This window comes from Acanthochromis polyacanthus, chromosome 22, assembly GCF_021347895.1.
Source record: "Acanthochromis polyacanthus isolate Apoly-LR-REF ecotype Palm Island chromosome 22, KAUST_Apoly_ChrSc, whole genome shotgun sequence".
Classification (NCBI taxonomy): domain Eukaryota; kingdom Metazoa; phylum Chordata; class Actinopteri; family Pomacentridae; genus Acanthochromis; species Acanthochromis polyacanthus.
In genome coordinates, this window is record NC_067134.1 from 17,504,220 (window position 1) to 17,792,577 (window position 288,358).

The following is a 288,358-nucleotide window of genomic DNA, read 5'->3' on the forward strand; positions in this document are numbered from 1 at the left end:
ATACACATGAACACACACACACACATTAATACACATGAACACACACTGGTAACACATTAATAAATTGATACACACAGTAATAAACACTAACACACACACACAAATATGCTTATTAATACACAGTAACACACACTAACAAAAAGGCTGTCACACACACATTAATACAACACACATCAACACCTAGACTTCTGTCTCTCTCTCTCTCTCACACACACATACAAATCAATACACATTAACACACATTAAAACGTTAATACACACATAAACACTACCACACGCACAAATACACTTATTAATACACAGACGCACACACTAACACATGGCAGGGCTCTGCCACACACACACAATGACACACAAACTAGTCCACACACTAACACATACACACATTAACAAACACATTAAAACACAGACCAATTAATAACACACACACTATGTGTTCCTGTTTGTCCACCAGTTGCATGAATAAAACCTGAGACTACTTTATATTTGGGTTTTCAGACTTCTGGGGTCACTTTGCACCAAACGCTGATCAGCTAATGATGTGCTGCTCAAAGTTTCCTGCTCTGCTTCTGTACCTGTCTGGTTGCCGTGACGCCCAGGGCCTGTCACTCACATTCACACTCTCACACACACACACACACACACACACACGGCGCTCGGTGGGTGGCGGTGTAGCACGGCGGCGGGTGACCACATCAGAATGCAGGTTGGAGGTTTGACATTCCTGGAGGCTGTGTCCGTCTAGCCGGTTAGCGGAGGACAGCCAATAACAGCAGACTATCTGATGAGGCTGATTCAGTCAATAGGAGCAGAGGAAGCAGGTCTGATGTTGCTGCTCTCACCTGTGTGTGTTCAAATGGACGATTGTCTGTAGCAGTAATGAAGGCAGGCAGAGATTATCACAGCTGGCCGCCTGCAGACCTCAAGGTTAAAGCAGCACAAAGGCACCAACACTGCACGGTGACTGTGTGCACACCTCCTGAACGTGCACATGTGGATGGATGTATGTGTGTGTTTAAGATGTGAGAGCGACAAAGCAGTTGATGATTGATTGGTTTGATGCTGAGAGAGAGGAAGGGTGACGACGGCAGGTTATCAGCCGGAGAAAATGTAAAAAAAAAATCCATTTAAGGATCAGCAATTACTCACATACAGTGCTTAACAAATTTACTAGAACACCTGTCATGAAAACAAGAAAACAAATATTTAAGAGATCTGTTGAAAACTTGTTTCAAACTAAAAAATAACAAACTAGAACAACTAAATACTCCTTATTCACATCGATCAACCCAAAATCTTAATGTTCTTGCATTCTTGCTGCCATTGTTTTTATGTCGTCTTCGACAGTCTCTCTTGTTATTGAGTTCCACATAGTTTCTAGCTGTTCACAGAGAATTGCTTTGGAGGAAACTATTGTGCTATCTATTTTTGAATTCAATAAATCCCAGATGTGTTCAATAGGATTCAAGCCTGGACTTTGACTTGGCCAGTACATCAGTTCCAGGACTCCAGATTCCTTTATCTTGGTCCAGTTGTCTCTGCGCAGCTTTGAAGTAAGCTTGGAGTCATTGTCTTCTTGGTGTATGAACCCACGACCAGTCAGGTTCAATCCAGAAGGGATTCCATGATGCACCAAGATGTTGTGGTACACCCTGTTGTTCATGATACCATCCATTTCAACTAATTGCAACATAAATACCAGGAGAGCTGGACAAACTCTTTTTGTAAAGTTTGAAAATGCAGTGAGTCTGATCTCTTCTGATGGACCAGATAGTTATTATCCTGGTAAATGCTCTTTTGGGGAAAAGTCTGAACATTTTTAGAGCATAAGAGGATGTTCTACTTGAGCCATACTTTCTGAAATCTGACTGAGCATACTGCAACATAAGATGATTTAGCAGCTTGTTTTTTAACGTGATCCGTTAAAGCTGAGATAACACGATGAAGGTTTAGATCTGTTTCTTCCTCTTCCCAAAGATGGAAACTAAACCCACTCACTTTGCATCATGTCTTCCCTGGAGCTAAGAGGAAGAGGACACTTTTAATGGTTTTTCAGAGCCTACCCTCTGCTTCAAGTGGTTTCCTTTGCCTGTTTACGACTGTTTAGTCAACCTTGCAAAATGGCCTCTGAAGTTTTAATGTCGCTCATATCAATTAAAGTTGGAGGGAGATGTGAACCTGGGGGGGCAATAAGTCACATATTGGTATTATCCTGCCCTGCTAATTACTGAAGCAATGAACTTTAATTAATATCTCAGCTCCGTGTGTGTGTTTAAGCATGCAAATGTGCATGTGTGAGGGTGAGCGTGCACGCCGGTGTGTGTCTTTACGCGCTTGTGACCGACTCTGCTTTATCTCTGCAAACACGCCAGCGCCCACACGTGTACACACACATGTACACGGCGGAGGCTGACATTTCACAGCGGTCTCGGTTCACGTGAGGAACGCTGACACGGTGAACCCAGGAAGGCTAGCAGTGCTGTTAGCATTAGCATAATTATCTCCCCCCGATCAGCACCGTTGAAGACCAACAACACAAATGACAACGCTGACAGAATACACAACTCAATGTATTTCTGCTTCCTGAAAGCACCGGCTAGTTCACGATGATTCTCTGATGCACAAAGATGATGTGGATTGTCAGTGTTTGGTCAAAAAGGTACAATTTAAATTCAAATCAATATCTATCCAACTACAACCACTGCAGTTACATGAAGAGAACTCTTGGTAAGGCAGGGAAATTTATTTGTATAGCACGATTCATACACAAAGCAATTCAAGGTGCTTTACAATGGCAAAGAAATGCTTTCAGAAAATAAATTGTAAAGATGATTTAAAAGTAGACATTAAAGTCACACTTCGAAATCATAGAATAAAAGATAGAACTGCATTAAAAGTTCAAGAAAATACATTGATCATCTAAGAGAAAGCTACAGTAAACAGTATGGTTTTGAGGCCTGATTTAAAAGAGCCGACAGTTTCAGCAGACGTCGGGTGTTCAGGAAGTTTGTTCCACAGGTGAGGAGCATAGTAGCTGAATGCTGCTTCACTGGTCTTGGTTCTGGGAACACACAGTAAACCTGTCCTTGATGACCTGAGGGCTCTGGATGCTTCATATGGAGCTAATAAGTCCAGGATACATTTTGGTCCAAGACATTCAGTGCTTGGAGACCAAGAGTCGTATGTTGAATTCTGACTAACAGGAAGCCAGTGTAGTGATATGAGGACCAGTGTAATATGGTCCAGTGTTAGTTAGGACTCTGGCAGCTGTGTTCTGGATCAACTGCAGCTGCTGGATTGATTCTTGTTCAGACCTGTAAAGACACCTTACAGTAAAAAATAAGTGCATGAACAAGTTTCTCTGTATTCTTCTCTACACAGGAAACCCTTGATTCTACAATGTTCTTCAGGTGGTAAAAGACCAATTTAGTAACAGCTTCAAGTGGTTGTTAAACTTTGGTCTGAGTCAACAATGGCATCGAAGTTTCTGACTTGATTTGTAACGTTTTAGTGACATGGAGTCAAGATGAGCACTGATCCTAGACCTTTCATTTTTGGGGCCAAATACAACCACCTTATGAGATTTATCATAACGTTTCTGCTCATGAATCCCATCACAGATAAGATAGATGAAACAGCCCCAACAATTCTGTTCTTTTTCCAATTTCTGCCTGCCTTTTGCTAACCTGTGCATCTCAGGACATCTGTTTTGAGAGCTTGGACATACAATAATACATTTCCAATGCCAGCGAATCACCGAAGCATCAAGTAGATTTACTTCAAAGCCCATACGGGCTGCTTTTAATAACCGACAGATTCTCTGCTGAATATACGGTTTGACCTCTCTGAGCGACACCCACCTCTGGTGTGTTTTTGTGTCCAGACAAATGAGTATTCGCCGATGCTAAAATACCAATTAAAGTGCTCTATAAAACACGTTACAATTAAATTTAAAAGAACAACAAAGGCGGTGTTTGTGTAGAAGTTGATGCTGGTGTGTGTTGGGGTGTGTTGCTGAGTGAGTTGTACCTACTGGGCTTTGCTTGAGCGACAGCGCCCTCACTTCCCTTTGCCCAGAGCTTTGCTACGCCACGGGACTGCTGTGAGGCAGAAACAGGAACTCTGAAACACCGCAGCATCTTGGACGCATAAAATAAAACAGTGTCCTTACTGGAAACTATTTTTGGTAGTTTTTAAATGAGGATTGTGTATCAGATGTTCGAGCATCCAGAAAGAACTAGACTACATATGGGACCGTTAGGGTTTTACTTACTGACTGGCAAGACCAGCATCACAAAACGGCAGCATATGCAGACTCACTATGGGATTAAGCTCTATACTTTTATATATTTATTTCTTTATTTGACAGGGACAGTGCATATTGACAAACGACTGCAATAGGACGTAAATATGCCAGATTATTAAATTCACATCCGTAGTCCCTAGGCAGGTAAAAAAAAAGCATAACGCTGACACAAAGGACAATGGGTCGCAATAAAAGCACATTACAAAAAGTACACAAAGGAGTTAATGGTCAATGGTCACAAGACTGGTTCACTTTCAGCCACTGTTTAACCTTTTGATGACATGAGTCGAGAGATACCCCTTTTCCACTGAATATGGGTCACTTTTGACCAATGTTGTGCATTTAAAGGGTTAGGGTGAGTTTTGAAGGTTGGTAAGGTGGGACACTCCCTTATAGAGAGCAGAAGACAATTCCAGATCTTACTGGACTTCAGAGAATCAGCATTTTATCCGAAGGTTGTTTTTCTGTGTGAGACCTCCCAGTAACGTGTAAAGGAAGCCCTGATCCTTAGACTGCTGTACAGCCTTCCTTTAAGAAGTCAATGAGGAAAATTGGTCAAGATGGCGTCTACATGTGACAACTTCTAGGCCTGATTTCATAAAACACTTGCATTGTTTAAAAGTACATTTTCCGATCCGATCAAGAATTGGTGTGTAAGAGCAATGATGCCATTCGCCCGTTTTTTAAAAGCATTTAAATTTGTATTAATATTCATTTTTGTTATTATTTTATATCTATACAAGTGGACTTATACATATGTGTATAGCTTTGTCATGAGATGGATCCTGCCTTTGCCAGGTGTTATTGTTGTTGTCCTAACATGATTCTGTTAAAAAGTAAATTAAAAATAAAAAGAAAGTCGGACATTGTGGGTGGGGGTGAGTCCATGTAACACCTTGTAGATCAAACAAGCAAATTTATCAGCTCAATAAATTGTGCTTCTCCAAGATATTACAAACATAATTTGACATTGGTTTTCTATCAGACTTATAACAAATTTTTTATAGTGATTCAATGATTTTGATGCTTTTACACCTGTCAGCGACCAACATGTTTCGCAATATTCAATGTGTGATAATATCATGGAATGTAGAAATATTCTAGCAGCACCAAGTCTTATGGTGCATCTTCACCACGTCCAGTTTTTTATCAGTCTCCATTCTATAGAAACTCTTCTTCTCGCTGGAGTACGTCCCAGTATAAACCCCTCCTAGATAATGAGCCACTACGTGTACAAACTGGATGAACCAGAACATGAACATGTAGTATTCCAATCAGCGATGAGAGATGAAAACCAAACAGAGTCTGATCTTTACTGCAGCAGATCAGATTTTCGCTAATTTCTGAACTCTCTCCCAACTTCAGAGCTCCACAAACGTATTTAACATTCCCCCTGTCATTTCTTTCCGCCCTTCCTTCATCCCACTCTCCGCTTTCATCCCGTCCTGCTGCCGGACTCCCCGTCAGGTTTCTCCTCCTCCCTCCATCTTTTCGTCCCGTCCTGTGATCCTTTCAAGTGTGCTGATCTCACCTTGTGTGTTTGAAGCCCAAAGAGCAGGCGGCGGGCGATTCTGGATCACACTACTAAAGACCCGACACATCTGAGAGAGAGAGAGAGGGGACGGATCAATAGATGGATAGATAAATCAGGGTTAGATAGATGAATGGATGGATCAATAAATAGATAGATGCATGTACATAATAAATATCGATAGCTGTAGGAAGACAAAGGAGAGGGAGACAGGTATTTAGACGGGCTTTCATGTCTGTCTTTAATGCCACTCATCTGCAGATGTCACCAGTTGTTCTTGCCAGCTAAACACACACGCACACGAACACACACACTCTGCTCTCTCCATCACCTTGCCACAGGCTCTGTCCTCCTGCTTCAAGCCGCCACTGTCTGCTGTGACTGTATTGAGTCGCTTCAATCAATGGCAAACTGTGTGTGTGTGTGTGTGCGCGTTTGTGTGTGTTCCTTATGTCCCCCCAGTGAGTTATGACAATATGAACACATTAAAGTGGAATGAACTCAATCAGGGACACAGACTAAAAAGTCGCGTCCGAAGCTCTAATTCCACTAAAAGAAGCCTCTGTGTCCGACATTTAAGTGATTTTGTGTATCTGTGTGTGTGTGTTGTGTGGATTTCAGCGCTCCCACCATAACGTTCTGCCGTATCCTTGCGGATGCAGCTGCAGGCCGATCCCACACCTGCCCCGACCTCTGACCTCTGAACCAGGAAGTAGAAGTTCCTCCTCCTCTTGTCTGACCCTGATTGGGAGTGATGTAGGTGAGCAGTTCTGATCTCCTGCTGTGTTTTATGCAGGTCGTTGAAACAAATCGTGTTCGTTTTTGCTGGTGAACTAATTTATTTGTCATCTTGTTTCTTTAAAACCTGCACGAGTTCTACCCTGAACTTTACGTGAACCGTCATAGAGCAGAACAATACATTCTGAATCTCCACCCTGAGGTACCCAGAGAGTTACCAACCTTTCTGCAGGTTTAAGACAAGCCTTGTGTTTCCTGTGCTGAAAGCGCCAGGCCTGACTTACAGCCTCTAAGTGTACTTGTAGAGCTGTAGGTGTGGCGCGCATCCTTTTACTTCATGAAATGTCAGGAAGAGTAAATGTGTCAACACCTATTATACACATGTGGTTTGAGGAAACCGGCAGAGCAGCGTGTCCAGAAGCTGCTTCATCATCAGTGTCAAAGTGGAAACTGTCGTTAATGAAGAACACGCTACAGTTCTTTCAGAATTTAAGACTAGGATTTTTGGCTTATAGGCCAAATGGCAAGACAGGAAGTGTGTTTTTTTACTGCTTAGAGAGGTTATTCCTGACAATGGCCAAAGGATAACGAGAGTTCAGCCCTTCTGAACCGACCCACCGGCAGCTCAATAGCAACTTCCTGTGTCATCAGGCGCTGACGCACAGGATCCTCAAATTAAAATGGAAAAACCTCGTTAACAAAACCGGCAGCGGCACTGTCAAATGTTTTCCATAACTGAGTGGAAATCAGACGTGAACTAAAGGAAAGCAGATGTCATTTTCTTTTAAAGCTGTGCGGACATGAAACCTGTAATTGTTGGTGTTTGTTTTTCCAAAATGAAAAGATTCCGACACAGAACTTGGTGTTGCGTACGTAGTTTTAGTCCGTGGTTGGGTGCAGCATGCAGATGGTATTTAGCCAGCTGTGGGCCAAACATTTGAGCTGTTGACAAGCTGAATCTAGTGAATCCACAATATAATAGCGTTACTTTTAAACTGACAAGTCAATAAGGAAAGCATGGTAAAACCATAAGGAAGGAGAAGGAGGAATAAAGGGACGAGTCGAATATTGATAACGTGACATCATCATCATCAGCTCCATTTGAATTTTAGTGGAAAGTCAGAGGACACACATATTCAAATACAGTCATAGCAGCAGAGACAACTAGTTCAGTCCATAGCCAGGAACTTTACCATCCACAACTCCATCATTTGTCGGGTTGAAAATCATTTCAGAGAGCTCCGGATTGAAAATATGACCGTTCCCCAAAAATGTCTGTCAACTTCACCCAGTCTTTCAGTACAGTCTGTTGTAAAGAAGCTATGCATTGAAAAATACCTGATCTATGTTTAAAATAAAAGGTAGAATTTAGTAAAATGTCACATGCTGCCTTCATATTTATGCACTTTAATGGTCTTAACTTCCCTGCGCTGATTGAACCCACCCAGTATTCTGGCTTTATTAAGTATAAATTTAAATTTATTACAGCTGAAGGTCTCGCTGAGACGAAGCAGCCGAGCGATGTTTTCCCTGAACCAGCATTCAGATGGATGTCATTATCATCTGCATCTGGCCCCAGGTGTTTAGGCACAAGAAGACAGATAGATTTTATATAAATAAAAAAGAAAGTAATGACTGATTCAAAGAATACTTGATTAATTTTGAAGTGGCTGTGGCTGCTGAAAAGATGTAATTCTTTTGATTGTTCTGCCCTTTGTCTGTCATAGTTGTTGTTCAATGCCGAGGAGGCTGAGTCATGAAGTTCACCTTGCGACGGCTTCATAATGTGAAGTGTTTCTCAGGATTTAGAGTCGAATGGTTGCCGCTAAAACACAGCAGATCTGTTGGGATGACTCCTAAACTGTTCAGATCTTTCGCTCAGTGGAGGTAGTACAGAGCAGAAAGACAAACATGCAGCTTCTTTAGTGTTATCAACATACTGCTTCTCAGCTGTTCTCTCTCTTCAGTCCACTTCCTGAGGAAACTCCTCTTTAAACTGCGGCTCTAAAAGGTCAAACTCGGGTCAATTTACATGATTTCTGGCGGAGGTTTCCCGCTGTGCTGTCTGGAGACGCCCAGCAGAACAGTTTAGATGTGGACCAGATAAGTTAGACTGATGTTTCGCTGCATCTTTCTGTCACACTGGACAGAACTTCTTCTACTCCAGTAAATGTTAAAATCCAGATCGTGTTTGTGTTTTGCTTGGACTTGAGCAGCCGCTGTGTGTGTGTTTGAGGCGTTTACAGGATAAAATTCACACACTGAGCTGTGTTTGATGTCCAATTGATCTGAGAAGCCTGATGACCTCCTGCATCTTAGAGATGAGCAGCTGGAAGTGTGTTTGTTTCTGGCTGCTGCAGATCGCATGTTGTTGTCCATTAAAGCTCTCTGAAGGACATTTCCTGTACAGGAAGGTGAAAACAGTCAAAGTGGTTGTAGATTCTCAAGTTGGTCTGAAAAGATTATCAGAGTACATGGACGTTGTTTTACTATCAGGCCTCAAGTTCTCTTCACATCTATTTTTTCTCTCATCTTGTGATTCTCTTGGTGAAAACACTCTCCACTCCTTATTCTTTAGCTGACTGCCTTTCAGCCACTTCATTCTTTGTTTCTTGCCTTCCTCCCATCCCCTCCCCTCTCCTCGCTGTTCTCCATCTCCTTTTATTTGCTGTTGAAAATTAGAAAGCTAGCAGCTGGTCCTTTCTCCTTCTTTAACCTCTGCCACCCCTTCGCAGGCACATGTGTGAGTCTATCTGCCCAAGGCACTGAGGTCCCAGCAGCTCAGGCTTCATGCCAACTAGCATGATAAGATGGACACACAGAATTCACTCTTTTGTGTTTCAGGCAGCCAGATTTCTATCGGAATATCTTTACTTTTGTGTCCTAACCAAGACTCTTCGGGCCCGTCTTACACAGCACTCCTTGACACTTCTTAAATATTATCAGCCGTCATGAAAAGCTGACTAAAGCTGTGATGAGCTGAGTCCGAGGAGAGTAAAAGCAGACACTATCAGTCGCTTTATCAGAGGTCTTTGGCACCTGCTAACAGAGCGAAGCAGCAGCAACTGCAGCCGATGGAGCAGAAAAACACGGAGTGTTTCTTCTGCTTGTCTGATCAGCAGGCGGCACTGAGACACCTGGAAGGACTCCAAAGGAAACGCACACAAACCCACTGTGTCCACTAGCACGAGTGGCTAATGTGTAATGAAGGAGAAAAGACACATCTGCACACAGCTGCTGTGTTCTTGTTAGAGGCGGCGACACAAAGAGGGAGATGGAGATGTTCAGCATGAACCTGCTGCTGGATCAGACACCAGCATGAGGAACGGGAAGGATTTTAAAGTTTGCATTCGATAATAAGAGATATATGATAAACATTTACGAAAGGGAAAGCTTAGTTTTGCATAAATAATAGTGGTGGGATGTGATTTAAAAAAAAATCTAATTAATTCCTTTTTAATAGCAATATTTGACACAGTAAGCAAAGTTTTTCAGTTCAAATGAATTTTGGTTGACGATTTAGCGATTATATTCAACATTTTAAGACTTTCTGTAACCTCAAACCTTTTCAATGCCTTGAAAAGTGGTCTATTATGGGATGGCTACACCATTTGCCGGCACCAGAACTGTCGTAGCTAACCAGGACCGTTTGCCGGTACCAGGAAAGTCGGGTACTCCTGCGTCTCCATGGCAACGAGGCAAATCAAGCAAGTTTAGCTAACAAAATGTTTTTAAAAAGTGAAAAATATCGAAGAACTTGCACTCCTTAGTCAAAGAAAACTAGTTCATGGTGTGTTGACAGCTCCTCGCTTGTTTGTTTAAATTTTTTTGCCATTTTTGCCCAGTCTGTTCCTTCTTGTCGAGTCATGAACAATGACCTTAACTGAGGCAAGGGAGGCCTGCAGTTCTTTAGATGTTGTCCTGGGTTCGTTTGTGACCTCCTGGATGAGTCGTCCACTGTTCCATGTTTTCTCCATTTGTGGATAATGGCTCTCACTGTGGTTCTCTGGAGTCCTAAAGCTTTAGAAATGGCTTTGCAACCCTCTCCAGACTGGTAGATGTCAATGACTTTATTTCTCATCTGTTCTTGAATTTCTTTTGTTGCTTCTTTTGAGATCTTTTGGTCGGCTTCATTTGGTCGGACAGGTTCTATTTAAGTGATTTCTTGATTGAATAGGTCTGGAGGTAATCAGGCTTGGGTGTGGTCAGTGAAATTGAACTCACTTTCTGAAAAATGTGATTAGCCGCAGTTCATTCATGATTTAACAAGAGGGGCAATTACTTTTCTACGTAGGGATAGGTAGGTTTGGATAGCTTGTTTCCCTTCAAGCATTAAATCATCATTTAAAAGCTGCATTTTGTGTTTACTTTGGTTATCTTTGTCTAATATTTAAATGTATTTGATGGCGTTAACCATTTAAGTGGGGAAAATATTCAAAAAAATAAGTATTCACGAAGAGGGCAAAGACTTTTTCACGGCACAGTGTCTATTAGAAGAGCATAAAGATGTCTTTAATTCCTGGAAAGCAGACTGTCTGCTCTTTTGGTTGTGAAGACTTTAGTCACTAACAACAAGGAAACAGACAATGCAAACGTCAAAACATGATGTGAGATTATACATGGACCATTTTGAGAGCTCAGGAACAAAAACAAAGTCGGAAGATTATGAAGAGCAGATTTAGAAGATTTAAGATGTGAAGAGAGAGAGTGATAGAGAAAGAGGGGATAATAAAGAAAGACATCTGTAGCGGTTGTAAGGACGTGGATTTGCTGTCTTAATACAGTTACATCTCTCCCAAGGGGAACGAAGGATTAGATATGGTCATTTCATCAGACGGGGGAGGATTAAGAAGACTGGAAGGGCAGAGGAAAAAATAGACGATAAGAAAGTGAGATGGACGGAGGGGGATTGAAGGACTGACTGGAGGAGGAGTTTGGTTTTATTCAAATGAATTTTCACAATCCGGCTCCGTTTTTGGCATCAATTTGTTGCATTTATCAACAAAAAGTGAATTTGCAGTTTGGTTATGTGAAGCATTGGAGGGGAATCATGGAAAAGGGCGACATGAAGAAGTCTGAGCGAGACTCACTGATGGACCAGCTGTCTCCACACAGGAGACCAGCACAAACAAACAGCCTCTAAATACAACACATTCACTTATATGGGTCGATCCAGAATTGGAGGACATTAGATGGAGGACATCAAATTTCAAATAATCCATGTGCAAAATACTAAAACATACAGTAGTTGTGTAAATTTACTTTTCCTAAGACCAAATCTAGAAAAACTAGGAGGAAATAATGTTTGAAAATATTTTTACAATACCAAAAAAGTCTGGAGTTCACCCTAAAATGCCATTTTTCTTTGTCCTACCCTGCTGAAAACAGTCAAAATGAAATCTAAATCTCCTTTTTTGTGTTTTTTGATTGATGTCTCTTGTAATGGTGGGAACATTTTTTTAATCAATAGAATATTTTAAATAATTATGCTTGGAACATATGTCCCACAACAACCCTGTTAGCATAGCCGTTTTAGCTGGAAGAAGAAGAAAAAAACAGTGAATGACATGAAACACTGAAAATAACAGTTTTCCAAAAGAATGGGTAGAGCAAAGCTATGTCCTCTCTTCTATTTTTCATATTTCCATAACATTGTCAGCAGTAACGGCTAGCTTAAAATCTAGCTGCTGCTCCTGAGAAAACGCTAGCATTAGCATGGATTAGCAACCCTGTAACTGTGATTAGAGTAGGGTTAGCAAACAGCAAATAAAACATTGAATAAAAATGGTGCCACTGATGTGTAAGCCAGTCAAGCCTTTGATGGTTTATCTATTATTGATGAATATGTAGCAGAAAATTGTAAAAGAGAAGGTTAAAAATTTTCCAGAGATTTTATACTCAGATGTCCTCCAATTCTGGAATGACTGTTTAATCTGACAAATGTTGGTAAAAGCAATACAAGACAAAAGGCAGCAAAAGAGAGGGAATTCAGAGCAAGATCTTTTATTCAGCTGCAACACAAAGCAGCTGCTCTTTGGTATTTTTTCAGTCTTAAAGTAATTCGAGGTGACTAACCCTCCAATTGTTTGATTCACTTTAGACAGAAAATGGAACAAAATAACGGAGAGAGAGAGAGAGAGGAAAAAGGAGATCAAGGTAAAGGAAACAGATTAAAAGTCAAACAGAGGAAGAGCGTGAAGAGTGAGCGGTGAGGCCAAGGCTCAGCAGCCTCAGACATATGGCCGTCTCCTTCTTGATTACACTTGAGCTGGCTGGAAGATTACCAGCTCAGTGTGTGTGTGTCCTTCTGCATATGTTCCAGAGTGTGTGAGTCCAGGACCTCACAGTGAAACTGTAGATTACTGGACACCGCTGAACTTCTGTCTGCGGGCGAATCTAAGATTACCGGCGAGAGTGTGCGGCAGATTATTAGACGGCGATGCGTCTCTTTTTTAAGATTAAGGCTCGATGTGTTCGCTCCTTCAGCTGCTGGATTACCGAGTGCAGAGAGTGTTTGTGTCTTAACACCAAGATTACACCAAGTGGAGTAGATTGAGCCGCAGGGTCACAGAGAAGCGAGATCAGATAGCTTCTTTAATCCCCGCCAGTGTGTTTGAATGGTGTGTTTTCTGCGTGTTCTGTTTCATTTTCGTGTGTGTGTTCGCATGTGTGTGTGGTCTCATCTGGCCGGGCTCTTCTTGGAAGGAAACGCGTCCATATGCTAGAAGAAGGCTGCCCGTGACCTCACACCAGGACGCTGCTGTAGTCTGCCGCTATCCGCGAGGAGGATGGAGATGGAAATAAAAAGGGGTGGTGGGCAGAAAGATGGAGGGGCAGGGAGGGGGGCGAGTGGAGATGCCAAGACAGAGGGAGAGAAAACAGTGGAGTAAAAGTCGGTGCGGCACTTGTCAACTGTCTCAGCATGTTCATGTTTACCAGACTGGGAAACCAAAGGAGGGAAGATCCAAATCAGTCGCTGAGATCACAGAACTGTGTGCCAGAGTGACTGAAGGCGGATATAAAACTGTTCCATAGAGTGAATATGATAACTGCCCAGTTCAGCTTTGACCTGTTTTGTTCACTTTTAATTTTACACCCACATAACGCAGCTAAACTGCCCTTTAACTGCCCGTCTGGTCATCAGCTGTTTATTTTCTGCAGCAGTGTTCCTCAGGAGTTAGTGTCGATTAGTGGTGATCGAGATAGACTATCAATATTTAGAGTCGATAAACATTAAATATAATGTTTTAACAGCCAGTGACAGCCAGCAGAGAACCTGTCATCCATAACTAGATTTCTTCATGAAAAAGGGTGACTCTAACTGAATATTTTAAATAAAAATGAGGATGAAATTATGCTTTTCTTGCTTTCATAAATGTTTGTTTTCACTGTGTTGTTGCGATTTAAATTATCACCTGCGTTCTGAAATGCGGTTACACTCTTTATCAGCCGTTTTTCTCCTGGCTTTTATTTAAACTACGTCATTTAAATCAATCAATAATTACATTTCTATCCCCCAACTCTCAATCCAAGTCTTGGCCGAGTAGCAGACAAATTCAAAGCTTAACCATTGAGGAGACATGTTCTGCTGTGGAGGTAACTTGCTTCCATGATTCAGGTCTGATAATCCTCTTATAGCGGAGGTCCACTGCAGATCAATACAGAGCAGTTCTTAGCAATCACCTCTGCTCCATGATGGATTCCACAGAGCACCGATGGTCTCTGGATGCTTTGATGATGTGGAATATATGCTGATTCTACTCCAGTCACCAGATATTAACCAACTAAACTCCACCTAAGAGGATGTGTTGATGAAGAACGGAGCTCCATCAGTCTAGCAGAGACAAAGAATTACTGCTGAGGCTCTACTATGACACTTTGAGTACGTTTTTCCTTGAATTTGTCATCGTCAGTTGATGTCCATGGTGCTGAGCTCCCCAGAAAAAGAGTCTACATTGACAGGTTTCTATCCATTAATGGATCCAGAGTGGAGCTCTGGTCACAGCTGTAATTCTGCCAGCACACATCTGTCCACAATCAGCGTGAAGCCTTGAGACAAACAGAATCCTTGATGTGTTTAATGGAGATGGACACTAATGGGTCAAGGTTTGTTTTTTTGCGTTTCCAGCATCATTCAAAGCCATTACAGTTGACATCTAAGAAACGAAGACACCGATAGCCCGAGGGCCAGGAAACAAGAATAATAAGAGTCTCCTGATGCCTGATCATTCCTTCATTATCCTCAGATTTATAAATACTCTTCATGTCTACGTATAAGTGTGTACGATTACCGCGTGTTGCCATGGGCAGTGTTGTGGCTGAGGAGAGCTGCTGTCTGTTGTTCTTTATTCACTCTGCTGACAGATTGCTTCTCTATAAATACTGCATGGATCAGTATTATTACGAGCTGAGCTGAGCTTCATAAATGTCACTAATGTGTCCTTTTGCATGTTTATCTGTCTGAAAACCATAGCAGCAGTGCAGTTAGAGGTCCTGATCCCAAAGTAAAACTACAATAAAATCAAAACTGAAAATATTCTGGCAGCTGGGGCATCAAAGTTACTGTAAAATAATTAGAACTTAATAATTCCATAAAATTATAGTAATTTATGGAATTATGGGATTACTGTTTTAGTCTAATATTAAATGAGTTTGTGTGTTTTTTGGCTTTTTAAAGAATACTGATAGAAATTCACATTTATGACAACATTTAATTACGTTGATTCATGTATAAACTGTACAAATGTTGCTGCTGCATAAGTGTTTGATTATATACTTGTTTTTTTTCAAATTGCCAAAATACTAAAAAAACAAAACAAAAAAAAAAACAAGTAAATTGGTTTCAAGTTACACAAATCTACTGTTTCAGATCACAACAAATGCTTACATGCATCTTGCTTTCAAAATAAAACGTGCATGTGATCTGCAAGCATCACTGCTTTTTTGGCACATTTCTGGTAATCAACAAGTAAATCTATATAAAATTACATGATAGTACTTGTTCCCCTTTTAATTATAATTAAGTGTATCTAGCAGACATATAGAAATATATTTACAGCATTAACCTTTAACAGTGTCTACGAAATGAAATATGCATTTAAAAACGTCCTGAAACAGATGACTCTGCAGATTTCAGTCACAAATCAAACAGGAGTAAACAGAATGATTGTTGAGTAACATCTTTCGTTTTCTGACGATTAGAGCCATCAGTATTTTGGCTAATAATCTGCAGTTTGTGTGTTCATTTATAATGTGTCCTTCAGTGCAACACTGTGGTTCACTGATTTAAATGTTTTTAGCAGTTTTTGGACTAAAAGCAAAACTACCGGACACATGAAGCTCCAGTCCCTGAACAGAGTGAAACTCCCACATGTAGCTCAACCATTTAGTCTTTACCAACCATTTACCCTCCACCAGAGTTATTACTAACCCCTAACACTAACCATTTACTTCTTACCTCCATCAGGGTTAGTACTAACCCTTAACATGTATCATTTACCAACCATTTACCCTCCAACAGTGTTAGTACTAACCCCTAAACCTAAACCCAACCCACCAGTGTGTTGAAGGACAGTTTCTCCACCCTCGTGAGATGAGCCGGGTTCAGATCCAGACATGAATATCCTGTGGAGGCTTTTAAAGGACTTTGGCCTGAGTGTGTGTGTGTGTGTTGTTGGTCGATAGTCGGGGACACGGAGAGAAAATAAAAAACTCAAGCCTGAGTGGCCTCTGTGTGTTGCCATGAAATCTTTCGTTAAATATTTGCTCAGCGGCCGCTGTGGATGAGCGAGATAACCTCAGAGCCTCAACTGGATCCTCCTGCCCTGAAAACATGGCTCCTACCTCCTCCTCTCCAATATATTCATTCTATCAACCCTGACTGGGAGCTTTTCTCAGCGCACATCATCTATTATTAGCTGCATTGATCCCTGACTGATGGAAAAGTCTTGCTGTCTTGTTCGACTTGCAGAGCAGCGGGTCGTCCAGAGTCGATGGAACCGAGGGAGGAAACAGAACAGAAATGATGTGAAGAAGGTGAAAGCAGGAAACGGAATAAAGACACCGAGAACAGGCATGATATGAGGAAGATGAGTGGAGTGAAGGTGAAGAGCAGAGGATGGAGGGATTCGGGTGGAGGGACGACTGTTGGCAGAGCACAGTGATAATCCGTTGCCTGTGTGAATGATTAGCATATATGCTAAACACTTCAATTCTATCAGCTAACACTGAGAGGCTGAGATAACTAACAGGACCAGCTCCTTGTTGTTTTATTTCATTTCTCCCCCTTCAGCTTTAATTTCTCCTGATTGTGAGAATTTTTTCTCCTTTATTCTTACAGTCTCGGTTAAAGACGTTTTCTCTTAGTTTTCTTCACTTCCAACTTGAAGAATCAAGACCATCACATTCTAAAAACATCTCAAGAAGGACGTTGACTTGTTGAAAATTCGATCAAGTTAGCACAAAGCCTGTTTAGATACTTTTTTACCTGCACATTGAATCTGCCATCATCTGTTCAATTTTCATACCTGAGACCAGAAATGAAAGGAAGCAAGGCTGGTAATGTCCCACATTTCTTTGTTTTATTGGGAAACTACAGAAGTCCTCGATTAACTGAGCCTCGAAAATGTGGTTTCTGTTTATTTGAAGCTTGATATAGTTTAATACTTGCAGCTGATAGCTTCTTCAGCTGGTGTGCAGTTTAAACCACATCTAGTAGCAACAATCTTATGTTATTGATTAGTTTTTAGAGTCCTGTGGAAGAAAAATCAGGCAAACATTTACACACAAACTAGAAAATTCACATTTTACTTCTTTTTTTTTGACTGTTGATATGTCTGAGCAGTTTCCCCTCAGGGATCCATAAAATCTGTCTGATTGTGAAGAAGAAAAGTTAAGATTAGAGAAAAGTCTGAAAGAGTTGTGAAAAAAAACCCCACATCGAGCTGCACAGGGGGATGTTTTGTTCTTTACCATGCAGGTTTATTTGGGGTCAGTCGCTGCTCAACATTCTGCAGCTCTACAACAAAACAAATGGATCCCGTTTGAGTTGCATTTGCTAAAAATCTGGATGCATATTTAATGATGAGCGTTATCGGTTGGCTTCGGGCTGAAGGCTGCAGGGTGGAGACGTCAGGACGTATTAGGAGGAAGGACAACGCCTTGTTGACATTGTGTTTAATTTATTTTTCTTGAATCTCGGTTATCAGTCGATATAAAATATGGATAGCATTTAATAAAACAGTCTCCGGTACAAGTGAAGTCTGTTTAATATTCAGCCTAAAGGAAGATTTCCTGAACTAACAAACCCTGCAAGGCTGCAGGTAACACAACTGAAGACGATTTGTGTTCGTGAAGCATGAAAACAACCTACATTATGATATATCCTAATAATGTGTTTGCACACACACATATATACACACACACACTTGAGGAGGTGTGAAAGGTGTCTATGAAACACTAGCCGTGTTTGTGCAGAGTGGCGCTGAAACACATTGGAGCTCTTCAGGTTCCATTCAAATGCAAAACAACAGTACACACACACACACACACACACACACACACACACACACACAGACAGCACTCATCCTGCCCACACACTCAACTCATTAACACACACTTACTGCTGTTTTACAGGACAGACGGTGAACACTGGACAGAATTAGAGCTTTACTGTGGACTCTTCTGGCTTTATTGTGCACTTTATAGCAAATAATAGCGAAACAGAAAGAATGACGTCGATACATTAACGCAATAATCACATGAATACTATAAAAAAAAAAGTCTCATGTTTGTAGTACTAGTTGCAGTGTGGTTTTGTATTTCTTTGAATTCATGTTTCTGTGCTCTTAGTTTGTCTCAGCTGTTGGTTAACAGCTGTTGGTCAGTTAGTTTGTCTGTCTGTCTGTCTGTTAGCAACATTACTCAAAATCGGACCAACAGATTAAGATGAAATTTTCAGGGAAGGTCAGAAATGACAAAAGGACCAAGTGATTAAATTTTGGCAGTGATGCGGCTTATAGTCTGGATCCACGGATTCGTTAGAGTTCTGTATCGTTGCGTCACTTTGTTTGTGGGTGCATCTATATCAAATGGCCACATTCTATGTTGCCATGATTTGTGATCATCGATAATTAATAAACAAATGCTGCATTTCTACAAAACAAAAAGCTACGTTTCTGACAATGCCACACAGGGGAATGGACAGCCTTGACGGAGTCCTGTGCTTTCTGATTGCTTTTCTTGTTCGGGAATGTATTTATAAAGTCACAGTTGCAGCACACTGGTCAGGTATAGAATTTTTGTAATGCACATATTTGTTTATAATACAGCGTGATTAGTGATTTTATTGGTTATGTTTAGGCAAAGAATGTGGTTTAGTAAATTCTAAGTTGAAGCAAAACAATGTTTATGTCAATTTCTTTTAGCTTTTTCTTGTTCAAATGAAACCAAACACTTAGAATGATGTTAGTTCACAAAATATGTCATCTTAGGACATTTCGTCACAATATTATATTACTAAGAGACTGCCAGAAATTTCAATAATTCTCCTAGAGCTATTGCTTTGGTGACAGTGTGAAGAAAGAAGTTGTTTAACAGGAAGCAACCTTCAGCAGAACCAAGCTCAGGGAGAGTGGTCGTCTGCTCCGACCAGTCGGGGTGAGGCGAAACTTGCTTACTTCTGAATGTCTGCTGCAGAAACGTTTCATAACAAGCTCCTCCTATTCACGGAAAACACAAGCTTGCATTGGAAACATTTGAGTTTTGTTAAGTTTTGACACAAAATGAGCAGCTGTTTGTATTCAGTGAACGCAACAAAAGCAGATTTGTTCCTTCTGTCATCCTCCGTTCCCTCCTTCCTTTCTTCTCGGCCTCACCTAGCATCTGTTTGTGTGCTATCGGCTCGGTGTGGGGCCTCCCAGAGCTCCTGGCCTTCCAGACTGACACTTCCCTCCCATCTTTTATTCAGCTGCTGCCCAGCCGAGGGCTCCTCCAGACGGGCTGTGCCTTCAGGCGAGCCCCAGGCTTCGACGCCCAACAAGGCCTCTCGAGTGGAGTCGCGCGCTCCACCCCTGCCCCCAAACACGCACACGCATCCACACATTTGGACACGCTTCCACACCGACCTGCCTGAAAGCCAGCATCCGGAGGGCCATTCACACCGGTCGTGCCATCTTTTGCTTTTATTCATACGACTAGTTATTCATTTATTGTTGCTCTTTTATTCATTTCCGTGCAGCAGAGCACGTGAACCGACAGCAGCAAATGTCGTTTTCTGGATTCTGTCTTGTAGACGTGGAAGGTGGTGACTGAGGAGGGTTAAAGCAGGGTCGTGTCGGTCATGTACTGTGCCGATAATAACGGCTAGAAAAGTGTGAGCATCTGATACGGTTCGACATGTTTTCCTGTCCCTCTGAGGATCTGCGAGACACGACGATAGATAGTAGCTCCAAACAGGAAGTGGTGTTGAGAAATACTTCCAGGTTAGCAGGAGGTCAGCGGAGGGACCAGAGGAAGTGCAGCTGCCCCCATCCATCCTGCCGACACACATGTAGAAACATTTAAAACGCTGCTGGCATCGAGGGACGGCGAGGAGCCTCCTGGTCCAGCTCGTGTATCCTGTTTTCACTGCATGGCACAGAAACAGAGACAAAAGAAAAAGTAAGAAAAATGAGATTCAAACTGAAGAGATGGAGAGGAATTTCTACTTGGGGAAGATAATGGCTCAGTTGTTTATATGATGGGAGTTGATTGTGTTCACCTGAGCGTGTGTTTGTGTGTGTGTGTGTGTGTGTGTGTGTGTGTCCGCCGGCGTCGTCTTGAGGATAGATGTGATTACGTGGCGGCCATTGTGTTGAAGCGAGCATATGGTTTGTGACACGTCTCTTTCTAGTGCCATACCGTCTGTCTATACGGCATAATGGCAGCCAAGACAGCAGTCCTTTTTACTGAAGGCCCGTTTGAAGGAAAACATGGAAGAGCATTAGTGGAAGTTTATTCCCCGGCTCATCGTTTTGGACTCCACGGACGAAGACGGTTTTAAAAAGTGGATTCGCTTTAAAGGGAAAAAAAAAGTTTGTGTCTCCAACTTACTTTTTCTTGATTTCTATTTATACTTGCTGGAACAATGTGATTCTCGGTGGGAATCCTGAGATCAGGGGAATAATACCTTCCAAGTGACTTGGAAAGTCAGCTAGAGAAAGGAGGAGAGTTTCCTTTCTTATTGTTTTGTGGGGGATTGGATGGAAAATCCTGGAAATGGTATTGTTTTAAAGGATCTCAGCAGCGATCCGAAGGGGATTCAGATCCTGTTCATTTGGTCTGTCACTCACAAGCTGCCTTCTTGCATATTTTGTAGTCTAAAACAGGCCAAGTGTCCTCAAAAAACAAAAAAAAAAGCAAAAGCTCTTTCAGAAAAGTAAAGCGTTTTTTCCCCACATGAATCAGTTTGACATCATTTATTTTTCAAATCACACACAAATTCTACACAGCATACAGTATATTGTTCGCTGCAGCTCTATAGCGAAGATTTTCTCTGCTTTATTTTCGCATCACTGCTCCAGCATTGTTGTTCATGTCAGCATTTCGCGTTACATTTACAAGCCCTCCACAGTAAACACTGTCAACGAGCTGATAACTGCGAATAAAGCACACAACAGCTGCTAAGACGGGAGAAAGGAAGGACATGAAAGAGGCGAGAACAAGCACAAGTCCCAGAGGACGGAAGAACAAATAAATGGGTTAATCCTCTGGAAAGAGGGAGCAGAGAGAGGGATGAAGACGACAGAAACACTGTTTGATTGCTGTTCTTCTTAAAAGGTGACACTCAGACAGCAAACACCGGCTGAATTTAAACACTCCTGACGATGACCGACAGAAAGCGGAGAGTTGCTGAAGAGGAGGTGGATATAGTGGAAGGAGGATGTAGAGTGAGTCTTGGAGATGCTCAGGATGGAGGATTGTTTGGAGACGGTCACCTGGGAGCTGAGCAGAGGAGCAGTGGAAGACGTGAAGAGGGGATGAGGAGGTTCGGATCAAGAAGGTGGAGGCACTGAAGCGGTTCAGGTTCATTAATCATCAGCAAGAAAGATGTATTCTAACGACCCATTATCTGTGTTTATCAGATGTCAGATTTGTGTCTGTCAGACATGAGTAATTGCATTCCGGTGCGTCACCCCAAAGCTCATTTGAACAAAGTAGTTTAATTTATGCAAATGCAGCGCGGGGAGTAAAGGTCCGGCGCATCGCACAACTTTCGTCAAACGTCTAAACTAGCCGTCGTTACACTAAAATGAGGACAGATTCAGAAGCTTATTCCTCGCCTCAAGTGCTTTCAGTAACAAAAGAGGAAATTGCCAACCGAGCCGCCATGTTGGTCTGATGTTTCTACCGGTCTGAAGGTTGGTCATATGACCACCTAGTGGCCGACTAGTGACCCGCCCACCAAGCAGCAACATGTTTAGCATTGAGGCGATACCGTCGCTTTGAAGTGCTGCGGTAATAACAAAACTCTTTGTTGCACAATTTGCACACAACCATGCTTTGATCCAAGCTGATATCGGGAATTTTTTTAAAAGAAAACTTTCTGCCCAACAAGCCCAATGTGGTCTCGTATTCCAAACTTCTTGTGCACTGACATCAATCAGCGTGTCCTGTGCATCTTCACACCTGAGAAACAGACTTTAGGGTCATTACAAAATCTGGACCTTAGTGGACAATAAAAGTGATAAAACAGAGAAAGATTAAGAAAACAGAAGAACAACAGATGGAGAAACAGAGGAGGCCATTTAATTCTCATGTTTCTATTTAAATATTTAGTTATAATCACAGTTTGTTATAATAATGAAGTCTAGTTAAAGATTACAGGCTCTCTGCTGTCACAGGCTGGCATATTACAGTCAGTGTTTATCGGTTCCCAATATCGGTTATCATTCTTTCTTGATTACCAGTAATGGGCATCAGTATCGGCCCAAACGTCAGTTGATCCCTTGTGGGAAAACACAAAATCAGCAAATTCTGAGCCTCATTTTTCAGATAGGCATTGAAAAAAATCCCACACACAGTATTCTATGATGCTTCACTTTATTTCTGACTCTTTTATAGCAGTGAATTACATGAGAGAAGAAGAAGAAAAAAAATAGGAAACTCATTCCACCCTCTCGACAAGCTGCCCTCCCCTGCCATCCTGCAAGATGCTCCTCCAGTTGGAGGCTGTGCCACCTCTTGACTTCATTTTTTAGGCCTTTGTCAAAGAACAGGATCCTGCAGAGTAAAGGAGAAAGAGACGGATGAGATGAGTTTTTGTTGCTCCTGTTGTGAATCAGAGAGCGATTTATCATCGGAAAATCAAAAGACGAGCCGAGTTCAACATCTTGTCGACCCTTAAACAGCCCTTTTTCTCTCGCACACATCTTGAAACATGAATGTGTTCCTGCAGCAGCCACACAGAGTCCCTTGGCTTTGTCTTGTCACCTGCTGTTTCCTTCTGATGCGATCCATCACTCCGCCTCCATCCATCACTCTTTCTCTCCTTCCTTTTGTCTCCATCCTCCTGTCCATCCATCAGCTGCTCCAGTGCTAGTGTTTTGACAAGGGCATGGTCATAGGTTAGTCGATGCATCATTACTGTCGACTGCAGCCTTCAATGACTTCATGATCACTTTTTGGTAATGAGCTAGTTAGATTTTAGACAGAAAAAGTTTAGCGCTGATACTCTGTTTGTCTGTTTCGGATAAATTCATGAGCTAAACCTGCAAAATTCTGAAAAGTAGGGGGGGGGAAGCCAAGATTCCAATGTTTGGTTCTGAGTCAAAACATATTACATATACACTGCTGTTCAAAAGTTTGGGGTCAATTGGAAATATCCTTAATTTTTGGGGAAAAAAAAAGGTCCCCCCCCCCCCAATGAAGATAAGATTAATTGAATCAAAAATTTGTAGTCCGCAGCGGTCCATTTGTAGTCGAATTGCAATCATGTGATCGTCAGCAGGCAGCTGGTCCTTGTGTCATTTCTGACCTTTCCTAAAAATTTCGTCAACATCGGTTTGTCCGTTTTAGAGTAATGTTGCTAACAGACAGGCAGACAAACCAACGCCAATCGTCACATAATTCCGCCATGTTCCTTGGTGGAGTAATGATGGAAATCAGAGAACAGAAAACCCAAAAGTTGAATTTCTTTATTTAGCCAGAAATAATAAAAAAAAAATCAGCATGTCGTGCATTTTTCCTGGAGCTCACAGGTGTTGTTAATACTGGAGAAAATATATTGTAGGTATTTTCCTATTTACATTTTTTATTTGCTTTCATGCTTTTGTGTCAACACTGCCTGCAGTTTACCACGGTTCAACAGAACTGAATTTGTAGCTTTTCACTTTTCTTTCAGCTTTATTTTTGCCACTTTCCTAAAATAAGTGCGCAGAATAAAGGGATGTGAATGAAATGTCATGATTTTAAGCTCAAATCTGAGTTTTTCTGACCCAGCAGCACATCACAGACAAATAGTTCAAGGACTGTCAGATGACTCAAAAGCCATCAATTGAAGCTGTTTTTACAACTTGTGGCTCTGATAAATGGTTTCTAATTGAGATGATCAGCAACAAATACTCCATTTCTCTTTCGGCAATTTTTACACATCCATGCTTTCTGACTCGCACAGATTACTGAGATTATTCAACGCTACAACAGCTTCCTCTCACTGTATGTGTTGAAACTGATGGCGTGGAGCGACCACAGATGACTTTAGTGCAGTTTTCAGGAGCTGTTAACACTGGGGCCAAATGCTGCAAGTCTTTCTACCGACCGTGTTGGTGGGAATTGGGAGGAGGAAGCTCCATATGCGCATCTTGTGGAGAAGCTTTGGCTACATCTACCTGAGATGTATGAGGAGTAGATTCACTCTCTGCCGCCCTCGCCAACTAGTTCCCACGTGAAATTTGTCTTAATGTCACAAATGCTGTGTGTTGGAATAATGGAAAATGACTAAGACATGAATTTATGGGAGATGGTGATGCAACCACGAAACGCCGTAAGTCGAGGACGTCGTAAACTGAGGACCTGGTGTAGTCAGCTCAGTGAGTATCCACAACTATGTCATTTAGCGGAAATGGTCTGCAGTTACAGCAAATAGAAGGATTGATTGTTCTGATGATTAGCTATCGATTCGACTGATTGTTTTTCTTCTTGACTCGTGCATTTTATGTTTTCCATCGACTCCAAACTCACCAAACTCATTGAAACTACAAAGAGACAGCCAGAGAAGGAGTTTAAGTAATTACCAGCCTCTTCCTCTCGAGAGCCCTCTCCTCCTCTTCATCCCTCCTTCACAGCCTTCCTCACCCCAGCTCTCTTCCTCCTTCCCCCCCAATCAACCACCTCACCCGTCACCTCCTTCATCGCTCCTCTCTCTTCCCTCATTTCCTCCGTCACCCCGGTGGCCTCAGCAGTTTCCTGAGGATGCTCTTCTAAAACACACCTGCAGCATTCACAGGCGAACGCGCATTATTCACAAGGACGCGTACGTGGAGGCGAAGAGCACGTATGTGAAGATGGAGCATGCAAGAAAACATACAAACAACACACGTGTGGGCTTCTATGTACACACACATACAGACACACACACACGTAAATCAGGTAATGGAGGATGATTAGGGCCAAGAGGGGGGCGGCACCTAAGACATGACCTCCTGACTCCAGTAAGCTCTCAGAGAGGATGCTCCTGTGAACTCCTCCAACCTCCACAAGAGCTTGATTGCCTCCTGGAGGAGTGCTGAGCCGACGTGTGCGCTCGCCTGTCTGTGTGCGCGAGTTCCATGTCAAAGGTGAGGAAGAAAGACGGACGAGAACAGAGCAGAGAAGAAGCAATCTTCCTCCTCCTCTCTGCAGAGTGCAGCACAATCCAGCCTTTTCGCTGAAGAGAGCACTTGAAGAACAAGGCAGAAGCTGATAGAAACTGAATTCACCACGTGACCGTGTTCGTGTGGCTGGTTGCCGCCGCTGAGGGACGAGCGAGTGTGCGAGTTTGTGTTTCGGGACCATAGTTCAAACGCAGAAAATCAAATCCAGTTCTGTTGTTGCAGTTCTACTCATAACAAAGTTATAGAAAATCCCCAGTTTTGCTTGAATCACAGCCACAGAATGACAGTATAGACTCCAACAAAGCTCTGTTCCTCCTTTCACTGGCAGAGTTATCATTAAACAACAGGAATTAAGAATTGAAGGAGAACCAATTCAGCTGTGGATCAAGGTTTGCTGACACGCTCCCATGAAGTGATGTGAAGGGAGGAGAATAGGAAAATACTGGGACCTTCAAGGCAACCATTTGCTCCCATTCATATGGGCTCACTATGAAAGTCGTTTTGCTTGAGGTGACTAATTCATCGCACTGAATGTTTCTTCAGCTTTATTATTTTGTCAAAGTTGTGAGACCAATTTTGAATTTCTTCTTAGTTGTTCTTCTTGTAGTTTCTAAGCCAGTAGAGTTTGTCAAGCAGCTGTAGAGGATAAAAAGGGGTTTCTCTTTTGTCACTGTGTCATGGGAATTACTCTGCAATGGTGTTATGTGAGAGATCGGCATACGTTTGTCCATCTGTTTGTCTGTTCACAACGTTATTCAAAAACGGACTAACGAATTTGGATGACATTTTCAGGAAAGATCAAAAGTGTCACAAGAAACAAGTGATTACATTTTAGCAGTGATGTGACTTATAGTCTGGATCCACGGATTTGTTCAGGATTTCTATATCATTGCGAGATAGCGGTAGCCTAGCCGAGCTAGACAACCCACGGCAACGAATTTAATTCTCTGCCAGGGTGGGTCTAGTTACCCTCCATAAGGCTCGAGGCTGGTTTCTCCTAAAACTGGCCGGACCAATCACCATGAAGTGTAGAGTCAGAAGGCGGGCGTAACGAAGTGACGACAGAGGCGTGACGATTCTGACAGAAACAACCGGTGCACAATAAACAGTTATCTTTCGACTCGGCTTTGGCCACAGCCCTTAAAGATTTGAAGCTAAAATTCAACTTGAAAGATAAACAAAGGACGGCACTGAAGTGTTTCATTGAGAAGAAAGACGTATTTGGACTTATGCCGACGGGATATGGCAAATCCTTAATACACCAGTTGGCTCCGCAGCTCCGCTGGTTGGGAAGCTAATGGGACTTAGCCACAATCCGCCGGTGCTCTCGGAACTACGTCAGCCTATTCGTTGCGCTGATTGGTTGTATACCTACCCAATTGCTGCAGAGGGATTTGATAGACAACCTTTTAGCCCGCCTCCCTCCTTGTCGAGCTTCCCTAGACCCTTGTGCCGTCAGAAACATGGGTCTAGCATGGCTAGGCTAAGATAGCGGCACAGCAGGTGAAAACTACGTCAGCTGCCTGCTGACAATAATGATTGTGATTCTACTGCAAATCGACCGTTATCAGGACTTATCCATCAAAAAGGATACAAAGAACACACAATTGAATTGTGTGGGTGTTTGAGTCCCATCAACTCCCACTGCCTGCTAAATATTTAGGTCATGTGATTCGGTATCTATACATACCTTGCACATGCAGAACACATGCCTGTGCTCACACAAGGTCATTTTGCTTGTGGGTACATCTATATTAAATGGGCACATTTTATGTTGCCATGATTTCTGCCATGATTATTTTCAAGATTTCAGCCGTTGGAAGTGATACAACAACTAAGCAGCCTTGGCGGAGTACTGAGCTCGCTGAGTGCCATCTTGCATCTTCGCTTGTCTAAAGTAATATTCAGTAATGGGCCAATCAGGAGGTAAAACTTGGATAACCATAATAAACAAGAAAAACACGTGCCGTGAAAAAGTATTTTTCAAATTCTTTTTAGGGTTTCGGTTTAGGGGGCAATTGCTTTTTCACATCGGGTCAGGTTGGTTTGGATCACTTTTCATCATTTGAAAGCTGCATTTTGTGTTTACTTTGCTTATTTTTGTCTAATATTTAAACTTATTTGATGGTGTTAAACATTTAAGTTGGGGAAATATTTTTTAAAAAATGAGAATTCGAGAAGGGGCAAATGCTTTTTCACAGCACTGTATATATATATATATATATATATATATATATATATATGTATGTATATATTGAAAAGTGTCTGAGGAGCATTTCGTGTGTAGATGTTCTTTTCATTAAAATACAAAATCAGTGGTCCTATATCAACAAAGTGACAGTTAAAGGGTTACAATCCTGAGAAATGACTGAATATTTGGTTGTTATGATCAGAACAGTCGTTCAAACCCAAATGTGGAAAATTGATGTGCCAGTTTATGTCCTCCCTGTCTTATTCCATATCTACTTCAAAGCTGACTGTAAAGACTGTTACATTAGGCCTTATAATGCGCTCAACAAGTGTGAAATAATTCCTTGTGTCGTTACGACACTCATTCATGTACTTTAATAAAGAGAATGACTTCCCTTGAAGTGCGCTCAGCATCGTTTCCAGCATCAGGGACGCCGACTTCAAGAAGCTCCTCACAGCAGCGTTTTTGCACTGAAGTGCTGCTCTGGGAAACATGTAAATCTGAGAGTGTTTGTAGAAAACACTCACTGGCCCTCGCTGTGTGAAGTGGCTCAATGTTGGATTGATGTTCCAGAAAGTTACCAAAATGGTTGTACTTAGAATAAAACTCTGTTCCGTGTCTGAATCATGGACAACATTTTGTTGGAAGCGTGTCAGAAAGCCCTCAAGGATCAACCTGCTGAGGTTTTTGGCTGCTTTAAGTCTCTGATTTCTCTATGATGAGACTGTTTTAATGCTGTTGATCTTCTATTTCTGATGATGAGATCGCTAACTCCTACATCAGCTTGGAGCCACTTAAATGTAATTACATGTCTTTTTCTGCCCCTTTTCTGACAACTTTGAGAAGCTCACATTTGTGTAACAGATTAATAACATCCCAAGGAAACACCATAAACTTCCAACATCACATTTAACATCACACAGAGGTAGTTTCAGAATCGAGGATTTCATGTTTTCAGGTGCAAGCACATTAGCTTCAGTCGGATAATAGATAGCTTAGAGTGTTCAGCTAACGTAAAAGCAACATGCCACCTTACTTAACAAAAATCTTTGCATTTTCTTGTTAGTTCTGACCATTTGACAAATGATGTCTCTTACACTTCAGGAAATTAAACACCATTTAGCAAAAGTGGTTAAAAACATTGAGTTGCTATTTTTCTTCTCAATTCCTCAGTTTGGTTGAAACCTCAAAAAGTCCTGTATGCAGAAGAAACACGGCCGTATTGATGCACTCAAACAGAATTGGGACCTCAAATTCTATATTTATTTAATTCTATAATTTGTCTTCAGGTATTTAGGGACTTTTGTGCCCACGTTTTAATAATATTCAGAGGACGCTGTTATTCATGACTGTAATTTGGCTCTGCAAGGCCTCAAGGTTACAAGAGGTTTTGTGGAAAGTTATCTCTGGTTGCTTCAAAGGAAGCAGCTTCTTGCAAAAATCAGTTGTTTCCCTACAGAGTATGGTGTTTATTACGGTTTCTTCAGAAATACTATTCCAAATAATACTTATATTAACACAAACAGGTAGGACTTTATTGACTATTTCGGAAGTGCAAAGATCTTCTAAGTAGTAATAATAAATAATAATACGAACTCGAAAAGCACCCAGAGAGCGCAGTACTCCGCCAAGGCTGTTCATTCCCCCATATGGAATTTAGAAATGCAGTGTTTAAAAAAAAAATGCAGCATTTGTTTATTAGTTATTGATGATCAGAAATCAGGGTAACAGAGAATGTGGTCATTTAACCCTTTGCGCTTCAGTGCGTCGTAGGTGTCCCGCCGGCGGTACACTTACTAATTTGCATAGGAATTTCAAGAATGTCCGACGGCTGCAAACGCAATTATACAAACACTATACGCCGATGGAAAGCTTAGATTCTCATGAATCCGCCGGTATAAACCGCTTTCAGATGCGATTACCACAGCGGGTGAGAAAAACACATTTGTCCGACAAAAACGAATATTCATCCATCCGTTCTCTGTACACGGCTTCAACGCACACAGCACGACTCACATTTCCGGGTTCATTATTACACACAGAAAAAAGATTCCACAAAAAACGGCCATAATCCAAACTTTTACATCCAGACAACACAAGCCAGTAAACTATTTTGTCCAAAACATGTCCTGAAGTCGGTATAAAATCCACGAATCGGTCGTTTTCAAGGAAATGCACCTCACGATGCCCGTCCAATATTCCCCGTATTTTTCGTAATTTTTTTATTTAAAAATAGAATATTAGCGATTTTTTTTGTACTGAAAACGGCTGGAATTGACTGCAGCTTAAAGGGTTAATACAGATAGCAAACAAAATGACCTTGCGTTGATCACAACCCCCCCGTTGGATGGTACGGACCGAACCGAATATTCGGATATTCGTCATTAATCGAGGCCGAATGTCCGGAGACCAGAAATTGCTATTGGGGCCAACCCTACTAAACACAGATTCCCTCTTGGTCAAGATGTTTGCATCTTGCTGCCAATCTTTCCTCTACCCTCTAGTGCCCCTAAAACCATTTCTATTAGGAGTTTTATTTACCCTTGGAATAATGGTTCAATAATCATATAATGCAAACTTCTGCGTTATTTTCACGAAACTCATGCTTTCCAAGCTGTAACCAACATTTATAACTGAACACTAGCTCCTGGTTGTATATTCAGGTATTATATGAGTCGACCCTGATGTCCTGCTGGCCTGATCACTATCAGCTAAGTGCTGCAGAAAAGCTAGAAATGCAATAAAGGCACGGTGGTCACCAACAATAAGGGAGAAGAAACAAACAGATGACGAGGAAGAAGTTCGAATAGAGGAGGGGAGGAGAGGGGAAGGATGGCCGAGATAGAGGAGAGATGAGAGGAGCGATACCACGATGGACGCCTGAAGGACGCTTGTACTTCGATAAAAGATACGATCGGAGAAGATGCTATCGGTCCGCTATCGCTCAGCAGCACACTGTTAATGGACGGCAAATAGAGCGGCAGTGTGTGTGTACAGCACATGCACGTGTGTTTTCTATATGCTCGCAGAGAAATGCCCCCTTTCACGATGAAGCCTGACTCCTGAGCCTCTTCTGCTTCGCCATTTCACTTTTTATTCACCCTACATCTGTCTTTCTCCTGCTGAACCCGCTTTCAAGCCATTATGTGACTATTATACCACAAATGAGTCATTCCAGAGAACAAGAGAGCGCGCAGAGCGGAGAGGGGCAGAATTATCTAATTGAATGAAATCATTTCTCCAAGTTGGCAAACTGGTTCAAGTGCTATTAAGTTGTTGACGGGCTGCATTAGCTCCGTGTCTCTCGCTGAACATGTTGATGGTTGCGGGTAACAAAAGAAAATTGTCACTGGCTTGATGTGTTGGGGGGGCTCGTCGCACACTGACACACACCAACACACACACATCCATCAGCCAATCATGTGGACAGATGGGTCATCAGCTCTCTAATTGTGTGATTGGCTGAAATCAGCAGCAGAGGAAGAGCGCGAGGTGGTTGGATGACACACTGGGTTTCCTTCCATGTAAACTGGGAATGTGTGTGTACAAGTGTGCATTTCTTTATGTATAGACATAGATGTTGTGAAACTTGAGCATGTGTGATCATCATCTGAGTGGCAGGTGGACTGTGTTTGCTGCAGTGTAACATAAAGATAGCAGACATGTTGGCTGACTGACTTGTGTGTGTGTGTGTTTGTGGACTTATGTTTCTGTCCATGTAGAAAACAGGCCAAAACCCATTAGAGCACATCTGTCCACTCCATCCCCTCGTTCCCATTATGAAGAGCTCTGTTTGTCCGTCCGTCTTCAATGAAATATGTTCAAAGTGTCTTCGTGTTTAAAATCCGGTTCTTGATCATAAACCCCCGAGAACTCAAATATTGAGCAGTTTATTTTCCACAAAAATCATCTGTTGCTTCCTTTAAAAGGCTTCGATGTACTCTATACCTACTGTTTCCTGCTCGAGCACACCAGCTCACCTGCAACGCAAACACTGGAAACGAACACTGATTTGAAGTTGTAATGTTGGATGAAGTTCAAACTGATAACCATAGGGCTGAGCAATGTAGCTGAGAAATCTATCAGGATAAAATCTTAAAATTCAGTCAGTGAAAGTCAGAATAAATGACCCATCGCGATCCTGCTCCAAATCGACCGCTGCGGACTTATCGGGACTTATGTCGGAAATGATAGATGGAACAGTTGATTAAATTGTGGGGGTGTTTCCGAGTCGCATCAGTTCCCGCCACCCGCTACATATTTCGGTCATGCGATTCGGTGTCCGTACATAACGTACACATGCATGACACACACCTGTGCTTTAAATGTCCACATTTATGGTGCCGTGATTTCTGGCACAAATTTTTTTCAAGATTTCATCCGTCGGAAATGATAAGACGACTGAGGAGCCTTGACGGAGTACTGCGTTCCAGGAGTTCTTTTCTTGTTTAAAATGTGTTTTCAGCTAAGTGGAGCTCACTGGAATCATTTTACTCCAGGTTAGCTGTGTTATTAAAAGCTAAAGTCTCAGTAAATGAAGGACTGGTGGCAGAAACCCTGAACTCTGCTCTGACAAACAAAGAGGAAGTCCTGATCTGAAGGCATTTATCAGATTACTGCAGTTTCCAGTTAGAGCTACTGGCTAAGTTTGTTAAAAACTCATCAGCAGAGACTTGACATAAATGACCTCAAACAGTTGAGTTCCCTCCAGTTTTGCAATACTGGTTGTTAATCTAACTCCGGTTATGTTGATCATGGTTAGCTGCTGTAGAGACTCCCATTGCCCAGCTTCATGCTACCATTTTGTCGCACACAAAGGGCTCTTGGTTGAATTTATTGATTTGTCTTGTACTTGAGATTCTCTGATATCCAGTTTATGGCTGTAAAGACAAACACATGCAACAGAGTGTGTGTTTGCAAATAATGTGTGTCCCCACATCTAATCATTTTAGTATTTCCGTCTAATTCCTCTCCCTCATTGTGTCTTTATTTCAAATGTTTAATTTAGACGCTGTTACGTCTGACTCAGTGTGTTTCTGTCCATCTTTCTTTCTTTCCCCGTTTCTCGCTCCAGCGTCGCCTCATAATTAAAGTGCACTGATATATAATTACTGTGCATATTTACCTCAAGTCCCATCTCGGTGAATGGGAAGCCTCTCCCCCTCTTTTGTGGCTCTGCATTATCAAATGTTATTATTTGCATCCTGTTCAGCTTCTCAGCCATCCACTCATTAAGTCCACGGCTTTGAGAAAATTAATGACCCCATATGCAAATTGAAAAAGGAAAAAAACGGAAGACGAAAAAAGGAATACGCTTGCTGCTAAAGCATGGGCAGCGTGTCAGAAGGTGGGATGCAGATAATCACAACTGTGTGATGACATCTTCGTTTTCCATCCTGCTGCCCACAAACGCTCTCATTTCACTTTGCGCTTCTTCCCAAACGACAACATTCAAGGAAACTTCAAGTTCCCTTTAGACAAGAGGAAGCATGAATATCCCTTCAGAATAAATGGAGAGGTGCTGACCTTGGTTTGGCCCTAAACACTCATAGCTGGGCCTTCATGCCAATTGGTGCAGTCTGGTAAAAGGTCACCAATAACAGAATAAAAAAAACTAATTAACTTTTTTTAATCCTCAAAGCTGATTCAATTAAAGGAAGATGTCCGACTTTGAATAGCGCTTTCCAGATTTTTTGTAATGCCGTTTCTTTACAAATTCCTTAATTGCTCTTCGGTCACGGAGGTCGTCTTTTATTATACTCTCCTCTGATTCGACAAGAGGCAGAAAAATGATGTTCCTCATGAGCAAACCCCGAGTTAAAGACAACAAAACAGTTTAATAAGTCGTAATTACTCTGCCAAGGAACGCGGCGGAGTGATGTGATTGTTGTTGGTTTGTCTGTCTGTCTGTCTGTTAGCAGCATTACTCAAAAATGGTTTAACGAATTTTGATGAAATTTTCAGAGATCTGAAATGACACAAGAACCAAGTGATTAGATTTTGTCCGTGATGTGCCTTATAGTCTGAATCCACGTAACTTAGGGAATTTTATTGACTAACAAGATCAGGTCCCTTTATCGACCCATAACTGGATCCCCTCATTGTGCTGCCGTCTGGTAAACCTGTCACGACAGAAACTTCCAAAATGCTACTTTCTCCAAAGAACAACGCCTCCTGAGAGCCAGGATACTTGAATGGAGAGTGGCGAGGATGAGGGAGGAAAAAACCAAACTATTGCAACAACACATCATCAGTAGGGTAAAACTAACCTGTCTCACGGCGGTCTAATCCCAGCTAACGTTCCCTATTAGTGGGTGAACAATCCAACGCTTGGTAAATTCTGCTTCACAATGACAGGAAGAGCCGACATCGAAGGATCAAAAAGCGACGTCGCTATGAACGCTTGGTCGCCACAAGCCAGTTATCCCTGTGGTAACTTTTCTGACACCTCCTGCTTAAAACCCAAAAAGTCAGAAGGACTTGTATAAAATATGTTTGTTTGGGGGAAACCGAAAAAAAAAGAATCCGCACCAGAGTTGAGGGAGTTTAGGGGATGTATGCAATCTCCTCTTTCGCCAGCCTCTTAACGATGCCGGTTTTTATCTTCACTTGCCGTATTCTTGGATCTGCCATGGCTGTGGAGAATGCGTAGCACCAGGACATAAAAAAGCGCAGATTTAAGAATCTGATCTCCTTTAAAATTTGGTTTAACTACACATGTTCATGTCGCCTCACTAAGCGATCGGCATCGAGTTCTCTCTGGGACTCGTTAAATCGCAAGTCTCTGTCTTCTTTTACTCTGTACTGCCATTCATATCACTGTGACTAAACAAATATAATAATAAAGAGTAATGTAGCACCTTTTAAAACACAAAGAGTTTCACAGGATCAAAAGTTAAAGAAAATTCATTGAGGAGCAACAGCATGACATGAGTGCAGAGAAAAATAAAATGAAGGAAAACTGACAATGCATTAAACAAAGCCTACTGAAAAGTCACTTTAAATATGCATGTTTTCAGGTTAAAGGTCTTGTTTTCCTCCTTTTACCATCCTTCAGGAAATCCATTCAGAGAATCCATAATGAGAGCATGTTCCAGTGCTAACTGCTGCGTTCTGCACTCATTTGAAAATGAATATGTTTCCTCATTGCTCTGCAGTTTGTACCTGATGATCTGACTCCCAGCCTTGAGTTTTACCTCCCAGAGATCACAGTGTGTTGATGCCCCGTCCTTGTTCACTTCATTTGGTCTGTTTTCCTCTAATTGCAGGGAAGTTTGGCTTTTGCTCAGCAGCATATTGGAAGGTAATTTTTATGACAGTTCTCAGCATTGAAGTACTTTCCTGGATGGCTGAATAAGTTTGGTCCAAATATGTGTCCTGGTGCTGTGAAAGAGAGAAAAGCTCTTTGTGTTCAAACTCGTCCTGCTCGTATTTTTGAGCATTTTCAATGTAGGCCACCGTGTCACTTCCAACTTATATCGTAAATCCTTGATTCTTTGTACAGAACTTGACATTATCTCAGTCTGGAAGTCAGTTACATATGAATGTTGAAAGCACAACAGACGAAACAGTTGCACTGCGATACTTGTCTCTGTATTGTGCTTTTCAAAATCAAGTGGAACTCAAGTTTAAGCAGTTCAGTTGTGATGCGCGAACTGGTGGCATTTCTTACGGTTATTGAAATCGCACAAAAACACAGTTGAATCGGTTAAGAATTGCTGCAATTATAGAGAAATGTATCATTTCCCAATAAAAAGATAAGATCATTTATTACTCCCCACACCAGAGGAAATTTTCATTGTTGCAGCAGCAATGTATGTACAATAAAAATCATCCGTACAGGATGAAAAATTAAAATGAATAAACACCGTTTTAATACACTGCAGACAACAGCAATATAAAGTGGCTTGTAGAACAAATGTAAAAGTGCAGGATGCAGCAGTGCACAAATAGCTGTGCAAAGTTTGTTCCATTTGAGATGATGATATGAGATAGTCCGGTTTATGTTAACATCAGTCAGTGTTGCTGATGTTGTGCAGTCTCATAGCAGATGATATGAATGACCTGCGATCATGCTCCTTCTTGCAGGGTGGATGTCTTAAGGCTGGGTTATGCTTTCCCGCGTGAAAATGACACGCTTGGAAATCCGCTCTAGAGACCATGTGTGACTTTATACTCCATGCGGCGTCTGCTCCCAAACTGCAGGGGGCAGTGTATTGCAAACACGCATCATGGACGTTTGCCATTGTTTACACCACTTACATCATGGCATTTTACCGAATAGTTGCATTTCAGCAGTTAGTTTTGATTTCACACCATGAATTGTTCGTAACGCGGTTATCACGATGATCTGTGTGTGATGGATCGCGTAAATGCCTGTATTTCTGAACTTCTGTTGCGAGGAGCTCCTGTTCTTTCACCAGCTTTCCGCGTGTCTCTGTCCGCGTAGTTAAGAAAAATCTGAAGGTGCGTGACTCGATTAGCTCCACATGTCGACTCGCGTGTCCCTCGTTTCTGGAGTCCTTCCAAATCAGACCTTTCTGTCTAATGAACCTGCACATGTTTACGCCAGCATGCTCACAATAGTGGTCCGAAGCCAAAAGCAACATCAGCTGTACTAAAACATGTGTGACAGGAGCATGAAAATGAAAACATCAATGAGAATTGGAAATACAACTAACTGCCAGAGAAAAGAAAGGGACACAATGTTTCGTTCTTTTAAATATGCATTCGACCTAGCATGATGAACCTTAGGCGACTTAAGCCACTGAAGGCCAAGCTGAAGGAAAGCTTTGGGGCCGTGATTCAATAAAAAGTGTGTAATAATAAAAGTAAAACTCAGTGAGCATTAATCATTATGCATATGAAGGAGGCACGACTCTCTGAATAATTCACCAAATGTCAGTCTGATCTATATTTTCAGTTCAGCATTGGAACAAGCAGATGCAGAATATGCATGAGAACGAGCTTTGAAGGGGAACTATAAGGGAACCATTGAGGCTGAAGAGCTTTGAGTGTGTAGGTGCTGCTGTCTCGGGGCCAACAGGTGCCGACTTTCTGCTCTTGACCCTGCACCACATCAGAGTCACAAATTCACCTGCAAAAAAAAATCTCTTGACCCTGCAGATATACATATTCCATTACACAGCCACACCGGGACAAACGCCTCCTCGTTGGCTGAGAACTGAAGTAAGCCGAGGTTTTGTCGGTTTTGCTAAATCACCTCAGGAAAGTGGAGAAAAAAAGAGGAGTTTTCTTTGGTTGAAGACATTAGAGGAAGGTTTTAGCGGTGACACAGAAAAAGAAAGTAAAGGGACAAAAGAAAGAGGAGCGAAAAAGAGAAACAGGGTTGAGTAGCGAGCGACAAAAACTGCCGTATAACACAAGACAGAAAGAGAATAAAAAGCTTCACAAATGAATACATACTCCAAGGAAACAGAAATCCGGTGAGTGTTTAGTTTTGTTCGGGAAAAGCACAGACAGACAGGCGGACGGCATACATCTCCATACTGATTATGCAGCGTCTATTGTCCAGTGGTTTGCTAATTATTGCAATGCACAGTGCTCTGCTTTTTAGAAGCCATTATGAAGCTGGGATAAGAAGTCTGACCTCTTTCTGTCTGACAGACTTGTTGGTTCTTACAATGAGAGGGGCAGAGAGGGGAGACAAACAGAGAGAGAGTGGCTTCGAAGAAATCGAGGAAAGAAGGTCAGAGCATAAAGAACAGCAACGGAGAGAGGTTGAATAGTTTAGCAAAATAGAGTTTTGATTAAAAACAGTGACGAGACAAAAGGGCAGGGGAACCTTGAAGATGGATAATGTTGTTAGTAGAAAAGAAAAAGGTAAGAAACAGCCGACTGCCTTCTGTTGAGGAGTCACAAAGTCTGCCGATTTCAAAGCAGCGAAACAAAAGAAAACCGAGCAAACCGAAGCCAACAAAAGGCTCAGTGATGTTCACAATGGAGCTCTGAGGTCAAAATACTAGCGAGCTTAGCACAAAGCTAACATCCTGATATTTAACAGATCGGTTGCCACTGCAGTCATGTTGGACCTCTGAGTTAGCATGGCATCATCTGGCAACTAGCACTTTAATACGAACTAGAACATTTCTGCACTTTACGACTCTTACGAGATTCTTGTGAAGGTAAGAGACGTCCTGTTGTTGAGTGGTCAGTTTATAAGAAACATCCGATGTGCAGATGTGAGTTTAGGTCAGCCGTCTCCTGAAATGGTTTCTAACCAAATTTACAGCTCTGAGAAAGGGTCTCTGCCACTGTATGTGTGTCAGACATGTTACTAAATGCCATAAATTTTCATTATTAGAGCACTACCATGAATGTGAGTGTTGGAGATGTGCTTTCTGCATTATGCAACTTTTTTATCATGAATTGTTTCAGAAATCTTCCTGGTTGTTGCGCTTGCGTTTGTGTAAAATCACTGGATTTGTACTTGCAGTCCATTTAGCTCACTTCAGCTGCTTGATGTGGCACATTCAAGACTGCAATTAGGTATATTCAGCATCAAGCAAGAAATATTTGCAATGCATGAATGAATCCGTTAAGTTGTGTCGTGGAATGCATGAGTGTTAATCTGGAGTGTGATTCAAACAATGGCTGCGCTGCTGATTCCTTTCACACATCCAAATATTTGTTCATCAGAGCACCACTCAGGAGCATCTACCTCTGAAAACCAAATGGCTTCATAATGCCATTAATTAGATTATTCCACTAATGCATCCATTTGATGTATCAGTTGTACTCCCCTTCGTATAATAAAACGTTTTTCAAGAGGACAGGGAGAGGCGGTGTGTATTTGCAGTTCTTTTATGGTGATTAGCTTTGTTTCTCCTGTGGTACCACCTTAATTAGGACTTTGCTAAATGAAAAGGGTGTTGGTATTGAAGGTATTTCACCCTCCGTCGGTGTTGAACTTCCAAATGACTGACACAACACCGTACGTTTTTCATAGGATTGTGTCTATGCATTTATACTGTTTTCAACCACATTGCAGTGCTAAAGTTAGCTTAAAAAGTTGTCGTTTTGGTGGGAAAAACATGTGTCTAACATTTTATTTTGAGGAGGAAAATGGTTTTGGTATTTAAAGTATTTCACCTTCTACAGGTGTTGAACTTCCTTACGTCTTTCATAGGACTGTGTCTATGCATTTATGCTGTTTTCAACCACATTGCAAGGCTAAAGTTAGCTTAAAAATTTGTTTCAGGGGAAAAGCATGTATCTAAAATTTTAGTTTGAGGAGAAAAAAGGTTTTGATGTTGAAAGTATTTCACTCTCCGTCAGTGTTGAACTTCTACATCACTGCCACAAAACTGTATGTCTTTCATAGGATTGTGTCTATGCATTTATACTGTTTTCAACCACTTTGTATGGCTAAAGTTAGCTTAAATAGTTGCCGTTTTGGTGGAAAAGCATGTGTGTAACATTTTATTTTGAAGATGAATGTAAAAAACGCCAAGGAGAAAACGCACCCAAGTTTTCTTTCACTCATTGATAAACCACTAAACTCATTTAAAGACTTTCCTACCCTTTAAAGAAAACACTTGAGTGCATGTGCAGAGGAGAGAGTTCAAACAGTTCAAGTTCAAAAGTGAACACTTGACTCTTCAGTGCTTCTTGGGCAGCTTTGTGTGACCTCAGTCTTGGTTCAGTTTTACATTTGACATTGTCGATTGAGGTGAAGTCGTCTGTTAATACGAGGAACACAGAGGTGACCAGGTAGCTGAAGAAGACATTAACCTTCTGAACTCCAAGCAGCAGTTTCTGGGCGTTTCTTTCTTCACTGTGGTTCATTTTTTCACTGCAGTATAAAGTCCTGCAGCTCTATGGAAACAAGGCAACCATGACGAGAAGAAGAGAGAACTCAGAAAAGTTATTATGCCATAAATCATAAAAAGACACAAAAAAGTTACATTTCTTTGAATATTTATTTTCCAAAGAAATACAGAAACTTGGAATCAGTGTGTACAACATTATATATCGTGCCCACCGGTATTAATTCTAACCCAAGGAGAAATGGTGGCTCTCCATACAGTCGAGGTCAAAAGTTTACATACACTCGTAAAGAACATAATGTCATGGTTCTCTTGAGTTTCCAGTTTTTTCTACAACTCTGATTTTTCTCTGATAGAGTGATTGGAACGGATACTTCTTGGTCACAAAAAAACATTCATGAAGTTTGGTTCTTTTATGACTTTATTGTGGTTTAACAGAAAAAGTGACCAAATCTGCCAGGTGAAAAATATGCATACAAAAATCAGAATTGTAGAAATAACTGGCAACTCAAGAGAGCCATGACATTATGTTCTTTACAAGTGTATGTAAACTTTTGACCTCGACTGTACAATAGATATTATATATCTGACATTTTCAAGGTTTTTCCAAACTTGTGTCCTCGTTCAACTAAAACTCACCAATGGCTTGTCAATTGTGCTGAAGAAGGCATAATTTATCATCTTACACAATCTACACTACCATTCAAAAGTTTGAGATCACTGAGAAATGTCTTTGTTTTTGAAAGAAAAGCATTGAATCAAATGCACTCTCAACATTGTTAATGTGATCAATGACCATTCTAGCTGATTTTTTCATGAAATATCTTCATCAGGGTACAGAGGAAAATTTCCGACAACCATCACTCCTGTGTTCTAATGCTAAATTCTGTTAGCTGTTCATGTTGAAGAGCTAATTGATGATTAGAAAACCCTTGTGCAAGCACTGGGTTCTTGTTGGACCGGTCAGAGTGGAACCTACAGCATTGCATATCTATTGTTTTTATTCTATATCTATCATATTTGCTACAGACAACTCAAAAATCTTCACTTAATTTATCATCAGCTTGAAAGCAAAAACACAAATAATGCTTTTTTTCGATATATAATTGTAAATAAATTCAGGCATCAAGTGGTTAAGCTTAGGTTTGATAACTTTTCCTGACAGAGGGTCTTATCACAGATGAGTAGTTCAAAGATTGTCAGAATGTTGAAAATTTGATGGTTCTTTCTGTTTTTACATCTTTTGGCCCTGTCATCTTCAAGATATCTCAGGGTTCAGAAGGTTAATGAGCCTCAAAAAAGTTTTTCGAAAGACATTAAAGGGAGTCGGTTTACCAAAATCAGCAACGACTTAATGAAAGAGGTGATGTACACTCTATTGGCAAATAACTGCAGAGACAAAGGAGCTAAAATCTTGAAGATGAGCACAAAAAAACAGTGCAAGACTGCCACCGACTCCAAACAACAAATTATGATAAAAGATGATTTCATTAGTGTCCGTCCAGTTACTTTTAAACCCTCAACTTTGAGTTAAAACTGAGATTTGGCACTTTAATGTAGTCATATTTTAAACTGAACATATTGAAGTACTTCCTAATAACCCCAAGTGCGTTGTAACAAGTGATAGTCAGTCTGATCAGATCAGTGCTAAAATCTGTGTTGGATGTTGGATTTTATCGTCTTTTTCAAACTGAACTAAATGGGCACATAGACACCCAATACAAACACACGGACTCACCATGAAACCCTCCATTTAGACCAGTGTCACCACCACGTATTGTTCTCTCCAAGGCTAATGCAGTGTGTGCATGAGCAGACAGAGCAGGGAGGGGGATAATAGTATTGTTGGTAATGGATGTGAAGGGCTTAAAATTGGATGTTATTAGGACTACAAGGCTTTACTACATACTTTACATGGACACAATGGAGTGGAGGGGCGGGGCAGCAGGAGGCTGGGGGGTGAAAGTCTCCGAGACTGTAACATCAGGGCTTTTTTTTCCCTGTTTCAGGCGTCCACATGAAGAATTCTCAATATTTCAGTCACAAAACACTGCAGTGGTCATTGTCAGAGCCTTTCCTGGAAAAAAGAAAAGGTGTCAAAATAACTCTAAATAAGTCATGTTATTGGCTGTATGCATTAGTTTTTGTCAGTGGTGGGATGGAACTAAAAACATAAACCTAATTAATTAGAGACTTTGTGCTCATTTAATCACATCTTGGTCAAATAGCAATGTTTGACACAATCACCAAAGTTTTTCAGTTCAAATAAATTTTTCGTTGACGACTGAATTGATGGACATATGTGAACTTAAACAACAAAAATGTTTTTCATTTATATTTATCTGTGCAATTTTCATCGGTCTGCTACATTCACAGATTACTGCAAACTCAAAGTGCAATTACAGCAGTTACATTCAACATTTTGAATGACACTTTAATGCGTTAATTTTGATTAATTACAGAAAAAAAATAACTTGTTAAGAAAAGTAACGCATTTAATCGTACCTTTCTCAGTTCCTTCACTTCTGGCAAACCGGTGACACTGACTCACACTCCAGCCCAGTAGGTGGTTAAAATTTAGCTTTTTGTGTCAAATATTGCTATTTGACAAAATGCGATTAATTGCGATTAATTAATCCGATGCGTTTTTTTTTTAATTTGCACCACTCCCAAAGGCATAATTTATAATGGAGAAGGAGACACTTTTAAACATGAAAAGTGCCGTTCACATCCATTAGCTTTAGATTCCCACAGTGTCGAGCATATGAGCAATATTATATTCTTGTATGGAAAAAATATCTACAGCAACGTCTGTGTGCTCTGAAAACTATTTTTTACAAAGAAAAAGTCGGTCTGAGTGGCCAAGCAGAGGAAATGGAGCTTTTTATACACTAAATGTATGGTGAAACCAACGCTTTGAAAAGAAGCTGGTGCACTTTGAAGTTGAGAATGCAGATAAAATTGATGTTAATGAATTATTTTAGCAATGAACCTGGAGGAATTTGTGATGTTTAAAAAGAGCTGGACTGAGTTAATAGATTTCTGATCTGTGAAATATACATGTAAAGAAAGAAAAGGAGTTGTCAGCAAGGAGAAACCTCACTGATGAGACGGGAAGGCAGGGTGATGAGATGGGAGGATTAGGAAAAGGAAGCAATCAAAAAGCAGGACAGAAACTCGAAGATACTAACAAAAGCGAGGGAAGGGAAGAGGAGGAGGAGAAATAAGTGAACACACAGCCGAAAAGGTGACAGAGGTAGGGGGAGAATAAAACGGAGACAAAGTTTTGTTAAAAAGATCTGAATAAACTGCAAGGCACACACAGTAGTGATAATACCTCTTCAGATCAGGGCACGGTCACTCCTTTGGAATAAATGAATAGTAATTGATTGGAGCAAGAACAGTACATAATGCCCAGTGTGGCTCCTTCTCCACCCACCAATCTGCTGAGGAGGGCTGCAGCGCTTCGTACGTAGGTGTGTTTTTTGTGTCTTAAGTATCAGTCTCAGGCTGTTAGCGCGGTGAATAGACGTTGTTTGACAGGCAGATATTAGGCCGTCATGGCCACCGTGAATAAAAGAGACTCGAAAAGCAAAAAACATAAAACAGTCATTAATGTACGCACCCGCTTTCCTGTGCCGGAGACAAAGACGTGCACAAGTTCGCACGCGCACGCTCGTAGCCGACAGACACGGCGAGGCCACAGGTGAACGGAGCGTCTCTTCCAAATGCAAGAGGATAATGGCAAGGACTGAAAAGATAAGGAAAATTATAGGACTTAGCGCTGACATTAATCTATAAGACACACACATGATCAGTTCACAGCCACACCTTTAGTCTCTCATTTGAATGTCCACAGTGAAAGAAAAACTGATGAAAGCAGAGCCGAGAATGGACACGTTCACCCACATGCAGGGAATGTGTTGGGAAGTCAGCAGATAGCACCCTATAACAGGCTAAGTGTACACAGATTGAGTGTAAAAAAAATCTGGAATATTTTCATAGACTTCTAAAACCTGCAATAACAGAATTTTGAGACGCAACTTCGGCATAATAGCATCTTATAAAGTTAATATAAAGTCCACTGCGCATCTTATCAGCTTTGCTCGTGGTCTCTAAATACTCCCCCAGCTAGTTAGTGTTTCTGTCTGCTGAAGAAAGCTGTGAGACCGAACCGAAAGAGTGAAGTTCTGTTCGTTGGTGGTCATTTTCTGTGGACTCTTTACTACAACTGTATTTAGTGCCGCCACAGAACACTTCTCACAGCAGCCGTCAGAAGTCGATCAGAAACAACCTGCAGCTCTTCTATTCTTCACAGTATAATGCAAACAGAACATGCGTTTGATTTTAAATTGGGCTTCTCCTGGAAGCAGCGGAGCATCACTGTTGTTACACTTTAATATGACTTGAGGCGGCCACCTGCCTCTGCACACTGACGGCAGCCGTCTGCTGAATGATGCATGATGGGAACAGTGACCAGTTTAGTTTCTGTTCCTCGGCGGGATTCAAGGTTGTGAGAGATGCTAAATAATTCCTCATGTAAGGACCGTATGTGTGAATAATAAGTGTTGTTCTTATTCTTCGTCATATTTTCTCTTCATCTGATGTCTATTGTGTGTGTTTGAGCATCAGGTAGTAGACGGTTCATAGGACGTCAAATTCTGACATTTTTTTCTTGAACATTATCAGACGTCCAGATGTTTTTCTTGTTTAAAAGATCAGAGGCAACTGAAGTCTCAAAATTTTTCCTTTAAGAGGCTGAAGTTTGTGTCCTGTGTTGAGTTCAGACTTGTTTTCACTCACTGTTTGGTTGAGTTTCTGCGACAAAACTTGGTTAAAGTCCCTCAAAGCTCATTTCTGTTTGTCAGCATTATATACACTAGTCAAAAGTTTGGACACACCTTCTCATTTAATGGTTGTTCTATCTTTCTGGCCTTCTTAATGGGGTTGGAACCATCAGTTGTGTTGTGCAGAAGGTTGGTACATAGTTGACAACCCTGTTTGATAGCTGTTAGAATCCATATTATGGCAAGAACCAGTGAGCTAAGTAAAGAGAAACAACAGTCTGGAAAATTGCAACAACTGTGAATGTATTCCCAAGTGCAGTCGCAAAAACCATCACGTACTACGACGAAACTGGCTCCGGGGCCGCCCCAGGAAAGGAAGACCAAGAGTCAGCTCTGCTGCTGAGGATTAGTTTATCCGAGTCACCAGCCTCAGAAATGGCAAGTTAACAGCACCTCAGACCAGAGCCCAGATAAATGCCACACAGAGTTCTTGTAGCAGACACATCTCTACATCAACTGTTCAGAGGAGACTGAACCAATCAGGCCTTTATGGTCAAATAGCTGCTAAGAAACCGCTACTAAAGAAAAGCGTCAAGCAGAAGAGATTTGTTTGGGCCAAGAAACACAAGGAATGGACATTAGACCAGTGGAAATCTGTGCTTTGGTCTGAGGAGTCCAAATTTGAGATCTTTGGTTCCACACGCTGTGTCTTTGTGCGACACAGAAAAGGTGAACTGATGGTTTCTACATGCATGGTTCCCACCGTGAAGCATGGAGGAGGAGGTGTGATTGTGTGGTGATGCTTTGCTAGTGACACACTGAAGCCACACTGAGCCAGCATGGCTATCACAGCATCCTGCAGCGACATGCCATCCTATCTGGTTTGCGTTTAGTTGGACCATCATTTATTTTTTAACGTGACAGTGATCCTAAACTTGCTGTATAAGGGCTATTTGACCAAGGAGGAGAGTGATGGAGTGCTGCGTCAGATAACCTGGCCTCCACAGTCACATGACCTGTACCCAATCCAGATGGTTTGGGATGAGATGGACTGCAAAGGAGCCAACAAGTGCTCAGCATCTCTGGGAACTCCTTCAAGGTTGTGGAAGCTGACTACCTCATGAAGCTCATGGAGAGAATGCCAAGAGTATGAAAAGCAGTAATCGAAGCAAGGAGTGACTGTTTTGAGGAATCTAAAATATGAAACATGTTTTGACTTAATTCACACTTTTTGTTTACTACATTATACCATAAGTGTTTGTTTGACTTCACTGAGAATCTACAATGTAAATAGTCATGAAAATAAAGAAAAAACATCAACTAAGATGGTGTGTCAAAACCTTTGACTGGTAGTGTATATGTTTTGTCTATCCCAGTCATAAAGGCACTGCAACCATCCAAAGACTTGAAAAACTGAAGATCCAAGCGGTTTCTTAAGAGTTCATAGAAGAAAGATGAATTTCTGGAAAAATTATTGAAACCTCATCTGACTGTCAGCGACTGTTCATCCCTAAAAGCAGGCTGACATTTACTCAGAGCGACGTTTTCAAAATGTGCTTCCTTGAGAATTGAAACTAATAAACTAGCTCTTGTGGGCTGTGGTTGTTAATTTGTGCATATCAAACCTGTTTTTTGGCCGTTAATCTGTCCTGCGGTGAGCCGACTTTGCAGGTGCTTGGAAATAGTTTGGCAGCACATAAACATGCAGCACATCATCCAACTGAGGCTCAATGTAAAATGTATTTCCCTGAAACAAAAGCGGAGGCTGTTAAACAGACGGCTGAATGTGGCAGGAAGCCTTTCATTTCATCTGCACATCAGAACTGAAACTCTACAGATTTGTGGTCGGCATTAATGCAGACCTTATGGGAGTCGGTCCACTTACAGATGCTCACTGTCAATGAATGATGCACAAACTGTTTATCTATTGTATCGTGCAGCTTCTTTATTAGAGAGACAAAAGAAGGTTTTAGTTGTGAATCTGCAGATGAAACATAATTAAAGTGATGTTTATAGCTATTTTGTGGAACAATGTAATACCCAGTCAGTAAGATGCTTTATTTCTGTAGAATCTGACTGAGACGAGAGGCTCATAATTACTGAAATGTAACAAAAAATCATAGAGCGCAGCTCCTTTTTTAATTAGTCTTAGGGTCTGAGCACCAATGGTGCCTGAAACGCAACAGGAAGTCGGCCATTTTGAATTATGTGTCATATTTTGGGCCAATTTTTGCACATTTTCAAAAGTTATAAACTCAACCAGGGTAACCCTGACAGATCTGAAATTTGGCCAGGATATACACCAGTGATGGGTGATCAAATGATATCAAAATGCTCTGGAAAAGTCAGAGGGCATGGAAATGGTGGTTGGTGGAATTTCGACAATTCGCCATGCCACAGGAAATGCTGTGTAACTTGAATGTATAGGGGGGTCCTCGACTTACACCGGAATTGTGTTCCTACGCTGTGACATAACTCAATTTTCGGCATGAGTCGGAACTCGCATACTGTGACATGTGGCATACAACCAGTGAATGCAAGTAAAGCCACGCAACAATGATTTCATCTGCTGCACTAGCCAACTAGTTCCCGTTCAAAATTTGTTGTTACGTCGCAAGTGCTGTACGTCAGAATGAAAAAAAATTTTTTTAAAGAAATTTATGGGAGATGGCATTGTAACCATGAAACGCCGAAGTTCAAGGACTTCCTAAAATAACAACCCCCTGTAACGTGCCTCAAACTTTACATGTGTCGTCACAGTCCGACCCTGATAATATCCATATGCGGATATGCATTTACAGTGACAGCGCCACCTGATGGGCAACTTGATGGATCACCATCAACAATGCCATAGGCCGAAATGCACTCTGTCACATCACTACCTAGCGGAGATGGTTGGGTTTGTTTTTGCAGCCGAGTTCATCATCTTTGTTTCGCAAGTTTTAGATAGGAACGTAACACAAGGCAGACAGATTTTTACATCCATTAGTTGTTATTAATTTAAAGCTGGAGCTACACAAATCATCTCATTTGAAACTGATTCCACAAATGTGTTAGAAGATAGTTGCTCAGTGTCACATCCAGCAGTTGGAGAGCAACACTCTCATTTAAGTTCATCATGGTGACCTTTTCTCTATTCTCTGTCATTTGTAGACTTTTATTATCCGCAAACATTCAAAGATCGGTGGTTATGTCAGAAATCATTGATAATTCTGCGTTGAAAACTGATTGATCAACTAAACTCTTGGATGTATAAAGGAGTGAATGGGTGATACCAGAAGAGAAACTGGGGTTCCAACCTGTAAACCAAATGTTTGACCACCAATTTTTACTCATAAACCTCCACATTAGGCCTTTTAGAGAGCTGCCCTCCAAAACACACTCACTGTATATCTGTCCATCGCCGAATAAGGGCCTATCTGGAGTGGACTGCAGGGTACTTAAGGCTATCTGCAGCTAATTCAAGATATGTGAAATTGAAGGGAGATATGACATGAGTGGGGAGAGAAGAGAACAACGGGAGGAGAGGGAGAGAAGGGAAACGGAAGGAGAGAGAAAAGAGGTGGAAACAGAGAGAGAGAGAGACATCTTGGAAAGGCTTTCAGATAAATGTGGAAATGATAAATAGAAGCACACAAGGACAGAGAATGTATACGGAGTGGGCAGAGGTGTGTGTGTTTCAGGTGGTTATGCACGCTCTGTGTGTGTGTGGGTGTGTGTGTGTGAGTGACTTTGAGGTGCAGTCCTTGGCACACAGATGCCCCTCCATTATCTGCCTGTCTTCGTCCGCTCAACCTACTCCGCCTCGGGCAACTCTCTACTTTAAAGAGCTGTCCAACGGATACACAACCACACAGAACACACACATGCAGCAACACACACACACACACACACACGCGCGTACAGACTCTTCCTCGCTCCACGTTCCAGTGGGGCAGAGTGGTTTGGCATAGAAGTGTTTGGCTAACAGCTTGCAAGAGTAAGGTGACATTTCTCTGTGCGCGCAGCACTGTATGTGTGTGTGTGTGTGTTTTGTGTGAATAAAACCAGCAGGTGTATCTCTGGAAGTTTTCATGCTTGAGCTTGTGCGAGTGTTTCAGTGTCCAAGTTTGTAGGTTTATGTTTGACTGGGTTGGAGGTTCAGTCCAGTGTGTGTTATTGTGAGTTTCAGTTCAGTTTGTGTGTTTATGTGAAGTTGAGTCAAGTGTGTGTTATAGTGAAATTTGATTCAGTTTGTGTGTTATTGTGAGGTTGGTTTCAGTGCGTGTTATTTTCCTCGTATGTATCATTTTGAAATTGGGAGCAGTTTGTGTGTTATTGTGCGGTTCAGTCCAGTGTGTGTTCTTGTAAGATCCAGTCCAGTGTGTGTTATTGTGAGGCTGGATCCAGTGTCTGTTATAGTGCAGTTTGATTCAGTTTGTGTGTTATTGTGAGGCTCAGTCCAGTGTGTGTTTTATCCAGTGTGTTATTAATTATCAACAATCTGATTGTTCTGTTTTACGGAAAAAGAAAACCCTTCATTGCACTGAACATTTTAGGTCATCTCTTCCTGAAAAGCATGTTAGTTTTCCTTTATCATGTTATGCCTTTACAAAGGTTATGAAGTTTAAAGGTTTAAAGCTTTGGTCCAAACTGCAGATCTCAGGATGACAAAATCGGTCTAATGAATGAACTGTGTGTGTGTGTCTTTGTGTTCCTATCGACCAATCAACAGTGCACCTTGAAGACACAGCAGATAAGGGAGGAGATAGTCTCACCTTGAGACACACACTGTGTCTAAAACACACACATATACGCACGTGCACACACACAGCTCCTCTTTGACCTGAGACTTTGACAAGCTTTTCTTTCCTCTAATAACTGCGTGTGACTAAAAGGCTGCTACAAACGGCTGGTGTGGTGAATAGATTAATTAGAAAACACAAAGAGAATTCAGCCTCTGGCTCCTCTCCACTTCCTGATCATTGATGAAGAAAGAGTTGTGATTTGCGGACTGTGGAAACCAGTGGAAATCAAAAGCACTTCACTGCACCGCATGACAAATACAACTGCTGTTGACAAAGCAAGTTAAAGAATCACTCGTTTAAAAGTGTCCGGGACAACAGGACGTCTGACTGTTCGACATCAAGGACCTGAACTAAAACATGATAATAATAAATATGGAGAGACAGACTGACTGGGAATGAAAAGGTTTTAATTAAATAAAGAAAAGGAAGTCTTCCTTTGTTGGCTGAAAAAGTTTTACCAGAACACAGAGAAGCAATGAGCAGCGAACAATTCATTTTATTGACACACTCAGATCGTTAATACAGGGCCGACCTTTTTTTCTCATTATTAGACTCTACATTCCACACAAATTCTTTCTCCAAAAAGACATTCCGTCAAATATGTTCTCTGCAGATGCATTCTCCAAAAATATGTTCCTTCAAATAAGTTCTCTACAAATGCATTCTTCAAAAATACGTTCCTCCAAACAGATTTTCCACAAATGCATTAGCCACAAATACGTTCCTTTAGATATGTTCTCCACAAATAAGTTCCCACAAATACGTTCTTACAAATACTTTCTCCACAACTACATTCTCGAGAAATACGTTCCAACAAATACATTCTCCACAAATACGTTCTCCCAGTGCTGCTAGAACCGATAGAACAAACCTCATTGAGCTGCATTTACCTGATTATTTGTTTCTATTCGATATAATAATTACCTGCCTGCGCTGTAGCTGTGTGTGTGTGTGAGTGTGTGTGTGCAGTGATTATGCGAGCTATTAGCCGCTAAGTGGCTAGTGTCTGGCAGCGTTCCCAGTCGGTTCCCTCTGGAGGAACCAGCTCGTCTTAAGACGGAGTGAAGGAGCACCGTTCTGTCAATGTTTGGTTTCCGCTCGCTGAGTGTGTCTCAGAATGTGTGTGTGTGTCGTGCCGTAAAGATTTAATAAGGAGAGGCGTCAGTTTTTCTTTAGAAAGTCGTGTTTTATTGACATTGTAATCAGCGCTGTTTCGCTTTTCAAGGATATCAGCTGACAGCTTGTTTTCATTTTATTCTCTGACTCCCAGCAAATTGTTAGAATGTGCAGATTATGTTTGTAGTTGCAATAATGCTTTATTTGTCACAATGAGTAAATTATGATATATTAAACACACACACACACACATATATGTATCATTATCTATACCTGTGCTACGCTAATGCTACATATAGTATTAAACACTATCTTGATTGATGTCTAATAAGCAGCTTTTCTCAGGTAATGAGGTTGTGTGTTTCTATTAGTGGATGTGTTTCTGTGCAGCTTCTTTCAACCAGACCTCCTCTCTTACACACACACACACACACACATACGTGCACTAACCACACATGCACACACATCCACATCTACAGTAAAGGAGGGGAGAGGAGTGACCTTGGTCCAGCCTGGGGGGCTTCAGCAGATGGAGAGAGGGGCAGAGGGCTCTGGCACGATACTCTACCACACACACACACACACACACACACACACACACACACACACACTCAGGCGGCGGGGTGACATTGTGTTCGTCTCGGCCTTTCGTTCCGACACAATAGCTCTATTTATGAAGGAAATCCAGACAGGACATCTCGATCTGGGAATGTCACTGGTATTGATATCAGTGATCTTTATTTTCTGACTAATGTCTCCCAAAGCATCAGCGCTGCAGAAGTTTAGCCGTCTGCCAGCGCACACCGACACGCTGCTCATCTTCTGAACGCTAACATGTGCTCGCGTCCCAAAGTCTGTTGCTGTTTTCTTGTTTATTTCCTTTAACAGATGTACATCAGAGAGAAAATAAAATGTGCCGTTTGAAATCGTTCCGGTGACAGAAGAATTCATAAAAGGCCATTTGGTCTCACTAATTTGCAATATTTATGTGGGACAATTTCTTGGGAGGCGAGCGAAGGGGGGAATGCGCGGCTGCATATGTCCTTCCAGATTGGGCCGTCGCATTAAAAACAGCAGCTAACGAGACGCGGAGGAAGGAGGGGAGGAGCGAGAGGGAGGATGGGGGAGGAGGAACATTTGTGAGGCTACGACTCTTTGGAAGGGAAGAGCTGCCGGCCCACCTGTCTGCAAGGCTGCCAGCTGCACCACAAACACACAATGTGCATATGGTCGCTGATGCACAAACACACTCCCCGGAAGACGATTTACTGAGAGCAACAAAGGCTTTCATTGATCATATTCTGGAACTTTATGCGCTTTGCAGTATATTGAAGTAGATTATTGGATTTGGCCACTTTAGCTGGAATGAGTTTGACTTTGGGTATGAGATTTTTGTGGGAAATGAGGGTTATGAGCTGCATAAAAGTGCATTTTTATGCAAAGTTGTGAGATTTTCACCCTTTATGACATGGTTTGGACGTCTTAAGGAAGTCCAGGATGGGAGAAGTCATGATGTATGCAAAGATTTAGGTTGTCCAGCACATTTGACCACTTTTTAATACATTTTCAGCTGCTTTGGTTGTGATATGAGGTGTTTTGAAGGCGTACTTTCCCCTCTTGTATTCTCTTTTTACTTACTAATATGCCTTTCTGTACACTAATGTTCAGAAACTCAGGTAATTTAATATTTTCCATGGTGCTAACATAATTGCACAAGGATTTTCTGATCATAAATTAGCCTTTCAACACCATTAGCTAACACAATGTAGCATTAGAACACAGGAGTGATGATTGCTGGAAATGTTCCTATGTACCCTTATGGAGATATTCTATTACAAATTTCCTGCTAGAATAGTCATTTACCACGTTAACAATGACTAGACTGCATTTCTGATTGATGTAATGTCATCTTCATTGGAAAAAAGTGCTTTTCTGTCAAAAATAATGACATTTGTCAGTGACCCTAAACTTTTGAACTATAGTGTATGTGTATCTGCTTTCCTTAACTTTGTGTAGCCTTTTCAGTTGTGTACATCTTTACATGGACCAAAGCTTTATCTAATGAAAGGCAATGAAAATGGAGGTTGTACATATGACAAGAATAAATTACTTAGTAGTGGAGTCTGCAATTCTGATAAAATGTTATTCAGCAGTTAACATCTTTAAATGGTTGATACATGTCAGCTTTTCCTTCTGTTTTGCTTCTACTACTTCTTTCCCCCTCTGTCTTGTACACTGTGCTTTAAAAAAAAGCATATTCCAGAGAAGTTGTTTCCATGAAAATATATAAGGATGTTTCTCGATTCGATTCGAGTTCCATTTTGATACAATTTTTAGTCTTGTAAACGTCCAGAAGGGATAGTAAATTTTACTTGGGTAAGCAGAGAGCATTGTTTGTGTTTAGCTAGTAAAGGGGCACCATGACAAAGACTTGTGTGCTGCTTAATGACATCCGGCTACTGTACATTTGCCAAATTTTACTGCGAACTCAAACAGCGCTCTGAGGAGCCTGTTCACGTCATGTACTGTATGACCATACATGTATGGTGATGTGCTTCCACTGAGCTGAAAAGTCCAAAGAGATGAAGGCTTTGAGAAACATAAGGTGAAAGAGGAACAGAAGTGGAAGTGTTACAAGAACAAATCTGATCTTTTATAGACCAAGATGGATGGTGACTGATGTATACAGGTTTTAAAACCATGGACTAATAAGCGTTGTTTCTTTGTGCTGTAGCTGGAGGATTACAGTATTTGTAAAGTTAGAACATTTTGTTTGAATGCATTTGTTCTGTCCTATATATTCTGATCTGCTGCCATTGTGGATACAGCACCTCACTGGTGACATTAATTTGTTTAATTGTGTTGGATCTAGACTGTTAAATGTGGAACTCCCTTGTGAATGTACACTGTTGTTCAAAAGTTTGGGGTCACTTAGAAATGACCTCATTTTTGAAAGAAAATACTTTTTTTTTTTCAATGAAAACACCATTAAATTAATCAGAACTCCAGTCTAGACATTGTTTATGTGGAAAATGACGATTCTAGCTGGTAACAGCTGATTTTTAATGGAATATCTCCATAGGGGTACAAAGGAACATTTCCAGCAACCATCACTCCTGTACTCTAGTCTCAGCTAGTGGTGTTGAAAGGCTAATTGATGATTATAAAACCCTTGTGCAGTTATGTTAGCACATGAATAAAAGTGCTAGTTTTCATGGAAAACATGAAATTGCCTGGGTGACTCTAAACTTCATTTGAATGGTAGCGTATGTACATATTCAGCTGTCTGCCATCCTTGACCATTTCTATGTCTTTCAGTGGCTTTCTGTTGTTCTCAATGCTGCCTCCGATGTGAGACCTTGCGATGCAACGCACATGCATCCACCTCCGTTATCCGACCAAGAAGCTCTTGTGTTTGTCATGTTAAAGCCTCTAATTGCAGTCGATGGCTTTAAAGTGAGCGCACGAGACATGTATGAAGACTGCAAGAGAGCAGCGGGATGGATGTAAATATGGAGCATTAGGGAAGCGTTTATCTGGTTAGAAATAGAGGAAAAACACAAAGGAAGGCCTGAATATGTACAGACATGCAATTAGCACACAACAAACACACCGAGGAACAGTGAGAGCCGGCGAGGTTCAGTTGGCTGCCAGTGGATCTGTGCAGAGATGTCTTCCAGATGAATAGGTGGTAATGAGCGTGTAGTGGAACTGATTCTCTCCCATCATCATCCCCCACTTTCCTCCTCACCCGACTCTCCCTCCTTTTCTCAGGGCTCAGGTGTGCAACACATGGCATCGCTGCCTCTGTTCCTCCCTTGTTTTCTCACTAACTTCTCTCCGAAGGCTCTTTTTCCCCCCTCGCTCTGCCCTCCTGTTTTCTTGCTTCTACGCTCGGACTCTTTAAAAGGCTTTTAGTACATCACCATGTAGATAAAGTCGGACAGTCGCGCCCGCATCCCGTGAAGACCCCGCGCTCGGCCACGCGGCGAGCTCGTGGTCTCACACAAACCAAATTCTGTCTTTTCGGCTTTATTCAAACAGCCCTTTCATCCCATTCACGCAGGACCCCAGAAATAATGAAGAGACGTAAATAAGGACAACTTCAACAAAGACGGCGGCTAAAGGAGCAGTCGGGCTCTGATGGAGAGAATTGGTCAGTGGGCTGGGATGCATAAAAGAAGGCTGCTGATTGCGTGACGTATTCTGAAGAGGATGAAAAGAAAAAAAAGAGGCTAAATTGTCGGGAAAAAAAGTCGAACAGTTTGTGACTTTTTTTTTTTTATTGTAGCCTTTCAATTTGTGGCCACGTTTTCAAAATTTCACAACAGTAGTTCTTTATTTAGAGCCACATGCTCGCTCACACACACACACACACACACACACACACACACACACACACACACACACACACACACACCGTGGTCCGGGGCAGGTCCTCGGGGACGGAGGCACTTGAAGGAGTGACTGCCTAATGAGGGAGAAAATCTGTTTTACTGTGGGACAGGAGGCTCTGGAGCAATCAACACAGACTGTATTTACATTACACATGCACTAATTAAAGATGTAATTGACATCAACAAGGAAATCTCCGCGCGACCCATTTAATCATCGCACATTTGTTTCGACTCCGCCTCGTCGGATCCGCCGGGTTAGCGAAACTTTAGCATCAGAAGACGTGGAAATGTTTGGATATTTCTGCCCCTGTTACATGACGTCTCCTTGTCGAGCATTTATGCTCGTAGTTCCATTTAAATTCCAGGGTTTTGCATAATGGCATTTAAATGCACATGCTCCTGCATCCATGCGGATAAACTGAACCGAGATCAGAGCAGGATGTTCTATAATATGAGGAGACTGCGGCAAATACTGTATTAAATGAAAGTAGATCCACACACACAGTCACAATTCATCTGATTTGTCAGGTGAATGAACACAACTGGCTCATAGTGAAGTTCTGCAGCTACATTTAATGACTTATTACATAAAAGTTCGCATAAAGCAGCGACAGTAAATAAGCTTTGATAGCAGCAGAGCTCTTTTCTTTATATTATAATTTCTACATTCACAGCGCGACAATTAGCACACACACACACTCACAGGTGTAGTTATCCGGGGGATTATGAGCGAGTGTGTTCTCCGATAAAGAATCTGTGTTTGGGTTTGGGATCTGTGTCGGATTCGGTGTGTGATCAGGGAAAAAGTGAAGCTGTGGAGGTTAACGCAGAAACAGGAAAAAAAACAGACCTTTATAATTCAATTCAAAATGTTACTGATGAAATTAAAAAAAATCCAATCTGGTTTTTTAGTTGCCCGAAACACCCTCCTTTAAAGGAAAAAAAAGAAGAGTGGGATGGAGGTTAGAAAACAGTGTGATTTGTTAATCGCAGGATGGAGGATGGAGTGTGTGTGGGCTGATAAAGGAGGGGTGTGTTTGGGTTTGGGATCAGAGTGGAGGCCGATGTGTGAACAGCACTCTATAAAACACACAGATTATCAGGTCAACACACACACACACACACACTTACTGAACTGAACAAAAGACGAGCCGCTGAACTCACACAGGAAAAGATGCCATCGGATCAGCGCTCTGAGGCGGCACAAACACAGCCGAGTCCAGGAGAGAGGAGAGTTTACTCGCTGAGGGGAAAGCTGCTTCGAAAAGCAGCCGTTCAGCTCGTCGGATCGCCTGAACGCAGCATCTGTCTGACACAGTGTACAAATCAGTAAGTGAATAAGTGATTTTAGAGGACCACAAAAAAATATTCTGCTGCTACGTAGAGACGAAGGAGTGCGGGAGAGACTGAGCGTGGCACCACCTACTGGCCAAATGCAGCAACTGCAACAATTCAACAGGAGGGAAAAGAGGGAAAAAACACCATCTGGGACACAGTGATTCAGAGAAGTAGTGGCGTAAAAGGCAGCATGACTAAATATGTGCAGCCAGAGCATCTCAAAAAGTCATGTAGGAGCAGATGACTGCGCCCTGGACACATTATTAAATAAAGTGCTGATCGATAATAGATTTCTCTGCTAATCATGAAATGGGTTCACATTTTTCCTCAGTTCTAACCATCATAAGACATTTTTATTAACTAAAGGTTGGCATTTAAATGAAAATCAGTGTGGAATAGTGAAGCTTTTCGCACTGTAAAAGTCTCTTCTGCTCCAGTATCCATATCCATATTTACTGTATTTGCATTTGCTTTGACTTTTAGCTTCACACTTTGTTGTTTTTTTTTAACCCTTTGTGCAAATTCTTACATTTTTGCATACCGTCGTGCAATTTTTTGGCGTATTTTTATTTGCTTTGCATCAACATCGCCCTTTTGTCCCAAGTTTTAATAGTATTAAGTCTTAACTACTGCAGTAAATTGCTTAAAAATGTAATAAATATGTTTCAAAAAACAGAAATAGCAAAAAGTTTCACAATATCCCGTGGTCTGTCTGCAAAGGAACCCATCACTGCAGCCAAAAAGCGCTCCGAGACATGCTGAATGTGTGAAATGTTAGTGTAACTCCCCAGAATGTATATGCAAAAAGAATGATCCATCTATCTTATCTGATTTAAAATCTACTGCCAATCAAAAATTAATATGCAATCATAGCGCTGGGCTCTATATGGTTAATCATACCTTTATTTTAGTCTCCAACATATGAATTAGCATCAGAGGCCTCATTGCAGCAGCAGTGGAGATCTTTATGGCTTCAATGGTTTAAAAAACAAAACAACTCTATCTGAATGTAAATCTGCAGCGATATGATGTCCAGTCTGTTGTCAGCAGCAGGTTTGTGGCATCGAGAGGGAAAACGTGAAAGACACAAACTCACTGCTGGTTGTAAATTTACAGAATAAACTAATTCCAGTTTGTGATGGAGACAGATGGATGTCATGCTGGCACGGAATCAGAGAGAACATCAACAAAGAGACCTGAACACACACACACTCACACACAGTTGCCCAGTGAGCTTTTTGAGCAGATCTTAGGTGCTGGTGCAGCTACCTGAGGCCTTTTCTTCGTCCCGTGATTCCTCCGAGGTTGAAACCCTTTCTCAGAAGCAGCCGTGCACGTTTCTAATTTCACCGTGTGTATTTGTGTGTGCACTTTCAAAATCGCCCAACAATCCAAACAGATTTTCCCGTTGCCTCTTTTCAGCCTCGACGGAGGACAGAAGCAACAGCTGCAATTAGCCCTTTGTGGCTAAAACCAGTCTGATTAGACGTCTCGTTAGGCATCGTTAAGGCTTTTACTAACGGGGCGCATAGATAATGAGGCTGGCCAGCGAACAGCCAAGATACTAATCATAGGATAAAACGCCTACGCATTTAATTGGAGCACCGAAGAGGAGAAGGGAAACACTTTACAGAGTGGCAGGATGGAGTGTGACACACGGTCTGAGTGGAAAGTTTAACTCGTCTCGACTTGATCGCACCGATCATACCATGACTTGTGAGCAAGAGGATTCGATTTTAGTGAAGCTTCAACATTAGTTAAAGACTTCTCTATCGCTGGCAAAGATTTGGTTTGCTTGAACTCAGTTGGACTAGAGATGTGTGTGAATTGAGATTTTAAAAGTAAGTTTTTACTAATATTGATTGACAGCGGAATAGATATATACGTGAACTTAGACAACAAAAATGTTTGTTTCATTTACATTTAAATGCTTTTTTTATCAGTCTACTACATTCACAGATTACTGCAAACTCAAAGTGCAATTATAGTGATTATATTCATCATTTTAAGACTTTGAAAACTGAAGTACTTTCATTGTCTGCAAAAGTGGTCTATTATGGGATGGCTACACTTTTTTGCTGGTACAGGACAAGCAAAACTGTTGACACTAACGTTAAAATACGTGTCCACAAGATCTGTCAATTTCTCGTATCCCATGCGTTGTCACCACGTTGCATGCTGGTTGAGCTGTGGTGCGTCAGCTCATTTGCATAAAGTAGACTTGATTTCTAATTGATGCAAATTTGGTGGGGCAAACGGATGTCCAACGCATCGTGAAACTTTTGTTAAACATCTAAACTAGCCGTTGCTGAACGAAAACAAAGACAGATTCAACAGCTTATTTCACGCCTTAAATGCTTTCAGAAAAACTTTTTGCTGAGCTGTTTTCTTAATAACACAGAAAGTTCGCGACCAAGCCGCCATGTTGGTCCAGCGTTTTTAATGGACTGAAGGTCTAGAGGGCTGTCATGTGACCACCTAATCCAAAAGTTAGCTTAACTTAGCTAACACAGAAGGGCAGGGCGATAGCTAAAGGTACTTTCACATTGGCTTTTCTCCAAATTAGTTTGTCTTTGGGATATTTTTACTCTCGATTGCAGGAAAGACTTTCATCTGTCACGAGTTTTAAAAGAAAACTTTTCCACCCAACAAGCTCAGTGTTCCTTCACTGTTCACCAAACTTTCTTGTGCACCGTCCTCTGGATTTTCTTCACGGCTTGCAGACAGACTTTAGGTTCAATACTGCCACCTACTGGGCTGGAGTGTGCATCAGTGTTACTGGTGTGGCAGAAATTAGAGAACTGAGAAAGGTGCAATTCAATGAGCTGTTTTTTTAATGCATCATTACCTCCGCCAGGAGGTTATGTAATCACCGGAGTCTGTCTGTCTGTCTGTCTGTCTGTCTGTCTGTCTGTCTGTCAACAGCATAACTCAAAAAGTCATGGACGGATTTTCACCAAATTTTACAGGATGTCCGGAAGAGTAAGAATCGATTAGATTTTGGAGGTGATCCGAATCACCGTCTGGATCCAGGAATTTTTTGAAAGTTGAAGGACAATTGAGAGATGGCCGCTAGGCCATCTCTCAATTGGACAGATCACCTCCAAAATCACCTCCAAAATCTAATCGATTCTTACTCTTGCTCTTCCGGACATCCTGTAAAAATTTGGTGAAAATCCGTCCATGACTTTTTGAGTTATGCTGTTAACAGACGCACGCACACACACACACACACACACACACACACACACACACACACACACACACACACACACACACACACACACACACACACACGTTTGTACTTCTATCTTAGTGAGGACATCCATAGGCGTAATGCATTTCCTAGAGCCTTACCCTAACCTTAACCATCACAACTGATTGCCTAACCCTAATCCTTACCCTAACCCTAACCAAACCTCAATTCATACCTGTTCTCTAAAAACAAGTCTTCACCCTCAAACATGGCTGTTTCAAAGTGAGGACCGGCCAAAATGTCCTCACTTTGTAAAAATGTCCTCACTTTGATAGTTAAATGCAGAAAATGGTTCTCACCATGTAGCAAGTACAAGAACACACACACACACACACACACACACACACACACACACACACACACACACACACACACACACACACACACACACACACACACACACACACACACACACACACAGACGGACAGACAGACAAACGGCATGGCGGAGGTATGCGCTCTCCGCGTGCTTTTCTAGTTTGTTCTGTAATCAATTTATCAAAATTAACCTGTTAAAGTCCCAGCATAAATATATTAATAGGTCTTGCATATCTCTGAGAACGGTCTGACTGCATCTCATTAACAAAAGCTCTGGTTTGTTTGTATTTCTTTAAGCCAATCACAATCATAGCCATGGATGCGGTGATGGTGCCCCTGCAGTATAGTGATAGCAATCCATTTTCATCATGTCAGGAAATTTAAAATGATAACAAAGGTGGAAAGTCGCCTGAAATGTGTGACAGAAACAACTGATATGGTCTTCTGAGGGAAAATATTATTAGCTTGTTGTATATTTTCAATGGTAAGACTACTGTTGTTAGCACACTCTGGGATATTTACAGGTATTTTAAAGGCTCCTGAGTAAACAGTATGCAGTCAATTGTTTCTTTCTTTCTTTTCTGTCTCTCTCAGTCGTGTCCCTTCTGATAAATTAATCACTTTTTTCTTAAAATCAGTAACCCGGCAGTAAAATAGTTGTTTTCCATCACTGTAATGCCCAGTTAACCCAGAGGTCGCGGTGGTGCTGATGGGGGTCGACTCTCTTCCACACCGGGCTGCTCTGGGAATGTCGTCTAGTTAATCAGTAAATCTGAAATTACCCAGAGCTCACCGACCAAACAACTAGTCTGAGCGCACATTAGCGAAGGGTTGGAGGGAATCAGCACTTCAGCAGCATATGGACTAATGCAAATGGACTTAATAGTTGCAGTGAGGATTAATTGGACACATGCTCTCACCTCTGTCACCTCACCTTGTGTTATTATTACAAGGCCAACACACGCCGGAGCGCCACACAATCACATCCGTGTTCCCTCGAACCGAAGCATTAGCATATTTTTCCGATTAAAAACAATGTGAACTTGTAAGCGCAGAACAGACATATGCAAATGACTGCAGCAATTTACCAAAACAAAGCTGGCACCGCCGTCACGTGAGGCAAGAGGTGACACGGCTAACGGACACGCTAGCCAAAGGTGTCACTGTGTGTGGGTGTGTGTGTGTGAATGTGAACTCAGTGGGTTTGGACTGAAGGTGATCAAATAAGTTGTACAATAAATGTGCATTTATATGTCGATACTGTATGTTAGCATAGTTTGTGTGTGAAGTGTTTGTTGCATAATTTCTGTTTTCCGTATTCGAAGAAAGTTACAGCAACATTCTTTTGAAATTGGAATCATTTCAGTTCCATTTTATGTTGTTAACGTGTTCCTCAGTGAATGAGTGAGTCACCCACAGAACTAGAAATATAGAAAGAGAGAAAGATGTAGAAAAATAATCCAATATATGCAGACTGAAAGCGAGAGAGACTACAGTTGACTTGGCAAGGAAGGTGAGAGCAGTGCGAAAGGCTAAACATGAAAAAGTGCGAGCTAGAAGGTCAGCCAGCAGCTCAAATGGAAGACATTTAGAGCTCCAACAAGACCGTATGTACGCACACACAGCAGCGAACATGTAAATACATCTGAGCCAAAGACTTTGCTGGAATGATTGCACGGGCAAACACATCTGGTGCACTTTGAGATGGAGTTCTGGCTCGACGCGGCGCCGTAATGACGGTGTGTTTGTGTGCTGTGGGGGGTTCACGTGTCCATCCAAATGCCACTGCAGAGCTTCACAGGGTCACTCACAGGAGAACGACCTCATGATGAAACGGAGCTTTTCATCTGAATTTAAACGACCCAGTTTAAAAAGCAGTACAGAAATATGCTTTTCACGATGTGCAGGAGAAAGAGAAAGGGCTTTGACACACAGGTATATATCACTGATGATTTAATATTTGTTTATTTATATTATTTATTTTCTATTTTGGTTGTAGATATGTACATAAATAATAAGAAAAGCACTCGGAAAGAGCAGTACTCCTCCAAGGCTGTCCATTCCCCGTATGGCATTATCAGAAATGCAGCATTTTTTTCTCTTTTTAGCTTATTATTTTTTGCTTTGTTTGTTTTGTTGTGTTTTATTTTGTTTTGTTGTTGTTTTGAATATTTTGACTTGCTTTTGTGGCTTTTTTTTTCTCGCGTGTCCAAAATAAAAGCTTTCATTCATTTATTCTTTCTTTCAAAAAGCAACATTTGCAGTATAATTTCACTTTGTAATAATTGCTTTACTGACATATGCAGCAAAATGAGCATTAATTTGTTTGTTTTCTTATATTTTCTGCATTCTTAAACTTTAACAAGCATGCACTAATTGTCCAATTCAGCAGAATCTGTGTAGTTTTTTTTTTTATTTTATTTTTTGAACACAACAGGACAAAAATCCGCAGAATATGTGGTTTCATTGAAGATTATTTCATTATGAGCAAACTAAAAACAATCTCATCAATCTAAATAGTCAATTTCATCAAGCATGTTGCACCTTGTATGTAGATATCGAATGTTTTCAGTGAAAAGTCTGGCCAGATAATAAGATTACTAACCAAAGCGGTATTTACAGCGGCAGTAAATGTGCAGCTGTTTGTGGCAGTAAAGGACGGCGACGTGCAACAAAAGGTAGCACAGTGCAAAAGTAATTTTAAAAAGTCATAAAGCGCTGTCAGAATAACTGCCAGAATCGTCACTTTGCTCTAAAGTGCTGCCTGTGTGTGATGGCCTTAACATCTGAAAACGCTAATGACATGCAGAAAGAAGCTGGAGTGGCCACTAAAAACTGTCCAGTTGTCATGGCGACAGAGGCTCTCCAACAGCAGCGCACCGAAGGGAAGGTCACCGTAAACAGCGGAGTCAAACCGGCAGAACAACCACAAACTCTCCGACGCTTTCCCTCTCGGCTGCCACACCAAACGGCTCGCCAACACAAATCAGACTCGGCTCCAGCGTCCTCCTGCAACTCCCACCTGCAGGTTTCCTGCTGTTGGTGTGTTTGTGCTTTGCAAAGTTTGTAATCTGAACTCTTTATGCTCTCGTTCAGTCTGTACTTTATTATTGTGTCCACTAGTTTACTATAACTGTATTAAAAGGAGCTCAAGTTATTCGCTGCTATTATGAGTAGGGATAGACTGATTACCAGCCTGGCTGATTATCGTGGCTGATGTTTGACATTTTTCCGATTATCTGTGTTTTTATTGGTCGATTATTACCTTTGCCAAGGAACGTGTGAAGATCGGCGTTGGTTCGTCTGGTTGTCTGTGCGCAACATTACTCAAAAACAGACAAACGGATTTGGATGAAATTTTCAGAGATCAGAAATGACACAAGAACCAAGAGATTAGATTTTGTCAGTGATGCGGCTTATAGTCTGGATCCATGGATTTGAAAGATTTAAGTTTAGAGATTAATCTATCATTGCGAGATAGAACAAGTGAATGCTGAAAACCCGTATCGATTGTCTCCTAATTAGAGACTAAACATTTAGTAACTGGAAATCAAAGTCTTATTAGAACTTATTAGAATCGTTCAGTCTGGACAGCAAACATTTGTAGCAGGGGGGGGTCAATATATAATTGGGGGACTTTTTTTATCATAGTTGACATCTTTGCTGTTTTCAGGCCTAAAATCAACATGGCCGCCTACGTATAACCAAACACCACATGGCATTTTTAGAGAAAGATTCTTCTAAATTATTATATATACAACTGAGTAAAATTGAAAATTACTTATCAAGATATTGTCGCAAACCTGTTGACGTGTGATAAATCCACACTAGACTCACACACTTCTTTAAATTAGATAAATAGGAAAGTCTTGGAGTCTTTCCAGTCTTTTCTTCAGGAGGAAATGACATCATGTGGAGCAGGTCATGTGATCTGGAATTAACACACTTCATTAAAATTTGAAATATCACCAAAAAAGAAATATGTCATGATTATCTCAACTTAATAAAAAGAACACAATCAAAACAATTTTTGAATAAGCTCATTTTATTATTGTTTAGCTAATTAGAAGGTGGTTGTTATTCAATTCGGACAATTATTTAGTCGACATTTTAGTGATATCCAGTCATTTTTTATTGATAAGTGATCGTTTCCATATTAAATATTTATGGAACAGTAAAGACATGATCATAATGAACCTAAAAAACATTAGTTAGACTTCAAAACTCCCTCAATTCTGCATTGACCCAGAATGTTTTTGTGAAGCTTGGAGATCGGGACGTCCCATAATTTTGGTCACATGATAGAAACTAACCTGTCAGTGTCACGTGAGCAGCTCGATCCACCAATGAAAGCTTGAAAACACAAATTAAGAGCTTTATTTTCTGTTTCCAAAGTCAAAAATGAATGTGTTCCCTATGAAAACAAGTGAACAATTTTCCTGAAATCTAAAAGAAATACGGCTTACTTCCTGTCAGAAGCTATTATGCGTCTTAAGGTATGACCAGGTTGTAATGTGGGGTTTGGGTGTTCAGCCTGGATGCTACAGGCTGCTGGTGTGACTGCTGGCCTGCAGCCATGCACTGCTGCTGCTGCTGCCGCGCTTCTTAAAGTGCAGTCATTAGCAGCCACTTGTGTAGGTGTTCTTGCAAGAAATCTTGTCAGGCAGATACCTGCTGTCTAATTAGCCAGGCGTCACACACACCCGCTCAAGGGGAAGAAACCGCATTCAGTGGATGTGCAGTGTAGTGAGTCGGTCCACGCTCGGTGTGAGTGTGTGTGCTAATAATGACCTGAGGCTCAACCTGCTGTTGAGAACAGTAACTTGTGACTCAATGCCTTTGTTCACCCTGTAACATCTGGCTCTGACCGAAGGCTGCGGCTGCATGTGCGTGTGTTTGAAAGGCATTCAAGCCCAATGCTCAAAGAGAGTGTGTGTGTGTGTGGGTACTGAGGCGAGCACAGCAAGGACTAAGGCGCGAGGAGTTGATCATCGTCGTGGAAACCTCTGAGGGAAAAAGGCCTGGAAGCCCCTTCTGTCAGCTGGGCTCTGCAGCGCTTCCCCTCGACTGCCTTCTCACACACACTCGCACACACACACACACTCACACACGGTCCCTCCGGAGCAGCAGATTAAGGTCTGAGTGAGTGTGTGCAGAACAATACCCCAGTGTGTGTTTGTGGAGCCGTGGCTAATTGTGTTCATTTGCTGCTCAAGTTGAGACAGCGAGGACACTGGAGGGGTGTGTGTGTGTGGGTGGGTGTGTGTGTGTGTGTGTGTGTGTGTGAGGGTGTAATAAGGACAGATGAGCCGACGATGTGTGTGTTGTGTTCGAGGGCAGGGGGCTGCAGTGAGGCCATGCAGGTAATCGTCATTCTGATGCGGAAGTGTTCATTTGGAGGTGAGTGTGTGCTGATATGTGTGAGGTGAGCTGAGTATTTAAGAGAGCGCTGTTTTCCCTTCATGCATCTGCCCGGCCCCGCACACATTACACACTAAGATGCACTCGCTCAGGTCCTGAGAAGCACACACACACACACAGACACTTTTGCAAACACATGCTCTCTGGCGTTTCGCATGAATTCACAGCTCAGAAACATGAAACCCTGTTTGCCTTCATCTCGGAGCGGCGCACACCGATGCAGCAGGAAGCTCCTCTGAGCTCAAACTCACCGAGACGCTTTTCTGGGTGGAAGTGGATGTACTCAACAGAAGCTTTGAGTTTAACTATCCGAGAGGCTTTTCTCGAACTTTTCTTTCCCTCTCATCCATTGTGCTCATAGAGAGTAATCATGCAATCCTTAGAACTCCTCCTCTTGTGTCATAAATTTATAGTAATTTATCCTTGAATATGATTGAATGTGGATTCCTCCTTTATTAGTGCTGCTGGGTCAATATATAATTGAAGGACTTTTGAAGTCCATGGGATATATCTTGAGTGCATTTTTACAAAAGTAAAAAAAACAAATGTTTTTTTAATGTTTATTGTGTTCATGTTTTTACAAATTCCATAATTATTTACTCTGGAAACGAGCACTTATTAATAAAGAATGGCTGGATGTCACTAAAATGTCAACTAAACAACCATCTACATTGAATAACAATCACTTTCTAATGAGCCAAACAATAATAAAATGAGCTTATTCAAAGATTGTCTTGATTATGTTCTTTGTATTAAGTTAATATAGTCATGAAAGATATTTCTTTTTGGCAAATATATCCAATTTTATAAGGAAAATAACAAATTGTATCTGTGTCAGAGAAATCACTTTCAACTAAATTACCCATTGCAAAAAGACCTCTACAGGAAGTGTGTTAATTCCAGATCACATGACCTGCTCCACATGATGTCATTTCCTCCTGAAGAAAAGACTAGAAGACTCCAAGGCTTTCTGAGTTATTTAATATAAAGTAGTCAACAGGTTTTCTACAGTATCTTTATAAATAACTTTCAATTTACTCAATTGTATACATAATATTTAGAAGAATCTAAATAAAGAAGAATTTCTACTGATGATTAGAAAACATTTGTGCAGTTAAGCTAGCACATGAATGAAAGTGTGAGTTGTCACGGAAAACACAAAATCATATATTTCCACAGATCCTGACTGCTGCTCACCAACTTTTCAGAACTTCTCAAAGTAATCAGTGAGTATCTTTAAAATCGTAGTTTGGTTTGAGCTCATGAAGTACATTTTACTTTCCTTGGTTTGAGTGAAACGTGGTTCCTTCTGGTCTAAATTTTCCTCTCTGATTTGATGCATTGACCAAAAAAACCACACAATTGTTTTAGCTTTTCCATGAGGGAATGCAGCACGGCTGTTTGTCTTTAAAAACAGAACAATGGAGGGCGATTGTTGGTCCAGTAGTCCCAGTGAGACAAAATATGAAACAGAGGCAGATCAATGGCAAATAATGTCATCTTAGAAGGTCATACCTGGACCTTTTGGCTTTGTCGATACAAGCACACACGCCGTAATTACACCAACATGGGAAAACGCACACCTGACATCTTGATAACATTTCTCATGATAAAATCACACAAACACACACGAGCTGCAATAATAAACTTTGCCTCCCTCACATGTGAGCTCTGCAGGCTACTGAGCGCTGTTCAACCTCCCTGCCTGGACTCGCTGTGGTTTCCCCGACGCTAAGTGTCCCTCTCTCCTCCCTGCCCGGGGCGAGCCAAGGAGGAAATAAACAACTAAAGAGACGAACAGCGAGCGCCACTTAGAGCCACTTAAAGCCAAGGCTCCTTCCCACAGCGAAGCACTTCCCCAGCCGCCACGGTGGGAGGCTGGAGGGAAGTTTCACATCAAGAGATTCCGTCTCTTCAGCTCCGTTCTGACCACACACTCACCTGATGAGTCACCTGTGGAGAGACGATCTGAATACAGACTCTCTGATGAACCAAGACACTCAGACGTCCCACTGTGGACAGATGGCACCAACCACGAGCCAAACGTTCAGCTCTGCAGTCAGAAATACCGCGTGTAAATCTGCACTATTGAGTCGAACAGTCGTATTTGTCGTTGAGCTGGAAGAAGTTTCCAGTTTGAGATTTCGTTTTATCTCAGCAGGGAGCACGCAACACTGGTTAATGTCGATGCAGAAAACTAGTTGAGTTTTGTGTTGATTCACTACGAAAACACCGACACTGTCTTTGTTTGTGAAATCTGAGCAGTTTCAGCTCAAAATCAAAAGATTTCTGCATTCAAATGGTGTTAAAATGTGCTTCACTTCACACCCGGCGTGTTAAAGTGCACTTTTTTTGGATGAATTTAACAAAAAAGATTGTTAGATTAAAAGCACTGCCTTCTATAAATAGTTTTTGGGCTCTTTGCATCCTAACTGGCTCATACAAAGGATAATTTCTCTGCATCTCTTTGTCTTTCTCATTCCTGTTCCACCGTCTTCCTCCTCTTTCATGTTTTCATCTTTCCTCTCTGCACTCAGCCTTGTTTTCGGCCTCCCTGCTCCTTCTCTCTTTGTCCCCCTGACTGTGAACCCAAAGGTCACTTCTCCCCTGAGAGCCTGTTTACCTGAACGCTCCCCTCTTTTTGACATTCACCTACTTGGAGATAGGAGGGAAGAACAAATCTCGCTATTCTTGGCTTGGAGGTCAGTTGCTCTACAAAACCATTACATGTGCGCAGAAAAATAAAATGCCAGTTTGTTGCCAAAAGCTTTTATCAGCGCCATGCGTGTTTTAAAATCCTTTTCTTCGTCTTCTTTTCTTCTTCGAGGCATTTTCACCAACGTTTAACCTTTTTTACAAGCAGAAATCCATCAAGTTTCAGATTTAGATCAAAGTAAAGATAATTTTCTCCAATCACACAAAAAGATCTGAACCCCTTTAAAATATCGTCCTTCATTCAAATCAAGCTGATTGATGCTCCGTTTGCAGACATTTTACACCCAATGCGTTTAGCTCAATGGAAGCTCTTCGCTCTGTTCGCTTCCAAAAGGGCTTCTGAGTTTTCAGAGAAATGCTGAAAAACAAGTGGCCACTTTAACGGTTGAGCCTTGGATGAGAACATACAGGCATGTATACATGTGCACAGTATGAACTTAGATAGTTTTATAGCTGTTTTTGACTACACAGATTGTGTAAATGCACCGATGAAGTTCTGAAACATGGATTTATCTTGAAATAACTGCTGAAAGGATCACATCCAGTGTCGTCTGTAGCCCTGCAGTGTGTGTGATGTGAGTGTGCACGCCTTCACTGTGTTGTTGTTGAGTGTGGTGACCCAGACCCCCACAGGGCGTCCCACCCCTCCAGGCTTTCTGCTCCCAGGGTGAGGGCAGCAGTCTGAGGTCAAAGACACAAATCTACCCCCCTGCTCCACGGAGGCCTGCCCAGGCCCTCTGGTATCCATTACCAGGAGGCATTAACACGTGAAGGGACACACATACTGATACATAAAACCAGAATAATTAGACAATATATTGTACAATTACACAGAAAAGCACTCATAGAGTGCAGTACTCCTCCATAGCTGTCCGTTCCCTCCGCTGGCATTGTCAGAAATGCAGCGTTTGTTTATTAGTTATTGACGATCGGGAATCATGGCAGCATAGAACGTGACCATCTAATATAGATGAACCCACAAACGAAATGACTTTGTGTTACGCCCCTGAAAAAGGGGAGAAATATTCACAGCAGTGATTCAGTGTGAAGTTTTCTCAACATACATTTTTCTGTAATGAGGAAAACTCCGCAATTCCACAGGAAAGTGGGAAGAGACAAAAGCAATCGATCCCAGACTAACCGATTGAGGTGCAGATCTTAGGATCATGGCATAACTTAAACATTAAAGCACACAATGTGGATTCAACAATACTCTTAAAACATATTTATTCTTTTTAATTGTTTACCAATTTTCACTCTTAACACACTTTTTGAAGCCAAAGTCTGAAACTTTTAATCCCATCTGCTTTTAACCCTAATGTCATGAATTATGTATTTACCATATTTCAGTTTTTAGCAGATCACAACAGTATTTCCATTTAATCTGCAATGTACTCAGTGTTCTGAAAAACATAACTCTTCATTACAGATTTTCCGAATACATATTCCAGCCTGTCACACTTGCACTGAGCACAGACATGTGTTATGCATGTATACGTTATGTATGGGTACCGAATCGCGTGAATTAATGGACTCGGAAACACTCCCACAATTTACAGTTAATCAATTGTTTCTTGTATGATTTCCCACAGAAATGTCCTAAGAAGTCCACAGTGGTCGATTTGTAGTGGGATCGCAATCACGTGATTGTCAGCATGCAACAGACGTCATCTTCACTTGTTGTCATAGTTACAGTGATGCTGTCCCGCTATCTCGCAATGATACAGAAATATTTAACAAATCCGTGGATCTAGACTATAAGTAGCATCACTGCCAAAATCTAATCAATTGATCTTTGTGTCATTTCTGATCTTCCCTGAAAATTTCATCCAAATCCATTAGTCCATTCTTGAGTAATGTTGCTAACAGACAGACAGACAACGGTGATTGTCACATTACTCCACTGTGTTTCTTGGTGGAGTAATAAATTAGACCCTCCAGAAAAATGCGGGCAAAAATCCTTGATTATGTGAATAAATATGCAGGGTTTTTATGCCATTTTATGCGGGGAAATTGCAGAAATTTGCAAAGTATGCGAATAGTTGTGAAATATGCAAAAAGATGCGAAATATGTAAGAACTGGGGGAAAAAAAGGTTTTTCTTCTCCTACATCCTGTTACTAGGCTACCACTGAATGAAAAAGAGCAATATAAAGATAAACAGACATACTACATGCAAGACACATCACAGCAAGTGCTGCCAATGTTTCATTTATTATCAGCTTAAGCATGACTTAAACATTCCTCAATCACAAATTTCTCAGAAATAAAACATTCTTTCTGCTTAGTTATACTTTGAGGTAGAGCAAACTACCTGCTCCAGTGTCACGGAGAAGTTGTTACCGACCCGTTTCTGTCGGCCGCCGAACCGTGGTTGGGCAGCCTCGGGTAGTGCTAGCCCGCCTAGCTTAGCACGGCTCGTTGGTGGTAACAGCTAATATATAGTCCAACAAAACTTTGCAGTTGGGAAGAACAGGGCACTTTATTTAACAGCAGCGACTGTCCACACTTACTGCTTGAAGCATACATCGACTTCTCATACTTCTTTTCAATAACTTCTGTCTCATCATGTGTGCTCGACATATCTCCGTCTCTGCTAGTGACACACACCCGCCGCGGGCCCCATGACGTACTCTTTACTCGCACACATACACACGCTCTCACACACACGCCCACCTCTACGTGCCTAGGTTAAAGGAGCAGGTTTGGCCTGCAACAAAGTCCTGCAACACGGTTGATTTTCTTTGGATTTTCTTCCAGAACGATGTTGCACGGAGTGCAAAAAAGTTTCCCCCCACTTTCGTGCAGTAAATCTGGGTACTGTTTTGCCCGGTCTCTGGCTGAAATATTCGTAGGTAAATGTGATCTCTGAGCATTCACCATTCTTGTTTTTCGTCTCTGAGCACCGCGCGCCGCATCAGCTCGTGCTTCTAGTGTGTGTGTGAATGCGTGAACTGATGACGTCAGGCTGGGCGTCACATCAAAACTCACTCACAACTCCATTTGTATTGGTTATAGTTTTCTCATTTTATGTGGAAATTGTGAAATCAAGCGGAACCCGCATATTTTTTTTTTCATGGAAATGTGAGATTCTTGGGAGAATTATGCGCTGTTTTGTGGGGATTATGCGGCCTTTTGGGAAATAATTGATCCCCGCATAATCAGCGGCATTTTGGTGATTAATGCGGGAATTCATAATCCCGCATAATCGCGTTTTTCTGGAGGGGCTAATAAATGAACACATGTATGTAAAAATGTAAACACACCTGACAGTGAATCAGCCTCCAGTAACTACAACACTCGTCCTTCAAACTCCCAGAGGAGATGACCTCTGGGTTTTTGTGTGTGTGTGTCTGTGTGTGTGTGTGTACTTCAGTGTGATCAGGGTTCAGAGCAGGACAAAAAGTCTCTACACGTGGACACCCAGCAGACAGATGTGAGCTAAGCGCTTGTGAACCTGCTGCTGGACCACGTTTTTACGGTTTGTAATGCGTTTTTAATAGAAACATCAGCAGCGGTAGGACGACCATCTGTCTGAGAGGCAGAAATGAACGCGAAATGTGCAGGAGAATGTTAAGACGGAGGGATCAGATGCCAGAATCCCATAAAGAGCCAGAGGAGAGAGATGGAGTCATCGCTGCTACATGCAGCTAGCGAGTCTAACAAGCTTCACCCTCGGCAGCCTATTATCTGGAGCGTGGCGACTGGCCCATACCTGGGAGCTGTGTGTGATTCAGAGCGTGGCAGCTGTCGTACCTGCAGCATCTTCAGGACTCGTCTGTAATGGAGCAGAGTGTGTGTGTGGTGGTGGGGGGGAGGGGGGGGGGGTGAAGGACGGGAGTGACATCTTAACGAAGGACAGTCGGGATGTTTCCGTCGCCTCCTTAGAGGTTAAAGAGGAGTATCGGAGCCAGAGGCCACATGTAGAGTCTGCATGAATGAATCCACGTTCAACAGATGCACCACATGTCAAGGACGACTGTCAGCCAGGAGAAGAAATGAAACAGTGATCAGCTGTTGGTTGTTTAGGAAGATGTAGGTAACATTTAATGACAGATTGCTCATTTTTGTCCAATATGTGGGTGAAATCCTGACAATCTTCAACTGTTTGTGACATTTATATTTAAATGATCTTTCTTTCTAGTAGTTTGATTTGCACATGTAGACAACTCAACATGCACGTGTTAAAAGCATGGCTGGGACTTTAGAATGTGTTAATTTTACTTAATTAATTGCAGAAAATATAGCACTTTTAGTGTAGGGCAGGACCCGAATATCCAAATAGTCAGTCTTGATGGTGGTTTCTAAACATTTATTTTGAGATCCAAATATTCGGATCGTGTGTGTGATGATATTCAGATCGGAGTGAAGACAGGTAGAGCTGCTCCTCTCTTCTTCTTTTTTTTCCCCCCTTCTCGTCGCTCACCGTGACCAGAAGAAGTTCTTCTGCACTGCTGCGCCTCCATCCATCCTTCCAAGCAGAAAACCTGCAAACGCACACAGACGGACAAACACTCCTCCAAACCCTCCACCACACACACTCACCAGCGGAGGCCTCAGGGCTCAGCCATCTGCTGCCCACCCAGCCTCCTCCCACCTTCCCAACATATGCAGCCCTGCCCTGGGTGAGGTGGCAGGGCACTGGCCCCGGCCCCGGCCAAGAGATCGGACCGAAGGAGCACATATGTAGCCCAGACGGGGAGAGAGGAGACACATCAAGGATTAGATGGCTCTCTCCTTGAATCTCTCCATCCATTTCTCGCTCTGCCTCACCCATATGGCCTGTTTCTTCATGTTCACACCAGCTCGGTGGCCACCAAGGTCGCAGCCTGCGAAAGGGCTGCCGAGGCCTGCAGCCGAACGAGGCGGTGGGGAGACGTGGAGGTGATGTGGGGGTTGGCATTGTCACTGAGACACCTCCTTTTTTTTTTTTTTCATCCTCCGTTTCCTCTGTCGATCTCTTCCTCTGTTAAATCCTGCCTCGGGGCATCCACGCCACAAAAGGCAGCAAAAAAAACGAGCGTTTCACTTTCATCCTGCCGTCATCCTTCCATCCGTCCACCGACCCGCTGCCTTCTGTGCGGTGTGTGTGAGTGTGTGTGTGCGCCGAGCAGGTGATGTGACAGTTTTGTTTTAATGCTAACATTAATTACATTGACTATTCCAAAGTCGTCCATATTTCATGAGTGTTCCTTTGCATGCTCCACTCTGCTATTCTCTTTAGTCGTCAGCCTCTTTACACGTTCCAGGAAACCCGGTGCTCATGTCAGTACCAGGTTGGGTTAGAAATGCAGCTGGGAATAGTTCCAACGTTACCTTGGAAAGTTGACAAAAATGCAGTTGTGCTAGCAGTCGTAGTTAGTGGCAGTTTCTGCATTTGTCCAACTAAGTTTGAGTTTAGTTTGTGAGCGAACAAATGAAACTGCAGAGCTGATGCTAAAACAGATACGTTTGCTATGAAATGTGTTGGACACATGGACGCATGTCGGTTTGTGGACAACAGAAGCTAAAGCTGAATCTGAAGCTCACTGCCGGCTGCAGGCAACAACAGTTTCCTCATTAAAGCTTTTCCAAAAAACTGATTGGACAAAGACAAATTCCAAATGTTCCGACAATTTATACAATCACCATAAGTCACAAAAAATAACAACCAACAAAAGCTGCTCAGGGCTTTATTCCAACCTTCAGACACGGTTTATTAACTCACAATTTCCACCTGTATTTAAGCATAATGATAATAATAGGAACACAAGCTGTACACATGAATGCTAAAACCGAAAAAGATAGAAATGCTAGAAAAATCCGAATAAATAAATTGTGAAATTTGCTCTCGAGAGAATTCCAAGATGGATTTTGTGCAGTAAAATTTCATAAATTAAAAAGTAGAATTTCTTTATTAATTTAACCAAACAAATGAGGAAAAATTGGAATCAACACAAACAGCATTTTCACAGAGGCATTAGAAGTACTGGAAAATGATGTTGATTCTACAAACTATGGATGTTTTGCTGTTTATATTTTTAATTTAAGAGCTAATACTAGTCCTGCTTTCTGCTGTGTGAACACTGCCTGCAGTTCAGCCGAGAACTGCCTGAATTCTTGTCAGGATGACAGTTTCTTTGCAACCAAATCCCCAATGTCACAGTTTATTTTTGGCAATTTTTAAAATGAGAAACATGGAGTAAAGCGATTGTGATATCCTGATGTATGGACGTACATTAGTTGAAAGACTGTAAGAAAATTCTTAATGTTTTTGCAGATTCTTATTAGTCCACCAAGAAATGATTGGCGTTGGTTTGTCTGTTAGTCTACTGGTTTAAAGTTGTGTAACTTGCACTGCTTCAGCCTTTCAGTCTGTTCATCAGGCTGAGTTAAAGTAGAAAAAGTGCTCAGTCGTGTTGAATATTGATGCGTGCGCCGACGCCAAAGGACACCTTGTTGGTATCCGTCAGCCGCCAGCAGCTTTGAAAAGCAGCAGTATTTGGGAATGAGAGCCGGCTGGCCTTCCCATCAAAACACTGGATTAAATCTTCTCTGGCAGGAAAAAGATTTGTGTTCATCGTTTTGTTTATCCAAGTTGCCGTCTGTCATCGACTTGAGCTGATCTGTTTGTTGCAGTTTCCTGTCTTCCTGCCTCGTCACGTCTCATATGTGTGACCGAACACACTAAAGATCAGAACAGAAACTGTGATAGAATCAGTGAGGAGGTGTCATCCTCCAGGGCAGGAGTGTCAAAGTCATGCTAGTTCAGGGTTCGCATTCAGCCCAATTTGATTTAAAATGGGTTGGACCAGTAAAATCGGAGCATAATAACCTACAAGTAACAACAGCTCTAAATTTTACTTTGCTTTCGTGCAAAAAAGCTCACATTTAAGGAATTATCTTTTGACAAAATGTTATGAACAACCTGAAATTTCTTAAGAAAAATAAATTCAATTTCAGCATTGCGTCTCAATTTCTCATTTACACATTACAACTTACAGATCAGAGTGTCTACAAAGGCACAAAACATATAGTCATCTGGAACTGAACAATGTATTTTAGTTTGTGATCAAAACGACAAAAATCAGACAAAAATAGACTAAATACAACCAAAAACCAGACATATTATAAAAAAAGAGACAAAATTATTTTGAAAATTAGGCAAACGACACAAAACAAAAAAAGACAAAAAAGTTACACAAAAAATGTACAAATGACAAAAATGAGGCGAAAGTGAGAAACAAAAGGACAAAAACAATGTAGAAAACAACAAATAAAGCAAAACACAGTGACAAAAACTGAGATGAAAAACACAAGCGAGACAAAAAGGAGACACAAACGACAAAAAATCAGATAGATACAAGGCAAAATATTACAAAAATGGACACAAAATGACACAAATGAAACACAAAATGACAAAAGCGAGAAACAATATGACAAGAAAATGTGACAAACGACACAAAACAAAACCAAAAAGATTTAAAAAAATTGACAAAAAGTTACAAAGTGCCAAAAATTTGAACAAACAACAAAAACGAGACAAAAATTTACACAAGTGAGACAAAAGCAAGAAACGGCAAAACGATACACAAAACAACAAATAAAGCAAAACACAAAATGACAAAAATAAGACAAAAATGCAAGCGAGACGAAAAGGAAACACAAAACGACAAAAACGTTAGACAAATAGCAAAAAAAAAGACCAAAACAAGACAAAATATTACAAAAATGTAAAGCAAAATAACAAGAGCAATGAGCAAGATAGTATTTTACTTTATGATCAAAACAACTTGTCAAGATCTTGGAATTATTTTAAATTTAAAGTTTTTCAAATTGACAATTTGCAGTTAATGCAGTTAATTTTTACACTTTATAAAGTCATCCTGCGGGCCGAATTGGAACCTCTGACGGACCAGTTTTGGCCAGTGGGCCACATGTTTGATACCCCTGCTCCAGGTACTATGAATGTCTGGGTGAGAGATCCTTTTGGACTAAACTGTAGACCGAGTGGCTTTCTCAGACTATAAGTACATTCATGTTAGATGTGTTGTTTCAAAGTTAAAGCCTTTTGTTGGGTGATTTTTCCATCATTGTCTTGCAGATAAAATCTGTTTCGTACGAGAAGCTGCTAAAAGATTAAATGACTCGTCTTTTTCCACCTGCTGCTTTATTTTCTGACAGATTAAACTGTAAAAAAAAGGAGGTAATTGTGTGTGTGTGTGTGTGTGTGATGGATCAGTGATTAAATAAATCATGGTAACCTTTGCGCTAACCTTTCCCCCTCCCCAGCCCCCGCCTGACCTTACAAGACCCACCAACATTAAAGACTCGTCTTTTCTCCTTCATCTCTTCCTGCTGGAGCTCCCTCCTGCCTTTTCTTCTTCTCTTCAACACAACCCTGTCTTTCTCCTTCATTTTAATGTGCTCTTTGTTTGTCTCTTCAGCGTTAAGTCGCGCCGATGTCACCTTCCTTTGCAAACATTAGAGCCACTGTGAATACATTAAAGCCGAGCAGGCAGTCACTTCTTGTTGTCATTGTTCAAAAATTCCTTAATAACCTTTAAGCGTCTTGTAATTGTAGCGGTCTGACAGGAAATTAGATTACTGCAGGACCTCTTGACTCACAGGTGTTTTTGGAGAGAGGGTGTTGTTCCTATTGGCTGTTCTACAAATGCAGATGCACATCCCTTCAGATGAAAAAGCTGCTATTTTACTATAAAAATAAACCAAAGTCTCACAATAAATGCAATAAAACTCACATCTGTAGCAGTAAAACATAGAGCTAGCTACTATATTTTGATCTGGTTATTATCTCCTTCACGGGTAAAGCTGTTAACTTGGTCGTCTTGTCATATTTAGATGTGTTGCAGTGGTTTCTGAGGTTGCAAACTGGCCATGAATGGATGTTTTGATTGTTGCTATTAGTTTCCGCGAACTCAAAGGCTCACAGCTGGAGTTCTGACTAACTTCGTCTCGTGTCTTTGTACATGTTTACCGTCAGACAGTGGATTGAATGGAATTGTTTGTGCTATTGATATTGACTATTTCTGACTTCAATTTCTCACCATGTCCTGTTCGACATGTTGCCTTTTGTGTCACCATTTTTACTCCGCCAAGAAACGTGGCGGAGTTTGGTGATGATCGGCATTGGTTTGTCTGTCTGTCTGTTAGCAACATTACTCTAAAACGGACTAACGGATTTTGATGAAATTTTCGGAGAAGGTCAGAAATGACACAAAGACTAAGATATTAGATTGCGGCAGTGATGCAGTTTATAATGTGGATCCACAGATTTGTTAAAGAATTCTGTATCATTGTGAGATAGCAGCACGGCATTACTGTAACTATGACAACAAGTTAACACTACGTCTGCTGCCTGCTGACAATCACGATTGTGATCCTACAACAAATCGACCGCTGTGGACTTATCTGTAGGAAATGATACAGATAAGTGATTAAATTGTGGGGGTGTTACCGAGTCCCATCAATTCCCACCGCCCACTACGTATTTCGGACACGTGATTCGATATCCATACAAAACGTACACATGCGTAACACACACCTGTGTTCACCTCAAGGTAATTTTTTTATTTAAAACTTCATCCGTCAGAAGTGATACGACTGAGCAGCTTTGGTGGCGTACTGCGCTCTTTGAGTGCTTTTCTACTTCTTTGGTACGTAGACCAATCCACACTGTTAATCCTACTGTGTTTAAATCACTCAGTGGTGTGGAACCCAGCTGGGTTTTCTCATCCATGTTTAGTTAAATGTTGAGTTTTGCAGTTTATTTTGGAGAACAACACTGACAGTGTCATGTTAAGTTGCTTTTTCTGACTCATTTCTAAGACCAGAAACCTTCTTGTTGCGTTTTCTTGTCTCAGGAAAGACTTGAGTGTTAAATTTAAGACAAACTTTTTCAATCCCGATGGAAAATTTTGAATGTAACCATCTTTTACAAAGTTAGATTGACAAAAACTAATATAACAAATGCATGTGATATATGTTTTATAGTGGCCAGTATCTTTTTGTTTTTCTTTCTGATCACGGCCTTGTAGTTTCATTCCTCCATTTCTGTTCTCATCACTGGTAATTTAGTTTCATTTTCTCACTCACTAATCTATTTATGTTCCGTCATTTTACCTCTGAACCCCCAGGAATGAATAAAAGGTTCCACTGTTGCCTTCTTTTAGCATTAATGTCTGTGTGTGGGTGTGATCTTTAAGATCTGCAGGTTCAAACGACGACTCCCACCACGCCTTGCCACTGAACTCACCGAGAGGTCGCTGAGACACCACAATGTGCACAAATGTGTTAGTGTGTGTGTGAGCTGCCTCCCTGATCTCCTGCTCTAATACCCTGAGGACCTTTGGTTCCTTAACTATAGGAGGTCCTAAGCAACCGCAACCAACCCACACACACACACAAACACACACACACACACACACACACACACACACACACACACACACACACACACACTTCTTCAGAGGATATCAAAGATTAGACATCAATCATTCTCACCTCTTGAAGTCTTGAAGAACGATCACCTCATATGAAAGGTCAGCACTCGCCTGGAAAGCTACGACAGAATCAATATGCAATGATAAAGGTGATGATGAGGACGGTGAAGATTATGATGGTAAACATACACAGGAAGAACAGAATGGAACCAATGATTTTCTATCATCTTGACAAGCTTGTTTAAATTCCAGTACAAACTTTTTTAGTAAACCGTTATCGAGTGAAAATGATCTCTGGTGGCGACTCCACCAAGGACTCCACAAGGACCAAGTGATTAGATTTTGGCAGTGATGCAGCTTATAATTTTGATCCACTTGTTCAAGATTTCTGTATCATCACAAGATAGCGACACGCTGTCACTGTAACTATGACAACAAGTGAACACTACGTTAGCTGCCTGCTGATAGTCACATGATTGCGATCCTACTACAAATCCACCACTGCGGACCATGAATTTTTTGAAGATTTAGGGGCTGTTTACACGAGGACCATCCTAACAGAAAACGCAAAATTGGCGTCCTGTCATTTCATGTTTAGACGAGCGGTTTTGAAGGAAATCTGCGTATATACGGTGACTCTATAGTGTGTGGAATTCGATTGGATATGCATGCCAGGCAACTGGGTGGCGCTGTGATAAAACTCCGCCATGTCTACGCGCATGCGTACTATCTCCCTTTTCGGTAAATGTTCATGAATGGAATCTGTGCAGATTCTGTATGTTTGTTGGTACGACTCCTGTAGTGTACATAGAGCTGCCAGAGTTGCTTGAAGGTATGAAGGATGGAAATAATCACACATCTTTGTTTACGTCCTTGCACTGGCCGGCAAACCAAAGCACCGGCGCACGTATGTGACGTAATCGCGTACGCGACGGGTCAGATCTCGGCAAAATTTTGCGTTTTGCTGTTTAGACGGAAACGTAACGGCAGAGCATTTTCTGCTTTTCCACTCTGGAGGCCGGTTTCAAATTTTTGCATTTTCAAGCCCCCAAAACGCCGTCCTTGTATAAACGATAGGGCGTTTTGTTGAAATATTTTGACGTTTTTACCTGCAAGCGTCCTCGTGTAAACGGCCCCTTAGCCCTTCGAAAGCCATACGACTGAGCAGCCTTGGCAGAGTACTGTGCTCTTTAAGTGCTTTTCTTGTTTATTTATACACAATCTAAGCTATGTATTTACAGCATATATGATCAAAGTGCTTAACTGTTGTAGAGATCCAAATGTTCTAAGATCTATTACTGATGAGTGCCACTTTTTGTTCCCAGACCAACTGAGTCATGATCTGAATGAATAGTGAGTTTTCTGTGAGTTACCAGGGAGACATATTCCCATCTTTCATGCAACGGTGATCACATTTTTAAATATTTCTTTTTATCATTATTACAGGCTATGTCACTATGGCTGATTGTTTTATGTTGTTATCCCAGTCTTACAGTTTTTTTTCTTTCTCACTGTCCTCCTCATGTCATTTTCTGCTGCGGGGGTAAAAAACTAAACCCATCACATGCCCAGCACCAAATGGCAGACACACCAGGTTAGCAGCTACATGGTGAACATATTGGAGCATTTAGCAGCTCAAAGAGCCAGATATTTCCCATTGGAGTGTGTGGAACCAGAAAACAGAGCTAATAGAAGGCTGTGTTTGGGCGTCGATTCATCAGGTGGACAGATATGCTGCTGAATGAAAGCTGATGTTGGTGTCGGCTGGAGATGGAAGCAGACAACTGTGATTTTGTGATTGTATTCACTATTTTAACTCATGTCATTATTAGTCCACCAAGAAAGAAATGCAGCGGAATTATGTGATGATCGGCGTTGGTTTGTCTGTCTGTCTGTTAGCAACATTACTCAAAAACAGACAAACGTATTTGGATGAAATTTTCAGGGAAGGTAAGAAATGGACCAAGGACCAAGTGATTAGATTTTGGCAGTGATTTGGCTTATAGTGTGGATTCACAGACTTGTTAAAGATTTCTGTATCATTGCGAGAAAGCAGCACGGCGTCACTGTATCTGTGCAATGACACGTAGCAGTTCCAGTACATAACTCCAGTTCTGAGCAAAACAATGAGAAGACAGAAAAATGGCACTTGTCTTATCTAAATTTAACCAATCAGAGTGATTTTCTTTGAGTTGAACCAATAAGCAAGGCTCTCCTGGGGTTGGGAGAAGAGGTTCTACATGGTCGGTTCTTGTAGTTGGAACAAGCACAAAGTTTCAAGCCTTCAGGTTCCTTTGGTGGAAAACGTCCTAACATTGTGATTTAATATCAACAGACTGAAATAATCAGTCCCTTGAGGTTTAATTAACTGGTAGAGAGACAACTAATCCACTCATTCTGCTGCCTCACCTGAATCTGACGTAGATATCATCACTAAAAAGCTTTTGCCTCATGTTGGGATTGATTTTTGTCTCGGTTTCTTTCTCGAAATTTGCCAATCAGTCGTCAAGTTATGCCCACTGGGAAGAAACATAGGTGTCCAGTGTTGTATTAGCCAGCTGAGGTGATGTCAGTAGTAGGTGAAATAAAGCAGAAAGTGGAGAATCTGCATGTGTTTTGTTCATGAAGTGGTATTTGTTGGATCCTCTCACCATGCTGTGATTGTTCATTGGACTTTAATCATTTAGCTACAACAATACAAGATTTTTACCGTCACATTTCGTTGTTTTAGCAAAGGTTTTGCTAACTATTTTGATGGAAAGGAAACAAGTAACTTAGCATAAATTTGTCCAACAACTCTTACATTCCACCGCATATCTACACTAAGATGCTTTAAGGCTCTGACATGTCACCACGGAAACTTTTTACAACTTTAGCTACAGATGCAAGAATAATGGAGCGTTTCTCTGGCGCTGGTTTGAACTTCAGTGCAGTTTCTGTTGTGCTGAACTTTGCTTGGCCCAGAGTGCTGAGTAACTGATTGAGATAGGAACAGGGAGCTTATCTCTGAATGCTTGGTGTTTGGATACGTATGATGTCAGACCAGTTCTCATAATGCTTTCTAGGCTGCGTGCACAGATAAGCTCTGGGATCTGGAGAAGGTAGACACATATGCAGGTAGCAAACAAGACACAATTGAAATTGGAGCGGGAGAAAGGGGCCAGTTTGTGTTTGTTTGTTCAAGTGTGTGTTTGTGATGTTGCCGTGCGCCGAGCCTACTTTAGCTCACGGTAACTCCCTGAGCAGTGACCGGAGCAGCAAGCTCCCGTCCAAGCACTTGGAAACTGGAACGAGGCGAGGAGGAAGAGAGGATGGATGGGAAAGAAAGAGAGTGATGCGATGGGGGAGAAAAAGGATGGAGCGTAAAGAAAGAGAGGACAGGAGAGAAGAGACAGTCAGTCAGACAGACAGACAGACAGACAGAGCAGCACATGGAACGGCACAAAACGGAAAGAACTGACGAACGAATGGAACCAAACGAAAGGAGGAGAAGTGTTGGATTGGGGGATGAGAGGAAGGCGAGGCCACCTCTTCTTCTCCCTCTCCTCTCCTCGTCCCTTCGCTTTCCCCCCCGTGAGAATGTGTGTGTGTGTTTTCTTCCTCGTCAGATCTGTTGTGCTTTTATTCGCACACAAAGACGGGACGTAGACGTACCTGGCACAGGTGGACGTGAAGGAGCTGGCAGGTGTGCGTGAGGAAGAGGCAGATAAAGAGACACCGGCTCACCTGCCTGGCAGACGAAGGCCTGACAGTCTGAGATGTCCCACTTAACACCGACTCACACTCTTAACCCACTCGGCTCTGACACTGATCTTCTTTCTCGCTCCGTCAGCCTGCCGCTCACTCTCCCATACATCTGCTGGACGTCTCGGTGAGGATGTGTCCTGCTTTAGGGTTTAGTCGGAAGAAATGTTGCAGTTTAAAGACCAAACTTCGTATCCGCATGCCTCTTGCGCAAAGGTGGATCATTACAGGTGTGCTTTAAAGTGGACTTTTGCCAGCTTTTTGCCTGCTACCAGATGGGCTCTTGTGACATTTTGCAGCCATTTGTAGTCAGAATTTCCAACACTCATTACGTTTGGTTTTGAGTCTTGACGATCTAGCACTGACAAGTGCAATACTGTCCGTCTTATAACTAGAACTTATATCTATTTGTATCTTATTTTATCTCCTGCTGAAATGGCTTCTACAGAATTTAATGCACAGATTCATTCCTCTTTCCAGATGACTTTTTCTTCTCTTTGGTTTATGATCAGCTACTCATCCTTATGTAGACATATTGATAATTGGCAATTCGAAACCCAGTCATCAACATGGTGACCTCACAGACCTGCTAGTGCATCTTTGAGCACCACAACTTCAATTCCATTCAGCTTAATTACTCCGCCAAGGAACGCGGTACAGTTTGGTGATGATCGGCGTTGGTTTGTCTGTCTGTTGGCAACATTACTGAAAAACGGACGAACAGATCTGGATGAAATTTTCAGGGAACATCAGAAATGACACAAGGACCAAGTGATTAGATTTTGGCAGTGATGCAGCTTATAATTTTGATCCATGGACTTGTTAAAGATATCTGTATCATTGCGAGATAGTGACACGACGTCACTGTAACTACGACTAGTGAACACGACATCAGCTGCCTGTTGATGATCACGTGATTGCAATCCTGCTACAAATCGACTGCTGTGGATGATGAACTTTTGAAAGATTTGATCTGTCAGAGTACTGCGCTTTGTGAGTGCTTTTCTTGTTGTAATTGGCTTGAGGAGAAATCTTTGGTATCTCAGACCAGATTTATCTACATGAGTGAAATGCGCTTGATAATGAGCGCTTGTATCTGTCTAGTCGTTGTCATGTTTCCGTAAGAGTTAATTTGCAAAAAAGGGGAAAAAATATGAGAAAAGGCATAAACAAATGATTGCAGCATTAGATTAATAGTATTTTTTTTCTTTTTTAATAAGAACTAAGTAAAACGGCCCCACAGTTAATGATTGACTGGGTGAGATTTTATTGTAACACAGCTCATGTGCAGATAATTTATTTTCCTTTTTTTTTTTTTTTTTTGTTAAGCAGTAGTTTAGCATTAAAAAAAAAAAAAAAGCAGAAAAGTCAAATTGCTGCCCAACAGCTGCAGCAGAATGAGTTTTGACGCCGGAGTGAAAATGTGTCCATGCTAAAGAAATTGGAGGGTCTGCAATGCGACACAAACAAACAATAAACAAGGAAGCAAACAAACTGACGCACACCCAGATACACACACACACACACACACACACGGCAATCGGCTACGCTGCAATTAGCTTGTTTTAAAGGAAACAAATAACAGTAATTTCAACAGAACAGCATCCATAACAATTCACCCCTGGAGGGGATCAGCAATTTGAACACACACACAAACTGGATGCATTCACACACACATGGTTGAGTCTGTGCATGCAGTCATATTCAAGTTAAACAGACACACACATGATGAACATGCATGCTCGCACACACACGCACACACCTCCATTAAGTGTACTTGAGAGCTGCAGAGAGGGTCAGCTCAGTGTCTGAGTTATTACGCTACTTTGTTCTGCCTCAGTGGGAAGCTGCACTCGCACACACACACACACGCACAGAATTATTATCAACCATCAACACTCAAGGTGCAAATATAAAAGGGTGGGTTTGATAATGGATTGAAAGAGATGAATAAAAGAATGGATAAAAAAGATGGATGCATAAATAGAGAGGGAGTCTGGTCGCTGTTTCTTTGCTCGTGTCCAGAAGTTTGCAGCTGGCTGGCAAAGCCGGACTCCCTCCATCTCCCCACCTCTCCATCCATCCATCCATCCCCTCTGTCTGGGTGCACAACAATGGTGTGAAACATCTGCGGCTACCAGGTAATTACTGCTGAGCCAAAACAGTGGGCAGCGCTGCGCCGCCGAGCTACGACACCCCGCAATTAGCCCTGCATCTCCATCTCCCCTCGCTCTGCCGCTCCCTGATGACCAGCGTATTATCTATGTGAAGAGACAGAGTGGAGAGGGAAAATAGACAGATGAGTGGCGGGAGAGGAGGACGGCCACAACACCAAACTGTCCGTCTGAACGAGTCGCGCTTTATCTCGTTCGGGCCTTCTTTGGATAGTTTCTGGCAGTAATTTACACAAATGTATGTTTATTTGGCTGCTCCTCAACCTGTACTTCACCTCCATGGGTGTGTATGAACACCTGACAGTCCTCTCGTGCGCGCCGTGGAGGTTTTAGGATTGTGGCAGCAGGATAAGCCAAAGCACCTGAACGCTCATTTAAGAGAGTGTCATGTACACAAAAAAAATAACTGTTTATTTGAATAAATATTGAAATTTGCCACTAAAAAGTGCAAGGTTCTTCAGTTTTCACCCAGTTTAGAAGAAGAGGTGGCAACACTGACTGATCAGTGGAGAGAAACTCTACTGAAACTCCAGGTTTTGGGCAGAACTAATATACACTTCCAGTCAAAAGTTTGGACACAGCTTCTCATTTAGTGGTTTTCCTTTATTTTCATGACTATTTACATTGTAGATTCTCCCTGTAGGCATCAAAACTATGAATGAATGAACACTTATGGAATTAGGTAGGAAGCAGAAAAGTGTGAAATAAGTCAAAGCATGTTTTATATTTTAGATTCTTCAAAATAGCCACCCTTTGCTTTGGTTCCTGCTTTGCGCACTCTTGGCATTCCCTGGATGAGCTTCATGAGGTAGTCACCTGAAATGCCACCAGGAAAGCACTCCCACGGCATCACACCTCCTCCTCCATGCTTCAAACTTTTGACAGGTAGTGTATGTAAACGTAAGTAAAAAGTTGTGTAAATCCATGTTTATATACAGCTTTAGCTGCATGACATCAGAAAATTGCTAAACCTAAAATTAATAAAGATGTACAGCATGGATAGAGCTGAGGTGGGGCATGGTTTGTCCTCTGATGGTATAATCTGTTATTTAAGGGACCCACGCCCTTAATTATGCAGAACCATAATACAATTTAAACAAGTGAATTTTATAAAAATCTATCCTCTGTGTTGTTACCACAAGCAGAGAAACAAGCTCTAGATGTCATTAATAGATTCTACATCAGGTTGAAAACGTGTTTATTTCTGCTGTGAAGTTGAACATTATAACATGGAGGTTTATGGAAGTTGACCCGCTTGTGTAGCCTCTAGTGGCCACTGGAGGAACTGCAGTTTCCGGTTCTTCACTTTTCAGCCCTCGATGTTGAATCAAGTCAGATGAAAGATGTGGTGAGCAGGCAGTGAGCTTCTACACCTCTGTAAAAGTCAACTTCCAGCAGCTTGATACTGCATTAGCTGTAGTAACTTCACACCCTCGACTCTGCTAATGCAAGACAGTTGCATTGTGAGGTATTTAGGTGGCTGCTTTTGACAACTAATAAAAATTTATGGAATGATAAATATCTCCAACTCTGCTGTATCAACTTTACTTACCTTTTTGTAACTTTCAGTAATGCGAATGCCAGTTTCATAGGAGTGCAATGCTAAGTGATGGAATCCTCTTTAAAGGAAACAGTTAAGTTTCACTGACAGATGATCTGTGTCACAACAACCATCTCAGATGACTTTTATTTATTTAGTCTGCACTTTTGTCTTAGTTCAGAGTCACAAACATCTCTGGTATTTGTCCTTTCAGAGTCTGTCACACTGCTCATGACTAATGACCTGTCCAATGTGGGCCATACTTGTACACGATGGGAAGCTCAGAACTTATGGGTTTACTCGAAGGTGCAAACAGAAATCTTGTGGATTATTACTTCATGGAAACAAATACTTAAATAGTATTTCATCAGGTTTTGAAAATGTCTTTAATCTCACATTTGGCCTTGGGCAGAAGCTGATGAAGCTAAAACTCCCTATTTAATGAACGTATGAATGTAGACATAATGAGATAGTAAATGTGTTTGAGAGACATTTTGAACTGGCCTCATTCTGTTATATAACTAAATAATCACATTTTAACATGGGGGGGGGAGTGGAAAAAATAAACAGATTATCCTGAATTTCATCTTTATACTAAAATATTTAGTCTCCATTAAAATTATAATTTGTGATTTTGGGATCAACAAAAACAGACCTATTCCATTAGTTAGACCAAGCATCAACTTCCAGGGCTTTAAAAAAAAAATCAGGAAGTGCAGTTCCTCAAATGGCCACTTGAGGCTCCTTAAGGTAATCAGTCCCCATTGAGCTCTATGTTAAAATGTTCAACTTCACACCAGAAATAAATATGTTTGCAACCTGGTACAAATACAGTTTTAGGCTCGATTGTTAAGTTCCCTGTTTGTGGTAGCTGAACATGGAGGTGAATTTTTCAATAACTTCCCTGTTTGATTGCGTCAAGGCTTATATTTATGCCTAATTAAGGGCGTGGTCACTCTCAGTGACGGATCTTACGACCGTTCCAGTCCATTCCAGTGTGTCATCTGAATTTATTTTTGTTTAACTCCCATGTAGAATATCACCGCCACTATAAAAAGTCTCGCAAGGAAAACAGAGAATGAAGACAGGTGGCCATTTTGAAACTCAGCGGTTTAGCAATTCAAATTGAATTCCCAGTTTCCGTCGCGTTTTCCAAAGCTTTCCGTGGGGGCAGCTTCCCTCGCCTTCTCACATTTACCATCCACTGTGTCTTCATTACTTGTGTTTGATTGGTAGGTGCACATACACATTTACATGTGTCATTGTGTGCCTGTGCTAGTGCGACTGTTTGCTTATGCATGTGCACCCTGAGAGCGTATGTGTGTTTCTGACTGCGGGTGCATTTTATGATGTGTACTTTTTTCTTTTCCTGGTCCAGGAGTCCCCGTCAGGACCCCTAGGCTTCCCTGTGCCCGCCTGCCAAAAACGTCTGCATCTCCTGGACCCCCTCGAGGCAGAGGACAGCCAAATGTCACTTGGAGCCTCTACAGAGTGGTGAGGAGGACGGGGAGAGGCCAGTGGGAGAGAGGGGAGGAGATGGAGGGGGGGGAGACTGAGTGAGAAAGTTAAAGAGGAGATACGAGGAGATGCCAAGTGACCAAAGAGTTGAGATGAAAACTGGATGGAAGGAGCGAGAAACTGAATAGCTTTACATAATAATCAAATGCAACCATATTACAAACTGGGTGACTCAATGATTACTTGGCAATGCCTAATATGTCTTCTAATCAGTGCTCAACTTTTGGCCCGAGTGTGCGGCATGTTTAACAAAGCTAGAACAACTATAACAGCAGACAACAGGCCTCTATGTACAGATATAGTGGTGTAACGGCGTCCTTACAGGGATAAAGCGACTCCCGCTGAGTGTGTTGTTATCTGAGCTCCTCTGTTCTGTGATTTGGCAGCCGGTCTGGTTGCATGTCAGCGAATGCGAGTCACTTCCTTTAAAACTGGCCATTTGCACATTTAGAAACACACCACAAATTACTTCCCATAATGCACTCTTCAACCAGAGCCCAAAACAGGCAAAAATATTAAAAAGAGGGTTTTTTTTTTTAATCCCCTGTTACTGGTTCATTTTAGCTCAGCATGACAGTCCTGCTGCTGTTTTAATGCTGTTTCAACACCTCCTCCTATTCCACTCGTGGCTTTTCTGCTCCGATCTATAGGAAGTGACGCTCTCTTTCCAAGACTTTCCGGTCGTTTGGTCTAATATGAATAATTTTAATTACTCAAACAAAAAGCATGACCACAAATTATGCTCCTTTTGGTGCATATTTGTCCTCTATCTTCTAGTTTTCATAAGTTCCTGGACTGACTTCTCACCTCCTTGATAGCAGTGGTGGTTTTTGCTTTTTTAAATTAACCATTGGATGTAACTGCTATGAAAGCACTTTTGCCGCTGTCCTTAACAAAACAATGACATCCGCAGTCACATGTGATGGCTGGCTTTCAAACGAGAAATTACTAAGATGTAACTTTATCCTTTTTATTCATTTCTTCAACCCTTAGATACATTAGTTAGACCCTCCAGAAAAACGCGGGCAAAAATCCTTGATTCTGCGAATAAATATGCGGGGTTTTTATGCCATTTTATGCGGGGAAATTGCGGAAAGTTGCAAAGTATGCGAATAGTTGTGAAATATGCAAAAAGATGCGAAATATGTAAGAATTGGGGGGAAAAAAAGGTGATTCTTCTCCTACATCCTGTTACTAGGCTACCACTGAATGAAACTTTGTTTGCCTCGCAACTGTCTTGGAAGCTGCATCCATTACCGTAAGTTGTTTGAGTCCTTTTTGTTCAGCAAGTCTTTTGCTGTGCTTTGTCGTGGAGAAGTGTTGCAACACTGTTGATTTTCTTCGGTGCTCCAGAACGATGTTGCACGGGGTGCAAATAAGTTTCCCCCCCACTTTCGTGCAGTAAATCTGGGTACTGTTTTGCCCGGTCTCTGGCTGAAATGTTTGTAGGTAAATGTGATCATTGAACATTCGCCATTCTTGTTTTTCGTCTCTGAGCACCGCGCTCCGCATCAGCTCGTGCTTCTAGTGTGTGAGTGAATGCGCGAACTGATGACGTCAGGCCGGGCGTCACATTAAAACTCACTCACAACTCCATTTATATTGGTTATAGTTTTCTCATTTTATGCGGAAATTGTGAAATCAAGTGGGACCCGCATATTTCTTTTTTTTCGTGGAAATGTGAGATTCTTGCGGGAATTATGCGCCGTTTTGCGGGGATTATGCGGCCTTTTGGGAAATAATTGACCCCCGCATAATCAGCGGCATTTTGGTGATTAATGCGGGAATTCATGCGATCGCATAATCGCGTTTTTCCAGAGGGTCTAGTTAGTGGGTCAAAAATGACCCAATGAGGCTGTTTTCTTGCAATATCTTTGTCATGAAAAGTTTGTATCATTTTATATTCCAGCTATTGCTCAAAAAACATGTTTTTGACATCATTCCATTTAAATTATTAAGTTACCTTTTACATCAAAAACTGGTCCCCAAGTGGGTCCAGTCTGGCCCGTGGGACAATTTTATAAAGTGTAAAAATCACAGAAAAGACATTAATTGCAAACTGTAAATTTGTAAAACTATAAATTTTAAATAATTCCAAGACCTTGACAAGTTGTTTTGATCATAAAGTGAAATACTAGATTGCTCATTGTTCTTTTGTGTCTTGTTTTTGTAATATTTTGTCTTGCTTGTGCTCTTTTTTGTCATTTTTCTAATGTTTTTGTCATTTTGTGTTTTGCTTTATTTGTCGTTTTGTGTATCGTTGAGTTGTTTTCTTTCACGCTTTTGCCGTTTTTTGTCTCGTTTAATTTTTTTTGTTGCTTTGTAACTTTCTTGTCTAACTTTTGTCTCTTTTTGGTTTCGTTTTGTGTCATGGTCTCATTTTTTGTCGCTTTCTTTCTCGCTTTTCTCATTTTTTGTCTCATTTTTGTCATTTCTTGATTTTTTTTTGTCACTTTGTTTTGTTTTGTTTCGTGCCATTTTTCTATTTTTAAAATCCTTTTGTCTCATTTTTATAATGCTTTGTCTTGTTTTTGTTGTGTTTTGTCATTTTGATCATCAACTATGATACTACATTGTTCAATTCCAGATGACTAAATGTTTTGTGCCTTTGGAGACACTCTGTCATCTGTAACATGTGCAGATGATAAACTGAGGCGTAATATTGTTTAAGCTGAATTTATTTTTCTGAAGAAACTTTTAAGTTGTTTACAGCATTTTGCACAAAGATAATTCCTTAAATGTGAACTTTTTTTGCACTAAAACAACGGAAAAACTAGGAGTTATTTTTTATGCTAAGATTTTACCGATCAAATTGGACTGAATGTGTCCCCTGAACTAGAATGAGTTTGACACCCCTGATCTGGTTCGGAGCTTCCTTACAGATGCCTCTCAGAGAATGAGCATTTAACACGTGCGACTAAAAGTGATGTCCAGATTAGCAGCTCCTCTAAAAGTATAAACTACAGTCCGTCATGTTAAATCTCGCGCTGTGTTTGAATCCAGATGCAGGAACATGTTGCGTATTACCTCCAAGACTTTTCGCTGATCTTTTCCTCTCTTGTTGTGATTTGTTTGGCGTGTCAGTAATTAAATGTTAAATGTAGTGTCGCATTACTTCCAGCGATGTTAAATCCCCACAACTTTCAATAACATCTCTCTGGAAAGCAGTCAGGCGTACCAAACTAAAATACCCCTTTCATGTTATTACAAAGGTGAAATCTGTTATTTTTGTGTTGTGTTTTTTGCAAATATATCTGTGCCAGCCCACCACTAAGTGCAGTGTTTATGAATGTGTCTCTTGTTTAATGTCCTTGTGTGGATGACAAATGAAAGACGAGGAGAAGACACTCGACTGAGACAGATATAAATCTGGTCATTTTTTTAACAGAAAACACTCGCTTCAAGTGTGTGCGTATATGAGCTCCGTGAAGGAATACAGTCGGACTAAATGTGTCTTATTCTGGCCACAGCTGCTGAGATGAAAACACACACACGCTCGTAACCTTCTGCTTAACCCTAATTCCCAACAGAGCCGCGCACACACTCATCGTCTTCTTTACAAGCCCCCCCCCCCCCGCGTGTCCTTTCACGCTGGTGGATGTACAGTATCGAACAGGGATGTACGGAATGAAAGGAGCGAATGGAACGTCCTTCGGGCTTTTATCCTCGATCCGTACAAGATGAACATTCCTGCAACTGATTATAGGTCAAGTCCTGAGAGTTAAAACTATGTGAAATGATAGATTATATCCTCCAGACAAAAAACACAGAAATCCAGTGAGCGCATTTTGTGTCATTTGCTGCTTTTCGTTCCAGATTGCAGCATCTTCAGTCAGTGTCAGCCACATTAGACGGGCTGCTAACTTAGAATTAGGAGTGAGGACGAGGCGTGTAATTAAACAAGTTGTCATTCACGTACAGTCGGACGCATAATTCAGGCGGCCGTGCACACGAGGAAGAGAGAACGGAGCGGCCCTGTAACTAGCAGCTAGCTCTCCAAACAGGAGCGACACTGCAATTACTGCCGAGAGATAGGTGTGTGTTTGTGTGTGCCGCCGCCAAGTTAATGGCTGTATGGATGCTAAATGTTTTCATCTGTAGCATTTTATGCCGGTTCACCTCACGCGGCCACTGTCACAAGCTCCGAGCGACAGCAGAGAAAAGCAGGAGGAGGAGGGGAAGGATGGAGCAGATGGGGAGAGAGAAGGATCTCTTCAACATTTTCCGGATTGTTTTTTTTTTTTTGATAGTTTTGATTGCTCTTTGGTCAGAACAATTGAAAATGTAATGCGCTGCTGATGTTTCTACACCTGGTGTTTAGAGTAATAGTGTGCAGCGAGAAGGACAAAGAGAAAACTGGACTGACAGGAGGAAATTTAGGCTGTCAGAACGCAAGTTAAGCCTCCTGCAGGTCAAACTTAACCCGATTTAAAGTTAGAAAATGTGGGGGAAGATATATATTTTCACAGTGAAACTTCGGATGTCCACATTTTTGGGAACTCTGTCAGCATTTTTTGGTGGGGGAAAAAAAGAAATGTTCATAATGTTTCTTCAGAACATTCACAAAAATCTTTTTTTCTTGAATGTTCTTCAAGAAAATATTAGAAATTTTACTAATATATATGTAATCACTTTAGATATTTTTTTAGGATTTTTTTTGGAAGATTTTTACTCCTTTTTAAACCTATTTGCAACAATTTTCTTGCCAAATTTGGAGGATTTTTAAAATACATCTTTTAAGGGAACTTTCTAAACAGTTACTGGAATTTTCTTCTTGAAGGTTTTGCAAATTTTCAGAAATTTGGGGGATTTTTTTTGCTGAATTTTTGGATTTTTTTTCAGACAAGGAAACAATATTTTTTTGGTGCCCGTAAAGGAGGAAAACAGGAGGGTTAAGAAGGCAGAATTAATTGGCAAATGAACAATAACATGAGAAAGCAACTGTTCAAATCGAGTTAAATCCAAACTGGTCACATTAACGTTCTCCATCTCACCAACTGCTATTAATAATATCAGAAAATCCTATTTAAAATAACCAAAACTGTGAGAAGTTTAAGTTCCTATTTTCTTGTGTTTAGTGGGACATTTTGTGCCGAATGTGGCAAATGTTTTCCAATTGACATCCACTCACTTCTCATGTTTCAAGTCTCATTCATGAAAAACATTCTCACTGTCTCTGAATGTTTTTCAGCTCATTTCTGTGCTTTTATTGCAGTAAAATAAAAATAAAAAATCAAGAAAACTGAAGGTTTTGCTGCTAAAATGAGATTTTTCTGACATTTTCTCACTGAACTGAAGGTTTAAATCCGCCTCAAATCTGCGCACACAGAAAACATGACGTTTTCATATGTTACAAACATAACATGAGAATTCTGCTGCGTCTGAAATGTGGACGATTTTTTATGACTATTTTTGGACCTGACGACTCCACCAGCATGTGACCTCAGAAACATGACTCTAAATCATATATAATAATCTCAGTCGAGTGTTTTAAAGATCCTCATGAAGCAACTCTTTTCTCTTGACCCCTTAACAGAAAGTCAGGGTTTCTGGCTGCAAACTGAAATGAATTTTCTGCGACACATTTAGCTGATGTTTTATTTTATTATTATTTATTTCTCCATAGTGGCTGATAAAGGTCAACCTGTAAAAGCCAATGTGGGCCAGCAGAGCTCCCGCAACCACAGGAATTCTTTCCTTTGATGACAGTAATAGTGAATAAAATCAGGTATTTGTGAAGCTATTCAGGAGTGAGAGTGGAAAGGAAGAAGATCCCGAAACACGCCGGCACGAATCCTCTTTGAGCGCAAAGTAGTAGTTCTGAATGCCGTTGTGGAATTCAGTTAACCAGCATTTTGAATATAGTTTGTATTTATGAAAACATGCGCAGGAAAGTGGCTCTTTTTATTCTGTTTATCAGCCATCAATAGTTAATTAATGGGAAAAGCAGGGATCACCGTTAGACGTTCACTTACCTCCTCCTTGTGGAGACTCGCCGCCACTGCATCCCAAAAACATCCAGTGTGGGAGATTTTAAACTGAAATGTTGCTTTCCAAAGATTTCTACAACAAATGTGGACATTCACAGACAGTTATAAGCTTAAGGACTTAAACCAGGACTTCAGCACATCACTGTCTGCCAATGAGGCACTAAAACCACATTAAGGAACAAAGGTTGATGGTGGTTATTATTGAGGGGAAAAAGATAAAGTAGAAACATTTTTTTCCTCTGAACTTTATTTACTCTGCACAACTTTTCAAACGGACATCTGAAAACAGGTTAGTTGATCACAGAGCAACTAAGAACGTGACTGGTGGAAATACATACAAAACAAAGATGGAAAATATAAAATAAATAACTTGGAATGATGAGAATGATTGTAAAAAAACAACAACAATAAAGCACAAATGAAAATGCAAAAATACATGCTTTAATGTAGTGAATAATATATATAAATAAAAAAAATAATTCTTAATATTATGTTCCAAAAATTACACATCATTCTATTAAATCTTGTATTTTTTTTATTTTATTTATTATGATTAGTATTAATAATCATTATTATTGCTAATAATAACATGAAGTATAATATGTGTAATTATAGAATAAATATAATGATCATTATTATAATTGCATTTTAAAAAGATAAAAGTTGGCGATAAAATTAAACTGTTTTTCTCTTTTAATTGTATTTAATATTTTTATTATTGTTCTTGCCCCATCATTGACGCTTGAACAATAGTGTAGTGTTTAGCGACATTCATACCAATATATATTGTAAATGAGCCATTTAAATAATAATGTATGACTACAGAGATTATAGAAGTAAAAAAGAAGTAATTTATTTTGTGTATGTATTTGTTATTAACCTTCTTGGACAGATGGATGAGACTGGAGTGGAATCCGGCCCAATTCTGTTTCAGAAACCTCACGGTGATGACGTCACAGCTCCTGAATCCGTCATGGCGCCTCCTATTGGACAGTTTTACATCTTTACCTGTGGGTTTTCCCTCTTGCTTCAGAGGGCAGAAAGACTGTATTTAATCAGTGGACGCCACTCATTTTAATGCATCACACATGTTTTAACTGTTTTCTTTGCTGAAGTAGGGGTTTATTATCACTATTGTTGCTGCTAAAGATACTGCATAGGTGTAAAGATGATTTTTTAGCAAGAGATAGTACTTGTATATCCTAAGAACGTACCAAAAATGAGCATAACTGACAACAATAATTAGAATAAAACAAAGCGAGTTCAACATGTCGGGAGGAGTTTTGCTGCTTTTATGTCCTTTTCTTCTGCACTTTGTGTTCACTGCAGTTGCCGTTAAATAAATGTGATGTTGTCGTCTGCGGCACTGCCTCAGTCCAAAGCTCCGCTCACTGTTTGCTCTCTAATATTCACATCTTGATAAAACTCTCCTCATAGCTGCTGTTATGCTGACATCTGCTGGACAAACGGAAGAACTACACTATAGAAAGAGAAGCAGTTGGCTTCTGAAACTGGATTTTAAATCTGCTGCCTTCACTACGAAGACGTGTTTGTTACAGGATTTTTGGTTTTACTGTTCTCGCTGTAAATTCTGCACTTGTATGTGCTTTTCTTTGACATGAGGTTATTTTATCAAACTTCCTGCATATTCACACCATCAGGTTGAAGTGATTCTTTCCATAGCTCAGTGGGAAAGATGAAGCTGAACAGTTGTGGAGGGATTCACCATGAAGCCAGCATGAGAAGGGAGAGAAAAAGATCCACGGGCATCAGGAGTGATCACTGTGATCCTCCTCATTTTCTCTCAAAGCATTGAGTTATAGCAGCCGACAGGAGGCACGGTCACATTTAGAAAACGTCATGTGTTCAAACTTTGTGAAATGAAGTGATTTGATAAAACACAAAGTTTTAGAGGTATTTGTAGTACTCCTTTATATACAGTCTATGGTCCATACGCGTTTCTTGGAAGCGTCCTCTTCATTGCTCAACACATGCTGAGAAGACTCAACACATCTTGTAGCGTCACTACGAAGCAGGGTCAGGCCTGGTTAGTACGTGGATGGGAGACCTCCTGGGAATACAAAGTGCTGTAAGTTTTTTACTTCTCCTCACAACCTCAGCAGGACTCTGCTGCTCATTCACTGGACACTGCTGTCAACTGAAACCTCTCTGGGTTTTTAAAGACATCAAGTGAACTGATTCTGCCTCCATGTCTGCAGCAGTAAAGAGCCGCTGTTACACAACAAGGTATTGGTTGTAGCTTCACCTTGAGCCCAACATGAAAACTTTGGAGACACAGAAACACGTCAGAGACAATAAATCACATCATGGACAACACAGTCACACAGACAGGCTCTTGAAAAGGACGTGTTCATTCAATTTAAGTGTTTATTTCAGGCTGAAGAAGCTCCACAAAGTCAAAGAAAAAACAGCATGTCTTGTCACAACATCTATAAAATTGTGGTTTGTTCGTGAGGTTGTCGCTTACGGCCATACCAGCCTGAATACGCCCGATCTCGTCTGATCTCGGAAGCTAAGCAGGGTCGGGCCTGGTTAGTACTTGGATGGGAGACCGCCTGGGAATACCAGGTGCTGTAAGCTTTTTACTTCTCCTCACAACCTCAACAGGACTCTGCTGCTCATTCACTGGACACAGCTTCTGCTGTCTTTTTGTAGTGATGACTGATTGAGGCTTTGCTGAAGCTTACACACTTTGTTCAAAACATGCTTCATTACTGGAGGCTTCAATGACACACAGAGCTCCAGTAGGACATCTAGTGGTCAATAAAATCAAGTGCAGTCCAGACAAAAATACAGATTATTTGATGGATTTTGGTAGTACGTCTTGGGGTTCATTGGTAAAGAGGGTGTGCTTATGGAACTGGTCATCAGTTTTTATTAAGAAACAGTTTAGCCACAGTTTTTGGACGTGAGCAGTTTGTTCTTTTACAGACTATTTCCCCAGCCTCGGAAAAAAACCCGTTCACACGGCACAGATGAGGCTGGGGTACACAGGAAATGTTTGGCTACATTACACAGGTTTGGGTAAACAGTGTTGTGGGTGGTCCAGTATGTCAGCGGCTCTGCACTTGTTTCCAGAGGACATCAGCCAGGTACCGGTTCACTTCCACAGTTGCATTTGTAGTTTGTCAGAGTCTGTTTGCATCTTGATCCAAAAGTCATTCCTTATTCATAATAGAAGAAAAAATAAATACATGTGGAGGCTGCTGCTGGATCCACAAGTGTAGCAAACTACTAGTCAACTGTTAGATAGATAGATAGACAGACAGACTGCCTGGCCAAAAGAAAGTCCCCACCTGGATTTAATGCAGCAAATAGGTAAGAGCCTTCCATTGGATAATTACTGCAGTGATGAATGTGTTTCAGCTGCAACAACTTCTTTAATCCTAGCTGATGCAGTGAGGAGCTTCTCAGTTCTTAAACAACCGTGCCGGATGCGTGCAGAAACATGCTGCAGATGTTTTATCGCTCGGTGGTCTCCAGCGTCCGCTTCCACGCTGCAGTTTGCAGGCTGAAGGCAGCCGACACTAACAGACTTAACAGTCTCATCAGGAGAGCTGGCTCTATCCTGGGGGTTGAGCTGGAGTCTGTGGTGGAGACGTCAGATGCTGAGGAAGCTGCTCAGCATCACGGACAACACCTCTCACCCCCTGCATGCCACGCTGACGTCCTGTCAGAGCTCCTTCAGTCACACACTGAGACCACTGAGACGCACCACAGAACCACACAGGAGGTCTTTCCTACCTGTGGAAATCAGACTGTACGCTTCCTCCCTCTTCTGCAGGAGGGATACATGATCAACGGACTTATTTCCATGTGCAGCATCATCACACTTTTCCTTGATCGTCTCACGATCTGTATTACCATTGTTCAATATTTCCAAAGCCTACATCTGTTTACTTTTGTATTCAATTCACTTCCTGTTTATCCGTTTCTTGTTCTTGCTACAGTTTACATTTAGGAAGTTTGTTATTTTATTTTCTATTTTATTTTTTAGACACTATTCCTTGGCATCCGCTAAGACACTTCACACAAACACTGAGACACTTTGCATTTTGTACTTTGTATTCTTGTTTTTATTTCTGTTTTACTACTGACCTCTGTGTAATTGTGTATATTTCACTAACCTTTATTGATTATATTGTACTGGAGCAAAAAATCTCCTGCAGGATGAATAAAGTTTATCTTATCAATCATGCAGCTCCATCGTAGCTTCACCGTGACACGCAGGTGTGGAGGATGGACCACAAAGACTGGACACCAGATTCAGCCGTTACGGTTTGATCCGATAGTCCAGAGCTTAAACAAGCTGACTTTTACTCAAAAGATCTCTGGATCTAATCCAAGCAAACTTTGCCGTTTATGAATACTTCTCCATTTCAAGTCAAGCAACAATGTATAAATAAAACAAACACAAGATTCAGACCGTCAGACTCTCCAAGGCAACGATACGTTGAGGTGCTCAACCAGTCGAGTTGGTGATTTAGTGGAGATGCTACAACTCCTTCATTTTGAAGGTTGCTGGTTCAAGTCCAATCTTCGGAAACATTTTGAAGTTTGTCCTCTACAATCTTCCTGGTACCACTATAGGAAGAAACTAGAGCAGGAACAAGTACAAGATGTTGTGGGGTAGAGGAAAGTCTTATGGTTCCTTGTGCGGGAGGTTGACTGTTCAAATCCAGCTTCTGTACTTTGTCCTCATGAAAACCTCTTTGTACCATCACAAGAAGAAACTCAAGCATGAACTTTGCAAGAAAGATGGTGCAGAGATATGTACTGTGCCTCTTGCAAAGGAAGTTCTTCCTTTAAATCCAGCTGAAAGTCCTTTTGGTTTATTGAGAACCTCTTGGTACCATCATTAAAACAAACTCAGAGACCTTGTACGGATCATGGTGCAGAGATAGGATTTGAGCCTCTTTTGTTGGCGGTTTATGGTGAAAAAACCCATGAGGCCCTCTCATTGGGACTTGTCCTCACCGATACTAATTGGCACCATCATTTAAGCATCGTTAGTGATGCAGCTTGTGGGAAAGTTGGTGCGGAGGTAAGTATTGTGCCTCTCATGTTGAAAGTATGTGGTTCAAATCCCCCCAAGGACACTGACTTGTACTTTGTCTGCACAAATATTAATTTGTTCCACTATTTAAGCAAAGTTAGAGCCGATTTTTGTGGGAAAGATGGTGCACAGATAAGCTTTGTGTCTCTCATGTTGAAGGTTTGTGGTTGAAATCTCCCTTCAGACCTTTTGTCTATCCTTTGCCCGCTCCGCTCTTTACTGGTACCATCATTTAAGCATAGTTACGGCTTTAGCATCTGGGATGGTTAGTGCACAGGTAAATTTTATGCCTCTCATGTCAAAGGTTTATGATTCAAATCCCTCTCAGGACCTTTTTTTATTTGTCCATTGTCCTCTTTAATACTTCTTTGTACCATCATTTAAGAAAACTAAGAGCTACACTTTCTAAGACAGATGGTGCAGAGATAAGTTCTGTGCTTCTTGTTCAGGAGGCTTATGGTTTAAATCCAGCATGAAGACTCTTTTAGTTCTTTGGCTTCTTGAGAACCTCTTGGTACCTAGCCTAGCCGCGCTAGACCCAGGTCTGAAGACGCAAGGGTCTCGGAACTGTCGACAGGGAGGGAGGCGGGCTAAAAGGTTGTCTTTCAAATCACTCTGCAGCAATTGGGTAGGTATACAACCAATCAGCGCAACGAACAGGCTGACGTAGTTCCAAGAGCGCCGGAAATCAGAGGATGCGGGAGTTCGTTGAAGCCTTATTTATACAGTCAATGGGTGAAGCTCAAGTATATTACAGACATGTTAACAGAAAGATTATTCAGAGTCGGTGCTAATGGAGCTCAACGACTGTTGTCGTTTTTGTTGTCGACCCTGGCAGACAATTAAATTCGTTGCCGTGGGTTGTCTCGTGCGGCTAGGCTACTTGGTACCATCATTACAACAAAAATTGAAAAGCTGGCCCTCGTAAGAGAGGTGGTGCATAGGTGAGTTATATGCCTCTAATGTTGAAGGTCCATGGTTCAAGTCCCCCTCCAGATTATTTATTTGTACTTTGACCTCTTTAATACTACTTTGTACCATCATTTGAGAAAACTCAGAGCTACACCTGGTAAGAAGTATGGTGCAGTGGTAAGTTCTGTGCTTCTGTACCAGAAGGTTCTTGGTTCAAATCCAGCTTGAGGCTTTTTCTGTCTTTTGGCTGACTGAGAACCTCTTGGTACCATCATTAACACAAACTCTACCAGACATCTTGTGTGAAAGGTAGCGTAGATATAAGTTCTGTGGCTGTCATATGGAAGATCCATGGTTCAAGTCCTGATTGAGAACCTTTTTGGACATATTCAGTACTAGGCTTTATGTGATAAAATGAAACTAAAGCTGTAAGTCAGTACCGAAGACAATAGCCAAGAGGTACGGCAGTGGACTCAGATGCGGAGCGTCGCCGGTTCAAATCCAAGGACTGAACACAAATGAGGAGTAACACAAATGGGAGAAACAACAACTGGAACAAAAGTCTAGGAAACAAGGAGTAACACAAATGGGTATATGACAACTGGAACCAAGGAGTAACACAAATGGAATTAAAGTCTGGAAATGCAATTAGGTGACAGAGAAAATGAGGGTGAGACAGACCTGAAGGAAGATGGGACGGGAAGGGGGAGAAGATGGGAGGGAAGAATCGACGGTGTAGGTTTTATTTTTTTGCATTTTTTTCCCCTATTTTTGGCCAAAAATTAAGAAAAAGTTTCACCAGGGTAGGGTATCGAACCCTGCTCTCCAGGACCACAACCACTGCCACTACCTCTGGACTGCAGGCACTTCATGCTTACATATAGGGTTTTCTTCTATTCCACAAGGAGATCACCTGAACACGAAGAAAAAAAAAAACAATCTCCAAAAGATTTAAAACTCATAAACACAAGCTAATCTGTCTATGAGTTTTAAAGAACATGCTAAAAAAACACAATTCAAAAAGTCACACTCTTCTCCTGATCACTCATTTTGACATTTTAGCACAATTTCAAAGCCACACAAGTCACCTTCTTCATGTCACAAATGGTTGAGAACAGCAAACAATCAATTTTAAAAACCTCGCTGCAATTCGTCCCCATTCAAAATCCCCAACAGATGTTCACATTTTCAACATTTTTGAAAATTTTTTGGTGGAAAAAAATAATTAAAAATGTTTCTTTAAGAACGTTCAAGTGAATTTCGCTGGATTTTGGTTGATTTTTCTCTAAACGTTCTAAAAGAAAATATCAGAAGTTCTACTGATGTACATGTAATCATTTTAAATATTTTTAGAATTTTTTTGGAAGACTTTTACTAATTTTTTGAAAATATTTACAAGAATTTTCTTGCCAAATTTGGGGGGATTTTTTTGAAATAAAACTTTTAAAGAGAAATGAAGAGGGTTAATACGTCTCAAATTCGGAGGCTACATGAAAGCGAAAATCTATTTTTGAGTGAAAAACTTTTTTAGCATATCTAGCTTATTTTAAGACACCTGAGCTTAACAATGCTGGTAAAATGTAGCTGAAAATAAGTTTGCCCAACTAATTTTGAGATCTGAAGATTGTAAATATATATCATTTCACAAAATCTGACCAAGCCATTTTTCACTTGTTGTATTGGCAGATTTTTTCATTTATTTCAACTTAAAAGTTCCTTGAAATAAGGTTTTTTGTTTCCTGTTTTGAGAGGAGCATTTTTTCCAGCGCAGACATGCCACAAAACTAAAGTCATTTCAAATGGAAACTTTCTGGCTTTAAGAAACACTCAAAGAAAGAAAAAAGAAAGAAAAAAATTGTGGTAATCAAGAACAATTGCTTTATCAGATCAAGCAGAGGGGAAAATGATGGAATCACTCAGTTCTGAGGAACAAATGATGGAATCACCCTGTAAATGTCCATTTCCAAAACTAACACCTGCATCTGATTAAATGTGCTCATTAGTCTGCGGTCCAAAAGGAGCGCTCACACCTCGGAGAGCTGCTGCACCAAGCGGATCGACATGAATCACGGCTCCAACACCAGAGATGTCTGTTGAAACAAAGGAAAGGATCGTCAAATTTCTTCAAGAAGGTAAATCATCACGGAATGTTGCAAAAGATGCTGCTTGTTGTCATCTGTGTCTAAAATCTGGACCATGGGAAGGTTGTAAAAGGCAAGCATACTGGCAGACCCAGGAAGACGTCAAAGCGTCAAGACAGAAAACCTAAAGCAACGTGTCTTGAAAACAGAAAATGCAGCAAAACAAATGAGGAACCAATGGGGGAAACTGGAGTCATTGTCTGTGACCGAACTGTAAGAAAGCGCCTAAAAGAAAAGGGATTTGCATACGGAAAAGCAAAACGAAAGCCATCGTTAACACCTAAGCAAAACAAAACAAGGTTACAACGGGCTGAGGAAAAGCAACGGTGGACTGTGGACGACTGGATGGAAGTCCTATTCGGTGATGAATCGCGAATGTGCATCGGACAAGGTGACGATGCTGGAACTTTTGTTTGGTGTCGTTGCAATGAGATTCATGAAGACGACTGCCTGAAGAAAACATGCAGATTCCCACAGTCATTGATGATGTGGGGCTGCATGTCAGGCAAAGGCATGGGGGAGATGGCTGTCATGTCTTCAATAAATGCACAAGTTTACGTTAACATTTTGGACACTTTCCTTATTCCATTGATTGAAAGGATGTTTGGGGACGATGACGACATTTTTCAAGACGATGATGCATCTTAGAGCCACAGAGCAAAAACTGTGAAAACTGTCCTTGAAGAAAGACACATGAGGTCAATGTCGTGGCCTGCAGATAGTCCGGATCTCAATCCAACTGAAAATCTGTGGTGGAAACTGAAGGAAATGGTCCATGACAAGACTCCAACCTGCAAAGCTGATCTGGCAACAGCAACCAGAGAAAGTTGGAACCACATTGATGAAGAGTTCTGAAGAGTCACTTGTTAAGTCCTCAGAGACCGCAAGCTGTTTGAAAAGCCAGAAGTGGTGCAACAAAGTGCTGGTGGTATCTTGGAGTGTTTTTCTTTTTGTTTCTTTGTTTATTTTTCATGATTCCATATTTTTTTCCTCTGCTTGATCTAAAAAAAGCAGTTGTTATTGACTACCACAATTTTTTTGTCTTGATTACTTTTAGTGTTTCTTAAAGCCAGAATGTTTCCATTTTAAATGACTCTAGTTTTGTGGCATGTCTGTGATGTGCTTTTTTTTTCTCCAAAATGAAAAAAGTGAATGAACGTCCTCCAGGACCGGTGATTCCATCACCTTTGCCCAGGGCTGTACAAGTCTTTATCTGTTGGAAAAGTCCTGTCTGCTAAAACATCTTTGAGAACAGAACTCCTTTCCAACACATTTGCTGCTTCGTCTAAGTGTCTACCATATGTAAAACAGCTCTGAGGGTTTCATCCTGAGCTCCACTCAGAGATTTCACTGTGCAGCAGCTCAGCAGTTTGTTGAAGAAAAGCATTTAGGTTCAATCTTTCAAGCCCAAAAAACCACCAGCTGTTGCCTTTAGAAAAAAAGACACCGTTTACCAGTGTCACAAACTGTAAAAACAGAAGGAACCGTTGGATTTTTCAACCTTCTGATGGGACTTGGACTAGTCATCTGTTATGTTCAGTTCCATCAGGAGAATCACCCAAATCTAAGCTGAACATCGTGATATTTCATGGAAATCTATTTATTCTGCATTTTAAAAAGAGTCAACAAAAATGAACCAGATTGAATCAAATAGTTTTAATCTGGTTTTCTCATTCTAATCATTTTGTGATTGTTCCATTTCATTTTGTGAAGAACTTTGTCACTTCATTAAAAGGATGGACTACAGAAGAACCCAGCAGAGTTTAGCTCCAAACAAATGACCTCCAGTCCTAGTTGAAGACATAAAGTGGGATCTGGAGGGAAGCTGTCGGTGTGAACGTGTCGGCTCTCTGGTTAACTCGCCTGCTTGCGTCTCCATCCTGACGCTGCTCTGCTGGACCGGAGCTCCTGGACCGGCCGGGTGGACCTTCCTTCACACGTCTTCCCAGTGGGAGTGATTCTGAGTCGGCCTCTGAGGATTCTGAGGAGAAGCTGCAGGGCCACATGAGACACTGTGAGGAGACAAAGCAGAAATGATTCACACACCAGACATGAAGAAAAGAAAACATCAGAGAGCGTAAAATACAGTAATGAGTCCTAAACATCACTGGTGATGAAGCTGGAGGCAGAAAAACTCAAACAAAAACCGCCTCAACAACCGTTTTCCTCCAGAATGTGGAAGAGACTTTATTTCTGGAGAATCTCGTCCAAAGTTGGATTTATTGAAATGTGTTTTAATTTTCAACACGTAAAAGAAGAGGAAGATCTGAGTTTTTGGAGCTGCAAGCAAACTCATCTCATTCTTCTACCTCCTTTGTATCACCATAGAATCTGAACACAGAAACTCATCCAGACACTAAAGCCCCAAGACTGGCAATAAGTCTATTAATCAGTTCAAATAACAATTCTACATTTGTTCTTTACTCGCTCCCAAAACCGTTCCAGCAGCTGAAGGAATGAAACCGAAAGCGACTGACAACCATCACAATGAGACTTAACGTGAGATTCGTCACATAATTACTGGTTTTGTGAGCAGCATGAAAGAACGGCATCTGATGAATGATGATATTTAAAGTGACTTTTCAATCTAAAATAAGGAAACCTACATCTACACAGCTGATAGACGAAGGGACATTAAGGAGCAGATCAGCCACACTTTCACACAGTCTGCATGTGGAGTTCCACACCACATGACAGTCAGCTTGCTTATGACTTTCAATCATAGTTTTATGTCTTACAGCCAGAAGAACACAGCTGAGAACATGTCCTTTAAACACAACATCCAGCTGGAATCAGAATCTGAGCTACATGTGAGCTGATAATTTGGTAGGAATATTGTTCATCCTGTTAACATTCACACAGTCTGCACTTTCGGCAGCTTTCCCTCCTTCAGCTGCTGCAGCTGCGTCACTGTCAGTCTGTGTCAGGACTTTATCATCTTTCTGCTTCTCTAATGTCATCGTTTGCTCTTCATTTGTAAAACGGGACACTTTGGCTCCGGTACTGTCACGGTCCTGATGATACTGGGACTAAATATGTGCTCTGCATGGATCATCTGCTTTTAAAATGACGCAGCAGCAAACATCACAACAAAGAGCCACTCAGAGAGAATCTTCAACTCATTCACTTTAAAACCAGCAGCAGCTTCTGCTGAAGCCTCAAATTACAACTTGGAGCTTTGAAAGTCTGGAATCATGATTTGATGTCAACTCCAACTCTGGATCTTTTCTCTCCTCTCTTTGTAATCCATCAGGTCTCTACCTCACTATGCTCTGCGCTGTCAGATGACAAATGTTGGGAATTTGCTCAAAATTAATCAAAGTGAATTGATTGAGCTCACCTGGATTCAGTGTCCTGCATCCTGGATCTGGAGCCACTGTACAGCCACAACAGAAACAACAACAAACCAGCGTCAGCTGCAGCTGATCCACCTTCACTTTCTCACCAACAGCCTCAATCCACAGCAGGAGGCGCCACCTGGTGGTCGGAGGAGGAACCAACAAACAGAAAACTCCTGCAGACGTGGAGGCAGAAACAGTAAAATCCAGAGAAGTTTTAGTTTCCAGCTGTGTCCAGTGAATGAGCAGCAGCTTATTTGTTGGCTTCTTAGCTGCAAACACAAAAATACATTTAGAATATCAAATAGTCTCACTTCACATTGGTTAACTAACTATATTAGGGCAAATATAATTCATTTACATTTCTACAATCCCATAACATTCTTGTTTTTCTTTTTAAACAATTATTCCATGAATTATGTCACGTTTTTATGCAAAAGAATCCTGTATTGTATTTTTAGGTCAATGTTTAGAATTTAAACTCAGCATATGAGAAATATTAATGGATAACTTTTACAGATTTAGACTTTTTTGGTTTTATCACCTCTCTACCAGACCTGTTTCGGACAACATCTGGTGTTTGTTGTGCTTTTGACTCAAACAGTCTCTGTAGGAGTGTTCTTTTCATTCATTTGTGGCTCATTCTGAATCTCTGGTGTGGGTATAGGTACGAGATGACTGCGGTTCCTTCTGATCGTCCCCTGTGGTCCACTAACGACAGCGCACTGTGGAGTTTGTTGGACAGATTTCACTGTGTCCTGTGCTTTTCATCTGTAATCCAAGCTGAGTGTCCAGGTAACAGTTTGTCCAAATCTCTCGTTCTGTGTCTTTTGTTGAAACATTCTGTTTGTCTCATCCTTCTCTCTTTCTCCACGTGACGCCTTTGCTGCAGATACAGGCTGGCTGTAAGGCCTCTAGCATAGACAAGGTGGTACGGAGTCTGCGTCCCATGAGAAGCTGTGCCGGGCTGTAGCCATTTGCCAGCGCTGTGGTTCTGTCAGTCAGTAGTGCTCTGCATGGATCACTGGCTGTCTTGAGGAGGTTTTTGACTGTTTGTATGGCTCTCTACCTGTGACTTGTGAGTACCAGGGACTACTGGTACATGCTCCAAACAGTATTCATTTGCAAAGTATTTCATTTCCTGACATACAAACTGTGGGCCATTGTCTGTGATCAGTGTCTCTGGTATTCTATGACGTGCAAATATTGACTGTAAATGCACAATGACATTGGCAGAGATAGTTGGGCTGAGCTGAGCAATCTCTATATTCCTAGAGAAGTCTACTAGTAACAGATTTTTTTTTATCTTCCAGGGTGAACAAATCAGTTCCAGGGGCAGCTGGTCAATAGAGGGTGCTCGGGGGCCGCCCCCTCTGTCTCACATCATGTCGAGTCACAGTCCTTCCTTTAATAAAACGTTTTTAAAATAACATTTACATGTATGTCATATGTTTTTTAACAAGCAAACTGGATAATACAGCCTGTAGATAGTTACTAAAATGTATAATTTGTAATAAAAAGTCACATTAGAAATGTCATGTCCGGCCGGGGCGCACTGATCTTTCCCCATTGACTCTCGTTATAACTTTGACATGCGCAGTTCGTACAGGATGACCGCGCCCTGCTGAGCGATCAGAGGGAGACAGCCTGTCTCCCTCTGATCGCTTTACACACCACCGGCCATGGGGTGGCAGCAGAGAGCACAGATGAGGAGGTGCTGGCTTTAATCTCTAAAATGTGAGGATTTACTTTTTTGTCATTTATTAATGTGAATAGAAATATTAGTTGACACAAGTGGCACTTTAGATTGAAAGCCTGTTGATTTTCATATGTTCTGAAGTCTGAGGAACTCCTGTTTTTCTTTATTTTCATTGTAAATATTAAATGTTAGTTGACAGAAGCACTTTGGGCTCAAAGCCTAAGATAAGACAGGTTTTATTTGTCACATGCACAGTTATACATAGTATAATGCCTAATGGTTTCAGTATTTTTTTTTCAGGCAAAGTGACAAATTTTTATTGCTTTGATCTTAAATATGCAGATTTGCTGTTTTCTCATTGTCGTGTCAGGTTGTTAATGTAAAAGTTAGCTCACAGAAGCACTGTCTGCTTTAAACCTTTTAGTTAGGTTTTTTTTAACAAAATGTCCAATGTTTGTTGGTTTCACAGGTATGGATTTGTTTTTGTTTATTTGAGTATGTAAATATAAATATGTTGTTGACAGAAGAAGCACTTGGCACTCTGAAGCTGGAAAAATGAATGGTTTCTTTTTTTTACTTTTGAAGTAAAAAATAGATGCATATTTATACATTCTTAATTTTTTTAATTATAGAAAAGGAGATTTTAAGGGTTTGTGTGTACCAATTACACCTTATCTGGAGCAAATCAGATCAAACACGGGAGATAAATTCAAATTCACCAGCTGGTAACATTTACGTGCATTTAATTGTCTATTTGACTCAGCAGTAGTGCTTAGGTGTACCCTCCTAGTGGTGCATAGTAATAGCACATCAAATGGCTGTGAACTTAATTTACATCAATTCTTGTATTCCGGCGTTGCCGACTCGGCTATTTGGTTTGGTAAATTAAGTGCGCCCCGCCCAAGAGAAAAAAATCACCAGCCGCCACTGATCAGTTCCCAACTTCTGCCATGACGTTTCAGCTCCATCTGTGAACATGAGAGGCTCTCTCACATTGACCGAACTAATTTTGCCTCCACATCTGCAGGAGTTTTCTGTTTGTTGGTTCCTCCTCCGACCACCAGGTGGCGCCTCCTGCTGTGGATTGAGGCTGTTGGTGAGAAAGTGGAGGTGGATCAGCTGCAGCTGACGCTGGTTTGTTGTTGTTTCTGTTGTGGCTGTACAGTGGCTCCAGATCCAGGATGCAGGACACTGAATCCAGGTGAGCTCAATCAATTCACTTTGATTAATTCTGAGCAAATTCCCAACATTTGTCATCTGACAGCGCAGAGCATAGTGAGGTAGAGACCTGAAGAATTACAAAGAGAGGAGAGAAAAGATCCAGAGTTGGAGTTGACATCAAATAATGATTCCAGACTTTCAAAGCTTCAAGTTGTAATTTGAGGCTTCAGCAGAAGCTGCTGCTGGTTTTAAAGTGAATGAGTTGAAGATTCTCTCTGAGTGGCTCTTTGTTGTGATGTTTGCTGCTGCGTCATTTTAAAAGCAGATGATCCATGCAGAGCACATATTTAGTCCCAGTATCATCAGGACCGTTACAGTACCGGAGCCAAAGTGTCCCGTTTTACAAATGAAGAGCAAACGATGACATTAGAGAAGCAGAAAGATGATAAAGTCCTGACACAGACTGACAGTGACGCAGCTGCAGCAGCTGAAGGAGGAAAAGCTGCAGAAAGTGCAGACTGTGTGAATGTTAACAGGATGAACAATATTCCTACCAAATTATCAGCTCACAAGTAGCTCAGATTCTGATTCCAGCTGGATGTTGTGTTTAAAGGACATGTTCTCAGCTGTGTTCTTCTGGCTGCAAGACATAAAACTATGATTGAAAACCATAAGTAAGCTGACTGTCATGTGGTGTGGAACTCCACATGCAGACTGTGTGAAAGTGTGGCTGATCTGCTCCTTAATGTCCCTTCGTGTATCAGCTGTGTAGATGTAGATTTCCTTATTTTAGATTGAAAAGTCACTTTAAATATCATTCATCAGATGCCGTTCTTTTGTGCTGCTCACAAAACCAGTAATTATGTGACGAATCTCACGTTAAGTCTCATTGTGATGGTTGTCAGACGCTTTCGGTTTCATTCCTTCAGCTGCTGGAACGGTTTTGGGAGCGAGTAAAGAACAAATGTAGAATTGTTATTTGAACTGATTAATAGACTTATTGCCAGTCTTGGGGCTTTAGTGTCTGGATGAGTTTCTGTGTTCAGATTCTATGGTGATACAAAGGAGGTAGAAGAATGAGATGAGTTTGCTTGCAGCTCCAAAAACTCAGATCTTCCTCTTCTTTTACGTGTTGAAAATTAAAACACATTTCAATAAATCCAACTTTGGACGAGATTCTCCAGAAATAAAGTCTCTTCCACATTCTGGAGCAAAAAGGTTGTTGAAGCAGTTTTTCTTTCAGTTTTTCTGCCTCCAGCTTCATCACCAGTGATGTTTAGGACTCATTGTATTTTACACTCTCTGATGTTTTCTTTTCTTCATGTCTGGTGTGTGAATCATTTCTGCTTTGTCTCCTCACAGTGTCTCATGTGGCCCTGTAGCTTCTCCTCAGAATCCTCAGAGGCCGACTCAGAATCACTCCCACTGGGAAGGCGTGTGAAGGAAGGTCCACCCGGCCGGTCCAGGAGCTCCGGTCCAGCAGAGCAGCGTCAGGATGGAGACGCAAGCAGGCGAGTTAACCAGAGAGCCGACACGTTCACACCGACAGCTTCCCTCCAGATCCCACTTTATGTCTTCAACTAGGACTGGAGGTCATTTGTTTGGAGCTATCTGGTTCATTTTTGTTGACTCTTTTTAAAATGCAGAATAAATAGATTTCCATGAAATATCACGATGTTCAGCTTAGATTTGGGTGATTCTCCTGATGGAACTGAACATCACAGATGACTAGTCCAAGTCCCATCAGAAGGTTGAAAAATCCAACGGTTCCTTCTGTTTTTACAGTTTGTGACACTGGTAAACGGTGTCTTTTTTTTCTAAAGACAACAGCTGGTGGTTTTTTGGGCTTGAAAGATTGAACCTAAATGCTTTGGTAGTCAATAACAACTGCTTTTTTTAGATCAAGCAGAGGAAAAAAATATGGAATCATGAAAAACAAACAAGCAAACAAAAAGAAAAACACTCCAAGACAATACCCGGGACTTTGTTGCACCACTTCTGGCTTTCCTAACAGCTTGCGGTCTCTGAGGACTTAACGAGTGACTCTTCAGAACTCTTCATCAATGTGGCTCCAACTTTCTCTGGTTGCTGTTGCCAGATCAGCTTTGCAGGTTGGAGCCTTGTCATGGACCATTTCCTTCAGTTTCCACCACAGATTTTCAGTTGGATTGAGATCCGGACTATCTGCAGGCCACAACATTGACCTCATGTGTCTTTCTTCAAGGACAGTTTTCACAGTTTTTGCTCTGTGGCTCTCAGATGCGTCATCGTCTTGACAAATGTCTTCATCGTCCCCAAACATCCTTTCAATCCATGGAATAAGGAAAGTGTCCAAAATGTCAACGTAAACTTGTGCATTTATTGAAGACGTGATGACAGCCATCCCCCCAGTGCCTTTGCCTGACATGCAGCCCCACATCATCAATGACTGTGGGAATCTGCATGTTTTCTTCAGGCAGTCGTCTTCATGAATCTCATTGGAACAACACCAAACAAAAGTTCCAGCATCGTCACTTTGCCCAATGCACATTCGCGATTCATCACCGAACAGGACTTCCATCCAGTCGTCCACAGTCCACTGCTGCTTTTCCTCAGCCCGTTGACTCCAGTTTCCACCCACTGGTTCCTCATTTGTTTTGCTGCATTTTCTGTTTTCAAGACACGTTGCTTTAGGTTTTCTGTCTTGACGCTTTGACGTCTCCCTGGGTCTACTCGTATGCTTGCCTTTTACAACCTTCCCATGGTCCAGATTTTAGACACAGATGACAACAAGCAGCATCTTTTGCAACATTCCGTGATGATTTACCTTCTTGAAGAAATTTGACGATCCTTTCCTTTGTTTCAACGGACATCTCTGGTGTTGGAGCCGTGATTCATGTCGATCCGCTTGGTGCAGCAGCTCTCCGAGGTGTGAGCGCTCCTTTTCGACCGCAGACTAATGAGCACATTTAATCAGACGCAGGTGTTAGTTTTGGAAATGGAAATTTACAGGGTGATTCCATCATTTGTTTCTCAGAACTGAGTGATTCCATCATTTTCCCCTCTGCTTGATCTGATAAAGCAATTGTTCTTGATTACCACAATGTTTTACTTTCTTTTTACTTTATTTGAGTGTTTCTTAAAGCCAGAAAGTTTCCATTTGAAATGATGTTTTGTGGCATGTCTGCGCTGGAAAAAATGCTCCTCTCAAAACAGGAAACAAAAACCTTATTTCAAGGAACTTTTAAGTTGAAATTTTTGAAAAAAATCTGCCAATACAAGTGAAAAATGGCTTGGTCAGATTTTGTGAAATGATATATATTTACAATCTTCAGATCTCAAAATTAGTTGGGCGAACTTATTTTCAGCTACATTTTACCAGCATTGTTAAGCGTAGGTGTCTTAAAATAAGCTGGATATGCTAAAAAAAAATCAGTTTTTCACTCAAAAATAGATTTTCGCTTCCATGTAACCTCCTAATTTTAGATGTATTAACCCTCTTCATTTATCCTTAAAAGTTTTATTTCAAAAAAATCCCCCCAAATTTGGCAAGAAAATTCTTGTAAATATTTTCAAAAAATTAGTAAAAGTCTTCCAAAAAAATCCTAAAAATATCTAAAATGATTACATGTACATCAGTAGAACTTCTGATATTTTCTTTTAGAACATTCACAGAAAAATCAACCAAAGTCCAGCAAAATTCACTTGATTTTGGTTGATTTTTATGTGAGCGTTCTTCAAGAAACATTTTGAATTATTTTTTTCCACCAAAAAATGTTCAAAAATTAACCAAAATGTTGAAAATGTGAACATCTGTTGGGGATTTTGAATGGGGACGAATTTCAGTGAGATTTTTAAAATTGTTTGCTGTTCTCTCCCATTTGTGACATGAAGAAGGTGACTTGTGTGGCTTTGAAATTGTGCTAAAATGTCAAAATGAGTGATCAGGAGAAGAGTGTGACTTTTTGACATTGTGTTTTTAGCATGTTCTTTGAAAGTCATAGACGGATTAGCTTGTGTCTATGAGTTTTAAATCTTTTGGAGATTGTTTTTTTTTTTTCCTTTTCGTGTTCAGGTGATCTCCTTGTGGAATAGAAGAAAACCCTGTATTTAAGCATGAAGTGCCTGCAGTCCAGAGGTAGTGTCAGTGGTTGGAGACCTGGAGAGCAGGGTTTGATACCCTACCCTGGTGAAGCTTTTTCTTAAATTTGGGCCAAAAATCACCAAAAATAGGGGAAAAATGCAAAAAAAAAAAAAAAATCACCTGCGTTTCTTTTCCCCTTCCCATCTTCTCCCCCTTCCCTTCCCTTCCTTTCCCCACTTTCTCTGTCACCGACTTTTGTTTCCAGTTGTCGTTCACCCATTTGTGATACTCCTTGGTTCTCAGACTTCAGTTCCATTTACTGTATATCCATTTGTGTTACTCCTTGTTTCCCAGGCTTTGGTTCCAGTTGTTGTTTCTCCCATTTGTGTTACTCCTTGGATTTGAACCGACGACGCTCCACATCAGAGTCCACTACCGTACCGCTTGGCTATTGTGGTCCATACTGGCTTACAGCTTTAGTTTCATTTTATCACGTAAAGCATGGTACTGAATACGTCCAAAAAGGTTCTCAGTCAGGATTTGAACCGTGGATCTTCCGTATTTCAGGCACAGAACTTGCGTCTGCACTATCTTTCACGCAAGGTTTCTGATATAGATTGTGTTAATGATGGTACCAAGAGGTTCTCAGTCAGCCAAAAGACAGAAAAAGCCTTGAGCTGGTTTTGAACCAAGAACCTTGTGTTCCAAATGCACAGAACTTACCACTGCACCATCCTTCTTGTCAGGTGTAGCTCTTAGTTTTCTGAAATGATGGTATGAATATTTAAGAGGTCAAAGTACAAAAAAAAGGTCTGGAGGGGGATTTAAACCATGGACCTTCAACATCAGAGACACATAACTTACTTCTGCACCACCTCTCTTACAAAAGCCAGATTTCGCTTTTTGTTGTAATGATGGTACCGAGAGGTTCTCAAGAAGCCAAAGAACGAAAAGAGTCTTCATGCTGGATTTAAACCATAAGCCTCCTGAACAAGAAGCACAGAACTTATCTCTGCATCATCTGTCTTACAAAGTGTAGCTCTTAGTTTTCTTAAATGATCGTACAAAGAAGTATGAAAGAGGACAATGGACAAATAAAAAACAGTTTTTGAGGGGGATTTGAATCATAAACCTTAGACATGAGAGGAATAAAATATACCTCTGCACCAACCATCCCACATGCTGAAGCCGTAACTATGCTTAAATGATGGTACCAGTAAAGAGTGGAGTGGAGTGGGCAAAGGATAGACCAAAGGTCTGAAGGGAGATTTCAACCACAAACCTTCAACATGAGAGACACAAAGCTTATCTGTGCACCATCTTTCCCACAAAAATTGGCTCTAACTTTGCTTAAATAATGGTACCATTTAATATTTGCGAGGACAAAGTCCAAATATTTATTTATTTATTTCATAGGGATAGTACATATTAATGAACACAAGTGCAAATATGCCAGATTATAGCCAAAGGCTATAATGCCTGTGGGGGATTTGAACCATAAACCATCAACACAAAAGACACCGAGCTTACCTCTGCACCATGTGTCACATAAGTTGACAGCTTGAGTTTGTCGTAATGACGATACCAAGAGGTTCTTGATGAGCCAAAGGACAAAAAGTGCCTTCTGCTGGATTTGAACCAATTACCTCCTGGGCCGGAGGTACATCACTTATCACCACACTGTCTTTCTCACGTGGGGTAGATCTTAGTTTTCTAAAGAAATATTGAGGAGGTCAAGCTAGCGAATGAAGGTCCAAAAAAGGATTTGAACCATGGCGCTTCAACATAAGAGGCACGAAACTTACTTGTACACCATCTTTCCCACAAGGTGCAATTTTAACTATGCTTAAGTGATGGTACCAGTTAATATTGGAGCGGACAATCAAAAGGTATGGAGGGGAATTTGAACCACAAACCTTCAACATGAGAGACACAGAACTTATCTTCTTACAAGTTGTAGTTCTTAGTTTTCTTAAATGATGGTCCAAAGAAGTATTGATGAGGTCAAACTGGCAAGTGTCCTGAGCTGGATTCGAACCAAGGACCACCCATGCAAGAGACACAGAATGCACCTCTGCACCACCTTTCTCACAGAGTTCAAGCTTGAGTTTCTTCTTGTGATGGTACTCAGTGTTTTCATGAGGCCAAAGTGAAAAAGCTGAACTTGAACAATGAACCTCCTCCACAAGGAAGCATCAGACTTTGCTCTACCCCACCATGTCTTACAGCTGTTTTTGCTCTAGTTTCTTCCTATCATGGTACCAAGAAGATTCTTGAGGATAAACTGCAAAATGTTTCCCAAGATTGGATTTGAACCACCAACCTTCAAAATGAAGATGTAACATTTCCACCAAATCACCAACTGAACTGGTTGAGCAACTCAACATGTCTTTGTCTTGGAGAGTCTTGATTGTCTGAATATTGTGTATTTTTGTTATTTGTTGCTTGACTTGTCATGGAGAAGCACTCACAAAGTTAAACAGAACTTTTCAAGTGTGTCGGGAAAGTTCGTTGACTTTTTGTTTGTTTGTTTGTTTGTATTTGCTGACAGAAAAAAATGTTTGGTTGGATTAGATCCAGAGATCTTCTGATCAAAAGTGAGCTCCTTTAACCTCCAAGGTGTCAGGTCATACCATAACAGCTCAGAATCAGATCTGACAGCCGGAGGTGTTTAGAAGTTCTAGGTTCTGGTAAGAAGTCGGACTCAAACCAGTGACTCAAGCACTCGAACCAGGATTTAAAGGCGAGAAATGAAGCTGTAAAGCCACCAAGAAGCGTTTGATCTGGATGTTTCCTTTTGTGTGGTTTTCACTTTTCATTTTGCTTGCTCGTGTTCCAGAGATACAAATGATCTTAAGATTGAAGCCCACAGTTCCATTCCCTAAACAATCCGTCATCACTCTGAACTACTGGGCCACACATTGAAAACTCTTCTTGGACGTCTTTCTCTCTTTATTTTCAGTGTTAGACTTCAAAAGTCTTTCATAAGATTCAGACCTGTGACTGCTAAATGTTCACCCATGATCATCTGCATTTCTTCAAGCCTTTAATTTTTTTGTCTGCATTTTCAGGACCAAACTTCTAGGACCCGTGTTTTCATTTCACCTACCGAATTTGAGTAATCAAAGAACATCATTTCTGGCCAAGATAGACAACAGTCACAGTCTGCCTCTGCCTCGTAAGGCGTTTTTTTTGGCCAAAATTCATGATGTTTTTTTTTTCCCAAAGAGAACATTACCATAGTGTTTTTCACAGCCTAATTTACATTATTTCATCATATGGCATGTTTTTACATGTCAAAAAATCTCATTTTTGTTTGACATAGTATAGTCGTCTTCTTTTCCCTTCAGGGGTCGCCACTGCGAATCAATTGCCTCCATCTAACCCTGTCTTTTGCATCCTTTTCTCTCACACCAACTACCTTCATGTCCTCTTTAACCACATCCATAAACCTGTGAGGAGACAAAGCAGAAATGATTCACACACCACACATGAAGAAAAGAAAACATCAGCGTGTAAAATACAATAATGAGTCCTAAACATCACTGGTGATGAAGCTGGAGGCAGAAAAACTGAAAGAAAAACTGCAAAGTGACCAATGAGCAGGAGAGCTTTTGTCAGTATTGCGCCTAGATACATCCTGTTCAGCAAATTACAATATTTTTGGAGTTATAGATGCCACAAAATTATCTGCAAATGGAATTATATGAGAGACATCTGGACTTTAGCCCTCTCCAACATAGGTTGGTCAAGATGCCCCCCTTCCTTAATGAGATACAAAAGTCCACTTTAAAAGACCACATCTGAAAGCACCACTTTGAGTCCTCCTTTACCAGCAGAACAATCCTTGACCATAGGGTTCTCCTATCTGAGAACCATCCATCGATCCGAGGCTCCACTCTGTCCACCGCTGTTCTGACCCACATCAACAAAGACCGACCGGACCATCCACCGAGTCATCATCATCATCACAGCACGCAAGTACCTTTCAGTCACTGGAACTTGGTGCCACTTTCCCAAACGATCTTTTCAAAGATAAAATTCAAAGGCTAACAAATTAGCCTCCTACCAAATTTAAAACCAGCTGCAGCTTCTGCTGAAGCCTCAGATTACAACTTGAAGCTTTGAAAGTCTCATTATTTGATGTCAACTCCAACATGAAGTAGTGCAGAGACAAGACAGAATAAACCTACTTTAGTTTGTATTTGCTTCAACAAACCACCAGAAATATCTCAGCTGTTGTGTCTGTCACTATTGTCACATTTGATGTTTTCAAACTATCTGTCAGTTCGTTCATTCACTGATTCACTGGAGCTCATTGGGAGCCCAAAGACAACGCTGGACTGTTGTCTTTTCTCTCCTCTCTTTGTAATTTATCAGGTCATTTTCTCTGAATTAATCAAAGTGAATTGACTGAGCTCACCTGGATTCAGTGTCCTGCATCCTGGATCTGGAGCCACTGTACAGCCACAATAGAAACAACAACAAACAAGCATCAGCTGCAGCTGATCCACCTCAACTATCTCACAAACAGCCTCAATCCAAAGCAGGAGGCGCCACCTGGTGGTCGGAGGTGGAACCAAGAAACAGAAAAGTCCTGACCAATGACGTACATATATAGCTATATATGTACGTCATTGGTCCTGACCGTTAAAAACCAGGAAACCAAAAATGCTAATGTAGTCGGACTTAATATGCTGCCACAGGTTAAACTTGCAGAACTCTGCCCAATTTAACCAAAAGCTGCTGCACTCTCATAACGACTCTACGCGAAGGGGGTGGGGCACTTTATTTCAAATTGCGATATATCTTACCCGAAATTAAGAATTCCTGGGCTGCTCCGAAAATCGAAAAATATTATATTGTTGTTATTTTGGTAATTAAAATGACACATGGTGTTTTAGTTGATAGTTTAACTTCAACCTGTAGCGGGTTCGAATCCGGCCCAGTCCAATCTGGTGCGTCCCACCAAAACAGGAAGTTTCAGAGTTAGTCACTGCGAGCTAGCCAACCTGCAAGGTACACACGGACACTGCTATGATGCCACAAATGTGCTAGTATTGTGGAAAATCTGCCACTGTTGCGGGTCGCCCAGGACTTGCTGTGGCGTGGCTGTGAGTAAACATGTTTATCGACGTATGTTTGTGGTTTATGACTTAAGTGTGTTACAAGTTTCGTGGTTTGCCGACTAGCTAGCTGTGAGCTAACGTTAGCCTAGTTTCCATCAGGTTCTGAGGTTAGCCCCAGTGCTAACCGCTGATCCTACACGTCCTCATTTGTCTGAGCCAGCTGGTTAGACAGCACCGTAACATGAAGTTATGGAGGAGCGGAAGCTAAAGAGAAAGAGCACCAGGAGTACGTCCACCAACCCGGCGGCTCCGACCAGTGGCTCTGGCCGGAAAAACAGCGCTTCGTCCGGGGGACGGCACGTCGGCTACAGCCATACCACAGGGACGCACTCCAGCCAGAAGAGCAAGAGGAGGTAGGAACTGTGTAGCCATGGGTGTATTACTCATGATAGTCTCCTAACATGTTTATATTCTTACTGGAAATACATAAATCCAGGTGTGATTGTGACGAAGTATTGTCACTGATGCCTGACTTTCTGTTTCCAGGGGAGCCAGAGATAAACCCAGATATCAGCAGGGTTTACGGGGTAAAGCTAATCAGAATCAGGGACAGGCAGCACCCATCATCCAGCACTCCTTTCTGACTGATGTCTCAGACGTACAGGAGATGGAGAACGGTCTGCTCAGTCTGCTCAACGACTTCCACTCAGGGAAACTACAGGCTTTTGGTAATTTACTGATAGAAGAGCATTTCACCTTTCCATTTCACTGTCTGTCTGATCGCTGTGACGTGTAACATGTCAGAGCATCACCACTGTGACGGTCACACCTCCGACTGACTGTGCTGTTGTTGTCTCAGGTAATGAATGCTCTATCGGACAGATGGAGCATGTGAGGGAGATGCAGGAGAAGCTGGCTCGTCTGCACTTCGACCTGTGTGGGGAGGTGGATGAAATGCCCGAGGAGCAGAGGAAGGTGGCGCGTGACACCAACATGGACAAGCTACTATTTAATGTGAGACTCCATAATTCGTGCAATCCTCAGTCTTTATCCTGACTGTATATTTGCTAATGTGTAGTAGCGGTATTTTAGGACAGCCACATGTTATGGCTTCTGGTTTCTAATCGGGCAGTAGTACGTTTTTGCTGAATAACCCACCAGATGTTCATGTGGATGAGCTGCTGCTGAATTGTTTCTGGTACAGTAAGTGCTCTGTATGATCCCGGATAAAGCTTTTCATTCATGTGATGTAACTACTCCGTATCCCAGAGAGGATTTAGCTGCTTATCCGCCTGCAAGTGCTAAACTCTTCCAGAGTTCATTCAGCTTATTACGTGTTGAACAGGATAAAGTCTATTACGTCCTTTGCGATGATCGACGCGCTCTGTTGGCACGTTTAATAAGATCAAAAACTTTCTTTCTCTCCACAGCTTGAGGAGCTGAGTTCTTCCATGTATCCTTTGATATTTAACATCCATCCCTCTCCTGTTGTTGTATTTCTCCCTAAATGCGTTTTAAAGTGAGCTTCTGTCATTAATCAGCTGCTTTTTAAAACCTCAGATTTTTGCTTTTTCTTTCTTAACCCTGTTTCTCCAGTCAGAAGCTGAATCTCGCCGACACTCAAGAGATCCCGAAGACTGCCAGCATGTGATTCTCCTCCTCTCGACGCCACCTGATCCAGCAGTTATTGTTATTTCTGCCACCTGCAGGGCCAGTAGTGGATGGGTTGGAGTGTAACCCAGCTTGCAGACACTATTTCTTTGAATTTTTATGACAGACGTGGCACCAGAGCTGTTCATCTGCGGTCCTTGTCCCTGCAGGTGGATTGATGTACTGTTCGGTGGCCTACAGGGATGCACACCGACAGCATCAGTTCTGTAAAGTGGTTCTTTGAGAGGACCGATCTCATCGGATGCAAGGTGCAATAGTGAACTTACCTTTGATTGTCAGAGTTACTGGTGTCAGAAAAGTCGGTGAGACTTCAAGCGAACAGTATTGTGTATTTTACAGTTTGACTTTGATGCATCCCTGTCATGACTGTTCTAAATCAGGCACTAATTCTCAGTCTAGATTGACAGTACATTGCTAACCAAAGTAATTGTGATCGCCCAAAAGTGAAATTACTGCACACCTACTGTTGACTTGTGTCTAACATTACAAACTAAAGATGTGGACCTCTAGTGTTCCAAACATCCATTTAGAATGTATTTATAGTAGTTTCTCAACATATAGCTTTAAATACAAGTGTATATCTTACCTGTGAGATGCTAAAAATACACACACACACTATATAAATATATATATGTACATACACTACTGTTGAAAAGTTTGGGGTCACTCAGACAATTTCATGTTTTCCATGAAAACTCCCACTTTTATTCATGTGTTAGCATAATTGTACAAGGTTTTGCTAATCATCAGTTAGCCTTTCAACACCGTTAGCTAACATAATGTAGCATTAGGACACAGGAGTGATGTTTGCAGGAAATGTTCCTGTAGATATTCCATTCAAAATTTCCAGCTAGAATAGTCATGTAGCACATTAGCAATGTCTACACTATATTTCTGATTCATTTAAAGGTATCTTTACTGAAAACAAAAAGCTTTTCCTTCAAAAAATAAGGACTTTTCTGAGTGACTCCAAATGTTTAAATGGTAGTATGTGTGTGTGTATATGTATATCCCCCCTGATTAAAAACCTTTGAATCAGTCAAACTATGACAAGTAAATGCACAGTAACGTAGTCGAGTGGTTTTGCGTTGATTTCTCGCTGCACGTTCGCAGCCTGACAGCACCTCCAGCACATTGTTCAGTGTTGAATATATTTGCACATATCCATGCAACATGAGAGCCCATTGCACAAGATCACTGGTGTGTTGCTTTGACGCTGGGAAAGACTTTACAATCCAAATGTCGACCTCACAACCATGCCTTAATTTTTTTTAATTTAATCATTTTTGCCTTATTGGTTCTAAACCTTCTGGTGATTTCCATAGCTTGTGACGGTTTTAGGTTGTGGCGTTTTAAGAGAATCGTTTGATGCTGCTTTGATTGTAAATCCTGTTTTATTTCGCCACTGCCGACTTTAAGTAGTGTTCTTGTGGGATGTGGGGTGTTTCACTGTTAACTTTGATTTTAACTGAATAAATGTGTTTCTCTGAATTTCTTTGACACCGTTTTTAAACCGTTGAAAATGGCAAAGGGCTGAGAGGAGACGAAAACAGTCGAGTAAAAGAAGAAATTTGATAGCTCTGACCCTAAGTATTTATCTCAGATCAAAGAAGTTGTCACAGCATTAATTTTAATTTTAACTTTTGATAGTATCTGTTCTGGCCAGCTGTATTTAGTTTGACCCTGCTTGTTAGTTGTTAACCTACGGCAGGCTGTGTGAAGGAATGTCCTCCTCTTTGTTGCTGCGTCTCCAAGGTGACAGTCTGCAGGTCAGTGGAGCAGCTCAGTCTGACTGGAGCTTCTTTCATTTCAACGCAACTTTTGAGGCCTTTTCCCGGACATATTTCTGCCCTGTGAGTATGAACCGGAACCAGCACTCGGTCCCACACTCGGTGAAGTGCTGGCAGCTGAACGGAACCGACTATAAACCGCAGCAGGTCCAAAAGCTGCGAAGCGAGACCCGCTTCAGCAGCTGGACTCCACTGAACCACCAGCAGAGCAACATACAGGTCAGAGACACTTATTTGCAGATTAATATTAATTATTTTGTTATTATTTTAAGCAGCCATGTCAGAGAATTCTTTCCAGATAAACACAGTTAGGAAGTTTTGTTCAAATAGACACAGGAAGACCGGAATTAATGCATCACATAAGTAATTAATATATGTAGACAGAGCACACAGTGGTGCTGCTTAAGCTTTGACCGTATGAGCTCTAAAGTGTTACGCTACTCAGTATACTTAGGCAGAAGAAATACCAGAATGATAAGCTGAATTAATTGGCTAATTAACCAGATTTGGAACAGCTGGTGAGGCTGCATGTTTGCAGTTTTGCTCAGAGCTGGATTCAGTCCACAGACACAAGAGAGTTGCATGTTACTTCGGGGAACGTGATCAAAAATGTGGCAGTAATGGTGTCAGAAAAATACTTTTAAAATGGTGGAATACTTTAAAAGTTTAAATAATGGTATATTCCAGCTGATTTAAATACAGTAAGCAGAGTGTTTTTATGAGCAAACACACAAAAGAAAGAATTCATTTACAGTTAACGTGTAAATTAGTACGATGGTCCACTGATTTTACGAGATATTTTCTGTAATTTAAGAAAACTGAAAATCTGTAAAATATCAGTTTAAAAAATATGATTTTAAAATCTGTAATTTGCCTCCTTTTTTCCACTTTAAAATAATTGCAAATATCTGTAAAATATTTGGGTTTTTGTTGATTTAATACAGTAAAATGATGTTATTTTACTGCCAAATGTTTTAAAAGAGCACAGTATCACTGCTAAAAATACAGATTTTTAATGGGAACATTATTTACAGTTGTGTTCTGTATTATTCATGTTCATGATCATATTATTGTTTACAGTTTACATGCAAATTAATATTATTTTCCAGTGATTTTTACTAGTTATCTCTAATGTAGGAACACCAGGGAAATCTATAAAACAACAGTTATTATTGTGAAATTATTTACTCATTTTTAGTCCTTCATATGCGTGTTTTTTTTAAACTTCAAATAAACACAAATATCTGTAAAATATTTCAATTTTTTTTTTTACTGACTTCATTTAAATACAATTAAAAGCATTATTCTACAATCAAACATTGTCAAAGAGCAAAATAACCTCTTGGTAAAAGTGTTAAATATAGTGCTGAATTTCGATGTGGACATCATTTCCAGTTTTATTCTGTATTTATTTATTTTAAATTTTTTTACAGTAAACGTGAATAATAATTGTTTATGTGATTGTGCTAGTTTTTTTAAAAAAACTGGTGAAATTTGTAAAATAACAAATTGTTCCATAAATTGCATTAGAAAACTGTAAATATAATAAACTTAAAAAGGTACACATTTTACAGTGTATCTGCAACACGCATCACAGTAACGCAAAGCATGATTTCAGTTGATTTGCATATTCTGTATCTGCAGAAAGGATCAGTTTCCAAGTCTAGTTTGTGTTGTCTTCTCCTCCTAGCTGGATCTGGAGCTTGAATGCATGAATTAGATCCATTTTCTGATATATTCCCGCTGGAGCCTTTTGATGTTTTCTCTAAGTTTAACTGAATAGAGGTGACATGGTTGCCCAGTTGTGAGTACTTCCAGCAGCTTTAAAACCCAGTGATCATAAGACTAACTGTGTGCAGTTTATTTACTGTCCAGTTGTTTGAGGAGCGTCTGAACCTGGTTCTGCGCTGGTTTGACCTGTGGACGGACCGGCAGAGGAAGCTCCTGCTATGCTCTCTGCTCTCACGATGCTCCACGTCGCAGCTCAAGTAAGGATGGTTCTGCTTTGTCTTTCTACGGCCGCATGCTCCAAACTGAAAAGCTGTGCCGCTGTGAGCAGGTTCTGTCGGGATCAGCTGATGGAGGCGGTTCCGGTGACCCAGCTGGACTTCACATCGGTGCTGCCTCGGTTCCTGTCCCTCTATGTGATGTCCTTCCTGTCCCCTCTGGACCTCTGCAGCGCCGCCCAGGTCAGCTGGCACTGGAGGGTTCTGGCTGAGCAGGTGAGGGTTTCACCTCTGGTCACTGTTTGGGTTTTAGTAAAGAGAATAAAACCCTCCTGGTCTCGTTGCTCCCTGCAGGACTGTCTGTGGGCGGGTCGGTGCATCAGAAGAGGCTGGTTCCTTCCTTACACTCCTGCAGATAAAGAGTTCGGAGCCTGGAAGAACCACTACGTCTTCTGCGTGTCCACACTGGACCGGCTCAGTCCACGGCGGGCAGCAGAGATGTATGGAACCCTGAACCAGCAGAACCTGGGGAGGGAGGAGGAGGAAGAGAGGAGGAAGGAGAGGAGGATCAGGGAGATGATCAGGGAGAAGCTTCAGGAGGAGAAGAGTGAGTGGAAAGACACATTTCCAACTTCATCTATCTCATTAAAGACTTTTAGCGAGTGGTGCCGATATTTTTGATATCTGCAGGAGTTTCTCTGAGAACCAGGAGAGTCTGGGGCAGCTCCACTAGGCCAGAAGCATCCAGAGGTGGAGGTTCCCTGTCAGGGAGGTCCAGCTCTGGTGTGACATCCATGGATCTTGGATCTTCCACCCTCAGTCTGGACAGGAGGCGACTCACGGCTGAAGGTCAGAGTCTGGGGAGATTTCAGGCCTCCACTCTGAGCAGGTGATGGTCCTCACTTAGCAGAATTTAAATAAACTAGCTGTGTACCAAGTAGCTGGAATGAACACCTGATTTAGAACATTAGAAAACACCTCTGTGATGTACACTACTGTTCACAAGTTTGAGGTCACTTAGAAAAAATTTATTTTAAAACTTTCACATATATCCTATATTTGTTACATGTCCAGAAAATGTTTCAAGTCTTGTTTTATTTTGACAATTACAGCTTACAGCTCATGGAAATCAGAATCTAATATCTCATCACATCCTCTAACGTGCACTATTTATACTTTGTGAATAGTCATTTTCTTGAAAATGTTGAAATTTTGAATATTCTAATAATTCGCGAAAGCAGATTTCTGATTTTCACACGCCATAAACTGTCATCATCAAAACGAAAATGAAATGATACAGAACATGCTGTGTGAAAGTTTGCTTTTTTGCAATACAAAATTAACTTTTTCACAGTATTCTGTTTATTTGAATTGCACACTTCCTACATGTCGTCTTTACATTTCTTTCCAGTAAAACTAAATTGACTCAAGGTTCACACTCTTGGGTGGCAAATCTTTTTTGCAAGACAACAATGGAGCATGTTTCCTAAAATGTTGAGCATTTCTTAGACATGTAATATACAGTCGAGCTTTTTCTTTGATGCTGCTTCCATTTCCTTCCAGTGACAATCTGAGCAGACCCTCCACCTCCAGACCTGCTCTGAATCCACCTCATGCTCCCCTCTTACTGCTCATCTCCAGCAGAACTCCCGCCTATGAGGTAAAAGAAAAATTAAGAGTGTGAACAGAAATGCTCAGTGGGAAGATGAAGCAGTGATATGTCTTTATTTGTAGCTGCTGCTGAGCGGTGTGACGTCCGGAGTGATGGTGGTTCTGTACGACCACAGAGGGACTCTACCGGCTCTGCTGGCCCAGGTGGAGAGAGCCGTTTGTGGGCGGCCGGCTCAGAGGCTCGGCCTGCTGGCACCAGGAGGAACAGAGGAAATTAATCTGCTTCATGGTGAGAATTAATTTTCCTGCGGATGTTCATATGGACAGAGTTACTGCCAATTGAATGGAGCAACCAGCACGGGATCGTCAGCTCAGTTCACTTTTATTTGGACTCACCACAGTCTTGTCGTTTAGCATAACTTTATCCAAAGGTTTCTGATTTGACAACACAACTTTGTGGCATATCGATTCTTTTCCTTCAAGTTTGTCAACTAATGACGAGTAAAAGGTCTGTAAAGACAACCCAAAACTTTTACTTTTGCTTCCATATTTTAACCCTCTGAACCCCAAAACCCTAGCCTAGCCCTGCTAGACCCATGTTCTGAAGGCACAAGGGTCTAGGCACACTCGACAGGGAGGGAGGCGGGCTAAAAGGTTGTCTATCAAATCACTCTTCAGCAATTGGGTAGGTATACAACCAATCAGCGCAACGAATAGGCTCCTAGAGCGCCAGAAATCAGAGGATGCGGTAGTTCGGTGAGCCTTATTTATACAGTCAATGGGTGAAGCTCAAGTATATTACAGACATGTTAACAGAAAGATTATTCAGAGTCAATGCTAATGGAGCTCAACGACTGTTGTCGTTTTTGTTGTCGACCCTGGCAGAGAATTAAATTTGTTGCCGAGGGTTGTCTAGCGCGGCTAGGCTAGTTGTTTCCGGTTGTTTCTGTCAGAATCGTTGCGCCTCTGTCGTCACTGAGTTACGCCCGCCTTCTGACTCTACACTTCATGGTGATTGGTCTGGCCAGTTTTAGGAGCATCCAACCTAGACCCACCCTGGCAGAGAATTAAATTCGTTGCCGTGGGTTGTCTAGCGCGGCTAGGCTACCAAAACCCACCAGTTGCACTGAAACACATGTTAAAAAAAATCTCTTTACCAGGTCCTGAAAACATAAAAACGGAAAGAATAGCTGAATATTCAACCCTCCAACAGTCTTTGAAGTAAATATCTGTTTTGAATATTTATCAAATATCCAAGCTTGCGATGTTTCATCAAAAATCCCGCTAATGTACGTGTTTAATTTAAATAGCCATAAAAATGTCCTGTTTGCTCTAATCAGATTACATAAAAACTATAAAAAAGATTCTTGCCGTAATTGAGAAGCTACTAGTAATTGATTTTAATAGATTTTTAGGCAGAACTGCAGACTGTGTTGACACTAATGAAAAATGTAAATCGTAAAATATCTACATAAAGTAGAGCCTCTGTTGTTCCCCAGTTGAAGAATGTTGAATGTGTTTTTCGATTATTTAAAGATAAATAATGGGCTTTTTTTCTTTCTTTTTTTAAGATTTATGTCATTATAACTGTCAGACATTTGCCAATTTTCTGTTTTCCCTCCAGACTGCAGCCTGTCAGAGAGGACCCTGCTGAACCCTGATCAGAGAGAATTCTGGGAGAAGCTGTGTGGCTGGGTGGCGCCGACTAGCGAAGGAGGGGGAATGGATATCTTCTGTCCTCTGGCTGCATCTGGTACCATCATGATAAGACACTTCTCTCAATATGTCTCCTCAGTTCCACTGGCTTACCACCTGTTGGTGTCTTGTAGCATCAGGAGGGACTCTGATCCAACGTCTGTCCGCTCTGACCGGTCTGGAGGTTCGAGCTCCGATGGGTCTGGCCACCGGCAGCTTCCAGAACAGTGAGTAACAGGGCGATAGACCTTCATTTAACTCCAACAGAGGAACTGAATCCTAAAGCTTAGGAAAGTATTCTGACTGTTTCCTGTTCATGTGGAGCATTGGTTTGGTTTTACTCTGAACAGTTGCTGTCTTTTTTTATGATACAGAATTTTTTAACAAATCCATGGATCTAAACTATTCGCCACGTCACTGCCAAAATCTAATCACTTGGTCCCTGTGTCATTTCTGACCTTCCGTGAAAGTTTCATCCAAATCCGTCCGCTACAAGAGCAAAGCTGGTGTTTACTGACGATTTCCCTTCTCCAGTCCTCAGCGAGTGGTCGGTCAGCGTTGCTTCCGGACTGTCCGACCAGCAGCCAGCAGCTCCAGCGCTGCAGTATGTGAACGACGGTGTTCTGCAGTTGTGGTGTCAACAGGCTCAGTGGATGGAGGAGGTTCTGATGGAGCTGAGGGGCTTCATGGGGCCACAGATCCAGCAGATCAGCCTCCAGACCACGGGCCGAGCTCTGGGTGGGTGTAAAGACATGGAACCAACAGCTGGTTTAAACATGTGCGTCCTGTAGGCTCTCTGAAGAGCGTGTTTGTTCTTTTAAAGGTTATTTTCTGTGGGACAAAGTGTGCCTGGACAAGCTTTGTGTGTTCAAAGATCTGAGTGATGCTCTGACTGAAGGACTCACTGCTCTGACCAGACAGAAAGAGGTACAGTCAAGGAGTATTTATGACGTACAAAAAGCAAGACAACTCAGTGATCCTCTAGAATTTTTTTGCTCTTCCTCCTTCAGACCAGACCGCTGGAGTTTCTGGTAAACTTCCTGACTAGATGGAGTAAAGAGGAGGAACAGCAGAGTAATGGAGAGGACGAGTGGAGAAGCAAAGGAGGCCATTCGTCTTCAGGATCACAAAAGTCACCTGAAGTAGTTCAGGTTCGTGGGGAAAATCATGTTTTATCAAGTGAATGTGGTGTTTTTATCTGTGTATAAGCAGCTAATGGCATCACTGAGCTTTTCTGTCATAAAACTGCAATAACTAACTGCAACAAAACTGTTTTCCTTCCTTCTGTCTGTAGACGCCATTTGATTGGAGAGGGTCAGTTGCCAGAGAGCTGCACCACAGCGAGTGTCTTTATCTGAGCAGGTTGAGGGCTGTGATGAAGGTAAACTCTCTGTTTCTCTCTCTTTCTCAGAGTCCAGGAAACAGCTACCTGCAATTATAAAACTGGATTGGTTGATAAATGTCCTTCTGTGCTGCAGGTCTACCAGGAACCTCTGACTGCAGCTCTGAACTCCAACAGAGCAATCCTCAGCTACACAGACATCCAGATCATCCTCAGCCCTGTTGGACTCATTTTAGAGCTCCACCGGTACAAACACATACTGATAAACCTCTACAGCGTTGCCTGGCTGTTGCTCAGTGTGTGTTTGTCTGTGTGTTCCAGGGTGTTTGAGGCAGATTTACAGGTCAGACTGCAGCAGTGGGGACCAGAGCAGTGTATTGGAGATGTGTTTGTAAAGTTCTGCTCCAAACTCCGAGTCTACAGCAACTATCTCAACAACTACACAACAGCACTGTGCACTATTGATAAGGTACAGTCGGATGATACGCTTGTTACTGTTCTGTCCTCTCTGTGAGTCAGATGACATCCAACTTTTCTTGTGTTCAGTGATGAAGCTATTTAATTCGTGAAACTGCAAAAAACACTTAAACAGAAGAAGTTACAACTACACAAGCTAGCAGTTAGCTAAATTCTAGGGTTGAATTTGTTCTCAACAAAAGCTCAGCAACTAGATTTGGCTTGTTGTTACTAAAAAAAATGCCATACCAGTGCAATACTTAGATATGTTCCAAAGAACAAAGTAGAAGGAGAAGCAGCTGCACATTTTCAGGAACTGATCTGATGTGCTTTACATAGAACAGCCAGCAGGGGGAGCTGCAGGACAGGAAACCGCTGCACAGCAGGACAGAACAGGTAGACCAGGTTCAATGAGTTTCGTGCAACTCTCTGAGGAGGCAGCTGCTTTTATGTCCTGGTTGGTAGCATGTTTGTGCTTTTATCAGCTCTACTCATTCTAATCGAGCTGTTTGTGTGCATCAGTGCAGAGAGAACAAACCTTCATTTCGAGCTTTCCTGAAGAGAACAGACAGAACTCTTGCCACACACATGTTAAGGTAACAGAGCACGCATGCACTGAGCACAAGTTCCTGTAAACACCTGCACGCGATAACGCTGGACGATCCAATCAGCCTGCAGGAGCTGCTGCTGTGTCCAGTGTGGAGGATTCAGGAATATGTGACTCTGCTTCAAGCTCTGGGCGTCCACACAAAGCCCGATCATTCAGACCAGCCACACCTCTGCTCTGCCCTCAGCACTCTGCTACAATTCAAGGAGTTCACACAAAAGGTGCAAACAGAATCTGGAGCCATGCAGCTTCCTGTGGCTTTACCAGGAAGATACTGTAAGTTGGGTTACAAGTACAAAACCTCCACTTTTGCTTCTTTCAGTTGAAGCGTAACTCGGAGGCAGATCGACTTATAGAAGAGACGCAGCAGCTCATCCAAGGATGTCCGGTGAAAACACTAACACAGTTGTGCCTCTTTCTTAACGTTTTATTATTTCTCATCCAAACGTCATGTGGAAGGCTCACAATGTGTATCTGTGCAGAACCTCAAGGAAGGAAACAGGCAGCTGATAATAAGTCAGGATGCTGCTTTGCTCCGGAGTGCAGATGAACAGATTCCAGATTCTCTCAGGTAACAAGACAAATCATGTACATACACTCACTGGCCACTTTATTAGGTACACCTTGCTAGTAAAAGGTTGGACCCCCTTTTGCCTTCAGAACTGCCTGAATTCAAGGGATGGACTTGGTCAGCAACAATACTCAGGTAGGCTGTGGTGTTTAAACGATGCTCAGGTGGTGCTAAGCGGCCCAAAGTTTGTCAAGAAAGCATCCCCCACAGTATTCCACCACCACAACCAGCCTGAACCATTGATATAATGCTGGATGGATCCGTGCTTTCATGTTTAAATTCTGACCATCTGAATGTCGCAGCTGAAATTGGCCAGGCAACATTTCCCGAATCTTCTATTGTGCAATTTTGGTGAGCCTGTGTGAATTGTAGCCTCAGTGTCCTGTTATTAGCTGACAGGAGAGACACCCGATGTGGTCTTCTGCTGCTGTAGATCATCTTCTTCGAGGTTGGACGTGTTGTACGTTCAGAGATGGTATTCTGCATTCCTTGCTTGTAACCAGTTATTTGAGAGACTGTTGGCTGTTATCATCTCCAACCCGTCGCCCATTCTCCTCTGACCTCTCGCATCAAAGCATTTTTGCCCAAAAAACTGCTGCTCTCTGGATATTTTCTCTTTTTTTTTTTGGATCATTCTGTGTAAACTCCAGAGATGGTGGAGAGTGCAAATCCCAGTAAGTCAGCAGTTTCTGAAAAATTCAGACCAACAACCATGCAACATTCAAAGTCACTTAAATCCCCTTTCGTCCCCATTCTGATGCTCGGTTTCAACTTCAGCAAGTTGTCTTGACCACGTCTGCATGCCTAAATCCATCACGCTGTGGCCATGTGATTGGTGTTCACAAGCAATTGAACAGGTGTGCCTAATTAAGTGGCCAGTGAGTGTATTTATACTGTATTAACGTGTTCTGTAATTAGAACCGTATTCTAAAATGAATGAACAAGCTTTTCTTTTGTTTCCTGGATCGTGTCACTCTCTGTGTCTGACCAGGACCTACGAGCAGGTGTGTGACGTCAGCCTCTTCCTCTTTAACGACGCTTTGGTGCTAACGAGGAGAAGCCTGCATCACACACCTTTCAGACCGGCTCACCGCTGCACACACACGTTCCTGGCTTCGGTTGATGTCGGCAGCCTGGACGTCCGAGAGATCGCACACAATCGCTGTGAGTCTGTACGCATCTAAACACTTCCCGCGCTGACCTCTGGCCGTTTAACTGCTCAGCTGCATCCAGGAACTCGTACGGATCTTCATGCTCCTCTGCAGATGTGAGCAACGCCTTCGTCCTGCAGGGTCCTCGTCGTTCGTGGGTTTGCGCCACAGGAAGCGGTGGAGAGAAGCAACACTTCCTGTCTGTGCTGCGATCGGCCGTGAAGTCTGCTCTGAGAGGACGTCAGTGAAGCTCTGGGACAACCAGGTGAGGTTTGGACACGACTGTCAATCTGTTTTCTTTAAATATGTAAAAAGTAACTTCAAAATGTAAATGGGTTGATATCGAAAACGTGTGTTTTGAGGAATAGCTGAAATATGACATGATATTGCAAAGATATTGCAAGAAAACCAACTCATTGGGTCATTTTTGACCCACTTATGCATCTAAGGGTTAATAGAAATTGCAGTAAAAAGACAAAAATGTCGGTGTTATTTGGTGTCTGCACCAGTTCTCTTGTAGAACTTTGAACGGTTATTCTTTGGAGCCAGTCTGTCAACACTTGTGGTTCAGACTGTCTGCTGCTGCACTCACTGATAGATCTCAACACTGGCATGTTGCAGTATTAATTTAACTCCTACAGACGCCTTCTTGTGTGATGAATTAGAATCTTGATATCTGAGGTGTGTGAAGCTTTTGCCCAGAACTGCATAGCAGAATCTTATCTCTGCGGTGTTTGCAGTTTGTCACTGTATCTTTGACAGTTTGTAGTGTCGGAAAGAAAACATTTCTCCAGTTCAAGGTATAAAAAGTCTTTATTGATAACCAAAAATAACACAAATGTCACATTTTAGAGTTTCTCACTATGAATAAGCTGCATTACAACACTTATGTACATTATTGCCACTTTTTAAAAAGTATCCATGTGTTCCATCCCTAGAAATGGATAAATGATTGATTTATCTGTATCTCCCAACAGATAGTCATTAAAGATCAATACAAATACTCACAATACAAATAAACATGAATTTTGACCGTAAAGCACACTTATTGTTCTAACATTACACTTCTGCTGCGTTTATTTCGGTCACAGTGACATCCTCACACACACCTGTGACGGTCAATCATTCGCTATCATTACTTCATGAATCATTAAGTGAATCTACACTTTAAGTACTTTCTAAAAATGCCGTTTTAGTCCAGTGCTTCGACACTGAACAGACACAATGGACACTTGCAGTCTTCTGAGCACCACAGATGAAGATTTGGTAAAAGTGGAACGAGTTGTTTCTAAAAAGATGAAGAGAGAATCTTAGATATTTATGTCCATGTGTGAAGTATCTGTCAGTGTGTCTGTTTCCTGTAAGATGACATTCTGACAGAGAAGAACAACCAGTGAAATCACAGTCTGCGGTTGGCTAGGTTTGGGTTGTTGTTGTTGTTTTGTGCTGGCGGCTCTTTGCCGGCGGCTACATTTGGCGGCTGACTCTTGCTCTGCAGGTTGGCTGCTGTGCTGTTCGCTCCTTTCTGGGAGCTGTAGCCTTTCGGTTTGGGGATTCTGGTGGGTCCTGGACGTCGGAATGCTTCGAGAGGTACCTGTCGAGAAACACGGACAAAAGATATGAAGTCAAGTCTGAGTTTAGAGACTTTAATGTGACTGAAAGGAGAGGAAATAAACCAGAAGTAGGGATGAACAGGATGCAGGGTTACATGCTAAAGTGGTGGGTTTGATCAGACGATGATCTGGAGCTTGGCTTGTTTGCAGCTGAACTGTCTGCTGGAGCTCAGATGCAATACTGACGGTGACCACTAGATGACGCCATATTTTAATAAAACTGCTGCATTTTGAGCCAAAAGTTTCAAAAATGTGACTACCTGTGAGACAGTAGTGTCATTCTAATATTCAGTGTGGTTTCCAGTGACAGGAGGCTGTTGTTATGGCAATCATTATATAAAATATCAAGTGATATGACATTCATTGTCTTTCTTTTCATCTTTCTGGAGAAAAATCCAACTAAGATGCTACCTGTTAGGTTTAAACCCTGAGTTGAAGTAACTAAGAGAATAATTGAGTGAGTCTTTTTAGACATTATTCACAATTTTTCTGTCTGTCGGATAAAAAAAAAGTTTATTTACTGTTTGTCCCAGTTCATCCTTACATGAACAGTATGTTGCTTAGTAACCAGTTTGACTGTTTTTTGCAGCCCGATTTGTCTTTTTTTTTTTTTTTTTTTAACAAACAAAAAAAGTGCAGTCACTTTTCAATCAGTGTGTTTACGAGCGCAGCCTGGATTCTGAGGAGCATCACTTCTTGTACAGTAGAAACCATGTCCTGTTTACAGCCAGATTTTTCCACACTTAGCCTGCTGACTCCTCATTCATTCATAGAAGTTATTTGGTTAGAGGTTACTTTATTTATACCCGTAGGTGGATGTGTTTTGCAGAAGAAATGATTGCATTTGCATTCCATTACAAAACACACATTGGACCTGACAGGCTGATAGTGACGAGACAAGAAAGTGTTCAGCCATTCAACAATACAGCAGCATGAATAAAATAAATAAGATCAATAGAAGAACAATGAAACACAATTAAAAAAAAAAAACCTTAAGGAATCTCTGGGATTAAAAAAAAAAAAACAGGATAAGAACAAACAACTTAAAAGTCGCAATAATAAATAAGATATATAAGTAAAATTAAATTAAAATAAAGTACAATGTGGCTACTTCTTTTTGAGCTCAGTGACGATGCTGTTTTTATCACGCTTTGATCTGCACCTTGGGACTATAAACCTCTGTCCAGAAGGAACAAGCTGAAATTTAGAGGATGGGAGTCATTATTAAGAATTGCTACAACCGTCCATTGTATTACATTCATGAAAAGGAGACACTGATTTATATAAACAGCTCATTAAACTGATGATAGCAATTTTCCAAAGTACTTTATCCAGAAAAGCTCTCCTGCAGATCTGCTCAAATTACTATATGAAAAATACCCAGCAGCCAATTAGTTTTATGCGGAGTTATCAAGGAATGTAATTAGAAGATAATTTCATTTTAATCCCATTGTCACAGCTTCAGTCCTCGTTGCAAATGAAGCCTGCTTATGAGATGACTTTTGCAGCTCTAAAAACCCATTTAAATTGATATTAGTGCAGCATTTTAGATTTCTAATATCATTTTGCAATCGAGGTTTCTTTTAAACTTTGAGGTCTGGAATTAACTAGAGTCAGAAATGAAACCTGAACGTATCCATTTGACAGAATGTGTCGTCAATCTGCTCCACATTTCTACAACCGAAACTTTTCACTGTTTCCACGAGTTTCATCACCACCACTGAATTCCCAAAACCTCTCGCTGTGGCTGAAAATCCAATCCCGTTCATACGGCCGCGTGCGCCTTTAGATTCAGAGAATTAACAGAAATGTGCAGTGAACTGTGCCTTACATATTCATGGAGGTGTAGATTTCCGAATAAGAGGCTTGAGCGGCGCTAATGGGCCTGAACATGTGAACACACTGAGCGCTGTTGACTTTACGTGGAAAGAAAACTCTCGTATATCAGCGGTGCAGCAGGAGTTCAGCTAAGTACTTCCTCTGCCCCGCTTGGCAACACCGCCGCTGCTGTTTCCGTGGCAACTAAACACGAGGTTTGTTGTGGTGCTCGTGTTGCGGCGGGAGGGAGGCAGCTTTCACAACGACTTCCACTGAAACAGGGAAAAGCCTTTTGTTTGGAACACAGTTTGTTGTTCTTCCTGGCTTTTATTGAGCCTGAAGGTCAAGGTGAGCCGTTATTAGCATCAGGGGCTACAAAGAGGGGGATCTCTAAGTAAGATAAACAACTTGTGGCATGCAGTGAGGCAGCTGCACCTTCCCGATGCCGTCGATTCACTTCAGATTGCGTAAAATCATCATGCAGTTTGCGTCTTTTTCATCGGCAGCATGACTGTCGCTTCACTCCTAGCCAGCACACATCTCTGTGGGCTTTTAATGAAATAACCTTTGGCTTCCAGCGTGTCACACAATAGTCATTTTATCAGTCTGGCAGGGCTGCAGGCTGAATCAGTTTATGAATCAAATGAGTCTTAAGTGAGTCAGAGGGTAATTGAGGTCGCAGACAGCGATCCCAGCTGCTGGAAGCTCCCTCAGCTAGCGCTCTAATGAATAGCATCTTGTTTAGCCCTGCATCAGACAGCATCGGATCTGGTTTCCACAGCTGCACTCCTCCTCACTCATTCCATTTAATGCTTGATTTAATCATCTCCTCATTGTCACACCGTGTGTGTGTGTGTGTGTGTATGCCACTTTTCTGCACCAGTTGTCTTGCTCCATCTCGGCCACTCTGGGGATTCGGCGCAGCTTTGCACCTCCGTCTACACAATGCTTGGCTTATTTGTTGTAACTTTTCTTACTTAGACTTTTTGGAAAGTGTGTGTGAGTTCAGGAAATGAGGAGGGAAGGTCTGGTAAGAAGAGCAGTAAAGCATCTCAAATCTGTCTTCTGCCCTGGAGGACTAAGAGACTTTTTTGCCCACATGGTTTGTGGGCTGTTGTCCTCCAGTGTGGCTGCTGATTCTTCACTCTGCTGTAAAGGTATAAACGCATAATCTGCAGATCTATGGAGAATGTCTGCTCTGCTTTTTACCCAGCCTTTAATACACAGAGTCCAGTGGATACGATTGTTTGTGGATCTGGTCTCATAAACAGTCGTGCAAAGGAAGTAAACTACAGAACGTACACTACCGTTCAAAAGTTTGGGGTCACTTAGAAATGTCCTTATTTTTGAAAGAAAAGCTTTTTTTTCAGTGAAGATACCATTAAATGAATCAGACATTCAGTCCAGACATTGTTAATGTGATAAATGACTATTTTAGCTGGAAACTGCTGATTTTTAATGGAATATGTACATAGAGGTATAGAGGAACATCTCTAGCAACCATCACTCCTGTGTTCTAATGCTACATTGTGTTAGCTAATGGTGATGAAAGGCTAACTGATGATTAGAAAACCCTTGTGTAATTATGTTAGCACGTGAATAAAAGTGAGTTCTGATGGAAAACATGAAATTGTCTGGGTGACCTCAAACTTTTCAACGGTAGTGTATATGATTTAAATGAGAAAGTTCCTGACTTTACTCTTATTTTGACTCAGATTCTTAATTTTATAGCTCCCAGAAAATCCCATTATAACTAGTACTTCATCTGCGCTTTGAGATCTTCTTCTACATAATCTTTGTATTGATGCTCTCCTCCTTCTCTAGTGGCTCCCGCATCCTTTCACCTCCATCTCCTCAACATCATGTACTGACCTTTGCTGCAGTTTTGATTTAAAGAAATATGACCCCATTTACAAAAATGCACATACATGGAAGAGCACTTATCTGTTGTGTAGATGACTCATTTCAAAGGACACGATTCATAGGAGGAAGCGAAATGCAAACAGTGAGTTCAGTGAGTCTTTGCTGAAAGACATGTTTACTGTCAGTTCTATGTACAGCTTTCAGTTGCTGCACTCATAACATTGGCACTTAAAGATTTGATCGTTATGTTGGTACCATAATTGAGGAAAATTGTGGATTTCAGTCCAGTAGTGGAGGTATGATGGTCGTAACTACTAAATTAGTTCATCATAGAGGAGCAAAACAACATGCTTTTGTCTGAATCACAAGATTTCTCTCAATGGAATCTTATTTTCTAATCTATTTGATACCCTTAACAAGCAGGAAGACAGCTGAACATTTCCCCCCCATCCACTGAACTGGAACAGTGTTTCAGTAATATATGAAAAGAACAGCTATATTTCCACAAAAACTTTCATTTTTAGCTCCAGATTCATCTCCAGCAGCAGCGTTCTGGAGTCCCAGTCTAAGGTTTGAGCAGAGTTTCCATTGTGTCATTTAAGAAAACTCCCGAGTTCACATCACACTGGTTTTCATTGTCGGTCACTGGGTTTCTGTGCTCTGGATGTAAGAAGAAACTATGACCTCAGCTTATGATTTTAACTCAAGCAAGCAAACACATGTGAGAATCCCAGAGAGCTTTTTTCTCGCTCTGTTTTTGTGTAATCTGGTCAGAGGTTTACTTCCATTTTGGGTATAATTTAAGGAAGTATCAACAGTCTTGATGTTCAAATCTGATAGTAAACTGTAGTCTGTATCACGTGAACACGCTGGATTGAAATCTGAAGTGTTAAAAAGTTACTGTGCATGCAGCCAGAAATCAAATCAAACCACTGATTTCAATCTCGTGGTGAATAAATATTCATGTTACACATTCCAAACATGCTGGATTTAGTGAATAAATGAAATTGGCAAGCAGGGATGACAAACTAAAACGTACCACTTTGTTTTGCACACTTTAATTTTCAGGAAATCAAACAACTTAATCATAATGCAGTATGTGGGATATGAAGTATAAAAACTGGTATGATACATCAGTGTGAATAGTCTGACTACATGGCGAATGAGCCACTGAGTACAATACAGTAAGTGCACATAACTTAAAACCTGGTGTTATGTCAGATTAAATCAAGATTTCTAGTGCTTTCTCTTTTTTCATGCAGGCAAACAGTTTTCGAACTTTAATCACACAGAACCAAGCAAACCAACCAAAAGAAGTAAAACATTCAACTTTTCAGGCACATAAATGAATAAAACAGACATGTATTAGGGTATAGTTTGGGTATGAGGACTAAGGGATTGGATCTCATGGGCATGACTTGAAGGATGGGATGGAGGGTTTGGGGATATCAGATCAGTCAAAGGCATTACTTACTGTAATTTGTGATGGCCTTTGGATTGGGGTGGAGGTGGGCTTAATCATGATGCTACTTGTGATTTTGCTGTTGCCTTTAGCAGTGGGAGGGCTGCAGTTCGCCAGCACCTGAGTCCTTTGCTCCTGCAGTCCAGGTGTGTGGCAGGAAGTCAGAGTTTGTGTCGGAGTGCTGATGCTCTGGATGAACGGACTCCCTAAGTGAATGTGGATTTTGTTGTCCTCTGTGGTGATGACATTCGGCCCAGAGCTGTTGGACCTCTGGACCTGCCAGCTGCTCTGCCTCTCAGGGGTCACTCTGAAGACGGCGTGGCCTCCGACCACCTCCACCGGCTCCGTGGAGACAGAGCGGTCAGGTGTACCTGTGGTCACCGATACTATCTGTATGGGTGACATTGCCCTGTCTGGTGTTACCGAGCCACAAGAGTCTGGGGTCATGGCTCTGGAGTATGTAGCCACGGTGAACGGCGACAGGGCTCTATCTGGGGAACACGGCTCATCGGACATGGAGGAACACTTAGATTTGGTTGTTGGGGAAATGGACTTTGCAGTCGGGGATATGGATGCATTCTGGATGATGGTGATTCTCTGTTTCGGTGGACCTCCACTGGTGGGTATGACGGCAGTGCTGGTAAAAGACGGGGTGTTTTCTGTGGTCGGACTGGTGATCTCCAGTGTCGCTGTGTTGTGTCCGTGGTCAGGAGTCACTTTAATGTGCAGCGGCTGACCAGGACTGTGGGTCAACACAACATCTCCGGGCTGGACGTGGTTGCCATTCTGCCGTGGCTGCATCTTGCCGTTCACCTGGTGGGGGGTGTCTTTGTTTTTGAGGAAGGGGCCTCGAGCTCTTCTCAGGTTGTTGTTCAGATTGTTAACGTTATTGATGAGTGAGGGGCTGCATTTGGTGAGCTGCAGCTCATTGCTGTAGTTTGCGTTCTCTTCGGGCTCGCTCTCGTCGTACAGCTTCCCGTTGACCACGGCTCTCTCCAGCGGCGCCATCGTCTTACAGTTTGGAGTCATGAGGTCAAGAGGATCTGTCTGAACCTCCTTGGTGGAAACATGCAGGTCTGAGAAGCGTCGTCCGTTCATGCCTGGACGCAGACTTTTACTGAACCGTCGGTATCTTTCTAACTCTCGAGTGAGCGTCTCCATTTCTCTGGCCAGTTCTTTGTTCCGGACCTCCTGCTGGGTCAGCTTCCTCTGCAGAGTAGAGTGGTCAGTTTTCATGCGGCAGATTGACTCTTCGGTGCCCATGTATTCATGAATCTTCTCTTTCAGTGCTGCTACCTCTCGGGTCAGATGACTAGACTTTGCCTCTTCGTCCTTCAGGCGTTTATAAAGAACATGCTCCTGGTTGCACTCCTTCTTTTCAGCCAGTTGGTACTTTGAAAGCTCTTTTCTGGATATGTCCAGCTCCTCCATCAAGGCTTTAGCTTTCTCTTGTTCATTAGTGAACCTTTTCTCCAGTGACTCGAACTCCTCTGTTTTTAATGAATCACCTTCCACCACTTTCATGTCCTTTAATTTGCGTCGGAGGCGTTCGACTTCCTGCGTCAGATCCTTGACTTTGTTGTCTTCCTGTTGGAAGCGGTTAGCAATAGGTGCTTTAATGTGCTCCTCTTTGGCTTTGTTTCTCAGGTGTTCTCTCTCAATTGTCTCCAGTGATTGCAGCCTTTTCTTCATCATATTGATCTTTGACTCCAAATCATTACTCTTCTCCTCCTCGGCTCTCAGCATGGCCTTCAAGTCGTCCCTTTCCTTTGTCGCGCTGCACATTTTCTCCTCCAGCTCAGCCTTTGACCTCAGAGCTTTCTTGCTTTCTTCAATCAGCTTCTCTGTGACTGACGTAACTTTGTCCTGCTCGGCCTGAAGTTTTCCTGTGCTGTTCTGGACCTTGTTCTCCATTTGCTTCAGCTTCTCCGCCATTGCCTTCCTTTCGTCCACCAACATGACAGTCAGAGTCTTTAACTTGGTCAGATCTTCCTTCAGCATCAGCTCCGTCTTTCCCAGCTGGCTTTCAGCAGCCTCCAGTTCCTTCACTCTGACTTTCAAGACTTCCAACTCACTTGTCAGAACCTTTGACACCGTCCTCTCCTTTTCCAGGTTAGTTTTGAGTGAGCCACACTCCTGCTTGCTCTTGCTGAACGCATCCTCCAGCTTTTCTAAGTCTATAATTCTGTGATTCAGTTTGTCAACTTCAGCTTTCAGACAGCGGCTCTGGTTGGCCTCCTTCTCGAGTTTCTTGTTGAGGTCCCTGCACTGGTCCTCCATTCTGATCAACTCTTCGTCTTTTCCCTCCATTTCAAGCACTCGTTTTCGTAACTCTTCCAGCTCCGACATGAGGCTGGAGTTTCCACACTCTCCGCGGCTGATTTTGTCTCTCAGCTCCTGCAGCTCCTCCTCAGCCCGACGTAGAGTTTTGTTGGTTTCCTCCAGCTCATCAAGCTGCCTGCTGAGAGCCGAAAGCTTCTGCCTGAGCTGCCGGTTTTGGGCATCCTCGCTGGTCAGTTTGGCTGTCATGGTGTCTTGTTCCTGATGGTATCGACCGGTTTGATCACGCAGCTCAGCCTCCAATCGAAAGACCTTTCGCTCCTCTTCCTGCAGACGAGCATTAGCTGAGCTCAGCTCCTCCTTGGCTTGTGAAGAACTGGCGCTCAGTTCTTGGACCTTCGCTGTTTGTTGGTTCAGCTGCTCGGTGAGACGCTGCTGTTCATCCACAACCATCAACGCAAATGACTTTAGTTTTGTCAGCTCCTCCTTCAGAATTTCCACCTTTTTGTTGTTCTCTTCGTCCTTCCGTTCTTGGTAGGCCTTTTCCTGATCAATCAACAGCTTCAACCTGCAAAAACATAAAAACAGGCATATGTTAGGGTCATTCAACTCACTGTTAGCTGTTTGTATGTGGAGCAGTGAAAAAGCATTTTCTCTTGGATACACCATATTTATGCCTCTTTACTTCGAGCTATGCATTGGTAAACCTTCAATGCCACTCTTCTTTCTTGGCTTATAATATATACGAAAGGTGCAAAAGACCCCCCCCCCCCCCCCAAACTGTCATTACCCACAGGGCCCACTTCTCCCAGCACTGACACATCATAAACACTGTTATTTTCCCTGCATTTCTAATGAGGACTAAAGTTTTTATGTCATGGAAAATTTAACACATCATAAAAAGCATTACTTTAGGTTTGTAGTCTGAAATACCTGTGGTTAATGTTTTTTCATTCCCTTGTTGCCAGCTAATTCTCATATGGTTTGGAAACCCGACTTAGTGCTGTAAATATACTGGCCCTTGAGTTTAACAGTCGGTGGATTTCAGAAAGTTTCCATCGTGGTTGAGGATGTAGAGTAAGACCTGCGGGAAATTAGGTGAAAAGAACTCTAATAATGGCCGCTGCAATAATATCATCTAACCAGACAATGTGTCTACTATCAGCCTAGTATGAGGATGTTTGTGACCTGGACGTAATGAGTCCAAGTGGTTACTGTGCAGCAGAGGAAATGCAACATTGCACAAGAGTAAGTTTCCGTGTAAATAAAGGGTGAGTTCTTGAGAATGAATGACAAGGACACACACAGAGCTGAGAATCAAGCCAAGAAAAAAAAGATAAGTGTGTTCCTTTCAGGCAGCATCTAAGCAACATGAACTGCTTTCGAAAAAACAAGAAATGTAATATTTGTATTTCCCAGAGTACCCAGATGATGTGAAGCTATACTGTATCTGGCATCTGACATTTACTGCAGTACATGAAGCAGTACAGTGTGTGTCCCTGAACGCACCACCAGAGGATGTTATGGCTGCCGTGAGTGCAGCTGCCAGGCATTTCCACCCAGATGGCCCACTGGCATGAACAATCCCTTAATTAAGGGGTTCCTCGACTACCAGCCCTCCTCCCCTCACCAAAACCGCCACCTCCTCGGTTTTTCTTTTTCTTATACATTTAGAGGAATTCCCCCTGCTTCCAGAGGCAATTACAGCCCCGCAGAGTTTATCCAGAAATCCCCCCACATACTCTCAGGGATCACTAATTCCACACTGTTGGGTTGTGAGCTATGATGTAAGTGTGCTACAGCGGGGTTTGTTCTTTCATCAGTAGCTGCTGAAGGAGGACACAGTAACTGGATGCATGTAATTACTCCGCTCAGTTAAATATTATGAGGACACGCATAAAAAGAAGAACACGCAATGAATGTGGTTTGAGCGGATCTGGAGATGTTGGCTTTTCTGTGGCCAACAAACAAATGAACAAATAAAACAAACAGAATTCAGATGAGTTGTCTGTGCGGATAGTTTAACTTTTAATGAAAAATCAAATACATTTACTCTAGTATTAGTATAATCTTGAGGTACTTTGAGTGCCTTTTTATTTTTTGTAATTAAACTCAACTACTGGTACATTTTGGAGACAAACTTACACCACCGTTCAAAAGTTTGGGGCCATGTTTTCCATTAAAACTCACTTTTGTTCATGTGCTAACATAATTGCACAAGGGTTTCTAATCATCAATTAGCCTTTAGCTAACACAATGTAGCATTAGAACACAGGAGTGATGGTTGCTGGAAATGTTCCTCTGTACCCCTATGGAGATATTCCATTAAAAATTTCCAGCTACAGTAGTCATTTAACATTAACAATGTCTAGAATATATTTCTGATTCATTTAATGTTATCATCATTGGAAAAAATAGCTTTTCTTACAAAAATAAGGGCATTTCTAAGTGGCCCCAGACTTTGAAATGCTAGTGTACATCTTTCTCCTAAACTGAGGTACATTTTCGTAGACGAATATTACATTTTTCAGTCTACAACACTAATGCCACAGCTTAATTATTCCTACTAGTTATATTTCAGATTCAGTCTATCAATACAACTTACAAATAAATGATGATGTTTTATTAAAATAAACGGCTGCCCAGCAATAAATCAAGAAGTTAAAGATAGCGCCACAATTACTTGCTACATCTGACTCATTAATGTCTTAATAATTATAAGCAAGTAACATAAACACTACACAAAAGTTTGCAGTCACTTAGAAATGTCCTTATATTGTCAAAATACAGTTTTTAAAGAATTATTTGTCATTATATATAGACATTATTATTATTATTATGAAGGATAATTACTTTGTTTTCATGTCATCTAATGTAAATGAAAGATTAGAAAGTTGAAAAAAATGAGGGGAAAATTAGTTTTAATTATGGAAAATTACTGCATTTTGTGATTTTTTTTAATTGTTATTTTTCTTTGTGCACCAACTGCTGTAATATTATAGGGTTATTTTTCAGTTTTTCTTGATTTATCTTCATCTTTATCTTTCTTTTTTGCTGTTTTGTAGTCCAAAAAAGAAAAGCTTCATACGAATTTCCTCAGTTTCCTGGAGAAAACGATACTTTTGGACGTTTCGAATGATGTATTCTGCTGGTCTAAAGGCAAATATGCTAGTTGTAGTTTTGTTACCCAGTAGTGTATACATAATACTTTTAGTTCTGGTGTATTTCTATACTTAAGTGCTTTTGCATCATATTTTCAATGACTAATTTTTACTTTTTATTTTTCTCTGTCTAGTTTATTTCCATACTTTTGGCTGTAAACCCTCTTAAACCTACAGCTCCAGGTGCTCGGACTTTTTTTCTTTGTTGGTTTCATTTGTCCTTGTCACATCCTGGCTGCTCGAAATGTTGATTTTAAAAAAAAACAAAAAAACATCAGAGGCTCTGCAGTTTCTGTCATGAAAAGAAGTCTTATCTCGCCTGTGGTGAAAAATGATGTTTTCTTTGAGTGGACTGTGTATGAAGCAACACCTAGTTGCTAAGCAGAAAGAAAACAGGCAAACATCTATCTGGCAAATTAGCCTGTTGTCTGTAATCACTATTTACTCAAAGCCTTATCTCAGTTCCCGCTGTTTTTCTAATGATGTCATCAGCCGAAATAGAAGGAGAAATGTACTTCATTCCACTGCAGGGGCTGGAAACTTTTCACTTCTAAGTCCTGAGCTGGATATTAATCCTGCGTACTGCGTGCAGGCCACTTTGCATTTATAAAGGCAAATCCTTCGAGAGGAAACTGCTAAACTCACACCAGTGAAGTCACTTCTAGCCTTTAGTGGGACTCCGATGTACTTTGTGGCACAGAAGCACATTTTAGTCCAGATAATTTGTTCCTGGACTTGTACATAAAAGAGTGTCTTCACCAGCCGAGTGTTTTTGACTTTTTAGTGAAGAAATATTATCCTGCAACTGACCCCTCAACCTGGAGACCAGGCACACTTGAATTCGAAGCCGACCAGCTTTCACCGTCTAACAGAAGTCTGAAGAAGTTTGGGGAAACATAAATAACACAGCTGATCTCTACAGCATCTGTCCCATCAGCTTTTATTTCACCATGCGAGGAAACGGCTCTTAAATGCAGAGATCATGCGTCTTGAAAGAGCATTACGTTGCAGAAATAGATTGTAAAGTGTTGCACTTTACAGTTTGATGGCTGTCAGTATGAAAGCACCTTACCACCCAGTCTGCAGCCTGATCGACCTCCATAGCAACCCACTGCTTCTCCCCACCGGATCCTGACCCACCACCGTGGCTCATTAATGTGTCATGGGAAAAAAAACGGCTGTGATTTGGTGGCTCAGCGTGCTGAAGTGGATATCTTAACTTTACGAGATCGTTTCTGGCTTTGTCGCAAATGTGTTTTTTTGCCTTTCCCTCTTTAAGCTAACATAAACGCCTTTAAAAAAAAAAAAGCGAAGGAAACATCCCGCTGAGCCTCTGAGGGAATCACGGCAGCAGCATTACAGCCTCACTGAGGGCTTCCCTCGCTTTCAACTGGAAACTGTGGCTCAGCCGCTGCTTGAAGCCGTGTTACACGTTCCATATGTGGCTTCCTCACCGGCGATTAGGTCATGTATGTCCGGAGCCATATATCTACATCTCTGTTAACGGTAGACCCCGACGCTCTCATGTGTGAGCAGAGTTTGAAAGGATGAAGCTGACTGATGCAGAGCTCGGACTGTATTTAAAGTCGAAGTGATCCGTCCCCAGAGTGCCATCAGAACGTGTGAAATATGTAGCTCTGATATTTATTAACTTCCTGTGGTAATGTGGGGAAAAGAGTGGTGTGTTACAGAAAGTCCTTTCCAGTTAGGATATAAATTAAGCTACACTCCAGAAATGCTGAACGCACATTTTAGAAACTTCAAACTCAACAAGTGGTTTCTTCTTTAAACATAGCTGCTGTTTTATGCAGTGAAAGACCTCATTTCAATGAAAATTAATCCAATATACTGATTGGAACAAGCACAATCTCAAAGAAAATACAGAAGTAGTTTTCTTTTTTAACTATTGTCATGTTCATACACATAATAAAAAGCATTTTTGCCTCGCTTTACACTTGAATAATCAATTATGATTGAATAATGACTTAAACTTCACATGTTGTGTGGTGGCAGACACCTAACAACTCTACTTTTTTTTTGGATTTTTGCTATTCTGAGTCCAACTCCGCTCCATTAGACTGTCTCCCACCTTATTTCAGATTATTTTTGTGTCAAATTTAGCTGAATTCTGTTTAAAAATGTACACATACACAGCTATAACACACTAGAAATTTAAATCTGACATTAAAAAAATGTTCTCCACAGTTGAATTCATGTCCTCTGCATTTGTTTGCTTAAACATTTCACTTAGAGTAACTACACAAAGTTAAAAAGAAGAAACTCCATAAAACAAGAAAGTTAGTGTGACTCAAGAATACGAGCATGGACTGATGCTGCCCTGAACATCTGCATGTCTCACAGCTCTGCTAAAAGTTTCTCTCCCTGAGTATGAAGCTGCTTTTCCTACCTGAGCCACAGTCTTTTCTTGCTTTCATGATGTGTCGGCGCACAGCGGCTCTCCGTCTCTGTTAGCGGCAGTAATGCTCATTCCTGCTCTCAGACCAAACAATAAGGGATGTGCTCGCTGCCTATGGACCATTACATCATCAACATGCCCTTATATGGAGCTTTGCATTGCAGGAGGGGGTGTGTCCGCCTCTATGCGCTCATGTCTGCCGAAGTTGAGGCCGAGAGGAGCGTTTTTCTGACGTGTGAAATATCAGAGCCGTGGAGGCACGAGGTGAAGACAGACGGCGAGTTCAAGTTTCATTATTTCCTCCTGGCTCTCGTCAACTTGACATTTACTCAGCCAAAAAAAAAGGAGGAAAAGAGAATCAGCTTGTGGAGTTAATAAGAGATTGCTGGATGAGTGTTAAAGAACAAGACAAGACGTGTATTAACCCTAGCTCTAAGACATTTAGACTCTTTGTTGCAGATGAAAATCATTTCTGTAGCTTCTTCTCAGGGAGGAATGCTAACACAGATAACACGCTGTTTATTGAAACTCAAGGTAAAAAAATCGAAAGTTATGGCTTCTCTCTGAGCTGTGCTAACAGGAAGAGACTTGTTCTTTCAGCAAATTATGTCCATTAGATAATTAAGTGCAAAAGTATTATTTGCAAATGCACTCATGGATTCAGCTAGATTACTATTGCACAGGCTGATATCATTATTTATTGTTTTTAGCCAGAAACTACATAAAAACTGATGCTGCTCTCAGATCTGTTCATTGATATGAAGCTGAAACAGGAGACTGCTCAGCTGGAAGGCTGGAAACCGAGGGAAACTGTCAAAGACATTTGCCTACCAGCACCCGGGCCTGTCAGCATTATCTGAGCTTAATATTAGCTTTAATGCTTAGAATCTTTTCCATTCACCTGTACGAAAACAGCTGGATGAAGCGAGTCCAAAAATGTCTCGGTGGCATTTCAAGCAGCCGTTCAATGGGCATCTTTTGACACGAAAGTAACTGATTCAATTGGAAACGAATTTTTGTAAAATTACAGAGCCCATACTATATATCAATGTCAGTAATGAACCTAAATTTAACATTTTTTTCCGTTAAATAGCAAGGAAATATTTGTGAAATTGAGATGAATGCATTTTTTTTTAACAGTCTTTTAATGTAAAAAGAAAAAAATCTTATAAATATTCAATAGTTATTCAGTTGAAGGGTTTTAATGATATACATTAGGTATGTAAATTCACAGGCCATTCTTGCAGTTGTATTTTTCATAAATTCCAAAAATGCATCGAAGTCTGTGAAATAAAAGCTGTAAATTGCACGTCTTACCACTCCTCCCAGTCTTACCTTTGGTGTAAAAGAGGCTTTACGTTCAAGGTTCTACAAACGGAGCAGTGGAAGGATTTTCATGCTGCAATCTAATCGCAGCTAAAGCCACGACACATTTCTCTTTATCAGTGGCACATTGTTCATATCACAATGCTGCAGTCTTTACCTTCCTTATCAGATCGTTCTCACCAACTAGCACGCTAAATCCATATCGATGAAGCTTCTGCGTCAGGTCGTTTCGTAGCTGTCAGGGCTTTCATTGTGCTGAGGAAAATGTGTTTGTTCACACAACGGCACTGGAACATATGCGCAGGTGACATAAGTGTTTCCAGACAACAACAGCAGGGCGACAACACACGACACGCAATAAGAACACAAATTAGGAGCATGTACGTCGCAGTTTGTAAAACGCGAGGTATTTTCTGAGTCCACGCTTCAGGCTGAAGGTCTAAGTGATTCCAGCAGTGAAAGTCTTCCTGTCTCCTGCTCTCTAAACACAACATGTCATGGCTTCACAATGGCTGAGGTCACTGCTGCTGGATGTTACGAGCTCTGCCAACCAGGCGAAGGGAAGCAGACGGCAACGCAGGCGGGACTAGCACGTAAAAATCTGTCCGTAAAATGCAACCATGTCGGATGAATCCACCTGAGCGTTGGGTCAGCACGTCATCCCTTCCTGAACACTACTAATCTTCATTAAGTTCTGCCTTTTAAAGCACGGAATTACACATCAAGTTCGCTGCAATGACGGGAAACGTGTTCCAGCAGTCCACAAGCTACTGTCTTCACCAACTTCTGGACAACTTTAAATCCAGAAATCCGCCATCTTGGGCCAGAGAGTGTCCTCCAGTGAAGACTTCGTTCCAGTTTGTGTGCACTAATACAACAAATGAGCAACGTTCGTAAGTCAGGCAACACTCGAAAATTCCTTTAAAGAAGTAAACTGGAAACATATGGCCCAATGACATATGAAAAACTAAAAAAAAATCTGTAATTAATCATAATGTTTTCAGCTAATTGGAGGAGGCTGTTGTTGGTGGAGAATGAATGAAGCCGGTCTGGTGGCGGCCAAAAACAGCATTTCTGTTGCATGAGAGTGAGCTAAATTAGATTTTGTTTGCAGTCTTAAACATATTTAATCCAAAGGACAGAGTGTTGGGTACATTGGAAAAAGTGCCCCTCTCAAAACAAGGAAAAAAAAAAAAAAACTTATTTCAAGGAACTTTTACCTTGAAATAAGTGGAAAAAATCTGCCAATAGAACAAGTGAAAAGCGGCTTGGTGAGATTTCTTGAAATAAGATATATTTAAAATGTTGAAATCTCAAAATTAGCTGGAGAAACTTATTTTAAGCTTTATTTTACCAGGATTGTCAAGCTTAAGTGTCCTAAAATAAGCCAGATATGCTTAAAAAATAGTAGTTTTTCACTCAAAAATAGATTTTTGCTTTCATGTAACCTCCTAATTTGAGATGTATTAACCCTTCTGTTGTCTTCATTTACGGGCACCCAGAAATATTTTCCTTGTCTGAAAAAATTCAAAAAATCAGCAAACAATTTCCCCAAATTTCTGAAAATTTGCAAAACCTTCAAGAAGAAAAGTCCAATAATTCCTTAAAAGTTTCCCTTCAAAGTTTTATTTAAAAAATGCAAATTTGACAAGAAAATTCTTGTAAATATTTTGTAAAAAATGAGTAAAAATCTTCCAAAAAATGAGTAAAAATATATAAAGTGATCTAATATTTAAGAACATTCACATAAAAATCAACCAAAATCCAGCGAATTTCGCTGGAAACATTTTCAACATTTTTTTTTCCACCAAAAAATGTTCAAAGATTTCCCGAAAATGTGGACATCAGAAGTTTGACTGTGAAAAGATATTTTGTCCACATTTTCAAACTTTAAAACCGGCCAATTTGTCCTGCAGGATGACACGAGTGTTAAGTTTATTTTGAGTTTTCTTTTAAAATTCAACTCAAAACATGATAATTTCAAGATTTTTTGACTTTGCACGATATTTAAGATGCATTGTCTTTAAACAAGTCCCTTCATCTTGCTGAAATGTCACTTGTTAAGTTAATTTATCTTAAATCAAGTGGGATGAGACATTTTGACTGAAAATAAGACAAATAGACTTTAAGATTTTGAGTTTTTGCAGTGTAGAGTTTCCTTTCAGCTCCGTGTGGTGATCGTCCGACTAAAGACCAGAGGATGGAGGAACCAAAAGAGCCTTTTTCCTGAACCACTTCAAAATCTTTAAAGCCCCATTTTACTATCTTGCCTCGAAGCCATGGGAACTGGTGCTGCAGCAGGATTGATTTCAATACAAACTCCAATATTTCACAATCTGCAGCCTCAGTGTCACCGAGTCCAACAACTGTCCACACGGCTCCAAACTATGATGCATTCCACTTTGGTGTTCTTTCCCATTTCACTGCAACAAACAGTTTGTTCTGGGAACAAACAATTCGGTCATCCAAAATTCGATTCTATTTCTGGTTCTGGTCGTATTGGGAGCCCGGAGTACTGTACACTTGAAACAGATGTGGAGGATCAAACACACAGACATGTTAGCTGTGACAAAGCGTGGCGATGAAGATGTGTTATGCAACGTCTTTGGAATGACTCTGGCGCTGATGTTACGCAGAAGAATGTCGAGGTTTGGGATTTGGTTTGGATGAGCAACGTGAGCTGGTCGGTATTCCGGCGTTTCAACATGTTCTGTTGAAATTCCAAGTGCGTACAAACGACAAGCACGAGTCGTTGGAAGCAGTTTGTGATTGAAGAGATTCATTAACTGCTGTTGAAATTGTGACCTCCACATGGTTCGGATGAACTGGTGATTCTGTCCCTCAACACGAAACATCATAACAGTGGTGTAGTTTTACTGTTTATCTAACAAATGTCGAGCAGGAGATGAAAAATAAGACCCTATTTTTGGAGTTTGGAGAGAAAATCATGCATCTGGTCGCAGTGGCGGAATGTAACTCGGTACATTTACTCAAATAGTACACCTAGAGCACTTTGACTTCTACTTTACTGCATCTGACAGAGAAATACTGTATTTAGATCCTCCAGAAAACGCGATGATGCGATCGCATGAATTCCCGCATTAATCACCAAAATTCCGCTGATTAAGCGGGGGTCAATTATTTCCCAAAAGGCCGCATAATCCCCGCAAAACAGCGCATAATTCCTGCAAGAATCTCACATTTCCACGAAAAATAAGAGAAATATGCGGGTCCTGCTTGATTTCACAATTTCCGCATAAAATGAGAAAACTATAACCAATATAAATGGAGTTTTGATGTGACACCCGGCCTGACGTCATCAGTTCGCGCATTCACTCACACACTAGAAACACGCGCTGATGCAGAGCGCGGCGCTCAGACGAAAAACAAGAATGGCGAATGCTCAAAGATCACATTTACCTACGAATATTTCAGCCAGAGACCGGGCAACACAGTACCCAGATTTACTGCACGAAAGTGGGGGGGGGAAACTTTTTTGCACCCCGTGCAACATCGTTCTGGAGCACGGAAGAAAATCAACCGTGTTGCGGCACTTCAGAAGCGAGGAAAAACGGAAGGGAAAAGGGTAGCCTAGTAACAGGATGTAGGAGAAGAATCACCTTTTCTTCCCAGTTCTTACATATTTCGCATCTTTTTGCATATTTCACAACTATCCGCATACTTTACAACTTTCCGCAATTTCCCCACATAAAATGGCATAAAAACCTCGCATATTTATTCGCATAATCAAGGATTTTAGCCCGCATTTTTCTGGAGGGTCTAAATATTGTACTTTTGACTTTACCTGACGGTTCCAGTTACTAACCAAATTCACAAGGAACATAAAATATGTTTTAATAGTAAGTTTATTTAAATACGGCTGAAACAACAGTCATTAAATGAGTAAGTTGACTGGCAGAACGATTTTGTTAATCATTTATCAGTTCCAGCTTCATAGGTGTGAAGTTTTGCTCCTTCTGTGTTACAGTATTTTCGTACTTTTCATGTATTTTGTAGAGCTTGATTGATATATTGGTTAGTCGATATTGCCTGCCACTATTAAGCTTTAAAGGACATTTCTGTTGTCTGATATACCAACATGAGTTGTTGTTTTGGGTATTTGTGATGGAATTCCACACTATTTTCAGAATTTTCATTGATTAATTAATTAATGGAGGGAATATTTAGAAGACTGGCCAATAATAAAAATAAGCATGAATTGCAGTTTTATACAAAAATGTTCCAAATGATCTCTTCATCAACCAACTACAACAATAAAATCCTTCTTCTCCCTAAAATCATTTCAATTAATGTAATGATAGAGAAGGTAGATTGTGTAATAGAACACACTCAAAGTACATTTTTGCCAATACTGATGTACTTGGGGTGTATTTTCAATGTTGAACTTCAGAATTATTTTTCAGTGTGGTGTTAGTATATGTGCTGAAGTCAAGGATCTACATCCCTCCTTTACGCCTTTTATTGGTGCATTTCTAGTCACCAGTTTTACTCACATTTTCTCAAAAAATTCAACAATATCTGAATGTAAACGGCAGAAATTGGTGGAAAAGTCAGTCCGATAATCCATCAGCAGTCATGTTTTCTTGTTCCAGAGCTGCAGGAGTGAATGAATGTCTGCCTGACACGTATTTACAGGTGTTTTATTTTTGCCCTGTAGCAATAAGTGTGAGTTGAGGATCTGAGCAACCGTCTGCCTCCAACAGACACTCAGTCACCTTCTCCTCTTCTTTAATCTGTGATCTCTGTCCTGGTCCGGACTCGTCTGACACACGTTTGTAGAGTCCACAGCCCGATCACCTGACATCCACACATGACATCATGGCTTTAATCAGATCCATGTGTCTGGAATCTGTTTTCATCCATCCAGACTTCGCTCCCTGTTCCTCTTTAGATTCGTTCATCTTTCTCTCATCTACTTACCTGTTTTTGTCCATCATCTCTGTTTTTTCTGTTTATCTTCTGTTTCTGATTTCAATCTGGGCCTCAGTGTGAGCTCCGCTGTTAAACTGTTGACTGCCAGGCGAAAATATCTCATGTGGACATTTGCTGGCCTTTTATGGCTAAACTGGGGTTTTACAGCCGTTCTCTGGTTCGTTGTTGTGATCACATAATGTGAAGTCCAAATAATTGGAATTGCATATTAGAGGTCGTGTTCTGCCTCTTTAACCTGCGCTCTCTCGCTTCTTGATGACTTCATTGCTTTTCATGCAGGCTGTACACTTTATTTCACTGCAGTATCTTCACTTATTTCAGCCTGTGCACTGGTTCACACACATTAAAGACTTAGTGGCACCTCGTCTATGTGAAATTGATCTGGGGTCTGTTTCTTTAGTGAAAAGTGACGGCAGTGAATAACTTTGACCTTCCACTTTTATTTGAACTCCGAGGTTTGTACCACCAAAATATGTCTTCTGCATTTTGAAAAACAAAATAAACTTGGATTTTATTGCCTTATTTTGCGTCATCAAGCACTTCTCACTCAGAAACCTTCTCCATTGGCTTCCACTAAAGTTAGATCTAATCTCTAACATTGAACTTTTTTTTTTTTTAAAGCTACCGTCGCAATTAAACACACATTTTACAGCAACACACTCACTCTAAGCCATCAAATGCACACGCTTGGTCACATCCAATTCAAGTCAATTTTAGACGCAGTGGGTTCCACTTGACCATCATTTTTTAGTATTGGCAAATCGTGTTATATAAAACTAACAAACTCCTCACTGGGAGGCTGGACAAGTTTTGGATATTTGAGTCAAAGAGGAGACTTCCACCCAGACGAGGGTTCATGAACCAATTTCTTCACACTGGACGCTTATTGTTGCTCTTTGGTTTACTTTAATCCCTGGAACTACTTTTTTAGGTTCAGGAGGAAGGTCATAGAGTGGTTAAAATGCTGCCTTTTGTTAACCACAGTTAGAAGGAAAACTTCTCCTTCATGTTCATCCACAGTGACACCAGCCGCCACATCTAATAAGTGATTCACAGCCTTCAAACCCTGACGACACCAGCAGAGAACAGACACTGAGGGGTTCTGTATGTGAAGAGTTGGGATGTTTCAACTCCAGCCGTTAAGTAAAAAATATCTAACTAAAGGAAAATCCAAACATATGTGTTCTCCTCTGTTGGGTCGGCGTCTCTGTGCCTGTCTCCATAACTCTTGTTTACTGTTACATAACCGGGAATTCACCTTCTCATGCAACCTCATAAACCCAGAGACTACACTTATTCAGTTTTTTGTGTCGTCAGAACAACTTTGAACAACTTCAAGTACAACCTCATTCTTTAACCATTTAAGTCTCCATTGGTTGAATATCCGAGGCAAACTGTGTGAGGTTGGTAAAAATACAACACTGCAAATTTTTCTTAGTTCCTGACAGAGTAATCTGTTCTTTTTCTTTCCCAGCTCCAGTGACGGCAACAAATATTTCCCTTATACCCCAGTGCATAACGAAGGAAATGCGTCATCTGCCACACGGTGATACAAGATTATGGGCAGGAATCAATCATGCAGCTTCAGATTGAAGGGCTGAGAGGCTGTAATTTACAGACTAACAGCAGTTCTCGCCCAACAAAGGATTGCGCTCGTAGTGAGAAATTAAGAACGGTGTGTTTTAGGGAGTGTGCTGGCAGGCGTGTGTCTGCTGCCCTCAGTTGGTGCAGCTGACAATCATTAGCCCTGCAGCACTCTGGACTTTGATGTAAATCATAAACACTGAGGGAGGATGTTGTGATCGTTGTTTGCTCAGACAAGGCGGATTTCAAAGCCATTACATGTACAGAAAGCTAGAACCTAGTCCCAGCTGGCTTTACATGTGGATCCTAGACTGCAGATGTGGTTGCAGAGGGTCTGTTTTTGGTGGAGGATCACTAGTTGTAGGAAATATTCCACAGGTGATCCTCTGTTTGTATTCAATGTGTGTTTAATTTGTTGCCAAATTAGCTGAGAATTTCTACTCTTGCAGAAAAGTCATTTGACCTTTAGAGCAAGATTCCTGCTATTAACAGAGTACGGAAAGGCTTCACACCCAACTCTATCAATGCCAACAGCTACACAATAGAACACGGATCTTGTAAACTTGGCAGCAGTTTCACAGAAAGAAATGGAAGTGATACACGCATGCAGTCGCTAATCTGTCCAGCTGTCAGGTGAGACCGGTGGAGCTGCCTCCAGACACTCTTTGATGGTTTCCTGATGGATTAACACTGATCTCAAATAGTCCGCGGAGGCCTACAAGAGCTGCTCTCCAGTCATAAAGCCTGAAATGTTCCCTGTCATCTTTCCCCGCCTATGTGCTTCCACATCCACCTGTTAATGTCTTCATTCCAGCCATAAAAAACTGGATTTGCATGTCGGCCTCGCAAGTTTTCTATCCCACCCAGATGGGTAATTAATGACGAGGGGGAAGCTGCCACTTCACTAACACACTACTAGAGTAATCTCCTAATGTTTGCCTTCCCAGAGGCAACATCTACACCCAGCCTTGTGTCTATGCTAATCCCCCCAAAACAAAGGTTGTGTTTAAGCAGTTAAAGATAACTGCACTTCATGGCTGAGGCTATATTTAAGAGGGAGCTCACAGGTTTAAATGCTGCTTCAACCTGCAGAAATTACAGTGTGACCAGCAGCCAATGGAGCAGGGCTTCATGGAAATCCACTGCAGTAAACTACGGCTCTTTTCTCTGAGCTAATAGAAGCAGAGTTTTCAGTTTTGGTCACACACCGGACAAACAAACTTGTGTTGACCAGGAGGCCTACAGCAGAGGAAAAGAAGAAATTTGCCAGTCTGCCATCAACGCTGTGCAGCCAACTGCTCCTTCGATCCTCATTTACTCATTCTCTCACTGACAAACACTGTCCAGCATCTTTAAACACAGGAAATGGATTTCCTAATCTGGTCATCCTTTCACAACTCCATCAGTCGGAAAAAATACCCCAGTCCTCTGTGAAATACTGATGCAGTGTCATCACTTTGCTGTTTCAACACTGGTCAGAGTAAAGGGACTTGTCCAAACGCCGCCACACTCCAGGATCAGTTTGAGTCAGAGAGTGTAGATGAGCTGCAAAGCAACAAGTTGGATGGGAAACGTTTTTACGTAACAGACATGAGAACACACTGTTGGCATCAATAGCAGGACTTCAAGCACTTGAACTGCTGAATAAACTGGTGTCTGTGTCGACATTTTAGTGGCTTATTTGTCTTCTGACATTAGCTGTGATTCCATGTTGTTGAGTGAATTTGAAGGAAACTTTTGAAATGTCACAACAACAACAAAAAAAGATTAAATAGGCTTGTGTTTTTTAGCTGCTTCGGGGCAAATAAAGGAGGCTGCGTAGTGTCACGGAAGTGGTGATATTACAAACACAAAGCTGCAATAAATAAAGCACAAGTATCTGGTATCGGCCATCTTTCATGCCGTCTGGAGACAAAAGACGATAACGAGGGCGCAACAGGTCATCAGTCAAGCGAGTTAAGCGTTTGCTATGTCAGATCCTAGTCACAGGAGTTCCATTTCCCAGTTTTTCATTCCCAGGCCAGATAAGATATGTGATTCCTCCATTTAGTTCTGCGTGTACCCCTTAGTCTCTTCCCTGCTGGATGACAAAACCTCCAATGGAATTGCCCATCTGGCTTTCTGGCTTTCCTACCTTGAACCATATTCAGTGTGAAGAGGCAACGACTCTAATCTGACTTCCCTTCACCTTGTCTAAGGCTGAGACCAGCAACCCTACAGAGGAAACCTATTTCGACCACTTGAACCATGTAGACCATACAATGCTGATGCTGCGCCGACCTGTCTGTACATCTCATTCTTTTGGGGCTACACCTCATCCTGCGCAATGCACCAGTTTACCCCAGCCACTTTGCGCTCAGTTGCAAACTGCCCCAGAACACGGTGGTTCGATGATGCCAACAGAACCACATCATCTGCTGAAAGTGAAGAGTCTGAGCTTCCGAAACCCTCTTCAACCCAGTCCAACAATCACTGGAAGCACGTTTAACCTTGTACAAACGACGTGAACATAGTTGTGTATTGACCCAACAGCATGTATTAATGCCCTGAGTAGCCTGTACTCCTGCAGGAATTTCCACCTCGAGCAAAGAAAGAGTTGTGCCAACTGCAGATCCTCACATAGTCAAGCATTGTAACCGAGTCTGTTTATATAATCAGAAAGGAATGCAGTCTGTCAAAGGTGATGTGCTTGCACTGCACAGAATGACTGTTACATCTCCATTAGAGCTAGACAGATCTCTACATTGTAGCTACAATCGCCAGGAATGTTGTTGTCAAGTTAAGAAGTCGCTTTCTGTCATCATTTTTCTTCCTTCCTCCCGTTAGTTCTGTCTTCCTTTCACCATCTCTGTCTGTCCATCTGTCCTCCTTTCTGTCTGCAGTCGACACACCCTGACGGACTGAATCCTCCAGATGTCCTCATCCGTCATGTATCTGAACCTCTCATAAGGCTTTGGCTCGCTTCGCTTCCAGAGTAGAGCAAGACCTCAGATGACACACTTCATTTTTCAGGAATAATGGCTCACATGTGAGGGGATTAGAGAGATTAGAATTAAATGGCAGGTCATCTGTTACATTTCCTGGGGAAATGTTATCAGATTACAGCAAATAAAGACGTAGGTCATCCGTGATATATTATAATGTATGTGTGATGAAAATGTAACAACTTGTCGAGCCAAAACAAAGAAAAAAACTCGTGGAAACTTCTTCAGGAACCTAAAAGAGAAATCCAGCTGCTCTTATACTGAAACTCTTTTTGTTTGTTTTTTAACAGTGCCTTCAAAACACCTCTTATGACTTATCTGCCATCTTTGTTTCTATCTCAGAATCTGTGGATTGCAGGTCTCCATGCATCAACTTTGTTCCAGGGATGCTTGATTGGGTTAAGATTGGGGAGTTTAGAGGTCAAGTCAACATCTTGGGCTGTTGGTCATGTTCCTCGAGTCATTCCTAAGTATTTTGTGGTCATACAGGCTGTTCCCATGGGGCTGTGCTTGGTCTGCACAATGTTCACGTCTCAAGAAAATCCACACAGATGCCAGGATGTAAGGTTTCCCAAGAGCTGGTCAGTGTTATTCACATCACCTGTTGGTCGTTTAACATTGTGGTCGGACGGTATATTATTCCTTTTCTAAAGTTGCTGGTTGACGTCCGTCTTCCTATCTTACTAGCTACACACTGGAGTTAAATTTGAGTCAATCCCACATGTAGTGCTGCAACCTTCATTACTGAACAGCATTACTGTGTTAAGCAAAGTCTGCATCCGTCTTTCTTTTGTATTAGATGTGTCTCTTTAATAAAAGAGCTTTGTGCTGAGTCCTAAGAGGCCGGTCAGGTGGGTGTTCAGACAAAAAATAACATTTAAAACTGCAAGAGCCATGTTTGTGAGGGAGTTAATTGAGGTATCAGTGAGTCTAGTTTTACTTAAAGATCTGAGTTTGTAGGTTTATCAGGCACCAAAATTCTGCACTCTGGACTTTTGTTGAGTAAAATATAGCAATATTCAACTTCAAGATCACACAAAGCTGAACTGGACTTCGATCCATAAAACTTGTTGCACTTGTGGCGACCTGATGGTCAGCTGGTTCAAGCTGGTACCAACCATGTGGGATAAAAGGCCATTAACAGCTGAGGCACTTCAACTCTCCCTTCCTGCCATTTCCTGTCTGTCTTTTTGAATTAAGGCAACATGCCAAAAGAAAAATGAAAACTTGCACATGCTTTCAGACATAGTGTACTGAAGGGAAGCTAGATTTGATGGACTTGCAGTGAGACAACAGTGGTGTTTAATGTGACTCTTCCTGTATTGTGGCGCTTCAGAAACCACTAGCTCTTCCTGTACATGGTTTAATGGAGGTATTCTTCTTTCCTTTCCTCTCCCTCTTCTCAGCATTTTCATCTGAACCATCCGGCTCTGGATCCTCCCACTCGGTGCTCACCTCTGTGTTCAACAGGAATGGAAATGATAGTCACTGGAGATGAGGGGTGTGACACTGGAATTTACTTCAGCGACTCTCTGCGGTGACGGACTCTGAGCTTGAATTTGTGTGACTGTGTGCGGAGCTGATGTCACGCCGGTGGTTTGGGATTCTCTCTATTGTCTGCTCACTTCCTGACCCAGCTTTCATTATCCCAATGACTTGGCAACTCGCCTCCAATTGTCTCCGAATTAAAGTGAGAAGAAGCAGACTGGAGCTGCCACGTCATGGCTTCAGCTTTTTGTGGTTTCTCCACTGGTTTTACTTGGCCGTGCATCTTCTTTTGTCTCCTGTGTGTCATCTAGAAACTGCACAAATGATTGTCAGTGGGGGAATACGTCTGATGTAATTAAGGTGGTGACTGCTGCATGCAGCTTGTAGAATTACTGTCAACTTGAGCTTACACAGTGATTACAATCTTGCACTCCTTATCACAGTGCAACAAAAACACTACTATCTGCCATGTTTCTTGATCTTTTGTGTTTTAACGAGTCAAAATGGAATTAGTCTCCACGCCGTTTCACTCCTGGACAATGGTGTAAACCTTCTAAACAACAAGCAGTTTTTGTATTTGCTCCTGTCATATTTTTCTTCAGGCTTTGTGATTAGCACCTTCATTTTGCGGCTAGAAGATCCTCGCCTTCCCGGGATCTTTCTGCATGGAGTTTGCATGTTCTCCCCGTGCATGTGTAGGTTTTTCTGAGTACTCCGGCTTCCTCCCACAGTCCAAAGACATGCTGAGGTTAACTGGTAACTCTACATTGTCTTCAAACTTCAGAATAATAAAGCTGAACTTCATTTTGGGGAAGAAATTTCTAGGCAGACAGGAGACAAATTAGAGTAAAAGTCTGAACCCTTGACCACAAAACTAAGGGGATCCAGGGGCTCTGTAAGGGCATTTGAACACCTCTGGGAAATTTTAGATTGACATGTTGGGATCATCAACATCGTCAAATGAAGAAAAATCTTTGAGGTTGAGGTGCAGAGATTTGAAGACTTGACGCTGAGGTGTACTGAAGCTCACACAGAGGCTGAACAACTTACTGAGACACTTTGTGGTGTTTTTTCCTTTAATCTGTCACCCGTGGGTTTGTTCTTGGTGTTTGTTTTTGCACTGAACATCACTAAAAACTGTCTGTAGGTCTTGAGTGAAGCTAGTTTATAGAGCCGTGACGTACACCTGTCTGTAGATGTCAACTCCTAACTGTGCCATATTGCATACGTTGTTTAGAGAAGCGCATCCAAAAACTGTTTTATCCTCCTTTGAATAATAAAAACATGCACAAGAGTCCGCTGCATCATAAAACACTGTCGGATAACTGTAGTCGACAGAGCTGTTCCACATGTGATTATTTGGTAATTAACAAAGTTTACCGCTAGAGATCTGTAAATAAATCCATCTAAGCATGCTCTTTGGTTCATCTGTTATTGTCCAACCTGGTTTAAACAGGTCAGAGTTTCAATGCTAACTTTGTCCCACAATGTGAAACCTCTTGGAGAAAAAAAAGGGCATGTAAGGGAAGTGTGATACAGAACAGCTTTGGTGTGTTCAGGTCTCTTGGCTGCATTAGGAAACACTCATAGCAGCGATGAAGTGCACCGCTGGGATACCTGAGTGATGTCGAAGAGCTTTCTGAGAGGCTCGGATCAGCAGTGGTATTAATGAACAACCCGAACGCTGGATTTTCACCGTCTCCAGTCGGGGTGACGTCAGCGTCTGCAGAGACACGACAGTCTCACCTCAGTGACTGAGCACAACAGATGGCTCACATCTGGAGGGATTCCAGGAGGCATTTTAGCACCGAGGGTTATGAGCTTTAGCTTTGTCCACGGGCTCGCAGCGATGAGGATTGATGGCGATTTTTCTTTTCTTTTAGTGCAATTAGCTCTGGCAGGGCGCCTGATCTTGAGAGGTTTTACAAGATATTTTAAAAATGTGAGGACATCTGTTGGCGTAGCTACATGATCTTTACATACACTTCAGTCCTTGTTTTGTCTTTTAACATTTTTCTAACATCATTGCTAACTTTTATGAATGCGTATCTCTTTCCTCATAATGGCTTTTAGTTTAATAAAGCAAACCCAAACAGCTGCGATCACCCTCTGGACCCCAAGCAGTTTGTGCTCTTTGTGCTCATTTTCTAGCCGAGCCGCACTAGACCCATGTTCTGAAGGCACAGGGGTCTAGGGCCGCTCGACAGGGAGGGAGACGGGCTAAAAGGTTGTCTTTCAAATCACTCTGCAGCAATTGGGTAGGTATACAACCAATCAGCGCAACGAATAGGCTGACCGAGTTCCTAGAGCGCCGGCGGATTGTGGCTAAGTCCCATTAGCTTCCCAACCAGCGGAGCCAACTGGTATATTAAGGATTTGCCATATCCCGTCGGCATAAGTCCAAATACGTCTTTCTTCTCAATGAAACACTTCAGTGCCGTCCTTTGTTTATCTTTCAATTTGAATTTTAGCTTCAAATCTTTAAGGGCTGTGGCCAAAACCGAGTCAAAAGATAACTGTTTATTGTGCGCCGGTTGTTTCTGTCAGAATCGTCGCGCCTCTGTCGTCACTTAGTTACGCCCGCCTTCTGACTCTACACTTCATGGTGATTGGTCCGGCCAGTTTTAGGAGCATCCAACCTCGAGCCTTATGGAGGGTAACTAGACCCACCCTGGCAGAGAATTAAATTTGTTGCCGTGGGTTGTCTAGCGCTGCTAGGCTACTCATTTTCCTCACTGTGGTTCATTTTTCACTGCGATATAAAGTCCTGCAGCTCCATGGAAGCAACAACCATGAAGAAGGAGAGAGAACTCAGATATGCCTTCTGTCATTATAGCAAAGTAATAATACAGTAAATCATCAAAAAAGTGGGATTTGAAGAAGATGGTTTTAACAATGCTGGAAACAATAGTGAATATACATACATAAATTTATCCAATCACATATTTAGCTTAGCTAATTAGCTGTTCAATGAGTATGTAAGAAGCTGGAAAATCTTCTTGCGAGCTGATTTTATTCATGTCTTTTTAGTGGAGGATTGTTAAGGGGTTTCGAATGGCACTTATCTTCTGCAGAGCTTTACTTTTCTGCATAACACAAATAACTACAAGCACACCTGGGAAATTGTTAATGCCGCTTCAGTCGAATAGCTGAGGTTTAAACTCCCAAAAGATGCAGAAAGGAACCTTATCAGCACTTTGTGAAGCCTCTCATAACATGCCTCCTTTGAAATCTTCCGTCTCCACAACTGAAAACGCAGAGCTAACCCGTTTTTAGAATCCATTCGTTTGTGCGCGAAACAAATGAGCTTTTAATTTGATCCTAAAAACGCATTTAATTTGACCCTTTCTGCCCAGAGAACGGCTTCCACTCTGAATGTAATATTAAAGTTTGGATGCAGCGAAAGTTCCCTGTGAAGCTCGGCCAAGGTGGAACAGCGCAGAAGGACTCGCCGCTCAATCGGATTTTTGTTATTTTGGGTCGAGCATAAAACTGACTGTAATATACGGCTTCTCGAAATGTGAGCTCATAATTTTCTTTGTTTGAAACAGGGGAAAAAAAAGAAGAGTGTGCCTTTGGAATGAGCTCATGCTATACTTACATTAAATTAGAGAGATCCAGGCATAGCATTTATTCCAAACCACAGATACCGTTCCTCCTCCTCGGCATGTTTAAACCCTGCAAGAACCCTTCTGAAATTGCTAGATGTTCTAAAACAGATTATAGGTGATCTAGAGAGACAGCGTACCGATGCTCAGAGTGATGGCAAAACTATGTATGGACTGAGAGAAGAAGTTGTGCGTTTCTGCAGAACAAATAGAGCATCAAACATTTTCAGGATCCAGCCTCACTTGTCTCCCTGCTGATGTGGGTACTTCCTCTTTCTGCCACTTCACTGAACCCCCGAGAGGCTCCTGAAACCAGATCAGCTCCTTTAAACCATTTTTCCAACCCGCCCACTCTTCCCCACCTCCACCCTGCCAGCAGGATTTTCTCTGTTTCAAGCCCAAAAAACGTTTGTCCTGAGATATCACTCTGACAAAAACGTCTGATTTCATCTCTCAAATCTTTAAAGGCAAAGAGCACAAGCAGTCTTCAAAGTATTATCCTGCGGACATCTTTATCCTCCAGTCTTTATCCTCCAGACAGAGTGCCAGCCGGTTCTGGGTTCCTCACGGGGTCAACTCAACATCAGGACAGGAGAGTTTTGAGTAAAACTAAATTGACTGCATAATTTAATCTTGGAGAAACACGGTGTAATTGAGGTTTTGGGCTCGCTTCAGAAAGAAAGGTTTCGCTGTGGAAATGACTGGGAGGAAGAGTGCGGTTCAGAGTTTAAGGTGGATGTTTGTGTTGCTGTTGTGACGCTGCCACTGCTGTCCAGGAGGTTTACGCTGGTCTGTGGTTCCTGAATACGAGCGATACACTGGAAAAAATGCCCCTCTCAAAACAAGAAAAAAAACCTTATTTCAAGGAACTTTTACCTTTGGTGAGATTTCTTGAAATAAGATATGATATTTAGAATATTGAGCTGGGGAAGCTTATTTGAAGCTGTATTTTACCAGGATTGTCAAGCTTAGGTGTCTTAAAATAAGCTGGATAGGCTAAAAAAAAAGAAGAAGAAGAAGAAGAAGAAGCAGTTTCACACTCAAAAATAGATTTTTGCTTTCATGTAACCTCCGAATTTGAGATGTTTTAACCCTCCTGATGGTTTCATTTATGGGCACCAAAAAATATTTTCTTTGTCTGAAAAAATTCAAAAAATCAACAAGAAATTCCCACAATTTCTGAAAATTTGCAAAACCTTCAGGAAGAAAATTCCAATAATTCCTTAAAAGTTTCCATTAAAAGTTTTACGTTTAAAAAAAAAATCCCCCAAATTTGGCAAGAAAATTCTTGTAAATATTTTCAAAAAAGTAAAAATCTTCCAAAAAATGCTAAAAATATCTAAAGTGATTCCATATATATATATATATATATATATATCAGTAAAACTTCTAATATATTTTTTTAAGAAAATTCACCAAAAAATCAACTAAAATCCAGCGAATTTCACTGGATTTTGGTAGATTTTTTTTCTTAAACATTAACATTTCTTTCTTTCCACCAGAAAATTTTCAAAAATTTCCCAAAATCTTTTAAAATCTGTTACATCAGAACTTTCACTGTGGGAAAAAATTTTTTTTTTTGCACATTTTCAAACTTTAAAACGGGTCAATTTGACCCACAGGACGACACGAGGGTTAAACTTATTTTGAGTTTTCTTGTAAACTTCAACTCAAAACATGATAATTTCAAGATTGTTTGACTTCACAAGATATTTAAGATGTTATCTTAAAACAAGTCCCTCCATCTGTTAAAATGTCACTTAAGTTAATTTATCTTAAATCAAGTGACTAAAAATAAGACAAATAGACTTGGTAAGATTTTGAGGTTTTGCAGTGTAGGAGCCTCTGCTGTATTAGTTAGCTTGGCACTGATCTCCTCTCATGCTGTAAAAACTGCCAAATTAGGTTTTCTGTTCGGTTGTGCATCTTATTGAGAGTTAAATTACATTTTTGCAGAGTTTGTGCAGAGTCCTGGTGGGATTGTAAAAGAGGAAACTGCTGAACGTTCTCTCTCAGCACATTACTCACAGATACACGTGAAGTTTTATTAATTTCCTTGAAATACGTACGAAAACAATCATTTCTATTGAGGGAAAAAGGCGTGTCCGCAAAGACAATGTTTATACTTGTGTTCCAGCCCTGCAGCGGAGCCGTGCCAGCTCCTCTGCAGCCTCATGAGCTTACAGGAAAACGCTCTCATCAATCATCCGCAGCACCTTGCATCAGAATCGAAAACCCAGCCGTGGCTCTTATTTCCTGGTTTCTGGGGTTTCTTGTCAGAGCCCAGGATGCACTGGGATAGGGTGGTCCGTCTGACAGCTCGCCATTGTTCCCCGCCAAGCAGTCCATCCCCAAAGCTCTAAATGTTGGTTTCCATATCACAGCCCGACACCCGACTACCTCGGTCTCGACAGGTCCGTCTTGAACTCAACACGCAGCCTTGAGATTTCTCTTTACGCCCACAGTAACCACAAACACACGTCTTACTTTCTGCCTCTTCATGCTACATGGGGATTTACAACCTGAAACCTGACATCTTCAAATTCCTTCGGGATGATAAATGTTAAAGGTTGTACGATTGCAGGAAAATCCAGCTGCTGCATTCACTGGCAACAGTAGATTTGTTTTTCCAGCATCTATCCGACCAACTTTGTCCAGGAAATGTAAATTGAAGTCTGCGAGCTGTAAACATCCTTGATGAACAGTTAGAACCTTTGAATCAGATGCCTCCTAACACCCTGAGCTATTTTCAATTTTTACACAAATCCCATAAAATCCCAGCAGCGGTTGCACACCGACTCATTCAAGAAAGCAGATAGTTTCATGGATGCCCAGCTGTCTTAAACCAGTTTCTCATGAAGATGCTGCGACATAAATACAGCCGGCCATTAATGGGAATGATCAGGCTGTGGCTTTGTGTTGTAGATCGTGTGTTGCGGCTGCGTTTCGAGCAACAACAGCGGCGTAAATCGGTGGCAGGATGCTGCTAGACGCTGCTGTGTACGCAGCAAAGTGGCGAGGAACACGGAGATGTGGCCAAAGTTTCCATGTTGTAATGAAGTGAGAGAGAGGGATCACCAAACACAGTCCCATAGGTGGGGTTGAGCTAAACTGAAGCTTCCTCCCACCGGCTGAAACAGGATATGAGGTCATGAGATGTGCTGAGATGAGTTTCCTGGATGGGCTCATCTGCCAGCATCACAGTCATTTTGAATCAAGTTTTCACTTTAGTCAGACTCTGTATCTAAAGCTGGATTTGACTTAGAATTCCAAATTGTTTTCTTGAGCTTTTTTCCAACTTGTATCCAGTTTTGTTGAGCTATCAATCAGTTCCATTAGTCGGGACAGTATTATAGTCACAGGAGTGGAGCTTAAGATCACAGTTTTGTGATTATTATTTTTTTATTTTTTGCTTCCGTCTCATTTTTCTTGACTTTAGTTCATTTTTCATCGCATACTAAAGTCCTGCACCTCCATAAAAACAGAAGAACATGAAGAGTTGAATTTCTTTGATTATTTAATTCAATTTTTCAATTCAGCTTTATTCCAGACACTTGGTCCAAATACACACACCGTAAAAACAAGGACACAACAAGACACAAAAAACAGATGCTACTAATGATGGGGAAAAAAAATGGTGATTCTACATTCTCCAGATGTTTTAATGCTTACATTTTAATGGAAGTTCCTGAATTTTTGTCTTGTAACCAACTGTTGGTTGCAGGTGACTCTAAAATAGCTTCATGGTTACAGCAACCAGCACGGAATTTGTTAGTGCAAATAGTGTATTTTTGGCGAATTTGTAAATAATGAATGGCGAGTTTGATCAAATATCGTGATTTTAAGCTCGGTATTGGTTCACTTTCCCAACAGAAAAGCTCATAATACATTTTAAGGACCACTGGTGAGGTGAAGACCCAACAGTTCTTTTGTTTTTTTTGGCTTTGGTTAATGGTGTGATTTTAGTGATTTATTGAAATATAAGACGTCTTTTAAACTTGACGGCAGGTTTTGGAGTTGGGAGTTGAGCATATATGATAAACATTGTGTTATATTGTGTAAAAAAATGAACTTTTTTGACTGCTAACTTCCAACATGGTTGTTTAAGAATTGAGAAGCTCCTCACTGCACTGTTTTAGCTGAAACATATTCATCACTGCAGTAATTCTCCAATGGAAGGATCTTGCCTATTTGTTCGGTTACATCCAGGTGGCGACTTTTTTTTTTTTTTTTTTTGGACAGACGGTGTATGTTGTGTAAGGATTTCTGTCTATCGGTCGTCCATTAACCATTTATAGAAGGACTGAGGTGTTGTAACAGTTGACAGATTCATTAATAAAGACTTCATTAAGCGTTTACAGCTGAGTTTAATGGAGCGCAGCAGTGCCCCGCCTTCATTAGGCAGAAAAGGTGAAAAATGTCTGTTTGTACAGTCCATCGTGGCCACGTCCAACAAGCTCATTTACCACACCGAGACGTTTGACTTGGCACATCCGGCCAGCCTCTTTCTTCCATATTTCAATCACTATCTGGATGCTGACTTGGCCGCCGGCTCAGGCTCATTGTTCAGCTACCAGGACGTAAAGTCCAGGTTTGCTGCTGTCGCTTCCTTTCAGCCCGGCAGGACAGGAGGGGAGAAACGGCTTCCTCTTGCCGTGCTTTGCCGAGCTATAACTCAAGAAGGTGTCTGCTAGAACAAATGAGAGGGGAAAGTAAATCGGAGAGCTCAGCCCTAACAGCAACCGTGTCGGGTTTGCTTAGCGTTCTTCAGACTTTCTCTTGTTGCACTTCGAGTCCGGCCATCATTGGCCGTTTCCGGCGCCGCAGAGGCCGAGCACGGTTCACAGCAAGTGTAGAAATGTCATGCTAAGTCTACATTAGCTGCATTTTTTTCCTCCTTGACCCTCGTCCCTCCACCCTCGGTGCTATTTCCTTTCGCAAATAGAAGATTAGCTCATACATCACTCCTGCAGATTCCCAGTTGCCGTAATCATTCGTCAAGCTCCGTTCTGTCGACTACTCAGTTGTTTCTGCTCTTTCTTTTTCTTTCTCTTTTTTTTTTTGCCCTGACGAATGAGCTGTGGAAGTTCTCTAATAGCATTCAGGCTCAGTTAATGTTACTGAAAAACTCTAATTCAGTTAGTAAAGCTCATAGGTCATCACAGAGCACCATGTCGCCCTCTGCTCGCTGAGTTAATTTATTGAAATATGACCTTTAAGTATTGATTCTGTTAACCCGATTCAGCCTCATATGTGGACCTGAGTTATTTAGCATCAGGTTTTACCCTTTAAAACAGGGGTGTGGGTCAAAACCAGCCCTCCAGAGGGTCCAATCCAAAAAATGATTTTGTAAAGTGTAAAAATGACAAAGAAGACATTAACTGTAAATTTGTAAAACTATACAATTAAAATAATTTCTAGACATTCCTTGACAAGTTGTTTTGATCATGAAGTAAAATACTAGCTTGTTCATTGCTCTTCTGTTTATTTTCTCGTTTTTTTTGTAATATTTTGTCTTTTTGTTGTTTTTGTGTGACATTTGATGTTTTTGTCGTTTTTTTTCTCATTTTTGTCATTTGGTGTTTCACTTTATTTGTCGTTTTGTGCATCATTTTTATCGTTTTGTGGATTTTTTTGTCTCACTTATGGTGTTTGTCTGTTTTTGGTCGTTTTGTTTCTCGCTTTTGTCATTTTTGTGTCATTTGTGCAATTTTTGGTCTCATTTTACTTCTTTGCTTGATTTTTTTTTGTCTCTTTTTTTGTTTTGTTTCATGCCTTTTGTCTCATTTTTGTCATTTTGCGTCTCATTTTTGTAATATTTTGTCTTGTTTTTGTTGTTTTTTTGTCCTTTTTTTTCCTCTGACTTGTTTCAATCATAAAGTAAACTTCTGTTTTGGAAAAAGTTTATTTCAATGTGGCAGAAATACTGGCTCCAAAAGCACTTTTCCACAGTGTTAATGCAGAAAAGTCCTCTGAGTTTCTGCAAGAAGCTGATTTTAAAGCTCCACCTTGCTCATTTTGCAAAACAAAATGGTAACACAGATTGAGAAAATGTGGCTGCTTTTTTGTCATCTGTTGAGCAGCTCTCAAACACACTGGGATCTGTCACCTATGCTGCTGCAGAAAAAGAGCTTAGGACATGTAGATGCTATTTTAGGCTCCATGCTTCTTTTAAAACAAGACTAAAAAAGGTTGGAAAAGTACAAGCAGCAGGCTGGAGTCCTTGTGGTCGGTGAGGTCTAATCGCTGCATTCTGTCAGGGAGATGTAATCCCATTACGCCATGCAGTGACGAATCACTGGGCCTAATTACACCCAGTTTACAGATGCAGTAATATTCTATCAGCCTCGCACTCTTTAAGGTCTGAAACTCCATTTTCATACGATCTATTCTGAGGTCGCTGGATTCTGGCTTCTTTTGATGCAGCGGTTCCTGCACATCTGCAGTGCAGAGACTGAAGCATGTGGACCAAACTGAGCATTTTATTTTCTGAAAACTCCCTGCTACAAGAACAACAATTACACGTGTTAATCAGAAACTGTCAGCAGCTGATTTGTTCACAGCCAAACCAAACCCAAGCCTTCACAGCTGCTTCAGTCTGTTATGTTGTTTATATAGAAGAAAATAGGCTGAAATGCTCACTGATCTACAAGCTCAGGTTGTTTCTACTCAGTTTCATTCTTTACTCTTCATTTTAAACTGAGGAAAACATGATCATCCAGATAAATCCTCCTTAGACTGTGTCAGTGTGCTGCAGTTTGTAGATGAAGTTGCTTCTTTGGGTTTAGGCCAAAGAACAGGAGTGTTTAAGGTTTGTCTTAACACCGTCAGCCGTGCTATGGCCCGTTCAGACGGATGATTCTGAGGTCGAGGACGCAGTGGTGCAATCAGGACGTTATCTGGCCAAAGCAGAAAGGGAGGGTTGGCTGAGCAGCTCACTTAGGTCAGTAGACGCTCAGTTTTTCCTCCGATGTGGGAACGATGCAGTGACCAGCATCTAGATCATTTTAGTTTAGCCCAATTTGACCTCAAGTGGATCAGTAAAATCAGAGCCTAATAACCGATAAATAACAACAACTCCAAAATTTCCACTTTGTTTTAGTGCAAAAATGTACATTCTGAAAATTTTTACATTTTGGGAATTATCTTTTTTACAAAACATTATAAACAACCTGAAATTTCTTCAGAAAAATAAGTGAAATTTCGACAGTATTACACCTCAGTTTATCATTTACACATTACAACTTACAGATCGCAGAGTGTCTACGAAGGCACAAAACATTTAGTCATCTGGAGCTGAATGATGCAGTATTTTACTTCATGGTCGAAATGACAAAAGAAACAACAAAAGCAAGAAAAAATATGACAAAAATGAACACAAAATGACAAAAACGAGATGCAAAATGACGAAAAAATTAAAAAGCGACAAAAGAATGGACAAATGACAAAAAAGAGGGAAAAAAATTACACAATCGACACAAAAAATAATAATACTGTTGTATTAGGGTATATAAGTAGCTTGGAAAATCCAAACTGAATCTCCGCGTAATCTCCTATCTCCATGTTAGGAGATACAGGAGAGTCAGTTTGGCATTGGGCGAATTGAATCGCGTTTCCCTCCCGGGACAGTTTGGTACGACCAATCATAGCACGGGAGGCGGGAGTTAATGCTGCGTCATCTTCAGCGCCTCGAAGATGATGCCAGAGGAGGGGGGGGCAAGGCAAATCTTTTTGTGGTCTCTTGGCGTTTTGGATGGCGTTAGTCGTTGCCTCTTTTCACTTGACTTTTCCGACGATGAGGAGGCAGTGGATGGCTCGTTACTTTCGGCTTCTTGCCATTGTTTGTACAGAGGAAAATCCCGTTCCAAACGTGTGAGTAAATTTAACCAACTTTTACACATACGCACCGACTTGGTTTGGCTCCGATTTAAAGTTATTCCTAACACCGCTAATCGTTCGCAAGGAGTCTTTTGTTGCGTAGCCTTTTCAAAAATAAGTGTTGTACTTGAGAGTACCCCATGTTTTCGCAGATTTTTGTGACAAAAACGGCAGTAATCATTCACCGCGACGCTTTCTCTGCTGCATGCCATTGTTGTTTGGACTACATGGACTTCAAGGTCGATTTGTTTGTGCGTCACATCCGTGTTACGCTGATTCGTTCTTTCTCATTCAGGCTGTATTCGTTAGCCCCTCCTTTTTGAAATCGTCTCCTATCATCACAATGCCAGACTGCCTTTATTTGCATTTATATTAATACATAAATAAAGTCAGTCTGGATTTTCCAGGCAAGTATATAAGAAGAATTTTAGTGTTGCAGCTGGCCAAAAAAATAAAGTTCAAATATATTTTCTTGTGTTTTTTTCCCGGCTTTTTATTGTTTAATGTACAATATGTATGTGTGTAAAATCAATGAAAGTAACTTAAATTCAATATTTTTGTCATAAAACAATCACTGTCATCTATTGTATTACATTTTTCGAAATATATAGACAGTATGGATAAAAATGACCCAACATTCCTGTATGGACGCCTAAACTGTTGAGTCCAGATTTTTTTCTTTCACATTTTGGCTGCTCTTGTTGTTTTCCTGCCTGGGTTTAGTTCCGATGTATTCAGTATTTCGTCGACTAAACCTGAAGACATTCCATGAAGGTTTTGCTGCTGAAGTGCTCTGCTTCTTCCTGACGTATTTGGAGACGAGGCCAAGTGTGTTTCTGAAACCTTTTACTGTACCTGGCTGCAGGTCCGGTGTGTGTTTCGAGGGTGTTTCTGAATGTATCCCCCCGATTCTGACCTCGACATGTGCGGGTTTGCTTCAAAGCGCCGATCCGAAGTGGGCTTGAGAGAATCGCTTTCCTTCCCTTAAAAGGACGTGTTTGACACAGAGCTTCAAAAACTGCTTCACAGAGATGTTTACTCTCCTGTGGCAGCATTTAATTTCATAAGGTGGAATGTTTCATAGTTCATTTCTAAACATCTCCAGCCCCATATCTCAGATTCCCATCCGTCAGAGCAGGAGCTGGAGTCTGGCCGGGAACGGGAATGTATATAAAACATGGTGAGCTGAAGTATTTTGGGAGGGTTACAGGTGTGCAGAGGCTTCGCTCAGCGCTGCAGCTGATGAATGAGGACTGATAAAATCTTAACGATGCAGAGGTGAGGACAGATCCTGCTCATGCGTGTACAGGAAGACGTGTGCGTACAACTTCCTAAAACATGCTCTCATTTGTACAGAACGCTGTTATAGCCTCGATTCTCTTCTTTCTTTCTTTTTCCTCCAAAAAGTTCACAACCTGCCTCTGAGGTGAACTCACAGAGGCAGGAACAGAGCTCATTATTTAACCTGAAAAGATCCCCGATCATAAAAACAATCCAAAACACTGTGTTCCCTTTGAAGGAGCAGGGCAGGTCTGGATAATAAGCATCTCAGCGATGATGAGGGCATCGCTCAAGAATGTTCTCAATCTGATCCACATGAGTGATGTCACCAGCTAAGTCAGCCAGATGCTTGAACGTATATCGTCGGAGGTCATGTGGTGTCGTGTTCGCTGCTACCGGCCTCCTATCTGCTCCGGAGAAGCGGCCGATCATCTGCTTTAGTGCCGGTAAATTACGTCATCGCGTTTCAGCTTTACATCTTGTGCAAGCTGCTTCCTGTCACACAGCTTTGTTTATTCCCAATAAACCATGTGAGAACAGTGACTAATAAAATACAGCGCGGAGGTTTTTATGGGAAAGTACACACATTTTATTTGTGTTAGTCATGATCTGATTTTCAGTTTCAGATCAGTTATTATCACAGCAGGAGGGCACACAGTTTTTAAATAACCACTCTTATGGCCAATTCGGTCTCTACAAAAATTACATTCAACTAAACTGCAAGAAGTGTAGTTTTATTTTGAAAGAAATATTTTTATTTGAAATGTTTCTCAACTACAATGTTGTTGGAAAGACTTCCAGTCTGTGTGAGGAAGTGTGAAGATGCAGACTGAAGTCAACACAGGACTTTTCCAGATAGCGTTTTTTAGTTCGAAAAACGTTCTGAGAAAGTTCTGGTGATGTTTTCAGCGAAAACTTTTCTTTTAATTCCCAGACAGTTTTTCTTAAAGGCAGGATAAAATTCTCTAAAGACGCTCTAAAACAGTTTATGGATGTTATATTGAGGACGTCCTTCCTTTATTATTACTTCAACAAGGAACGCGGCGGTGTTATGGGACGATCGCCATTGGTTTGTCTGTCAGTCTGTCTGTCAGCAACATTACTCTAAAACAGACTAACAGATTTGTATGAAATTTTCAGGGAAGGTCAGAAATCACCCAATGACCAAGTGGTTGGATTTTGGCAGTGATGCAGCTTATAGTCTAGATCCATGGATTTGTTAAAGTTTTTGTATCATTGCGAGATAGTGGAACAGCGTCACTGTAACTAGAACACTACGTCAGCAGCCTGCTAACGATCACTTGATTGCGATCCCACTACAAATCGACCGCTGTGGACTTATCGGGACTTATGTCAGTTTGAGAATGTTCTTTTATTGTCTGACAGCATCCTCCATCTGAATGTCTCAAGTAAGTGTTAAACTCATAGGAACATGATTTGAAGCGATAAAGATCCTTAAAATGATCCTTGAACATTAGATTGAAACATCAGTTTGCCAGGCTCAGTATAGTTCGGCTACGGTTTTGTTTTCAGTCACTCTTTGGTGAGATTTAGACGATGATCACACCTTAGTGGATATTTTCACAACGATCATTACATATTAGAGGTTTAGTTAGGTTTAGGCACCAGCATCACCTGGTTGGGTTCAAGTAAAACCTTTTGGCAACATGAATTTCAAGTATAATGCTGTGTGGTTTAGTTGTACTGAAACATAATTTTGTAAAGGATTGCTTTAGTGGAACGCGTCCTTTCTCTTTTAATGGTGAATCCAAAGGCCTTTATGTTTCTAAAGAGCTTCAGATAACCCATTGAACATATCGGTCACCATATGAATGTGGCTGATTGTCAGCTGTATTTAGTCTCTTTTAAAGAATCCCTTTAATCTTACTTCTACCTGACATCCATCTGTCTCCCATCAATGATGTGCCTCTACAACTCGACTGCATTCTTATTTACATTTGAAAGAGATGTATTTATAAAGGGGAAGACTGCGACATTTTCAGAAAAAAATTCCATGTTCCCCTTTTTTTTTCCCTCCACTCGCTGTTCGGTAAGCTTTTGACAAAAAGAAATGTATCTTTTCACAACATTTCTGGGTTACCATGGTAACAAGACGTAGCCCATCTCATATGTGGTTGACTGAGAAAGCAGTAAAATAATATATGTCACAATATAATAATATAATCTTGCAGAAAAATGTTTCCCTTAAAACGTAACTGAGAATTCTGTCGTGTTTTTTAGTTATATAAATTTGGCCAGAAACCAGACAGGATTTAAAAGCATAAAGGGATCAAAATATCAGCGTTTGACAAGAATAAAAGTCAAAAACTTTAGCATTATTTGGCATACGATGCAGTTTGTCTGCTGTGTATGTGCCCCTGTATGTGAACCTTTGTAACAGAGTAAGTTTTAACTGATTTTGTAGTGAAGAAAGTGGAAAACCTGAAGAGAATGCACCAGAATTTGATGCATTTTGGTTTTTATTTCCTGTTACTTTAGTCACATGATCCCACTTTATTTCTTTGAGGTGCATCAATTCGACTAACTGGTGGCTGGAAGCTGTCAAGTGAAATCAGTATTAAAATGTTCTCTTTGTGTTGCTGTTAACGCTGTCCAGGCAAAACTGTGGAAATTTTCAAATTCAAGAATGACCCTAATCACTTCCCTGAAGCCTGAGTGTGTAGTTAGACTTAAATTATACTTGAATAAAAGGGAAGTGTAAGAAAACCTGTCACTCTTATTAGTGCAGCTGCCAAATTAAACTGAGCTGATCAGCCTCAACAAGAAGCTGAATATTATGAATACAGTGAATAACCTGTCCAAACAGCAGCAGAAAAAGCTGGACTCAGTAGAGTAGAGTGAACACCAGGCTCACCACATGACAGCGTTAAGTGAAACCCCCTTGTACGGCATCGGTCAGTGTTTTTCTGGGTCACGTGGTGATAAACTGGACTTCAGCTGTGAGCAGCAAAACAACAGGCCTGTGGAGGCGAAACTGCCAGCAGCCGGCGTATATCTGAGCTGAAGTCATGTTAAAGTAACATCTGTGGGTGGTTATGATGCCGCTCTGCTCTCACACCCCTGCTGCTGTGCCGCCATGAGCTCATCACTCGGACCACCACTGCATCAGCGAACCGGAGGAACCATTCAGCCCCTTGTTTTAGGGTAAGGACTGGTCTAACCCAGGGGTGTCAAACATGCGGCCCGCTGGCCAAAACCGGCCCGCCAGTGTGTAAAAATTAGAGAGAAGACATTAACTGCAGGTTGTAAATTTATAAAACTATAAATTTAAAATGATTTCTAGACCGTGACAAGTTGTTTTGATCATAAAGTAAAATACTATACTCCTCATTGTTCTTTTCTCATTTTGTGTCACATTTTTTATAATTTTTTGTTGTTTTTTGTCTTACTTTTGTCGTTTGTCTCATGTTTTTGTCGTTTGGTGTTTCCTTTTTGCCTCACTTGTTTTTTGTCTTATTTTTGTCATTTTGTGTTTTCTTTAATCATTGCTTTGTGTATCATTTCTATCGTTTTGTGGGTTTTTTGTTTCGCTTGTGTTGCTAGTCTATTTTTTGTCATTTTGTTTCTCGCTTTTACCATTTTTTTTTGTCTCATTTCTCCAGTTTTTTTGTCGCTTTGTAACTTTTTTTGTCTAATTTTGTGGCTCTTTTTTGTTTTGTTTCGTGTAGTTTGTTGCAGTTTTGTCATCTTGTGTCTCGTTTTTGTCATCTTTTCTCATTTTTATAATTATTTTGTCTTGTTTTTGTTGTTTTTTGTCTTTTTGTCTGACTTTTGTTGTTTGATCATAATGTAAATATAGTTAAAACAAAAACTATGTAGATACCTGTGCATCTTGGAAAATTTGGAGTTGTCTAAATTTATAGGTTACCATTCAGCCCCCTGTTTTAGGATAAGGGTTAGCCTAACCCTAACACTTTTAAGAGGTCAGTCTCAGGCTTAGTGCTGAGAAAAAGGTCAAACTCAAACCAGCAGCAGCGACATGAGGGCTTCGTCTCCACATTAGTCCAGGACGTAATCACAATGTGCTGTTTTCCAAAGTAAAGGAAATGATTACATGCAGCTACAATGCATCACCCGGCAGCAGATTAGCCAGAGTGAAACTAAAGCCTGCTGGTGTCTCTGTCCTGTATAACACAGAGTTGCTTCAGCTCCCCTCAAACAAGTTATAAGTCGCTTTTGGGGTGTTTTTTCAGTTTTTCAAGCTTTCAGTAAAAGCCAGCAGTGCAGACTTAAACAGAAGCTGCTAAACAAACCTCTGAGTTTTGTGCCCGGCTGAAGGACTAAATGCTGTTTGTTCAAGCTCCACAGGGATTCGGTCTTTCTTCCTGCTGCTCCTGCTGATGTTTCTGCCTCGACGTATTTAGAGTGTCGGATGACAGAAATATACCTTCTCTAGTTTGTGTTGAAAGTACAGCATAGAGTGATGGATAATCCAGATTTATTTCAACCAGCCATCAGGCGTACCAGTTATGAAACTACTGTAGTCACAGAAGTGGAGGTTGACATCACTTAAACGTGAACCCTCTGTCATTTCTGGACTTGCTTTTTGCTCCTACTCATCTTTCTTCACCGTGGTTCCTTTTTCTCTACAATCTTACATCCTGCAGCTCTATGGAAACAGAAAAACCATGAAGGAGGAGAGAGAAATCAGAAATGTTTTCTGTCTGTATTACACTGGTACAATGCCTTTAATTCTGAAAAAGATCAAATGAAATTCCCGCCACCGAACACAGTGGAGTTATGTGATGATGACGACAAACAGATTTGGATGAAATTTTCAGGGAAGGTCAGAAATGACACAAGGACCAAGTGATTAGATTTTGGCAGTGATGTGGCTTACAGTCTGGATCCACCGATTTGTTAAAGATTTCTGTATCATTGCGAGACAGTGGCATGGTGTCACTGTAACTACTTTTAAAAGTGAACACTACACCAGCTGCCTGATGATGATCACATGATTGCAATCCTACTCCAAATCGACCGCTGCAGACCACAAATTTTTTTAAAGATTTTCATCTGTTGGAAATCATACACCAACTGAGCAGCTTTGTGGAGGACTTTCTTGCTATAACTGCATCAGTGAGGCTAAAGGCTGACTGAACACCAAACCTGCATATACAACCAGATTTAGCTGCTGCACGTTGCTTTATTTATGATCCAAAAAACCAAGCCCCACACTCCCTCCTGAGCATACATTTACTGCATCACCTTATAGTATAACTCATAATTGTCCCAGCAGTGAAAACCATAATTTCACTTGTGTGGATCGTCTGTACAAACAGGGAGGGATGAGGTAAGAGAACACCTTCAAGCACACACATTTACATAATAACTCGACACATCACACACACACACTCGGATGACAGCGTCACATGTTGAACACACACTTCTGCTCACTCCCATCCACGGAGGCTGAGGCTTACAAAAACACCCCTCATCAACCGTTTCCATCCTGTTCAACATGCCGTTTGATTGATGCTTCTCAGAGCCATTAGTTGAGTTTTTCTTTTTTTTTTGGCTCTGCTCTCCTATAAATCTCTCGCCTTTTCTCACGAGGTAATTAGCCAGGCCCTGGACGGGGGAGTATTTTTCATGGCAGCTCGGTGACAAAGCGCAGACCGTCGTCACGCCGCCCTGCGTCCAACGCAAACACTCGCTGCAGCGTAAGTGCAGCGATGTGATCGTCCCAAACAGGTCACGGGCCGCCGTCCAGCTGCGTTTCCTCTGCAAGACTAATTGCTGAGAGTGCATGTGTGTGTTTCTTTCTGTCTGCGTGTGTTGTCACCGAGTGTGTGTGCGAAATGTGATATTGCTGAGGAAGCAGTAAACAGAGAAGTGTTGGGTAACTGTGACATTTACTGAAGGAATCAGTCAGACATGTTTCCACCTCCAGCCGCCTCTGTCCTGGCTGGCTTCAGAATGGTTCATCCCAGCTTCATTTCACATTACGACATATTTATGGTCATAGTTTCACCACTGAAGGGTTTTAAAGCTCTGCAACAAGCCAATACTATAATCCAAAATAATCCAACACAGTTCTAAGGTGCGCCAACGCATATTAACTGTTTGATCATATATTCGAGTTTAGTGTATTAGCACAGAAATATTTGTTAATTTGTGCTTAAGTACAGATAAACCTGGTTGGAATGGTTTTAGTTCTGCACTTATTTTGTTATAAACCAACGCAGCTGACGTGTTCATGGTGCCAAAAAAAAAAAGTCAGTGAACTACCCAAGTGATGCCAATTCATTTCAACTGGAACATGATTTATGCACCAAATTTTCTGGCAATCTGCTCAATACACTGAAAAAAAAACCCAAAATATACTGTATGTTGACCAAAATTGACCTTCTCCAAAGAATAAAATAGTTTTCCATAATTGGTATACATTTTGTAGCCTAAATGTTACATTGGATCAAGGTTATTAATTTTTTTCCTTTTAATGGTCCATGAAGGATTCTACTCGTGTAAAAACAGAGACATGAGCGATAATGTAATGCAATGTTTTAGAACTGTTGGCGATATTTTTGTGTATTTGAAAAATATGGAAAAAGAAATAAATTAAAATGAATTGTAGCAAATAATGATCCAGATTTTTGTATATTGTGGCGATTATGAATTTGACTGTCAAGCTCAAACATGAACCTCGTGTTGACAGACAAAAAGTTCAAGTATGTCCTCCGAAGTCATCAGGATTCAGTGCCATTTCTGAAATGCAGAGGGTCCTCAATTTACATCGAAGTTCTGTTCCTACAGCCCGACGTAAGCCAATTTTCGCCGTAAGTCGGAACTCCATCCGAAGAGTCTGACTTACACTTGGGAGCTATAATGAAGGGCAAAAAGTTAGCACAGTCCAAAGTGGTGTACAACCGGCAAATGTAAACAAAGCTGTCTTATAGCGCTGCCTGAGGGCGTGCTCACCCGCTCCACATGTAACCATTTTCAACAAAACGCATTATGCCGTAAACCGAGGACCCACCCGGAACAAGTTCTGACGAAATGCTGTAGGTCGAGGACGTCATAAACCAAGAACCTTCTGTATTGCTTTCAATATCGAACTAGCATCAACGAGGAATAATCTGTTGTCGGTCTGTTGGGAGTGTTAGAATCTACAGTTTAGAGAATTACATTGCAAACCTGTAGCATCAACATCTGAACTTTAAGCTTCAGAGCTTCTCTGGCTCTGAATGCGGATTAAACTGTGTGACAGTTTTCCAGGAATATGGTTTTTCACTCTGCTTCGCAAATATCCACAGAGCTGCTGTAAATGTAAAGCTCATTTGTGTATTTAAGCTCAAACTTAAATTATCTGAGGAGAAAGTCTCTCCTTCGCTGCCGGTGGTTGGATCATCTCCAGAAACAACTCCTGGTTTGCTCCAGGTTTGCATTCAATAAAAAGTGATAATAAAAGTGGAGCACCGACTCCAGGTCATGGGAACAACAATAATGGAAATCTTTGAGGTGGATTTTCCCTGTAATCCTGGAGAACACCCTGATTTAATACGAACATTAAAAGAGATTATTAAGACAACTCTACTTTGGCAGTCCAAAGTGGTTGGAGTTCTTTTTTTTTTAAAAATGCTCTTGAGCAAGGCACTGGTTAGCTTCTCCTCCAACACAAGGCCATGGGAACAGAGTAAAATCTGATCTGCTGAAGTGATTAAAGAGGGCCTCTAACTCTGGAGAACATGCTGACATGGACTCGTAAAGAATCCTGACAGACATTACTTAAACAAGAAATATGCATCAGCTGTAATTTTGGCTTCGGCTTGATGCTGCACTTAGAGGCTGAGTTCATGCTGGGAGTTCATGAAGATCAGGTTTTTTTTCCTGCCTGTTGGAGCTCAAAGAAACATTCAGCTCGGGACAGCAGGGACGGTTTAGGCACCTTTTATTCGTTGCAGCTTTACACATCAGCATTTATCTACAGTCTTTGAGAATATGTGAGTGAAGCTGGGGAAGCCTTTTGTTGCTTCTAAAATCTGATAACCTGAAAAGATGAGTTCAATGACTTTGTTTTGAAAACGAGAGGACATTAGCTTATCCGAGCTGCTTTAAAGTGCCCATGTGACGCTTATTTACAATTTCATCATTTTCTTCTTTATATGTCTATTTCCCTGTTTTAGTTCCTGTTCTGATTGGTCGGCTGGCCTGACATGATCAAGGTATTGTTGGTTTTGTGCTGAAACCACCGATCTAAGAGGCAGAGCTACAGCAGATGTGGACTTTACAGAGGAAATAATCTGATCGTGCTCTGGATGAATTGGTGTCAAAGTAGAAGCGGAAGTAGTCCCTTTGTTGTGGACTTTGTAACTTTGCAAACATTTAAAAAGCACAAACAAAGCTAAAATGACACAGTAAAGTAATGGGAACACCCACAAGCAAAATTTGGGCTCTTTTTACCCTTTGATGCACAACATAGGTCAAAAGTGACCCAAATCCAATGGAAAATAGGTATCTCCTGACTCACACTGCGTATGAAAGGGTTACAACTGCGACATGAAAGCTGTCTGTTCTCTGATGATACATCTCCATTGGAGCCAGCATGAATACATCCCACCCACCTTTCTCTCTCCTGCTCCAGCAGGTTGGTGAACTCGTCGCTCTTCTTCATGAACTCTCCGTGGTTCCTCTTCTCGTCCTCCAGCTTGTATAAAGCCTGTTTGTGCGACTGCTCCACCATCAGCAGCTGCTCCAGCATCCGCCGGTGCGTCTCCCTCTGCTTCTCCACCAGCTTATCCAGCTGCGGCGGAGGAGAAAACATCTGTCTGAGTGTGCTGTTACTGAGGCACTCATTGATCAGCTGATTGAGATCTGCTGTTACCTCGACCATGGGCTTCTCATAGATGTCTTCCTGGAAGACGTCGGCCTTGCCCTGGATGGCGTCTCTCTGCAGAGCCTGCAGGACTTTCTGTGGGGTAACGAAACCATATTTGGCCTCCAGCAGGGCCAAGTCGATTTTCTCTGCTTTCAGCACTGTGATCACCTCGTCTCTGGCCTGCAGAGAAGAAAGTGAAAGTGCTGAGGTTCAGCCTTGTAATGCAGCATGAAAGACACCAAGCCTAACAAAACCATTTTCACGATTACATGTGTACATTTATGGGCTTTTTCTGCAGTGAAACAGTTTGACGCTATCCAATCTATGGAACGCTGGGGGGGAGTCACCAATAAAAAAGACTGGGAACTGCTGTAACTTCTGAAAACCAAACCTGCCGGCATGTTTGAAAGATGTCATTTCTTTCAAAAATGCCAAAATTACGCTATCAGAGCCAGAAACAGTGACAATTGTCAGATTTTTCTGACAGTCCTTTAACTAATTATGGCTCATTTTAGGTCACTTTGGCAAATGTAGCTGTTGTCATTTGTCCTTTCATTTCAAAATGTACCAAAAATAAGGCATTTGCATTATTCATTTTTAAAAAAAAATTAAAAAATCTTCCCTCCTTGTTCTTTCCTTGCAACCAACAAGATAAGACTAAGAAAGCTGCAACCAGCAAAAATTATGCAAATTTTTAGACTGAACTAGGATGAAATGCACACAGAGCAGACAGGAAACAAATACAGAAACACAATTTTCTTTTTCTGAAAATTTTTAAAATCCAGTTCTAGTAACAGTTTTTGCGCTTTGACAGGAACAAATAAAAAAAAGTAAGAAGAAAAAACTGAGCTCATTCGAGGTTACCCCGTTTGAGTTTATAGCTTTTGAAAATGTCCAAAAGATTTGTCCAAAGTCGTCCAAAACATGACTCATAATTAAAAATGGCGGACTTCCTGTTGTGTGTTGGGCATAGTTGCCAGAGGCTTTTTTGTGCGTCTTGATGTGTTCCACATGTGTACCCAATTTCCCAGCTGTAGCTGACACTTAGTGGTCGTAGTAAATGTTCGGAATTTTCCAGGTGGTGCTATAGAGCTATTTAGGCACACACCTATGCAATTCCTCTAAAATATCAAATTTTTTGCCTGTCCTGATGTGTAGGCCTTCAAAAGTCAAATTCAAAAGATGGATGAAGAATGAAAAATGATAAAAACCCATGGGTTTAAACAGGATCTTCACACCATTTGGTGCTTGCACCCTGAAAATAAAAGACTGCTGCCCAGAGTTCAGAGAGTTAAAATATTCAGATTCATTTTTGTTCTATGTTGGCGAAAGGAAAAAAAAATAGCATGGAATGGATTGTTCTGTCTGAGCTCTGTTTGCTGCTTTGTTTCCTTGCATCTGGCTCATTTCAGCTCATTAACAGGGCAGACTCCGCCAGGAGATTCCTGGATCAGTGCTGGAAGGACAGGAAGTGGCCTCAGCTGTCAGCTGTCCATTAAGTCAGGCTTTTAGTCCATCATGTGCCCACTGAGCCGGCATGTCTGACTATATGTCCAACTGGGATCAGCGCCCACATCTTAACGGTTGAAGTTCCAGGCCTGAATCCAAGTTTGCAGTTTGAGTTACCTGTAACTCTCCTTCCAGCAGGCTCAGTAGAAAGACCAGGTCGTCTCTGGAGAGGTCCCTGCCCTTTTCCCTCCGGCCGGCTTTCGCAGCTCCACCTCCACTCCCAGCGGTGCTGTTCTTGGTGGTGTTGTGGTTCCGCTGAACGGTTCCGGTGTCGTCTGGAGGCTCCCGGTGTCGACTCCGACGCTCTGCCCGACCCGAGGGCTCCTCTCGCTCTGCAGATCGCTTGCGAGCGTCTGCAGGCCGCTTGACCTTAGCGACATCCTCCAGACTGTTGCTGCGGGATCGCATGTTTCCAACCTGTTGAGTACATGGAAAATTCAAGGATAAGGGTATTTATTATGCGTGCAGATATACACACCATCTTGCACCATGTGCTGCGTTTCTCAATGTTTTCCATTATTACTCTGCCAAGGAACAGTGGAGTTTTGTGACGATCTGCCTGTGTTTGTCCGTCTGTTGTCTCTCTGTCTGAAAGCAACATTACTCAAAAACAGACAAATGGATTTGGATCAAATTTTCAGGGAAGGTCAGAAATGACTCGAGGACCAACTGATTAGATTTTGGCAGTGATGGGGCTTATAGTCTGGATCCATGGATTTTTTTTTTTTTTAAAGATTTCAGCTATCAGAAATGATACAATGACGGAACAGCCCTGGTGAAGTACTGTGCTCTTTGAGTGCTGTTCTTGTTTATTTTTGCATTGAGCCAAGACAGGCTCAAAGAAAGAATAGGTTTGAATTCATGACCTTTACTTATAAGAGCAAACATTTAAAGCTGCTCTTCCACTGTGATACCTGCAGATCTGTTGCAGGAGTCACTTTGTGGCTAATGTAAAGTTTTCATCTAAAGTTTTGGCCAATGCATTTATGTCTTCATAGGCATGGATGCTACTACCTGCAAGCGCTAGCTATCAGGAAGTACTCGTCCAGTGGCAGTCTTTACTGTCTACGTCACACACAGGTCTAACAATAGTTTTGGTTATTCCTTGTTAGAAACAGATGTAACCTGTTCTGTCATCTTCCTGTAAATTGGCCGTAAACTAACCCTGCATCCAGATCAGTTAAATGTCATCATTGGCTGCCATCTTAATATTTGCCTCTCAGCGGAATAGAGTCCTCAACATGTTACACCATCGGCCACAAAGCACAATTATACTACTGATTATCAGACAGAGCCAGAACTTTTTGGATGCAGGGCCTTCTGTGCTGTCGCAACGAATTACCCCGAGCTGCCAGCCATCATTCACAGCTGCTGACTTTTCCCACAAAGTGAAATATTTGTCAAGAAAAGGGCGACCAAAATCAGCCTGCCAGAGGACTTCAGACACTGGAGGGCTGTCGTCCTAATGTTTAACTACTTTGTTGTACAGATGGGGATAGGTTGTCTCATGTGTTTGGAACCAGAAAAAGGGTTAACATGATTCTGTGACTGTCGTGGCTCCCTACCAAGCTCTACTTGCAGTGTACAGTGTGTCATGCGGTTTATGAATGGGCCTTTCAGGGCCTCTCTGACTTTGACAAATCGAACTATGATAAATACACGAACGCTGTAAGTTACAAGCTCCCAGGCAAAGGAACTGTAAGCTTCTTGGCCAAGTCATTTATGACTTTTTCATCATTCTACTCAGCTTAAGTAAACACATCCAAAAGACAAACCTGAAACGAAACATGCTGAGACTCATTTCTGAGTGTTTGATGTGAGAGGGAATAATCTGCCCAAATATATGACATCATCATCATCTATCCGGCTCAACTCGTATCAAAATGTTTCCAGCGAACTGAGCCTGAAACTCACTTTTCCGGCTTAAAACAGTATTTCACAACAGTCTACTTGATGACGTCAGTTTTGTCATTGTAGCTGAGCAACATAACATAAGGTTTATTTTAGCTAAGCATGTGCCTATGTGCACACTGTTTGAACTTTTTCTGTTTATTGTCTGTCTATTAAAAGGAAGAACAAACTTAAAGTCATAAAATATCTTTTTTTTTTTTTGCCACAGAGACGAAAATCTCAGCAGTCCAAGTGAATTTGCCTGAGACGTCCTAATTGGAACATGAAACGGTGTGTTGGAGCCTCCTGCAGTGTGTGTCCAGCCTCTGTGTGAGGCCCTCTGACAGTTTATGAGTAAGAAAGATGGCTGGCTGATTGCGTTGTGCACGCTCTAGGCAAGGCGCCACATGATTCAGAGCTGAGGTAATTCCCTGCAGTCTAAGACAGACTCCACATCGGCTTACTCAGAGATCAGGGCTGCAGGCGATAGACAGAACTCCTCAAAAGGTGTGTGCATTTGTACCGTTTTAGGTCATGTACATGGATTTTCTGTGCATTATGTAAAGGATACTCCATAGTGTGTGCATTTGTAGCTTCATCCTGAGCATCTTTAAAACCGAAACTTTTCCACTGAAGAAAATACACAATCAGCTCTGAAGAAACACAGTTATTATTAGTCATGACAGCACTGTTGAAATGTACAAACTGATGATGCAACCAGCACACAGGTGTTCACTGCGACACACACACAACACACATACACAACAGGGTGTAGGATGCAGATCTGAGCTGAGATTGTGAAACAGATCTGAGGGTCACAGACATGTATTGCAGCCCGTCTGGGATTCCGACATGTGCAAGTATCACGTATCTGCAAAATCTCCAAGATGGATCACAAATACATCACATAGTTCATAAAAAGGTTCACAGAGAGGACGGGAAAATGGCTCAGTATTGGCTCGGGCGTATCTCTAGATCAGTCCCTTACTATCGTGGTGGGAGTTGAATAAATGACTTTTGAGATCAGCCTTGTATCTCCGGTGAGCGATGGCCCTGATTTTTGTGATCTGTGTTATTGGTTTTAGGAAACTTGGACGAAAGCGGACAGAATTGGAAACACTGGGATGGTGAGTGAAAGTCCAGAAACGCCTGCCAGCTGTGCTGATGTGTGTTTTTGGACAGATGTGGAACTAATTTGTTGAACTGTACTCACACTGCTCAAAACACCTTTATCTCATTATCCAAATACTATAATTCTGTTCAAGGCTACCCTTTGAAGACTCTGTTGATCTCAACCCACAGTCTAAATTACGCTTAACAACGCACTAAAATGATTAGATTAGGATAGCATTTTAATATCACAGACATATTGTCAAAATAAACTTTAAAATCTCCGAACAAACTGCTGAACTTGAGCTGATTGACAGCAGATATTATAAAACCAGAGTTGATCATCTTCAACTGTCAAGCTGCAGAATCCCGTCAGCTGTTATCAATTTTACAGCAACACAGTCCAAATCTAAACGAGCACAAGGTGCAAATAGACCTTGGAAGACGTCGGTGCCAAATGAAATCACAGCTTACAAATGTTTCAGGCCTTTCCTTCATCTGTGAAGGCGAGAAACAGTGGCTCTTTAAATGCTTGAGTTCTCGCATGTTTTCTCCATGACCGTGTTGTCAGCTCAAAGAAGGTGCCAAGACAAAACTGCCCAAACACAGTTAATTAGCTGCCATCTGCAGCAGGAGACCTCAGATAACCCTGTTGGTGGAAACACACTGCCAGTCCAAAAAAAAAAAAAAAAAAAAAAAGTCGCCACCTGGATTTTACTAAGCGAATAGGTAAGAGCCTTTCATTGGATAATGACTGCAGTGATGAATATATTTCAGCTGGCAACAACTTTAACCCTAGCTGATGCAGTGAGGATCTTCTCATTCCTTAAACAACCATGTCAGAAGACATATCCTGTGGTCATCGAAAGGATGTTAATCTGTCTCTGAAGGGTCAAATTATTGGCCTGCATCAAGCAAAGAAAAGAATGAAGGAGATTGTTGAAACTACTAATATCAGGTTAAGAATCGTCCAACGCATTATTAAAACCTTAAGGATAGTGGTGAACCATCATCTTCGAGGAAGAAATGTGCTCAGAACAAATTCTTAGATGTTTGTAGGAAATCAACAGTAGAACTCAGGGCTATGTTTAATAGTGAAAGTAAGAGCATTTCCATGCGCACAATACAAATGGAACTCAAGGGATTGAGACTAAACAGCTGTGTAGGTCTAAGAAAAGCACTGATCAGTGAGGCTGAATGGGGGAACAAAAGGCTTTACTACGGAGCATAATGATCGAACTCTGGAGCACTAAAAGAAGGTCATGTGGTCTGATGAGTCCACATTTACCCTATTCTAAAGTGATGGGTGAATCAGAGTAAGGGTCATGCCTAGTGCCTACAAACCTGTGGGGGTTAGAGTTATGATCTGGGATTAGTGAGGTTCACTAACGTTATGTTTCCAAAGAATGAGGTCAGCTGAAAGACCTGAATGACCAGGTCTTTCCATCATTGGAGTTTTTCTTCCCTGATGGCATGGGCATGTTCCAAGATGACGATGCCAGGATTCATGGGGTTCACATTGTGAATGAGTGGTTCAGGGAGCATGAGACATCATTTTCACACATGGATTGGCCTTGGCAGAGTCCAGACCTCAACCCCACTGAGAATCTTTGGGATGTTCTGGAGAAGACTTTGCACAGCGGTCCAACTCTCCCATCATCAATAGAAGAACTTGGTAGAAAATTTATGCAACTCGGGACAGAAATAAGTGTTGTGACATTGCAGAAGCTTAGTGAGTGAATCTGTGCCGAACTCAAAGCTAAAGGCAGTCCAACAAAACATGAGAGTGTATCTCTCTGCTGATGAACAATCTCTGTAAGCAGCAACATTTTAGGAAAACTTCTCTGGAAACCATTTGAATCCCGATCAGAACACGTCAGTATTTGAGGTGAAGTCACGGTGTTTAGCAGCTGTCAACCTGCACTTATCATGTTTGTACCTGTGATTCATAGCACCACATCACGCTTTCCATCTGCTCAGTGCTTATTGTCAGTGACGGCATGAATGAACGTGTGTGTGACTTGTGTAAAACTGCCCAGCGATGACTTAACCGAGCTTTGTCCTATTAATCCCATCCAGAGAGCGTCGGCCGTTTTTTTTTTTTGTCAGAGCAGCTTGAATAAACTCCAATCGTTTGTCATTGTGTGAGCAGGATCAGAGCCAGAAGGTGATGTTATGATTAACAGGTGCTCAGATCTTATGCAACACACTTGGCTGCTTAGTTTGGCAATAAAGACAACACAGTGAAAAGAATCAGTCAAGCACACCCACGATATTACACTCAGGGAGAATTAATGAATGTTGGGGTTTTTCTCTTTGACTATTCATTTCAGGTCTGCAAACATTTACACCAATCAGCTACGTTAAAACCACTGTCAGGTGGAGTGAATGACATCTATTATGTCATTACAATGGCTCCTGTCAAGAGGTGGGATTAATTAGGCAGTAAGACAACAGTCAGTTCTTGGAGTTGATGTGTTGGAAGGAAGAAAAATGTCTTGAAAAACGATCTGAGTGTCTGCGAAGGACTAAACTGTGTTCCCATTATGCAGTAGTTAAGTAAGAAAGGAAAACTAGAACAGAGTGACGGTTGGTGTGAACCCACATAACCCAGAGCTACTGTTGGAGGGAATGCTGAAAACCTTCACATTGGCTCTGATAGAAAGGTGAACCAATGTGAATAAGGTACATGAGCATTAGAACTGAGCCAAGAAGCGATGGAAGAAGGTAGCCTGGTCTGATGATCTGTGCTCGTTTACCTGGAGCAGCAGGATGCATTATGGGAAGAAGACAAGCTAGCGTGATACTCTGGGCAACAGTCTGCTGGGAAATATTGGTTTCTACCATTTTGTAGATGTAAATTTGACACATAGCACCTTCCTGAACATTTTTGGAGACCATGTGGACCCTTTCAGTGAGGAGTTGTTCCCTGATGGTCTTTTTCAGGAGGATAATTACTCTGACAAGGAATAGGCGGAGTTATGTGACAATCTGCGTTGGTTTGTCTGTCCGTCTGTTAGCAGCATTACTCAAAAACAGACTAACAGATTTAGATGAAATTTTCAGGGAAGGTCAGAAATGACACAAGGACCAAGTGATTAGATTTTGGCAGTGATGCGACTTATAGTCTGGATCCACGGATTTGTTAAAGATTTCTGTATCATGGCGAAATAGCGGCATAGCGTCACTGTAACTCTGACTACAAGTGAACACTACATCAGCTGCCTGCTGATGATGACATGATTGCGATCCCACTACAAATCCACTGCTGCTGATACAAAGAACAATTCATTAATTTGTGGGGGTGTTTCTGAGTTCCATCAATTCCCACCGCCTGCTGCACAAATGCTGCATTTCTATAAAAAAAAGCTACACTTCTGGCAATGCTATATGAGGGAATGAACAGTCTTGGAGGAGTACAGCGCTCTGAGTGTTTTTCTCTCTGTCACACTTCAAACAGGAATGGTTTGAGGAACATGACAAAGAGCTGAAGTTGTGACTGCTCCTGCCAACTCTGGATGCCTTCAGAGTTCTGTGCTTTAGTGGTTTGTTGGGGATCCTACTCAGTATTGGACTATATTGTGTTTTAATGTTGTTGTAGGTGGATCAATAATACTGATGGACACAGCAGCACAGATTTGAGCGAGAGAACAACACAGAACTGACGCTTGATTTTTTTTTTTTTTTATCAAGACTGCAGCCATTCTTGTGGCTGATCTGCATCACAGCAATGTAAACATACTCACAATGAGTAACACACTGGCTATGGATGCCACAACATGTGGTTGTTCTTATTGTCTTGCTTTCTAGTCCAGTCCAGATATGTGCAGGACATCAGCATCTATGTATTCTAGCAAAGAGCATAAGAAGACGTCCCTACTGATCTTCACATTCACTCGCTTATGATGAAATTTACACCTCTTTGACCCTTATGTTCTTGTGGGTTTAGAAAGTGTAACGCTAGGCTTAGCTTGCCATTTTATAACATGCTAACAATTGATATGTCTGTGTGGCTTCCGTAGAAGGTAACTGGACTCTTCTTTATGGTTCATGAAACCAAGAAATTCAAGAACAAAAAAGAGAAGTCCAGTTACCTTCTACTGAGGCTCTTGGGACCAACATTTGAAACCATGTCAGTGGAATGTTTTGCAGGAATCTGGTCCTATATAAAGGTTCTGGGTATGTCAAAACTAAGAACTGATTATGGTGTCCCATAATCTCATGAATGCCTCTTTATCCAGTGAATAAGTAGTGAATCACAGTTGTCATCCATTGAGTTGCCCCCAAGCATGACTCCAAGCTGCTAATATTAATAAAAAATATCTTGCTTATTTATTCATAAGTTCTGCCCCCTTTTTCCTTCCTCGAGGCCCTTCCATTACCTTGTGCTCTCATTAAGCATTGAGGACAGCATCCGAAGCCAAAAGTGAGGCTGTTACTGGAAACAGTTGGCAGTTTGGGCTCGTCTAGCTCGGACCACCAAGGTTTCTCCAACTAGCTACCAGGTCAAAAGGCTCTTTCATTCAAAGAGTTTTTACGCAATGAACTCGCCAAGCCAGCCAGCCAGCCGGTTACTAACCCAGAAAGCCTCATAAAGTCTGTCTATTATGGCCATCAAGTCATTTTATCACACATCTGAACCCTTCAGAAACCGATTAAGCTCATTATTTGGAAGCTTTATAATCCTGGATCGTTTCTACGACTGCTGGGACTCGCCGCGCCCTGCCACACAGACAAGCCTTTCCCAATCTTATCACAACTTTATACCTTTGAGCAAACCAAACGCCAGGACGTCTTTTACGGTTCTGTCCCCGAAAGCTCCGAGCGAAAGGCCTCTGAAGTGATGACTTCACTTTTCATGTGAGCGGGAAGCAAAGCGGAGGGAGGCCTGTTAAAGTCGGGAGGGTGAAAGGTGAGGAAGCAGGTGTGCTGCAAAAAGTACACCTCTCCGCACACGCATCCAAATGCAAACAGCAGCCTGTGTTGGCATGCGAGCAGAACACACAGACACGCAAGAGAACATATGCATGCATGAACACACCCACCGCTGCTGCGCACAAATTACAGAGTGGATTCCTGCAGCCTGACTTCATGCTGCTGTCAGAGTGATTGAGGGGAAGAAACACGCAGATAAAAGAGCAGAGAAAGATGGAGGAGTTTATCCTCTGGAGGATCTTCTGGTAGTCTGCAGCTTACTGTACACAAACTAAATCACCTCTTAGAACAATTTCAGGAGTTGATGTTTGAATCCACATCAAAGTATTAATCAGGTGGCTTCACTCAGTTCTGCAGCATTTTTTTTTCAGCTTATCCAAATCCCACTGGATGAACTCAGTGTTTCCAAAAGCAGCAGTTTTTTTTTTTTTGTGGTTTCTGAAAAGTTTTGACACTTTTTTTTACATCGACAGAAACGTGTAAGAGCGAAAGAAACCACAATAGTTTTACATCTTTTATTGAAGTAAAAGTACCAATAACACAATGTAAATGCAATCTGATCTACAGCTGCTGTCCTGTTTTATTTATGCTCCTCTTCTTTATGCTGCATTCGTTACTATGAGATCAATTCTTCATCCTTTACTCTCTACACATTCCCAGTAAATAATGTCATGTGATGTTGATTTTACATCCATGCGCATCATTATTCACTGTCATAATAATGTTTGCATCTGTGTGAGACTGAGCACTAAAAAAGTTGAGAGTTGAGAGAAAACATCTTGAAATAAACTTGACTAGAATGCAAAGGAGAGTTAGAAGAGAAAACTTTTCATTTTTATGGAGTGCCCTGTTAGCATTTAGCTCCCTGCTGTCGCCAATGTAGCTTCAGAACAGATATATCAGGAAGTTAATGTAGAACTCCAGAGATGTAGACTTGTTAATCATTTACAGACGGACTGTGTGTTAATGTTTCACTTTTGCACATTAAGTGGTGATTAAAAAAAAAAGTCTGAGGACTGTTCTTGACCTACTTTGCAGAAAGGTGTGGGGCCTGTAAAATATAAATATAGTTCCAGTGTTTCTCCTGGTTTCGCTCCACTGAACGTGTTACTGAACAGTGTTAAATGCAGCTCGCCGGCTGCAGAGGTTTCCGTCATCACGCCAAGTGTTTACTAACAGAGCTGAGGTTGCCGCGGCAACAGGTAGCGATCATCTTTCAGGCCTGGAGGTTGGAGGAGATGTTTCCTGAGAGCATCAGCCCTGCTGGACTGTGCAGCAGCCAGAAAAAGGAGGCGGAGCTCGGCTCTAGGCTTCGACTGTGGACAAACTAACAGAGATGTTTCAGCTCCACGCTTGTCAAAGCCTCAGGTCAGCTGACGTTGACTCGCTGCTGCAGAGCATACAGCCGCTAAAATGTCTGTCTGCTGAAAACCAACACTGCTGCACATTCTTTACATCAAGGCCTCGTTCTCAGCAAGATGATGCAATCCCAGGAAATGTTTGGAGCAGCCAGAGTCTGCTATAGCAAAGGTGTCAAACTCATTCTAGTTCAGGGCCCACATTCAGCCCAATTTGATATCAAGCAAGCCAGACGGCTAAAATCACAGCATAGCAACATATAAACAATGAAAACTCCAAATATTTCCCTGTTTTACGCTGTAAAAAAATGTTAACTCTAAAACTGTTTAAATAACACTGAATCACCCTAAATAAGTTAATCAGGAAAGCAAATATTCTTGAAAAAATACATTTCCCTACTCTCACAGTTATTTAATGGAAAAAAGGTGTAATATGTATAACATCAATACTGTAATTTTTGCAGTTATTTCTCAACATATTTTCACAGTTAAATGTACGTACATGTCATATTTCTAACAAGTAACATTTCTGCATTTATTTCATGTAAAAAGTACAATTTCTACCAGTCAAATTATTGTACGTTTATGTTAACGGACATATGCTTTCATTTTTATGACATCTATAACCGCAATGTTTGCATATATGTCAATGCTAAAAATACACTAACTGCTGTGCTGATAATGGAAAAATGCTGTAATATTTATAATAGGTGACAAAAACTTTACTTCACATGGTATTTTCATGTAAATTTTCAACAGGTTAAAACTTTTATTTACAGTAAATTATCGAATAAAGCCCATTTTTTTAACTCAACGATATCAGTACATTTATTTACCGTAAATGAAAAAAAAAAGTTTTAATTTAAAAGTTTTTGTTGGAATTTTCCCGTAAAAATAACTATTTTTTTTTACAGTGCAGTGTAAAAAATACATTCTGAAAATGTCACAGCTATCTGAACAAGCTAGTATTTTCCTTCATGATCAAAACATGTCAAAATGTAGAAGTTGTTTTAAATTTACACATCTGTGCAGTGATCCTGAGCACCACACCTCACAAACCAAACAAACTAAATGGAGAACTATAAATATATAAAGAAATAAGATTAAGTTATTCCCCTGCTTTGTAAATTTATTTAATTTATACATATAAAATACATAAAAGTAACACTGAATATCAATGCAGTTCTTGTATTATGAACTTGTTTAGTTGTTACAAGCCTTCACTTTTTGTCGAACTAATGAAAATTTACTGCCGTACAAAGAGCATTCCTCCACAATTAGACTTAACTTAGACTTTATTGTCCCCGTGAGGGAATTCTTTTCCACAGCAGCATTCCACTTGCTTTACATTGATAGGACAGTACAAAAGCACTGTTCAACATATGAATGTCCTTTTCACTCTGAGCAGATCAGCTTGGCCTTTTATTAAGGGTTGCTACAAGACATGGGATCAGGCTTTTGCCTCGTTGTGCTCGTCTGCATCTCAGTGTTTAATTCATGTAATGGCCCTGTTTAATTCTGTGAGGTTATAAAAGCAGGTGGAGCAGTACAGGAGGATGGACTGGATGATGCTTTGGATAGCTGAGAGTCTCTGGTGGCTTCTGTTTTGGATGTTCAAAGGTGAATTTATTATTGAGCGTCATCCCAAGGTATTTAAAACGATGCAATGAGCAGCAGAGGAACGCGTGTTTCTCACCAGAGGGCGCCATGTTGCCATTAAAATCAGTGAAGGTTTGCAGATAAAAGGACAGATATTCTTTCCCTCTCAGTTCACATATTAAGGAAAACAGAATTTAAAACGACTCAGAATTTGAATTTTCCTCAAGATAGATAAATAGATGATTAAAGTATCTATCCATCTTGAGGAAAATTCAAATTTTGAGGGTTTTCTTTTAAATTCTGTATCATTTTTTCTTCACTGTGGTTCATTTTTCTCTGCAATCTAAAGCCCTGCAGCTCTATGGAAAGAGGACAACATGAAGCAAGAAATCCAAGACATGTCTTAAACACGATGGCACAGTTAATATAAAGTTGAGTTTCCTTCATTTTTTTTTCATTTTACAAAATTTTATAATGAATGAATTCGACTGTTTTCAACTTTTTTTGTCATGTGTGTTACCAACACTAGCGTTTTAGATGTTTTACTGCTAACGTTCAGAATCAGGGGCATTACTTGCTGTGTGCAAATGTTCCTCAGTGTTTGCCAGGTGACTGTTGGTAAAGCTGAATCATGGATGTTTGATTTGTTGAGGAAAGGGCAGCAGATTTTTTTTAGTTCTCTACAAAACCTGGTTATTTATAAAGGTTTCAAACAAGGCGGTTTTGTTGAAACATTGGTATTTTAAGCTTAGATTTGGTGACATTTAACACTGTGAAGGAACTACAGTGAGGAAAACTGAACTACAGCGAAGACAAATGAACCACTGTAAGGAAAAACTAATCACTGTGAATGAACTGCAGTGAGCAAAATTCCCCACAGTGATTTGAAATACTGAGGAACTGGCATCCAGAGGGTTAAATGAGTTTTCAGTGCGGTTAGAAAAGTAGCCGAGCATTCATCAATACAACTGCAGTGACAGTGTAACTATCACGCACATTAATACGCTCACACTGTCTGGTGGAACATCTTTCCCCTGATGTGCCTGCTGCTACTGAGTATTTGTAGTATTTTGGATTTTTTTCTCATGATGGTTTGTTGCATTTAACACGCTGTTGAAAACCAACAGTTAAAGTTGCCCCTCGTGGTGTTTTGATGGCGCAGACACAGTGGAGCTCATGCCGTTGCTAACCGGCTCTATGTTTAGCCAGCGGGCTACCATGTCGGCCTCATGTTCTGACATATTTAATATCCTGGATTGGCTTTCGTCCCTCTGGCAGGTGCTCGCTGCTCTGTGTCATCAGACTGAAACCTTGTCTGTTCCCGAGCAGGTGATTATGGGAAACGGGTCTGATGGGATTGGAGTTGTTGAGGAACTGCAGCAGAACTTCTCCACTTCAGGTGAGGTAGAGGAAGGTTCCTGGTTCAGATGAGAAAATATGCCAAAGCGCTAGTTTGGTTGACTACATAAAGATGTCGCTTTTACTCTTGAAATTACACTTTATTGTGTCACTTGTAGTCTGATCACATATTTTAGGTAAAGACTGTAACTCCACACTCTTCCATTTTTCCCTCAACCTGGCTCTGGGCAGATAAACACCAAATAAATGGATCCTCCTACAGCGGTTACAGGAGAAGCTCCGAGCAGATAACGTAGCAGCATATAGAACAAATTTGCATCCTCTTCACATCCCCGCTGCACCGAAGCTGCCAGAGCTGCTAATTCGGTACAGTTAAGCTGAATTGTTGCCCCTCATTTGATATCTAGTGCTGCTTTCTTGTATATTTGAAGCTCTTGCATTAGCATCTGTCTTTCAGAGTAGTCCCAGATTAGGAACCGTTTTAAAAACATCCAGATCTGCATCCCAGTTTTAAAATCTGATCCTCTGTTGCCCCCCGTACCCTTCTGGGCATGACCGAGCAGCCCAGACAGATCCGATGGTAGGGGGGGTGTGAATAGCTGGAGGGTCCTGTCACCAACAAAGACCACCAGGGAGGAGACGAATCACCTTCTACATGACCATTTAAAAGTTTGGAGTCACTTAGAAATGTCCTTATTTTTGAGAGAAAAGCATTTTTTTTTCAATGACATTAAATGAATTACAAATACAGTCTAGACATTGTTAATGTGCTAAATGACTGTAAACTGCTGCTTTTTAATGGAATATCTCCATAGGGGTACAGAGGAACATTTCCAGCAACCATCACTCCTGTGTTCTAATGCTACATTGTGTTAGCTTATCATGCTAGTTGATGATTAGAAAACCCTCGTGCAATCATGCTAGCACATGAATAAAAGTGTGAGTTTTCATAGAAAACATGAAAAGGTCTGGGTGACCCCAAACTTTTGAATGGTAGTCTACAAGCCCCGACATCCGGCATCCTTTTCCAACAAGCTCAAACCAGCAAAAGCACTGCTGGATCACAATTATGCTAGTCGACAATGTTGCCTTTTCATCAAATGGTGGCACCAAAATGCATTTGGCTTCTTTTTCCTTCAGTAGCTCTGGTGAGAACTGATTAATGCACACAAACACACTGCACCAAGTTCACTGGCTTCCAGTTGCTGCCTGCATAGAATTCAAAACTTTGACATTTACATCCCAAACTACAAAGAACACAGCTCCTACCTGAACTCTCTCACTCAGGTCTACACTCCCTCCCACTCACTGCGCTTGACCAACAAAAGGCTTGTGATCCAACCACCACAACAGGGCCGGTCGATAGCTAGACTCTTCTCCTCTGTGGTTCCCAGGTGGTGGAACAAGTAACCCAACTCTGTTCAATCTCCAGAGTCCCTCTCAGTCTTTAAGAAAAGACTAAACCAGCTCTTCACTGAACTCCTTTGCACTTGACCGGCTGCAAAAAGAAAAAAAAAATCCTGTTATGTCTGCACTGCCTGTAGACACCACGATCTATTCTCACACTCAAACTTGTTTCATGGCTCTTATCCAGGTTGTTTTCTCCTGACTAGATCCTTCCTTGGGTTGTATCTACTCTCAGATGTATGTCACTTTAGATAAAAGCGTCTGCTAAATGAAATTGTAGAATTGGAGCAAGTTTTTAGAGCAAAATCACCTTTTCACAGGCTTCCCAAATCAGACATTTAGATGTATTTCTGCAGGAATATTAAGCAAATTAAAACATCTCTAAGGGTTTAGGTTGAGACCAGAGTACATACAGTGTGGGGTCACCTGTCAACAAGGACATGATGGCATGTTATTCTCAAATTCAGTGAAAATTTAACTATTTTTCTGTGCGATTTCTAGTTTCTATAGGCTTTTATCCAATGTAGTATTTTATAGTCGTGCTTCTCTTGTTCTTTAATAATATTTTTACTTTAGCCAAAGCCAGTCTAGCATGTGGCTCTGTTGGACATGAAACAGGACTTCAATTTGCTTTAACTTTTTGGTGCTCTTCCTCCTTTTAATGACACCTAGAGCATGTCTTAGCATTGCATTATGATATAAAAGCGTGGAGCAGGGTTTAGTGTTGTTCAGAGGGTCTTCACAGGGACGCTCCGCTCAAACCGGCCAGCAGAGGGCAGCACTTTGTTAGTTTTGGGAGCTTTGGGATTGGAAATGATGTCTGCTTTGAATATTTATTAATCTAGATGGGTCACCTACATTATCACTGTACGCACTGGGAGACAACCCAAGAGTTGCTCAAGTTTTCTTAGTTATTCCAGCACTCAGTTGTGTGGGCGAGTTATGTCCAGTTTACTGCATGGTAAATGGATCCTTGCATTAGAAGCTTGTATTGTCAAATACCTGTGAGGAACTGGGAGTAACAACAGATCAGCTACTGGACTTCATGTTTATTTTAACACTTGATCTAACTAGTTGCCATTCTTTTGTTGCACATTTTTGTATTTTATACTAGTTACTCGTTGATTTCATAGGTTTTATCCATGGGCAACGACTTATCTTAATGAGTTAAAATGAAAAAAAACACAACATTTGTAACCAATAAGATAACTTCCAGCATATGCTCAAACTATGTAATCATCTTGCATCGTATCTGGTGGGAATAAACGCTCCTGTGTCATGGAAGTTGGAACTCAGTCCTTTAAGGTCAGATGGGCTCAAGGTTTGTCTTTGTCCTCAGTGGATGGGACAGTCAGAGGGTTCATCAGCTGGTCAGCAGGCTGTCACTTTGTCTGCAGTAATTATAAATCAGTCTGACCACGCAGTATATAAATAATTGCCTATGAGCATGTGTGTTTCCACGTCTGCTCTGCTGGGAAAAGGTACAACTCATTCAGATAACAGTGACATTCTGTTCTCTTTTATTCAGTTTTATGTTGGTAAACCAAAGCGAGAATGTCACATAAAATCGAGCTCAAAGAGCAACAAGGCAAAGAAAAAACGAGGAGAATAGTGTCCTTTTCCTCACAACAAACTGCGAGAAAAAAAGAAACATCTGCAAAGGCATTTGTGCATTCATTCATTCATCCATTCATTCATTCATGTGTGGAATCCTGAAGTGTCCATCTGTGGAGTGACAGGATTGACTGTGGAGGATTACAGGGTCACAGCCTCCATCTCTTCACCCTCTGCGCGCCAACACAATACCACTGATTGAGAGATTAGCTCTGCTCAAGTCATGTCCGTCAAGTTAGTTGATTCATGTGTTGACTCAACATCACTTGAACCCAAGAACGTAATCAGCTTTCTGTCACAGTCGCCTCGTTTCTGTGTCCAAACCGTAGAGGATGGACGAGTTCTACGGTGAAGTTTCCTGTGTTTGCTTTGATACCCAGAAGCTACACTACCGTTCAGAAGTTTGGGGTCACTTAGAAATATCCATTTTTTTTTAAAGAAAAGCAGTTTTTTTCAATGAAGATACCATTAAATGAATCAGAAATACAGTCTAGACACTGTTAATGTGGTAAATGACTATTCTAGCTGGAAATGGCTGATTTTTAATGGAATATCCATCTATTGTGATGATAAAGTTTTAAATGGACGTTACGTTCATGTACAGTAGAATAAACATCATTCATTTGCAGGTAACAGAATCACTGACTTTCCACAGACACACCACCATGACATTCCCATGAGCCTCAGCTGTCCTGTGTGTTTAGTGCTCATCGTTTAATGTTAGCATGCTAAAACGCTAAGTTAGAATGGCAAACACAGTAAACATCGTTAGGAAACATCAGTATGTTGGTGTTGTCACTGCAAGCATGTTAGAATGCTGACGTTAGCATCGAGAGCCTAAAATACGCCGTCACAGGAATGCTGGCGTGACTGAGTCCTATTCTGTATTGTATTACACCTGTAATGAAATAAAAATGACAGAGATATAGACAACTGTCATGAGCAACCATAAAGCAGTTTCTGGTTTGGCTTCATCAAAAGAACTACTTCTAAAAACTTCCTTATCTCTGTGGAAATAGTGCAACTATGGCTAGAAGTAGACAAAATTTAAAAACGTCAAAGTTTTAATGACATACGCTACCAATCAAAAGTTTGGAGTCACTTACAACTGTCCTTATTTCTGAAAGAAAAGCATTTTTTTCAATGAATATAACATTATATGCATCAGAAATACAGTCTAGACATTGTTAATGTGGTAAATAACTATTCTAGCTGGAAATGGCTGATTTTTAATGGAATATCTCCATAGGGGTACAGAGGAACATTTCCAGCTACCATCACTCCTGTGTTCTAATGCTACATTATGCTAGCAAATTGTGTTGAAAGGCTAACTGATGATTAGAAAACCCTTGTGCAGTTATGTTAGCACATGAATAAAAGTGTGAGTTTTCATAGAAAAACATGAACTTGTCTGGGTGACCACAAGCCTTTGAACAGTAGTGTATAAACTGGAAGGAAGCAAATCATCTGTTGTTTTTGACCCTTCAAACAAATGCAAAGACACAAACATCTATGTGCTGTGTGTTCACATTGATGTACACCCCCTGTCAAAAGTTTTGAGACACTTTCTCATTCAAATAAATTAGAACCTGTCTCAAAACCTTTGACAGGGGGTGTATACTGGTTCTACTGGTGCACACACAATCACACACACTCAACTCTGCTTTAAACTCTGGGCCTTTGTTTCACAGTAATTCTGCTGCCAGGTGCAGGTCATGTGGGATTAAGACTTTAAAGTGAAGCTAAATGCATCACCAAACTGTTAATCTTTCTGTAATTCCTCAGATCTAGAACTTCCAGCTGCAGCTCTGACCTTCACTCTCACATCCATTAAATCCCACATTCGAACAATTTCAAACTGTACCAAGTGGCTGCGGTGCACATCTGTTGAGTTTTCTAAAACCCCGAAAGACTTCATTTTCCAGAAGTCCTACAAAGCTCTCCACTCCCTGAGATGTAAAAGCGTCTGCATATCCCTTCAGTCATTGTAATCTGAACACTGTAACAGCTTTAAGTTTACCTTCATTAAAAGAGATCGCTGCAGTGATAAGTGAAACCTCAGCTGACTTCAGTGCAGCTCCTTCTCCTCACTTCCATGTGCAGGGGATTGGATGACCCCTAATTTTAGCCCTGCGTTTGTAGGCCGCTGGACAGTTTGGATTACAGGCAAAAAAGAGCAACAGCGATTACTTTGGAGATAATGAGGACTATAACAGCATTTCTGCTTCATTTATGCAACCAGGGAAGTTTATTTATTTGCGTTGTAGAACTCTAAAATGTCTGAGCCACAAACAAAGCACATCAAATTTTCCGCTGCAAGACTGAACACAGCAGTATTAATGCACTCCCAGCCTGAAGAACCACTAATTACCTTCATTTATTAAGCCAATGCCATCAAACAATGGTAAAATTATGAGTGTTAGCGCATCTATATAGCTGACATTACCATTTGCTTTGTAGAAATTGGAACACTGAGGGACGTTGAGAGATGGTGGAACCTTTAATTTGAAACCAGAAACAAGGACTGGGTAGGCTTCATGTCATCTGTTGTGCTTTAGCGCAACCTGAACTCAGGAACTGTCTACGGCAGTTTACTTCTCTCCTGCTCTCTGTGCTCACTTAAACTGCATTTTAAAACAATGCTGATATCCCTTCAAAGCTGTTCTCGTTTCCATATTGTTCTGTTTTCTTCTGTCAGACAACAGAATTAGTATGAAACAGTGACAGCCCATTCAGAGCCGTTTCTGAACCGCTAAATAACTCGTTTCATAAGCGCAACGTCAGCTGACAAACTCACCATAAACGTGATTTAAAAACAATAGCTGTTCTGCGATATTTCTATGTCTAATGGTCACTTGGAGGAAAAGTTAGAAGGAATAGAAAGTCCTGATCTTACACGTACATTCACATCTGTGTGGTCAACTATCATTCTGCAGACACAGAGAGAGTCTTCTTCCTGAATGGGGTGTGTGCAGTAGCAGTCCAGCTGCATTTAAAGTCTCAGGCACTGAGGGGCTATACAAGCATGGTGAAATGAACCGTCTTTTAGTATTCTGAGCTGAGACGCACTTTGGGGAAATGTGACACTTTCATTAATGTGCTGAAAAGTGGGACTCTTAATATCCCTCCCTGTGGATGTAACCTCTGTATTTAACTTCTAAAATGTATTTAAAATTATAATTACGCCTCTTTCCATCTATTTGTCCCTGGAGGTCTGCAGTTACCCAGCAACCTCCTCAGTAATCTGCCCGATGAGTCTCACCTTGGATCATTTACAAGTCCGATGTTTTAAACTGTGATTAGAGCTCAGAATTCATGACGGCATGCCACTGAGCACAGTAGTCTCCAGGATAGTGTAAATCGGCCAATAAATGAGCTGTGCTGTGTCTGATTTAAAAACAAACAGGTAGATGTGACTTGTATGTAATGGGCCATTCTTGGAGTTGGTGAATCCGATATGTCCTGAAGTCCGTGTTATTATGTAGGATCAGGATCTAATTATTGGGCAGCAGACAGGACTTTAGCTTCATTTCTCAGGGGAACTGAGGGGTTTTCAGTCAGTTTAACCCCATCTAGAGATAAAATGTCTTTGATTTTTCTTTCTCCAGCCAGAGCTTCCTGTTTCATCATGGTGACAACTGAAGACTTTGACAACCTGAGAGATTGCTTGTTAAATAATTAATAGCGTTGAAATGAGTCCTTCAGCTAAATGAAAGACTGAACACTTTGAACAACATAAACACTACCGCTCAAAAATTTTAGAACACCCTAATTTTTCCTTTTTTTTTTTTTTTTGTTGAAATTCAAGTACTTCAAGCCCAATGAATAGGGTGAAATGGTACAAAACTAAATGGTGAACTGCTAGAGGTTTAAAAAAGGGTTACCCAAAACAGAAAAATAATGTATATTTCAGAATTAAACAAAAAGACCATTTTCCGGGAACAAGAAATGGGTTAATAACTTAAAGCTGTTCTGCAGCAATGTGAGGTTGATGAAGCCTTGAAAGTTGGTGCTGTCAAATCCTACAGGTGTCCCAACTTTTCTGGATTACTTTCTGAAGAATATTTGATTTCCATTGTGGACAGAATGCCACAAGTGTGTTCAGCTGCTATATCTGCCAAATGTGGCTACTTTGATGAGTCAAAAAATTTCGAATACATTTTGGTTTCTGAATTGATTTTTTTAAAACTTTTATTTATTTATTTCTTCCATGGTTTTATTTCAGAGTACAATGATTCATCGACATGCAGAATTTCCAATGAAAATTTTGAAAAAATGGGCTGTTCTCAAACTTTTGACCAGCAGTGTTCATGTGGCTTCATCACCCCAAACATCTAAATTGTGGTCACCATAGGAACCATCCCTCTTTATTCTGCAGTTCAAGCTGGAGCAGTGCATTGCTTCACCGTCAGCAGGATGATTTATCCCGAGGTACCACCAGCATGTGAAAATAGACGATTATAATGCATGTCTTTGACTCTTTCTCTGGTTAATATTCAGTGACTGTGCTGCATCCAAGCAGCAAACCAACACTTCTCCATGAGCTGACTCATGCTTTCTTTTGAATAAGATCTGAGTAGTTTGCTAGTACAAGCAGTGCTGGGATTCACTTTCGTTTTCTTTTTTTGGCTCAAAATCGATGCATCATCTTGCTACTACATGAGTCATCAGAGCAGCGTTTGCATCAGGTGCAAAAAAATGGCATTTTCTTCAATTCTGCTGCATGAAAATTGATTATTTTGCAACACATTTCTGCAGCAGATGAGAGTGGAATCATTTTTTTCATCAGAATCATGTAACATAATGTGCGTACAGATCTTGATTCAGGGAATAAGATGAGCAGAGCTATGGAAAGATGCAAAGCTCCACTGAGATAAAACAAGGACATTGTGAGGATGAGCTGTGCAAAGCCACACTTTATCATTCACAACTTGGACACCAGAGTCTGAAGCACTATTGTGGCTTTGGCCCTCTGTACCCGCTATGAGTCATCTTGGCAGATGGTCGTAATGTACCTCCTTCAGCCTCTCCAACACTATTTGCTGTCAAGCCATGGGCCTCGTCCAAACTGACACTGCAGCCCTGCTGCCAAACACAATCCCACTCTGGACAAATCACGCCCATTTAAGACATTTCCAAATCTGTCCAGCCACTGTCTGGGCGAAAGTGAGTAAATTAACTGTCACAGGGTGCGACACTGACATTTCTCACCACTGTAACAGTCCAGCCCTTCCTCATCTGTTTACTCCCAGCGTGCCTCACTTCACTTAAATAAGAGGTAGCAGGGAAATGTTAGTGGGTCATCAGAAAATAGCCCGATAATTGACCCTGCCATTTAGTGAATGCAGAAGACACAGAGCCTTGCTAAGCCTCTGATCTCAGCTGGGTCCATTTCTATAGCAACAGCAAACACAGAGAGGAGAAACAATGGAGAGGAGCTTCACAGCAGCTCTATTTTTTTTTTTTTCCTCCTGTGCATTTTTAGCGTCAGGCTGCCACCTGTGTCACTTTATCCAATCATGTTACATATGCCAAGAATTTCACAACCAAAGCTGAGCCCCTGGTGGGAACACAACGCAGAAATAGCAGCAAGATGTGACACTGGTTCACGTTGAGGTTGGCATGACACAGAGGCCTGTAAAAATCTCCTTTATATAATGCATCTGCACAGAGGTGAGCTAAGCTACACCCGTGGAGAACCAAAAGATATCGGGAGTTACATAATGTAGTGTGCTGAAAAGATCACAATCATACACAAGTTTTTGCTTCTTTGTTACTGACAATATTATCTTTCTGCAGCAGAGGATACTGCATTTTAGAGTGCCTATATAATGAGAGTGGCGACAACTGGGGATTTGAAGCCATTTTGTTTCCATTCACTCAATATGGGACGCGCAGCGCGAGGTGCACATTCACGAAAACTATGGATTGTTTACTGATTTCAAGACATGTTTTGGACAAAATAATTTACTCGCTTGTTTTGTCTGGATGTCCAAGGTTGGATTATGGCTGTTTTGGGGAATATTTTCATCTGTGACTAGTTTTGAGCCTTCAAAGGTGAGTTCTGCTGTTTACGTTATTTGCTGTTTGTTGGACAAATGTGTTTATATTACTCGCTGTGGTAATCACATCTGAAAGTGGTTTATACCGGCGGATTCATGAGAATCTAAGCTTTCCATGGGTGTATAATGTTTCTATCATCGAGCTTGCAGCTTTGGTCAATTTAGTAAAATACGTTTTCCCGTCCGCCTGTACGGTGCTGCAGCTGTAAGCATATGGCTAACAGCATCCTCATGCTAACGGCGGCTAACAGCCCAGAAACAGGTGAAGAACACGGAGCCTGTTCGGGTCATATGAGGCTGATAAGTGACTGCAGGTTGGACGGAAAACAGAAAATAGGAAACAGAAAACTGTCAGCTGTTTGTTGAATTCGAAATCATGTGAATGAACAGGGAGGCTGTTGTCGAAGCTCAGATGGGCCGCTGAAGTTTAACGGGTTACCCCGTTAAACTTCAGCGGCCCGTATTTCATGCATCTCCATGCATGAAAATGGTCAAAGTCAAAATAACCACAACTGCCTAAAATCACATCAAACTTTTCTATCTGTCATTCACCCAGACATCATAACATGAAAGTACATACATGGGACTAACCTGGTACAAAAATCATGATGAAGTCGGTTTCCATCCCACTCTCCGGACTTTATTTTCCCACAGTTTCATTCTTTCACTACTCCTGGGAAATCTAAACATGTGTAATCCCTTCTCGGATCGATTTGTGTACCCAAAGGCACAACAGCCCGTCATTTTTCAGGTATTTATGAAGACAAAAAAGTCCGAGAATTACTCTCTGCGTTGTAAACAACGTTAACAGGCATAACCGGCGTTCATAAATAGGAAACAAAATGGCTCCTATAGATCACGTGACCAAATTTTTTGGACCCGTCATGTCGCCACTCTCATTATATAGGCACTCTACTGCATTTGTTATAACAGCGCCACCTAGTGAAGTCGATGATTGCTAATGTGTGCGACTTATGGCTTTAAAGGTGTGCTGTAATACTGCTTTCTGTCCAAGTACTTAGAGTTTTTAGGGTTTAATTAACCCATGATACTACTTTCTGTGCTGAATTGTAACTTGGTTGCAGGAGCTGCTTTTCCCCTGAAATTTCAGGGGAAACGCAGCTCTTGAATGACATGAGTCATTCGATATATGCAATTATAAACAATGAAAAGCAACAACACAGATTTGTTATTGATGTTAAACATCTAAATCTTGATCCACATTCTCATGATTTTTGGTGATCTTGTCTAGAAACGCTGTCTTTGCTTCAACTGGTGATACTTTCCTGAATGTACAATTCAGAAGATGGTACTATCATGAAAAACAAGGGGCCCTGGAAATGTGATCCTGAAATTGCTGAGAGATTGTTGATACCTCACTTACACCGGTTTGCTAAATCCAGGTTAGCTTAGCATAAAGACTTTAAAATCTAGCCATGCTCTCTCCAAAGGCAAAGCTGCAAAACTGATGTAAAATACAACATCTGACTTATTTTACAGATTTGAAAAGCCTAAAAAACAGAACACTGGCTTAGTCAAATCTAATGGACAACATACTTCTCTAGACAGATATATACCCCACCATTAGTCAAATAAAATTCTGGCCACACATCCATCGTTTTACAAAACGTCTTTGACACTTTAAACAAGCAAGCTGGGTCAGTTTACCTCAACAAAAGCCATTTTATTAGTTCTACAGACTGCACACATTCAACGGCAGACACTGTGGATTAAGTAATATTGAATACAGCAGAACTTAGCTCACTAAAGATGTAAACCTGTAACTGCTTTTGCTAACCAAACGTAAAGAAACTAGTCCATGCCCACCATTGTTGTTGTTGTTGCATTGGAATGTACGAATTGAGAGTGAAAAACTTCCGTCCATGCACATAAACTGGAATTTTTTAACAATCTTCACTGTAGAAGACTTTTAGAAAAATCTCCGTTTTAATGACCTTTAATGCAGTTTGCTTGTGAATGAGTGTAAAATATTCATATGGGTGCGGACAAAGATTTATTGACACAAAGTTTGATATACTTTGGCTGTTAATATTCTACTCTCCAAGCAAGATTTTATTAAAACAAAGAGGTCACTCACATGAATAATTAAGTGATTAATGCTTTCACAAAAATGTCACCCAAACTTCATTCTGTGTTTTTTCTCTAAGAATGCTGCAGTATTTAGTGGTAATTTGTCTGACATGCAGGCAGGCTGGCTTAAAGTCCAGAAGTCAGTCTGACAGTTTCTGCTGCATCATGGCAAGCATCGGCCTCCTCAAACAGCTCACGGAGGAATCCGTCTCGAGTCATCCCTCATTGTATATTTAACACAGAACGCAGGTGTGTTCCACAAGGACAGGACAGAAGAATCTGACAAGTCCAACTGCCATACTGTATGTGTACCTGACGAATAACAAAAAAATCTAATCTAAATCTAATTATTAGCACGCACATGATGCACACTGGCTCGTTATTAGGTGGAGAATCAAGCTGGAAGTAAAGAGTCTTCACTGATCTGTCTCCTTTGTAGTTTGTGATGCAGAACAGTCTCATGAGAGGATTTTTTGCTTGGATTTGTTCTGCTACATGTGCTCCCTTACAGACTCTGTTCCTTCTTTGTTGTTCTCGTTGCAGCATACACAGGCATAATGAAAGTTTCATCTCAAACCGTCCGTGAGTGTGTTTAAAATTTGACCTCAGAAGAGTGGATTCATCAAAAACATGACTCAGACCCAACAAAAAAGTACTTTGAGCTGTCTGCCTCTTTGGCTGTTACCAAGCATGCAAAGGACAAATGCAAACTTCAAAGTGTGATCAAAGAAAATCATCGACTTCTGTGGCTTTTCCCCATATTGCATTTTCACACACAAAAACCGGAGCCTGCAGCTATCGTCCCCCCCGCTGATAGTTTTTAACGCAGCACAGCCATCCATCCGTCACTAATGCTGCACGGTGTAGTGATGCAGCGCAAGCATTACTCACTTTTACACTTCCACAGAGATGAGCAGCGACTGTGTCTGCTGCAGCAAATCACACTGTAACCGTTTGGTCCAGCACAGGCTTAAAGATACTGATGTGAATTATTTATGGAGTGGTGCATCTGGGAAAAGGCTGTGCTGAAGCGGAAGAAAGATAATTGAACTTCTATCCACAGTGTGTTTTATCAGATCACCAAACACGTTGACTTCCTTTAAGGGTTTAAGTATTTCTTGCAGATATTCATGTCCTTTTCTACACTCGAAAATAAATGTCCGTCCCTGAGCCACTTACATACGTACGTCTACACTTGCTCTCATGGGATCGTCTTCTGCGAAAGCACCCACCAGCCGATCTTTCGGTGTCCAGCAGCTCTACCCACTGATCTCAGCTGACAGCAGGAGGCTGAGGGTCAAAGTGTGGCGTAGAGCGAGACTAATGTTGGACAACACTGGCGTTTGGCTCTCGGTATATATAGTGCTCTTTTCCCAGAGCTCTGAGCAGTTGGTATTCTGTGAGAGAAACCAGATCCCTGCGAAAGAATCAAGTCAATGTGGCCCTCGGTCCAGACACTTCTTGGACCGGTCGACCCCACTGCAGCCACTCAGGCCTCAATCTGCAAGACGATGGTGTGCTGACCCAGATATTTCCTCATCTGTCACTATGATTTTAATTGTTCAGTTTGATTTAGCCACAAAAACTGCCTTGCAAAAGATTGTAGTCATAGCATCCAATGTCAATGTCGGGAGCTTTGTTGACCTTTCCTTCCAGCCTGACCTCCTTGAAACCTCATACTGCTTCTACCAATGTTCCTAAAGCGGTGACTAGTCCTTTCTTAAACAACAATTAGACGAAGCCTCAGTGCTGTTTTTCTTTGAAGAACAGCCTCTTTTGTGGCTTTATTCCTCTTTCAAATGTAAAGTTTTGTTTCTATGCCAGTTACCTTGATTGTTATTTCATCAGGACTGTGTCCTTCTGTCCCCCGTTTTATTCCAGACTAATATATGATATGATTTATTAGTCTGGTCACAGTTCACCTCAATGACCTATCTCATCAGCTCAGGAAAAGACAGCAGAGGAATTCTGATTATCTTGGACGTTGTGTCGTGCAAAATCCAAAAACGTAATCTGACTCTTTTATAGATTCCTGTGGGGAAACGCTTTTTTCTCTTGGCATCCCTTCAGCTCAGAGATCCACTTTGGTAGTTACGAGGAGCCACAGTTATGAACTTCTCACCATCCTCTCAAATGTGTCTTGTGGACTATGAGTCTTGGTGCTTAAAGATTTAACAGGAAAATGATCTGCTTTGAGCAATGGCTCCCTCAAAACTCTGTCCTGATGGGATTGGTTGAAGCAAAAACTAAAGATAAGATTTTCCCAGTGATTAGAAAAGCTTAAACATGGTTCAAACCCAAGAGGATAAAAAGCAGCAGAGGCCAAACTTCAAGCATGTTTTGTCTGTGTTTTTAAGGGTTAATCAAGAAGAGATTTACTCTGTTCACGCCTCGCTCTTCCATACCCCACCAGCCTCTCCCCACTGATGAATCAAACGCCTTCAGTAAAGCCTCTGAGCTGGGTCTTCTAATCTGGCCTACAGCTGGTGGAGCTCAAGGTGCCAGGAGGTTTGCAATAATGCGTGTCTTGTTTAATGATCTTTGCCCCACTACCCTCAAACTGTCAGTCACCCTGAGAGCAAAGCAGTTTGCAGCAAGGTGCTCACAATAATTCTAAGTTAAATCTACATCGCCTCTACTGCAGTGGTTTTACAGTGTCTGTCTTCATAGGTTGTATTTACTCATTCATTCATTCAACCATGTCACACCATGGTAGGTTCTAAGCCAAGCTTGGCGAACGTTGCGCTGTGGAAGCTGTGGCTCAGGATGTGCAGCTTACTACCACAAACAATTCAAAATGCAAATGTCTTATGAGCATGTTTTGAGCTCAAAATATTACATTCCATTGGATGCAATCATTATTTTTCTTCTATTATTAGCATATACGAGCTATTTTGATCTTGAATAAAATCAAAGAAGTAGTTGTATGAGTCTACTGATTTTCCAAGCTAAGTTTACATCTAGACTGTGTATGAAAGATGGACAAGGCATCCAGGTTTCAAAAGTGAAGCCAACACCTGCATTTTCTTTACTAGCCAGCAGGGTGCGACTCCTCCGGTTGCACTAAGACAAAATCCATCGACTTCTTCCTCAATCTGTTACCTCAGTAAACATCTTTCCAGTCAGTGGTCGCAACAGCTTACGGCCTCTTTTGGAGTAAAATAGACAGTGAATTAGGGTGTATTGTAGGGTGTGGCTACTCTCTGATTGAAGGGTTGCTGCTGCTTGCTGTGCATAGTGTTCACAATATATAATATATATCATTGTCTCCACCAAACTCAAAATTAAGTACTTTAGAATGTTCGTCCACAAACCAGTGGGTGTTGTCAACTTCACTATGTCAATCTTTTGCATTCAAGCTAATGTCTGGACTGATATTATCTGTAGTGAAGGCTCTGAAATGTGTGAGTTCATTGATAGAAATAAAGACAAATTCCTTGTGTAGCCAACAAAGCTGATTCTGATCTGACACAAACACAGTGCCCTTGACCTTTCACCTTTGGCTTACATAATGTAGTCAGTTCATCACTGGCTCTAACATTTCTACCAAATTAAAAGATTTCATATAAAGAACAAAAATAGGATGGATGAAAAGCCCAAAAACACAATGATGGCTATCAGCGGTGTGGAGGAAGTCTCCAAGTACATTAGTTAACGTAAAAGAGGACTGATCTATTCCAAAAACTGGAGATACGCCGAGCAAGTCAGCGCATTCCCGACATTTTAACCTCCCTGTCCTGAGCTCGGACATACTGTGCATGAGTAAATCTGTACGCAAGCGTGAAGAACAGTGATCAACCCTGAAGCTTCAGCTCAGCCTGCCGGACGTTACCTCTTTGTTGCCTTTCGGCAGATTAGCAGCAGCAGAAGGCTTGCTGTCCCGCTATCGTACGTACTTAAACAGATTATCCTGTCACTTCTGGTCACGTGCTGAACCTCAAGCCTTTTAAAGCTGCATCTGGAGGCCGGGTGTCTGTTGCTCAGCCCAAATATTTACTCACAGGAGGAAGGTTTGTGGGACTCCAGGAGGAATGTTTCAGCAGCTGCTGATTTGTTTTATGTCGATTATAGTCCAGTAAACTATTTCCCACTTTCCAGAGTGATATCTTCCAATAATCTGACCAAAATCTAAACTTGCTATGAGTTCTAACATCATCTTTCTCATTCAGAAACCTGCAGAGATTGATGCTGGTGATGATCCCCGATGGCAATGCTAATCCTTTTATTAGCAACGTCTCTATTTTGCTGTGCTGACCACCACATACCGGCACATCAACAAACTACGGATGCCAGGAGAGGACATCCAGTATGAGCATGTGATAATCACTTTGGCATTTTTAAGGCAAAGTAGAAAATAATGTCTTATAATTAACCTGGGCTCTAGTGAAAACGCTCTGTTAGCCTCCCATTGCCTCCAGTGTGTTTCCACTCCGAGAGCCAGCACAGGCGGCAACCTGACCTCCCTCCCTCCCCACTCTTAGATACTGTATGACTCTGCCGTGGGTTCTCATGGACACGCTGCCCTTTGGAAATTCCCTGGCTGCAACCAATACGACCCGTCGCGTAACGACAGCGTCCACTCGAGACAGCATCGCTGCACGGAAGCAAATGAATTATCGCCATCGGCTTTGATGTGGTGGGCACATTGACCACGAGGTGCTACCGCTGCCAGGGCGGTGTCATATTATGTCCTCATCAGCACATGCGACATGAAAGATTTACTCCGCAAAACAAAAGTCTGACTTTGAGCCGCAGTGCATGACTTTCAGCGAGAGCCAAGTGCAAACAGAGGACAGTTTCAGTCAAATAATGTTGATCTTTTGTCTCTTGGCCCAATAAATTCAAAGTAATTAGAGCAAATTCAATCCAATTAGATTAAATTAAGACCAGCAGGTATTCACTGTGACCCCCCCGGAGCCCTCTAATCTCTATATCTGTCCAATTAGCAGCACCCTTGCAGAAAAGCTGCAGATTACGCCCCACTCAGTGACTCTTCTGAGAATCCACTGAAGTTCGGTGCATCTGTACTGACAGCTTTGGTTACAGCAAACTGCACAGAAATCTAAATGAGAAAAGTTTTCAATGAAATGGATTATTAATAAAACAAACATGTGCAAGATTGATTATATGTATATAATGACAAATAATTTTAAAAGGAAGAAATGGCCCAGATCGCCTTTAGAGTGATTAGATTTGTACATTTTTTTGCATGAGCACCCTGCACAATCTGCCTCCAAACTACAGAGATGAATGCTGGCTCACACTCTCTCAGCCTGTCCAGTCTTACCTCTCGCAGCAGAGCTTCAGCCCACTGTGCTGTTGTGCCTCTGCAGTGCCACTGGCTGTGCCTTCAGCCCTGCCGGCTCACATCAGCTGTTATCCTCAGTGTGAATCGTTTGATCTCCTTCGGCGACGGTATCTTCTGTCTGCCTTCCGTCGCGTCCTCGGCCGACCTCTTGCACAATCCAGGTGGTGTGATGAGAGAAAAGAGGAGAAGGAGCAGCGTCTCCTGGTAGAGCTGCTGCTGCTGCTGCTGCTGCTGTGTGATGATGTCTGAGGCTGGTGGCTGTGAACAGACTGAGACAGCAGAGGGGGGAGACAGGACCTGCCATGCAGATATCAGCCCTGTTGCAGTTAAATTTAAACCAGCCTCCCTACTGACACCTTGAGCTCCGGCTGCCCTCCCTCTGCAGCTCTGATGGACCATATGGCCCCTGACAGAAGACTGAGCTCTTGGGAGTCTGTCGCCGAGGAGAGAGGGAGTGAAGGGAGGTGGAGGACGGCAGGGGCAACAAGAAAACACAAATTTAGGTGCTTTTTTCACTAATTGTGGGACGGTTATGTTAAAAATGGCACTAAAATTCCCACATTTGTGTATTTTCTTTCAACCCTCTCAATCAAAAGCAGTTTCTGAGCATTTCTTGTCCCATTTTCCTCACTGTGGGCTCATGTTTCACTGCAATATAAAGTCCTGCGCCTCCATAGAAACATCATAAAATGTTCTTTTCTTTGATTATTTATTTTACCAATTTTTTTTAAAAAACTGCAATCTACAGGGTAGAAAATATCATTAGCAATATTTCTTGCCTCCACAGATTAAATATGGCTTTATCGAAAGAAGAAAGAGAAGAACTGGTACTTCTCAGCGGACGTGAAGGATGGACATATTGAAAGACAGCGGATAAATTTAAAGCACGTCATCCAAGGATGATTCCACTTGGCTTCACTACGTTGGCGAAAAGTGGTTAAAAAGTTTAAAGAAACGGGCAGTGTCATGGACAAACCCCGGATAACCAAATGTAGCAGGTGGGGAGTTTGACTGGGGCGGTACACCTGTCAAATGGGAACACAGGTGTCCTAAGGCCTCCCGTGGAAAAGAAGTGCAAAAACTCGATCTGATCATTTGTCCGGATGAAAACGATCCTTCTGACGTTTTGGGTTTTAAGCAGGAGGTGTCAGAAAAGTTACCACAGAGATTCCTGGCTTGTGGCGGCCAACCATTCATAGCGACGTCCTTTGATGTCGGCTCTTCCTGTCATTGTGAAGCAGAATTCACCACGAGTAGGGAATATGAGCTGGGTGTACACAGTCATGAGAAAGGTTAGGTTTACCCTACTGATGCTGTGTTGTTGCAATAGTAACCCTAACCCTAGAAACTGAAGATTGGTCATTGCAAAAATTCACGCTAACCCCAAAAAATTCCTTTCCCAAAGTCTAACCGTACCACCTACATCATTGATGCCTCCTGGTGATCACCACACCAGGAGGCCTCGGTGATGTTTAATGGACTAAAACCAGCCCTCAACAGTCAGAGCTGGGATCACATTACAGAACAGCATGAAGGAAAACAAGCATCAGCAGGTGATTCTGCACACACAAACACCAGACAGCAGTTAGTGCACAACTGGTCTGAATAGACACAAACAGAACATTACTGCAGCTTTTACTGCAGTTCTTTCAAATTTTCACGCCGGTGTAACAGGCCACATTAAACCTCCGGTCTAAGTATACCCCGGGGGCTGAAATAGCCTAGCCCAGAATATACCATTCCAGGCTAAAATACCTCCCATGTAATATGAGATGACATCAGTCAGATGAATTTTATCTTAATTTAAGCACAAATCGGTCAAATTGCATCAAACATTTTAGGCGAAAAATCTTATGAGATATTGTACTGATGTAATGGTTTATTTAAGCAGAAATCAAGCCTTTCTAAATTTACACACAATACAAAGGTAATATAAATAGATATTGTACTGAAATCAGTTATATGGTGACAACTGATATTAACAACAGCCAGTGTTAATCTTCTTTGATAATGTTTTGCTTACAGCATGATTTTATCTTCGTATGCAATTCAGTTTTTCCTTTGATTTTAACTTTTTTTCAATTTCAGTTAGCTGTAGACCATTCTATTTGTCATTTCATAATGATTTGCTTACTGAGCTTACCTCTTTGTAAAAGAAAAAAAAAAAAAAAAAAAACCCAACCCTAAATAACTTAACAATTCAGAGCTTAACGTGCTTAATCTTTATGTATCAACTGGTACAAACTGGCCTAGGCCAGAGTATACCTTAGGGTCTACTTTGACCTAGGCCGGTTTATACCCCAGGGTATGCTTTGGACGGGGGGATTAATCTGGCCTGATACACTGGAAATCTGACTACACCAGCTCCTCGGTTACTGACATCCTCAACCAATGGTGTTTTGTGGTTACGTCGCCATGATCAGCCATCACCACTCACCTCTGCATAAAAGTGGTTCACGACACTTCGCCGGACTGTCTTATAGCACTCGTCAGTATTCTGATCATTGTTGCGCCTAGCTCCCTAGAACCCTGCTCTTACTGACGGCTCTCTCTTCTACCCTTAGTCCTGGACCTCCACCTGCTTGCAAATACACACGTGGACAAAATTGTTGGTACCCCTCAGTTAAAGAAGGAAAACCCACAATTCTCACTGAAATCACTTGAAACTCACAAAAGTAACAATAAATAAAAATTTATTGAAAATTAAATAATCAAAATCAGCCATCACTTTTGAATTGTTGATTAACATAATTATTTAAAAAAACAAACTAATGAAATAGGGCTGGACAAAAATGATGGTACCCATAACTTAATATTTTGTTGCACAACCTTTTGAGGCAATCACTGCAATTAAACGATTTCTGTATTTGTCAATGAGCGTTCTGCAGCTGTCAACAGGTATTTTGGCCCACTCCTCATGAGCAAACAGCTCCAGTTGTCTCAGGTTTGATGGGTGTCTTCTCCAAATGGCATGTTTCAGCTCCTTCCACATATGTTCAATGGGATTCAGATCTGGGCTCATAGAAGGCCACTTTAGAATAGTCCAACGCTTTTCTCTCAGCCATTCTTGGGTGTTTTTGGCTGTGTGTTTTGGATCGTTGTCCTGTTGGAAGACCCATGACCTGCGACTGAGACCAAGCTTTCTGACAGTAGGCAGCACATTTCTCTCCAGAATGCCTTGATAGTCTTCAGATTTCATCGTACCTTGCACACTTTCAAGACACCCTGTGCCAGATGCAGCAAAGCAGCCCCAAAACATTACTGAGCCTCCTCCATGTTTCACCGTAGGGACAGTGTTCTTTTCTTCGTATGCTTGGTTTTTGAGTCTATGAACATAGAGTTGATGCGCCTTACCAAAAAGCTCCAGTTTGGTCTCATCTGTCCAAAGGACATTCTCCCAGAAGCTTTGTGGCTTGTCAACATGCATTTTTGCAAATTCCAGTCTGGCTTTTTTATGAGTTTTTTTCAGCAGTGGTGTCCTCCTTGGTCGTCTCCCATGAAGTCCACTTTGGCTCAAACAACGACGAACGGTGCGATCTGACACTGATGTACCTTGGCCTTGGAGTTCACCTTTAATTTCTTTGGAGGTTGCTCTGGGCTCTTTGGATACAATTCCAACGATCCGTCTCTTCAATTTGTCATCAATTTTCCTCTTGCGGCCACGTCCAGGGAGGTTGGCTACTGTCCCGTGGGTCTTGAACTTCTGAATAATATGAGCCACTGTTGTCACAGGAACTTCAAGCCGTTTAGAGATGGTCTTATAGCCTTTACCTTTAAGATGTTTGTCTATCATTTTTTTTCGGATGTCCTGGGACAATTCTCTCCTTCGCTTTCTGTTGTCCATGTTCAGTGTGGTACACACCTTTTCACCAAACAGCAGGGTGACTACTTGTCTCCCTTTAAATAGGCAGACTGACTGATTATGAGTTTGAAAACACCTGTGATGTCAATTAAATGACACACCTGAGTTAATCATGTCACTCTGGTCAAATATTTTTCAATCTTTTATAGAGGTACCATCATTTTTGTCCAGCCCTATTTCATTAGTTTGTTTTTTTAAATAATTATGTTAATCAACAATTCAAAAGTAATGGCTGTTTTTGATTATTTAATTTTCAATAAATTTTTATTTATTGTTACTTTTGTGAGTTTCAAGTGATTTCAGTGAGAATTGTGGGTTTTTCCTTCTTTAACTGAGGGGTACCAACAATTTTGTCCACGTGTGTACCTCCTGGAACCTCCACCTGCCTTCCCCAGCCCTGTTCTTACCTCAGTCTGTCTTCAGTTAAGCTCCCTGATTGATCGCCTACCCAGTTAGTCTGTTAGCAGAGTATTTTCTAGACTTTCCGTCTGTTGTTGTAGTATTAGCATTTCGCTTAGCGTTAGTGGAATCTGAAGCCTCTGGCTTTCCTTATTTGTCGTCGTTCTCGGAATTCTTTGCTCAGTTCAATTCAGCCATTTTGGTATGTAGCTTCTTTGGTTAGCTTCAGTGTAGTTTTGTTCACGTTCCTGCTCCTTGCAATACCCAGTTTGGGTCTGTGTATCAAAAATAATCAGTATTTTGTATACGACAAAAATTGTGTTACATCGCAGAGTACTGTACTTGGGGCATTCCAGTTGAAAATTTTGACTGGATATTCAGAAAATCCAGATTCCTAGTTCAAGTGGAGCCACATTACATCTCAAGCTACTAGCATCAAGGACAACGTTGTAGTCTTCAGACTCAAGTGACATAACCTGAGCCACAAAAGCACTGACACAGCTCACATTATACAGCAGCACTGGTGGAGTTCCCCTTTAACAAAGCCCCTTCTAGTGGTTCTCCAGTTCACCTTGCAGTGGGGCGGGGTTGCACCAGAAATAGCGTCCTGACACTTTAAAAAATCTGGGTTACTTTCTGATGCAGACAGAGGATCACAGACGGTTGAGTCACAGCAGCGTCTTTCCCTAGGTGGACGTCAGGGCTCTAATAGAATTATGGGCATTGTTGGGCACGCTGAGCTAAAAAAAAAGCTGTATCGAATTGAAGTAGTTTTATTATTAATTTTATTGGGCCAAAGCAACCGAGTAAGGATTGACCTGTGGATGAATGTGTCTTTCTTTATGACTTGCATTGCGTCAGTCCTTCAGCTGTCAGTGGTTCCTCTGCCTGACACACCATCATAAATCTCTTTTCTTTCCCCTCTATTTACCCAGGTGTGTGTTTTTCCCAGCCTTTCAGCTCAGTTTCTGACTTTTCACTTCACCTCTGCGGTTTAAATGTATGTTTTGTCCGAAGAAAACTTGCTGTAACAGTAACTTCTCCGCAGGCCAAGGTCTGTGCAACGCTTCACATTTAAGGTTTGTCGGTGAAACTGTAGAGAAGACAGGAAGTGATTCAGTGAGGAGAAAATGACGGGGTTTTTTCAGCCTTCAGTGGAATACAGAAGGTGACTCAGCTCTTCTGACTGCAGCCTTATAAAATGGGGGCACACACCTACACAAAAAATCTGCGTCAATGTCAAAAAAACCTTGTCAAAAGCAGAGAGGGTGCCTAACCTGCTTAAAACCGCAATTCAAAAGCTTCTTCATATCAGAAAATGAAAGCCTATAGAGCAACAAACAGTGTAGAGGTCTTGCAGTGCAAATATATAATTGCTGCGTGAGTGAAACCAAACACTAACAAGAGACAATAATAGGCTACAGGGTCCAAAGTATACGGAGTTTTATTCTGACACCTTCGCTTTGGGCATTTAGAGGTACACAGCTGTCCATCACTTTTAAATATGCTGTCATTCTTCATGAATTACAGTCAGTTTTACTCTGTCTGTGAGCCCCATGCAGTGAAATATCAAGTAAATTATGGATTTATAGTCCAATTTTTAATACCTAACAATTATGAGTGGGCTCTTTATAAAATATTTCCTTTCCGATGAGAGTTGAGGGGAGAAAGTAGTCAAAGAAAGAAAAAAAAAAATTCTCCAAATCCTTAATATGAAGGATCTCCAACTGGCCAACTTTCATCACTCACCAGCGCCAGAGAGTGTGTGTTGATGATTTGAACACGTATGCATGCACATGTTCAGACGTATCATGTTACTTTGCTTTCTTTCTGTGTATTCACTGCCATATTCAGTCATGGACTGTGTTTACTTTGAAGTTTTATAAAAGAGAAATTAAAAAGAAATTATATCATATGAGATTTTAAAAAAACTTGAAATGAACACAGATGGGTGGAAAATATGTGTACAAACAATCAGAAATTATGTTAATTCTACCAGTGTCGGTCAATAAATTCCTTCCAAACAGCTGATATGAATCTTGTTCCAAGATTGTTGCATCCAACCACCATACAAGTCAATATCTAAGAAAAGTATGAATATAGTTTTTGTTTTCTGTTCTCAAAATGGATTTTAAATTTAGTTTGAGGCCAGAAATTGATAGTGTATGTGCAAAATAATTCTTTACTATTCCATTTTTGAGAACCACCAATTATATCATCATATAAGATCAATTTCAGGGACTGCAAGGCATATGCTTTTTTTCTTGTATTTTCTAAAGAATTATTTGTTGATTTTAACCCTTCATTCACAAGAAAAAAACATGTCTCAGTGATAGTATGGGGCATGTTTGATGTTTGTAGGCCTAAATCTGTTCGTAACAAGTGTAAAAAGCTTGTAAGAAGTCTTTTTTTGTGTGTCACCAGCATTATTATAAAGATAATGAAGTGTGTTTTCATGCCACAGATGCCACAGTTTGTCCCCTGAAGACAGAGACGCTCCCTTCAACAGTCCTGCGGGGCCTCTTCACACCAGAGTGAAGTACATGACATCATTACTTTGGTTTAAAAGGCTACATACTGTCCCTGTTTCTCACCACATCAACACTAAACCCTTTCCCATTAGTGTGTCAGTGAGAACACCTGTCTCCGTCCACTCTCCTGCTGTTTCATCAGCCCCTTTACAACCCGTCTGTAGGTCGGAGCGGCTGGAAATGGCCTTTAAGGGACACTTTGCTCAACACAGGGGAGCTTTTACGCAACACAATGGACCCGAGTGTTGTGTGTCGTTGCATGTGCGCTTTCACAAAGAGTATGTGATGGTCGGAGTGACGTCTCTTAGGCTTTGGGTGGAATCCTAGTCTGCTTGTGCAAGGACCAGGAGTTATTAGAGCTCTTGTTTTAAAGTATGTGAAATAATATTCAATGTGTAATCTGAACTGAAACTAAAGCTTTTATAAGCTTTGGCTAAGACCAGGTTAGCTAACTTTACCTTAGTTTTAGCTCCAACTTTCTTGCTAATAGCTTACCTTTGTATTTTCTAAATGTATGCTTTCTGCTTTTAACATGAACTTAATTCCTAATGAAGAAACAGTTGCGTTTCACTTTTTGTTATTACATTAAAGGAAATCCCCAAAACTAACAATGGTGTCGTTATTCTCCACAGTAAGCTAACATTTGGCTACGAGCTCATTAGCTGAACATTCTACTGTGTGTAGTTTGCACTAGAGCACAAAAACACACATTACTTGCAGGCTTTTTCTCCTGTTTATGATTTTGAGAAGAATTTTCCTTTTTTATATCCTGAATATCACTGCATGTACATCATCTCAACATAATTTGGCATCTGATTTAGCTTATAAAAACAAGTGAACATTAGTCATGAAGTGAACAGATGGCCGAACACTTCAACGAGCTACTCCAAGATCATTGTAGATTTTTGAGCTCCTCACAAAGTCTCTGGCTGACACCAGCCACCCTGCAGAGGAAACTCATTTTAACTACATGCCTTTGAAGTTCTGATGCCCCCCACCTCCTGTCCCTGAAAATCACAAACAGGATCTGAGACAAGAGATAACCCTGCCAGAGCCCAACAAACACCAGAAACATGGTGGAAGGTGTCTGATAAATACATCCATCCATTATTTATACACCGCTTAGTCCTCATTAGGGTCGCAGGGGGCTGGAGTCTATCCCTGCTGACATAGGGTGAAGGCAGGGGACACCTTGGAAGGTCACCAGTCTATCACAGAAGTACATTGAGAGACAAGCAATCACACTCACAGCTGTGGATTTAGAATCACCAATTAACTTGAGCATGTTTTTGGACTGTGGGAGGAAGCTAGAATAAATCCACGCATGCACATGGAGAACATGCAAACTCCATGCAGAAAAATCCCAGGAAAGCCAGGATGCAAACCAGAGATCTTCTAGCTGCAAGGCAACAGTGCCAACCATTGCTCCACTGTGCAGCCCCTTGGCAAACACAGCATTTACATAAAAATCAAATACTTGAGGATGGATTTTCACCCCTTCATTCCCTGTTTCTTTGGCGTACAACGAAAGCATGTCCTCTTGAGTTATTACAGGAACATCATCCTCTTTACAGTTGAGGTGATGTCAGCTTGATTAGCCAAACTGTGCCTGAGTTGTAGGGTCCCTTCAACACGATCAGGATTCCATTTAAGCTATGGTTGCCAGTCTATGATGAGATAATTGCTGTACAGAAAGAAGTTAGGAAACTGTCGATTGAATTTTATCCAAACAACAAAGAGTGTTTCATTTAACTCTGAAGAAGTAGAAATCAACAACAGCAAAGTTGCAGTGAAGCCAAACACCTCCTGCCAGTGAAGAAGCAGATGCATGGCAGACAGTCACTTACACCAGAGAGGAATTATCAGTATGGCAAAGAGGAGAAAAGTAACTTTTAATTTGATTTTTATTGGGGAGTGATTTGTTAGCTGCCATGTAAAACCAAGCAAATGTTTTCCACTGCGCGATGCCAAGTAAGTGTCGTAAAGCACAAGTTTATCACATGATACTCACACTCCCTGACCCTCTTCCTTCTTCCTCTGCCGCTCTGCATGATGGGAGCAGGCGGTTTAAAAACAGAGGTATTTACGACTCAGCACTCTAGAGTTCCTGGAGCTCCACGAAACATGTGGGACTGGCAGTGTGACACCGGCAGCTCAGTTTAAAGATAGACGGGGTTTTGGTTCGGCCTATTTTGTATCGCGGCCCATCTGTCTGTCTGTACACCTGCCTGTCTGTAAGTCGTGTCTTCGAGGAGAACTCAGCATATATGATACCTTACGAAAGAAACACAAAACAGCTTCTTATCTAGAACTGGGAGGTGTTAACACTATGTGTAAAAGCACTACGTTCCTGATTCCACATGTAGTAGTGGAAGAAAAACTTAGATACTTCAGTCAAACTGAGTGTATAACAATGCAAAAAAGGAAAAAAATATAGTATTTTCCCTTGTGTATTTTGTTAAATACATTAAAAAGCTTTAAATATGTTTGTGAATGAAACTATTAAACTTGTCAGATGATGGCAGCTTAAAGAAGTTTGCTTTTTCAAGAGATACTGCAATCAGTTCATAGTTTAATCACATTTATATTCTGTTTTTTGTATTTCTGGCATTTGCAACAGGGGTAGTAGCAGCCTGGAAGCGGTAAAAGAACTACTTGTTAATTAAACTATGTAATTCATCATTTCAATTCCTTTTTTGGCCTGATATGAAATTAAAACTGCTGTGGAGAACTGCCTCAACCTGTGCTTTAAAATGAAAAGAATCTGTCGCCATCTACTGGCCAAAAGGATAAATCAGCCTCTGTCTGGTGCACTGATGAACAACTGGTATTTACACTAGGATCCAGTGACTTGTTTGTGTAGCCTGGGATTTATAAGAAAACCCAACAACAACTTTTTCACACACACTTTTGGTTGATCGCTTAAATCCATTTATTGGTCTTTAAACCTTTGATGCGCAACATGGGTCAAAAGTGGCACAAATCCAGTCACCCACACTGCGCATCAAAGGGTTAAGAGTTGCCACCACACCTGTCAAAAGATGAAGTGGAAGATTCCACCGCCCTACGTAGGGGAATCCAGGCTGTACCATGTTGATTGGACAAAAAGGCGGAGGAAGAGAGTTCAAACATGACGTCCAACATCCCCAGAGACGGTCATGGTGCAGTGCCATTAAAAAATGTTTGCTTCTGTGGTGTTGGTTGACTGACTGGGAGAGCAGAGGCCCTAATTGATAAACTCGATCGATTTGGTGGGTGGAGCTCCCTGGTTTAAAGCCAGGAGGAGGAGAAGCTGTTTGATGACAGTGGAGGAGGTACTTCCTGTCTGTAGGGAAACTCAGGCCATGCCACACCAACTGTTTGGAGGCTTGAGGCACAGTGGGGGGAATTTTATCCCGTCGGGTCGACAGATCCCCAGGACTCCTCCTCCTGCAGCCACCCACAGTGAGGATTTTAAGGTCAGTGCCTTATTTCACAGCCTTCTAAAAACTGAGCCTTACTGGCCTGATACACAATCAGATCTGTGCACCTCTTATCAACAGCCTTCGAGCAGTGATCCAGATGACAGCGACCAAACCCGGGCGTGTGATTTCAGCAGCTTGGAGGCAAAAACAGGTACTCAGAGATCTATCTTCAGTCATCCAAAAGCACTATGTAGCAGCTTATTTTAAAGTTGTTTGCAGCATTGTTTTTTTTTTTCTTCCATTTTTTTGTCACATTTCAGCAGCAGATGACCCCATTTACATGCTGAAGGGGATGAAGGGGTATCAGCTGACTCCGGGTGACTTGGAATTCATTAAAAAGATGAAAGAAGAGCAACTCGTGAAGAAACTTGAGGTACCGTTGATATTTTTGCACCGTTGTTCCTCAGTTGCACCGCTTCAGTGCCGGTGAGCTGATGCAGTGTGACATTTGCTGGTCCTCAGGGGGACTTAAAAGAGCTGCAGGAGCTGATAAAAATGGAAACGATGGCCTCGGAGCAGGCGAGTGATTCCAGGGAGAAGGCAGAGGCTGAGCTCGACACGGTGAGTCTCTGAATTTGCAATAAACATGGGAAGCTTTTCATTAGAAACTGACAAAACTCTGCATCTTGTGAAAACCTCCTTCTTCTTCTCCTGAGGATTCCAAAGCTGATCCTGCTGCACATCTGACATTTTTACCATCATAATAACTTTCCTCTGAATGTTAGAGCTGTTGGATCTGATGCAGGCATTTTTATGGCTTTTTATTGCCCCTAAAATATCATTATTTTCCAAAAATGTCTTCCCTTTAAGATCAGCAGTGAAGTTAAAATTGATGGATCTTTTGAAATGGTTTCTTCGGCGTTTCCGGTCTGAATTCACAGCATCAAACACAAACCTTTGTGAAGCTTAAGGATCAGCCTTTTTTTATGTAAATACAAAGGTTGTTGGCGAATAAAACTGCTGCTGTCCTTTCTGTCAGTTTCCTTCCTGTGAGCAGCTCAGCGAGTGGACGAAAGTGGTCCTCAGAGGGATGTCTCCTCTGACCAATTTCACAGACCTGGACACCAAATCTCTCCTGGCCATGGTGACGATACAAGACGTCCAGGACGTCATGCATGACAAGAAGACTGAACTCGGTCAGATGAGGAAAATGCTGGCAAACAAGTAACGTTACACACATGAAGCTGCACTTGATCCCTTCTCTCAGTGTTTATTCCTGTACTAGATGTAGAACTGAACAATGTCACAACCCCTCATGGCAACAACTGCTCTTTTCTCAACATTTAGAAGAACAAAGGAAGCTGAGGAGAGAGAGCAGCTTGACAAAGAAATGGCCACTAAACAAGTAAGAGGCTCCAACTTCTTCAGTGTTTTTGTAAAGTACATGCGTGGGTTTCCTCCCACAGTCCAAAAATATGTTGATGTTAATTGATTATTCTAAATTTGCCCGTAGGTGTGAGTGCAAGTGTGATGGTTGGTCCTGTTTTAAGTTACTGTAGTGTTTTTAAGTTATTTTCTTGCTTTTTACTGTGAAGCACTTTGGTCACCCTTTGGGCTGTTGTAAAGGGCTATAGAAATAAACTTTATCTGATTAATTGATAAAATTATTACCATCTGTTTTCAGCTGAAGATACAGACACTGATGAGGGAGTTATGTGACCTGAAATCTGAGCTTGCACAGGAAGAGGTGACCGATTCATGCCCCTGAATAATTCTTTAGAACATGATAAATCAAGGGTATTCAGTAACTGTAAGGCTACATGTACCCTGTATGGTTTCACAGGAGGCCTGTAAGCTGAAGACTTCAGAGGCGCAAACGACGTCTGTTAAAACTGCCAGAGGGAAACAGAAGAAAGTCAAAGATCCACCAGAGGCTGCAGGAGCTACGAGAGCGAGAAGAAAGCGCGTTGCATCTACTCTAACCACAGCTTCACGACGGAAAGATCAACATCCCTCACCAGCTTCTGAACCAAATAATCAAACTGAAGTGAAAGTTGGTGAAGCGGAGTCCAAGTCACAACAGAAGGCCCCGAAACAAAGCAGAAAAACATCTGCAAATGGTGCTGGACAGGAGACACAGAACACTGGTCTGAGAAGATCCAAGAGAGTCGCCAACAGGAGGTGCATTTGAGCACGCTTCAATTCAAAACTGAGTCCATACATGATAATGTATGTCATGCACATTTTTGTGTAGTTTTAATCATTAATATTACTATTTCTTATGAATAATAAACTTGAACCTTCCCAAAACTAGATGAATATCTGAGTGTAAGATTAAAAATGTTACACTATACCTATTTTAGCAAAATAATAATAATTATATCCATTTATATAGTACTTTTACAGTGTTATAGCAGCGCCGCTATCTTGCAATGACACGGAAATCTTAAGCAAATCCATAGATCCAGACTATTAGCCACATCACTGCCAAAATCTATTCACTTGGTCCTTGGGTCATTTCTAACCTTCCATGAAAATTTTATCCAAATCTGTTGGTCCGTTTTTGAGTAATGTTGCTAACAGACAGACAGACGGATGTACTATGGCCGATTGTCACATAACTCCGCTATGTTCCTTGGCAGAGTAAGAAGTTATTCTACATGCATTTGTTGATCTCTTCAACTTACCCAACAGGACTGGGCTGTTGATATTCTGCGTATTGGAGATGCATTTGTTGACATCTGAAGATTTGAGTCTACACTACTTAGACAAACTAACAGATCATCACATAACTCCGCTGAGGCTCCACCTCCTCGCCAGTGTAATAGTAAAATAAGAACTTGATGACATCACATGAAAGCAAGTAATTAAATGAAAATGGGTTTTGAAAGATAACTCCGATTCGGCTGCTTTATCTCAGGCAGGTTCTGATGGCAAACACTCATCATTAGATTTCAGCCTCCGCTTTGGAACAGACTGGTTAAACCGCTCGAGGATCAGGTTACAGTTTGGGTTGGTGTCAGCATTTCTGATGTATTGCTTGGGACAAGACCACATGAGCTTTAAAAATGATCAGTAAAATCAGTTCTAAAACGGAGCCACTAGAGGGAAGCCTGGCTCTCCTATTAAAACCAGTAGAAGTGTCTTTCAGTGGTTAAGCTCCAAATACTGCAAAGATGGCTCATTTCACCCATTAACTGTTCAACTGCTGGTTTTACTGCTGTAGTAGAACTGCTGCTGTCCACGCCCCCTTCAGGAAGAACACTTTCTCGATCTGTGATCCAAACGGCTAACAGCATGGCAGCTCACATGGACCTTCTATTGTTTCTCTCTAAGCAATTACTTTGTATGGGAATGTTGCAGAATGGACAGCACAGCAGGTGTTTAACTCATTATTAGTGATTTTTGTCAACTGTGATTCTCAAATCAGCAGTGTAGCGCTGCAGAGCAGAAGACTGGAAATGAAATATGTTAAATGAAATGGCTTTATTGGGAGTTTGGCTGGGAAAAAATGCAGTATATGTAAGCTAAGAGAGCAAAGAGCAAAACAAAAAATGAGAATGATGACACGACAAAATAGACAAAAAATGTGATGAAAATGTTTCAAAAAGGCGAAACGATGACAAAAATAATGACGACACAAAACAAGAGACAATTTTTTTTAAATATTACAAAGCGACAAACTGCTCAAAACAATGAACGAAGCAAAACACAAAATAACAAAAATGAGAAACAAAACAACAAAAATGTGAGACAAATGACAAAAGTCAGACAAAAAAAGAAAAAACAACAAAAGCAAGACAAAATTTTTACCAAAATGAGACATAAAATGATAAAAGAACAATGACTTTATGACCAAAACAACTTGTCATGGTCTAGAAATAATTTTAAATCTATAATTTTACAATTTGCAGTTAATATTCTTTTTTGTAATTTTGACACTTCACAAAGTTGTCCTACGGGCCGGATTTGACCCTCTGATGGGCCCATTTTGGCCCATGGGCCGCATGTTTGACACCCCTGATCTAGAAAAATGTCAGAAGTAAACATCTTTATTTCTTAACCACAATAAAAAACGATTTTAAAATACGGCACCTTCAAGGCTCCGCACAATAAAGTTAAATGGCAATAATGGATGAAATTATTGCTGCCGTGAAAGAATTCAATTTAAATAAGCGAAGAGGAAAATTCTCTCCTAGTGTGTGGAGGAGTTTAATGTTGACTTAAGGACACCTGAGAGGAGCGAACACTTGTCAGCAGCAGAACCTGAAGTCCAAACCCTCATGACAAACTGAATTAAATCTGATGCATAATATGCTATTTTTACAAATTGACCCATTTTATCTTCAGCGCAGTGATTAGCAATCACAATCTAGTCATAAATCGTCATAACGCCGTGAATATTTTCATTATGAGACATTTCCGAAGCCAAGCCTAATTTCTGTAGAGACATTTTATCACACTTCATCTCTCTTTTTCTTCACCGTCAGTAATGAGTCGCTAGTGCTGTCGAATCACTTTCATTTCCCTCTGGTGATTCTTGGGCGACTGAGCAGCACTTTGGGTGTAACATTGTTAATCTTGAATTAACCCCAATCAAGGAGAGAGGAAGAAAAACACTCACTTGTCCACGAGGCTGCAGTGGGAAAAAAATTATGTGCCGACAGTTTGAATTTTTCAAGGCACCTTCTTAAATTACAAATAAAGTTTGAGCCGACAGATTTCCATCATTTGCTGCTGTCCTGACGACTGCTATCTTAAAAGTTCTGTTCTATTTACCCACCGTGGGTCTTGATCCTTGACTTTTCCTGCAATCTAGGGCACATTTTCAGTCTGACTGTAATCCTCAAACACTGATGAGGGATTTCCCCTCACAGCTATACACACTAACACACACTAACATCTCCAACTTGTGACATTTTTGTCTGCTGGTCAAGAAGAAACAACTCAGCCAAGACCAAAGTCATACAAATCCAGGCGGCTATGATGCATCCATACCCTGCAATTAAGTTTAATAGCGTAATATCAATAAAATCATCGTTCCTCTCCAACAAACTTGTTATGAGTAATGGGTTTATGCTGAAAACAGCTTTAGTTTTGACTGCTTGGAGTTCATATTCTTTGCGGCTCAGTGTTCTTCCGAGTTTCCCTGCTCGTGTTTGCCAAAGCTGGGACCCTGTTCAGGATCGAGGCCTGGGAATGTGACCTCAAATGCGTCAATTTCAGAAATCAGATCTTGTTTACGTCCAAGCAGACAGCCAGAATCCTGGTCCAAGGCATTGTGGGTCATGGATTACATACAAATTGCACATGTCTTTCGCCTTGTGGTTGAATAAACTTCCCTCTGTGTTTGGGCTCTTATGAAATGACCTCTCAATAATTACCGATTGACAAAATAGTCACACAAATCACTGAAGTTCCTGCCTTATAGGCAATATACTGAAGTACTGCTACAATAATTAGAGTCAAATAATTAAATGACAAATAATAATTATAGTAATCGTGAAACTTTAGCGTCATGATTTACAAAAATTGGTTCAAACTTTTACAGCACGTTAAATTTTGTGAAAGACAAACTGCACTTTTCTACTAGCCTAGCCACGCTAGACCCAGCTCTCTAGCCACAAGGGGGCAGTGCTGTGGATGTATTCCAAAAGTGGAATACTCCTGGAATAGACCTTTTAAATTCGAAGTATATTTTCAGTGAAATCATCCTTTAAAACCACAAGTTCTGCATCAGTAAACTTACTAATGTTTTCTTTAAGAACATTCAGAAAAAACATTCCACGGTTTACCCAAAATTAGCAACAAATATCATGAGAGACCCTCACAGTACAACATTACATCTCAAAGTACAATGCAGCTACAATTCCGTCTCTTCCAGCTTTCTATAAAGACTACTTCCGTTCCGTCAATAAATCAATATGCTGTCCACCTGTTACTCATATAGTATGTAATAGAGATGTGTAAGTCAGAGCAGGGCTGCTGCTGCCCTCTTGCGGCCGCCGGCGGTAACACCATCATCAAATAGTAAAGTTCGCGACATTACAGACAAGCTGCACTTCCTGTTTTAGCCCTGAAAGTAAAACCATAATAAAGCTACTGCTTTTACGAAAGTGTAATGCCGGTTTCTTTGTTGTTTGTTCTTTCAAAAAAGAGTTTTCAATGTGTGGCCCAGTAGTTCAGAGTGATGATGCATTGTTGAGGGAATGGAACTTGTGGGCTTAAATCTTATGAGTATTTGTGTCTTTTGACCACCAGCAATCAAAGTGAAAAGTGAAAACCACACAAAGGGAAATATCCAGAGCAAACAGGTCTTGGTGGCTTTACAGCTTCATTTCTAGCTTTTAAATCCTGGTTCTACTGCTGGAGTCATTGGTTTTTACTCCTACTTCTTACCAGAACCGAGAACTTGTAAACACCTCCGGCTGTCAGATCTGATTCTGAGCTGTTATGGTATGACCTGACAGCTTGAAGGGGATTAAAGGAGCTCACTTTTGATCAGAAGATCTCTGGATCTAATCAACCAAACATTTTTTTCTGTCAGCAAAAAAACAACCAACCAAACAAAAAATCTTTCCTGACACACTTGGAAAGTTCTGATGTTTAATTTTGTGAGTAGTTCTCAATGACAAGTCAAGCAACAAATAATAATAAAAAACACAAGATTCAGACAGTCAGACTCTCCAAAACAAAGATATGTCGAGTTGCTCAACCAGTTCAGTTGGAGATTGAGTGGAAGTCTTCCAATGTCTCCATTTTGGTTCAAATTCAATCTTTGGAAACATTTTGCAGTTTGTGCTCCAGAATAGAAGGGTAGAGGAAAAGTCTTATGCTTCCTTGTGCAGGAGGTTCCTGGTTCAAGTTCAGCTTTTGCACTTTGTCCTTGTGAAAACCTCTTACTACCACCACAAGAAGAAACTCAAGTGTAAAATTTATGAGGATGGTGGTGCAGAGGTACATTCTGTGTCTCTTGCATGGGAGGTTCTTGGTTCAAATCTAGCTGAAGGTCCTTTTGGCTTCTTGAGAACCTCTTAGTACATCATCAAAACAAACTCAAGCAGACATCTTGTGAGGAAGGTGGTACAGAGGTAGGTTATGTGCTTTTTATGTTGAAGGTTTGTGGTTCAAATCCCCCTCAATGACATTTATTTCCACTTTGGCCTTTCCAGCAGTCTGCGCGAATGGGCACAATTTATTACTGGACCGTGGACCAGTAAACAGTAATTTTTTACTGGGCCGAAACAGTTTTTACTGGACTGTCACCGTCACTACACCCTTCCAACACCATTCTACCATACCACCATCCACTTTTACCATTGAATTACTCACCATACACGTCCAATTTGACCAGAAAAACAGCTCTCAGCTTCGTTTTGGCGCTACTTTCACACGCTCCTGCAGAAACTTGAATTTGTACTCAGGGATGGGAATTTTCCGTGGATCCGCGGATTTCATTTCAAGTTTGAACACTTTATTGTTGCTGATACTCCCGCAAGATGGTAACGACGTTAACGATAGCTTGCTAACGACGTTAACAAGCTGTCATTCGATTGTAAACGGCCCAGCAATTGGAAGTGGCTGCGCCGCCGCCGCCACCGCTGCACACATTGCATTATCCCTTGGTGATTCTCGGCGACTTTAGGGTGATTTACAGGAAAAAAAATTACACCGGACATGAGACCGGTAATGTAGTAAGTTTTACCGGACTTTTGGTACACAAATCGGATTTGACCGATGGTCCGACGTCATTGGCGCACACTGCTTTCCAGTACAAATTGGTACCATCACTTAAGCAAGGTTAGAGCTAATCTTTGTGGAAGAGATGGTGCAGAGAAAAATTTAGTGTCTCTCATGTTGAAGGTTTGTCATTTAAAATCTCTCTGCAGACCTTTTGTTTGTCCTTTGCCCTCACCAAAACAAACTGGTACCAACATATGGGCATTGTTACAGTTACACCTGGTGGGAAAGTTGGTGCAGTCGGTACATTTTCTGCCTCTCATGTTGAAGGTTTGTGGTTCAAATCTCCTTTTGGACTTTCAATTGTGAGCTTGACTGCCTCAATACTTCTTTGCAACATCATTTTAGAAAACTAAGAGCTACACCTTATAAAAAAGATGGTGCAGTGATTACTTCTGTGCCTCTAAATCAAGAGGTTCTTGGTTCAAATCCAGCAGAAGGCAGTTTTTATCCTTTGGCTCACTTAGAATCTCTTGGTATCATCATTACAACAAACTCAAGCTGTAATTTCTTATGATGGTGTAAAGGTAAGATTTGTGCCTCTTGTGTTGATGGTTTATGGTTCAAATCCCCCCATGGACACGCATTTGTACTTTATCCTCGAAAATATGAATTGGTACCATTATTTAAGCAAAAGTAGACCCAATTCTTGTAGGAAAGATGGTGCAGAGATAAAGTTTGTGTCTTTCATGTTGAAGGTTTATGGTTCAAATTGCCCTGCATAGCTTTTGTTTGTCCTTTGTCCTCTCCACTACAACTGGTACCATCATTTAAGCATAGTTACACTTGCGGCATGTGGGATGGTTGGTACAGAGGTAAGTTTTATGCCTCTCATGTCAAAGGTTTGTGGTTCATATCCACCTCAGAACTTTTTATTTGTGCATTGTCCTCTTTAATACTTCTTTGTACCATCATTTAAGAAAACTAAGAGCTACACTTTGGAAGACAGATGATGCAGAGATAAGTTCTGTGCTACTCGTCCAGGAGGTATATGGTTTAAATCCAGCTGAAGACTCTTTTAGTTCTCTGGCTGATTGAGAATCTCTTGGTACCATCATTAAAACAAACTCAATAAACTATCTTATGGGGAAGATGGCACAAAGGTTAGTTTTGCACCTCTCATGTCGAAGGTTTGTGGTTCAAAGCCCGCCACCGATATTTATTTGTACTTTGTCCTCACAAATATTAATTTGGTACCGTTATTTAAGCAAAGTCAGAGCCAATTTTTGTGGAAAAGGTGGTGCAGAGATAATCTCTACGTCTCTTATGTTGAAGATTTATGGTTCAAATCCACCTCATGACCTTACTTTCTTTTTCTTTGGCCGCTCAAATACGAATTGATACCATCAGTTAAGGAAAGTTACAACATCATCCTTCGGAAAAGCTGGTGCAGAGGCAAGTTTTCTGCCTTTCATGCAAGAGGTTTATAGTTCAAATCCGCCTCAAGGTCTTTGTTATTTTGATCTCGTCAATATTTCTTGGTATCATCATTTAAGAAATCGAAGAGGTAGCCACTCTAAAACAGGTGGTGCAGAGGTAAGTTATGTGCCTCTCATGTAAAAGTCCATGGCTCAAATCCCCCTTCGGACCTTTCATTTGTTCTTTGATACTTCTTTGTATCATTATTTAACAAATCTGTGGGTTTACCCTTGTTGGATAAATAGTGCAGAGGTAAGTTACATACTACTAATGTTCAAGATCCATGGATCAAATCCACTCTTGGACCTTTTATTTGTACTTTGATCGCTTTAATACTTCTTTGTACCATTAATGACAAATCTAAGAACTAACCCTTGTAGGATAGATGGTGCAGAGGTAAGTTATATACCTCCAATGTTGAAAGTCCATGGATCAAAAACCCCTTGTGACATTTTATTTGTACTTTAACCTTGTCAATACTTCTCTGTACCATCATTTGAGAAAACTAAAGCTGTAAGTCATTGTGGAACAAGACAGCAAAGAGGTACGATAGTGGCCTCTGGTGTGAAGCACTGCCGGTTCAAATCCAAGTACGGTTCCTGCGGAGGAACTGAAACGAACGAGAGTCCCAAAGAAGGCTGGACAGTAAAATGGCAGAGAAAGTGAACATAACACAAAACTGATAAACGGTTCCTGCAGAGAAACCGAAATGAACGAGATTCCGAAGCAGGCAGAAGGCCGGAAGATAAAATGTCAAAGAACATACAAATGGGTAAACAGGCCCCGCAGAAGAACTGAAAGAAATGAGATTCCCAAATGAAAGTCAAGAAATGAAGGTGCCAGAAAAAATGAGCGCAAGACAGAGGGTGGAACGGAACAGAAAGCAAGAGAAGAGGAAAAAAAAAACTTTTGGAATTTTTTTTTTTAAATTCAAAAAAAAAATCCAAAAACCTTTTTGGCTTTTTTGAAAAAAAAAACAAAAAAACAAAAAAGCCCTTTTTTGGCTTTTTTTTCTTTTTTAAAAAACTCCCCTTCCCCTTCTCCTGGGTTGGTCAAGGGGAAGGGGAAAGGGGGCTTTTAATGGAAAAAAAAAAACTTTTTTTTTTTTTCAAAAAAGGCCAAAAAAGGGGTTTTTTTGGCCAAAAAAGGGTTTTTTTGTTTTGTTTTGTTTTTTAAAAAGCAAAAAAAAGGGTTTTTTTGATTTTTAAAAAAGAAAAACAAAAAGTTTTTTTTCTTTTTTTAAAAAAAAAGCAAAAAAGTGTTTTTTTTAAAAATTTTTTTAAAAAGGCCAAAAAAAGTTTTTTTGGGCTTTTTTTCAAAAAAAAGGATCAAAAAGGGTTTTTTTTTTGGTGAATTTCAGCAATTTCAAAGCCATACAAGTCACGTTCTTCATGTCACAAATGGGAGAGAACAGAAGAAAAAGACAGGTTATGGGTTACATATTTGAAAAATCTCTTTGCAATTCGTCCCCATTCAAAATCCCCAACAGATGTTCACATTTTTGGGAAATTTTTGAACATTTTTTAGTGAAAAATAAAAGAAATGTTAAAAAAATGTTTCTTTAAGAACATTCACATAAAATTCAACCAAAATCCAGCGAAATTCACTGGATTTTGGTTGATTTTTATGTGAATGTTCTTAAAGAATATATCAGAAGTTTTACTGACATATATGTGATCACTATGGATATTTTTAGGATTTTTTTGGAAGATTTTTACTATTCTTTTAAAATATTTACAATAATTTTCTTGCCAAATTTGGGGGAATTTTTTGAAATAAAACTTTTAAGGGAAACTTTTAAGGTTTTATTGGAATTTTCTTCCTGAAGCTTTTGCAAATTTTCAGAAATTTGGGGAATTTGTTGCAGATTTTTTGGATCTTTTTCAGACAAGGAAACAATATTTTTCAGTGCCCATAAATGAAGAGGGTTAATACATCTCAAATTAGGAGGTTACATGAAAGCAAAAATCTATTTTTGAATGAAAAACTGCTTCTTCTCTTTTTTTTTTAGCATATCTAGCTTCTTTTAAGACACCTACGCTTGACAATGCTGGTAAAATATAGCTGAAAATAAGTTTTCTCAGCTAATTTTGAGATCTGAACATTGTAAATATACCCGATTTCAAGAAATCTTACCAAGCCATTTTTCACTTGTTGTATTGGCAGATTTTTTCACAAATTTCAACTTAAAAGTTCCTTGAAAAAAGTTTTTTTTTCTTGTTTTGAGAGGGGCATTTTTTCCAGCGCAGACATGCCACAAAACTAAAGTCATTTCAAATGGAAACTTTCTGGCTTTAAGAAACACCCAAAGAAAGAAAGAAGAAATAAAAAACTTGTGGTAATCAAGAACAATTGCTTTTTCAGATCAAGCAGAGGGGAAAATGATGGAATCACTCAGTTCTGAGGAATAAATGATGGAATCACCCTGCAAATTTCCATTTCCAAAACTAACACCTGCATCTGATTAAATGTGCTCATTAGTCTGCGGTCGAAAAGGAGTGCTCACACCTCGGAGAGCTGCTGCACCAAGCGGATCGACATGAATCACGGCTCCAACACCAGAGATGTCCATTGAAACAAAGGAGAGGATCATCAAATTTCTTCAAGAAGGTAAATCATCACGGAATGTTGCAAAAGATGCTGCTTGTTGTCATCTGTGTCTAAAATCTGGACCATGGGAAGGTTGTAAAAGGCAAGCATACCGGCAGACCCAGGGAGACGTCAAAGCGTCAAGACAGAAAACCAAAAGCAACGTGTCTTGAAAACAGAAAATGCAGCAAAACAAATGAGGAACCAATGGGCGGAAACTGGAGTCAACGGGCTGAGGAAAAGCAACGGTGGACTGTGGACGACTGGATGGAAGTCCTATTCAGTGATGAATCGTGAATGTGCATTGGGCAAAGTGACGATGCTGGAACTTTTGTTTGGTGCCGTTCCAATGAGATTCATGAAGATGACTGCCTGAAGAAAACATGCAGATTCCCACAGTCATTGATGATGTGGGGCTACATGTCAGGCAAAGGCACCGGGGGGATGGCTGTCATCACGTCTTCAATAAATGCACAAGTTTACGTTGACATTTTGGACACTTTTCTTATTCCATCGATTCAAAGGATGCTTGGGGACGATGACGACATGTTTCAAGACGATGACACATCTTGGAGCCACAGAGCAAAAACTGTGAAAACTGTCCTTGAAGAAAGACACATGAGGTCAATGTCGTGGCCTGCAGATAGTCCGGATCTCAATCCAACTGAAAATTTGTGGTAGAAACTGAAGGAAATGGTCCATGACAAGACTCCAACCTGCAAAGCTGATCTGGCAACAGCAACCAGAGAAAGTTGGAGCCACACTGATGAAGAGTTCTGAAGAGTCACTCGTTAAGTCCTCAGAGATCGCAAGCTGTTAGAAAAGCCAGAGGTGGCGCAACAAAGTGCTGGTGGTATCTTGGTGTCACAATTTTTTGGTCTTGATTACTTTTAGTTTTTCTTAAAGCCAAAAAGTTTCCATTTTAAATGACTCTAGTTTTGTGGCATGTCTGTGATGTGCTTTTTTTTTTTTTCTTCAAATTGAAAAAAGTGAATGAACATCCTCCAGGACCGGTGATTCCATCACCTTTGCCCAGGGTTGTACAAGTCTTTATCCGTTAGAAAAGTCCTGTCTGCTAAAACATCTTTGAGAACAGAACTCCTTTCCAACACATTTGCTGCTTCGTCTAAGTGTCTACCAAATGTAAAACAGCTCTGAGGGTTTCATCCTGAGCTCCACTCAGAGATTTCACTGTGCAGCAGCTCAGCAGTTTGTTGAAGAAAAGCATTTAGGTTCAATCTTTCAAGCCCAAAAAAACACCAGCTGTTGTCTTTAGAAAAAAAAGACACCGTTTACCAGCGTCACAAGCTGTAAAAACAGAAGGAACCGTTGGATTTTTCAACCTTCTGATGGGACTTGGACTAGTCATCTGTGATGTTCAGTTCCATCAGGAGAATCACCCAAATCTAAGCTGAACATCGTGATATTTCATCAAAATCTATTTATTCTGCATTTTAAAAAGAGTCAACAAAAATGAACCAGATTGAATCAAATCGTTTTAATCTGGTTTTCTCATTCCAATCATTTTGTGATTGTTCCATTTCATTTTGTGAAGAACTTTGTCACTTCATTAAAAGGATGGACTACAGAAGAACCCAGCAGAGTTTAGCTCCAAACAAATGACCTCCAGTCCTAGTTGAAGACATAAAGTGTGATCTGGAGGGAAGCTGTCGGTGTGAACGTGTCGGCTCTCTGGTTAACTCGCCTGCTTGCGTCTCCATCCTGACGCTGCTCTGCTGGACCGGAGCTCCTGGACCGGCCGGGTGGACCTTCCTTCACACGTCTTCCCAGTGGGAGTGATTCTAAGTCGGCCTCTGAGGATTCTGAGGAGAAGCTGCAGGGCCACATGAGACACTGTGAGGAGACAAAGCAGAAATGATTCACACATCAGACATGAAGAAAAGAAAACATCAGAGAGCGTAAAACACAATAATGAGTCCTAAACATCACGGATGATGAAGCTGGAGGCAAATGTGGTTTAATCCTCACCCTTTAAGCTCCTTCTTCTAGTTTTTTTCTTTTGTCTCACAGCAAACCTGGACCTCAGTAATCAGCTGGGTCATTCCATCTCAAGTCAACAAATGGCTCCAGGAGCACCATTTCTGATTTGCATTATATTCAGTTTCAGTGTGCCATTAGGTCCCAAAAGAAGATAGCAAACAGGTTTTTGGTCATATGTGTACACATTTTGCTTTTACACCTAATTATAAGGGGGTAGGTTTCAGCCTAAATCTGATAGCCGTCATTCAGGTACATACTTCAGAGGTCCATAATTCTTGAAATGTGCAAGCTCGAAGCATGAAATTCTCAGGAACATTTCATTTTTCACTGCTAGTTGCAAAAGAATCATGTTTTTAGCCCTCGTCTGAGTGTGAAAAATTTTATGGAGAGTGGAATTCCTGAAAAAAACCCCGAAAATCTTAATTTCGCCCATGTTTGAAAGGCCTCTGTGTGCCATTTTAATCTAAAAAATTATTAAAACAGCATTTCTTTCTTTAGTATGGGTCTTTACTGACATGCTAAAACCACTGTTGAAGTACTCAGCTGTTTAGTGTGGCTGCAGGGTCTACTTTAATTTGGGGCGAATCTGAAATTTCATGAAATACAACCACATTTTTCACCATGTGTGATAAATAGCACCACTCTGAAACTTTTTGCAAAGAATCTTTGTGTACTCGTTGTCAAAACTTCAAAATATTGAATTGGTGTTCTGTCACCTTCATATTGAAAATCTAGGCCAAAAGGAGGCCTAAAATGCCCTCGGCCATCATTTTTGCCAGATTTAGGGCAAAGAAAGTGTCATAGGCCCTTAGAGGATACAGGTTTCTTTGTTGTTTATATATGATAAGATGGTTGCAACACTCCATCTAAGCCGATATGGAGATAGTTTGAAATACTGCACTCACTAACTCAAGCCTGTTAGTTTTGGAAACATTCCCATGAAGCCCTGGAGCCACGACAAGGCCGGCGAGTTGTTCCAGGGGTGGTTTTTTTTGTTTTGTTTTTTATGGCAATCACTGGATTTCATGTGCTGCCCCACCGAGCAGGGTTGCATGGCTGTAGCCATCTTGCTGCCCTTTCTTTAGATCAGAAGGGTATAATTCACAAATACTGGTTTGAAGTACAGTTCAAGGTACCAAAGTAATTTAAGTTCCAATTGCCCACAGAAGAGCAGAGAGTTATTAAACTGAGGTAGAGATTTTCAGAACTTGTAGCAAACCCTCCCCTTAAAGTACAACATCAGTATAAATAGTTGTGGTATCCCTAGACTGGGTGTGTTGGCCTCAACAGGTAATAAGTGTGGTTTAATAACATCTGCTGATATACCTGAGGTGCAATATGACACATTTGATACTTCAAAATAATATATGTTATATGGCAAAAATGCTGCTCGAGGGCACTTTCAGGCCCCTATTTGACATAGATTTTCTGTATGAAGGAGCCAGAACACCAATTCAGTATTTTGAAATTTTTATTACTGAAGTATGAAGATTCACTGCTAAAAGTTTCAGCGTGGTGCTATTTATCACACATGGTGAAAAATATGGTTGAATTTCACAAAATTCCAGATTCGTCCCTAATTAAAATAGGTCCTGCAGACAAACTAAACAGCTGAGTACTTCAACAGTGGTTCTAAAATGTCAGTCAAGACCCATGCTCAATGATTAAATACTATGAGTCATAATTTATTGATTTAAATGGCATACAGAGAGCTATAAAGACATGGGTGAAATTAAGATTTTCAGTTTTTTTTCAAGAAATCAACCCTCCAAAAAAATTTCACACTCAGGCTAGGGCTAAAAGTCTGATTGTTTTGTAATCAGTAGTGGAAAATGAGATGATCCTGTGAATTTCAGGACTTTAGCTGTTATATTTCAAGAATTATGGCAATGTGAAGTACCTACCAGAATGACGGCTATCAATTATAGGCCTAAACCTACCCCCATATAATAGGGTGTAAAAGCAAAATGCATACACATATTACAGAGAACCTGTTTCCTACCTCCCTTTGGGACCTAATGGCACACACAGACTGAATATGGTGGAAATCAAAGGTGGTGCTGCTGGAACTTTTTTGGATATTGGTTGATTTGACATGGAATGACCCAGCTCAGAAAACTTTTGTCTCTAAACAACAAGTTCATTTCTATGGTCAAACTGAGAGCAAGAATTTCTGGAATATTTAGTAAATCTAAACTGTGTTTCTGAACTTTAAGGAGAATTTCCTCCCCACAGGAGAAACAATGTGCATTCAACTGTTAAAATCAGTGTTTCTAGTCGCAGTGTTGCTTCACATCTGTGAGAAGATCCAGTGGAGCTCAGAGCACCGACAGAGGGAGAGGAAGATCTGAGTTTTCAGAGCTGCAAGCAAACTCATCTCATTCTTCTACCTCCTTTGTATCACCATAGAATCTGAACACAAAAACTCATCCAGACACTAAAGGCCCAAGACTGGCAATAAGTCTATTAATCACTTCAAATAACAATTCTACATTTGTTCTTTACTCGCTCCCAAAACCGTTCCAGCAGCTGAAGGAATGAAACCGAAAGCGACTGACAACCATCACAATGAGACTTAACGTGAGATTCGTCACATAATTACTGGTTTTGTGAGCAGCACGAAAGAACGGCATCTGATGAATGATGATATTTAAAGTGACTTTTCGATCTAAAATAAGGAAACCTACATCTGCACAGCTGATAGACGAAGGGACAGGGACATTAAGGAGCAGATCAGCCACACTTTCACACAGTCTGCAAGTTTCTGCAGCTTCTCCTTTCTGACTCTGACTGCAGCAGCTGTGCTGTTTTCAGCCCGGATGACATTTTAGACTTCTCACATTGCTTCATGATGATACTTTGTTCCTGTCAGAAATATTTCACGTTGCATCCACTGACCTGTAGCGTTCCACACCACATGACAGTCAGCTTACTTATGGATTTCAATCATAGTTTTATGTCTTACAGCCAGAAGAACACAGCCGAGAACATGTCCTTTAAACACAACATGCAGCTGGAATCAGAATCTGAGCTACTTGTGAGCTGATAATTTGGTAGGAATATTTGTAGGATCCACCAGCCATTAATACAGAGTGGAACAGGAAAGAACAGATTTTGTCTGTCCCTTTCCTGCCTTGGGTTTAACACATTCACAGCCGCAGGTTGGAGACGGGCTCACTTTGATCAGTGGAGCCGAGACACCAAGACACTGCAAGCAAGACGCTTTCCTGATCTGGTACCAGGATGCAAAGTGACCAATCAGCAGGAGAGCACCAGATCAGACTTTAAAGGATTCCCCTATACAGACCTCCAAGATGTATGTTAGGCCTGTCTCAGCCAAAAGACTGGTTTAAACCCCCCAGCCACTATCAGCCCTACAAGGGACCAAATGGCCACCAATAAACATTCAGATTGATTCCAGAGCTATTGAAGGGCGCTCAGGAGCCTGGATGACAACTTCATAGACATTCCACTCACTGACAAACGAACTCTGGACTCACGTCAGAACCAACAAAGACAATCATCCCAGAATTCCGGACAAAACTCCTTTTTATTTACATCCATTTCACAGAACAAGTGAACTTGTCAATAACTTTGTGATCAATCCAAATATCTTGCCCTGCCTTTAATCTTTTATTTCTCCTGATTGGTATCAACATATTTCTTAACATGTCTGTCACTCACATGATCATATCTGGTTTCATTCTGATCCACTTTTTGTCACTAATGCACCTAGATACATCCTGTTCACCAAATTACAATAGTTTTGGAGTTATAGATGCCACAAAATTATCTGCAAATGGAATTATGTGAGAGACATCTGGACTTTAGCCCTCCCCAACATAGGTTGGTCCAGATGCCCCCCTTCCTTAATGACATGCAAAAGTCCACTTTAAAAGACCACATCTGAAAGCACCACTTTGAGTCCTCCTTTACCAGCAGAACAATCCTTGACCATAGGGTTCTCCTATCTGAGAACCATCCATCGTTCTGAGGCTCCACTCTGTCCACCGCTGTTCTGACCCACATCAACAAAGACCGACCGGACCATCCACCGAGTCATCATCATCATCACCATCATCATCATCATCATCATCATCATCATCATCATCATCACCATCTTCATCATCATCACCATTGTTGATGTTTTCTTGACAGCGTAACAAGAAGTGTTTCATTTGCTGCATTATTATATTTGTCTAATCTAAATACTTTGCTGGTCAAAGATCAGGTAGACTATATAATAATTCTGCATAAAACCCTTAACCCCATTTAAGCAAACAATTATCCTACATTTCATACATTGGTGCAGAAACATTATCAATAATTTTACAGTTACAATTGGTGGAGAAACTATTTAACCCTTACAAACATATATTAAGAAATCCTACACATTGTTCATCCTGTTAACATTCACACAGTCTGCACTTTCTGCAGCTTTCCCTCCTTCAGCTGCTGCAGCTGCTGTCAGTCTGTGTCAGGACTTTATCATCTTTCTGCTTCTCTAATGTCACCGTTTGCTCTTCATTTGTAAAACGGGACACTTTGGCTCCGGTACTGTCACGGTCCTGATGATACTGGGACTAAATATGTGCTCTGCATGGATCATCTGCTTTTAAAATGACGCAGCAGCAAACATCACAACAAAGAGCCACTCAGAGAGAATCTTCAACTCATTCACTTTAAAACCAGCAGCAGCTTCTGTTGAAGCCTCAAATTACAACTTGGAGCTTTGAAAGTCTGGAATCATTATTTGATGTCAACTCCAACTCTGGATCTTTTCTCTCCTCTCTTTGTAATCCATCGGGTCTCTACCTCACTATGCTCTGCACTGTCAGATGACAAATGTTGGGAATTTTCTCTGAATTAATCAAAGTGAATTGATTGAGCTCACCTGGATTCAGTGTCCTGCATCCTGGATCTGGAGCCACTGTACAGCCACAACAGAAACAACAACAAACCAGCGTCAGCTGCAGCTGATCCACCTCCACTTTCTCACCAACAGCCTCAATCCACAGCAGGAGGCGCCACCTGGTGGTCGGAGGAGGAACCAACAAACAGAAAACTCCTGCAGACGTGGAGGCAGAATCCGTAAAATCCAGAGAAGTTTTAGTTTCCAGCTGTGTCCAGTTAATGAGCAGCAGCTGTTGTGTTGGCTTCTTTGCTGTAAACACACAAAATACATTCAGAATATCAAATAGTCTCACTTCACATTGGTTAACTAACTATATTAGGGCAAATATAATTCATTTACATTTCAACAATCCCATAACATTCTTGTTTTTCTTTTTAAACAATTATTCCATGAATTATGTCACGTTTTTATGCAAAAGAATCCTGTATTGTATTTTTAGGTCAATGTTTAGAATTTAAACTCAGCATATGAGAAATATTAATGGATAACTTTTACAGATTTAGACTTTTTGGTTTTATCACCTCTCTACCAGACCTGTTTCGGACAACATCTGGTGTTTGTTGTGCTTTTGACTCAGACAGTCTCTGTAGGAGTGTTCTTTTCATTCATTTGTGGCTCAGTCTGAATCTCTGGTGTGGGTATAGGTACGAGATGACTGCAGTTCCTTCTGATCGTCCCCTGTGGTCCACTGACGACAGCGCACTGTGGAGTTGGGTGGACAGATGTCACTGTGTCTTGTGCTTTTCATCTGTAATCCAAGCTGAGTGTCCAGGTAACAGTTTGTCCAAATCTCTCGTTCTGTGTCTTTTGTTGAAACATTCTGTTTGTCTCATCCTTCTCTCTTTCTCCACGTGACGCCTTTGCTGCAGATACAGGCTGGCTGTAAGGCCTCTAGCATAGACAAGGTGGTACGGAGTCTGCGTCCCATGAGAAGCTGTGCCGGGCTGTAGCCATTTGCCAGCGCTGTGGTTCTGTCTGCCAGTAGTGCTCTGCATGGATCACTGGCTCTCTTGAGGAGGTTTTTGACTGGTTGCATGGCTCTCTACCTGTGACTTGTGAGTACCAGGGACTACTGGTACATGCTCCAAACAGTATTCATTTGCAAAGTCTTTCATTTCCTGACATACAAACTGTGGGCCATTGTCTGTGATCAGTGTCTTTGGTATTCTATGACGTGCAAATACTGACGGTAAATGCACAATGACATTGGCAGACAGAGTTGGGCTGAGCTGAGCAATCTCTATATACCTCGAGAAGAAGTCTACAAGTAACAATTTTTTTTATGTTCCAGGGTGAACAAATCAGCTGCCAACTTCTGCCATGACCTTTCAGTTACATCTGTGAGCAATAGAGGCTCTCTCACATTGACTGAACGTATTCTGCCTCCACGTCTGCAGGAGTTTTCTGTTTGTTGGTTCCTCCTCCGACCACCAGGTGGCGCCTCCTGCTGTGGATTGAGGCTGTTGGTGAGATAGTTGAGGTGGATCAGCTGCAGCTGACGCTGGTTTGTTATTGTTTCTGTTGTGGCTGTACAGTGGCTCCAGATCCAGGATGCAGGACACTGAATCCAGGTGAGCTCAATCAATTCACTTTGATTAATTCAGAGCAAATTCCCAACATTTGTCATCTGACAGCGCAGAGCATAGTGAGGTAGAGACCTGAAGAATTACAAAGAGAGGAGAGAAAAGATCCAGAGTTGGAGTTGACATCAAGTAATGATTCCAGACTTTCAAAGCTTCAAGTTGTAATTTGAGGCTTCAGCAGAAGCTGCTGCTGGTTTTAAAGTGAATGAGTTGAAGATTCTCTCTGAGTGGCTCTTTGTTGTGATGTTTGCTGCTGCGTCATTTTAAAAGCAGATGATCCATGCAGAGCACATATTTAGTCCCAGTATCATCAGGACCGTGACAGTACCGGAGCCAAAGTGTCCCGATTTACAAATGAAGAGCAAACGATGACATTAGAGAAGCAGAAAGATGATAAAGTCCTGACACAGACTGACAGTGACGCAGCTGCAGCAGCTGAAGGAGGGAAAGCTGCAGAAAGTGCAGACTGTGTGAATGTTAACAGGATGAACAATATGTAGGATTTCTTAATATATGTTTGTAAGGGTTAAATAGTTTCTCCACCAATTGTAACTGTAAGATTATTGATAATGTTTCTCCACCAATGTATGAAATGTAGGATAATTGTTTGCTTAAATGGGGTTAAGGGTTTTATGCAGAGTTATTATATAGTCTACCTGATCTTTGACCAGCAAAGTATTTAGATTAGACAAATATAATAATGCAGCAAATGAAACACTTCTTGTTACGCTGTCAAGAAGAGCTTCAGGAATTGTAAGGGGAATTATTTAGCTTGACAGGTTCTGTATAAAATTGAGGTAGCTGGAATCTATACAAGTTAGGGACCAAAATGTGAACAACAAAACAATTGAGGCACTGAACTTATGTTTATGTACATGTATTAAACTAAGCTAAACAAAACATCAACAATGGTGATGATAATGATGATGATGAAGATGGTGATGCTGGTGGTGATGATGATGATGATGATGATGATGATGATGATGATGATGATGATGATGATGATGATGGTGATGATGATGATGACTCGGTGGATGGTCCGGTCGGTCTTTGTTGATGTGGGTCAGAACAGCGGTGGACAGAGTGGAGCCTCAGAACGATGGATGGTTCTCAGATAGGAGAACCCTATGGTCAAGGATTGTTCTGCTGGTAAAGGAGGACTCAAAGTGGTGCTTTCAGATGTGGTCTTTTAAAGTGGACTTTTGCATGTCATTAAGGAAGGGGGGCATCTGGACCAACCTATGTTGGGGAGGGCTAAAGTCCAGATGTCTCTCACATAATTCCATTTGCAGATAATTTTGTGGCATCTATAACTCCAAAACTATTGTAATTTGGTGAACAGGATGTATCTAGGTGCATTAGTGACAAAAAGTGGATCAGAATGAAACCAGATATGATCATGTGAGTGACAGACATGTTAAGAAATATGTTGATACCAATCAGGAGAAATAAAAGATTAAAGGCAGGGCAAGATATTTGGATTGATCACAAAGTTATTGACAAGTTCACTTGTTCTGTGAAATGGATGTAAATAAAAAGGAGTTTTGTCCGGAATTCTGGGATGATTGTCTTTGTTGGTTCTGACGTGAGTCCAGAGTTCGTTTGTCAGTGAGTGGAATGTCTATGAAGTTGTCATCCAGGCTCCTGAGCGCCCTTCAATAGCTCTGGAATCAATCTGAATGTTTATTGGTGGCCATTTGGTCCCTTGTAGGGCTGATAGTGGCTGGGGGGTTTAAACCAGTCTTTTGGCTGAGACAGGCCTAACATACATCTTGGAGGTCTGTATAGGGGAATCCTTTAAAGTCTGATCTGGTGCTCTCCTGCTGATTGGTCACTTTGCATCCTGGTACCAGATCAGGAAAGCGTCTTGCTTGCAGTGTCTTGGTGTCTCGGCTCCACTGATCAAAGTGAGCCCGTCTCCAACCTGCGGCTGTGAATGTGTTAAACCCAAGGCAGGAAAGGGACAGACAAAATCTGTTCTTTCCTGTTCCACTCTGTATTAATGGCTGGTGGATCCTACAAATATTCCTACCAAATTATCAGCTCACAAGTAGCTCAGATTCTGATTCCAGCTGCATGTTGTGTTTAAAGGACATGTTCTCGGCTGTGTTCTTCTGGCTGTAAGACATAAAACTATGATTGAAATCCATAAGTAAGCTGACTGTCATGTGGTGTGGAACGCTACAGGTCAGTGGATGCAACGTGAAATATTTCTGACAGGAACAAAGTATCATCATGAAGCAATGTGAGAAGTCTAAAATGTCATCCGGGCTGAAAACAGCACAGCTGCTGCAGTCAGAGTCAGAAAGGAGAAGCTGCAGAAACATGCAGACTGTGTGAAAGTGTGGCTGATCTGCTCCTTAATGTCCCTTCGTCTCTCAGCTGTGCAGATGTAGGTTTCCTTATTTTAGATCGAAAAGTCACTTTAAATATCATCATTCATCAGATGCCGTTCTTTCGTGCTGCTCACAAAACCATTAATTATGTGACGAATCTCACGTTAAGTCAGATTGTGATGGTTGTCAGACGCTTTCGGTTTCATTCCTTCAGCTGCTGGAACGGTTTTGGGAGCGAGTAAAGAACAAATGTAGAATTGTTATTTGAAGTGATTAATAGACTTATTGCCAGTCTTGGGGCTTTAGTGTGTGGATGAGTTTCTGTGTTCAGATTCTATGGTGATACAAAGGAGGTAGAAGAATGAGATGAGTTTGCTTGCAGCTCTGAAAACTCAGATCTTCCTCTCCCTCTGTCGGTGCTCTGAGCTCCACTGGATCTTCTCACAGATGTGAAGCAACTCTGCGACTAGAAACACTGATTTTAAACAGTTGAATGCACATTGTTTCTCCTGTGGGGAGGAAATTGTCCTTAAAGTTCAGACACACAGTTTAGATTTATTATCTATTCCAGAAATTCTTGCTCTCAGTTTGACCATAGAAATGAACTTGTTGTTTAGAGACAAAAGTTTTCTGAGCTGATTATTGAGGTCCAGGTTTGCTGTGAGACAAAAGAAAAACTAGCAGAAAGGGCTTAAAGGGTGAGGATTAAACCACATTTCAATAAATCCAACTTTGTTAGAAATTCTCCAGAAATAAAGTCTCTTCCACATTCTGGAGCAAAAAGGTTGTTGAAGCGGTTTTTGTTTCAGTTTTTCTGCCTCCAGCTTCATCACCAGTGATGTTTAGGACTCATTATTGTATTTTACGCTCTCTGATGTTTTCTTTTCTTCATGTCTGGTGTGTGAATCATTTCTGCTTTGTCTCCTCACAGTGTCTCATGTGGCCCTGCAGCTTCTCAGAATCCTCAGAGGCCGACTCAGAATCACTCCCACTGGGAAGACGTGTGAAGGAAGGTCCACCCGGCCGGTCCAGGAGCTCCGGTCCAGCAGAGCAGCGTCAGGATGGAGACGCAAGCAGGCGAGTTAACCAGAGAGCCGACACGTTCACACCGACAGCTTCCCTCCAGATCCCACTTTATGTCTTCAACTAGGACTGGAGGTCATTTGTTTGGAGCTAAACTCTGCTGGGTTCTTTCTGTAGTCCATCCTTTTAATGAAGTGACAAAGTTCTTCACAAAATGAAATGGAACAATCACAAAATGATTAGAATTAGAAAACCAGATTAAAACGATTTGATTCAATCTGGTTCATTTTTGTTGACTCTTTTTAAAATGCAGAATAAATTGATTTTGATGAAATATCACGATGTTCAGCTTAGATTTGGGTGATTCTCCTGATGGAACTGAACATCACAGATGACTAGTCCAAGTCCCATCAGAAGGTTGAAAAATCCAACGGTTCCTTCTGTTTTTACAGTTTGTGACGCTGGTAAACGGTGTCATTTTTTTTCTAAAGACAACAGCTGGTGGTTTTTTGGGCTTGAAAGATTGAACCTAAATGCTTTTCTTCAACAAACTGCTGAGCTGCTGCACAGTGAAATCTCTGAGTGGAGCTCAGGATGAAACCATAGACTGTATATAAAGATGGATGTAGCATCTGGCTCCAGAATTGAAGCCCACCCGGAAGTGTCAAAAACTTGCAATATCACGCCGTCCGCTAGGGTTGGCTCCAAAAAGCTTTTTCTCCATAGACCTCAATTCATTTTTGGAAAAATTAAAATTTGATAGACTGATTTTCTACAGCTCAGGATTTTTTCCCGTTAGTTTTCATGGTCAAAATGAGAGATCAGGTGGCCAATCTTAAAATAAATCAATACTGAATTTTAAATAAATCATTAAAGTTGGCGGAGCCAGGGGGCGTGGCTATACTTGATAGACAGCAACAGAAGCCTCTGCGGTAAAATGTGGACGGGATAAGAGAATCTTCAGCCAATCCTGCCCCGAGTTGCTCTCCGGTCCAGTCTGTTTGATGACGCTTTTTACGTCACTGGCTCCAAAAAATCCAAAACGGCGACCAGGAAGTAACAAAATCCGGGCTTCATTTTCTCGGCGTTGAAACCAACGGGTGACATCATGGTTAGTTTACGCCTGGATGAAACCCTCAGAGCTGTTTTACATATGGTAGACACTTAGACGAAGCAGCAAATGTGTTGGAAAGGAGTTCTGTTCTCAAAGATGTTTTAGCAGACAGGACTTTTCCAGCAGATAAAGAATTGTACAACCCTGGGCAAAGGTGATGGAATCACCGGTCCTGGAGGACGTTCATTCACTTTTTTCAATTTGAAGAAAAAAAAAGCACATCACAGACATGCCACAGAACTAGAGTCATTTAAAATGGAAACTTTCTGGCTTTAAGAAACACTAAAAGTAATCAAGACCAAAAAATTGTGACACCAAGACACCACCAGCACTTTGTTGCACCACCTCTGGCTTTTCTAACAGCTTGCGGTCTCTGAGGACTTAACGAGTGACTCTTCAGAACTCTTCATCAATGTGACTCCAACTTTCTCTGGTTGCTGTTGCCAGATCAGCTTTGCAGGTCGGAGCCTTGTCATGGACCATTTCCTTCAGTTTCCACCACAGATTTTCAGTTGGATTGAGATCCGGACTATCTGCAGGCCACGACATTGACCTCATGTGTCTTTCTTCAAGGACAGTTTTCACAGTTTTTGCTCTGTGGCTCCAAGATGTGTCATCGTCTTGAAAAATGTCGTCATCGTCCCCAAGCATCCTTTGAATCGATGGAATAAGAAAAGTGTCCAAAATGTCAACGTAAACTTGTGCATTTATTGAAGACGTGATGACGGCCGTCTCCCCAGTGCCTTTGCCTGACATGCAGCCCCACATCATCAATGACTGTGGGAATCTGCATGTTTTCTTCAGGCAGTCGTCCTCATGAATCTCATTGGAACGGCACCAAACAAAAGTTCCAGCATCGTCACTTTGCCCAATGCACATTCACGATTCATCACCGAATAGGACTTCCATCCAGTCGTCCACAGTCCACCGTTGCTTTTCCTTAGCCCATTGTAACCTTGTTTTGTTCCGTTTAGGTGTTAACGATGGCTTTCGTTCTGCTTTTCCGTATGTAAATCCCTTTTCTTTTAGGCGCTTTCTTACAGTTCGGTCACAGACGACGACTCCAGTTTCCACCCATTGGTTCCTCATTTGTTTTGCTGCATTTTCTGTTTTCAAGACACGTTGCTTTAGGTTTTCTGTCTTGACGCTTTGACGTCTTCCTGGGTCTGCCAGTATGCTTGCCTTTTACAACCTTCCCATGGTCCAGATTTTAGACACAGATGACAACAAGCAGCATCTTTTTCAACATTCCGTGATGATTTACCTTCTTGAAGGAATTTGATGATCCTTTCCTTTGTTTCAACGGACATCTCTGGTGTTGGAACCGTGATTCATGTCGATCCGCTTGGTGCAGCAGCTCTCTGAGGTGTGAGCGCTCCTTTTCGACTGAAGACTAAAGAGCACATTTAATCAGATGCAGGTGTTAGTTTTGGAAATGGAAATTTGCAGGGTGATTCCATCATTTGTTCCTCAGAACTGAGTGATTCCATCATTTTCCCCTCTGCTTGATCTGAAAAAGCAATTGTTCTTGATTACCACATTTTTTCTTTATTTTTTCTTTCTTTGAGTGTTTCTTAAAGCCAGAAAGTTTCCATTTGAAATGACTTTAGTTTTGTGGCATGTCTGTGCTGGAAAAAATGCCCCTCTCAAAACAAGAAAAAAAAACCTTATTTCAAGGAACTTTTAAGTTGAAATAAGTGAAAAAATCTGCCAATACAACAAGTGAAAAATGGCTTGGTAAGATTTCTTGAAATCGGGTATATTTACAATGTTCAGATCTCAAAATTAGCTGGGAAAACTTATTTTCAGCTACATTTTACCAGCATTGTCAAGCGTAGGTGTCTTAAAAGAAGCTAGATATGCTTAAAAAAAAAGAAAAAAAAGAAGAAGAAGCAGTTTTTCATTCAAAAATAGATTTAATAATAATTAATTTGAGATGTATTAACCCTCTTCATTTATGGGCACTGAAAAATATTGTTTCCTTGTCTGAAAAAGATCCAAAAAATCTGCAACAATTCCTCAAATTTCTGAAAATTTGCAAAAGCTTCAGGAAGAAAATTCCAATAAAACCTTAAAAGTTTCCCTTAAAAGTTTTATTTTAAAAAATTCCCCCAAATTTGGCAAGAAAATTATTGTAAATATTTTAAAAGAATAGTAAAAATCTTCCAAAAAAATCCCAAAAATATCCATAGTGATTACATATATGTCAGTAAAACTTCTGATATATTCTTTAAGAACATTCACATAAAAATCAACCAAACTCCAGCGAAATTCACTGGATTTTGGTTGAATTTTATGTGAATGTTCTTAAAGAAACATTTTTTTCACATTTTATTTTTCACTTAAAAATGTTCAAAAATTTCCCAAAAATGTTGAAAATGTGAACATCTGTTGGGGATTTTGAATGGGGACGAATTGCAAAGAAATTTTTCCAATATGTAACCCATAACCCGTCTTTTTCTTCTGTTCTCTCCCATTTGTGACATGAAGAATGTGACTTGTATGGCTTTGAAATTGCTAAAATTCACCAAAAAAACCCTTTTTGATCCTTTTTTTTTTTTAAAAAGCCCAAAAAAAACTTTTTTTGGCCTTTTTTGAAAATTTTTTTAAAAAAAACACTTTTTTGCTTTTTTTTAAAAAAAAAAAAAAGCCAAAAAACCCTTTTTTTGGCCTTTTTTGAAAAAAAAAAAAAAAAACGAAAAAAAGCCCTTTTTTGGCTTTTTTTTTTTCCATTAAAAGCCCCCTTTCCCCTTCCCCTTGACCAACCCAGGGGAAGGGGGGCTTTTTAAAAAAGAAAAAAAAAGCCAAAAAAGGACTTTTTTCTGGGTTTTTTTTTTCCAAAAAAAGCTGAAAAGGTTTTTGGAATTTAAAAAAAAAAAAATCCCTAGAAATTTTTTTTTCCTCTTCTCTTTCCTTTCCTTCAGTCCCGTTCCACCCTCTGTCTTACGCTCATTTTTACTGACACCTTCATTTCCTGACTTTCATTTGGGAATCTTGTTTCTTTCAGTTATTCTGCAGGACCTGTTTACCCATTTGTACGTTCACGTTTTATCTTCCAGCCTTCTGCCCACTTGGGAATCTTATTCGTTTTGGTTTCTCCGCAGGAACCGTTTATCCATTTGTGTTATGTTCACTTTCTCTGCCATTTTACTGTCCAGCCTTCTTTGGGCTTCCGCCCACTTGGGATTCTCGTTCATTTCAGTTCGTCCGCAGGAACCGTACTTGGATTCGAACCAGCAACGCTTCACACCAGAGGCCACGACCATACCTCTTTCCTATCTTGTTCCACAGTGACTTACAGCTTTAGTTTTCTCAAATGATGGTACAAAGAAGTATTGACAAGGTTAAAGTACAAATAAAAGTTCCAAAGGGGGAATTGAACCATGGACCTTCAACATTAGAGGCATGTAACTTGCCTCTGTACCATATTTCTTGTGAGGGCTAGCCCTTAGATTTCTTAAATGATGATACAAAGAAGTATTAAAGTGATGAAAGTACAAATAAAATGTCTAAGAGGGGATTTGATCCATGGATCCTGAACATTAGTGGTATATCACTTTCCTCTGCACCAGCTCTCCTACAAGGGTTATTACTTAGATTTGTCAAATAATGGTACAAAGAAGTATTAAACCAATCAAAGTCCAAATGAGAGGTCCAAGTGTGGATTTGGTCCATGTTTCTTGAACATTAGTAGCATATAACTTACCTCTGCACCGTTTATCCAACAAGGGTAAGCCTCTTGATTTGTTAAATAATGATACAAAGAAGTATCAAAGAACAAATGAAAGGTCCAAAGGGGGATTTGAGCCATGTACTTTTACATGAGAGGCACATAACTTACCGCTGCACCACCTGTTTTAGAGTGGCTAGCTCTTTGATTTCTTAAATTATGATACAAAGAAGTATTGAGGAGATCAAAATAGCAAAGATCTTAAGGTGGATTTGAACTATAAACCTCTTGCATGAAAGGCGGAAAACTTGCCTCTGCACCAGCTTTTCCGAAGGGTCATGGTGTAACTTTCCTTAACTGATGGTATCAATTCGTATTTCAGTGGCCAAAGAAAAAGAAAATAAGGTCATGAGGTGGGTTTGAACCATAAACCTTCAACATGAGAGACACAGAGATTATCTCTGCACCACCTTTTCTATAAAAATTGCCTCTAACTTTTCTTAAATAATGGTACCAATTAATATTTGTGAGGACAAAGTACAAATAAATATCGGTGGCGGGATTTGAACCACAAACTTTCGACATGAGAGGTGCAAAACTAACCTTTGTGCCATCTTCCCCATAAGATAGTCTCTTGAGTTTGTTGTAATGATGGTACCAAGAGATTCTCAATCAGCCAGAGAACTAAAAGAGTCTTCAGCTGGATTTAAACCATATACCTCCTGGACAAGAGGCACAGAACTTATCTCTGCACCATCTGTCTTACAAAGTGTAGCTCTTAGTTTTCTTAAATGATGGTACAAAGAAGTATTAAAGAGGACAATGCACAAATAAAAAGTCCTGTTGTGGATATGAACCACAAACTTTTGACGTGAGAGGCATAAAGCTCACCTCTGCACCAACCATCCCACGTGCCGCAAGCGTAACTATGCTTAAATGATGGTACCAGTTGTAGTGGAGAGGACTAAGGACAAACAAAAGCTATCCTGGGGAATTTGAACCATAAACCTTCAACATGAAAGACACAAACTTTATCTCTGCACCATCTTTCCTACAAGAATTGGGTCTACTTTTGCTTAAATAATGGTACCAATTCATATTTTCGAGGATAAAGTACAAATGCATGTCCATGGGGGGATTTGAACCATAAACCATCAACACAAGAGGCACAAATCTTACCTCTGCACCCTGTCTCAAGAAGTGATAGCTTGAGTTTGTTGTAATGACAATACCAAGAGATTCTAAGTGAGCCAAAGGATAAAAACTGCCTTCTGCTGGATTTGAACCAAGAACCTCTTGATTTAGAGGCACAGAAGTAATCACTGCACCATCTTTCTTATAAGGTGTAGCTCTTAGTTTTCTGAAATGATGTTGCAAAGAAGTATTGAGGAAGTCAAGCTCACAATTGAAAGTCCAAAAGGAGATTTGAACCACAAACCTTCAATATGAGAGGCAAAAAATCTAACTACTGCACCAACTTTCCCACAGGGTGTAACAATGCCCAAATGATGGTACCAGTTTGTTTTGGTGAGGACAAAGGACAAACAAAAGGTCTGCAGAGAGATTTTAAATGACAAACCTTCAACATGAGAGACACTAAATTTATCTCTGCACCATCTCTTCCACAAAGATTGGCTCTCACTTTGCTTAAATAATGGTACCAATTAATACTGGAGAAAAAATTGCCAAAGTGGAAATAAATGTCATTGAGGGGGATTTGAACCACAAACCTTCAACATAAAAAAAAAAAAAAAAAAAAAAAGCACTTAACTCACCTCTGCACCATCTTTCCCACAAGTTGTCTACTCAAGTTTGTTTTAATGATGCACTAAGAGGTTCTCAAGGAGCCAAAAGGACCTTCAGCTGGATTTGAACCAAGAACCTCCTATGCGAGAGACACAGAATGCACCTGTGCACCACCATCCTCACCAAGTTTACACTTGAGTTTCTTCTTGTGATGGTAGTAAGAGGTTTTCACAAGGACAAAGTGCAAAAGCTGAACTTGAACAATGTTGCAAGGAAGTATTGAGGAAGTCAAGCTAGCAACTGAAGGTCCAAAAGGGTATTTGAACCATAAACCCTCAACATTAGAAACACAGATCTTATCTCTGCACTATCTTTCCCACAGAGGTTGGCTCTTACTTTGTTTCAATGATGGTACCAGTTAGTATTGGAAAGGACAAAGTACAAACAAAAGGTAGGTATGGGAATTTGAACCACAAACCTTCAACATGAGAGACACAGAACTTATCTCTATACCATCCTTCTTACAAGTTGTAGTTCTTAGTTTTCTTAAATGATGGTCCAAAGAAGTATTGATGAGGTCAAAGTCGTACATGTCCTGAGGTGGATTTGAACCATAAAACACCAGCACAAGAGGCACAAAATTTACCTCTGCACCAGCTTTTCTGCAAGGTGTTGGTTTAACTTTGCTTCACTGATGGTATCTATTCGTATTTGAACGGCCAAAGTCCAAAGCAAGAGGTCATGAGGTGGATTATCAACGTAAGAGGCACAAAGCTTATCTCTGCACTGTCTTTCCCACAAAGACTGACTCTAACTTTGCTTAAACAATGGTACCAATTAATATTTGCGAGGAGAAGAGTCTTCAGCTGGATTTAAACCAAGAACCTTTTGGGTGAGAAGCACAGAACTTATCACTGCACCAACTGTCTTATGAAGCATAGCTCTTAATTTTCTTACATGGTTTCAATTTATATTAATTTTACATCTTGTGAATTTCCACTAGGGGAAGAAAGCATCTACTAATACACCATTTTTGGTCACAATTTGAATTATTAATCTGAATCTGTAAAGTAACTGTTTTCTACGTAATAAAATAAATGTACGTCCTCTAAAATGTTAAGCTCCACTTGGTTTTGTCTGAATAACTTTTTAACCAGGATGTAATAATCTAAGAATGATGTGTTATTATTTCTTATAATGAAGTTTTATTTTTGAGGAGGTCTTGATCCAGCCCAAGCTCTCTATGAAGACGAGGAAAAACTCCCCATGGAAGATGGGAAGAAACCTCGGGAAAGGCAATTCAAAGAGAGATCCCCTTTCCACGGACGGCTGGATGGAGGCTGCACGGGAGAAAGAAGAAAAAAACAGCATGAGTTCTTCTGGTCTGACAGAAAACAGCATCAGAGCAGCATTAAGTGGAAAATGTTGACAGTTACTCTTACAGACTTTCAAGAAGTCCACAAGAGTTTGTGTAGACTTGGGAAGATGATGGTGTAATGTATATGTTCAACATCAGGTGTATGTTAAGTTGTGAATGTTTCGTCAACTTCTCAAGTCTACCAGAATCTGTGAAGACTTCAGGAAATGGAAATACATCTTGAATTTTTTTTTGAGAAAGCAAGTATGAGTCAGTGTGAAGTAAATTTAAATGAAGGGAAATTTTAGCACTTTAAAAAATGACTAACTTACTCAGTGATGCAGACAATTGAAGTTGTACCGTCCTCTTCCAAAGATTTTAAGAGTTTGAAAAGATTTTGGTAGTGGACGGTACGACGTACACTTTCTGTGTCTACGAGTACAAATGAGTCCATGTAATGTAACTTTCATCATTTTCCAAAGTCTACCAGAGTTTGTGCAGAATTGAGAAAATGACAGTACGACATATACGTTCAACATCAGCATGTATGTTATCTTTTGAATGTTTTGTCAACTTCCAAAGTCTATGACAGTCTGTGCAGACTTGGGAAGATGAAAATACAACTTCTACTTTCTCAAAATGCAGTGCAAGTACAATAGGCACGGAGTGACGTGAATTTACACCTTCCGCACTGTCGAGTCTGTAAGGTTACATGAGACATAATTTTCAATACACTGGGAGATCACAAAGTTTCCAAACTCCATGAGTCTTTGTGGACTTGAGAATATGATGGTACAATGCATACTTTAACAACGGTGAGGTTATAAGCGTTTTGTAAATTTCGTCATCTTCCAAAGTCTCCAGAGTCAACACAGGCATGGAGAGATTGCTTTACGACATTGGAGAGATGCAGTTGGCTAAATGTAGTCATTTTGAAGTCACCAGACTCTGTGCAGACTTGGGTAGATGGCAGGTCGATGTATACTTTAACCCCTTAAGCTTCAGTGTACTGCCGGCGGTACACCTACTAATTTGCATAGGAATTTCAAGAATGTCCGACGGCTGCAAACACGATTATACAAACACTATACGCCGATGGAAAGCTTAGATTCTCATGAATCCGCCGGTATAAACCACTTTCAGATGTGATTACCACAGCGGGTGAGAAAAACACATTTGTCCGACAAAAACAAATATTCATCCATCCATTCTCTATACACGGCTTCAACGCACACAGCGCGACTCACATTTCCGGGTTTATTATTACACACAAAAAAAAAGATTCCACAAAAAACGGCCATAATCCAACCTTTTACATCCAGATGACACAAGCCAGTAAACTATTTTATCCAAAATCAAGGAAATGCACCTCGCGATGCCCGTCCAATATTCCCTGTATTTTTCGTAATTTTTTAAATTTAAAAATAGAATATTAGCGATTTTTTGTACTGAAAACGGCTGGAATTGACTGAAGCTTAAAGGGTTAAAACTTTACTTTATACAAATGAGTCTGTTTAGCATAAGTTCCTTCATTGTTCAAAGTCTGCATGAGTGTGCTCAGACTTAGGAAGACGATGGTACCATGTATACTTCAAACATTCGTGAGGACGTCAGGTTTTGTAAATTTGTGACAAACAGTTCAGAATTTTGTACTGTGAGGTAAACTAAAACTTCAGAAACAGGATTCTCCCAACAGCCTACCTTGGCCTCCGCCTCCTCCAGCAAACCTCTGCTGCCCTCCGGAGGAAATCGGTCTCTCCAGAACCAGGATCAGCCTGAATTCTCCTCCTGCCACTTCTATAAAGGGGCTTCCCATTCTGAAACATGAAACACAGTGGAGGGTGAAGTACTGAAGCTCCACAGGAGAACGTTCCCACAACTCTGGATAGCATTAGTTGCAGGTCAAATCATGTTTTATTATTATTTATTAATTTCAAATTTATTTATTTTATTGTATTGGTAATTTTATTTATTTTTCTTGTATTGTTAATTTTTATTTATTTTTATTGTATTGTTAATTTTCATTATTTCATTAATTTTTATTTTATTGCCAATTTTTATTTATTTTAATCACTTGTATTATATTGTTAATTTAGATTTTTTTTTTAGTTTTTTTATTGCTAATTTCTATTCATTTTTTTATTGTATTGTTCATTTTAATTTCTTTTGTTCATTTTGATTTCCGTCGAGTACGAACGAGTCTGCGTGTTTTACTCAGTTTCCGAAGTCTGTGAGACTCCGTGCAGACTTAGGAAATAATTTACTGTATCGACGCATTTGCGACGATTCATGTCACGTAAATTTCGTCATTCTTGACAAGATGACGAAACGCATGACAGAAAACGGACGATAACTAAGGCTTTATCTGTCATGTGATGTTTGTGTTGTGTCTGAGAGTGGTGTGTCTATCTCAGTCATGGATGATGACGAAGCTCCGTCAGTTTGGGCCGACGGTCAGGGAACATTGTGAAGCACTTGGTTAAGAAATCCTGACAATCTGCAGAGAAAGAAGCAGAGAAAGATGAAGGCCGAAGCTGCAGCCCATCAAATGTTGCAAATGCGTCACAACCGTGGAGCATGTCAAACAGCACCACCCCCATTTGAAACACTGTGGTGGGCCCGGGCCTGCAGGTGTGGCGGGTGCGGCACTCTGGAGGGGTGTGAGCGAAAGCGCCTGCAGAACAGACAACAATAAGAACGTGGTTTTTTTCTTCTGTTTCAGAGGCTGTCACACAGAAACAGATCACCGTTTCAGTGGCATCCACACCAATAACCAGATTGTACATGTACATATGTATAAACACTGCAGTCCAAAAGCATGTTAACAGGAGAGTCACATTGATGTTTTAGCTGCTTTAAAACATATCTGAACTTGCAGGCTCAATGCACATTGATCAAGATCACTGTAATCAGTTAGATATTAGATTAGACATCTAAACAGCTGATAAAAGACGCTACAAAATAGCTAAACTGTGACGTTTTAAAATCAAATTAACATCACAGGTGACAGAGGTGAAAGCAGAAGAGACTGACAAACTCAGACTAAAAGTACATGAGATATAGAAAATCAGATGACATGCAAAAAGAATAGTTGATTTTCAGGAAATCAGAGTCGAGTCTAAAATATCTCACCGTGAAATGTGCGATAGTAAGATCGCTTCTTTGTGAAACAGCACAGCCCAAAGTCAAGGAGTCGCACACGTGGGACTTCTGATCCGGTCTCAATCAAAATGTTTTCACATTTTACGTCCCGGTGAAATATGCCCTCGTCCTCCAGGTGGATGGCAGCATCCAGGAGCTGTTTCAGAATGATCTGGGACAGACAGAGAAAAGACGAATTACTAAACAGAAAGTGCAAAGATTCTTTAAGCCAACACAAAATGGACCCAAATTAAGACACGACTTTATCATTAAAATCTTCGACACCTGAGCAGCACCAAAATTTAGTTTCAGTGAGGAAGAATAATTGAGTTTAGGGATGGTAATAATTAACAGTTGATTGATGATATCGACCAATGTGGCAGAAAAAGACAATACATGTCAGAAAATTGTTGGTTTGCTGTACTACTTGGTTGCTCCAACAGGTAGAGCCTCTTACTGTTTAATACTGTCGTGAAGTATCACTCAGATTATGAGCGATTGTGAGTGTTGGTGAGCAGGGAGCATTGTGGGACCACGACAAAGACTACTGTGATGGTGAATGGGTGTCGGAAGGCATTCGCATCTTTAACACAAGCTAAATGATGCTAAGACTGTGTTTTTAAAGTCAGACAGAATCGTTTTGTTCTAAGATTGTCATGTTTCCAAAAGAGAACCATATAAAATAAAGTCTTCTGTGTTGTGGGTTAATCAATTATTGACTGATAATGCTGCCAACTATGGATTCAACCTTACAAACAAGATCCTCCCAGTAGCCTACCTTTGCCTTCTCCTCCTCCAGCGAGCCTCCATTGTTATACATGTAACTCCAGAGGTCTTCTGAGGGAACTGGTCTCTCTAGAACCAGGATCAGCTCCTGGCCCAGGTCATACCAGTCCAGCAGGGATATCGGTGCCGACGAGCCCACCGATCCAGCTCCACCAGCCTGAATCTTCAACATAGCAGCTACTTCAATGGGAAGCTTCTTTCCGTTGCGGCCCTGAAACATGAAACACAACGAAGGATGAAGAACTGAAGTTCCAGTGAAGAACACGACACTTTCAGGGCTGAACGCTCACCACATGTTTGCCCATCACGTTGATTTTTGGGACGTGTTTAATCGCCACCTGTGACACACAAACAGAGCTTTGGTTAGGATTTTCTCACCTGAGACACTTCAGCTTCAAACAGGAACAAAACCTCTCATGTTTTGTTAAAAGCTGTACTCAACCACATTGCAAGTGTTTCTTCATATCTTACCGGCAAATTGTCTGATTTGCGGCGACCGGCATGCACACACCCACAGCCTCCTGCTCCGAGCTGATGCTGCTGCTCATATTTGCTGTCGAATTGGGCTGAACAGACACACACATTTTTAGTTTTACTACAACTGTGAGGGACATACATGACAGCAAAAGTGATTTTTCCACCACATCTCTTCCTGCTGACCTCTTTGTTCCTCTTTTGACAGCTGTATTTGTTCCTGTACCGACTGAAGACGCCTCTTTTTATTTGGAGCTTCACCAGCATCAGCAGACTTCCTTCTCGCTCCTTGCTGACTGCAGCCCTCTAAAGGGTCGCTGCTGGTCTCTGCACAGGACAAAGTTACAGGACGAGTGCTTGATTTGTTTCAGAGAGTGTGGCCACAAGTGTGGAGGCACACAAGGAGGCACAACAATAACATAAAGAGTGATAAAATGACTCAAGTGGGTAAAATGTCCAACATAGACCAGGAAAATCAATAAACAAATGCAAAATTATCAAAATGGAACAAAAACAACATGAAAAGACAGAAAATGACCAAATTGAGATACAAAATGGTCACAATTAGTGCCAAAGTAGAACAAAAAAAGATAATCAAGAGGTGCAAAATGACCAAATTTGAGCCAAAAATTCTTAAAATGCGACAAAGAATGAAACATAAATTGGCCAAAATGAGCAACAAAATGAAATAAAGAGATATGAAATGACGGCAACAGCCAAAAAGCAGAACAAAATTAACTAAACAAAACAACAAACATCATAAATAGATGGAAAATGAAAAAAATAAACCACAATATGACTCAAAATAAATAAAAAACTGAAAGACATACAGTATGACACACTTCATTTAACCAGCCTACCTCTGCTGGTGGTTGCTGAGGACGCCGCCGCCTGCTGCTCCAACAGGCGTCTCCTCAGACTCTTTCTCGTCTTCTTCTTTGGACCTTCCTCATGCTCTCGGACCTTCTTCCTCCGCCTGGTCCCATCCTCTGAGCTGGTACCAGCCTCAGCCTCTGGTACCACCTTTGCTCGTTTCCTCCCTTCGCTCGGTTCAGGACTGGCCTTCCTCTTCCTGGTTTTCTCCTCTGATGGTGTACAAACAACAAGTGACAACAACACAGTGGTGAGAAAAAGGCCCGAACAGGATCTACTGAACGGTCCAACAATGTTGTCAAGCGGTTAAAATGAGACACAACATGACCAAAAGGAACATAAAACATCATAGGAAGATGGAAAAATACCAAAATGAGCCACAAAATTACAAAATGTCAAAAAAAAAGATGTAAAGTGGCCAAAATTAGTCTAAAATTTTACCATAAAGGACAAAAATGAGCTACAAAAATAATCAAACTCAGGCACAAAATTGAAAAATGGCAAACCCATAAAAGTATGAAAAATAAAACAGAAAATGACGACAATTAGACAAAAATGCTCTCAAACAAGGTGACTGAAATGCAGCAGAAAATGACCAAAATTAGACACAAAGTGACCAAAAGGGAACAAAAGATAACATAATGCAGAAAGATCCAAAATAACAGAGGTGAGCAATAAATTTGACAAAACTGGACAAAAAAAGCAATGTTAAAATCAAAACTGAACTTAAATTTATCAAAGACAATCACAAAGAGATGCAAAATGAGACAGAAATAGCCAATATGAGAAACAAAATGGCTAAAATGAGACATAAAATAATCCAAACTGAACAAAAACAACATTTAAGCGACGAAAATGGAACAAAAAGCAACAAAAAGAGATGCAAAAGGACAACATTTTTTAGACAAACAATCCTAATCTGACCAAAATAAGCCACAAAATGGCCAAATGTTAGGTTGTCAGTGTTGCAAATTCGATATTTGGAGCTGAGTTGCAGTTCATTGTCTGGACTTCTGTCTTACCTGAATGTTTCCTATCTGGCTGACGAGGCTTCATTTTTCTTTCAGAGTCTTTGTTCATAATGTTTTCCAAAGTTTCACACCACAACTCTCAAATATCTCCAAGGTTTGTGTGTTAAACTGAGCTTCTCAAGTGTTTAAAGTGTCTTGTTTGGAATACGGAATGTGGTAACAGTTGTTAGGAGCTCTTCTTGGTGACATCACGATGGACTTTTAAAAAATGCATTTACTTGTCCTAGTACTTGTACTCTGTGCAATGACAGTAAATTTGAATCTAATCTGATCTATAAAATGTCCAAAATGAGACACAAATGGCCAAAATTTTAACAAAAACAGCCTTGAATACAAAAATGAGCAAAAAAAAACCAACTAATTGGAACACAAAGTGTCCATAAAGACATGTAAAATGACCAACATGAAGCACAAACTTACAAAACAACAATAAAGAAATACAAAAGGAGACAAGAGTGGCACAGAAATGTCAAAAAACTAACAAAACAACCATAAATAGGTGCAACATGAACAAAATGAGACACAAAATGAACAATATGACACACAAAATGAGACAGAAAATGACTTATATAAGACACAAATTGAAGAATGAAATGCAAAATTACTGAATGAGACACAAAATGACCAAAATGAGACACCAAATAACCAATATGAGACAAAATGAGACACAAAGTGGACGAAATGAGACAGAAAATGACCTGTACAAGACAGAACATTACAAAAATCAGACACAAAATGACCAAAATGAGACACAAAGTGGCCGAAATGCGACAGAAAATGACCTGTATAAGACAGAAAATTACTAAAATCAGACACAAAATGACCAAAATGAGACACAAAGTGGACGAAATGAGACAGAAAATGACCTGTACAAGACAGAAAATTACAAAAATCAGACACAAAATGACCAAAATGAGACACAAAGTGGCCAAAATGAGACAGAAAATGACCTGTATAAGACAGAAAATTACTAAAATCAGACACAAAATGACCAAAATGAGACACAAAGTGGACGAAATGAGACAGAAAATGACCTGGACAAGACAGAAAATTACAAAAATCAGACACAAAATGACCAAAATGAGACACAAAGTGGCCGAAATGCGACACAAAATTACCAAACTAGATACAAAATTAATGATTTATGTTTTGTTTTAATAAAAATAAAATTTTAGATTTGGTTTTGTGGTACCTCACAGATGAGTAGTTCAAGAACCATCAGAAAGTTCTAAAATATTTTAGTCTTTACAGTTTCTGGCTTTGATAAATTGTGTAGTTTGGTGATTTTTTTTTTTTTTCAAGCAAACACGACTTTCCAAACTGCTGGTGGGTTTTGAGGGTTCAGAGGGTTAAGATGATGACTTGGCCAGTGTTTTTACTCACAGGCAATAATGAAAACAAGTCATTTAGTGGTCTAAGGGGGTAAAACAGCCAGACTGGGTGGTTGAGGTGTTTCTCCCACAGGCAGTTAAAACTGCCTCAAGCATTAGAGTAATGACATTGAGGGGGAATGGTTCATATAATCAGGGTTGAGTGGGTTTCACCTCACACAGCACTGAAGGTCTGCACAGATTCTCCAACCAAGAATGAACCATGTTGGCCATCACAAACAACCATAAATATGCCAGCAGAGAATAACACCATGCCATGCACGCTCTGCTTTTATTTCACTAAGAAGGAGAGGTGAATTTAACACAGATTTTTATACATATTTATGGGCTTTGTCCATTTCTGCTGCTGATGTGTCATTAGTGCAATAGAGGGCTGTTACAGTGAGGGCTGTCTTTGGTGTGACAAAGTTCTTTAGGTTCAGAGCCTTTTCGTGCCGTCCTGAACCATCTGCCCCCCCCCTGCAATGCTCTGTTTAGCTTGGACTCAGAGGCAAGACTGTCCTCGCATGCTGCCAAAGAAAACCCAGTAAAAATATATTGGTGAGAACGAGGCTGAGACCAGAGGAGGTGAGGCCAGTGACAGATGTCAGCGCGGCTGAGCCAAGTCTCACAGGGAAAGAAGACATTTGTGCATCCAAATCTCAGCGTGGAGGCAAAGTGTGAATCCTGCCGCTCAGCTCTTGTGCCAGTTGTGCTCAAATGCCAAACCGAGAGAGAGCACTTCACATGAGGATGTGTCTCTTAAATGTGGTTGTGGAAATGCCAGCGGCGGCCACAGACACGAAAGAGCTTTGGTGGAGTCATTAGCGCGACCGCGTTTTCTCTAAATACTTGGATCGCACCATGGAGGCGCTGGAAAAAGTGAAAAGCTGCAACTATGTGTTAATCCATTCAACATACAGAGCCTGAACTATCTGATGGGCAGAAGGAGTGAATGACTGGTTACTGTAGTCACTTGTTTTGCTGCACTGTGTGGAATCCAGGAAAGGAGAAGATAGGAAGGAAGGGTGTCTTGTAGGCGTTCGGAAGCCAAAATGAAAAATAAAAATGCTTTAGACTAAACATTTGGACAATGCTCGCAAATGCACAGGCAGTTTGTGGATGGCGACCATTAGAGGAGAACATTCTTCAGTTTTGTGTTGCTTCCACCCACAGTGAATCTGTGCCAGCAGCAGGGACACTGTCCTGACCTCTCAGTGAGAAGGGGAGCTCTCTTTGGGAGGAAACTTACTGCAATATTGGTATGCAATACTGGCTTTGAATGATCTGCCCAAATGAGCAATGCACTGTGCAGATGTTGTCAGTGAGGTTAATAGTTAAGATTGATACCAACAATACACCATTTTCTACACATGATTTTGAAAAAATAGTTCTGTTGGCATTGATAATGAGCTTTTGTGCAAAATCCTGAGATATATGTTCACTTAGGTGTGATGAAACCAAATAATGACACATACTCACTGACATTAGCATGTTTTTTTCCTGTGGAATCTGTTACCAGACTGGAGGACGGATAAACTGCTAAATGTGAAAGCACAAAGTCCAAACAAGAGAAGAAGAAACTCAAAGCCAAACTCCAAAGACATCAACTGTCAGGTTGAGTCTTTTGCCTCAGAACAATTTGATAAAGCTGATTAAAGTAACAGATTTACCAAGAGATCATCTGGTCGATTGTCAGTTCAAGCAGATCTGTGCGATTACAGACTGATAGCTGCAGGAGGCTAGAAGAAAGCTAGAAGATGCCCCAGATACCTAGCAAACATAAAAAAATGGGCACAGTAAACAGAAATTGAAGGAGTGTGATAATGCCTTTCCATTGACTACCATTCAAAGGTTTGGAGTCACTTAGAAATGGCCTTATTTTTTCAAGAAAAGCAGTTTTTTCAGTGAAGATAACATTAAATTCATTAGAAATACAGTCCAGACATTCATAATGTGGTACATGACTATTCTAGGTGGAAATTTCTAATGGAATATCTCCATAGGGGTACAGAGGAACATTTCCAGAAACCATCACTCCTGTGTGCTAATGCTACATTGTGTTAGCTAATGGTGTTGAAAGGCTAACTGATGATTAGAAAACCCTTGTGCAATTATGCTAGCATCATGAATAAAAGTGTGAGTTTTTATGGAGAACATGAAATTGTCTGGGTGACCCCAAACTTTCGAACAGCAGGGTAGCATCCAAATGTAAGAACTGATCTAAGGGTGAGTGAAAGGTTTCATGATGTCCAGAAACGTGCACGTCTTTGGTGGTCTGAACGAGGCACCACTGCAGATATTAAGAAATTCTCAGCGGCCCGACATTTTTCTTAACCTTCATGTGAAAAACATTACAAATACCAGTCACCCAAAAAAAGGAGGCAAAGCGCTCCACACACACCTGTAGTTAATTAGCCCCTCTGCCTGCTGAGGCTCATGTAACCGACTCAAGTTCTCTTCAATCAGCCGAATCCGCCGCAGTGTGTTTGTGTCGCCGTCTGTATTCCACAAAAGAAGTCATCCAGTCTGGCAAAACGCAAGATTTTCTTTTTTATCACATTCTTACTGGCAAAAAATGAAAGATTTTGGAGCTCCATTGTGCATCTCCGCTCCTAAAACACACCTGCATAGTGCTAGACAAGCAGTGTGTGAACGTATTAAGAAAAGACAAATGTGAGGAGGGATTCTGTTTTCAGTACATGTGTTAGTGCGAAAAAAAGAGTCATGCGTCAGGACTGTATAACAGCAGCTCCTAACCTGAGTCACATGATAAATACTAGACGGATTTTATATCCATGTCACCTTTTCCGAGGGGCCAAGACAAAAAAAAATTGCTCCTGAGAAATCCAGACAAACCTGTTCATGCTGTCAACTTGAGCAAACCTCCATCATGCTTCTCAGTCAGCCACTTCTCAGTCAACACAGCTTGAGCGTAACCTCTCTGCATGTGACCGACCTGAGCCAATAAAAGCTTGCTCTCCTGGCAAATGAAGAGAGAGCCAGTCAAAGCTGAGACAAACAGGGTCCAGACAGAACCGAGGCTCAGACCCTCTGCGAGCACCGACGGCAGCCTCCTTCGCCTTTCCTTTTCTGGTCTGGCTGCGATCTTCTTGTTATTCTGTCTCTGTTTTGACTCTCTCACACTTGGTCCAGTCACATCCGTGCTGCTGGTCTTTGGAAATGACCCTTCATGTAGCTCTGGGACGCTGCCGGAGCTGCTGTTACTGACCGAGTGTGAAGACTGGAAAGTAGAGCAGCACCTTTAGCAATGTTTAGAAAGCTCCAAATAATGCTGACAATCCATGACAATAGACAATTTTGGCGTGAAGGTGAAGAGATGAGTGTGTGTGTTTGGCTGTTGCATTTAAATATCAACAAACTTCTTCAGGAATGACGCACTCCACCTTTGGTTCACTCTCCTAAAAGTTAGATGCTCTGGCTTTACATAGTCGCCTAGAATCTAAAGGTAGACTTAATATCATAACAGGCTTCTTGGTGGAGGCCGTCACAACACTACAAACAGTCAGACATCAGCCTGTGTGGTAAAAGAAGGCCAGTTTACGCTGCTCCTCAGAGGAATGCTGGGAATTGTTTGCACTGTCTGCTTGAGCCTCTTTTGCTTCTGTCTGCCTCAGTTTTGCTGCTTCTGGATGCACAAACACACATTCATTTCTCTTCCCTGTCAGGAAATGTGTGCATCTCTGCTCTATGTACAGAGTAAAGTGGTCTAGTTAGTCCTAATGCTGTCTGAGAAGCTTTGGATGGAGCTGCTGTGTCTGCTTTAACAGACAGAATCTGGAATCAACGCTCCGTTTCTGGCGAACGCAGCATCCTGCTCTGGTTGCTGAGGCGTTAAAGTGAGCCGGTTTTGAAGATGTTATTGCAAATATTTTGCCAAGTGCAGAAATAAAACAGGGCTTTGTGGTTTCATCGGGCACAGGCGGGAGGGAATTCAGTATTCTGTTCATCATCACGCTCCCTCACTTGACAAATGTTCCCGAAAACACATGATTCCCTAATGATTCCTTTCACAACATGGGGCTGACATACCTGTGGTTTGGTGTTCTTCACTTCAAAACATGTAATGTACGCTGCAAATTGCCCGTGGAGGAGGTGGCTGTAAATTCTCACCCACCCACTGACCGGCATGAATAGGTGGACGAAAAGGAATCCGTCATTTATGTGAAAATTATCCCTCATTTTTTCGTCTGGGCACCTCTGACAGTCATGTTTTGTGGGAAGGAGACAAGAGTTTGGCTCATTGTCTTGTTTTTCTAAGCTATAATATTTCATACATCCATCTTTGGTCACATGAAAGTCCCACAGCTGGACACTGGACTTACATCAGCCTTTTCATATTAGAAAAAGAAAGGCGCACAAACCCAACTCGAGTCATCGGAGTAATTGCAAGATCATGTTTGCTTCAGGATTTAACACATTTAAAATGAGTAATATAGCAAAGTATGCGCTGTGGCTCCTGTTAGTCGTGAGACGTCTAACTTGGCAAAAATGAACACAAGAAAAGAAACTCTGTTGAGATTGATTCATATTTGGTGCAGAACAGTTATATAAAATTGGAGTGGTTAACAGCTAAAGTAAAAATATCCATTCTCAAGCTGTGGGAAATATCTGGGAGCAACGGAGGACATCACAGGACATTATTAAAGAACAACGCAGCTGGGAGGAGGATGGGGTGGATGAATGGATCAACACAACATCGGACATAACTGTAAGGAAGCAGTAACTGTCACCCAATATCTGATCTGTACTTAAAACTTACGCCGAAATAAAAACTGTAAAAAAAAAAAGTAATTATGTGGTTGCTTGGTCACAAGAAAAACACTGCAAAATAACCATCTCTTAAAAGTAGAGTATATTTTCCTTAAGTATAATACAGTTTTTTGACTTAATTTTACTTGAGATCATGTGAATTGGGGTCTTAAATATTTACTTGTTTAAAAAATTGTGAAGTTACCCATAAACATGGTAAAAAAAAAAAAGAAAAGAAAAACCTCGACAAGATCACTGGTCCGACATCATTAAGCTCTACAGAAGTCTCTGTCATAGTGGCCCTTTGCTAGCTAAACCTCCACAATGCTTATGGCAACACAAACACAAAAAAAACTCACCTGCCCAAAGCATTTAAAATTTAAACGTGAAACAACTGAAATAACAATCAGAAAACTACTCTATTTACAATTTGTGTTTGAACGTTAACATTCTTGTTTGTGGTTGAAAACACAGATTGCAAATTTTATTGCTACTCACATTTACAGGTTTTAATGTTATTTTACATTATACATATAAATTCATCAATCATTTTTGTAATATAGAATTAAAACATTCCATTAAATTACAGTTGTTGTTTTTTTCTTCTGCGGTGTTTGTGGTTAAACTCAATCAATCCTTCACCCGCAGCATCACACTTTTATAATAACACACTAAACGGGGACTTGTAAAGGTTTATGCAGGCACAGACGAATGATGCTGCCCTGCCAAATGAGGCATCAGATGAGGAAAAACATTTCAGTGCGTGGGTCGAGTTGGAGTTGAAGAACAGCATATTTTCATGTTTAATTTGGAAGACTTGCTAATCTCAATAATTCCACTGTAATTTATCCCTGCTTTGCCTCCATGCTTGTTTGAGCAAGACTTTACTGGGACTTGTGTCGTCAATCTAGGCCTGGAACAAAATCTTTAGTGCAACTAATATACCTCTAAACGTAGGCAACAGCAGGTTTATATGAGTAAATGGGTTGACTAGAATTTGTAGTGTTGAAGTGACACAGTTGGAAGAGTCCTGTTGCTTTCACCAACAAGGTAGCATGCTTTACTTCAAATAAAATAGGCATTGTAAGAATATATTAGTCTTCTAAAACACAGTGCTTTTTCAGGACAACATAAAAGACACACAAATGGAATTTAAAATGGCATGTGTTGGTATGAATAAATGAACTTACAATGTAGGTTCAGTGAGACCCAGCCTCTATGATGCATACAGCTATGCCTTTAATGTGTTGTTAATCTTATTTTTAGCCACATTAAACTTATTTGAGTGTGGGAATGGAGAGTTTAACACTTTTACAGTGGGTTCATAGCCAATATTTACTCTGTCCCCTGGACATGAGTTCTGGTTGCAACCTAATTCCTGAATCCACAATGTTCTGCTCTGCTACTAGTCCCAGCGGATCTGCTGTTAAATTCATTTCATCACTTGCTTATGTTCTGTTTCACCCTGTCTGGATACATTCATAATAGAAATAATGCTTCGAGTGGTGTCGGAACAAACCCCTGACACTGGGTTCCACGCTGATTTATGTCACATAATGACATATATATGGGATAGAATTATAAATTAGTATTCTTTAAATATGAATCCAAGCAATTTTATACAATAGCGATGTTTGACAATCAGCTGAATGAGGTTTCAACACACTAGCAGCTCTTCTCTGAACTTGTGGACAACACTTGCCTGATCTCGGTAGGTCCCACAGAATTCACCATCCCGTCATTGGCTTTAAGACAGGCATTTCTCTCAATTTAGAGGCAATTATTGACGAAATAATTACTTAAGTTCACAATATTCAATTAAGTAACAATAATTCAACAACTGAACATTGCAAACCTGCATGTCTGACTAGTAATACAAGTTTAAATTCACCACAACTGGCACATTAAAATGTTTCTTCTTTTTTTCATAGAGATGTTCTCCTCATCAGTTTTGTGAGACTGAAACTCAAACACTGAACAAACTCAAACATTTGCTCTCAAACCCACTGGGCCCAGATTTTTGGCCAGACAAAGAACCAGATGAACAGACAATGACTCAGCAGCTTTTCAAGCCATGAACAAGCTCTTTTTTGGGGGGATCCACCTAAAACGTGCTCATTTGCTTCCCACCATTAAACACTGGGGCTTTCCAGTCCACATGTATCTGGCCTCTGTTCCAAGGGCAGCAGAGGAATGAAATGCAAACCAAGGGTTTGGCTCCAAGTTACAGCCAAATAAATAAAATATTTGATGGGGAGTCTCTCCTAAAGCTGTGGTATTCTCTCGTATACATGCAGTAATCCTACGTTCATGCTCAAGGCCAATGATGTGCTCTCAGAGTTGGATGACAGCATAGTTGGCACACTGGGGATGAAAGACTGCTATATGTCTGTGCCATGGAAAACACGGCAGTCTTTATCTGCAGTATAGATGTTATTGAAGACAATAAAAAGCGAGGGAATTATTATATCCCAATTGATTTAAGGGCTGTGATAAAATTAGATATGCAAGTTAGTATAAATTATTGTCATTCTATCTGCAGGAAATGTGAATTATTATAATTATTTTCAACATTTTCTGCTATAAAAATACACTCGGATAATGCATGAAGGTCCAAAATGTCTGGCAGCCAGTCATTTTCAGGTGTGTGTGTGTGTATTTTTGTGAGCAGAACAAAAGCATCAGGCAGCAGCCAAAAAGCATTCAGGAGCTGATGATTGACAGACTGCAGACAATTGTGGAACATTAATATTAGCAGTTTTCATAAATGTGACGACAGTTGTTACTCTGCCAAGGAACGCGGCAGAGTTTTGTGACCGTTGGTGAACATGAATCTGTCTGTTTGCAACAATACTCAAAAACGGACTAACGCATTTCGGTGAAATTTTCAGGGAGGGTCAGGAATGATATAAGGACCAAGTGAGTGGATTTTGGCAGTGATGCGGCTTATCGTCTTGAGCCACAGATTTGTTAAGGATTTCCTTTTGCGAGATAGCGGCCGGCATGGCGTCACTGTAACCATGACAACAAGTGAACGCTACATCAGCTGCCTGCTGACGATCACATGATTGCGATCCTGCTACAAATCCACCGCTGTGGACTTTTCGGGACTGAAAATGATACAAAGAACAACTGATCAAATTGTGGGGGTGTTTCTGAGTTAAGTCAGTTCCCGCCGCCAACTACATATTTAGATCACGCATTTGGTAACCGCATATAACGTACACATGCATAACACACGCCTGAGCTCAGGTCATTTTGTTTGTAGGTACACCGATATTAAATGGCAATATTCGACGGTGCCATGAGTTCTACCGCAAATTTTTTCAAGATTTTAGCCATCAGAAATGATTTAAAGACTGAGCAGCCTTGGCAGAGTGAGTGCTTTTCTTGTTCTACACGTCTTGTTTTAAATTTTGCAAAACCAAACTATTTATACTTACACATTCTTTACAAGAAAAAAAAGGTCATTGGTGCATTAGCTGCAACCATCAGTCAAACTATTCGGCTGAGCTGCAAGCAGTGTAACACAGAGCAGAGATGAGACGAGTATGGAAAGAAGTAAAAAAAAAAAAATGCTCGTACTAAAATATCAATTGCATGTAGAGCCACCTTCTTTTCCCTGTATTGCTAACACATGTGGCCTCTTGAAAGTATGATGAGTCACATTTTTCCTCACTGTGGATCATTTTTCAATGCAATTTAAAGTCTCGCACCTCCATGGAAGCAGAGCAAACATGGTTAGAAGTAAGAAGAAATGTCTTCTGTGCGGTATAGAAAAGCTATAATGGCATGAATCATAACAAAAAAAAAAGTTTAAAAAAATTTAAGAACATCTGAAATCATATTCAACATCTTTCAAAATAAAAAAAAGTTTAACCAAAAGAACTATTATTCACAGCTGAGTCCCTTGAAGCTTATTGGCTGTGTCTAGCAGTGCGGCATTTATTGTTAGAACAAAAGCTTTACTTTTTGGAGAATTTTTAAATGCACACAGGATAAAAGTGTTTTTCATAAAATGTCACAATTTGAAGTGCAGATTTGGTTTTCCGATGAAAAATCCAATTATTATCTGTGATAATGCGTGGAAACAACCTTAATTACGAGAGTGTTCACTGGGTTATTTGAGGACAAGAACAACTCCATGTATGACTGAACTGGAACGTTGCATTTTCTCATCACTAATGTCAGCAGCATATATAGTTTAAATTGCTTTTATTCAAATCAAAGGAAAACAGAAGAAATCAGCACGTGTTTTGCTGGTTTAAAGAGTGTGCCAGTACAAGTTAATGACAACACATCTGGAATCATTTTAATCACAAACAGATGGTATCTAACAGCCTACCAGTATGTTTAGTTTCACTGCAATGCTCCCTGAATGGAAGCGATTCCAATGATCAACCTCAGCCAACAAAACGGTGTAAAATCATGAATTATCCCTGGTCTGTTGGACTCAGACCATTGCATCATGCTTATGAAAACAGTCAAAGTGGAACAAAGTGCTGCTATCCACACACTGACATATTAACAGCACAGTGACACCGGCAAAGCAAGAAGCTCCCACACAACCCCGCTATTTCTGTCCTCACCACAGACTTAATGGCCACAGGAAACGCCGGTGAAGGCAGTTAGCGTCTAACAATCCTTATCCTGCGATATCACGTGGACTTGGCATGCTTCGGCGTAACTGGCCTGACTTCACCGACCAAAGGAAAACACACAGCGACAAAGTGAATAAACTGTTTTCTGGCTCGAGCAGCATTAGCTTTGCATGAGCTGTCCCTCTTTAGCGTGCTACAGTGAATGGCTTCCTCACTGCGAGATGCTAATGATAATATTTGACCTTCTGAGCAATTTAAAGCACAGGTCTGCTCTTTGTGAGGGTTCTTTCTTTTCTTGAAACCTTACCAAGCTTTATTGTGAATTAAAGCTTGAACGCCATATGTTGCACATTATATTTTGTGCGCAAATGTAGTCCAGGAAGACAGCATAAATTCTGCAAAAAGGAGAGCAGTGAAGTTGTATGTTTGGGTTGGAAAACCTCTGCTCTGAGCCTCTTTCATGTCTGATGTTCTGTATCTGCTCTGTGCATATTTATTCCCCTGCTGTAATTCAAACAGAGTCGGGCCAAAAACACTGAGGTGATGCACAGTTTTCCAGCAGGAATGTATCTGTCTGCGTGAGGCAATGAATCTTACATTGCATAAACAGCAATGCAGTGTATGGCGACAAACATTTCTACATCAGATTATGATGAGTGGAAGTTTCTAAATCCAAGAAATAAGCGCATTCAGTGTTGTTGCTTTTCATCAAAAACAGATTTCTTCATCATTTCAAGGCAGTTAGACGTTAAGACAGCTGTGACACTATGGATGAACTCAATTCAATTCAATTCAATTTTATTTATATAGCGTCAATTACAGTCAAATCGTCTCAAGACGCTTTACAGAACCCATATGCCTGACCCCCAGAGCAAGCCCAAAGGCGACAGTGGCAAGGAAAAACACCCTTTTAACAGGGAAGAAACCTCGAGCAGAACCCGGCTCTAAATAGGGGGACCCATCTGCCTGCTGGCCGGGCGGGTTGAGAAGGACAGAAGAGGGCAAGGGGGAGGGATGGGAGAAGAGGGAGGGGTGAGAAAGCAAGGAAAACACAACACACATTTGAATATATGCATGACAGGATATGTGACACAGACAAAGTATAAGCTAACATTGAAAACTGACTCATAGTTTACTCTTATGATGTACGGCTCTGACATTAAACATACTCCTTATATAGCTAGCAGTAAAATTCAAACAGTATGTAAGTTAGCATAACAGTATATTGAAGGCGATGCAGAGTTGACTCGTGGAAAAAGGGAATTGGAAGCAGAGGGCTGGTGGAAGGTCAGTAGCAGCATCCCACAGTGGACATGATGGAGACTGGACCAGCTGGTGGAACATCGACCGCAGATCTGAAGCATCCAGCTCTGGGACCAGGGACACTCGGAGAAATAGCACAGGGGGAAACAGAGTGAATGTACTGCAATAACGGTATACATATTAAATGTAAAGGTAGATAGAGAAGGGCTCAGTGCGTCAAGAAAAGTCCCCCAGCAGCCTAGGCCTATAGCAGCATGACTAGGGGCAGAACGAAGGGACGTCCAAGAGGGGGTCAGCTGTACAATGAAGACACAAGCCGAACCTCTGTGGGTCACCCAGTCAGCCCCAACTATAAGATTTGTCAAAAAGGAACGCTTTAAGCCTGGTCTTAAAAATAGAGAGGGTGTCTGCCTCCCGAACCCAAACTGGGAGCAGGTTCCACAGGAGAGGCGCCTGATAACTGAAGGCTCTGCCTCCCATTCTACTTTTAGAAATTCTAGGAACAACAAGTAAGCCTGCAGTTTGAGAGCGAAGAGTTCTACTAGGATAATAAGGTACTATCAGATCTTTAAGATATGATGGAGATTGGTTATTAAGAGCTTTATATGTCAGAAGAAGGATTTTAAATTCTATTCTGGATTTAACAGGAAGCCAGTGAAGAGAAGCAAGTATAGGGGAAATATGATCTCTTTTGCTAACTCCTGTCAGTACTCTCGCAGCAGCGTTTTGGATCAACTGTAGATGTTTGAGAGAGCTATTTGGACAACCCGATAATAAGGAATTGCAATAGTCAAGCCTGGAAGTAACAAAAGCATGAACTAATTTTTCTGCATCACTCTGAGACAGAATGTTCCTGATTTTTACAATATTACGCAGGTGAAAAAAGGAAGTCCTACAGACTTGCTTTATGTGTGAGTTAAAGGACATGTCCTGGTCAAAAATAACTCCAAGATTCCTCACAGTAGTACTGGAGGCCAATGTGATGCCATCCAGAGTAACTATTTGCTTTGAAAGCGAGTTTCTAAGATGTTTGGGGCCAAATACAATGACTTCAGTTTTGTCTGAATTTAGCAGTAGGAAGTTAAAAGTCATCCAGGTTTTAATGTCCTTAAGACAATCTTGCAGTCTAGCTAACTGATCAGTTTCATCTGGCTTCATAGATAAATACAATTGTGTGTCATCTGCATAACAATGGAAGTTAATACAATGCTTCCTAATAATATTGCCTAAAGGAAGCATGTATAATGTGAAAAGTATCGGTCCTAAGACAGAACCCTGAGGAACTCCGTGATTAACTTTAGTCTGCTCAGAAGAGTTATTGTTGACATGCACAAACTGGAACCTATCTGATAAGTAGGATTTAAACCAATCCAGTGCTGTCCCTTTAATGCCAATTGAATATTCTAGACGCTGTAATAAAATTTTGTGGTCGATTGTGTCAAACGCTGCACTAAGATCTAACAAAACAAGTATAGAGACTAGTCCATTATCTGATGCTATGAGAAGGTCATTAGTAACTTTCACTAGAGCTGTTTCTGTGCTATGATGCACTCTGAAGCCTGACTGAAACATTTCAAACAAATTATTCCTTTGTAGGTGTTCACACAATTGATTTGCAACTGTTCTTTCCAGAATTTTAGAGAGAAATGGTAGGTTGGATATCGGTCTATAGTTAGCTAACACATCTGGATCTAAAGTGGGCTTTTTAAGCAAAGGTTTGATGACAGCAACCTTAAAAGCCTGTGGTACATAGCCTGTTACTAGAGAGAGATTAATCAGATCTAACATTGAAGAATTAATTAAAGGTAAAATCTCCTTGAAGAGTCTAGTTGGGATAGGATCTAAAAGACATGTTGATGGTTTGGATGTAGAAACTGTTGAAATTAGTTCAGAGAGACATATAGGAGTGAAGAATTCTAAAGATTCATCAGGTCTAACAGCCAATTCAAAAGCATCTGTGACATTTGTAGGAAGGGCCAGATTAATTTTATCTCTAATCAGAACTATTTTATGCGTAAAGAAGCTCATGAAGTCGTTACTGGTTAAAACTAAAGGAATACAAGGTTCAACAGAGCTCTGACTCTTTGTCAGCCTGGCTACAGTGCTAAAGAGAAACCTAGGGTTGTTCTTGTTCTCATCTATTAAAGATGAATAATAAGTTGTCCGGGCATTATGAAGAGCTTTTTTATAGATTACTAGACTATTTTTCCAAGCCACATACACTACCTCTGAATTAGTGGAATACCACTTTCTTTCCAGCTTTCGGGATGCCTGCTTTAAAGTCCGCAGCTGGGAATTATACCAAGGAGCAAGTCTTCTCTGAGATATAACTTTCTTTTTTACAGGTGCAACACTATCAAGAGTTGTACGCAGTGAGGCTGAAGCATTATTAACATAATAATCCACTTCTGTGGGGGTAAAATAATAATATTTGCCTTCTGATTTATCAGTAAATGTTGCTGAAGTAAACAGTGAGGGTATTATTTCCTTAAATTTAGATACTGAATTGTCAGACAAACACCTACTGTAATGATATTTGTTCTCAGCTGCTAAACAATCCTTTACTTTAAATTGAAATGTTATCATAAAATGGTCAGAAAGAAGAGGGTTCTGGGGAAATACTGTTAACTCTTCAATTTCTAAGCCATAAGTCAGGACAAGGTCAAGAGTGTGATTAAAACTATGAGTTGGTTTATTTACATGTTGAGAAAACCCAATTGAGTCTAATAATGAATTAAAAGCTGTTGTAAGGCTGTCACTGTCTACGTCAACATGAATGTTAAAGTCACCCACAATAATAACTTTGTCTGAACTGAGCACTAATTCAGATAAAAAGTCTGAGAATTGAGATAAAAACTCAGAATAAGGAGCAGGAGGACGATATATAACAACAAATAAAACTGGTTTCTGAGCTTTCAAATTTGGATGAGAGAGACTAAGAGTGAGATTTTCAAATGAGCTGTAATCAGGTTTAGGCCTCTGGTTCAATTTTAAACTAGAATGGTAGATTGCTGCTACTCCTCCTCCTCGGCCTGTGATTCGAGGAATATGACAGTTAATATGACTAGGGGGAGTTGATTCGTTTAGGCTAACAAATTCTTCCTGCTGCAACCAGGTTTCAGTCAAACAGAACAAATCAATCTGGTGATCAGTTATCAACTCATTTACTAGCAGAGATTTAGACAAGAGAGATCTAATATTTAACAGACCACATTTAATTTTCCTGTCTCTTTGCTCTGTTGAAATAGAGGTATTAATTTTTATTAAATTTTTGTGGTTACTATTTCTTTTGTATATTTTTGATTTGATTAATTTATTGAATTTTGGTGGTCGGGGGACAGACACAGTCTCAATAAAATTAACTGAATTACTGGAGGGTGACAGCTGTGAGGAAACTGCAGAGAGGTGTGTAAGACTACAGCTCTGCATCCTGGTCTTAACTCTGGGTTGTCATGCTTTAGGAGTACTAATAAAATCAGCCATATTCCTAGAAATGAGAGCTGCACCAGCCAAAGTGGGATGGATGCCGTCTCTCCTAATCAGACCAGGTTTTCCCCAAAAAGAGCTCCAATTATCAATAAAGCCCACGTCGTTTGATGGACACCACATAGACAACCAGCGGCGAAACGACGACATGCGGCTAAACATGTCATCGCTGGTCAGATCAGGCAAGGGTCCAGAGAAAACTACGGAGTCCGACATGGTTTTGGCGAAAGTACACACCGATGCCACGCTAATTTTGGTGACCTCCGATTGGCGTAACCGGGTGTCGTTACCGCCGACGTGAATAACAATCTTACTATATTTACGATTATCTTTAGCCAGCAGTTTCAAATTTGCTTCTATGTCGCCCGCTCTGGCCCCTGGGAGGCATTTAACTATGGTCGCTGGTGTCGCTAGCTTCACGTTTCTGACTATGGAGCTGCCAATGATCAGAGTTGGTTTCTCAGCGGGTGTGTCGCTGAGCGGGGAAAAACGATTAGAAACATGAAGCGGTTTGTGGTGAGCCGGGACAGCAGGCTTGAGTTTAGGACTGTTTTTCCTACGAACTGTCACCCATCCACCCGGCTGTTCGGGCGCTGCTAAGGGACGGCTAACAGATGCTACACAAGCTAAGCTATTGCGGTCCGCACCGGCTAAGGGGGCCTGGCTAGCTGCTAGCGGGTTATTTCCATGGTGCGGAGCCGCGATTCCAATTCGGAGAGCCTCGCCTCCAGAACTACAAAAAGGCTGCACTTATTACATATATCGTTATCACTAAAGGAGGCAGAGGAATAACTAAACATGTGGCACACTGAGCAGGAGAAAGAGAGAGAGGGAGAGGGAGAGGAAGAAGCAGAAGCCATGCTAACACCACAACACAGTGCTGAAACAGGAACAGGAAATGACGCAATACGCTCACCGTAACGTCAGACGTCCAGGGAAGAGAGGATAATGCTCGTGGGCTGTTCCTGCAGCAGATCTGATGGGCTAGTTGAGGAATTGCTTGAACCCTATTGAACCCTATTTGTTTATTGTCCAATGGGCTTTGTTAACTCAAAGCACACAGTGGATGGTTAAAAACCTTGAATTGTTCAGATTTAGTGTGGACAGGCTTGGTTTTCCATGCTTTAATTGAAATTAAAATAAAAGAAGAGCATAGCTTTTTTTTTCACAGGAGTAAGTGAAATGATGATGAGGATGGCTGAATTTGACTTGCCTTCGGTTCTGCATCCAAGTATCAGTTCACTCATTACCACACTGTGGTGGCTTAGTAAGACAGTTGAACAAAACAAAAGTTGAAAGTAGAGTCTGTGGTTGTAATTTAACACAGTTTTTGTCAAATTCAGTGTATATCTCCTCATGGCACTGGAGTCGGGGAAAGTTTCTTCAGATTTTTGCCTTCAGATCAGTTTGTCTTCAAATTTAGTAACTTTCAAGACAAGTTCCAAAAAAGCTCAAAGCAGCAAATCTGGTGACATTTTGGTCGAACCTTGTTCCAGAATTCAGCTGCCTGTATCATCATTCGGACCCCCTCCATCCATCAGTCCTGCCCTCCAACAGCTCCACTGGCTCCCGGTTCAGTTCTGCATTCAATTCAAAATCCTCCTGTTAACAATCAAAGCCATCCACAACCTTGCCCAGCCACATCTGTCCGACCTCCTCCATGTTCCCACTCCATCTCGATCTCCATATTGCTCTGCTTCCCATCTCTGGAATGACTAAAATCAGACAAATGTCTAAAAATTTCTAAAAAATTGACATAAAATGACCAAATATGGACAAAAAAGATGCAAAAATGAAGAATAAGAGGCAAAATGACAATTGCCCTGTCTTTTGCATTGTTGTTAGATTTGTAAAGATTGGAACTTGAAGCTCTTTCCCAACCAATCCCAGCTTGTTCATCTGTCCAATCTTTTGGTCAAAACTGAAAGAACTGAACAACTACTACACTGATTGTCATTGAATCCGACTGAAACATTCTTGCTTCCCGAGAAAATGGATCCTAATTACTTTACTTATTGCCTAACTTTACTAATAATGCCTTCAGAATGTATCATTTCATTGGATAAGTTAAGTTTGGTGCTAAATTCAGCCAAATAAGTTGTGAACTATCACTCATTCAGCTGTGCCAGTTGCTGTAAGACAAAGTGAAGAACCTAAAAGTGAGAAGGCCAAATGATTTTCTTGAAAAACTTGTGCAAGATCTGGTTCCTTAAACGCAGCTTTCTGGCTTTAATGGAGGGATGAAGAGAATCTGTCAACTCCAGAACCTCTTTGTATCCGGTTGCTCATAGTTCCTGCTGCCAAACTTACAAACCAACGGCGGAGAGAAACATTCGAGTCGAAGCTCCAACCAAAAGCTGGCTCTGAGACGACCGGATTAACAGCCAGACAGAAAAATTCAGAGGTGGTCATGAGAGCACAAACAGCTCGTCGCCGCATTAAATAACTGGTTCCAGCAGGAATCAGAGGCTCGGCTTGTTTCGCTGCGAGGAAGTGCTGCAGACAGCGTTGACTGATGTAAAACATTTACTTTGTGCACCATATGTACGCCGCCATGGGGAACATATACACAGTTCTGCCTCATCGCATTAGAGCCATTAGCCTTCCTGCCCCACAGCTGTAACCAGTATTTGGTGAGCATCTCCTCATGCCATGACATCATGTAAGTGCAGTCAGGAGCCGCATCTGTTCACCACTAACATTCCTCATGAGCCAAAATCTGAAAAGTGCACTTCACAACGACATAAAGCAGATCCAGTATGTAAGACGCAGCTCTGTTAGCTATTTACAAATTAGCTCATGCACATGTTATAACATTTACTAATATCCTATCACATTTAATCAACTGTTAATTGCATTTAATCATAACTCATGCAATCATAACACATTAAATCACAACTTACCTTATTGTGTAATCATAATCACATTAATGCACTATTGCTTATAATAAATTTATGTCAACCATGTAAGGCAAATACTAGTGTGCATATAATGTGTTTATTTGACCCTTTGCAGGTCAACTGAGGAAATGTTTAAATACAAGCAGAACAAACTAAATGATAGAACTCAAAGCTTAGACACACACATGCAAATCCCCTGCAAAGACAGGAGGTCACGCCTGAGTTATTCCGTAGCCTTAGAGCTGACACACAAACACCCTGGACACAGCATGAAGACTAACCGTATTTGGGACAATGTAACACACTGGAAAAAATGCCTGTCTAAAAACAAGAAAAAAAATTACTTCAAGGAACTTTTACCTTGGAATAAGTGAAAAAATCTGCTAATAGAAGAAGTGAAAAATGGCTTGGTAAGACTTCTTGAAATCACATATGATATTTATAACATTGAGATCTTAAAATTAGCTGGGAAAACTTATTTTAAGCTGTATTTTACCAGCATTGTCAAGCTTAAGTGTCTTAACCCTCCTGTTGTCTTTATTTAAGGCACCAAAAAATATTGTGGCCTTGTCTAAGAAAATCTGCAAAAAATATGCCAAATTTCTAAAAAAAAAATTGCAAAATATTCAAGAAGAAAATTCCTGAAAAGTTTCTCTTAAAAGTTTCATTTAAAAAATCCCCAAATTTGGCAAGAAATAAAACTTGAAAAAATAAAAAAAAATCTAAAAATTGTAAATATTTTAAAAAATAAATAAAAATCTTCCAAAAAAAAAAACTAATTCTAAAAATATCTAAAGGGATTCCATATATATCAGTAAAAGTTATAATATTTTCTTTAAGCACATTCAGAAAAAAAAAATCAACTAAAATCCAGCAAAATTCGCTGGATTTTAGTTGTCTGGCCCCCCCACCACCACCAAAAAAAATGTTCAAAAAAATTCCCCAAAAATGTTGAAAATGCCGACGTTTTTACTGTGAAAATATAATTTTTCCCCCACATTTTTAAACTTTAAAAGGGTCACTTTGACCCACAGGACGACTCGAAGGTTAAAACAAAATAATTTCAAGATTGTTTGACTTAACAAGATATTTACAATGCATTGTCTTAAAACAAGTCCCTCCATCTTGCTGTAATATCTCTTGTTAAGTGAATTTATCTTAAATCGAGTGGGATGAGACATTTTGACCAAAAATAAGACAAATAAACTTGGTAAGATTTGGAGTTTTTGCAGTGTAGGTCTGAATTCTACCATTTTTCCAGTGTTCCCTACAGCGAGATGGTAAATTTGCACCCGTCTGTCAACACAACGCTTTAATTGACACTCTTTAACATTTTTCAGAGCCCATTATTTACCCTCCTACCTCCTAAAAACACTTAATTAGTTCACAAATTCTTTCTCTAGCAAATAACCTAGAGGTGCACAAAGGGGAAGGGAGGGACTGCATTTTTCTTGGTCCTTATGAGGCTTTATGGGATGTTCTAACAGACGGGTGCAGTGGCCGGCCAAAGTCAGGTCTGCTGAGTGGGAAAAAAGAGAGGAGCTACTAAAATCTGTAGCTTCCAAACTGTTTATGTCCAAATTTACTCCCCCTATCTCATGTCCTTTCACTCTTTCTTTGGGTAACGGCCACTACTGACCTTCATAGGTGGCATTTTGTCATCCTCATACCTGAACCAATGCCGCTACCTGACATTTTTTAGCACATTTTCTGTCTGAAAGATCATGTTGACGCCTTTGCAAAAAGCTACTTGTAATAATTTTACCACAAAACCAACCCATGGAGTGCCCTGACTGCTGACAGGTTACCTTCAAATGATCATGTCAGGGAGAGGTGCCAGGAAAAGAAATAAGACCACTGCTTACCAGTGTTTCTTTTTTTAATTTTCCTTCGTCCCCTTCACTTCATTTCAGTGTGTTGTTGGTTTTGGATCGAGTTGTATTTCCACTTTTGGCCAAATCTGTGCCCACTGACCATATTCATGGTGACTGCGTTACATTTCAGTCAATCATATGGAAGCTTTTCTAAAATTGTTTCAGCGCTTGAAATCAGTTGGAACTGCTTGGCAGGACATGCTTCTGGTTTTAAGCCTGATGCCCATTGGATAGCGCCATTTTTTTAAGACTTCAGGAAACAGCATGAATGTCCTGTAGGGGTCGCGATCATTAATCCAGCCTCTTAGTTTTTACAGAAACATGAAATATGGACTAGATACACCTCCATTTGTTAGTATTAATCATCGCTACAAGCTGCCAGCCCGAGATGAAAGGATGCTGATTGAGGAACAGGAAACAGGGAGTTATAGGAATCATCGCCAAGGTTGTTGGAGCTTTTCATGTTGCGGGAGCAAACTTGGCTTCGAGATCTAAGTGACAGCCTAATAACTACATGAACAGGAATTCTGCATGTAGACAGGTATGAGGTCAGTATTTCCATGCAGCTGACTGCTTATGTTCTCTCGAGTGTACGCTGGGAACAGATTTCTGCTTTCTGGACTCCAATTGAAAGGGATTCCTGCAAGATGAGCAAAACTAGCTTCATCTATACATTACGGTTGCACAACTGAGCATGTTTGTCTCTCGACATTAACTGGACAGTGAGTGAAGTCATGACTATTTGCGTTACAAATTACTTTAACAAGCAGAAATTAGCACTGCGAGACCCGGCACAAAGGAGCTAACAGTGAAACCAGTCGTAGGGGGGAGAAACCAAAATGTTTTCTTTCTAAGCGACTCCTGCATGAGAACACGTTAAAGACCTAAAATAGCAACGCAAACAAGAGCACAAAGAATAATTCCTCAAATCTGAACCAGCTGTTCAGAGTGTGCATGTTCTCCCCTCTGCCTCTGGTTGTTACTTTGACGCGCTGAAGAATTTGGACAAAAGTTCAATATTTTCAACTTTCTTTTTGTGCACCAGAAGCTCTGGGGAGAGTTGCATGGCAGGGCAGAGCTCCCATACGTACGTGCAAATCTGAGCAGGCTTGGGCAGCCTTAACTTAGCTCAACTTAGTTTAGCTCCTCTCATCTAGTATCCCAGCTTGGTTTTCCTTGGCGCTCTAATAAGTAGCTGCTGCCCTTCCGTGGCACAGACATCCATCTTCATGATGGATAACAGGGAAGTTCACGGTCTTATATTTCATTTCTTGAGTTAAACGCTTTTTAGCCACGCAATGCACCTTTGGAGCAGAGATATCTCAACAACCATTGGGTGGATTCAGAAGATTCATTGTCCCCCAGTTCATGGATTCCAATGTATGCAAACTGCTTTCTTGTTTTTACCCTAACAAAAGTTGCTACAGTGATTGTAGACTTCTGCCCTCGTGGACGGATATGTGGCTTTTAATGCTCCAATAAGGGCTGAAAAAGAGGAAAGCACAGTTCTAATACTAAGTGGCTCCTTTCTTTCATCCATGTTCTTTAAAAGTCCCCAAAGAAATGGAAATCTGAGCTCTCCGAACAGCTTCTAAGTAGACCTTGTGGTGAGATTGTTTTATCAACTACTGTGTGTGTACTGTAGTTGCCACAAAAACCTCCCCTCTCAGCTAGAGCTTGACCTCAGCCAGCGCTGGCTAACCAGAGTAAGTCAGACCCTGCCCTTAAATCTTTCTGCATGCAAAGAATGCGCTGAGAGGTCCAAGTCAAACGAGAATCTTCCTCCTTGTGATATATGGCTGCGCAGTTGATTGGGTTTCCTCTTTTCCCCCTCACTTTGTTTCTGTGTATAATAGCCTCTAATACTGCAAACATGCAGTTCCAGCGGTGGTTTCTCCCTCTCACACAGATTCTGTTTTCCTCCCTCTCACATGCACAGATCCAGTGCTTCTCCTCTCGCAGCTCGTGCAGCTCCACCCACCTGTAGATAAAAGCCAAACCCTCACCAGGGCTGCTGTTCAGCGTCTGTCCCAAACTCCACAGAACTCTGTGATACTTCCAGTCTGCAGCAGCAGCAGCAGCAGCACAAAGGTAGGTGATGCGTCACCACTGGCACAGCAGGGTTTGACGATGTGTTGGTTTGCATAGCCATCAGGTTTAGTTTTTTATGATGGAACAGGAGCATTTTTGGTTCACTTGGACTTTTGTAGGCATAATCAAGCTGATGTGTTGTTGTGAAATGCAGAGCCTGGTGCATTTCCCTTTTGTCTTGGCTGTTTGAATTCTTGACACAAAACACGGCTAATTTTTTTAATGCTTCAAAGGAACATGGAAACAGAGCAGCAAAGCAGTGTTTCATAAGGCTCTGCTGCTGACAGACGTCTCTGCAGATAATGTCTGACAGTTTTCCAAATGCAAAGAGAGGAAGAAAAGAAAATCCAAAAGAGACACCTGGGAAGAATAACTCAGTCTTAAGCTTGTTAAAATAAATGCACGGTGCAGCATCTTGACAGGATTTAGCAGCCGTTAATGGAATGTCTTGACATTTTAGAAATTTTAGGTGCACGTCTTTCAGCACTGAAGGCAAAATGTGGGCCCTCTTTCCTCCAGTGTGTGAGGAAAAAAAGGATTAAGTGCTACGGTTATTGTACTTTAAACTATCCCACATAAATAAAGAGAAAACAGGATTAAAGTCATGACGAGAAATAGTCTTTCAGGCAGAAGAGTGGCTCTGAGAAATGAGTCAGAGATGGAAATTTTGGGCTTCAGGAATCTCCTTTTTTTCTATCATGCAGAAGTGAATGTTCAGGCAACTGAATCTGGCTTTAAATGACTGATAATGTTATAGCTCAAAGTGACAAACATTTCTTTGTGACCTGAAGCAGCAACGCAGACAGACTTTTCACCTCTTTACCCTCCCAGAAAAGCTGGATCACAGTCTCTGTGAGTGTTGGGTTTCACACAAACATGGGATAACACCAACATTTAGCATCTCGAAAATGAAGTTGTCCGACCTCTCTCTGCAGAGGTAGCTTGCAAAAGCCTGAGAGCAGACATGTGCTAGTGCCAGCAGAAGAACGTGCTTGTCGCCAATGAGTTCCCCAGACCTGCCTGATGAACTGAGGTGATAAGCTTTTTAATAAAATATTATACTTAACTGTGATAACAGCTTCATATAAAGCCGAGGGTAACAGGGATTTTCTGGTAATACTTGGAGCTGTTTTCTAATTCTTATTTGCAGTGGCAAGAAGCACAAAATGATCATACTTTCTTAGGGAGAGAACCTAAATTAGTTGCATTGGGGTTGATTGGGGTTCTAGTCCTTGGTCCACAGTCTTCTTGGATAACACAACAGTGTTTTGCAGATTTGATGAAGTCAAGAAAGCTCATATTAAGAGAAGATGATAAACTATTTATCTAGAGCAGTATTTCTACCAAGAAAGACTTCCCAAGATGTAGAAGGGCTTTTTTTTGTTTTGTTTGTCTAGGATTGCATTTCTTTTACTGAGGGCATTTATCCAGAAGCTTAGCTCAATCCATAAAAAGCTGAAGTTTTGGGTCACGGAGAAAATCAATTTGAAATATGTCCTCGCAAATATGGTCGCTGCAGTACATTTGTGTTCCTCATTGAGGCTACGTGTGTGTCTGAATGTACGTCCAAAGGCCCGAGGGTAGCTGGATCTTCTCATGTGAACTCAGAGTTTTGGCCCCCAGATATGTGTTGCAAATCCAAGTTCTGACAAAATGCTGCTGTCCAGTGAAAGAAAACTTTCAACTGGACTGTATTTACTGTTGATGAAAATACTGGATAGTGATTCCCATGAACTCTTCACATTAGGAGAAATCACACTGCAGAAAATCCCTGCAGCACTTTAAGATGCTGCCAAAAACTGCTTGGTATGAATGTGGCTAATTAGCAAACCACCACCAAACTCAATCCACTTTTGGCTGCATGTTTTCGAAAGGAAGGCTTTTAGCTTAGCATAGCACAAAGACTGGAAACTGGATTAAACAGCTAGCACGTATGAAATCTTAACTGAAACGCATCCCATTAAGACAAGCAATGACTTCAGAGCTATTTCCAATCTGTGGTTCTGCCTCGCTAAAATACTGATTTTAAAACATTTGCAGTACTTCCATGTCAAATGATCTCTGCCATGCCAAAGACTGTTGTGCTCCACGCTGTCAATCACAGACACAGAGAGAGTCCTCTTCCTGAAGGGGGTTCTATTTGAAGCTACAGACACTAAAACAGCCCATTAGAACAGGACTAACACCAGCGGTTGCACAGTTATGGTAAAATGAACCGTCTTTGCTGTATTTTGAGCTGAGAGACATCCTGTGAACATGTGAGACTATCATTATTTTGCTGAAAAGAAGCACAATAAGGGACCTTTAACTTCTGGAAAGATATTTCCAAAATGGTGAAGCATTCCATGAACCACTAGCAGGAGGTCACAAGGCCTTCTGTTAGGGAATTTATCATGCTAAGGAGGCAATTATTCTTCAGTTTCAGGTTGAGTGCATTATAGATGCAACAGAATTCCCTTAAATGTCTTAGAAATTTTGTTGCGTTTGACTTTTGTTTTTGACAATCTGCATCTTGTTTGCATTAAGCTTCAGACAGAACGCAGGCTGTAAAAGTAAACCTTCATCCAAGAGAAAAGGTTGAATCCAATTCGTCTGCAAGCAGGCTGTGGCTTTCTGCATTTGCTGCTCAGTAAAAGTCTCCTGACAGTACTTTCTCTCAGTGTCAGGCTCCTTCCCAGTTCTCACCTACCGAACAGGAAGTGTTTATGTAGCTCGGAGGGAATGTGTCTCTTGATCCTGCAGCTGCAGCCTCTGCGATTCGAAGTCATGTGTCCAAGCGCTCTCCCGCTACCGTGCAGACGACTGCAGCTGAAGACACAAGTCAAAATATGAGCTTTATATTTGTTTGCATCATTAATAAAATGCAGAAACATTTTTTCTGCCAGCACATTAGCTGGCATTGTGATCACTCTCTTTACATGCCCCAAGTGGGAGCTTAGCCTTAAAACACCATTCTGGCATTACAGCTCTAAGTTTTGCAGATTTATTGCATAGTATCTCCTATCTAAACTCCTAAGTAGACAGACTCGTAGCTCTTATTATACCTCGTAAATACTCCACTGCAAAAACATCTGGACAGTAGGGAGAGGGAGGATCATATTTTTTCCTCCGAGTGGCATATTTTATGGTGTGACTGTGTAAGACATTAAGCTTCCCGGCGCTGTCGTCATATCACATTACTGTCACCGGTCAGGCGATGTAGGCATGTTGCAGCAAGTCATAAATGATCCCCAGCCTAATTTATGATGTCAATAAATGGATACCTGAAACCCAGTGACCACTTACAGAAGTCTGTGCATGATGTAGAATTAGACGCTTTGAGGAAATTAAAGTGAAATTGCTGGTAGTAAACCCAATTGGATCCCTTTTAAAAGCAACATATAAACACCACCCAGTCATTTTTTTTTTTTTTTTAAATGTTAGCCTACTGCCAGCCTCCAAATAGTGGTAATTACTCCCTCTGGAAGGTTTCATCTGTCCACTTGCACTACATTTTTGATATGGTGGGTGTTTAAATTGCAAAAGAATTCTTCTTATGATGCTGGAAATGTCTTAAAGTCAATTTAGGACAGAGCTTTAGAAGTACTTTTGTGGATTGGAAGATACATTCAGATTCCTTATCCTTTTAAGTAGTAAAAAGTCCTTTATACAAGTAAAACCTGTGCATTTAAAATCCTCTTGAAGTGAAAGTACAAATGCAGAAGAGATATTTTGGAGACTATCACACCGTTGGCCTGATAGAGCACCTCTGACTCTGTTAGGCTTTACATAGAGCGCTCAGGTGCAGGAAATGGAAACGAGAGGCTGATGCAATTAAAACAAAGATTTATTCACAACGAAGAGGTACACAGAACTACAAGTCCCAGCAAAAAGGGAAACTCTAGAAACTGGGCTCAAACTGAAAGAACTACAATGCCTCTAGAGGATGGGCTGACCAAACAAAAACAAACCCCACTGCAGGGAACACCTGGGGAGGAACGCAGAACTGGGATTAAAACCCACTAGAAAAACTAAAACAAGACTCAGAGCACTTCTAATAGCACTTCCAAAAAAAAAAAAAAAACTCCTTCAATGCAAGGAACACTCTCGGAAGAGAAAGAACTATAATTGCCACTAGATACTCTAAGGAAATCGCTATACAATGACTACAGTAGGACTAAATGACAAAAAACTGTAAATCTACAAAAAAATATAGGCTTGAGCTAACTATAACAGGGCAGATTGAAAGGAACAAAAACATCCATCAGAAAACTAAGGCTCGAGCTAAAAAGCCTAACCTGTCTTGCTCTGACTGAGGCACAACAGCTGTGATGTGGGGTAGGAAGCTGGGAGCCAGAGAGCTGGCAGGTCCTGAAGACGAGTGCGGCAACGACAGGGGAAGGCTGGAGGGGCTTGAGCCGTGCATAGATGGAACGATGAGCCAGATGACGAGTCCAGAGAGAAGGGAAAGGTTCTGAGCTGAAGACAAAACCAAAAGCCAGACAAAGGGCAGCAGGAACAGATGAGAGAGCAAAGCAGAACTAGTGGAGTTCAGCAAGCTATAAAACCACATGCAGTGAACTAACAATAGATGTTCACAATCCAGCATCTGAGAGGTGAATGAAGTCTAGTTTTACTGTGAGGCTTGGTGGGCTGATTGGTACTGGTGCACCTGCTCCTGCTCCTGCTGATTGCCCGCAGAAAATTACCTTCAAGTGATGATTAGAAAAGCTCCTTCATCCAGTCCATTAAGTCACACAACAAATGTGAGAAGTTGAAATATTGCTTGAGTTCTGCTACACAAGTGCATTTTTTTTTTCCTTAACTTTTCTCTGAGGCCTTTTTTGGTGAAGTATTGAATCATTTTACCTCTTTGAGCCTCCACAAGTGATCTAAATGAAACCATGTGTGAAGTTTAGAGGGGACAGTGCTGCTGAATGGGACTGCTGAATTTCCGTCCACCTGTTTTTATTCCACATGTTGAATTTGCAAGTAAAAAGCAGTGGAAACACAAAATAAGATTTGGATGGAAACTTTGCTTTAGACCGCTGACATGTGATGAGGCCCAACAAAGCTCACAGACGGGGAGTCCATTACATATGAGCTTGTGTGTATTCTTTATGTAAAATCCTGAGCGAACCATTAACTAGTCAGCTATCAGATAGTTGTGGTGGTGTAAAAAGTACATTTTTTCCCTTTAAAATGTATCAAAAGTGAAGAAGTAAGAACACTAAATATAGTTACATTGATTAGAAGTGGTGAGAAACAGAAAAGGAGAACACAAAGCTGTTTCCTTCTGATTTACACAGTACACAAAATATATTTATGCAGCTGCAAACTGCAGTGGAGTCTGTGGTTTTAGCATAGCACACAGGATCAGATCTGGTTATTGTCCAAGCATTGTTATTGCCTATAAAAATATTAATTCACCAGCGGAGTAGCGATTTAAGAGCCAGTGCAAATATGCGAGAGGGCACGAATTAAAAGGGGGCAAAGCCACGTGAAGTTCAGGCAAAAATTTTGGACTGATTTGATGCTAAAACGAAAAGCTCGGAAAAGTCCAAAAAGCCTCTCAAATGTTTCCTTCCTGCTGTGGGAGAAAGTGGAACATGTCATGTAAAATAAACTCGCTTCACAGTCAATATTTTCACGTTCGAAAATGCATTCTTCCCATCCTCGCTTCCTGTGGATTTTTTTCCCCTACTTCTGTAGTATGTAAAAAAAACGGAAGCATTTTTATTTCTAAGTTGCTCCTAACTGTTGTCTGCTGATATCAGATACTCTGTTTTGACAGAAGTCAAAGACTGGCAGGAAAGTAAGTTCTTCTCTCGGTCCAATCTTTGCCTGAAATGAAAATTGTGGCCAGACTTTCGGTGACTTGTGGTTCCCAGAACTGCTGGAAAGGGGAAAATCTGTCAATGAGACGGGTGAAGAGGTCGGACAGTCGGTGTGTGTGTGAATGTCAAGGAGGTGTAGGTGCAATTACACTGGGAAAAAACTCTCAAAACAAGAAAAACAACTTATTTCAAGGAACTTTTACCTTCAATACCATCAATAAAACACGTGAAAAAATGGCTTGATGGGATTTCTTGGAATAAGATACGATATTTAGAATATTGAGATCTTAAAATTAGCTGGGGAAACTAATTTTAAGCTATATTTTTAAGAGGATTGTCAAGCTTAGGTGTCCTAAAATAAGCCAGATATGTTTAAATAAAAGGGCAGTTTTTCACTCAAAAATTGATTTTCCTTGTCTGAAAAAAAATCCAGAAAATCTGCAAAAAAAATTCTCCAAATTTCGGAAATTTGCAAAACCTTCAGGAAAGGTTAAGGTTTCCCTTAAAAGTTTTACTTTAAAAAATCGCCAAATCTGGCAAGAAAATTCTTCCAAAAAATCTTAAAAATATCTAAAGTGATTATATATATATCAGTACAACTTTTGATATTTTCTTTAAGAACATTCACAAAAAAATCAACCAAAATCCAGCGAAATTCGCTGGATTTTGGTTGATTTTTTTGTGAATGTTCTTAAAGAAACATTTTAACATTTCTTTTTTCCACCAAAAAATGTTCAAAGATTTACCAAAAATGTTGAAAATGTGAACACCAGAAGTTTCACTGTGGAAATATATATTTTTTTCCACATTTCCAAACTTTAAAACGGGTCAGTTTGACCCGCAGGACGACACAAAGGTGAAACTTATTTTGAGTTTTCCTGTAAAATTCAACTCAAAACAAGATAATTTCAAGATTGTTTGACTTAACAAGATATTTAAGATGCATTGTCTTTAAACAAGCCCCTCCATGTTGCTGAAATGTCACTTGTTAAGTGAAATTATCTTAAATCAAGCGGGATGAGACATTTAGACTAAAAATAAGACAAACAGACTTGGAAAGATTTTGAGTTTTTGTAGTGTATGTGGGTCTATATGCACATGTGTCAGAGGTCAGTAAGGCAGTAAGCAATTTTAAACTCAGCCCGGTGCGACTTCCCCTTCGTGGTCGGTTGATAATTTGTACCATCAGTTTAAAATGTTTTACCACCTTATAATGAGTCTTTTCAATCCGCCTAAAGGTCGGCTAACCCCTCGTCTGCCTCGTCGATCCCCGGGCTGCCGACGCCTCCGAAGGCGACTCCGGCCTTCGCTCAGCAAAGAGATCGAGTAGGTGTGAAGGAATGCTGAAAAAAAAAAAGAGGAACTTGAGCAGACATTTAGCTTCATTTTTCAACTCACGGTGACCCTTTTCGTTTAGGTAAGCAGGGACGGGGAGAAAATGTTACTTGATGACTGAGTCGGGATAAATCACCTGCTCGGAGACAAAAGGAGCAGTGAATGGAGAAAGAAAAACAGCTCGAGGTCCAAAAACAGGCTCAGAATATGACTTGTGGTTTGCGAGAATAATACTGGGAGAGACTGTTTTTTTGTGGGTTTCACATGGAAAATGGAGGATGTGACGCTTAAAACCAATGGCCGGTATTGATTACACGAAAATACAAATAAATCAGATTGCGCAAAAAGTGTTTAAATCAGATTTTGTCAGGATAATTAGACATTTTCATATGAGTAGCAGCACATGTGATTCTCCACCCAGCCTGTGGAAAATACCAGTAAACAAAACACACTGATCTGAGCGTTGATCAAATTCAAAAATGGAGTTTGGCGCCCTCTGTTGAGCTAACTACCTCACTACCAGCTTTGTGACTGGTCATTTGAACCCAATGAACTTCTTACTTTTTGCAAGAAAAGATTTGAAAAACTGAAGCCGATTCATTTTTTTCATGAGTAATAGACTTCTACTTTCTGCTCTAGTGTAGTGATTTTTGGCAAGAAGCGTCCCTTTCCTGCACAGCACACCTGCAGCATGTCCACAAATGGTGGCCTGGGAGAATCACAGCAGAGGTGGAGTGTTTTTCTTAGAAACGTTGGGTTATAGACGGCATCAGCTCACACACATCCTCGCAAACAGTCACACATACCCTCACAGGTGCGTTCCCCAGATGTTGTCTTGGCAGTTCCGCTACTGTCAGCTGATTGTTGCATTCCTTCCGTGTTTGTATCCCTGTGCACGAAAGCTTCTTCGCACTGCGCTGACAAAACAGTTGCACGTGCTCTGCAAAATCTGACAATGCTTCTAGTTGCAACGTTAAGGGGCTTGTTTTGATCTTTATGAAGCTGCTTCATGCCTTTAGTGTGTTGGGATTGGCGCAGCAGTTGATTAATAAAGCTAGTAGCATCCAGCTAGCAAAAGAGAACATCTGTATTGTTCTTGGGTTTGCTGTGGCTCAGGTGGTTGAATCCCACAGCTAATGTTGCTGAAGTATCAGAGCAAGATACTGAACCAAACCTGCAAAGTGAAAAGTGCACATGTCAAATATTTGCATGTGAAATAAAGGCTGGAGCCGATCCCAGCTGACTTAGGCAAACCAAGGTGAAAGTGCTAACCACCAAGGCACTGTGCAGCCCTTTGTTATTGTCGACTGTTTTTGGGGTATCTTTCGAGATTGTGATATGAAAGCTGCTGTTTGCAACGACTACACTCGACTTATTGGCCATCCATTCTAACAAAAAGCAGCAACACAGACAAATTCTTTGGTCGAAGTTTAGAGCCAACTTCACAGAGTAGTACACAGAGTTCATAAGAGCATGCATGCTTGTCATTTTTGATCTGCTAATGCTGCTTATTTATGAAATTCTGAACAGTTCTAAAGTCAAAGCAGGTAGTTTTGATTATCCTAGCATGTAAGGGTTATTTTGGAATCATATGCTAAAGTCAGTTTGTAAATATTAGTTTTGTTTCAGATGACCCTGGAATCACTCCTGACATGAACCAGGTTGGCTCTGTTTTCCTTGAATGACAGTTGGTTTGTCGGACTGTCCTTGTTAGCTTCCCTGAACAGGAAGGGCCTTCTACAATCTGCCTGAAACACAAAAGCCAGACCTGACCGCAAGCAATTAAGACTGGCAGCTGATTCTGTAAGCACTGACATGCCTCTGCTCCTCATCGTTTGTTTATCGAGAGCTGGAGTCGCCCATCTGGAATCGGTCGGCGGAGGAGCACAGAGGAGAGATGGAAATTTGATTATTTTCAAAGCCGAGCTGGAGGTGATAAAAGACTTGTGGCTCATCACCAAGAGGAGCCGGCTGTGGTTGCGAGCATTGGCAGAGAGGTTCAGAGGAACCAGCAGCCTCTGCTGGATGGGATTGTCATCAGGCTGTGGAGGTGTCTGACGATGTTCATCAAAGCTGGGTTCATGCATATGATGAAAGATGAGAAAAAGAAGTGGGACTCTCAGTGGCTCAGCTCAGTCAAACACACACATATACACTACCGTTCAAAAGTTTGGGGTCACCCAGGCAATTTAATGTTTTCCATGCTAACTTACGCTTTTCTTCATGTGCTAACATAACTGCACAAGGGTTTTCTAATCATCAGTTAGCCTTTCAACACCATTAGCTAACATAATGTAGCATTAGAACACATTAGTGATGGTTGCTGGAAATGTTCCTCTGTAGCTATATTGTAGATATTCCATTAAAAATCAGTCATTCCTAGCTAGAATAGTCATTTACCACATTAGCAATGTCTGCACTGGACTTCTGATTCATTTAATGTTCTCTTCATTGAAAACTGCATGTCTTTCAAAAATAAGGACATGTCTAAGTGACCCAAACTTCTGAACAGTAGTGTATATATCAGGGCTGAGGCTTTAACACATTCATTTATGCAACAATTTTGCACTTGAATCATGTAAGCCTGTTTACATTTCATCCTGTGCTACATTATACAATCACACAGAGCTTGCCAAAAACAAAAGAACTCAGATGCCACTGATAGAAAATTTAGACCTTGTTTCAATAAACTGATGTGTTAACTGCAACATTAGCAGTCAGCTTCATGGTTGGAACTGCAGTTTATGGTTTTAAAAACACAGAGTTCCACACCTGACAAACCGAAGGATCCAAGCCTGTGCTAGTTTTGTA

At 41.1% G+C, this 288,358-nt stretch overlaps 6 protein-coding genes, 5 long non-coding RNA genes and 1 other non-coding gene across 20 annotated transcripts in view; 7 read left to right on the top strand and 5 right to left on the bottom strand.

The window, feature by feature from the left end:
- Window positions 1-39,809: 39,809 nt before the first annotated feature.
- Window positions 39,810-55,878, bottom strand: LOC110967450 (uncharacterized). The gene is made up of 3 exons (XR_007939414.1): window positions 55,658-55,878; window positions 43,032-43,157; window positions 39,810-41,483 (listed from the first exon to the last, which is right to left on the bottom strand). It is a non-coding gene; the product is annotated as an uncharacterized LOC110967450 (long non-coding RNA).
- A 39,552-nt stretch (window positions 55,879-95,430) lies between these two features.
- LOC127532227 (5S ribosomal RNA) lies at window positions 95,431-95,549 on the top strand. The gene has a single exon (XR_007939625.1). It is a non-coding gene; the product is annotated as a 5S ribosomal RNA (ribosomal RNA).
- Window positions 95,550-102,719: 7,170 nt separating this feature from the next.
- LOC127532148 (uncharacterized) lies at window positions 102,720-105,204 on the bottom strand. Its single transcript, XR_007939411.1, has 2 exons — window positions 104,419-105,204; window positions 102,720-103,090 (listed from the first exon to the last, which is right to left on the bottom strand). It is a non-coding gene; the product is annotated as an uncharacterized LOC127532148 (long non-coding RNA).
- Window positions 105,205-105,210: 6 nt separating this feature from the next.
- On the top strand, window positions 105,211-111,324 carry LOC127532147 (uncharacterized). Its single transcript, XR_007939410.1, has 3 exons — window positions 105,211-105,494; window positions 105,730-107,316; window positions 108,639-111,324. It is a non-coding gene; the product is annotated as an uncharacterized LOC127532147 (long non-coding RNA).
- Window positions 111,325-111,330: 6 nt separating this feature from the next.
- ccdc28a (coiled-coil domain containing 28A) lies at window positions 111,331-119,570 on the top strand. 5 transcript variants are annotated; one of them, XM_022210331.2, is made up of 6 exons: window positions 111,331-116,453; window positions 116,558-116,821; window positions 116,955-117,136; window positions 117,268-117,422; window positions 117,839-117,861; window positions 118,005-119,570. In XM_022210331.2, the coding sequence occupies exons 2-6, from the start codon at window positions 116,658-116,660 to the stop codon at window positions 118,057-118,059; spliced, it is 579 nt and encodes a 192-aa protein (XP_022066023.2). In that variant the 5' UTR covers window positions 111,331-116,453; window positions 116,558-116,657; the 3' UTR covers window positions 118,060-119,570. The 5 variants fall into 5 exon arrangements, with proteins under 5 accessions (XP_022066023.2, XP_022066024.2, XP_022066025.2 ...); XM_022210332.2 differs by having other exon boundaries at window positions 116,568-116,821; XM_022210333.2 differs by having other exon boundaries at window positions 116,629-116,821.
- Window positions 119,571-119,676: 106 nt separating this feature from the next.
- Window positions 119,677-157,611, top strand: LOC110962381 (epithelial cell-transforming sequence 2 oncogene-like). Its single transcript, XM_051943165.1, is given in 22 exon segments — window positions 119,677-120,088; window positions 121,745-121,857; window positions 121,929-122,091; window positions 122,170-122,422; window positions 122,506-122,704; window positions 123,379-123,475; window positions 123,550-123,715; window positions 125,051-125,219; window positions 125,221-125,348; window positions 125,656-125,859; window positions 125,945-126,048; window positions 126,132-126,272; window positions 126,416-126,502; window positions 126,600-126,709; window positions 126,785-126,932; window positions 127,442-127,515; window positions 127,591-127,747; window positions 127,849-127,914; window positions 128,009-128,097; window positions 129,089-129,261; window positions 129,363-129,513; window positions 156,115-157,611. Coding segments are annotated over 21 exon segments (3,060 nt in total). The 5' UTR covers window positions 119,677-119,803; the 3' UTR covers window positions 129,497-129,513; window positions 156,115-157,611.
- filip1l (filamin A interacting protein 1-like) lies at window positions 130,043-210,678 on the bottom strand. 2 transcript variants are annotated; one of them, XM_022210324.2, is made up of 6 exons: window positions 208,024-210,678; window positions 179,429-179,728; window positions 177,809-177,982; window positions 177,549-177,727; window positions 136,017-138,852; window positions 130,043-130,842 (listed from the first exon to the last, which is right to left on the bottom strand). In XM_022210324.2, exons 2-6 carry the CDS (start codon window positions 179,717-179,719, stop codon window positions 130,648-130,650), a joined length of 3,675 nt encoding a protein of 1,224 aa, XP_022066016.2. In that variant the 5' UTR covers window positions 179,720-179,728; window positions 208,024-210,678; the 3' UTR covers window positions 130,043-130,647. The 2 variants fall into 2 exon arrangements, with proteins under 2 accessions (XP_022066016.2, XP_022066017.2); XM_022210325.2 differs by lacking the exons at window positions 177,549-177,727; window positions 177,809-177,982; window positions 179,429-179,728; window positions 208,024-210,678 and adding an exon at window positions 143,853-143,937.
- A 7,477-nt stretch (window positions 210,679-218,155) lies between these two features.
- On the top strand, window positions 218,156-220,613 carry LOC110962371 (uncharacterized). 2 transcript variants are annotated; one of them, XM_022210310.2, is made up of 8 exons: window positions 218,156-218,294; window positions 218,379-218,451; window positions 218,561-218,673; window positions 218,763-218,861; window positions 219,280-219,464; window positions 219,588-219,645; window positions 219,925-219,987; window positions 220,084-220,613. In XM_022210310.2, exons 1-8 carry the CDS (start codon window positions 218,181-218,183, stop codon window positions 220,429-220,431), a joined length of 1,053 nt encoding a protein of 350 aa, XP_022066002.2. In that variant the 5' UTR covers window positions 218,156-218,180; the 3' UTR covers window positions 220,432-220,613. The 2 variants fall into 2 exon arrangements, with proteins under 2 accessions (XP_022066002.2, XP_051799126.1); XM_051943166.1 differs by having other exon boundaries at window positions 218,564-218,673.
- A 10,858-nt stretch (window positions 220,614-231,471) lies between these two features.
- Window positions 231,472-237,068, bottom strand: LOC127532149 (uncharacterized). Its single transcript, XR_007939412.1, has 2 exons — window positions 236,884-237,068; window positions 231,472-231,842 (listed from the first exon to the last, which is right to left on the bottom strand). It is a non-coding gene; the product is annotated as an uncharacterized LOC127532149 (long non-coding RNA).
- Window positions 237,069-238,365: 1,297 nt separating this feature from the next.
- Window positions 238,366-242,123, top strand: LOC127532150 (uncharacterized). Its single transcript, XR_007939413.1, has 2 exons — window positions 238,366-238,475; window positions 241,755-242,123. It is a non-coding gene; the product is annotated as an uncharacterized LOC127532150 (long non-coding RNA).
- A 9,668-nt stretch (window positions 242,124-251,791) lies between these two features.
- Window positions 251,792-260,626, bottom strand: LOC110962370 (serine/threonine-protein kinase pim-2-like). Of its 2 annotated transcripts, none has more exons than XR_007939596.1 (8): window positions 259,813-260,626; window positions 254,995-255,219; window positions 254,321-254,461; window positions 254,132-254,226; window positions 253,951-253,998; window positions 253,653-253,871; window positions 252,866-253,046; window positions 251,792-252,407 (listed from the first exon to the last, which is right to left on the bottom strand). XR_007939596.1 is itself a non-coding variant. In XM_051943543.1 (8 exons), the coding sequence occupies exons 5-8, from the start codon at window positions 253,963-253,965 to the stop codon at window positions 252,148-252,150; spliced, it is 675 nt and encodes a 224-aa protein (XP_051799503.1). In that variant the 5' UTR covers window positions 253,966-253,998; window positions 254,132-254,226; window positions 254,321-254,461; window positions 254,995-255,219; window positions 260,268-260,626; the 3' UTR covers window positions 251,792-252,147. The 2 variants fall into 2 exon arrangements, 1 of the variants encoding a protein (XP_051799503.1); XM_051943543.1 differs by having other exon boundaries at window positions 260,268-260,626.
- A 17,519-nt stretch (window positions 260,627-278,145) lies between these two features.
- The window catches only part of LOC110962387 (collagen alpha-1(VIII) chain-like), a 21,673-nt gene continuing 11,460 nt past the window's right edge, over window positions 278,146-288,358 (top strand). For both annotated transcript variants that reach the window (XM_022210336.2, XM_051943544.1), the window contains exon 1: window positions 278,146-278,396. The gene's annotated coding sequence lies outside the window, so the exon portion shown is untranslated. The remainder of the gene's footprint in view (window positions 278,397-288,358) is intronic.

Coding starts and splice junctions, on each gene's coding strand:
- ccdc28a (XM_051943168.1), top strand. CDS start 116,658: ATGGAGGAGCGGAAGCTAAAGAGAAAGAGCACCAGGAGTACGTCCACC. Junction 116,822..116,954: donor AGCCAGAAGAGCAAGAGGAG/GTAGGAACTGTG, acceptor TTCTGTTTCCAG/GGGAGCCAGAGATAAACCCA. Junction 117,423..117,838: donor TGGACAAGCTACTATTTAAT/GTGAGACTCCAT, acceptor TTCTCTCCACAG/CTTGAGGAGCTGAGTTCTTC.
- filip1l (XM_022210324.2), bottom strand. CDS start 179,719: ATGCGATCCCGCAGCAACAGTCTGGAGGATGTCGCTAAGGTCAAGCGG. Junction 177,728..177,808: donor ATGAGAAGCCCATGGTCGAG/GTAACAGCAGAT, acceptor CCTCCGCCGCAG/CTGGATAAGCTGGTGGAGAA. Junction 138,853..177,548: donor CTGGAGCAGGAGAGAGAAAG/GTGGGTGGGATG, acceptor ATGTTTTTGCAG/GTTGAAGCTGTTGATTGATC.
- LOC110962371 (XM_022210310.2), top strand. CDS start 218,181: ATGCCACACCAACTGTTTGGAGGCTTGAGGCACAGTGGGGGGAATTTT. Junction 218,862..219,279: donor CAGAGGCTGAGCTCGACACG/GTGAGTCTCTGA, acceptor CCTTTCTGTCAG/TTTCCTTCCTGTGAGCAGCT. Junction 219,465..219,587: donor AGGAAAATGCTGGCAAACAA/GTAACGTTACAC, acceptor CTCAACATTTAG/AAGAACAAAGGAAGCTGAGG.
- LOC110962370 (XM_051943543.1), bottom strand. Junction 253,047..253,652: donor TGGAGGAGGAGAAGGCAAAG/GTAGGCTACTGG, acceptor TGTCTGTCCCAG/ATCATTCTGAAACAGCTCCT. Junction 252,408..252,865: donor TTACTATCGCACATTTCACG/GTGAGATATTTT, acceptor TCTGTTCTGCAG/GCGCTTTCGCTCACACCCCT.